Genomic DNA, 270,081 nt, shown 5'->3' with positions numbered 1-270,081 from the left:
CCACCTGTTTATGCATTTATGAAACACCGCTCCCTGTGGGACAAGTCTGGGTTGTATGCTTATTTTGATAAAGTGGTGCTTTAATCTTCAGTCAGACAGTAAGCAATTACCTCCTGCCACTGAAGTCACGTCCAGGAGTAAAATACACGATACCTTTTCTCTCTCCTTTGAATTATTTCCACAAATTAACTGTTCATTGTGATGTATACATGTATTCAGTAGTCTACTATTATAAAGCTGTAAGTGAAGGAAATATCTGGGACTCCGACGAAAACCATCTTAACAGCCCAGAGTTAAGTATATAAGACAGTGCATGTACAGCACATGTACAACAGGTAAAGATTTGTTGCGTAAATAGATTTTATAAAACAGCATCCATAGGGGAAGGAGCAGTTTGGTTTCCTTTGAGTAAGTGTTTATTTTTTTCACTGTTTGTACCTTGCAAATGCTAATCCAGTGTTAGGAAGAGATGCTTCCTATCTAGCTAAAGATGGAAATGCTGCTTAATCAAATAAGCTTATGTTCCAGTGTTTCCCTAAGGGCATCCAACTGGTTTGATGTCTGCGTACTGTTAACCAGTGCTGGGTATTCTCTCTACATCCCATCCCATTTTATCAACAGCTGAGCTGTAATTCCAGATAGATGCTACTCACTGAACAACAAATAAGGATACATAGATGTTTTTTCTTTTAAGGGATCCTCACAATTCTGCTCAGAGATTGGATATCATTAGCTCCAGCAGAGTTGTTTGTGGTGGTTTTCCAAGACTGATCCTTTCTAGAAGAACAGATGTGTTCTGGTCACTCAGTATGTTGAACAGAGAATTCATAATACATTGGAAAAGCCCTTTTAGCGCTATCCAGAGTATCTTACATTCCAGGAAGGCAGGGTTTCCTGTTACTGTGTGCGTGGCAGCACTATCAAGGTGCAGGTGAACACATAAAATGAGCTGGGTTAGTAGGAGTTACTGTTCTTCCTCCAAAAAAACAACTCACTCATCATAAATCTACTTGTAGTACTAGAGGTTGAGTTTTTACATCTGGAAGCCATAAACGAAGTGGCCTATAGTCTCCAAGTGTCAAGACGGAGGATAGGAGGTGGTGAGTGACATCTTACAAAGCTGAGCAAGGTCCCTTCTGTACGCTTGTCCAATCTTTTGCGCTGCTTCCGGAACGGTACCAAAAAATAATGGTAATTTGCAGAGAAGTTTTTTATGCCATCTGGGATAGAAGGCTATGACTCTAACATCACAATCCAAAGACCAAATCCTGCTATGTTGCCAACCTGCCTACATGATGGAGTTAGAATGGAAACCTAATTGTAGTGACTATTTTATTCCTGCATCCCAAGAAGCTAGAACTTACTCCTCTAGCTGATGAACCAGTGAAACAGAGACAAGGAGGTTTACTGCAAGAGCACAGGAGTGCCTACATGAAAAAAAAAATCAGGTCTCCACTGTAAACTGCATGTTTTCAGTATGTTCAGGTAAAGGACCTATGGAGCAGTTCCCTATATTTAATGTTCGTTAGGGCTTCAAACGTATTCAAACTAGTCACAGAGATTCAGCTACTGAACGTAAATACTGGGAAACAGGTCTTTGGAGGGAGCTGGAATCAATCACAGCCATCCATGAACAGATACTGCACAGCTGTCTATAAAAATATCTGCTCTGACTGCCCCAAGTATCCAGCCATGCACTTAACCGTGAAACCTCAAAACCTTGTATAAAAATTTCTGTCACTCAAAACATTCAGTGTAAAGACAAAAACATCATCACAGAGGGTAATATGCAAGAGTAAAACAGGAAAAATTAAACATGGCACTGATGTCCCAACCATGGCCTTAGCAGTAGCAGGGCATTTGTGAAAATAAAATGCCTAGGGGATCCTGGAAAGTGAGTGTAGCCTAACATCATGTAGAAAGGCAGAAAAGAGAAAAGGCTGTTAACAGACTTTGTTAACAGACTGAATTCAGGGAGAGGAATCCACGTGGCTCTATACCTAACTGTCGGGGTCTTCCTAAACGATTGAGCAGAGGCAGGAAAGTGTTTTTCAATATCATGAAAATACCAGTAGATTCTGCCACAATATCCCATCGTTTTCTGTGGCCATTGTGTGATGCTTCAAAAGAAAGTAACCCTGCCTACCTTCATTCCCCAAAAGCCAAATTGTGCACTGAGGGCAAATGTAAATCTATCTGGCCCCTGCAGGTAAACAGCTGGCAGGATTGAAGTATTTAAAATACTGTGCAAAAAATATGTATGGAAATGCAGTCTCCTTTCAAGCCTCTGTTACAGATACAAGGAGTTAACCACCCAGAGATACAAATCCCAAGTTTTAATTTTCAACAGCAGGATCAAATCCCACTTACACAGTTGCGAGTTGCTAGCATGAAATGTTGTATTCCTTGTGGTCCTTATTGCATTTCAAAGGCCAGTCTAGAATGGCTGATCTCTGAAATAGTGATTTTTCTGTTCTTATTTCCAGACTAGTTTTGTTCATAACCAATTCATGCACCTTTCCACTTACTTACCCAATATTCCCTCTCTGGTAAGTGCTTTCTGAATTAAAATACCTAATCAGATTCCTTTACAGCCTTTGATTACTAAACTAAATACATCAAACACTTTCTTTAATCTCCTCTCATGCCAATGTCTTGCCATTTCCCAAATCATTTTACTAGCCATTGCTGTGTTAAATTATTCTTTTTGTAAAATCAGGGGTAAGAGCTTTGGATGCCATTCATTTTCAGAGCACTAATAATCTCATAGCAGAGTACAGTTGTCTTCAATATTATTAAGACCAGCTAGTCTACTAGACAGCAAGACAAGCACCACCAAGTTGAGCATACACAATTTTAGCCACTGGCACGTTTTTTCTTTTGAAGAGAGTTTTCTCTATAGCTTTGTCTGCAGGCAATGTTAGAAGAGAAATGTATCTATAAAACATTTTTCGTTTTGCAGGGCCATACGTAAAGAATGAGCCTCTTCCTATACTCAAAGTACATTTCAGCGTGAAGACAAAAGGGAAGGCTTACCTGAAGGTTTCCATTCAGCCAATTTCCTTTCATCCGTAAATCATGCACAGTGCAAAGCCAAAACATTATTCAGAATGGGAATAGAAATTGTTGTCATTAGAGCTGAGGATGCTCTGGAAATGGAAGAAACATGTTTCTGCCTCAAAGTGTGGTTAACCCAGACAAGCATTTGATAATGTAAGTATGAAACATCATGGCCTAAGAATTTACTCAGAAGTAGAAAATGTCTGAAAGTTGGCAGTGACTTACAAATCAGATTCTGAACTTTGGTTGTAAGGAGTCTGGAATACCAGTCTGGTCAATCTATTGAATGGAGACACTGCAAATTTTCATATAACCACTGGGAAAAAGAAATTACTGTTCTGATTTTTATTGTTGTTTTCAAGGAAATAACTTCTACCTTATTAACAAGTAGCAATCAAACATGAAATTGATTAAACCAGTAGTTTTTAACTGCCTTCTAATGACACTGAATTACTTCGGGTTTAGCAATTTTGTTTCAATATGGGAGACATTTCCATGGACCTAGATTACACTAAATATAAAAAGAATAAATTTATCCTAAAACGGAGAGAAATTTAGAGCATTGAAAGTACTGAGGATAGATCTCCATTTTCACTTTCTTTGTTGATTTGGTAGTTTTTTCAAAGAAAATTCTATCATCAGTTGGCCTAAAAATGATATCACGTCTCTCTGCAAACTTTGTCTTATGAACTTCAAAACAACAAGAAAAAAGTCAGCTGAATATAGTCAACAAATAACAAATGGGAGTTGTTTTCTTACTAGAATGACAGTTCTAGTTGTGATTGGACTGCTAATATTTACCTTCCATTTGCAACACAGCTTGCTAATCTGATGATTATTTGTGTGCAGTCACAAATAAGATAGATGAAGGAGAAAGGGAAGTTATTCATCAAGACTGCAGACTGCAGTGTGACAATGGTCAATGTATATCAGGATTGCAACTGTTGAAACAAATGCTGATCTGCTAAGCCCAAATTGTTTAGGAAAGGCAACGTGTTAAGATACTCCTTTGATAGCTTTACTATTCTTTTCCTTATTTTAACGACTGAAGAAAGAAATGTTTATTATAAAAAGTGTAAACTTTTGTTGAAAGCATATTCACTTAATCATGCAGCTAAACAAACTATAAATTAACCTTAGAGCTAATAAGAATACTGTAACTAAATCTGTAGGTTTGGATGAAATTAATATTAACAATCAGTTAAATCATCAAACTGCCTGTTTCCAGCAGATCAAGACTTTCACTTCCTTCACAACAGTAACAACAACAGCTTCTTCTAAAAAAGCAAAGAATGTAAGCAAAGTCAATTTTCATCAAATTTTCATCCAAATCCAAGCAAAGTTCTCTTTTGTCAGGCTGCCAAACCGAATATTAGCTTTAATTTGAAATTCCAAAGTTTTGTGGCAAAATTTATCCTTTGAACTTGCTGTTGCTCAAAAACTGACAACAGTGATAGACTGAATAGGTTGCTATGTAGCACACAGCTATTTTATTTAGACAGTTGCTTTACTAAAACAGCTTTCAGGAACAAGTCCTTTAAATACATTGCAGTGTAATGACTAGAGGTAGTTTTTAACAGAGGGAGATGCCAGATGAGATATTGATACATATATTCTAATCTGGTTAAGGGAAGGGGAGAGAGAAGTGTGTGAAGAGCCAAAACTTGGCTGTGGCCACAAGAAGTTCCATTCTATTCTGGCATTAAAGTGGTTCTGGAAACTACTGATCAATGAGATGGTATTAGCAACATTTTTGTTTTGTGTGTCCGTGTCTTCAAAAAACTATGTCAAGAAATGAAGTGGTTGCTTATCACAGATGTAAGGTAGTAAACTTTGTTTCATGATAGTGACACTGAACTCTTTGAAAAACAATGAAAAATAAATGGATGAAGAAGTATATATGCACACAAATCTGGTATATTTTTTTTTAACTGAAATGCAATGGGGTTTTTTTGCCACAGTATGCTGTTTCTTGGTGTGTTCCAGTGAAGAGGAAAGTACTAGTCCTTGCACAGGAAGAGCTGTTGGAGGGAGATTAATATTCTGAGTTGTCAGAAGTAACAACCCTAGACTGTCATATAAAATAATAGCACAAAACAATGGAAATAAAAAGATAAGAATAAAGTGTACTGTGCAAGCTAAACAACCCTCAAGGCTCTGCCAAAGTCACCATTGGCGTTAAGAGGAAGCTGAAGGATTCCAGAAGTGAGACAAAGTTTGGAGAGATGCAATCTCCAAAACAGGCGGTGACTGCCTCTTCATTGTTGAAAGATGAAGTTGCTGCTGTGTTTTTGAACATGGTATGTTGAAGAGCATCCAGAACTGGTGGACTGCAAGGAGCGAGTGTATTCTTCACAGTGTATCCTGTTGCTTTTACATCATCTGCACAGAAAGCATCTGGCCTAAACCGCCAAGACAGCGTTGCTTTCCCAACCAGTGCACCGGCAAGCATTTCTTCTTTATGCATTTCATGTGCAATTAAAAATGTAGTTGTTGGTACTGCGAGCCACAATAACTTCTCAGGAAGTCCCAGACCAGAAAAAATAGAACAGTGCTGTAACAAAAGACGCACCCTGTGAGTGCCTTCTCCACGGCAGGGAGCGAGGCATGCCCTTTCAATCCAGCACGGTAAGGCAGTAAGGATCTCACTCCATGACTTCAATGTGTGAATTCTCTTATTGCCATGGCTGTTGTGTTTCAAATAAGATCTAGAATTAAAAGCTTTGTGACTAATTTAGAAAATTAAACCAATCCTGAAGCAACACCTTTTAATAAAAACGGGTATGTTAACTCATCTGAGCACTCCCTGTCCCTTGTGTTCTTTTCCACTCTTTTATTGCCAGGTGTATCTGATGTCGAGGCATGGCAGAAGCTCATGATGGATGGATGATCTTAAACTGACCAGGCAAAGACCAATCTGAATGTGTTTAGTAAATCAGTTGTGTTAGAATCTACATGCCAGTCAGCATTATTGTTGTAAAGTACCTGACCAGTACATAAGTTTAAAAAAAGGTCCATGACAAAGGAATTATCCTAGCAAGAGGAAGAGTTCATCAATGGCTGTGGGCTCAGCAAACTCCCTGTAGTAACATAGAACCAAGAGTGCCTCTTATCTGGAGGACAGTGAGGCCTATTCCCACCAGAGCTTTATAAACCTTGCTAAATCTATGTCACTGTGTCTCAACAGAGGGATGTAATATGATGGAGGTCTGCAAGAACTGAGCAACATATGACACATTTCCATAGATGTGGTTTTTTAATGCTTACGTGTTTTAGCCAGTTGTTGTGCATTGGTGTACCTGTGCAGTAGCCTTCTACAGGGATTTCAGTAGCTGTCCCAGAGCTTGTCTAACAACAATATATTTTCATCCTGGTAGTATTATCTATATAATGAGTAATCTATACTATTCTTGTTTTGTGCAGTATTATACTTTAAAACCGCCATTGCCTCAAATACATACACACATATTCTGTCTCTTGCAAGTCTACTGTAAAATTTTGTGTTGAATGCCCTGCCACTGCACAGTGCCATTACAAGGAAGGTCTTGTCACAGTTTCTGGTATTAAAATCCACTTTCTCAGAAATTAATCAACCTGCTGCTAAAAAATTCTCCATAAATGCTCTTATTCTTTGCACTGACCATATGTGAGTAACAATTAAAGCCGGCATGTGTACTGATGAGGAAGGACAACGCCCAGGACACAAAATACCTTTGAGAGAGGAGAAATGCATTTCTTTGTCATATTCTGAAAAAAAAAGTGATGTATAATTCAGGTCTATCTTTTTAGCTACTATACATTACTGCTGCGCTGTAGAAAAGTTACGGTTTCTAAGTCAGGCAGTCATTGAAACTTTTGCTATGAGTGTCGAATACAAATCCTATGTGGATTCTTGAACACATCACATGTCCCCACTGCAGACTGACATGGAGAATTCCACTTTACCAAGAGAGTAATGTCAATATACTCTTCTATTAGAAAATAACGTCCAACATGAAAATTGAGGTTTTGTCATAGCTCCTGGCTCCTGTAATGTAATATATAGCAGTTGCTCTGAAAACCCAGAGGCTGTAGCTTTGAGTTGTCTTTCTTTTATTACTTTGCACGAGCTCTCTTTCAGAACTAGGAGGGTAGAAGGGGTTAGAAATGTAAACATAAAACAAAGTGGTCAATGATACCTATATGGAAACATCCATTTTCAAACCCAGACTTCAGTTTTGTCTCCTAGTGTTAGACAGCTGCCAGACTTTGCTGGTTTTTGTGCATTCTGTGGTCCACAGCTCCTATTTGCATCACTGTTATAGTGGAATAACAATAAATGTAACACTTTCTATATTGGCTAAGAAGGACTATTTTTACGCCTCTATAATATAGTTAAAAAAAAAAAAGAATTACCAGTAGACTGGAGCTAAGAATTCCAAACAGTCCATAGAATAAAACAGTTTACAAAAAATCAGACGTATTTTTAAAATCTGGTTATAAAAGGATGTTGAAGTCCAGCTGAGTATATGGTTGGAGAGATTTAGAAGTCTATTAGACATTCTGCTACACTTTCTTACCTCTTTCGGCTGCTTGTCTTCGTGGCCTTGAAACAACAGTCTTAATTGACCTTACAGGCATCTATGTGAATCACAGGAACGGCAGAAGGTTCATAAGGATAAAATAAACCACCCGACCCAACTCCCCACTCCCTAAAAAGCCTCACTGCAGATCAAACCAGTCTAATACTTCAGAATGCTGAATGTCTTTGTAAGTCGATCTAGTTTTTTTCCAGCAAAATTACACTCACTTTCCCAGAGCTCTTTTCTGACTTGCTACCCAAGTAAAAGCTCCTCTACAGAAGTCATTTAGTATATTACTTTGTGCCACACAAAGTATCCTAATTTTTTTTCAGTCTTTAAGCATTACAGGTGAGCCTTTCAGAGAAACACACAGCACCTGAATAATTTTATTACTTGCTTAGGCAGACTTACGACTTTAATTTTTCTGTTTGACTTTGAGGTTGTAAGGTACATTCAGATCCCCTTTCTTTGCATTGTATGTGTATGAAAGTCAGGAATCAAACTTGCTTTGAGCTTTTCCACAAGAAATGAAATGTTCTGGGAACATGTTGCCCTAAGAATCGTTGTGAGAACATGATGATCCTCAGTAGAAAACAGTATTAATGGTGTTGCAGTGTTCCTAAATATTTTCTCTGCCAAAAGCTCATTTATGTTTTCCTGATAATGACAAGAAAAACACTGTTGAATTTAATAAACACCTAGATTAGATGTTAAACTTACCATCATTTTCACTTATATTTATCTGTGAGTCGGTCCAGTCCAAGGACTGATGGCCGGCAGTTATTTAAAACAGCTATTTTAGTCACGCACATTAGGTAATAACTTCACCTTATCAGGAAAACACATTTCTGAAAACTGTTGATCCAGTGAAGGCTGATGATTGGAATTTCTTTTAGGAAACACTAGAAGAAGATGGAGAATAAAGTAGTAATCTAGTTCTTTCCAAGCTATTTTTGTGCTTCTGGAAAAAACAGTGCAGGTTTCAAAAGACCATCTTGGTAAAAGCAACATCTTTTTGTATACAGATTGTAGCTTTAGATTTATTTTTTCTTTTTTTAACCTATACGTGCCTGAACTGTGCTGCAAATAGAAAGATTAAAGAAGAAGGAAGTGAAATGGGGGAGGAAGAAAGTAAAGCAGAGACAGGAATGCAATGAACCTTTTTTCATGACCTTTGGAATTTCTAGTTGTTTTTCATTATGCAACACTGAGCCCTATCTGGGAAGATAAACTGATGGAAATGGAACATATTACACTTCAGGGAAAGGAGCTGTTTCAAAGACAGCAACCACATGTGAGCACTAACACCTATGTGAAAATGATGTCAAAGTCTCCCACCCTGGCTTTTTATTTAAGGCAGGATTTTGTGTGGAAGTTTGGAGAGAAACTTGGTTCCAAAACTAATTATATACTGCTGTCCCATAGGATCATCCAGAAATACCACTGAGCCTGCGAGTCACGAAGGTCTTGTGTCTTAACTAGCATGGCCTAGCAGGCACAAACAAAATGTCCCAAACCCTGTGCTTCACTTACGCCATTAAAAAAAGATTAAGATGTAGAGAAATACAACTCAAATGACTGAAAGGAAAGGCATTGGAGCTTAAACCTCGTGGTATATGATGAAAGGTCTGAATGGAAATGTAGATGGGAGAAGACTAGAGCAATTAGCAGTACAAAAGTAGTTACAACAATAGAAAGGTGTGCCATAATGTGAGTACAGAGAGCTAGTACATAAGAACAGATCAGTTATCCTTAACTGGGAACACAGAACCAGACAGCCAAAACAAGAAATAAATAGATGCAGCAACAGGAGGAAAAAAAGAGTGAGAAAAGGACATGGGCAATAGCAGTAGAAAATGGAGAGCAAAAGAAAGGTGGGACAAAAATTTTGTTTTGGAAGGAGGAAATTGATACCAGTTTATTTGTCAGTCTGGGGTCAGCAGGCAGTTTGAAAGGGAGGAGTATGGTGGAGACTGTGCATGGGAAAAGAGACTGCAGAGAGATATTTAGGGAGACATTTTAAGGTCATTCGTTTCTGTATATTGGCAGTAATCCATTCTGGAGAACAGACAGCTAGTGTAGTTCTTCGTAAAGATAAATGTCATTGAATTACAGATGAACATAATGGAAAAACTTCATGTCTAGCCATTGTGTAAAATTAGGAGTGGGACATACTGGCTGTGTGGGCTTGGTGAATGCCAGGTGCGTGGGTGAGTAGTGAGCATTGGGAAAGGGTGTCCTATTCAAGTGGTCTATTCAGCTCTGACACCAGCACTGTAATGTCATTATTTTTTCCTGCTCTGGCTACTGAGTACAAACCAAAGAATAGTAAACACCAAGTACGTTGGTGGGTCTCTCTGCATGTCCATATATTTCTGCTTGCATGTTCAACGCAATGGCAGAGAGGAAAGGACTCACCTTTAATGTGATGATCGTTCATAAAGGCCTGTGTGATCACACCTGCTAAAGCCTGTTGGTGCTTGTAGATGTACAGAGCTCTCCATGTCTGCTTCGTTCCCTAGAATGACAGATCTTGCTTTTGCTGCCATGCTGAGCAGGGGCATTTAGTTCTTGCAACCAGCACAGGGGTATTTCATTTTTGTGAAGCATGTTTTTCCTTTAGTCAGTGTAGTCTGAACAAAGTCATAATGATGATTTTTCTTGCACTATTCCTGTGCAATACAGCTACTGCTTTCTAAGTATCCATTTTCTACCTTTTCTCACCTTTGGCTGTTTTTTCACCTCACTATTCTGTACATCACACACTACTTGTCCTTCTGCTTCTGCATGTACATTTGATAACGACACAACTGCTTTTCCAATAACCTGCTGCTTCTGTCACAACCATTCAATGTGTTAATAGCCCATTTGCTGGAGATTGCACTGTCTGAATGCAACATTGACCGAGTTTACACAGACTACCATGTGGGCAGTGTTATACTGCATGGGAAGAATGACCAGTTACAACCACTGGCCTACTCAGCCAGGACACTGATAAAGAGCAGGAGCAGAATGAACTACACAGAGCTAGCCATTCAAGGCACTGGCACACTGGTGGCATACTTAAGTGTAAACTGAAGAATGCATTTTATAATGCAGCTTCTGCATGCTTAAATAAAATATATCTGGTATAACAGTAGCTAGTAGGGAGAAACTAGGAGTGACCTAGATTGCATTACCAAGAAACTTCTCTTAATTCCTTCGAAAAACCCCACCCCTGCAAACTAAAGCATATCCCTTTCCTTTCCTTTTTCCTGGAGCAGCACACAGAGAGAATAACAAAAGGTATTTGAGAGGTGGACAGTTTACAGGTGGACCACTAAGAACAGTGTCCCCTCTCTAACCTTCAAGGTTAGATCTAGCGGGCACTCTCAGAGCACATGTACCATGTTAGGATGCAAGGAAACGTTCCTGGAGATTGACCATTGCCACCCTTTTCTGGTACTCAGCCACCCTGGGTCTAGAACAGTCACCTCAGGTGTTGGAGACTTCATATCATTTTACTTTGCAGCCTCTGACCAGTTCTGCTTGGTTTTGATTCTGCTTGAAAACGAGGAAGGGAATACTGGTATATGAATGGTGTCAGCACACACTTCCTTCATAATTATCATTCTCTGGTTTATGGTAGAAACAAATCCACTATCCCTATGTCATCAATTGTCAGAAATTCAAAGGTCACTTGTAGCAAGAGGAACATAAGAGATTTCTTGAGGGAGAAGAATAGAAAAAAGTAAACACCACAAGTATATTATTAGAGGAAAAAGGGGGAGGTGGAGGGAGAGAGATGGCACCTCTGTATAGCAAAATTCCTTGTGTACAAGTTACTACAAATGAGAAGACTATCCAAGGACCTATCACTATATGATGCCTATATGTTTCATTCAAACTTCCCAAGATACTTGCTGCCAGAGAGAGTCTAGATGTATCATTGGCTTTACCTGCTGCAGCCATGCTTATGCTCATAGATTTAGTTCCTCAGAGCTGGATTTCGCCTCCACCATAATTTCCTCCCTCTCAAAACCACACCCTCCTCAATATCATCCTCAGGATGCAGTCTCTAGAAACTGAAGGAAAGAGGCCTCTTTCCTTTCAGTTAGACCCATCCCCTCATATCAGAGGAACACAGTCACTTGGCTCCAGTTCCAACATGTGTTATCATGTATCCCTGCCATGTGCACTTCACAATCTGTGCCACTTTCTGGCCACTCAGCCACCCTCTGCTTCTATGATTCAACTTCTGAAGGTTGCCGCCAGCCTGAACGCCTCCTCTGTGACAGCTACACGATGTGTCCTACACACAGGGAACTACCCAGGGCAAGAATGAGATATATATCTGTGCCATGGTCAAATCTTGGATCTTGGCTGCGGCAGACAACTCAACTATAACTGGTAAAAATTTACCCCTAAATGACGGAAACGGCAAATGCCTTTCCCTTCCAATCTAGATTATGGAAAACACAGCTTGCACCCCAACCAGACCAACCTGGGAGCGAGTACGTCATTATACAGTCTGTCTATAGAAGACAAATGCACCTGCTATTTCCTTCCTGCTTACACAAGCATTCAAAACAGTGCCATCATGGAAGAAATACCTGCCACCCTCTGCTCCAGCCACCTACATGTCGGCCTGTTGCTAAGACAAGGTCCATGCTGGGCTCCATCCACCCCTACGTGCTGCCCCACCTACTGGAGATAAGACAAGAGCTGCTCCCAAACTAGAACCTGGCACGGCAGGGGTTAATGGGGGGTGATGGGGAGGGGAGAGTGAGACGAAAGAAAATAGCCCGACACTCTTCCCAGCTTGTTTGATGGAGATGCGACCTGGCAGCATTGAAAAGCTTCAAGATTAATGGAGAAAAGGCGGAATCTGACAGCTTTTCCGCTGGTTTCACTCCTCCTGGGTGGGCCGATTGCTCTTGAATGTCACTTGCTACTTAATCTTGTGTATCTGAAACAGACTGACGTGTTTGGGGAGCCCTGCTTGCTCTGTATAGACATCAATTGGCAAGGCAGATAAAAGGAAACTGCATTGAATTACTCTCTTATGCCTTTTATAGAGCACTTTCTGACTACAAAATAATTAGTAGGCCCATCCAACGAAACCCGTCGTGGCTAGGGTACTCTTTCAACACCAAAAGTAAGGAGGAGCAAGTATCCCTTACTCTCTTCCAGCTGCTTCCCAGAGCTACCACGAAATCAAGACATGTTTATACTCAAATGGAAACATCTTTAGATAATATTGTCATTTAATATCACCTCACTGTCTGTGAGACGCTTGCATGGATATTTTTTCTGAATGATGGATTTCTGTTTGCAAGTTGAAGATTTGCCGCAGAGTTAACAATTTATGTTATATACTTTCCCTGCTGAGCAGAAAAAAACCTTTATGTACTCTTTAAAAATGCAATAGGTCTCCCACTCAGTGAACATGATGCATTCTTCCTTGTAGTATATAAAGGGGGAGCACAGGAGACTAAAACTTAAGGGTTTTTTTTCTCCATCTGCAGTGAAATCACATGGTGACTGTCTTGCAAGAGACATCTGATTCTTTTTTTAATCTCAGAATTTCAGGTTGATTTCTTCCTTATCTTTCACCCATGTCATACCATTTACAGCAACCTAGAAATAGTAGCAAATAAAAATAGCAGTCGCCAACAGTTCACAAAATTTGCTTCATATCCCAAACTGACTCTAGTGCGATAAATCTCAGTTTCCCCCTTTCTCTTAATAAAAATGAATTTGGAGCTGTACTAGTGGGACAGCACAAAGCTGACATAGCTTCTCAGTCAGGAACATAAGCAAAACTCTGGGAGTGTGTGAACTGGAAGTTAACATCTGACCTTTCAATGCATCTGAAAATTTGGGTGTGCTTTGTTGCCACATAAATTAGCTTCTGCCTTGTGTTAGACAATTGTCTAAAATAGACTGCTGAGCCAGTTTGACACAGGATGTATCTATAATAAAGTCTTCTACTTTTTTTCTTTTTCAAGCAACAACAACAACAAAATCACAGTTAAGTTTGAAAAGTTTAAATTGTGTCACACCAGCTTCTAAGTGAGGAAAAGTATCCTGGATTAAACACCAATGCCACCATTGTCTTTCAACTGGCACCTAAAAACCAGCTAGTAGGAGATGACTATGCCTTCACCAATTATGTAGACCTATTCAGTTGGGGGGAAAAAAAATTGCTCCGTTCTGTGCATTTTTTTACGGCATTTTTCCTCAGATCTAAGTGGCACTTTGTAGGAAGAAAATGTGATTTTGCATAAAGACCTGTAACAAGCTAGGGGAACAGCAGCCACTTCACTGGGTTTTTTTCAGCCGACTAATTTCTATGCCCTTCAGAGGAAGACAAGAAGATATAAACTGAATGATGAATCACTTCAGTGAAAGCGTCACAAAGCTCTGCTATTTTATTTATTTATTACTATTTTTAATAAGGAAATTCTCAGACTCCTTACTGTTTTTAAATGAGCAGCTGTTATTTTCTGATTCGTTTTGCTTCAGCAAAGCTGCAGGGAAGCGCTAACATCTTAATCTCACTGTGAGCATGCAATTTCTGCCAATGTTTTAAAAAATAATAGAAAGGATTTTTAAAAATTTAAAAAGTTGTTTAAAAGACTTAAAGTAGTAAAAACTTCATAAAGTCCAAGTGTTTATTTTTTTTTTGGTGTTGGGCTAATGTCTGTGTTTTAATAAATGAAGCATAACTACAGGTATAGATATCAAAACATATCAATATGAATTTTCCTAAAGTTCACAGTCATTCTCCACTTTAAAATTGTTTCATGTATTTCTCATCATTAATCCTTTAACAAACTGCAGAGTAAGGTAAACAGAGCAACTAAGCCTGGTTGTGATGATTTATAGGAAATGGATGCCTGTATCAAGTATATGTTCTGTTTATATGGATTCAGGAATGAACAAAGAAACACTGTTGAAGAAGAGGATATTAGGACATTTTTGCAATATTATGTATTATGAAAAACATGCAGCATGACATCCTAGAAACTAAAGGGTCTTCACATCATCTCCCTTCCCCCTCCCCTAGAAGGATGACATTTGCATTGTAAAAAAATACATAGGTCTTTAAAGACATTTACTAAATTTTGTTGAAGGCTCTTAAACAAAACTCTTTCTGTTGATGCTGTCCAGCTGAATTTATATCGTACTTGTCAGAATAAATCCTAATCTTTCTATATTTGGCTTTGTTTGCTAAACTTGCTTGAGGTTTTTAAGTGCAGTGGTCAAATTCTACACACACGTTTAACTTCATCCCCTAAGTTCCTGAGACTTGGCAGAAATGAAAGTGAGCATGTGCACAAGTGCTTACAGGACCCAGATCTTAGAAATAAAACAACCTGAAACGTGCTAGAGCTTCTATTCTTTTTAAGGATTAGGACTAGGCAATCTCTGTTAATTAAGTGCGTATTGCAACAACTCTTTGATTTGCAGCCTAGTTCAAAGTACTTGAAATCATGGGTCACTAACACAATACACCACTGTGTTCCCTGTGAGTCCTCTTTCCAGCTATTTAGGTGGTGTGTTTGCGCCTGCTTCCCAGAATGATGCAGGTGCAGTGTCTTGTAAGGAGGAGAGCCAATATCCAGCTAATAGCCTTGATGTGTGCAAACATACACACAAACACATGTGCGTAAAACAAAAACCAGAGAGTTTTGTTTTCCTCTACAAGTGGGAAAGCTGCTACTCTGTATGAAGATGCAATCACAAACCAAGAATGCTTAGATGAACAACACCGGTGGTAAGTTTTAAGGGCAGACAAAACAGAGTCTGATCTGTTTGGACTTTTATGCTGCTGCAGAAAAACAACAGACTTTCAAGGTTGAATTGGATTTCACAGCTACACAGCCAAAGGCAACAGAGTTGTTGGCTGAAATTATATTGTCAAAGGAGAAGGAGCCTCCATGTGCACTTCACAGCCCCTGTGCAACCTCAGCCCACTGCCCAGCAGTGATATGACATCCTGACAATGGGGGTTTGCTTACTGTAAAAAAAAAAGTTTTTCCGGCCCCACAGTTCCATTTTGAAACCCATCTTTTAAAAGTTGATTTCTAACTCCTAAAGGTTGATAAACCTAAAGGTAAAACTTGTACTGTTGCAAACACCTTCTGCTATTATTCTGAGCTTGAATCAGCAGAACTGAGATGACGCTCAGGATCCTGTCCTGTCCATTCAATTCCAATTTCATTATGTCATAGTGAAATGAGGAGACAAAGTGATTGTGATGCTAGAACTATGTTTTTTTTCTAATATGATTGTGCAGTTATGAGGATAAAGGGCCTATTCATAGCCTGGTACTTCACAAAGCTAAGATAATGTAGTAGTCAATAATAATTTCTTTCTCAGAATTACTTCATTGCAAGAATTCCATGAGAAAAAGCCTTCCCTTGGCAAAATGGGACTGAACGCCATTTTACCAGTCTCTAGACATTTTTCATGACCCTGAAGTATTCTTTTTCCTTGTGCCCCATCCTCACAAAAACTCACTGATATTGACTTGAACTAAACAGTTTAAAATCTGCTAGCTGTTTCTAGGATTTCCAAAATGAAGTGCTGTTCCCTAATACAAAAACAAAAGCTAACATTACAAGACTAGGAGGAATGATGAACCCATGGCCGAGGATGCGTGTTGGAGGCAAGGCATGGCATCACATCGACCCAGGTGGACAGCAGGGTCTCAGGAGCTGAAGCTGAGGAAACCCCAGGCGGTGTCCTCTAGGTCTCCTCACGTTCCATGCGTGAGAGCAGGCAGCACACTGCAAGTGCTGGAAGCGAACCAGTGCCTGTGGGAAAGTTTTTGGCACATTTGACCCCCATTCAGCAGGAGAGAAAGTGACACTAATGCAACATCTGATGTCTGCCAAGCAGGGGACTGACAGTGCTAGCAGGAGATCCAGCATGCAGGAGTGGGGCAGTCACACTGGAGGTGCTGGTGTGGGGTGAGAACAGTTGCTGTGGCCCATCTGTGTAATTGCTGAGATGGAGGATGGGCGACTGTGGGCCTGCTGGGGAAAGAGTCAAAGCTTGGAGGGGAGGGGGCTCAGGCAGAATGGGAGGCTGTGCATTACCACTAAGTTTTCTGCAACACAAGCCAAGATATCACTTGGCTCCATACACGTGGGAGACCTTTGAGACAGTTAACAGGTTGCCACACACACAAACATCTTTGTACATATTTTAAAAAGTAAAGAAATCCAATGTAATTGTCCTAAAATATAATATATTGTGTCAGGATCTGGGAGAAGGGGAAAGATGACCAGTGGTTTTTCTAGGCCTTGGCACCACTTGATTTTTTACAAAACCACCCTCCTGCCCTCATTACTCTCAAGGGTGGGATTTTTTCTGTGATGCTTTCAAAGGGCCCTAGTCTATATCCCAGGTCTCAGCCCCCGTGATATTGTCTTGGAAACCTAACTCAAACCTCCTTTCTCATGCGTGCCAGGTAAGCAGGGCTCTTGCAGCCAGTTTCAGGAGCCCTTGCCCAGCTCCCCGCGGCCGCTCTTCTCCCTGCAGGGCCCAGTGTGCCATCCAATATGCTTGGCTCTCCGCTCGACTCGGATGGTTGCTTTCCAGCCCCCCTGCTGCCTGCCTGCATGGAGGAGGGAAGGGAGCATGCTTGTAATCCAATTACCTCCTCCCCATAGGGAAAGCAGGGACAGAAAACAAAAGGTTGAGTAACCGCCTGCAGCAAAATAGGGAATTCCATGAGGGAATGCTGAATTTGGTGGCACCCTGACGAAATGCCAAATTACGTATCCATTGCCCCATGGAGCATAGAGGCCCTCAGCCTGGGGGACGACAATCAAGAGATTAAGATTAATTAGATCAGTTCACACAAGTTAGAGGCACTGTTTCAGATTCTCATTGGAGTCAAGCACATGACAGCACAGTGGATTACACCATGAATTTTTTAAGTTATTTTTCAAAACTAAAAGTGTTGTTTGTTTGTTTTCCCCTCTGAAGAAAATTGTAAATTCCATTGCTGTGAAATACATGGAGCTCTTCTAGCAAATTCTTGCTGCACATAAACTACTGACACTCTTCTAATGGATTATTGATGATACAGTATAACACACTTAATTAGGATGGCCACTTTACTGAGGCCATCTGCCAGTGAATCATATTTTGTCTGATTTTAAAATCCTTAACTCATTAACCTCTTTCTCCTCCTCTCTCTCTCTCTCTCTGCATACTATTTTATATATCTATATTTACTATGCCCGTGTATGTGTTCAGCATTAGACGAACTTTTCCGATAGATCAGACCATGGTCCAGCTGGAGGCAGCTGCAGTGCTTCTCATACTAGACCAGAAATCCCACACACTGCAAAGCTGCGATGCAGCAGAAACACACTGCTTCATCCAGTTTGTCTAAGGAGTGTTACTGTGTTAATGCTGTAACCACAAGCTTTGTACCCCATGAGGTACAGTTCCTTCTGCAGCTAGTGCGAAACCAGCATGAATTTCACGTTGTGTGGCATGACTAATATGACAGAAATGTTCTAATCCACATTGAACTAGGTGGGTGAGCCAGGGATGACCCTGTTCTTACTTCGATGGCTACTAAGACAAACTGCTGCAACTGCTGCGGGTTCTCAGATGCTCCGTAAGAAGTCACTGGCCTGTCTTACCCAGTGGAATAAGAGCTTCCCACTGCTGAAGAGTGCTTTCTGCCAAGCAGGAGGCAGTCTCATGTCAGAGGCTGGACGTCAGTGTCAAGTTGCAACTGTTTTATAATGAGTCTCTTTTCAGCACTGTGAAAGTGTGTGAGGAGCAGCCCTACCTGAGGGGAGAAGCAGGGCAGAATGAACTGTGTGAGTTTTGTGCTTAACACCTATTTGACACATCTGGAAGGATCGGTTTCCTTGTTTCACTTACAAACCTCGATTGAAGAATCCTTAAGATGAGGCAGGGAGAAGCCCATTGCTCAACCCTTTACTATAGTAGTTTTCTAGAGTAATAAAAAGTATTGATTATTCTTTTCTCAATCCCTGAGTAATGCTGGAGCTACCTACCTGATGAAGGGCCTCTTTCCCTTTATCTCATTGCACAATTTCCACTATCTGCTGCATTCATTTTTCTTCATGGTTCATGGTGGTTTATTTTCCAGCAGCAGAAGCAAGGCAGTTCTGGGATCCCCACTGATGAGACTGGTTCTTCTGGTAATCTGCCAAAGCCTGTGGTTATCAGGTTTCAGAAGACAGCGAAAATCATGGTTGTTTATACCAGCCTCTAATTAAATCTTACAGCAACCTCTATAATTTATTAATCTAAGGTGGTTGCCTAAGTTTGAGCCCTACTTTTATCTCTGTTCTAACTGCTATTCAATATATTGAAAGTGTTGTGAGAAGATGCTATTCCTCCTCCCTTACCCTCCCATCTTGCCGCACTGGTGCTCACGTTTTGTCTGTCCAGGATCCCATTGTGTCAACATCCCCACAATGACTTTGATTTTATAACTAGAGAAAATTTGTTACTCCCAGAACATATGATGACAGCCAGGTTCTAAGTGCCTGAAAAGGTGGTCTGTAATGGCTTTGCTGGCAAAGACATGACTTTAATTAGTGCTAACAAGACATTAAATCCCTATTACATTTACCTGTTTTCTGGCTCAAGTACTTGGAACAACATCAGGTCTTGCAGAATGCAACTTCTTTTCTTTCCCCTTCTCCCAAGTTTCCAGCATAGCTTGGAAGGGCAGCTGCGTTGGTGTGTTACAAGCATGGTGCATGCTCAGCTGGCTGTTGGGCAGGATTTGCTGGGCAAAGGCACGTGGGAGCAGCAGCATGGCACAGAAAGCATGGATAAGCACTATGATAAAATAAGATAGAGACCCACAGAATATCTCATATGCCTGAAGTGCGTTTCTGGTGTAAAGTATTCCTTCCTTTGTCCACTTGTCTCCTGTTTCCTTGCTGATATGCTTCCCCTGCTCTTGTCGCCCTCTCATCTTTCTTCTGCTGTCTGTCTGCTCCTCTTCTCACCAGTTCCTTTTCCTCTCTTTTCCACACCTCATCCCCCTACATGCATCCTCAGAGGATGTCTCAGACCCTATGTCCCTTTTCCACACGTCCTAGAGTTACCACCTGTGCGCACCAGCTAATACTTGTATTTCACGTGCAGCCCCTTACCAAAGAATCAGATGCCAAAGCAAATGTCTAGTTAAAGAGTTGGGCTGGCTTTGGAGGGGTGGGTGCTAACAGACTACACCATGGGTTAAGAGCTGTTGGATGTGTGACCGGGGCTTGTCAGCAGCACCTATGATTCCTCTGCCTTCCCCAGTCCACCGTGCCTTCTCCTATTACTACTTCTGTCACACAGAGAGGGCAGGTTTTTACCTTCCAGCCTGGGGACATGGAGAGGTGCCAGCTTCTCTTCCTGCATTCTGGGCTTTTACAGAGCACCTTTGGTTAATTGTTTGATAAAAAGCCACTTTGTCCAGGTATTGTTGACAATGTTTTCGGATTTTTTTTCCTGCCTAGTAGAAAAACTGGTCAGAAGGGAAAATAATAACATTTTACATACATTATTCACTCGTTTTGTGAAACATACTCAGTTTTTCAGACCACTTCTATTATCATGATTATTACTGAAAATAGATGAATTGTCTGATAATCACAGCAGGGTTTCCAGGATTTTTGACTATACAAGACATCTCTCAATTTCCCCCTACAGGACTATTTAACAGGCTGATCAGAAAGCAGGGTCTGCTCTTCAGACTGTTTTTTTTTAATTAGCCTGAGATTCAGACAAATAAAATCAATGAGCTGAAGTCTGACACTGATTTATTTTCAGAAGCAAGGTCTCACTTTGTAATATTGTTTGAGGAGACTGTGTATTTCTCCTCAGTTTTATTTGCCGAGTTCCAGACGAAGGTCATATAAAAATAGTCACATACACAAAAAGATGTTTTTTCTTCAACCCGTTGTTCTTAATCACACACATCCTTGAACCATCCCTTTTCTCCTTAATATTTACACCACTGTAACGTTTGTGCATTCTTATCGTCTAACAGTCCCGTAGCCCAGCTCCACATGACTAGCTCCCCTAATCTTTGTGTCAGGGAGGAGCAGTGGAGATTGCAATTGTTGTGTATCCACTGGCAGCCTGACAGATGAAACAATCCCCACACAACACTCTGCTATCAGCCGGCTCCTCGCATTACCTGGCAGCAAACTGGCCGGCTCTGAGAGGTTTCTCGGCGTATGAGAAACTCTGCCGTGGCAGCCCCATATGGTCTCAGGCTGGATTCCTCTGCCCCCACCTTCCCTCCTGCTCCCAGTTTAGCAGTTATACAGCTAATTAATTTTACAACTGTCTTGCACCGATTGCACGCATGCTATTGCATACTGAGATGTGTCTGGGAACTCATCTGGCTGAAAACTAACATGGAAAAAGGACACTGGTGCGAACGCAGGGGAGAAAGGCGAAGCGCCCAGCCCAGCAGCATAAGCTGGGGAGGAATGTGTGTGGTGGCTTGGACTCTGCTTAAAGCCACATGACAGCAGGCTGCCCTGCTCCTCTGCGAGAAACCTTCCCCAGTGCCAGCCCATGTAGATGGGGCAGATTTCCCCATCCATTTACTTACTTTTAAAGTGGAAGGAGAATGCCACTTCCACAGTAGGATATGTAATTACTCTTTAATTTCATGATAGACGTAGCTCAGGTAAACACTGACTGCTTACACTACAGGAACAGTTCTTTGAGATGGGGTCCATGCAGAGGCCACACAGCTCTTCTTCCATGGAGCGATTGTTCTGTGTGGATCTTGGTCCACAGAAAGCAGCTATCTACCTCTTTAGAGAGGTGATATTTAGGAGTTTCCATTCACTTACAGCAGGACAGCTCTAGCAACATCACATCTGACCTGGACATTCCTGTCAAAAACATTGTCTTGGACTAAACACTACACCATTGCTCTCCACTTCTCAATAGGAGGGGGACTTTCTTCAAACAGTGAACGGGATCTGTCTTTGGTTTGCAAGAATGGGTCTGTTGGCTAAGGGAAGAGGTCAGGTCCCCCAAATTCCCCATTTCTCCAACTTATATAACAACTACTAAAAACACTAGTTAATTTCTAATGGCTCAAAGTGAGCACATATCGAGCCCATTAATAATACAAGAATGTCCAAGAAAAATTGGGAGAAAAGCATTAGGAAAAAACCCCTACAACCTCCCAAGGAATCTAATCATGATAGGGTGAGGAAAGAATGTGGCCGTGGATTGATGGATGATGTGCAGATATTTTTTGTTAGAGACTTATGAAACAAGTAGAAAGTCCAGATGTTTCAGAGACACTAAATAGTTCGGTATTTCTGAAATGGGTGTTTCAAGGGAGATAGTTAACACTGAGATGCCCAAATTGGATATGCCTTCCACCTGGCTTTATTAGCCGGTCTAGCTGAGGTTTTCTTCTATGAAGAAAAGCATTCTGAGCTTCAGCAAAACAACTCTTTTCAGTTTATTTCAAGTGACAACATCAGGTTGCCCGCTGTAACAAAATTGAATCTGAGCGTAGGACCTGATTGCTGTTCCACATGACTGGAGGAGAGGTGCAGAGTGATTGCGTGCTGGTGTGATCTTCAGTCCAGTTTTATCCATACTGCAGAAACCTGGAGACTGGACTTTTCACTCAAAGGCATTGAAATTGTTCTATACTCACACATTTCTAACTTTTTTTTTCCTCAACTCTTCAGAGATTTGCACCTAGTCAGTTCAGCTTGGAAACTACAGATGTTGTTCTGCACTTTTAGCATGCCCATCTTTTGTTTTCCATTGTCAACATCTCTGTTGCTCTTTCTGTTGTTACACATTTTCAGCCTAGAAGAAGCTCTAGCAGATGTTTCACCCAGTGTCTACTCTAAGTACATTAGTGAGCTGCTTAAAAGACAAACTTAAAAAAAAAAATCCTCTAATTTGTCATTTGCTCTGCTAATACTTAAATTGAGAACAGTTCTTCAACACTGCGGCAACACCTAAGTCAGCCACAGCTTTGGAATAGATTTGCCTTGACATTTTATTTTGGTGAATTCTCAAAGGAAGATGAAATCTTGTTTCTAGTCAACCCAGTGGCTTCCCTAGTAGCAGCACACCTGGCAGAGTCTTCTGTAGTCTGCAGAAAGTTTTCTCCATCACCGCTGGAGCTTGGCTGCTGGTTTGCTGTTCCTCTCAGCAGGCTCTCCTTGAGAGACGGTCTTACTGCTTGGTGCCAGGATTTTCATCTGCTGTCTCTGGGCTGCCCTTCCACCAGCTCCACAGGGATGGAGGAACAACTCTGCCTTCCAGAAAGTACTCTGTGTACTTCACAGATGTTCATAAGGATCTTTTTAAAACTCTCTACCACCTCATCTCTGGTAACTTGTGTTATTCATGATTTGATGGGCATTGGGTATTTTCACCTTTTGTCCTTTCTGGAAGAAAGGTTTTCTGACTCAACAATTATTACAAACTTTCATAACATTCCTTCATAACTGCATTAGTGAAAGCTCTCCCAGTGGCTTGGGAGATGCATCTATACTCCTTCCCTTGAAAAAATAAGTGAGCTACTCTCATTCCTTCCTCCATCACTTCACAGGCTTTGTGCTCCTATGGCTGGTGTTTTACCAGCACCCACATCTAGAGCCTATTCTCCCCGTTTAATACAGCATTTTCCCTACGCAACTTCACATCCCAGGGAATGACAATTTCTTAAAGTAAAGGCATTGTACACTGCAAGTTTTGATAATACTTTCTCTCTAGTAGCTACCTTTCTCCAAAGAATCTTAAGTCACTTACGAACACAAAGCAACCTATTTTCACACCAGCTAAGGTAGGCTGGCAGGTTTTGTTGCTTCTTATCCTCTCTATAAGGAAAATATGCTCAGAAATAGAATTTCATTTAAATCTTAGGATTTTTGCCTATTTTACATAATCTTATTATATTTTCTGATGGCAATTCTGAAAAAAAATTGTATCATACATAGTATTTTCCTTGGACCTGAGGGGTGGTGTATGCATATGTATAGGCATGTGTGTGCATAAAAACAAGACACATGCCTCTTTCTTTGTGTACAGAAAATGTTACTCCTCAGCACCTGCGAGCACCCAGAGAATTAGTAATACAGAGAACAGAACAAAGAAAAATATCTAGTTTCTAAGTGTGACCAGTGTATGCAAGATGTAATCATTGTTGGGACCACTAAAAATTGCATGATCGGCAATGATTTATTAGTAGTGTAGAATCCAGGGAAATACTCCCTTCTAAATTATTGTTTCTCTGGCTCTAAGCATTCAATAAATTCCCAGCTTGAGCCAGGGAATTTATTTTCTCCTCTTCTCTATATTTGTCTGTGGTTTGCATTATCATTCACTAAATATATTTGGACATAGCATTACTTTTCTTGATCTGCAGATTCGAAAGCTTTTCTGAGTCCCCCTTTGACCCTCCTCCCTTTTAGGAATTTCACAAATAAATCAGTAACTAATGTTCACACAACAAATAGCACTCTTTTTTCGTGTTATATAATAGTTATATACTTTTTAAACAAGAAGTGCGGAGTAACACTAATGATCTAACAACTCACTAGGTTGAAAGGCTTGAAATGTGTCATTTTCGTGTTTACACACCACAATTTTTCCCGTTCTTTTAGAAATAATGCAAAAGTACAATGGATAATTTGCTGTTGTGGTAGCTTAATGGTAGATCAGAAAAATATCTTAAAAAAGAAATCTCTATTATTTTGTCTGAAAAACCACCACATTCCTGTCACCAATTATTTTTATTAACAACTTAAATGCTTCATGGAAGTCTCTTTTTGTACTAATTCCTTCAATTTTCAAGAAAAGGGGGGAGGAAGTATTTGTCATCAAGTGCCAAAAAGAACAAGTAGAATTACTTGGGTCTGAAATGAGCCAGATAAAAAAATATCTCATGTTGCCTAAGCAATAACTATATGCTCGAGTTAACAAGCCATCGGTTCCAGAGTTTGTCAAAATCAAGTTTGCCTTGGCTGTGAATTTGCTGCAGGTGTTACCAGATACAGTGGGGGTTGGGGAATATGCTGGTTGCCTCTTTGAGAAGAAAAGGGGGCAGATCAGCTTTCAGAGACTCAGTCCACACAGGTAACCACTGGTGGTTCGCGGTGGCTGTTGTGGAGTTCCTGCTAATGGAGAGAAAAAGAGATGTGCCCCACTATTGCTGTAACATCAATCAAAGAAAAGAAACAGTACTCAAAGTGAAATTCCAAAAACTCAGTAAATTTGTGTTTCATTGCTAAAGACAAAGAAGAAAGAGATATTATTGTATGCTGGGTCTAGAGATGGGTAGTTTTTGCTACCAAGGGAGGAGAATGAAGCAGAAAAGAACTGCCAGACCATGGGTGGGATGGGCCCTCTAAAACAACAGATGAAGGTGTATAATTTGAGCCAAGAAATCATTAATTGGGCCTTCTGGCTTTGTTTTTAATTTTCAACCGTACTGGTCTGGGCATTCTTGGCTTTGTAGCCACGACAAGGCTGGTACTTGACTCTTACTCTTTTTTTTGCTAAGATGTTAGACAAGTTCATCTTTTGAAAATTAGCACATGTGACTAAATACACAATGATAAAAGCACTTATATTATTTCCATAAATTCCCCTGACAGCCATTTGAATGCAAATTGAGCAGAAAGAAACCCTGTTTAAATGAATTAACAAGGAAAGGCGGCAGGGAGATGTGGGGGGAGAAACAGGACTGAATACAGACAAAGTAGATACAACCTCTTAAAAACAGAGTTGGTTTGTATTCAGTATAATTGAAGAAGGCATTTTTAACAGCATTATTTAGGGTCAGAGGCCTCCTCAGTTCGTTTATCCAGCTTGAGTGCAGTGATACAGTCAAGATAGTGAAACATTCTTCGTCTATTTCAATACTGAAAACCAGGACAGCCTGTTATGTGTTGACTTTCTTTCCTTTTGTCTCCATGAACAAAAGAAAGAGCAATCTCTCAATTGAAATGATAACAGCACAAAATTGAAATGATACAGAACAAAAATTGTGTCATATGTTTAGAATCTGCAGCAAACATATCTCCTTTGGGTGAGGTGCTGTGATTGTGCTTGCTGCCCTGGTGTGTGCAGGTTGTAGAAGATAGATGACTGTTAGAAAATTTACAATAAAGCTACACTTTATCAGTCAACTGCTTTATTTTAGCTTGGAAACTGCAAAGTAAGACAAAAGTTTATAAAACTTCAGATTGTGGTAGATTATTCAGATTGGGTTTCTCTGAAAAAGGCACACACTCCTCAGTGCAAACATCACTTCCCAGTTACTGTTCCTCTGCATTGCCATAGTGGAAACCGAGGCTACAGCACCAGTGCTAACTCCAGGATCTGAAGATGAAGAGCAAGGGAGGAGCGCAGGGCAGAAATACACTTCTTCCCATAAATCCACTACCAAAGAAACCAGTTATGGTTTGTTGCCTGCAGGTTCACCTGGGTATTAGTCATCCCAAAGCATTGCATTGGAAAGGATTAGGACAGGGAAAATAAGATGGATGGAAATTAATCTTATATGAAGTAGTATGGAGAAAACATCACCAGAAGGAAACCAGAAAGAAACTAGGCATATACTCTCACCACATGTACCTAAATCAAACATCTGCTCCAGTACATCTGTGTGAGTCCTTTTGGATTATGAAGACCAGTAGGTAGATGCAGTCCTAATGAAAAGCCAAGTACAGGTTGCAAGAAGTGGCACTGGTGATTCACTGTGTGATATTACCACTGCTCAATTGCTATTCAGCTCTGATGAGTCAGGGATAACTGTACAGATGGATATATCATGTTCAGAGGAGATATAAAATTATGGCATATCTTATTTGCAATTATATTTTCATTTAAAAAAAAGTTACTTAGTCTTAAATAACTTATTTTTTAAGAAAATTGTAATACCTGTCACTATTTTTCCACTAAAACTGTAAATAAATTTAATACAGTTCAAAATATTTGAGGCTGAAATAGCCACATGAACCCATTGGGTTTAAATAGAATCTGTTTGAACTTTGAGAACCACAGCACACAGTTCCATATTCCATAACTCAGCTTATATACAAATCTGAACTTCATATTGCTGAAAATTAGAAACTAATTGATCTGAATTACAGTAAAGAAATGAATAATACATTCAAATGACAACATGAACTGTCCACAAATCTGAGACACTTGGTAGTATAATTTAATCCAATAGTGAGGGTTTGAAATATGTAATAGAACAGATTCTAAATTGTGAACAGATATCACTTCTTTGTGGCTGGCTAGGTTTGAGTTCACATTGTTCAAAAGATGCATGTGAATGTTTAGCTACAGCTGAAAAAAATGAACTACATCGAATAGATCCTTTCTTGTATAAAACACATCACAAAGACAAAGCCAAAATCTATGAACTGCTTAGACAAAAGACTCTTTAAAATCAGTCTTTCATGAAAGCCATCATTCCATCATCCTCTTAATATGAGCCAAGATCTAAGTATACAATTCCTGTAGCAGGTGAAATGACGCTATTGTACACACAATGTGTCCATAAAACCATAGAACTACAATGCAAAACTTAGTTTTTATCCCAAAGGATAAAAGGACTTTCTGACAAAACTAAAATCCAAGCCATGCTGGGACCTTGCCTCCTCTGAAACTGCTGCAGAAGTGAGTCATAACTGTTTGCAAGGTACAACAGGACTACATGCTAGTTATGATTAATGAAATCAAGCCCCTTGTTACGAGACAAATTTGGTTGGGTTACCGAAGGGAAGCTTCACACGAAAGGATTACAACCTCACTTTGCTGGTCTTATCTTTGGAAGGCCTTAGCTGCATAGGGAAAGCACTACAGTGAGCGCCTATGTTCAAGCACCAGCTTTGCTTCAGAGTCCAGATGACCTTCAAGTCAAAATCACCCTGCATTTGATCTCCCTTTCTGCAAAATGGAAGGAAAAACATCCTCACTTTTGTAGAGGATGTTATGAGGCTTAATTCTGTGGGTTTGTAAAGCTATCTGGATAACAAAGGAGAAAGAGCCATAGCAGAATAATTATGATAAGTCAAGATGTTCCAACAACACAAAACTGGCATTTACTGAATATTGATGTGAGGACGAAAAGTGTTAGAAATAGATTAACTACCCCTATACCAGACAAAACATCTTCCCTAGAGACCTAACAGCTAGTACTGCCCAGACATTCAAGGGTAGTCCACAAAACCTAGATAAAAATGGGGAACTATTGATAGAGCTTCATCTGTTTTAACTGTTGTTCTGTCTGGATGGCAAGATAGTTTAGCTACAGATCATGTGGCAGTCACCCTCTAGAAACACGCAGATTGTGAACATACACCTGAAAACAATTGTTCGTGTGGTGATAGCCGTAATGTCAGCAGCGTGGTGGGTCTCAGCTCCTATCACACAGGCAACAGAGATTCTGCAGAAGGCTCCAGACATAACTGGCAGCCTTGAAAGACAACAATACTTCCGTGATTCTCCCAACCCTAAGGTGTATGTCAAATTCTAAAAGCTGCCCTTTTTCCCAGCAAGATTTCAATTGTTTGAAAGGGAGAGAGGGAATGTGAGATAAATAGCCAAATAAGAAAATAATTGCCAGAATGATTCTGAGATATTCTCAGGCAATGGTCTGATCAGAGCTACTGGCATCGTGACATGTTGTTAAAGCAGCCAAACGGTGATGTTAGTCAGCGTTTGTGCTGAACTGTGCCACAGATGCCACCTGCCATTCAGATGTTGCCTGCAGCTACCCAGAGGTCACTGCTCCAGGCATTCCCAGGCCTCACAGCTACTACAGCTGTGCGAAAAGGAGGTATGGTCCTTTGGATGCTCGGCCTTTTTAGGGTCTTGAAGATCAAGAAGTGAAGTAGGAAATTAATGAAAGTTTGGTGGGTTGCTATGTTTTTAGCTGAAAAGGTAAGAGGAGAATCAGTGTTCTGAACTAGCAGAAGTTTCTGGGTAGGCACCAGACCTGCCTACCCAGAGAACTGCACGATGGCCTTGAGATGAAAAAAAAAAGTAAGCCGGCCTGCTGTGGGGAAAGGAGGTAAGCAGAGTGATCTGGCCAGCCAGAGAGGAGAAATTCACCTCTTCTACCTGAGTTCAAGATCTGAGCCCAAGATACCATGACCAAGGATCAGGGGGTTGTTTTGCAGGTGCTGGAACGAGAAATAAATTCACTGTTTCTGAAATACCTTTGTCCTAAGCAAGGGAAAGTGAAACCCATCATCCACTCTGGTCAGTTTGTACAGATTTGCCAAGTTCACCATGCACTCAGGCACTGCCATGGAAATGCTCCCTTGCTCCGAACAGTTCTGCTCTGTCTTTTCATCCATTGAAGCCTTTGCTTCCACTGAAGACTCACTCCATGCTGTGTAAATGCTGCAGACATGAACAGAATTCATAGACGGAGGGGAAAAGGTGTAATCCCAGTGTTCTGTGTGACCATCAGCACCGGAGTCCCCACAGGTCTGAAAAACAAGAGCTGTAAGTTTGCGTAAGAGGGTTGATCAACTGCTTTAGCGTGCAGGTGGGCCGGTCATGCCCTAATTTTGACATTGGGGATAACTGCAGGAGGACAGAAAATTTTACTGAGAATGGAATCCAAATCATGTGCTGTTTGGAAAGATGTGTTACAAAGGCAGACAGAGAAATGAGGAGAGATGACGGTTCGAAAACAAAGTCAATTATAAGTAAGTATATCTGACACTAAAGTAATTTGGACAACAGAGTCTCACATTTACATCCTCTGAAACATCAGTGGAATATTTTTTATTGTTTTTCAACAAAACATATTCTCCAAGTGCCATTCTGAGCATGCACATCAATCTTCTCTACAGCACTCTCTAATCAAGTTACTTTTGTAATATTTTTCTCTCTGAATTTCATATACTTTTTGCTTCAAGAAACAGAATCTGATAAACTGTGGCATTAAAGTAACCACAGAATACAGACACGCAGATCAGACACTGCTTAGTAAGAGCAAGTCATTTCCACAGATGAGGCAAAACTCCAGCAATTCTGAGGAGAAACAAATATTGTGACATTTTATGTATTCCAGCTATAACATGCCATAAACGATTAAATGAAAAAGCTATTTTATAAAATGCATATAGAGAAGATTTTTCCTTTGTTCTGTAACCACAGATAGGGCTAAACTTTCCTCATAGGAAACTTTAAAATGGGAAAAAAATTATGCCATTTACCTTACCATATGGAGGCCTATATATCTCAGTACAGTGGTGGTATCCAACATGCTTATCTGCACTCCCACTTGACTCTGCATCTGTCTAGCTACCCAGGAGAATGTTGCATCTGGAAAGGTTGAGAAGTCCAAGGGAGTTTACAAGTATTTTGCAATGTTCTTGAGAAAACTTACTGGAGAGAGGTCAACATGGTTTTTTTCTTACATCTATTTACATTAAATAAAAACATATTATATGTTATTTGAATATCCTGAGATCTGTTTTTTTCACTAGAAACGCAGAAACATATTTGAAAGTGTTTGCTTTTGAGAACCTTGTATGCAAGGGGAATGCTTGAGAAGACAACCAGGTTTCTGATGGAACAGATTACAGCAGAAAATGCTTTCTGAACAAGTTTGTACAGCTGCAATCTGAAAATTAGCATCTTTGCTATTTATGGGAGTGATCTGTGTTATCCTGTGACAGAATGTTTGGGAATGGTTCAAAGGTGCAGGAGGGGACATGCAGACTTGACACAAGGAAACCTTTCTTTACCAAGAGGGTGCTCAAACGCTGCAACAGGCTTCCTAGAGAGGTGGTCGATGCCCCATGCCAGTCAGTGGTGAAGAGGCATTTGGGCAATGCCCTTAAGAACATGCTTTCTGTTTCGGTCAGCCCTGCAGTGGCCAGGCAGTTGGACTTGATGGCCGTTGGAGGTCCCTTCCAGCATCAATTCTACCTGATTCTGTTCTATCCCATTCCATTCCATTCCATTCCATTCCATTCTTCTTCGTGCCTCCTCCTTTCTCTACCAGTACGTGCTGAGGAAATCTCCTATGTCATTTCTTCCCAGCCCTGCACTAGCAGAAGTGATTGAAGGGGTTACCATGTTCCCTCCTAGGCACTGGCTCCTTGGCTCTGTCACCTTGTGGGAAGGAGGCATGTACCTTCTGATGGGGGTGAGAGCTGTGGATGGTCTCGAGATCCTCTGACCACTTCAACAAATTTGCAGAAAGCATGTGTGAAGTGTAGTTTTTGAAAGTCTTATCTGTTCATCCAGTTTAGCTGGGATTCGACAGGACAGCCAAACCCCCACACCTCTGACACTAGCAGGGCTCGAAGATCAAGCCCTCAGCCTGAAGCAGGGAGGGCTCCGCAATTAAATGCTTGCAACCGTTTTTGATGTGAGCGCTATGTGTTGGTATTCCTGCGGATGTTTTTTGGCTTTGTACTCATTTTTAGAAATGTCTGAGCTGTTTCTCTTGGAAAAACATGCTAAAACCAAAGAGCCAGAGCACAACGGTACCCCATGAGAGCATCGGTCCATCTGGCCCAACACTCTGCCTCCAAAGGGGCCAACCATACCGTTGAAAGGAGAGCACGTGAGCGCTGCAGGTCTCCTTCTGCCAGGGCCCTGGGGGTGCTCCTAGGCCTCAAGGGCTACGAGCAGCCACCCCTGGGACCCCCACGCACACCTCTCCTGCCAAGGGCCCAGGGGACGTGGTGTCTCAGCTCTGCCTGGGGCCTCCAGTCCCTGCCTGAGCCTTGTGGTACCTGTGCCCGTCTCTGCCCCTCTCTCCTGGGTGGGCCCGGGACCCGCCCTGCACAGAGCTGCCCTCCTGGCTGGACCCCTCACACCTAGGTCACAGCTTGCCCTGCAGAACCATACGCATAACAGAGTGTAACTGCGCTATTCTGTTCTCCTGCCGGCGCTACCCAGGAGGAGACCAGGGTTGGACTAGATGACCCACAGAGGTCCCTTCCAACCCCGAACATTCTGTGATTCTGTGATTCTGTGTGACTGTTCCTTGCCTGACAGGCTGCGGTGGGGGTGGGGGGTCAGACCCAAAAACGATTCCAAGGACACATCACAAAGGTTACAAGTGGAAGCAGGATTTTACTTTCATCTTTCTGTTCTTTCCTGTTATTTTTCTGAACTTCTTGCAGAGCCAGTGCTCAGAATCATAGAATCATAGAATCATAGAAAGTTTTGGGTCGGAAGGGACCCCTAGAGGTCATCTAGTCCAACCCCCCCACAGCGAGCAGGGACACCGCTAACTAGATCAGGTTGCTCAGAGCCCTGTCCAACCTGGTCTTGAATGTTTCCAGGGATGGGGTCTCCACTACCTCTCTGGGCAACCCATTCCAGTGTTTCGCCACCCTCATTGTAAAGAATTTCTTCCTTATATCCAGCCTAAACCTACCCTGTTTTAGTTTAAAACCATTACCCCTCGTCCTGTCACTGCTGTCTCTGCTAAAAAGATCGTCCCCATCTTTCCTATAGGCTCCCTTTAAGTACTGAAAGGCTGCAATCAGGTCTCCCCGCAGCCTTCTCTTCTCCAGGCTGAACAAGCCCCAACTCTCTCAGCCTGTCCTCATAGGAGAGGTGCTCCAGGCCTCAGATCATTTTTGTAGCCCTCCTTTGGACCTGCTCCAACAGTTCCATGTCCTTCTTATGCTGAGGGCTCCAGAGCTGAACGCAGTACTCCAGGTGAGATCTCACCAGAGCAGAGTAGAGGGGCAGAATCACCTCTCTCGACCTGCTGGCCACGCTTCTCTTGATGCAGCCCAGGACATGGTTGGCCCTCTGGGCTGCCAGCACACATTGCTGGCTCATGTCCAGCCTTTCGTTTATCAGTACACCCAAGCCCCTCTCAGCAGAGCTACTCTCGATCCTTTCATCCCCCCAAGCCTGTATTGATAGCGGGGATTACCCCGACCCAGGTGTAGGACCTTGCACTTGGCCTTGTTGAACCTCATGAGGTTCACACAGGCCCACCTCTCCTGCTTGTCCAGGTCCCTCTGGATGGCATCCCGTCCTTCTGGTGTATCAACCGTACCACTCAGCTTGGTGTCATCTGCAAACTTGCTGAGGGTACACTCGATGTCGCTGTCCATGTCATTGATAAATATATTGAACAGCACCAGTCCTAGTACAGACCCCTGAGGGACTCCACTCGTCACTGGTCTCCATCCGGACATTGAGCCGTTGACCACTATCCTTTGGCTGTGACCATCCAACCAATTCCTTATCCACCAAACAGTCCACCCATCAAATCCATGGCTCTCCAATTTAGAGAGAAGGATGTTGTGGGGGACCATGTCAAAGGCTTTACAAAAATCCAGACAGATGACGTCCATTGGTTTTCCCTTGTCCACTCTTGTTGTTACACGATCATAGAAAGCTACTAGGTTGGTCAGACAGGACTTGCCCTTGGTGAAGCCATGCTGGCTGTCTCGAATCACCTCCCTGGCCTCCATGTGCCTTAGCGTATCTTCTAGGAGGATCTGTTCCATGATCTTCCCAGGCACAGAGGTGAGGCTGACAGGTCGGTAGTTCCCAGGGTCTTCCTTTCTACCCTTTTTGAAAAGGGGCACAATGTTTCCCTTTTTCCAGTCACTGGGGACTTCCCCTGACTGCCATGACTTTTCAAATATCATGGAGAGTGGCTTGGCAACTACATCAGCCAGTTCCCTCAGGACTCTGGGATGCATCTCGTCAGGTCTCATGGACTTCTGTACGTTTAGGCTCCTCAGGAGGTCCCGAACCTGATCTTCACTTACAGCTGGAGGGATTTTACCCTCCTGGTCTCCTTCATGCCATCCATCCACTCGGGAGGGGTGAGGAGAGAGGTTTCCAGTGAAGACTGAGGCAAAAAAGTTGTTGAGTACCTCAGCTTTCTCCTCATCTGCTGTTACCAGTTTGCCGGTCTCGCTCATGAGCAGCGGTACGCTTTGACCATCTTTTTCCGGCTGACATACCTGTAGAAGCCCTTCTTGTTATTTTTTGCATCCCTTGCCAAGTTCAGCTCCAACTGTGCCTTGGCCTTCCTGACCCCATGCCTACACAACCGGGCAGCTTCCCTATACTCTTCCCAGGACGCCAGTCCCTGCTTCCACTGCCTGTGCAGTTCCCTCTTCTTCCTTAGTCTGACCAGCATCTCTTGCCTCAGCCATGCCGGTCTCTTCCCTTCTCTGCCCGACTTCTTACACTTGGGGATCGAGAGCTCTTGCGCTCTCAGGAATACATCCTTAAAGACCGGCCAGCTCTGTTCTGTTCCCCTGTCCCTGAGGACCGTTTCCAAGGGAGTCCTTCTGACTATCTCCTTGAAGAGCTGGAAATTTGCCCTCCTAAAATTTAGGGTCCTGACTATGCTCTTCGTTATTCCCGTTTCTCTCAGTAGCGTTAATTCCACCAGTGTGTGGTCACTGCAGCCCAGGCTGCCTCCAATCTTGACATCCCCAACGCGCTCACTCGCATTGGTGACCACCAGGTCTAGTATCGCATCCCCTCGGGTAGGGGTGCTTATTACCTGGCTTAAGAAGTTGTCCTCAATGAATTCTAGGAACCTGCTGGATTGCCTACAGCTTGCCGTGTTGCTTTTCCAGCAGATGTCGGGGTGGTTGAAGTCCCCCAGTAGGACAAGAGCCTGCGAGCGCGAAGCCTCCTGGAGTTGGAGGAAGAACGCTTCATCTGTCAGCTCCTCTTGATCTGGCGGCCTGTAGTAGACACCTACCACTAGGTTCCCTTTGATGCCTCTCTCTCTGATTCTTACCCATAAGCTTTCGACCTGCTCGTGGTTATTCTTCAGGGACAGCTCTTCACTCTGTAATGTTTTCTCGATGTAAAGGGCAATGCCCCCACCCATCCTTCCTCGCCTGTCCCTTCTGAACAGCCTGTAGCCATCAAGAGCCACATTCCAGTCGTGGGACTCATCCCACCAAGTTTCCGTGATGGCAATCAGGTCGTAGCTTTCCAGCAGCACGATTGCTTCCAACTCCTCCTGTTTCCAATGCTGCGTGCGTTTGTATAGAGGCATTTCATCTGAGCTGTCAGCCTCGTTACCTTCATAGCCGGGAACCCCTTTTTTCCCTTGAGGTGTTTCATGGGTTAACGCAATGCATTAACGCAATGCGGGTGTGTAGCCAGGAGCAGGCTGATGCATTCTTCAGCTCAGCTGGGAAAAGCAAGCCTTGCAGCCTGGCAAAGGCCAGTCCCACAGCTGCAGAAAGCAGCAGCAGGAACAGCAGCAGGAGAGAGGCTAAGCGCTCCCTGTTTCCTGCAGAGTGAGCACTTGAAGGATGAGGCTCAGGACCAAGTGTCCACGAAAGACCTTTGAAGAAGAGGAAGTGTGGGGCACCGTGGGGTATTTTCCAAAGTCGGACAGGCATCAACGACGAGCATCCCTTCTGCCTTCCCAAACTTGCTGCGCTGTGCTTCTCGGCCAGTGATGCATGGAAAGCGCTCCCGTGCCTGCCCTGCGCATGCGTTGCATGCAGGGAGAGCCGCAAAGTTGCAGCTGCTGCTGGTGCAGCAAGCCTGGGGCCCTGGCAAGCGCAGGCTGTTTTGCCCAAGCGAGGGCAGCTGCGGAAGTGGAGCCAAGGGCAGAAGAGCAGCGCTTGCTTCCGCTGCAATCCCGCCATGGGCACAAGAGCCCGACAGAGCCAGGGCACAAGTAGTGCCTTGGAGGTGCAAGAACCACAGGCAAGAAGCTGGCCAGAATGGCCGCGAGGAGCCCTGGCAAGGGGCTGTGCTCAGTGCTGCGGAGGACAGGTAGCAACCCCCGCGGGCCACCATGGAGGTGCGCCCTGGGAGTGTAGAAAGCTGCCTCCCCCCGGATGCAGGGCACGAGGGCCACCTTCATGAAGCAGGAGCAGCCAGTGCCTGGCCAGAATGGGCCAAAGAAGCCCTGGCAAGGGGCCATGCCCAGTGCTGCAGAGGAGGCAAAAAACCCCCACGGAGACTTGCTAGGCCACCTTGGGGGAATAAAAGCCTTCCTCCCCCCAGCTGCAGGGCACAAGAGGCCATCGCCGTGGTGCATGAGTAGCAGGCAGTAACCTAGCCAAAGTGGACCAGGGGAGCCCTGCCCTGACAAGTGGTCCTGCTCCATGCTGCAGAGGAAGGCAAAAAGCCCCCGGGGAGCAGTGCCAATCCACCCCGGGGGAAAATTCCTTCTTGACCCCAGCGCTGGCGATCGGCTATTCCCTGAGCATGGCAGCAAGACCTGCCTCCTGGTCCCACAGCCTGCTCCCGCCTCCCAGCAGATGCCTGAGCCCTCTTCTCCCTCAACCTGCAGCCATCCCTGGGGCTTCCTGGGGTGGCCAAATGCCGCCTGCCTGATCGACCTTGCTGGCAAGAATGCTTGCCATGCCAGGCAAGGACAGCAGAGGCTGCTGCAAAGCACTGGCACCCCTGGTAACACCTCTGCATCCCCGTTCTTACGGCTGCTGCCTCTGGCTCCGCAGGGGATGAGGACAGCGAGCTCTGCAGTGCTCCTCCAGAAGGAATGCCCTTGCTCTGGCCATTGCTCTCCAGCTGGAAAGGCCCGACAGCCTCGGGCATCTCCAGGTGTTGCTGGTGCTTCTCCTCTCCAGTAGCGTTGCCCAGCCTCCCCCAGTCTTCCTCCCTCAGCCCCCCCCCAAGTAATTGCGTCGGCTCCTCAAGGACTTCCTCTGCGACATCTGTGGGCTGCCCCCGGGCAGCTCTGCCCCAGCAGCAGGATGTCCCCTTTATACTGGCCCGGGCCATTGTGACTGCAGCGTTGCCGGGTGGTGGCACTGAGACATGGGGGTGATGTGGACCCCATGCGCCACAGCCCCGCCCACTGCCCGGCATCCTTTGGAGGGGAAGTGCAAAGGGAGGTGCTCGAGTACGGTCTTCAGTTTTGGAGCCCTCACTCCAAGAAGCACACAGAGGTGCTGCAGCGTGTCCAGAGAAGGGCAACGAAGCTTGTGAGGGCTCTAGAGCACAAGTCTTCTGAGGAGCAGCTGAGGGAACTGGGATTGTTGAGCCTGAAGAAGAGGAGGCTGAGGGGAGACCTTGTCCCTCTCTACAACTACTTGAAAGGCGGTTCTAGTGAGGCAGGTGTTGGTCCCTTCTCCCAAGTAACTAGTGATAGGACGAGAGGCAATGGCCTCAAGTTGTGTCAGTGGAGGTTTAGATTGACTGTTAGGAAACATTTCTTCACTGAACGAGTTGTAAAACCTTGCAACAGGCTGCCCAGGGAAGTGGTGGAGACACTGTCCCTGGAGGCGTTCAAAAACCTTGTAGATATGGCACTTCCGGACATGGTTTAGCAGGCATGGTGGGGATGGGCTGACGGTTGGACCTGATGAGCTTCGAGGTCTTTTCCAACCTTCATGACTCTATGATTGTGCAATCTCTTCTCCCTGGCATCCAGTGCCAGGAGGTGTGGGAACGGCTCAAAGCCTCGTCCATCAGGGGAGGTGCAGACTTGACATGAGGAAACCTTTCTTTACCAAGAAGGTGCTCAAACGCTGCAACAGGCTTCCTAGACAGGTGGTCGATGCCCCATGCCAGTCAGTGGTGAAGAGGCATTTGGGCAATGCCCTTAAGAACATGCTTTCTGTTTCGGTCAGCCCTGTAGTGATCAGGCAGTTGGACTAGGTGTTTGCCGTAGATCCCTTCCAACTGAACTATTCTAATTCTATTCTATTCTATTCTATTCTATTCTATTCTATTCTATTCTATTCTATTCTATTCTGTGTATGAAAAAGTCCTCATCAGAGCAAAATTAGCAATGAATAAAGCAACTAAAAATTTTTAAAATATTGATTTAAAAAAAAGAAAAAAGTATTTCTGCATTCTTTAGGTATCAAATACTATAAAGAAAAATATATTCACAAGCATGACTGAATTTCAGAAGCTTGAGCTTTTTCTTTACTATTAGGTTACTAACCTATGGAGTGGTCAGAAGTAAAGGTTTAATTATTTGTTTTAAAAAGTCAGCAAAAATATAACACTGGAGAAATTTGATTACTTGCACTGTGACTAAGACCAGTTGGTGATGTCCTCCAAATCTTAATACCTCTAGTTTAATAACTGTGAGAACTGAATAGATCTTTGTAAATCAATGAGTCCACCAGGATTTCTAGAGCAGGATGTTTTACCTGCCAAGTGGTTTCTCTTCATTGCCTGGAAGAGGAGAGTTAGCTTTCCTGCCTCATTATCTTTTCAGTTGTTTTCTCAAATTTAAAAGGCATAGTGCAAAAAAGGAAATTATTGCTTCTGCAGCTATGGAGTAAGATACCCAAGTAAAAAGCTGGTAATCCTGTATTTGAATGCCCAGAGAGTAACTTCTATATAATTGATTTAACTATAGAAATAAATTAATATTTCTGGATCAGTCTTGAACCATGACTGAAAGGCAGAACCGTTGTCACCGTCAAGCTGTAGATACTCAGCAATAGCCACGACTCTGGTAGCTCATACTCTAACCAGTTACTCTTTTACAGTTGAAACAGGTCTGACATTGAAACCCAGGGAACTCTTCAAAATATTTAAAGAGATGATCCAGCATCACCCGCATGTTCTAATTTAGGGTATCTGCTACACTTGTTACTGTTAAAGACTTTTTTAAAAGTAATATGTACCTTCAAGCAGACAGGCTGTTGCCAGTTAAATTTTAATGAAAAATGCAACATACTTTTATTGGTTTTGCTATCCTAAATTTGTAAATGTTAAGTCAGGAAAGCAACTTCATTGCTGCCCTATAATACAATTGAAAATGCTGACCCATGAAGATACACCACTACAGAACATTCTTCCACTTATAAAAACAACTGTAAAACTGTTTTTTTTTTTCCTAAAAAAGCGAAACTGCATTCTTTTACATCTACAGGAATTTAAAGTATCTCATTTAGCATTAAATGACATTACTTTAAATAAAGTATAACAGTATCCTTCCTTATTTAAACAGTGTGTTCCAGGGCTGTGTCAGTGAGGACAACCTAATGATCCAAAGGTTCATTTGTAAAAGTAATGTATTTTGCAGATACACTATTGAGCTACTAGTGATATCAGAAAATAAATTTACACACCAGTTACTCACTACCAGGCTTGCTGGGCTGAAACTAGTCCAAACCTAACAAAGGAATCAATTTTCAACATTTAAACCCGACCATAAACTTTCCCAAATTTGATTGCTTGAAGTGGCAAAACCTCTAGTTTCCATATTACCCAGCAGTTTCTCTTTTAAAGAGGCAGCTGTGGAATACCCAAAGTACTTAGAAACCTCTCTCTACTTCTCTCGGTGGAAAGTGTCTAGCACAAAGCTTACAGGCTATATCTTTACATGCATGTAAAGGTATGAGCCCCATAGCCACTATAGAATCCCACATTCTGCTGTATTTAAGTGCTTCACAGAAGGTAACACACCCCCAGAGCCACATATCTATGTTCAAAGCAGCAGCAAAACAGTATCACATCCATGGAGAGGCTCAGACAGTCAAGGAAGCAAGGTCCAGAGACAGGACTAAAATCGAAGAATTCACTGTTCCCATCTGCATTTTCTCCCTTTACCAATGCTCGCTTTTGAAGTCAACAGGCTGTATCACGTCAGGATGCTGGTGAGCAGGGAGTTCCCAGCAGCTGTCATGCTGTCGGTGACAACGTGTGAGCTCTGAGCTCTTTGAGTCACCAGAGAGGGCCACGCGCTCGTGTGCCCTTCACACGGCCAGTCTTCACGGGGCACTCCTTCTCTGGCAGTGTCTCAGGGTATAAAACTCAGCCCCAGGCAATAAATCAATGTATTTCCTATGTTTTTGATAGCCTTTTTGTGAGCGAAAAGCATCCTCTCCCTGACCCTAGAAACAGAAGGGGAACCTTGCGTAAAGAAACCAGGACATTGCAGATGGCTTCCCATGCCCAAAAGCCAATGCTATTACCACTTCAACCAGCTTTTGAAATCTCTGCCTGGCTGTGCTCTTCTGAACCACAAACATGTGCGCTGGTGAGCTGACGCCCTTGCCGGGCCGTGACACACGGCACAGCCCTGCTGCAGCCGCCCAGGGGCCTGGCTCGCTGGCTCCCAGGGGGATGCCGCCATGCTCGCAGGGGGGGTGTGTGTGTGTGTGCTCCTGCTACTGAGGCGAGTCGGTGCACCCGAAAGCGGGGTGACACGGGGGACGGGACAGCTACCATTGCACGGAGGCACTTCTCCGAGAAGCACGGAGAGGCGCCGGGGAAAGGCCTTGCCCGGGGGAGGGGAGGCCTTCCACATGTCTCCTCAGGCCGGCCGAGGAGCGGGCTTTGATCTGCCCGGGATGACAGTGCGCCAAACTGTCTCTCGTTCAAACGCATCTGCCAGACACTAGGGACACATTCCTCAAAGGGTCACCAGCAAAGGGCTGCAAACCAGGGTGGCTCCGGCCCGCACTCCTTTATAATCTCTCCTTAGAGCCTCATCTGTCTGCTGAGCAGGCCTGCTGTGATTTCCCCCCACATCCAGGCTCAATTTGTATGCAAATCCTCCCTCATTTGTTCTTGCTCCCTTCAGAAAGGACAAATTTAGTATAATAACTGTAATTGCTTTAATAACATGAAAAACCCGACACCTTTATGGGACCAACAATCAAAGACTGAAATTGTAACAGAGCATGACAGGTGTGGAGGCACGCCACCGTTACCGATTTTCCCATTTCAGTATTTCTTTCACCGTCTTGAAAAGTGCTTCTTTCAGTAACCCAGGCATGGCTGGCTTGTGGCTCCTGAACCCCGTGTGGTTTGTAACAAGTCAGGCAGGGCTCCTGCGCTCGAGGCACATCACTGGCGAGCGGTGGGCTCTGCCGGGACAGTGGCCACCGGACTTTGGAACCCCTCTCTGGAGGAAGAGTTGGTTGGCATGGCCTGGCAAGGTGAAGACGCTATCAGTATCTCCTCAAACTTGTGTCTTCCCTCAGCTCTGTGGTGGACATGTTACATATCTAATGGTCTACAGGTCATGGGTTCAGGCAGATGGCTATCCCTGCTTCCCAACAGAGAGACAGAGGTCTCAGTGCCATTTGCAATGGTGGCTTGTATCTCCAATTACACTAGGCTAACCTTCTGCATCCCTCTTGCTGAACTGGATGATGTCTACTCTTGGCAACTTTTTCTAGTTTAATTCCAAGATGAGCAAATGAGAGCCCATTTTCAGCATCAGTCAGCTGGACAAGGACACCCTTGATCTTGGCTTTTCATTATACTCAAACCCATTGACTAACAGCTACATTTTCTACTTACTATTTTCACCGTAACCTGTAATTTTAATCATAAAACAGGACCTCAGAGCTAGTCCTCCTGTAATAGTCTGTTTTACTAAAAGATAAACCCATAATCAAAGTCAAGTTATTGCATGAACCACAGTTCCCATCCAAAATATGCAAATATGGAAATGCCAAAGACGGTGAGAAATGGGTTTTCATGCACACTCTGGTAGAGTGAGGCCACAACACACTGTCCCATCTGGAGACAACTGGGAAGTAACTGATCCTTTCAAGTGCAAGGGGAACTCCAGACCTGCCTCAAGAATCACTCCAAGGGCACACCTGCGTGATCCAGGACAGATGTGTAAACAAGTGTGAACAACGAGGGGTTTTTTAAACCTTACATGCAGGCAGGAATTAAAAGGATCAAATAAGTAACTGGAAACCTGGATTAGTAGTGACCACCTCCTTCAAGCCTCGATCAGGTTTGATGTGAAGTGGTTCTCACAGATGAAGTGCTTGAGAACATGCTAATCACCCGTATCCAGGTAGTATAAAATGCCAAACTTAGAAGAAACAGTCTCTCTTCCATTTGATTTGACCCAAACCTAAAGGCAAAACCGCCTGCTGAATCTCTCACAAGCAACTGGAACAAGATTCACCATCCCAAAGCAGTTTTATGGAACATTTCTCCTCAGCACTGGGAATGGAGAAAACGAGAGATATCTTCTTTATAGACTGTATGCATTTTCTTTAATGTCTACGTCGCCAATACATCTACATATCAAACCACCACACAACATCTGACCTTGAAATTAAAATTCTTCAGAGATCAAAAGCAAGCGCTAAAAATAGGCAAGGTATTTATATAGCCCATAATAGTGGACTCCTTATTACTGGCACCTCTGAGAGGAGAGAGGCCTGAACTGAAACCTCAGGTCTGCACATCACACCAAGAAAAGAAAAGAAACACACAAAAAGCTAAATTTCTGTCTCAGATCTCTACCAGGAATGTTTCTGGTTCTGCTAAAGACTTTGGTACTCGAGTGTTTGGTATTCTTCCTGCTACAGAAAAAAAAAAAACAAAACAAAAGAAGCTCTCTTTAGTCTGAAAGTGAGCACTAAAGTCAGTTTGCCATGTGAATGAAATGAGAGAACCCCCAGGAACAAAATCTCAGCAACATACTGCTATCCTTGGGTAAACATTTGTTTGCAATATCTTTTTAAAATAATGCTGTCGACTTCACTGATTGACGATTTCACCCCATTTATCACTGACAACTAGAATTATTTTTTCAGCTGTGGATCATGTTAATTGTGGAAGCTGGTAAGGAGGAATGTGAGGTAAATGGTCTCAATACCTTTAGTATATGTGATGACTTTAGCAGACTTGCAGTACTGTATTTACTGTAACCAAAAGGTCATGCTCTATATTTTAAAGGTAAACAGTGAACTTTTCTGCATCAGTCACACTGCTGCAAATCATGCACAAAAAACATTTTTAGAAAAGGCAATTAGCATTTTCCTTTTTAAATTAACCTTAGTTTCACATCCTTGAAGGAAGGCTTTCAAGTGACACACGCGTATAAATCAGAGAGGATTACAATTATCTCAATGGCAAACAAAGCAATTTAGTAAAGATGGGCTAAGGCTGTTATAATTTACATTATTGACCATGTGTGCTCTTTTCTACTCTGTTGCAAGGTAAATATTGAGGCAATGAGATTGCACTGTTCATTCCACTGTTAAATAAAAAAGCAATTTCCCAGATACTGCAGTTTAATCGGCATTATTTTTAAATAGTACAATCCCATTCACATCTTGAATCTCTAGGTCTTACAAAGACATCATACATGGGAGTGCTATAATAAAATAATTCTGATATAGTTTTGCCAGTAGACATTTGTTGTTATAAGCACTAAAATTACACAATCTTGATACTGGCAGACATGAGGTCTTTGAAAGGTATACAATAACACTGTAATTTGGGTGCATAAGCTTCTCTGAGGATATGCTGTAGAACATGGCAGCAAACAACGCCTACTATAAGCTGTACATGAAGCTTTTGTTTCAAAAATAACAAGATGTGTATTAGTGGAAAATGTATGTGCTTTCAGGTAAACAAAATAAGGTGACACAGGACAGGAAATGCTATTTTTGTATGTGCTAACAGAATGCAGAATGGATTAATTTCCATAGAAGAAATTTTTAGAGTGCCAACCTTAACACACAGCAGGAATTGTTGCTTTAAAGGGACTGTGTCAAAGTTGACAGGACCAAAATATAACCTACCATAAAATTAAACTTTTTACGAAATGCCCTTTTGATCCTGAAAAATCTATCAACCTTCCAAATCCAAGAGTGTCACATTGTTAAAATACCAAGTCCTTTGCTATGTGATAGGCCATTACACTTGCTTCAGTTTTGCAACATACATATACAAGTCATGATTTTGCTGTCTCCTCGACTCTATTTTGGGGACTATGCCTTTAGAGAGTACCAGATCTTTTGTTTGGGATTTCCAAGATTTAGCATTTCAGTTAGCAGTAACTTATAACAAAGCTATAATATGAGGCTTCTGTACTCCAACGTAACTGTCTCCTTAGAAAGAGGGCAGTTCTTCCAACACAGAAGTTGCAAAACCACAAAAGGATTTATTTTTGTCTTGTTTTACTTAATACATGCAAATACTTTCCAGTGCACACTGAAATGCAATAAATTACAGTTACATGACATAATAATAAAAATGAACAACAGCATTTCACTATTTCAAGGTGCCAGGTAAAAAAGAAATGCTGTGATTGCTGGTTTTATTTTTTGTCAGTTTTAGCTCACAATCTAATAGTGCGAATTGAAACAACCATTGCCCACAAGCATAGTAGGTACAATTCATGCCTCTTCCTTATTAGCATGTGGGCAGGTTCTCAAATATATGTATAGATTTTTCACAAGGAAACGTTTCTGTGCTTAGAAATTAACTATACAACAGCTTTTCATTACAAATATGGTCTTTACCAAAACCAGGCTATTTTCAGGCAATGAGTCCCTCTATTCCCATAATAGTAGTATGGCTGGGCAAGCATTATGCCATTCCTCCTCTTCACACCCTCAACTCTTAATTTTCCATAATCATCGCAGACCAGCACAGGACCTTTTGCTAAACACTTTTGTTGCATTTACTGTAAACCTGACAACCAGATGATTAAAATCTCTCTCTTCTCTTCTCCCCACCTTACTGCCACAGGTAACTGCAGCTGCACAGACTATCGTTCACACCACTATTCACATCTGAATATCTGCCTTTTCTAGCCAGTTTAAGTGACTAAAAAATTAAGGCATAATTAAGACATCATAAATAGAAGTGCTGAACATGCTTGATGCACAAACATACACTCCCCAAACAAGGCTGTCTTGAATATATTCCATCAAAACCCACCAGAATACCACATACTACATTTTCCTATGAAATCTGATGAATGAACAAGCAATATATACAGCATACTTTGGCTTCTCTAAATATCGCTGTGATAAAAGCTAAAATACATTATAAGCAGCGAGCACTATGTGTAAATGTCTCAGAACTAGTTAAATTAGACCTGATGTTCAGTCCAACGTACACAAAGAAGTTAGTCAGTTCACCCATGAGGGCTGAGGATTGAGAAGGGTAATGATCTTTTTCAGGCTTTTCACCTAACAGAGTTCACCAGCCCTACTTGATTTCAGGGGTCCTTTTCAACTGCAGATACTGAAAAATATACGGGTTTTGTTCTTACGTAGGACATAAGACTCTCTCTCATCCTCGTGTTAACCTAGGTCCTGGATGACTAACCCTACAGCTGAGACAAACAGATGTTTTTATTTGTTTGAACTATTAGGTCAAAGGGCTAATGAGCTAATGAAAATTCTTAAAAGAGTCGAGGCACGATTAAGAGATTTTCAGTTCCTATATGAAACAGAAGAACTAAAAAAATATTCTGAGTTTACAGATCTTTCATTTCCATCCTAGTGTTGGTAAGAGGCAGATTTAATAATAATAAAATGAAAAAAGCATACCTCAGTAGCTGAATCAGCAACTCCAGTCCAGCTCAGCAGTGCGGTACTTCCATCAACTGTTAGAACTGTTGTGAGAGTCTCTTCTACTCAAACAGTGTTTGACAGGATAATATTGAGTTGTCTCAGCAAGCTTTTATTTTTTCCTGCAGTATTTTCCTTTGCTCAATTTCTGTAGCTTTTTTTTGGTATATGTACTTTGCCATGCCATTTTATTTAAAAATAAATTGTAGTCATATAAACATGTCCATCAGTTCAACATTATGAAATAACTGCATAAAGATTATTCCAATCTTTGTTCCACCAATACACCTGCAATATCTTTTAGACATATTTCCAGAGTAATAACAACTTGCTGTGGAAATAAATCGGCCAATTTTTTGCAATTTTATATTTTATATATATGTGTGTGTAAATGTGTAACTACGTATAATTTAGAAATGATTATACAGTAATATGTATATTAATCTAGGAATAAATAATTTATTTTGAAGATTCCAAATCAAGGTAATACGCCATACTCCCAAACTTGCTACTACTCAAGAAATCCAAACTTAGCAACTCAACCCTACACAGTGTTTATTTTCTTTTTTTTTCCTCTTTTTTTTCTTTGATAGTGGAAATCATGTATAAATCACAAACAGTACAAGTTCCTCACGTCAGCAGTTGTCCACTTGAGCGGGTCAACTTCTGTGTATAGACACTGTATTTTTAGTATAAAGTCAAGACAATATGGCAGTTAACTAATACTTTCAACTACAGTAAAGATACAAACTTTTGTAATATAAATTAATTGCCATTACAAAAAGGCAACTGTATTAACTAATAACAGTACAAAAATCTGCAAATTCTATAAATATAATGAAATGCAAGAATTTAAATGAAATAATACATCACAGATTTTTGTATAGCGCATTTGAAGAGGCAAGCTAAGATACACATGGAGCATTATACAGCAAGAAAGAATATCAAAACCCACTAAGATTTAACTTTTTCCCATACAAATGCTAGAGGTACAAGTACAGGATACAACATGGATGCAGTAAGATTACCAGCTCAGAGGGGGTAGACAAAGAGGTCTTACTGATAAGTTGTAAAGCATCAGGCAGCAGACAAAAGCTTGTCAAAACCAGCTGTTGTTGGATACTGATTGATAATGTTTTCATTCTGACGGCTGAGACACTGCAGACAGCCACAGGTCTGAGAAGCAGCCCAATGTGGGCACGTACACATACACACACACACACACAAAAAGTAATTTAACAGATGGCTAAAGAACATTAAAGCACAGTATCTTTTTTAAAAAGACAATGTTCACTCCTTAATGAACTTGCATGGAAAGTAGAGCCTAGTGCCTAAGTTTATTTCACCTAAACGATGAACACGTCAAAAGATTAAAAAAAAAAAAAAGAAGAAAAGAAACAATTGAGATTGGTCATCTGAATACAAACTGCATGGCACTTACGTATTCTACCACAGTCAGAACATTCAACAACACTTTAGACAAGCAAGTGTGACGTGAGCTGCTATGAACGCTTTTACTTCCTCCATAAAAAGGTGAAGATGTTTACAGACATTAAAAGAGTACACATCCATTAAGTCCATCCACAACACAAAACCACAGAAGAACTACATTCAAAGTAAAAGTTAAGCGTTAGTCTTAGCCTTAAGCAGTTATGAGGTATTGTTTCAACCTGTGGTGAGGAATGATCACTGTATTAGTAAGAAAAAGCGAATTCAAAATAGTTCTGAAAGAAAAATTACTGCTCCTGGGCAGCTGGCATTTTCCTAAAGAAAAAGCATTAAGCATCAAAAGGTCCTAGTCTAAGTGGCCACTGGCATATGCCACAGCCATATTCTCAGCGACTACTTGGGCCTCTTGCACGTTAGTCATGTAGCACCTTCCAACAGTGCATAGTTGGGAAATCGTGACCAAAATGCAACTTGGAAACTCTAAAGTTTTTGGACCAGACTCATGGTACAAATAAGTATGGTTTTAAGAATGCAATACAGTTGGGCTTATTTGTATTTGCTGTACCCTTTCGTCCATAACTTTAGTGAGAAGAAAGGGGAAAAAATTTATCTCTCGCCTTCTAACTACTCCTCAATGAAAAAGCAGTAAAAGCTCTGAATCCCTTTTTTTGCCTCCCCAAACTGCCTGCCTCCTCTGGGAAGCAATTCTTTCACTCCTCCCCACCACTTCTTAATTGTCACCATCCCTAAACAGGACAGAAATCCAGGGACCTTGGTGAAATCCAGGTACTCTGTAGTCTCTACGCTCACGTCAGCTAAGACAGAATCTGGAACTGTAAATTAGATTAGTTCCTCTTTAAATCCAGGGAAAGGAGCCTCCTTAACCCACACAAGAGAAACTGATGGGCAGCTGGGTCCTGTCTAAACTGAGCAGAGAGAACCAAACCAGCACAGGGCTCCTCTCTGTGTTTTGAAATGAACAATTCCAGTTCTTGGGTAGTTCCAAAAGTATTAGGAGTGAGGTGATTGACCTGGCAGGAGAGGAAAATCAAAGCAAGAAGAGATGCCCTTCAGGCTTTCTGCCTATTCTATCACAAAATTAAACAAGGAGTTTGCCATTTTCTCCCAGCTTCTTTATGATAACAGGAAGCAAGTTAAAACAGTGACCATCAGGCCATACATTTGGGCAGAAATAATTCTGAGGGAGCAGTGCAAGAAATCTGTGGAAATTGAAAAGTAATCAAAAAACTATTACAAACATTTTGTTTAACAAAGAGTATAATTGCAAGTAATAGAGGAATGGCTTTTATAAGCCTTTAAAAGCTGATCCTTGCTATTTTCTTATTCCCAAATAAACTACTGAGAAACTACAATAAACTTCAACGTTAAAAAAATAAATGCTCAGAGTGGAAAGATATGTTGCTTAAAGCCCTGAAAAGAGGAGCTACGAATCTCAGAAAACATGCAGAATCGGTGAGGAACCACTGACATGTCACTAGTTTGTGTTTGCGGCCACTCATGTACGAGGGTAGCTGAAGGTGCAAGGCACCACGTTCACCAGTGCGCCAGTCCTGCAACTGATCCGCACACACCCTGCTGCGATGGACTGAATGGTGAACCAGTGACCTGGCATGTTTCTGTAATGGACAAAATCGGTTTATAAGGTTTTAAAAAAATCCACAAAAGGCTGCCAAAAAACTGCAAACCTACAACGGGGAAAACTTGGAAAGAGGAAATATGCACTGTGTTACTGGAACCAAATGAGATTTTTCCAAATATATTGCAAATGTTGTTTACAATGAATACTTTTTTCTTCTAAGTAACATTTAGCCAAGAGGAAGTTTGAAAGAACAAGTTACAATCCCCTGAAAAGAGAAGCTTATAGTACAAACACTGGAAGGCCCTTAATTACAATATAGATGCCTTGGCAATGTTATGATAACAGTAGTACTCTATGAGTCAGTGACAAAGGAAGCAATCCTTATTTAAAATCAGTCACATTTCTAACTAGTAATAAAGCCTCCACAGCTGAATTAGCTTCTCTTATGGAAAACGACTTTCAATGAAAATCATTATCCAACTTTTGTATAGTTTCTGAAAATATTCTTACTTAGTCTGGCTGTTTATGTCACCTATTTTCCCCAAATACTCTTATTCGCATACATCTGTTTGCTAATCTACCTTTCAGGAAATTTCCAGCAAAATAACAGTTCTGCCTTTGACAAGATTATGCTGTGACTTTAGAAGAGGAATCAACTAACTTGTCAACTGTGTTTTCACTTAGTGAAACTTCAGGATTAGCCTTTGTACTAACACGAAACTGCCTGCCTTTAAGGTATCCTATTAAGGTTCTCAGCGGCTGTGCTTTCCATGCTGCAGGGTCAGTAAACAAGCTAATACAAATCAGTCTCACAAATCCTTAAGACATTAGTTATTTTTTAAAAAACAGGGAGCAGGTAGAATGTCCCTTGCACAGACTACGTTATTTTTTGTGCGTGTAAAATTTCCTGTCAAGATGATTGCAATGCAAGAAAGCAACATGCAGTATGCAGAAACAGTGGTAAACAAAGAGGAACTCCCTATTTCAGTAGTGCAGACAATTTTACTGGAAATAGTTATGTACCTGATTCACAGAATATTTATTTTAACAAAAGGACATTCTGCACTAACTGTGTATGCACAACGTATCACAGCACAGTCTTGATACCACACCATAACTAAGCTGTGAGCAGAATGTGCAGGTACAGTGATGCCTGGAGAACCACTCTTCTCTCTTGCATTTCACATTCTCGAAGGTTCGAAGTCTCTCTCTTCTAGCAAGTTTATTAGAAGGGAGAAGCTGTCTTTTACTGCCTCCATATCATCCAAGGAGCAGGGTTTAAGAATCCAGCGCTTTCCACGTGCAAGTGGCTCAAGTTCAAAATACTTTTTTATCTATTAAGAAAAGAAAAAGAGACCAATGCATTAATATTATGACGACAACTCTCTGTCTCTCATCTAAAAAACCAAACCAAACCAAAACATAAAAAAAACCCATGTAAAAAGATCAGGATACTCATTTTTAGACTCTTACCCACAGCTGTTCTTATAATACAGGTTATATGACGTGACCTGAAAGTGTTTTCTTTAGGGGTGACTGACCTGCTTGGAAGCTACCATTCTACCCATACATTTAACAGCATGGGAGGTCTGGAGAAGTATTATACAGACTTAAGGCAAAGAGCAAAGCACAGGAAACAAGTGTTCAAAAACATAGCCAAAACAGCAAAAGTAACTAAGAAATTTTAGGCTATTTCATGTTAAAGCTGCATGTTTCACCATACTCTTACTGGTAAACAGGATGCAGAATTTGTCACCAGAGTATTCTAACTACACAAATGAACTGTCAAAAATGTACAAATCCTAAGCATTCCAGTCGAAGGTGAGCTATAGCAGAGGGTTTCTTAAAAACCTTGAGAATACTAGAAAAACAAAAAATCTTCCAAAATCACTTAGTTTTTCTAAAAATAAGCATAGAAGACTAACACACTAATGTGGTTAGGATAGTAAAAAGTACTATATGTGAGACATGATGGTTTTCTACAGTCATCTTAGTTCAAAATCCAGCACATTCTAGCAGACTTCAGCTGCTTACTAATGATACCTAATAATGCCTATAAAGAAGGAAACCTTTTAATTATACTCATTACATTTTTACTTCTGCAGCAACCGTGCAGCCAGGAGGCGTAGGAACATGATGTAGTATAGGATTGCAAGTTTTAAGGTGATTATAAGCCTTGAGAAAATAACTGAGAAAGACGCAGTTTCTTGGAAATAACTGTCATCATTGATGCTAATTACAGCAACTGTCAAAGCACAAACACAAATCCACGAAAGACTGAGAAAGAAAAGATTTTAATTTAGTAGTCTACTCCAATGACTTTTCAACATAGCAAGCACAATATCAAAATATATTTTTGATGCCTCTTAGGAGAAGATAGCAGTCTGCAGGTTATTTTGGTCCACATATTACTGTTTTCATCAGAATTTTAGTCTTTTATAGTATTTGATCCAATACTATTTGATCCAAAAGTCTACTCATGTTTAAGTTGTCAAAACAGACATTTAGTTTTTACATCCAAAATTATATCCATCAGTACTTGCTATTGTCAAGATACGAACACAAATATTTAGCCCTGACTTAGTTTGCACATTCTTGTTCCTTGTAATTACTGCCAAATATCCCTATTTTTCTTTTATCATAGACTGCCCCACAGACATGCACAACAGGAACAGTTACTCTTATTGTGGCAGGCAGCAGAGTCCCAGGACAGGCAACTGGAGCTATACTCTATGAGGCTCCATGTGCAGGGGGAATAAAAAAAGAAAGAAAGAAAAAAAAGGCTTCCACAGCCCAAACAAGCTGCAACATCTCTATGCAGGTCTTACAGTGTCTATACAACAGTTTTGTTTATCTGTTAATGTATTCTAATAGAACAAACTGACTGTAGTTGAATCAACTCACACAAATCAGAATTCAACCATGACAATGTGGCAGGAAGCGTTTCTTATGTTTTAGAAAGGAACTTCAAGCAAAGTGATTAGTAACAAATATCAGAAAAATTGGGACAGGAAGTTCTGCTTCCCCAGGTAAGATACAGGTGAAACCTTTTAAAATCTACTTCCAACAAAGAAGAATTGTATCAATAATATCCTAAAAACATTTGAAAATGAAGCGCGGTCCTTGATATTCACTTCGTCTCATAGAAACTTCAGAAATACAATTTGAAATAAATAGGACTTCAACAACCAGTACTTTCGTATCAGCACACCTACTTCTTAGCATTGCTATCTCGGTGCCATATTAGTATCTGATATGTTGGCATGGTTATATGTGATCAGAACCTAAATCCTAACCTCTATATGTGATATATTGCAATATCTCCAGCTGCTGAATTGACACCAAATTCAATTTACCCCCACTAAAAGATTGAATTAATGGCACCGATCACAGTACTGGAGAAGCAGGGTAAGAAAGGTCTCTTGCCTGTTTCAGCAGCAGCCTCCATGACTGCTAAATACGGGGAGGAAGGAAAAGCTGCACAGAAGCGTAACAAAGCAAGGTGTTAGTGCAGCTAGCTGATGGAGCAGCCTGCTGGTGCTAAGCTGACAAATATGGCTGAGTAATTTGAGATGCGTCAGGCCCACAACGCAGAGGATGTCCACCACACCCCCTCTACTGGAAGACTATTGCCATCAGCCCCTTGAGCTCACTCAAGTCTGTCTGCAATTTTATTTACATAGCCGTTTGAATTAAGGCTACACTGTATGAAGAAATGATTGGGAAAAGGTCACAACACTGTAAGGAGAATATTTGGGTTTAAAAGCATTAAATATCTAGAAACACATACATACGGAAATGACGGCAGTAAGCAGACTAGCACCAAGTCCTGTGTGTCTGTGGGCAGATACAACATCGTTCACTATGGTAGCCTTTAGCCAAGAAAAGCACAATGATTTTAAGCTATATTTTAGCGACTGCAGATGCCAAGATAGAATTTCTGTTTCAGCAGTAAAAGAACACCAACTGATTTAGTGAAACAAATTTTTGCAGATATATTGTTTATTTGGATGCCCAATGTTGATTAAAATTTCTTTTTTCCTGTTTCTAGGTGTGTAATCAGAATGTAACAAAATCAGCAATGTGCTGTCATCATTTTCCACACCTAAGGAGCAGTTCAGAGAATCTGCATGAACAGGACCTAGATGAATGCTGAAATTAAAGTGATCATTAAGCAGTGGCTTTGGAAATGGGAAGTTTTGATAATGGCATGAAAGCACAACTGCTTATAATCACGTATGTAACAGCTATTTTGTCCACACCTATAGAGAAAAAAAGCTTTGCTAGATGACTTGTTGCTAATCCAAATACAGAAGAATAACACTGATTGGCTTACAAATAATAAATAACTAAACCAGAAGTAGCACAGAAGTGATTTTCCACAACCCAAGGGACACTCTGTGGTATGTTACTATATTTCCTCACTCAAACTTCACACCACAATGGAGTTTGCTAAAGCCCAGAGCTCTGGAAGCAGGCTCTACGACTTTGAAACTTCCAAAAAGAAGTTTGCAGACAGAAATATTTTTGAATTTACTATAAATTCTTCCCCCTTTAACTCAGAAGATATCATTCCATTCTAAAAACAGGCAAGTTTTTTTAGACTTAAAAAGGAACACCTTTTTACATGCAAGAGCAGTTTTGAAAGAACTACACAAGAATAGATCGATACAATCAGATGCCAAACATTGTTTATACAGTTTAGTTTGGCACTGGAATGCTCTCAGCTCTCCATACACTTTCATTTCTCTAGTTGCTTGCTGCCCATCATTCACACTCATTCCCTACCAGATTTCCTAAGAGGATGCAGACTAATCACAAAAATATCCAAAGGAAGCTGAAATTCTCTGAATGCTCACTCACCTAGGTCCTTGCATAATCACATAATCAGCAGTAACTATTTTACAGCTCTCTTCAATTGCACTAGCACAAAAGGAGTGAGTTCTTTTGTCTTCCCCTCTTGCATAAATGGTGAAAAGCTTTCTGCTTGTTCGTGGATGCCAAAGCAAAACATAAAGACTCAAATATCCTTCAGATGTCTGACACATTCAACATGCATTTACATACTGGCTTTGCATTTTTAAGTGTTAACTTTGGGACTGCTAAATTTTAAAGATATAACCTTAGAAGAAAATACAATAAATTAAATCCACATAATTTTAAGACTTCTTTACTACTATTATACAGGATCTCACTCTATGTCTTGACTCCACATGGGGGCCCTGCTTTATAGAGAAGCTTTCATTGTATTTATGCCATATTCTGAAGTCAATAAAATCTAACACTACACGTTTGCAATTGTTCCCACTCTTCCCACACTCCATCTTCTAAGTACTATTCTACTGGCACAATACACTAAGCATATGGTTATCAAATGTTGCTTAACCTACGTGCTAGAAAAGTCAAGACACAATAAAAGGAGTGGTGCCCAGAACCTCAGCTGGTGTAAATTAGCATAGCAGCGTGGAATTGATGTTACTGAATCGATATACGTTAAGCTGAGCAACCAGGCCTTGCTGAAAGCTTTTATACGTTTTATTACTGAACCTCATCTAGCCAGTTCACAACACACATGAATGTAAGATGTGTAGGAAAACTTAGATACTGTAATACATGAATACAGAGTCATTTCTTTCTATTACTCAACATGAAAAAAAGCTGATTGAAAGTATTATTTTTCATTAAAATGCAAAATTTTAATACCACATTTCACCAACAGAAAAAGGCTTCCAACCCGCTCTGACTAATCTATTGTAAATAAATACAAAATGCAGTCAGTCACTTACATGACCAGGCTGTATTTGGAGAATTTAATGGATAAAATATTGCTTCATCCACTGCTGTTATACATCTAATCAAAAGCCGCACAGTTTTGCCAGTGTCCCCACTAGTCTAGATTTTTCAAAGACTTTAACAGGATTAAGCAAGTACTACTGCAAGAGAGTGACTGGTGGAGGTACGACTTAAACTCAAATTATCTAATTTGCCGAATCCATGTACTAACCACAAGAGCTGGTTCATTCATCTGTCCCAGACAGGCACAGAGCAGAAATGTGTTAATAATGGGATATTGAGGTTCCCCACATTTACTTTGTGAAAGTTTCACTGAGCTGAGAGTACTTTTTTGGACATCAAGGAAATCTGCCTTTTGGAGCAACTGTTTAGAAGACCCAGCAGAGAGGGGCAATTTTGATTGCTGAGTCCATTAACAACAGACAAGCTGCCTGTAACAGTGGCCAAAGCATGCGTACATTACATATCTTTGGAGAAGAGAAAAAGCCAAGAAGTCCATCACACAGCACCGAGTTTTAAAAAGGGAAACTACATAAAATGAGTAACTTAAAGAAAATTCACTGTGCAGCTAAAAAGGTAAAATGCTTTGAGGTGGCACAGAAAAAAATACCATAATTAGAGGCTCAGAGTATTTTTATACTGCTACAGCAGACTTTAAAAGAAACAAAAAAAGCTTTCACCAGTTGCAATAAGGAAAAGGATGGTATTACAGGTAAAAGAAGTCATGTCTAAAAAAGGAAAACAGAAAACAAAAAAAAGGAAATTCTTGCAAATTAAATAGAAAGCACAAATGTTGACCTACTAACCATAGAGTGGATCTCATTGCTTAAATCACCTCTGATGCTAAAAAGTACATTGAAATCCACTCTAGTTTATGTTAGTGTACTGGACTGCAAACTGAGCAGCCTCTTGAGCTGCTACGCATACTTTTCTGCTGGTCCTGTTCTGAGTATGGTGATTTGTATCAGTGTGGATGGAACGGATTGGCAGCCACTTATCTTAATTCAACTAGCCAAGTCTACTGTTGTACAGGCATTAACGCTTTCATGTTTTTCCCTAAAAATCTGCTACAAACCTCTTTATCTGACATCCCACTTGGCTAAGAAGGATCTCTTGTCTGACCAGAACAGCTGCTTTACTGTGCAAAACTGTCAGCAGAAGTTTCATAACCTTTATTCTTCCTAGAGAGACACTTCATATCCTCCTGAAAAGATAATTCATGTGTGCCTGCTCATACGCTTCTTCATTACAGTGATCTCACCCATGTCTAGAGGGATCCTTGTAATGAACCTATGTCTCATAAGCACTCCTCCTGAAACACCTATACCTCATATTTATTGACTCCACATGGAATACCTCTTACGCAACAGGGAGGGGAATGAAAGTGCCTCAGCTGATGGAACGGATGCTGATATGCTGTGGTCTGGAGCAACCTGTGCACAGGGCTATTCCCAGGAAAGCCAGTTGAGGATAAACAACACTATCAGCCATAGAAACACCTTTAAATTCTAGTTCTTTGAAGCTAAATAGTTCACTGCCTGCTGACTTTTATGGGCCCCTGAATTCAAAGTCTGTATGTGCAATGCTAAAGATTTGCAATGAATCAATTAAGTATGTATTATGATAATCAGAGTTATGTAACTGAGCTGCTTTTTTGTTTGTTTTTTAAAATATGACCTGCTGAAGTGAAACCACGGCAGGGTAAGCAATTTCTCTAGACAAGACTGCAAAACCACCAGGAGCCTTTTAAGCCTTTTTGTACAACTCCTCACAGGGAGTGGTGAATGCTGTACGAATTAGTATTTCAACCTTTTTCTTTTTTTTTTTTAATTTATCTTTTTACAAAAGATTATTGGAAACACTTCCAACTGATTTTAGTACTTAGCTTTGTTATAGACCTGGCTGATATTTTTGGCTCGTAAGTTTTTACAAAGAGAAATACAGTCACCTACACTCATATTCCACAAAGCAATTTACACAGTGCTTTGTGGAACAGATAAACTTTTCCATCCTTGCTATCTCCAGTGGCCACAAGACACTACGCTTTTCAGATTGTAAGTAATTACTGAAAGACATGTATTTTAAAGAAGATACCTAACTGTTCTGCATGAAGAAATAGGATGGCTGGCAAATCAGCACAGACATGCTGTTCCAAACAGAGAGCACACAGTACTGGCAAATGCAAGTGTGAGACAAGAGAAAGGCGGGTGAGCTGGAGAGCTGGAAGATGAATACAGAGGGGTGCTTACTGTAAAATATAAAGTAGTGCATCATCTATCAAGATGGAGAGAGCGGACTGCTTTTTAAATGGGTATTTTTTTTTTATACAGATACATATGGTCATGTTATAATTGGTCTGGGACAAATATGGCAGATGAGAGTGAGGACAGAAAACTGCTGAGGGCACAAAAATACTACTGAGATTTGCATGTATGCGGATGGAAGCAAAAACACGCTTTGAGCAGCTACTAGCACCTATCAGCTCTTTTCACGCACATGTTTACCACACAACAATGTGCACTGGTGTGTTAGATTTCTTTGGTTACATTCTGCTAATTTGTTCAAAAGAAATAGTAACAATCGGCTAGCTGCCAAAAACCTACACCTATACTGTGCCTTTCATGTCTCATCCACCCAGCATATTCTGTCTATGTAAGCACGTGCTTTTCCTATGACTGGGAGACATAGAGGTAACATGAGAACAGCAGCAGCAGATCTATATAGAGAAAAACAGACTTCCAGATGAAGATTCATACAGTCAGTGCTGGGCTGGACAAACAAGACAGGGGCTCACAACACCCAACCCCAGAGTGAGCAAAACAGCATCCTTTCTTGAGTGACAAGTGAAACAACGAGAGCAGAGGAGGCAGCATTGTACAAAAATGTATGCAGTAAAAGCACAGTAAAATATTTTAGTTTGATATCTACAGCTTTAATTCTTTAATTTATTCCAAAGAAGTAATCAAAAGTAGAAATTGGACTCAGATTTAATACAACAAGACCACAACTAACCCTTTAAGTTACTGCTCCTGTTGCCTCCTCTCTCACCCACTGTGTTTTCTGAAGTACTTTGGGTTGCAAAAGATACTGTCTGAGAGCTACATCCTTTCAGTTGAAGTGTTAGAATATAAAATCCTAAAGAGTAATGCTGAAAATTAGCCCTGGTTAAAGTCAGCTATTTGGAGGACATCTAAAAATCACTTCCCCCTCATACCACACAGAAACATAAATGCCAATTTACTGCATGTAAGGACAATTTTCTGTGTAAGTGTATTCTTAGTATATCCAAATATATTCGTAAGATATAATAAAAAAATAAGATTGAATTTAAGATAAATTTAAACTTAGGATAATTTGCTTAAATTACTATCGTTGCTCTAATCTGCTAGAAAAAAAAAAAGAAACATATCCAAAGATAATTTTACAAGAAGCCTACTCAAAGCTTTTACTATACCACCACTCATCTTGTCTCCACCTTCCATAACTCAGGTTTGTTTTTTTGTTACATCTTCAGTTAAATAACTTAAGGAATACAAATAAATAGTAGAAACTCAATCCTCAAGACTTTTAAGCAGATATCTTTCAGAGCCTTGCAGAGTTTTCATAGCACTTTTATTTTTAAACAGACTGCAGGTATTCATGGTTTACTTCAGAATACAATACTAACAACAGAGTATGCCAATTTCAGCAGCAAAGTATGCTAGTTTTAACTACAGATTGTGGTTTCAACTAGTAACAAAACCTGAGACACAGGCACACAAGTGCTGAGTTTTTACCCCATTCAATGTCAAAATAACCTTTAGAATAATGAGAAGTCCAAAGATCATTCCTTATTATGACATTCCTTCTGCAAATCGCATGTTTTCTTTTCAGGTAACAGTTAAACAGTATTTTCTGGAGAGGTGCACATGCGATGATTCATCTGCATTTGCCCAAACATGTATATAAATCTAGCACTTGAATAAATAACATCTGTATACCACGCCCACATCTGCAAAGCACCAAAACACTGTACAGACATGTACTCTTGTATCAACAGCAAAGAACAGATTTCTCAGGGCTTTGTGGTTGGTTCCCCACATTTACACTGCTGAAACAGTTCCAAGCCAACAGCCAGTATGAACACAAAAGAACAGCCATTTATTCAGCAGCAGCTGTGGTTCTACGAGACATGTGCTCTCATACACAGAAGATCAGACAGCAGTCGTGCTCAGAAATATGGCAGAATCCCTTCATGCTCTGTGACTAGGACCTTGCTTAAGGATGCTCACAGCTTCCAGATTCCTTCATAAAGCACAAAGGTGCCAAGAAGAAAATTACACAGCTCAGATCAGACACAGTTCTGTACACAAGGGCATAGAGAACACCCATGTGCAAAACCCACTTGCCACTACCCCTAAAATGACAGGAAATGCACAATCAATCAGACATGGAAAACAGGGAGCACTTTACACTGAAAGAGGATGTTTTAAGCCAGGTAACTGAATTATTTCAAGTATTGGGAAGCAATATTAGTGAACTAATGCAGAGGTTTGCAGCAACGATGCTGGAAAAGCCAGGAATAAGCAGGATTTTCAGAACACAGGTGAATACAATGAGATGCTGAAGAACTGTACGGCTCTTTTGATTCTTGAACTTAAAGGTAATAGGCTAGAATCTCTCTTTATTCAAGCTCCAGCATTATTCCTTCCATTACTATAGGCTGCAGCAGGAAGTTCTACCTGTCTGAGAAGTCTTTTAGTAAAAAGGTCCCATAGAAAGGGACAAGTAAGAGCGTAACTAATATTCCTCACTTACCGCATCAAGATACCACTTGCCTTACATTATCCTGACCCACAGTTCAAGGAAAAAGGTTAAATAACAGGCAGTAGATCGAGAGTTGCATATAACAAAAGAAGAAAGATCCACTCTTAGGCAGGATATGATCCTAAAAAACCCCATACCCAAAGAAACCACACTCCTCTCCTAAGAATGCCCGAATTCTAGGGCAGACAGACAGCATCTACAAAATCTATGGCCTCCTTGAAAGAAGGCTACCGATAATAATATTGTAGATGCTTAAAACAGAAACTGTAATAAAGCTATTGTTACTTTGATTAGCTGAATTAAGGCTTGCCTTTGTACACCTACAACTGTGGAGTGCCTTTACAGTGTCACTGAAAAGCCAGATTATTTGTGATGAAAAGCACCCGAAGGCAGGAAGACTATGTACTGGTGATGTCCCAGTTCTCATGATTGTATCAATGAAAAACAAAAGCAAGTATTTGTCAAGTGATTTCAGCAGAAAGGGAAACGTGGCTTCTGGAATCTGACAGGCAGCTCCTTCCCTCTACCTCTGAATCTGACTTGCAGTTTTACCAGCAGGTCCCAGCATTACACCTGGGGTAAGGCGCTCACTGGAAAGGAAATTGTATATAGCAAATTTATAGCTGACAATTTTTTTAAGAGGATGAGAAGATTATATCAGTTTACTACAATATCTTAATGGAACAGATATTTCTATGCACTTTCCACTCCACTTGCAGAGCTACCTACCTCTTCAGAAGTGTGGTCTAATGAAGGTATCATCACCTCTTTATATTTTGTGGTTCTGGTGCTCATGGTAAGTCTTAATTATGCCCATTTGCAATTACTGATTGAGTTTTCTTTACATGAGAAATCACCACATGGTAAGTTTGCTCACCAACAGAGACAAGCTAGAAAGTTACAATGTGTATCACTAGGTTTTTCAGAACAGACTCGAAATTTGCACCATTTTACCACTTCTTAACAATGAACTATTAAATATGGCTCCCACTAAAAAGACCTTAACTAAAACTACTCCATACCAGGCCAGGAAAGATTCTGTATATTGAAGTTAATGAGTTTAAGTCCCAAACTCACATATAAGAAACAACCAATTATCCAGTCTGAAACACAGGCTTGTAAAACTCTCAGCTACTTGTAAAACGGTCTGCTACACACGAGTAAGATGTTGTTTAAATGACTTGTTTGACTAGATGCATTCACCATGAAATTGATTCTTTCAAAGCATTATTTTTAAACTTGATGCAAGTTAACTGTGTAAACTGAAAATGGGAAAAAAATCTGGCATTATAAAGCGTAGGTTTCAGTATGAGTTTAGTATTTTATGAGGTCGAGGGTTACTTGAATGAGAAACTCATCAAGAACAAATAGTCATTTGTAGGGCAGTAACTGAAAGGTTTAATACAATTAAACTATTCTGCCATTTCTACGCCAAGATGTATGGTATAGGTTCTAGTGTTATTCCACCACAGCCTGTGCAGATCCAAAGCAGTACAAAGACAATAAAAAAACAAACAGAACATCTTTCAGCCATAAGCACCAAAAATAAATCTGAATTGCTATTTTTCTATAGTCTGAAAGTAGCACTACATTGCAGTTTTACACCTGACACTTCCAGTTAGATTTAGTATTATTATTTTCTTCTGCTTTTTAGGCAGCGGGTGACATTAGAAGAAAATAACTAGCAACAGGCTACTGAATATTCCTCAATCTCCGTCTCAGTGACTCAGTTTTCAACTTTACGGTGGTCCAGTTTTCAAACAAAAAGAAGAAACCATTGCAAGGAAGTCATGGAGTTGAATATATATATATATATATATATATATATATATATATATATAAAAACAGAGCTAAAAATATGTTCTTCACTAACATTTTAGATCTGAACATTTAACATGGTCCTATAAATATGGACAGATAGAGCGTGCCAGGGTTACTGAACGGACTAGAATTTGTAATGTTTTATGTTTGCCTCTGTAACTGGAAAATGGTTCTACTAATGAATCAGTGTACAAATGGTACATTGCTAATAATTCACAGATGCTTTAGTGACTTGGACAAAAAAAAGTCTACTTGGTAACAGCTAAAATTTGAAATCTTACTAATTAAACATTTCCAATTGTCCTCTCAAACAGGAAATGACCCCATTACAAGATTAAGCACTAACAACAGTTTTTTTAAAATTCAGTATAACAAATAAAGTGTTTTTTACATTCCTCCAGAAAAGCTGGAAAAGATACTATGCTACCTACTGCAAAACTGTTTTGGAGAAGAATCAAATTCTCGGACTTTGAATAAAAAAGTATTTGCATATTTTACAGCACTTTACTCAACATCCAGTGAAGAGTGCCACCAGCCACGGTGTTTTATAAGCCCAGCTGTAGACAGATTAATAGAAATGACAGTGTCATCATCATGTCAGTCAGACCACAGGCAGTGCAGCAGGAATTGGATGGGGAAGAAGAGAGAGGTGGGAAGAGATCAATCACATAAAATGGCTTTAGATGATTTACAAGCAATAAAACATCCTGCTTCTTAAGATGTCTAATCCATTACAGCAGAGATGACATCATATTAAAAGTAAAAAAATTCCAGCCCAGCTGTGAGTGTGTCAGCTTCATGCTTGCCAACCAGAAAGCACAAATCTACAAATGGACTTGATAGTGTCTGAAACAGAGAATACTGAAAAGTGGACAAGGCTCAGAAAAATCAAGGTGAAAAAATGACATTTGTCTCAGGAAGCAAAAAACGGTTCATTTGTTCCCTTGATAACAGTTAAAATGTATTAACAGGATCTATCATTAAAAATAAGATAGAAATGCAATCACCTGGATTTAGATTTAAGACAAACGCAGCACAAACAAGTACAACTGGATCCTATAAAAAAATCAAATGGCTGGTGGTCTAATTGGATCTTCAGCTGTTCTTGGGGGACGGGAGAGAGCAGTTCTGCTTATTTTATACAAAACACATGCAACACCATAACGCTTCTAGTAGGATTGTATATTCCATTTTCTATTAAAGGTCACCATGCAAATTTTGTGAATTCTACCGTAGGCGTTAGTTAAAACACTAAATTCCTTCCCTTTAAGCCTTGGCTGAATTTATGGATAAAGTATACGAAGATAAAAAGCCAATGAAACTATATTTGAAGTTATATGTTCTCCTAATATAGCCTGTACACTCACAAGTCATATATAAACCAATCCTTATTTCTGTGAACACAATCATTTACTTTGCACAATTAATTTTCTAACCTAAAGGGTAAATACGAACAGTTCAATTATTTGCTTTTCATTATCCACAGTATATGATTGATCAGCTAAGTCATTTGGTTTTCCTTATTCACTGGATGACATTTCAAAGCATAGCAGTAACAGACAGATAACCCAGTGAACAGCAACACTTGTGTTTGTGCACAAATTCCCTGGATGACACGCAACTTCTCACTCTCTATCTTCCTTTCACTACTAACATTCGGAGACGACAGTAAGTTTATTATCACCTATGTCATTTACTCACACTTGACATAGCAGTGTAAGAAAGATACAGGATTACACTTTAGCTATCAACTGTGCATTAGTCTACATGGAAGAACATCTCAATCTGTATCACATAAAAAGGTAAAGTGACATTTCCATTAAAATGACTGCACAAAAATGCCCCAAACCGAACCACGAGCAGAAATACAATGTCTTGTTAATGTCATATCCAATACTGTCTTGTCTCATTAAGCACTCCCAATATCTTGATGGGCTATAAAGAAGTAAAAACACTCGGTCAATTAATTTTTTTCACAAAGAGTTCATCTACCTATTACCAGCCCCATCTATGGAGATAAGTACACATCCAGTGCAACAGAAACCCATTTTACAGGAAGAAGAAAACATCTATGGTCTTATACTTTGATATTGACACATACTTGTGTACAGCACATTCCTTCCACTGCAAGTTAGACTGACGCTCATTTCTTATCACACACCTGTGCAAACTGAACAATATACAGAAGTGAATGACTGACTGCATGGAAAAGTGAGGAGAAGGGAGAGAGAGTAAAAACTGGACCCATCTGTTGGTAATAACATAACAGGCACAATTCAAAAAGCTTTTAGATTCCTTCTTATAAGCATTCTTTGTGAGGGAATAGTACTATTTAATTTAATTTAATTACTCCTTGCCCATTCAAACACATTTTAAAGCTATTTCTTTATACTGGTAGAAACAGCTATTGTTCAGATGTACCCATAGTGTACTGGGCTTGGCTACACGCTACTAACCTCACAACAGGCACCCTTCAAAACCAGAGGGGAGAGCAGAAGGGCAACACCACCTCTCCCAGCTAAGTGTTGTTTGCAGGATTTTTTTTTTATTCATTGTATTTTTTGAAAATCACTACAGACTGCAGACACTGTGATACCACAGTGATATAGACCATGCCTCTACCTGATATAGATAAATCTGGAACGTTTTGAATCCTAGTTTGTACTTAAAACTGAGGATATTCAGAAGCAGGAAATTGCGAGGAGAAAAATTAGTAAAAGGACACCAAACGGAAGAATTTCTGTACAATTGCTGTCATTAATATATTTTAGGACCATGATCTAGGCCACCTTCCTGCAGAAGGAAGTTTGTGCAAAGAAGTGGAGGTCAAGCCTAGAGTGATATGGTTCACTGAATGACCAAACAGAGGTTTACGTATTTCCTTTATGGCTGCTGGCACTGGTTTTGGCCTAGAAACCTCTAACAAACAAAGAGAGCTCTGATCCCTTCTGGAGCCATTCATATGTGATTAAGATCCAACAATACAGCACTTTGATCCACTGAGCCACAGAAGGATTGGATGTTTCCTGAAGGAGTCATTTTGGGTGAAAAGGGAGGAGAAGAAAAGAAGAAGGGAATTTTCCTGATCAGGTCAATCATACTGAGACAGCACTCACATCTGACATGCATTGTACTCTTCAGAGTTTTGAAGCTCTGGAAAGATGACAGATGACTGAGGTATGGAAAAGAGGACTGAACTGCGGTATCAGTGTCTCAAGTACAAAGAATAAATTTGTCTTTTCGGATGGAGTAAGATTTATTTTCAGGAGAAGGAAACTGAGTTACCTGTTGCAAGTCATACTGCAACAAAAAAGGACATACAAACGGACAATCATTACAGCAAATTGGAGAGCATTCTTCACAGATACATTAGAAAAGCTTGCAGTACCATAGTCAAAAATACATGCTTCCTCACTCTGATGTAGTAGCTGAAAATAGCAGATATATGGGTAGGTCTATAAACAAAAAAAAATCTCAGAGAAAGAACACCTGGTTCCTTGAAAGTAATCTTTCTATCTTGACACCAATATACTTCACATAACCCAAGAGAATTAAAGGCCTGTTTGAAGTTAGAACACGTACATGACACACCATTTGGAGGAGTATTTACTTTTTTCAACAGACATAAGTATTAAGCACAGGTGATGGATTCAGATCTGCAGGAATGAACGGAGGCTGGAATGTCTAGACGACCAGGAAAGCATAACACAGGTGTGACAACTCTGCTCGACTATCACATTCCAACATTTTCAGTATAAACTAAGTAACTTCCATCATCTGTTGATATAAAAGCAGAAGAGAGAAAACATATTTGGCTCTGTCTACTACAAATGTCTACTCTTAACAATTTAGTTTGAAGCTAACTCTCCTTTTCATATTTGGGTTGGATGCTTCCAAGTCCACCTGGGGATGGCTCAGCTCTCTGACTACCCAGTACAACAGTTCTCGGTTCAGAAAACACTTCAAATTCTCTGTCACTGCTTTAGCCAGATTGCTCATATTTGAATGCTTTTTATGTGGATGTCCTACTGGACAGCAGGTGATTTTCTGCTCAAGAGAAAATTTGTATTTGACATTTACACTCTTAACTTTTTGAATCCCTTACCAATGTATGTGTACTATGATTTCTCATGTACAAATCAAGCAAAACACACTATCTTTCCTCAGACAACTTTGAAAACCAGAAACAACAACAAACCAGAAATCAGCCAATTACCAACAGCATGAAGGCAAAGGGAATCAACAAGGTGGTAACTCCAAAAGTAAAATCTATGGGCAGTATTTGCAATAAAAGGGGGTTTGCCACTAATCTTGTACCTTAAAAGAGACTACCACACTCTATAAACTCCTCAGTTCTATAGTGCTATAATGTCAGATGTATATTAAATAAATCTGGAACTACTGTGTTTCTGTACACAAGTAAGGCAATTAAAAGGTATCTAGTCCTTAAAGCAGTACCACAGAAAAAATATATGGAACAAGTATTTTGCATCTCTGCTTTAATTCAATGTTGATAAGGAGCTTCGCCCCAATTCTAAAAAACACCGTTCACAGGAAAAAGATGGGATTTGCTTTGAAAAGCTCATCTGAAGCTTATACTTAAGGACTATATGGCAAGTGATTTAAGTACAGTTTACCTGTTCTGGATTTCAAGTAATAGAAAGGGAAGTTTTATTTTCCCTATCATATATCTGCAGTCTAATGTGTTCAGCAGACAGTTTATCAGTAAAATCTTCTTCAATAATTAATGTTTGATTATTCCTGTACTAATTTCATATGCTTTGCAAAATATTCCCAAATTAATAATTTAATTTTCATCAGCTAATTAAAATGTATTAGAGCACATTTGCTATTACAAATCCATGAAAAAGAGACAATTTAACAAATGCGTTAAACTAGTACCAATACAATTTTTTTGGAAATGACAGAGCTGTAAACAACAAATCAGTCCCTTCGGAAAACTAACAGTGACTTGCTCCCAAAGACTGACCTGCGAGTTAGTGGAGGGGCAGGAGTCTGGACAGCAGAACTCTCCCACGACATTTACAAAGTTGCAGTTTATTAATACTACTGCTAAGAGCAGAACCTGGTCTGACTGACCAAAACAACTTATTGACCCTGTTTAGAGGTAAAAACAAAGGCACAGATTTTAATGGCAAGTAAGCATTTAGGCCACCTGCGAATTACTGTCAACCTGCGACAGGACCTTGGCACCTGAGTGAAACCTGTGCTTTTGAAACTCGCCCTACAGCCATACACAGCCGAGATGTCTGACAGCACTAGTGTGACTGCTCTTCTTCACCTTTAGGAGTGCTCCACTTTTCAGAGATGTCTATAATGCAAAAGTACCCTGCATGTAATCATGTGACAATTAATTTTCAATAATTTCATTATATTCTGGGTTTTGGAAAGTCTGCTGTTCCAGTGACCGAGAAACTAAGTTTTTGAAGTTAGCTTTCAAACAAAAAAACATTATCTTAAAGGTTGTTATGATAAATTGTATGCAGAGTACTGGTGTATTGCAACCATACAGTTATGCCCAACTTCTTGATCAGGCTATCCCAGAAAGCCTTGTCCCTTCCTTCCAGATTTAAGTTCAAAGTCAAAGTCACAGCAAACTTTTGACTGACCTTGGCTAAAACACATGTGCAAGGTAGAGCTTTCACTTGGGTATCTGCTAGCCCACCTCTGGCTCCCAGTGACAACCAGATATTCAGCTGCAGCTATGATGAAGGATGAGAACTTGGCATACCTGAAGCAGCCAAATTGGAAAAAGTTTACTCCAGACTTGAGGGGTAAAGAATCACATTCTCTGCTTTGACTGGCCAGCTGGAGCAAGAGAGGCAAATTTTCTTTGCATTCACTGGCTGTGAGCTCATTGGCTATTCAAACTTCACTGTAGCAACAGAACTGTCCAAGTGACTCTTGGACAAACGCAAACGCTGCAGGACTGAAGCCCTTCACAAACACATGGTGGCTGGAGCTCCAGTTGTGGGCATACACGGAAATTACGCAAAATTCGGCCATCAGAAATGGAAGTAAAAAGAGCTAATACTGGGATTTAATCCCTACACGCTGGGATTATTTTTAACATTTTCTCTCCTCCTCTAATTTAGCTCAAAAGAGAGCCCACAGGTGGTAAGAACAGGTGGAGAAATGGTGAAGCACACAGGCAACAGGCAGCAAAAGAAAGACATGCTCCATTGGGAACATGTCAAGATAGAGGGAAAGATGTAGAACTCCAACCAGAAAGTTATGATCATGGTTAGTTTCAGATTAGTTTTGTTTATTGGAAATTCCAAGAGGCTGATACGAGGCATTATTGTATGAGAATTCCATCTTCCATTACAGCTACTCATTCATCTCCAGTGTTTCCTATTTGTTCCAGAAGTCAGCTGAAAGCTCTCATTCCATGAAGCCCATATTTTGGGACACAATCCAGAGGTTAAATGAAAACTGTATTTTGCAAATGGTACTCATCTGTTAAAAGAACACCATACTACTCCTTGTCTTTCGGACCCACCTTAATCTGAAAAAGCTTTACTGGGAGCAGAGTTATTCATTATTCATGCTCATTCAAGAATGCCACTACCAACTGCAAATCACTTTATTATTCATGCTAGTTCAACAATACTACTAGCAACTGCAAATCATCATCACAACATTCCCTGAAAGCATGGCTAATAAAACAACAAGGTAAATGGTAACATTTACCAACCTCATACTCCATTACAGGATCTATTCTTCAGCTAACAGAATATGTAGAATCACATGCCATAATAAGAGAGAATGTAAAACATTCAAAGCATGTCTTCAAAAAAAATAAAAGAGCTTGGATTTTTTTTTCCCCTACACACATAACCCATGAGTATTATGATTCAGCAAATTTGGTTTATTTACTGCTGCATTGCTTGCTTTCATTTTAAGGGCACATCTTATTCAGCATCACTTATGCAGGCATAAATAAACTCTAGATTGCTAAAAATTACGATAACAGACACCAGATCTCTTTCTCAAAAAGAACTGCTGGATTCTAGAAGACTTCTGTGCAAGAATACCACCTGATGTTAGACATGTTAATGAAGGAAAGGCCATATATCCCTGTGAGCTAAATAAGTATTATTTTCCCAATTTTATAGATGGAAAGCTGAAAGTAGAGATTAAAATCCTGAAACTGGCAAGTTATTTCATCAAGTGTTTGATTATCAGTTGTGAGCAGTCCCACTCAGGTGAGTAAATACTTCACTTCTGACTTGCAAGCAATTTTTTCCAACTGTTCCCACCCACCCTCACCCCAAGTGTGTTAGAATAAGCTCAGCCAGGTAATGGCTAGTCAGAAGAAAAACACCACTTCTTTTTAGGAACCGACACCAGCTCAGACTTGTTCTTTTCTCAGTCTGCACCTTGGAGAAGTTCAGGAAACTTCTAATTTCTACACAGAAACTGTCTCCTAAAAAAGCCTAAAGTAGATTCACTTACATCTGGGCTCTGGAAGCACCTGGATCTGGCACACCCTGCGACTGCAGAAAGGGAATGAGACAGGTGAGCTGGTGAGGAGCTGTGACATGTTTCTGGGTTTTCCTTAGGTCTTTGTCTTCTTGGAAAACACAGGCAATTATTAGCGCTTATTATCTAGCTATTTCGTAAATTCCTTACAAAGGAGTGAACACATCCAGGCTCTCAGTTAACTTGCCAAAAGTTAGACTGCCAGGCAGGTAACAACAGAAAAAGGTGCAGAGGGCTCGTTTGTTCTGAAGAAAAAGATAACCCGACTCTTTTCAGATCAAATATTTGGAAGCATTAAATTACAATAATTTGGAATAATGTAAAACTTGTAATTTTTTTACTCTTTCCCAGTATATATTAGTAAAACGAATTATACATTGTAAATACAGTAATGTCTTATCCACACCTCTCAACGTTTCACACCATTGTGATATGACCACATAACGTGCTCATTTTCTCTTCCCTTCCAGATATATGAGTATGCAAATTCAAGGGGTTTAAAACAGACTAAGACCAAATTTATACAAATGATGCTCTGTTGGCAAATATATCTCTTATTCTGATGTGTAAAATTACGTATAAAGAACTGCAACATGTCAAATGAATTTCGTCCCATTTCCCCACATCTGCAGCTCCATTAGGAGGCCCAGTGCTATCTACTTGCCACATGTATACCTGTTCAAAAGATTGCTGAGAATTCTGCTTGGCATGGAGCCAAGACAAGATACTAAGGCCTATTAACAGTGCATCATGACTGTGAATTAAAGAATCCTGTTGAACCATAAACTGTGTAGAAAGAAAATGAGAAAAATAATAAAATGCGATCAGAGGGTTAATATATTTTTATTAGTCCCTGGCAGCAGACTAGTAATAGACTATTTAAACATGTACAGCAATACAACTGACTTTTGTCAGATGCATAGTGGTGAAAAAGTCTGCAGACAGTAGAGTATTTATAGCTAATAAAAAAAAAAATAGAACCTGACTAGACTTAGCATAGATTTTATCTGTATTTCTCAAGCTGATATTCTCTGGAATGTGGAAATTTGCAACAGGAATCAAAACATTACCGAATGCTTCCAGGCTGTCAATGACTATAATTACACAGCAAGCACTGCTGGGAAACTAGAATTCTCACTTGAAAATCCCAAAATATCTAAAAAGCTCAAAACACAACTCTACCCCCACCAAGCTCTGTCTAAACAAGGTGAAAATAGCTGTTCCATGCACAGAAAATTTGACCAGTCCAGAAAATGAATGCTGCAAGCTAGAGCCATGTCTCTGTTAGTGGCTGCAAAAAGTCGTATTTCGAAGTATGTCTGGCCCATTAGTCAAGAATTTTATAGCAAGTTTCAGAAATAAAATTACTACTTTTTTCATACTAGATTATAAAATGAGCATAAAATATTTTATTTATAAGTTAGATTTTATATTTCCTCAAAGATTTAAGTCCTGAGAAGCCAGATTTTACGGTTGCAGAAAGTCTTGTACTTAAGTACCAAAAAGACTGTATTTAAAAAAACAAGGATGTTTAAGAAGTTCCAGGCTCTTTTTCTGGCTTTCCCATTTGTGTTCTGTGACACTGCAAAGCTAATATTAATTAGTTTTAGCTGCTAACACATTTGAGAAGTTAGTGGATAAAGAGTTTATGAACACAACTAAAGATTCTCCAAGTAAATACAAACAGAAAGTCACAACATTAGCTGAGTATGGAAACATTAACGGTACGTTTTTGTTATCCTCCTCCCCCGCCAAAATGGTCTTACTGTTTACTTGTGAAGATATTTATATATATTTATACAGAACTTACAGACAGAAAGGCAAAACATCAAAGAAAAAGGAGAAAATAAAACATGGCCTGTTTACCACTCTTCATTCTTTCCCCTCTCCCCCTCAATCGAGTGCCTTTCCTGTGCTTACCTTGCTCTGATCTTTCAAATCCACCCAACTGGACAAGAACCATCTGCTGCAGCACCACAGCCCACAAGGCCAGGAATAGCATGGAGAACCATAGCATCACGTAGCCCACAGGCTGTTTTCTCATGACTGCTGAAAACACGTCCAAGAGCCAGGTCACGCTGCCTTCCATCTCCCACAGAACAGACTGCAGTGACTCAGGATCCTTCTGGGTCACAAGAAGTCTGCTGGGCCAGCGTGCTGCTGCCGTACACAGAACTAATTCACCCCTCTTATGGCCACTACGCCAAACCTATTTTCAAATCATTTAAATGTGTTCTGGCAGACAGCTATGACAAATAAGTGCCTTTCAGCAGCAGACTGAAGTGAAACTTTGGGACATTCAAGGAGAACAGACATGCAGTTCAGTTTAACGCTGGACAACTCATTTTTGTTAAGGTGTTTTTTTTAAATGATACTTCATCAAACTACAGCAAATGCTGTAGTGGTATCACATAAAAACATTTTCTTTGCATTTCTTGAGGACCTCTTAGAATAAAACCTAGAGTCCCAACACCTTGCTGTGCTAAAACAATAGCTATTTTAGTGATTTCATTAATGTGCTCTAGGTCAGTAAAGCATGCACATATTTATATGAGTTGACTTCATAAACAGACTATAAAAACGATACAGAGAAGGGGAGAGGTTACTGACAGAGTCACACACACAGACACAGAAATCAACCAAACTGCGAAAAAGCCCAAACAACTCCTCAAGTATTTTCAAAACCATTTTCTTGAAAAAGATCCAGGTACCACTGGAAGACAAGAGAAGGACTTTCCCATTGGTATTTTATATGGAAGCAACTGAGATACGAAATCTTCATACAGAAAGACAGCTTTAATGAGCAAGTTAAATAGCATTGCCTTTCTTTGGTGTTATTCTTCATATTCTTTATGTAAGAGGTTCACCACAGTCTCCCTCTGATAAGACTCTAGTGACGGCAGTATCAAAACTGCATTGAGAGCATCCGATATAAAGTGATACCATGACTACCTAATTCACGTCATAAACATTGACTATTTTGCCATTTAAAAATATGACCGATAGCTCCATTAAAACTTTTGTACTATACCAAAACAAGTTGAAGATACATGCAGTGAAGTACAGGAATACCAAAATGACTTGTTTCATTACTTAAAAAAAAGTATTTTAAAAGCCGGTATAAAATTCTGGAGTATCACAGAAAGGCAGCACAAGCAAGCTTATTTCAATACAATATCACTGCTAACAGCTCAAGAACAAGAAAAAAGGAGGTAAGGAAAAAAACAATTAAACTATTTCCCCAAGTATTTGTTATGTCTGCTAAAGGACAGAAAGAAGGTGACTGGTAGCATCAAGATAAGGAATAAATGAGAGTTTGGGAAGTCACCATGCTCTGTATACCGCCATTGCAAATTGGAAATTACTTCCAGTAGTGTTTTCTTCACTCAAAAGGGGTCCCAGCAGTTCCAAACACAGAAGTACATACAAAACCCACCACAACTTTGCTGGCTGCTAGTCAGTCTTTTGCTGTTGACAGGCATTTCCTTAACAGCTATAAGCAATATAGCAAACTTGATTTGTAGACTTAAAAAAATATGTCGACTTCAAGTATTGCTACTTGTCCTGAACACAAATGTCAGGACATATGGGAAAAGCTCTTCATTTGGGACAAGTGAGGAGAAAAGCACAGTGGAGGTCATACCTCAGACAATTATGTTCTTGTTCCAACCCAGAGATCTGTGGTCCTTTAACACCACAAGGTACTCAGCTTTTTCATGACAGCAGCCTTCTCCTTTCAAAGGTAAAAATAACTCAGTGCTAATGACAACAGAAACTTAATGCCTGTGCTTACAAATCAACTAGACACACAAAGTAAGAACTCTTAGGCAGTGCACTGCAAGCCTGAAGGAAGCAGGATTGACCTGCTTGCTGCAGCTGGTGGGTCTTCCTGCTTCCCCTGCTGCAGAACCCCGATGAGACCTCGTCTGCCCCAGGACTACAGAGGGATGCAGAAAGAGAGAGTGCAATGCTGCCAGCAGACCAAAATCGCACAGCTACTGTGCTACCCAAGCAATTATTTACGTGTATTGGCTTTCTGTATCTATAGTCAGGTATCTCAAGCTCAGAGGAGCTTATTTTCTGTTTTGAAGGCCCTGATGCTCCAAAGCAAAGACTCTGAAACAACTGCTGAGTCTCAGTAACTACTATAAGTTCTGTGAATTCTGAAGCATTGTTCATAGATACCACGTCCTTCCCTGCTCCCTTTGAGGGCAGCTACAAGTTCAGCTGCAACCATTCACGTGGGAAGCTCTGCCGGGTTCTGCTTGCTTACAAACTGCTCATGCAACAGCAATATGACTGAGTGAAAAAGCTCCCAACTGAGACTAAAGAGCTCTTTGATGAAAAGAGAGAAATGTCAACCTGAAGAGACCGAGCATTTTCTGATGGGAATATCCCCATGGAAACTCTCACAAATCTCATATGTGACACCATATATTTTTTAAGTAAGAGTTCAGGAGGCTCATGTAAATTATTTGCACAGAAAAAAATCAGATAAGCATACACAGAAACTGTACGAAAAGAATACAAGCTGTGAATGAACAAATCAATTACCTTAAAACACTGAGCTACAGAAATAAAGGCCAACATTTTTTACTTGTTCAAGCTCCACACATTCATTGTCTGATTTGTCAAAATTCTTAGCATTTTATAGCACTTTCTAGATTCAAACAAAGTGCCTGCTGAGCCTTTGATTGACAATATTTAACATAGAAAAACTCTCTCAAGTTGGGTATTGAGAAAAGAGAACTGGGAGAATATACAATAAGAAGCTACACAAAAACAATAGGTTTCGCTGATTTATTGGGCATTAGAGAAAAATTCTGTAACAAAGGTACTCCGATAGAGAAGCATTCAATTACTTCAACCATATACTTCTTCGTGCATTTCCTTGCACATCCTCCCACACTGATCCTACTCCTTTCTCCAAGGATCATCAGCAAAGACCAAGATTAAGTAAAACACCAGGCAAAATTCCCATTTCAGTAAGGCTTTTAAGCACATGCTGAACTTCAAGTATTTAAACTGTCCAATTCATAGTTGAAAAGACATTGAAGATCTTTAAGGACCAGAGATGCGACCCTTACCATCTCTAAAATTAAGTCCTTGTTTAAGAGCTTTGCTGAATCAAGGCTTAAACATTAAGAAGTATTACTAACAGCTGATCCCCCAAAGAATCCTTGTTGAATCTTATGCTTTTCCCTTACGACAGAAGTATCTGCATGCACTTCAGCCTGCCTGATGGCCCATTTTTCACTCTCCACACTTGGTACTAAACTCTGCAAAGAACATCTTTCACAAGACACTGCAGAGGAAGCTGCAGAAGAAACGTGACATCCAGGAAGGTCAAGAGCACAAAATCATATGACTGATACTAGTATTTCACCAATATGGAATGCCAAAAATAATCAGGAATTAATTTAGGCCAGATTTTTCAAATGAGATGCCTACAGTCAGATTCCTAGCCTAGATTTGAATGCTGACCTTAGCACTGGCCAGTTTTCAGAGGTGTTGAGAACTTGCAAAGCTCAGTGTTTCAGAATTTCAACATCACTGAAACATAAATCATTTGCTGAAGTACCTAAATATGAATTATGTAACGTAACTTCAGGATGGACTGTCTTGCTTTAAAATTTTGTTGAGAAAATTAAAATTCATCACTACTTTATTCCAATGAAATGACCATTAGAAGCACCCCAAACCCAGTGGTGACTTTCCGCTTTATAGCAGTACGCAGCCCCAGCACTGTAGCTACCTGAAACCAAGTTTCAGTAGCTAGAAAGCTACTTTCAGAATTATGCTCTACAGCTAGTTTTCAACATGGAAACAGAAAAAAAGCACTGACATTCCTCGTTGTACATAATTTCAAATCATTTTTTCCTTTCTCAATTGAGTTTTTTTGGGAATATGGTTATAAATCATTCAGGCAAAGAAAACATTTCCATAGATGGCCAAATCACCCCACAGCTGAAATGCATCCACACAAAAACTAAAAATAAAACAATTATGCATCCAACTAATGTGTTATCTATTACAAAGAGCAAAAAGAATCCAGCTCACAGTGAATGTAAACCATAGCATGCTGAAAAGCGAGACCACACCACCCCACATGCTACAGACCCATAACGTAAGACTAACAATTACAACTAAAAAAAATGGTTATACAAAACCCGCTCAGACACAGGTCCACGCAGGACCTGAGTGTAACTGGTCACTGCCATTTGCTGTTGATGCAAAAGATGAGTGGAGAAACAGATACCTACAGAGAGAAATGTGCCTGAAGTGCAAGCCCACATACCCACAAGATCCTATCTCAGGTACTCCTGCCAGGCACACACAGAGGTCAGAACCTCAGTACGGGTTCCAAAAAAGCAAACAAACTGTTTCACAGAACAATTCATTGAACAATCAGAAGCCACAGAAGTAATTTCTATGGAAGAAAAAAACTCTTCTCAATGTGGCAATACTGACCACCAAAAATCTTCCTCCAACAATCATCTATGCCTGACACAATATCAGGATGATTCTGTAACCAGATGAAATTGCTGCAGGATGAAAGGGTATACAGAGGTGGGAACATCTCCCCCTTAAGACAATATTAATGTAGCTACTGTATGTGTGTTCTCAGATATTTTTCTATACATTTTTCTATATATTTAAAAACCATACTCTATCACTTTATTTTAAGAAGGAGAGTGTTCTTCTCCTTCACGCACAAATGCACATCTATCTACATAAACACAGCTTCTCAGGGAGCTCAGAGGGAAAATTCTCTCCCTCCTAAAATTCCCTTTTTCACTCCCAAATGTCATATTGTACATAATACCAACTTACACATATGTACAGAGGAACAAATGACTTAATATACTGTTGTATCAGAAGACACCTGGAATGCTTGTAATATTCATAATAAATTGCCAATTTTAGGATAGCCCACCTACTTGAGCATTTGCTTCACTTCCATCTGCCAAAAAATGTAATATGATGAGTGTTTGGTGCCTACCATTATTTCTTGATTCTTATTTGTAACTGGAATTACTAAACACTTTATTTTAGGAGAAAATGCACTTTAAAACATAACTTATGGAGAGAAGCAACTTCTCCAGTGTTTTTCACCACGTTTCCTCTTACACAAGCTGTACACAGTATGTCACAAATGGAGAAAGAAAGAAAATTAGACATTCAAAAACAAATACAACCACACTGATCTAGTTAAATGAGACTGCATGTTGCAAACTTCTTTTGCCTCAGCTAATATTCTCAGTGTCTACAATTCCCTCGGTAAAACTATCCACATCCTCATAAATATGGGTCCTTTAAAGGAAGTGTATTTTCCCCCCACAAAGTACAACCAAACTGCGAAATTCACTGCCACAGACCACCACGGATGCCAGAAGTATAAATACATTCACCAATCAGTTTGAGAAATTCATGGAAGAAGCATTCTTTTAGTTAGAAAAGTGTGAATGCAACTTGCACTGTTAGGAAATCCCTGAAGGGTAGTGGAAACTGGGAGAGGATAATGGGTGAAGCATCACTGTGTACCTCACATGTCCTTACACTGGCACAATGGGATTCCGAGCCAACCATAGTCAGAAAGGGGCACTGGGGAAAATGAGCGTTTGGTCTGACGCATTGCAGCGGCTCTTACACTCTTCATGTGAGCAGCATTTCTAGTTTTGCAGTTCCAAATTATAGCACAAAAACTCTCAGTCTGAGAGCAAAATAGCCTGGAACACTGGCAATCCCTGTTACTCAACTGCATCAGACATCAGCTCCACAAACAAGAACATACAACTAAAATTTCCTATGGAGTATCTGAATACAAATTTAAAGCAAAGCTTGTAAAATCAGATTCAAAATCTCCCAATTACTTCTGGACAAGAAGATTAGGCTAGATGGTAGGAGGGGAGTATAGTTTTGATTAACAATAAAACATAATTCTTACAAAAAAGGGCAAAAAAGCAACCAAACCAACATCATATATCAAATGTTCCTGTGGGGCTACAATCCTCTCATGTGCTAATGTAAATAAGGACAAACATCAGTATAATGAAACAGAGCTGGGAATCAGAATTTGCAGTTTTCAAAATTTTAAGAGGAAAAGTAAGGTAAAACCTGAAAGAATGGTATGGCATTAAAGATCTTTTTCTTTTTAAACAAGGGAGCCACCCAACTACATGATGTCATGAAATAAGAATTAAAGACCAATTAAAAATCATTAGTAAAAATATTAATCCATAGAAGCCAACTGCAGATTTCTACCAACACCAACAAGTGATAAAAATTCGCAACAGACTGGGTGGCTAAAACATCAAGAATTATAAAAATCCCTGCACTTCAGGGGAAGATCATCAAGCTGGGGCAAAACACATTACACTGTGATAGGGTGCAGTTCATTTATGGGTGCTTTTGCAGGGAAGGAGGAAACATTCCTCAGATATAAAGCACTAGTAACTAGGCTGCTACATGATTAGCATGGCAGCTTCTAGGTTTCTATCACATATCATTCTGCCTCATATTATTAACATTACTTTGGTTAAAAACAATAGTAGTATGTGCTTTAACCTTGTACTCTGGATAGCTGCCTGTTGGTCTTGACTTTCAGAGGCTTTCTGAGTGCAGGATATTCAGCATAGTGTGTATGGCCATAAATAGTTTAAATATCACTCAAGCTACCAGAAGATATCCACAGCTGAGCTACAAACCAAAGGGGACGAACTCATGCACAAAACACACCCTTGCCAGCCAGCAAAGTTCAGACCTCCCAAACTTCATGGTTGTTCTTCCTCTTGCTTTGGGTAATATATGAAAAGGAAAACAAAACAAAATGTTTTAAATTTACAGACTGCTATCGGGTTTCTTAACAGTCAGCCCTGGGTCAGTTACGTGAAGATTATTTTCACATGATGGATAACAGAAGTAAAGTTAACTTATGTAAAGCATTATGTAAGAATCCAGACTAAATCTTACCTTCTTTTCACCAAAAACAAGTCTGGGAATCAAACAGATTATAAACGTTAAGGTATATACACAAAAATAAAAGCCATGAGATTTTACTTAGGATCTCAGTAAGGAGTAAGGGTGGGCCAAAAGGCTCACTTTGCAGGTGGTATCATTGCAAGACCAAAGCACAAGATTGCTCACCACATTCCTTGACTGTATGTCCCCCGGGTTTCATTTTTTTTCTAGCTTTGGTTGGTGCATGGGCATAAAAATCTGTTCCCGTAATTTCCAAATGGCTTTTTCAGCACAGTTTCACATCACAGATTTTATGAATGACAAGCATTTTTTTTTCCTCCCTGAACTGACTTTTCCAAATCACACCTGCACAAAACAAGATCCTACTATACTACAAAATACATTTTTGAATTAAAAAGCTCAGTTAGGAATCATTAGAAATGATCACCTTGATTTCTAAGAAGCATTCTTCAGGATATGCAATTGGTGAGTACTCCGTATTTTAAAAGACTGGTTATTAGTTCTGTAGATCTAACCCTTGCTGTGCCACTGTGAAGTGTTTCAGATGACTTAATTTTGCTTGGTTATCCTGCTCCCAGCAAAGCCAACTAGAAATTGTATATCCCTGTCTGTAACATGTAGATAACACTTATTTTGACCTGCCTTTCAGAAGTAGGAATTACTTACATTCATAAAATTCTCTGAAAACTCAAAGCCTTATAAACAAGCTTGTTATTAAAACTTGTGAAGAACACAACTTTGCCAAAAATACAGTATAATAAAAACTAAATGTATAATCATGAACTTCACAGAATAGCTTTTCATGTAGTGGAAGGAGACACTGGCATGTTTCAGCAATATTCTTTCTAAAGCCGTTGTATCACCGTGAAGCATACGGCTAAGAATCAACGCAATGAGATCAGACTGAAGTCCATTGAGTTACACAGTGATCTCATTTACCTTTGTTTTTGGAAGGCAAGGTTAGGTAGGCTATATTTTCACATTAACATCTGCATAGAACTCCAAAATCCTGGCATGGCCAATCACATGTAAGTTCCAGGTCCTGTGATTTATCCTCCTCCAGTATACATAAATCAGTGTGTGTGGACGGAATCCTTTCACTTCAGCTAAAGTATATAATGTAAAATAATTTTAGCTGACAGATTTTTTTCTTCATCTGTTTTTTAAAATTAATTTACAAGTCATTATTATTTTATTCAGCATTAAAGCCATATATATATATCCGTAGACACCCTCCACTCATCTATTTGGCAGAAATTAAGACAGGAAACAGCTGAATTGGAATTGCAGTGCATTTACTTATTACATCTCTGTGTTCAACAAGCAAAGCTATACCTAATAATAAATACTGAATGAGAACAGAATAAGTGCATGTGTAGATGGTGGGTTTGATCACAAAGTACATAGGCTTTACTGAAGCTCACGGTTATGTGCTTTCATTCCTCATTTCCTTCTATATATGGGTAGGATCTGACCTTTCCTTCAGACTGGCCAGCACTGTTCAAGTTTGTCTGGTCAAATAATTTCACTGCAGCCTTCTGAATAGCTGAAACTATTCATAAGTATACATAACTTGCAAGGACTTTCGTACAATTGTATTCTTAATGCAATGAGTTTAATATTCAAAGTGGCAAGAATAAAAGTTTGAAAAAACACATTTGTCAAAAACTGAACTTCACTATCGTGCTCCATTCAATCCAGGGAAATAAGACACAATATTATTCCACGATGTTTCCCAGCAGAGTTAAACATCAGAATACCTTCACTCTGCAGTTTACACAAAGGCCAGACACAGAGACAAACACACAAAGTACGACATTAGCCATACTGGAGCTATTAATGCAATAAATGCAGCCCTCAAAGACCCTCTGAAGATAAAAGCATCACTCTCTCCCGTCTCTGGAACTTTGCCCAAATGACAATCATATTTTCGTATTTGTCAGCTTTATTTTCCTGTAATCAAAGGGTTTCCTTCATAATAGTAAATAAAAATTGTTTCTTCTGTGCTTCACAGTAAAACGGTTTCAATAATGATGCACACAGTACAGTGTGCATCTTTCTAAGGAAAGATTTACTGCTTCAATTTCAATTTAAAAATTTGTATTGCTTCAGGGTTAAAAACACCAGGATATATAATCATGCAGAAACCAATTTCTTACAAGTGAATTGGTTGCTTTTTCTCATATCTAGCTCTATGTTTGAGAAGGGTCATCTTTACTAATTAATACTCAGTGTAAGAGGTTTTATAATGTACATGTATGTGGAGTAAATCTAAGCCTTGCAGACAGTAAAATAATATTAAAAACTTCAACTTAGAACGTTAACTAGATGTGGCCTTAAAATCCTTTCTGTAGGAAAAGTAAGAGATAGAAAGGACAGTTATGTCAATCATTGACTTGACAGACTGACAGTTATGTCAGTTATGACAATTTGTGGTCTTACCGACAATCCACAGAATTTCTGTACAAATCTCAGCTATTATTTTTTGAACTAGAATCAAACTTTAAGCAAGGTATCTTGTCTAGTTTTAAAAACTCTAGAAGCTTCGACATGGGAACAAGTCACCGCAGAACAAAGAGTTACTATATATCAGAGCACCATGCCAACAATTTGTGCATTTACCCTGGCCCATGACAAATTCAAGATAGTTTACATCCTCTGAGAACTACGCTCATTCAAATTACTTTGTGCTTGCTGAAGGCTAAGGGGGCATGGGCTATGACCATGAATGAGCTGACATGTAGCAAATTTGTATTCCATTACAACTGTTTTTTTCTTCCCAAGCACTTACTGGAGTATGAGAAATTATTTCTGTATTTAACTCCCTCACCATCACACTGCAGTCCCCCTCCTATTCAAAATCTTCCATGTACTCACTTACAGATGACAGTACAGTCATTTCTGAATGTTTTACTTGATTAAGAAAGAAATATAGCATTTTATCTTAACTAATAGCAAGGGATTTTGCTGTATCTCAAATCGGATACTCTAATACTTGACTCTAAAAAGCTGGCTCAAGATCTGTTAGAAAGGGGGACAAAAACCACTGGAAAGTATTTGGACCTATGCTTTCTTCAGCTGAATTAGGAATGGCAATTATAGTCTTTGGTATTCTAAGTAAGCCTTGCTGTCATCATTGTCCAAGGAAGTCTGCTGTCTTCAGGCAAAGCTGAAGCATCAGAGAGAAGACAGAAATGACAACGTTAGAAACCTCATCTCACTTCATCTGTGCCATTTTTCATCTTACCGTGATTGCACATCAGGTGAAATAATGCGCTTAAGTGGTATTCTTCATTTTCTAACTAACCTCTCTGTTGAAAGAAGAAAAAAAAAAAACAAGTGTTGCTGGCATATATAGTAGACCTCCAAATCTCTTTTGGATTCTTTTTCTACACACTGGAACAGGGAGCTATTTTCCGTCCTCCCACTCTCACCCAGAAGCACTGTCTGCTTGTCACTTAGATAGCTGCTCATGAGAGATGTAAGTAGTAACAAGTTGTTGATTTCAATATTTAATTTATTGCCAAAGTAGAAGCAATAAGCAAAATCCTATTTGACTACGAGCAGTCAGCAGATTAAATACCACCATGAACAGCCTGTACCCTTTAAGTGTAACTTAACCACACCTTATAGCTCTCCTGCTTTACACCACAAGCCTTTACATAACGAATGTCTAATGAAGCTGCAACTTCTCTACACTGGCATGCATATCTAGACCACTTGACATAACACAATTGAATTATTTCTTTGCTACATCTACAATTCTTTTTATTATTAGCAAATTTGGACTATACTTGATGACACACCGAGACTGAGGCTATTCAAGTCAGCACATAGGCATGCTTTTCTCTAGCACACACTTTTTTGGGGGGCCTGCAGTCTGACTCTCAGCTGCAAGGGTGAATGGACTTTCCAGATCACAGAAGACTTGCAGAACGTACCCAGATGTCTGGGTACAGGACTTGGAGGACATGTATTACGGATTTTGAAAGGACACGGGGTCAGGGCAATCCCAAGCATAAATACAGGCTGGGCAGAGAACAGATTGAGAGCAGCCCTGCCAAGAAGGGCTTAGGGTTACCGGTGGATGAAAAACTGGACACGAGCCAGCAATGTGCACTCACAGCCCAGAAGGCCAACTGTATCCTGGGCTGCATCACAAGCAGCGTGGCCAGCAGGTTGAGGGAGGGGATTCTGCTCCTCTGCTCCGCTCTGGTGAGAGCCCACCTGGAATCCCGCATCCAGCTCTGGATCCTTCAGCACAAGAAATACATGGACCTGTTGGAACTGGGCCAGAGGAGGCCACAGAAATGATCCGAGGGTGGAGCACCTTTTCTAGGAGGAAAGGCTGAGAGAGTTGGGGCTGTTCAGCCCAGAGAAGAGACGGCTCCGGGGAGACCTAATTGCAGCCTTCCAGTACTTAAAGGGGGCCTACAGGAAAGATGGGGACAGGCTTTTTAGCAAGGCCTGTTGTGACAGGACAAGGAATAATGGTTTTAACCTTATGGAGGGTAGATTTAGACTGGATATAATGAAGAAATTTTTTACATTGAGAGTGGTGAAATGCTGGAATGGGTTGCCCAGAGAGGCAGTGGAGGCCCCATCCCTGGAAACATTCCAGGTCAGGTTGGATGGGGCTCTGAGCAACCTGGTCTGGTGGAGGGTGTTCCTGCCCATGGCAGGGGGGCTGGAACCTGATGTACTTTAGGGTCCCTTCCAACACAAACCATTCTATGATTCTACAATTCTATCATTTATCCACTGTTACACACCTCTCTCAATGCCAGAGCTCCTGTGATGGAAGTGCAATGTCAGCTATCCTCATAAGCTGGGACTATTTACAGCTACAAGTAATTATTTCTTCACAATTTCTTTCAAAGTCTTAAGTGTGTCTCAGCTCTAACATAGCAAAAGATTACATTTTTAAAGTGGTAGTTTTTTCATGTTTTCCAGAAGTTTTATCAAGTAATACACGTTATGTTTGATCTGAACTCGAGTGACATTTATTTGAACGTTCAAACACTTCTCGTTAGCTGTGTATTTCAACACTAGTTGTACATTTTAGTAATAAGCATGAACCTCCTGGGCTGAGATTCCATTCAACCATAGTGCACTCTCTGTAGTTCACAACAATGCATTAAATAAAAACCTGTTTTTACAGCTACCTGGACTAAAGCTAAGACCTTTTTTTGCAAAATAAGTGTATGACAAACCATGAATATGAGTGAATATGTATAAAAAGTTTTCAATCTGTAGAAATTTTCTGCAGATCCAGTATGAAGGCAGATTCAGCATTATTAATGGCACACAACTCTCAGTGTGGTTATGGGAAAAAAAACAGAGATCCGCAAAATCTCTACAAGCTCTTCTAATTCCAGCAATAAACTCAGTAAGATAAATATTGGGGCAATGAGGAAACTAAAGTGCAATATTTACAGAACATTGCCAGTCACTGCTGTCCTTTAAATGGAGATCTTTCGTTCAAGCTCCCCCTTTCCTTACTGCTAAAATACATTGCCTAGGCAAGTTCCAAGCCTTCAGGTGTTCCATAGGTCAAAGTCAATATTTTAAATACACTACAAGAACACCAACAGCATTATTAACTTTATGATTTTATTGTGAGTCTAAGGACATTTGTTGACTTTTTTTTTCACACCCGTTTCCAGAGTCATGCAATGACAAGAAAAACTCACCTGTTGTATTAAATGAAATGAGTTGTTGAAGATAGAGGCACTCAAATAAGCAGGCTACCATGTTCCTTACCAGCTCTGTATTACGAAGATGAGTTAAAATATACAGTTCAATATAATGCATGTTCCAAATACCTAATCACAAGCAGACAAAAGAAGTCTCCACTAAACAGTGCTCTACTCTCAGTCTCCTACAAAAATACAGATGGAAAAATGTTTTTTGGCCATTGATGCTACTCGATTACTGCCAACAGCTAGGAATCTAGCAGGATTCACAGCTCATGAATACTTCACCAAATTTTCTGGTAGTTTTCCTTAAACTAGAACCAGTATTTTCTTTCTCTTCTGACTGAGCTTCTGCCAGCCAACTCACTTTTGTACATCAACCAGTCCTCCAAAATACAGTGACAGACTGCTTAAACCATCTTAACAGAAAAAAGCTCGTGTTGATAGGATTATGACAGCAACAAGCCTGTAGCTCTCTATTCCTGTTGGATTTTGATGCCAGGAGAGTTCCCCTAAGAGAAAAGAACTTCTTTGAACTCCCTGGGGGAATCTTTTGCAGGAAAGGAACATTTGAAATCAGATTTGTCCACTGAAACAACAGTACTAAAAGCCTGTTCGAACACTACAACAAACACATGAAGTACAGCACAGCCAAGTAACTTTACTTTATAAATCATATCATTTTCATTTCCTGAAATCATAACCACAGTGATGCAATAATGGAAACTTTTGTATGTTTGTAAGTCAGACAACCCACGCTCGTTCCCTACAGTAAGCACTAGTAATTTCTGACTATTAAAGTAATTGTTATATTCTATTGCTATGGTTTGCTTAACGTTGTAAGCCAGTTTTCTATTTAACAAACCACATTACATTGGCAACAAGATTTCCTACCGTGGCCAACAGTATTGGACATGATTAATTTCTAACATTCTTTTTGGAAGTCAAAGTAAACCTCCAGTCAATTTTCTTTGTTTGCCATCTCAACATCCTAAGCAGACTGGCCTTCTCACAAATTCAGGTTGGTGTCCCTAATTAACTTTTTTCTTTCTAAAATATTTGAATTACATCCAGTCAGATTCTCTCCCTCAAACTCCCGTTCATGTAATATTAATCCTCAATTGTTATCTTTCATTTAAATGACAATCCCACATATTTTATTTTAAATTAAACTTTCAATTGAAATAGACTGTTCAGACTTACAACAAAAGTCACTGATGTGGCAAATAATGACAGGAAAAATGAAGATACCTTTTACAAAACTCTATATAGAAAGTACTGATGACAGGATCAGATCTTAAGACACTGCCACATCTGATCCAGAAAGAAAAGCTAGTATGTAAGGTTCCAGAATATTTAGAAAGATTGCTTTAGGATATTCTTTTGTAATCCCTAGCTGCTTCTTAAGTTACTCTCATCTCAGTATTCTTGTGCTTGTTAAGAGGTAGAAGTTAATTTGCTCTCTCAGCTTCTGCCATAGATGCCTTACCTGTGTAACTAGCAAAACTGCTGAAAAGATACCTTGCAGATTTTCTCAGAGTTCCTCTGAAGGAAAACAAACCTGTGCTTTCATAGAATAATACACAAAGTAGCTATGTAAGGTTGGATTCTACTCTGCAAACTGCTAACTAATCTGGTTCACACCTTCAACGCAGTAGCTGCCTTCCAGACACTTGAGAAGGGCAGCCTGGTACCTTTCAGACGGCAGACCAAACTAGATGTGCCATCAAAGCAAAATAACCACAGAATAGCTTGCTGGAAGTAACAACCTCACTATGAGGCTCAACAGATGAGACGCTATGAAGAAATTCTGTCTATACAATCTGCTTCACCCATTTCTTTTCATAATTAACTTTAATCTTTGCATTCTATGTCTCATACTTAATTTGTTTAATTGGCTGAAGTCTAGAATGGCCTCCAGCTGTCTAGACCATTGAACTAGGAATGCAATCCTGCACTAGCTCAAAATACACTGTCCCAGTTTTTGCTCACGGAGATTTATGTGAGCAGTTATTCACACTGCTTTCTAGTTTGTCTTTGTAAGGTACTTCCTGTTCTACTTGTTTTAATTGCTTACCTTTTATTCTATCCAAGAATTACCTGACTACCAGTGTATTTACCATAAATATACATCTGTTTTGCCAACAATTAAGGTTTTTCTTGGTGTTGATCTTCCACCATTCTGATTTTTTATTCACTTACAATGTATATTTTATCTCCTTCCATGATATTAATTACATTATTGTGTAATTTGCTCCAGTACAACAAAATATCTACATTTTTCATTCTCTCTTCCTCTCCAGCATTCTCTCTCTTCCTCTCCAGCATTCTCTCTCTTCCTCATCACCGTTCTTTATTATGGGTGCATGACCCCATGGTGTAAGAGTAGAAAATTTCTGCACCTTGCATCTTAACTTTCCCATGCACAATCTCTGCTGGAAATTTTACAACATGTTACATTCATTTTCTAGAATCAGTTCTCTGTAGCACTTAAGTAAATAATCATTTAACATCGATGTCTAAGAACCTGGTGATTTTACAATACTCACAGTCATAGATTTTGATTTTCTCAACCAAAACACAACTTAACATAGCCCCTAAACAGTTAGTTTCATGCATTTTTCCGCTTTCCAACATAGAATATATACTTGCGCTGTGTACCTGTGGCTTGCGGTGTATAAGCCAACATTCTCACGGCTTCATTTCACAATTTACATCAACCAATAGTTACTTTGCAATGGCAGTGCCTGAACACTTAAAAAAGGTTCTGTGATAAGGATCTAAGGCAAATTAGTTGTCTCCTTCTCTCTATCTCTGTCTTTCCAGCCGAAAACAGACTTGATGCTCTAAGAGACTTCATCTGTCTGACTCTACCCCCTTAGGAAGTTGGCAGAGGAGATGTGCCTCCAATACATTAAACCTCTAAGTTTCATGAAAATGAACAAGTGTGCAGAGGACTGTAGCCCATTAATGGACCCACTCTCTCTAAGACCAGATCCAAACCTCATTAGAAGTTGGAGAACACACAAAGAGATGTGCACACACTTTAACTGTGGAAAAACCCCAGATAACCCTCAGATCAACTGTAAGACTCAAGTCAGTTAGAAGTCAGTACCTCATGGAACATTTCCTTCCAGGTTTTTTCTCATCTTCCCATTTTTAATGCAGTATCTGCAGATTGCTCATCTCCCTTCTTGTTTCCAACTTTTTCATCTGCTTATCTATATTGTTTAATAATTTGTAAGTCTATTTTCTTGTATTTGTATATCCATGAAGCGAGTCACTCTTCCGTATGTCTCTCCTTCCATTATTAAGCAGTAAAACCTCAATCAAATTTTTAATAAGTTCTCTTTCTGCTTGTTTTTCTCCTTTTGATGATATCTGCCAGATCTCTTTATAGCCCTTTTCTCCCCCACTCCCCAGAAGTTAGGACTTCTGTTTTATCTACATTTTCCTACTTCCCAATTATATTTACGAGATTTAAAATCTACCTTACATGTCCCAGAAAGACCATCATATTTTCTTCCAGATTATTCTTTCTATTTGATCCTTCCCACTCTTCCGTTATCTCCATATATTGTGAACATCTTTTGGACAGCCCATAAAGGGATTACTCACTTTCATGACATTGTTATTTCTACTTACTTAAAAGTACAAGCTTACCACATGTTAATTGTGCAGTCCTCCCCCCTTCAGTTCTAGTCATCTCCTTCTTCTTTCTTGGGCCTCTGCATAGAGTTTTTTCCTCTTTACATTTCATACGTTCTCCTGACTAAATTTTTTCAGCTAAAAATTCAGACATTACCACTAAATAAAACTAACAAGACATGTGTCGTGTCTGTTCAGGAAAAAAAAAGTCCAACCTTAGTCCAGTACTGATTCTAGATATAAATTATCCTAGTGAGGTGAATAGGATGGAGAGACTATTTTTGAAAGGAATAGTGACTGCAAACATCCTGGCCCCAATAATGAAGACAAAGGTGTAAATCTAAGTACAACTCTGAACAAGATCAACTAAAAAGCATGAGAAAACCCAGATAATTTATACTCAATTATTAACAACATTTTGAGGACCTGCAGGAAAATTTCCAGAAGTTTACCACTTATTTTCAGAGTGTCAGTCTTTCAGTATAATCAGTTAAAAGAATAAGTAAATAAAAATAATAATAATTAAAAAAACAAAATCCCTCCAATCAACACAAAGACAACCGAGGACAAAGTAATGATATCCAAAAATGTAAGTCTCTACCTCTGTATAAAAACATCACACTTCTTCAGAGTTTAGAAAAATGAAAAGGTATTCGAACTGTAAAGAATCCAATGAAAAGAAAAACTGGAAAAAATTTCAAAGTCTGACCATGTCAGTATTGGAAAAGTAGTCAATAAGATACAGACCAAAAAAGTCAATGTAATTTGTTACTACATTTCTGTGCTAACTAGGAATACTGAAATAGAAGTGAAAGTAGCAATCAGCTGTAATACTCTTCTCAAACTATAATGAATTACCATTTAAATTAAAACAGTTCAAGAAAGAAGATATATACCACTGTATCATATTAAAAAAACAAGCCTTTATTCAGTAGTGATTCTGTTCACAGTATTTGGCACACTCATTAAATATCTCTCTCCTTTCCAAGAACAGTATCTTGCAAAGGAACAGCAGAGCTTGTAAAGCTGAAGTCTCTAAGTGGAACTATAATCGTACTCCTAATTCATGTCTAAATATTAAGCCATTTAATACATGACAAATATAAAATCTGTAGGAAAAAAAAAGTGGTGGGATAGATTTATCTGGAAATCACTTAAGCGAGCAAGAAGTACAAAATGCAAGAGCTGTAGTCTGCAGCCCTACTACGGCACTTAAGCAAGAACAGAGAAAGGAGACTTGCATTTTAAGTTGCATTTTAAGTTTAAGTTGGCAATGAGATAAGAATGACCCAAGGTTTCAAGGGAATTAACTGGTAACAGAGTGAAGGAAGCTGCAGAAACTGAAGTTACCACACACAAGAGTGCTCACATACCGAAAGAGCTTGCCTGCCTGTAATATTAAATCGAAAACATAAAACATTGCCAGCATACAAGTCCTTATAGATCTGAATATTACTACCACACTTTGAATTTCCTTTGAATTAGGGGCTGACTCCTAGCAGCTGCTTTTCAAGATTCAAAACTTTGTTTACTTTAGATAATGTTCACATATTTTTTAAGGCAACGCCACCACTGGGGAAAAACTGCTCTCTACCATATGGAAATACAGAGGAAATCTAAATGGATAGCTGACTTTCTCCAGACACTTCTGGTGTAGTGCTTGAATGATGACTAACTATTCCTGATTATGATATTGAATAGAATGGACAGAAATAAATCAGAAAGAACAAAAAATCATAGCACCAAGCCTGGCACTAATAGAAAAGATAAAGAGTTGAGAATTTTGCATATTCTCAGAAGCTGCAGAGAACTACATACCTATATTTTTTTGACATTCAGTGGGTATTTTCCAATTCAATAACCTGGCAACTACTTTAGATTTTTTGTAGGCTTGACTTCTGCCACTACACACGTGGACCCAATATAGCACTCCTCTCTTTCTGCTGAAGCAAATTTCTATTCAAAGAAACACTGTACACCAGAAAACAGTTTCCAAACATCAGATTGGAAGAAAATTATCTGCGGTAATTATTAGCAGAATTACTTTAGTGCAGCTCCAGATAACTAATTGCTATCAGTTTCAGTTCTTTTTGAAGAGCTGGAAGCAGCCAGAGAAACAGTGTGATGCATTTATTATGAACAGAAAGAACATAATCATCGCTCTCCAGTCTTTACAGGGGACTGTTTCACCAAGTCTCTTTCTATGGCTCTAGAGTGGACATGAAAAGTAGAGAATAACTGTTTATCTGCTAATACCGTATCTTGATTGAAACATAGGCATGTCACAGTAACTTGAGATGGTGGGTGAAGATTTTTTTCTACAGACAGATAATGCCTATGGCCATCACGAGAAGCTGGCATTTAGATCTAAATCCTAAATTCTATGACATATGTTTTTATTTTGAGTTTTTCTCCCTCCCTGATTCAAAGCACTGGCAACAGAAATTGCATCAACAGATTTTTGGCACTGCCATGACAGATCCCACATTACAATGAAAAAAAAAAATCCCCCCAAAATTGCGTGTGACATTTTCTCTCTGAGACCAGTGAAAGTCCAGTGTATCAAAACACGACATCTCAGAGTTTCGGTATTACTGAAATGAATACGTAAAATCCCCAGTGTGCTAACACACTGAGTAAGACTGCAGTCCATGGATTTAAGGTTCAGAGATCATTAGATCACCTGGTTTGACAATCTGCATAACACACATGAGGCATTTCTGGCATCATTTCACGAAATCACTGCGATGACTCGTATCTGGTAACTCATGGACCCCATTCACCGAGGATTCAAAAGCTGGTGCTGAAGCATACCTGAGAAACTCTTGTTTCTCAGAGGTACAATCAGATACTATCCAAAACGAAGCGTTAGGCATGGGGAGGCTGGAAGAGAAACTGCAAGGAGGATAGAAGCAAAGTACTTTAACATACATTTGCTAAGTTAGAATCTGAAGTCAGCTTATAGTACAAACACACACAAAGCCGTATTTTAGGTTGCCATGGTAACAAGCACCAGATTAGAAAATTTTCACCAGATTTAGTTTTTCCTTTGAGAGGAAAAAAAAAACCATGACTGTCACGAATTCCCAGATGTGTTCTCTGCATCACATAAACAGAAAGCCAGGTCAGAAAACACATTTAAAGCATGGGCTGTGTTTATGAATAACCCATACCTTTATCCTGAATATTTAGCCTGATCCATACAAAAGATTTGTTTATTTTCACAAACAAACTGCTATTGTATCGTAAGTGTAGAAAAGAGAGAGATAGGCATGTAGAGGCCTCTTTCAGTGCACACACATCAATTAGAAAACCTTCTCAGAGCTGTAAGGAAAGTGGACTAGGACAAAAGGCATATCTGAGAATAGTGTTCTCCTTCCACTAGCTGAAATGATGGCTCTGATCAACAGTAAACTGCTGACTGTGAGCAACTCACTAAAAGAAAAAAAGAAAAGGTGCTAAGGCCTATGTCCTCTGCTGAGCATACGACTGCTTCACTGCCACGTTTCTCAAGCTTGGCTGAAGGGCGCAGCTTCTTAGCTCGTCTGAACATATAATCATCCCAGGAGCCAAATACTAGTTATGTTTTCCAGGATCACAACACTAAAACCAGAAAGATGTGAAGAACAGTATTTGTCACACCATCCCAACTTACAGATTTACAATGCCAAGAAAAAAAACAGTCATCCTGGTTAACTTCTAGCTTTTTTTGGAATATAACAAACCAAATCTTTAAGCCTTTCTAACACTCTCCAGGCAATTTTGAACCCTTTTGTGACCCCATCAGGAGCCGTGAGGTCACCTAAGTGTGTTTGCACTGTGCCAGTTAATGCCCACAGAATCTATAACTGTTCAGAAATTTTTCTTTGTGAAAAAATACCCCAAACAAAAGCCCCTAATTCACCTATCTTTGCCTTTTTTATTCACATCAAGCAACTCCAAAATCTTGGAACACCCCATTTCCTAATCATGATCAAAACCAGCAATGTTGTTACTCATGCAGGATTTTAACCTCAAGTTTTAAGCTCCGAGCTTATCAAAGTGCTGTAATAACACTTATGTTAGTTGTCCAGCTTGAATCCTTCATGTCTCTGTCAGTTACGGACATGTCTTCCTTCATGTAGTTTAAAAGGGAAGCACTACCATACAAGGACAGATAAAAGAAACAGAAGTTGCAAAAGAAACACAGGTTGATTGGAGGACAGATAATCGTATTTACAAATAACACAGATAATCGGATCTTTAAAGTGCTGACTAACACATAGTTAGATACCTCTAATTTATTTGCATGTTTCAGTGCTACTTTACATTTAGTAATGGTAAGAAATTTAAGTAAGCACACAGACAAGTTAAGTAGATACACAAATGAATATCTGCACTATGGCAAGATCATTTCAGGGCTGTAAGAAGTAGGTGATCAAGCATCATTATATTTTCAGCATGCCTAATGAATTGTTTATCATGATAAAACGATACAAAAAACACCTTACCTTGCCAAAATGAATCCTGCAAAATATAATTAGTAACAAAAAACTCTTCTGAGCAAAATTACACTTAAGGCAAAAGGACAAGACTGAAAACTGTCTTTCAGTACTACATTACTAAACCTTTATGAAACTCCAGCAATTATGTAATACAAGCAATACTTGTACCAGTTGTACCTGAAAGTACTTTCCTGATATATAAAGTAATTCTACAAATAGCTGAGTGGCTCCTTCTTCCTATACCACGCACTTTACTTTGAATACCATCTTCAGTTCTGGAGCCCTCACTCCAAGAAGCACACAGAGGTGCTGGAGCATGTCCAGAGAAGGGCAAGGAAGTTGGTGAAGGTTCTAGAGCGCAAGTCTTCTGAGGAGTGGCTGAGGGAACTGGGATTGTTGAGCCTGGAGGAGGCTGACGGGAGACCTTCTTGCTCTCTACAACAACCTGAAAGGCAGCTGTAGTGAGGCACGTGTTGGTCTCTTCTCCCAAGTAACTGGTGATAGGACAAGAGGAAACGGCTTCAAGTTGCATCAGGGGAGGTTTATATTGGATATTAGGAAAAATTTCTTTTACCGGAAGCGTGGTCAAGCACTGGAACAGGCTGCCCAGGGAAGTGGTGGAGTCACCATCCCTGGAGGTGTTCAAAAAACTTGTAGATATGGCACTTCAGGACATGGTTTAGTAGGCATGGTGAGGATGGGTTGACCGTTGGACCTGATGATCTTAGAGGTCTTTTCCAACCTTAATGATTCTATGATCCTATGATTTACATCAGATTGAGTCCGAGAATTCATTTTTTATGCTCTGTCATGAAACACTAGCCCACTGAAGCTAAAATCTCAATCTGAGCATTACTACCAAAGGAACTGGGATAACTTATATTCAAAAAGGTAAAAGAGAAGACATGGAGTTTAAGGTACCAGTAATTCAAACTCAGGCTGGAATTTGACAGCTTCAGTATGATCTTATCTTACGGTCCATCTGTCAGAGAACTTGCACCTAAGGCCCTTGGCACACTGCGTCAAGTGACTGACCTTTGCTAGCACAAATATCAAAATGCAAGTCAGGTTTGTGTTGATACTGTAGAGTTAACAGGAAATGCAATCAAATAAAAAAACGCCCGTATTTTATTACAAGGGCAAGCAGATGCAACACTGAGTACATACAAGGAATAGATCTGTTGAGTAAGGTGACATTTTTACATAGTCACTTTTCAAAGTAGAACTACATTTTAAGGGCTTTTGCATATGTTTTACCTAGAGACCTCTGTGATGAAGTGCCAATATCAACTTCCCTTTCTCTTTAGTTGCCAGTTTTATTTGATTTCTTTCTTCAGATATGTGCCAACCAGTTTCGACTTGTTTAACAACATTTTTTTAAAATCAGCTGCCTTGCTGGAATGTTGAACTGATGCATGTGTGGGTGTTTATAATACATGCAAAAATACATTAAAGCAATATAAAGGGTCTGGTTTAAGCCTACAAAAGCTAAGAAATTAAGCACTAAGGCAAAATACTGGAGCAGACACCTCTTTACATATCATAATACCTTACAAAAACAACCGCGTAACTTGCATAGAAAGTGTCAAGTGGAAGTGCTCTGCTCATTTAATACAGCTGTGGTTTATACGGTTGAACTGCAAAACTAATGGAATATCACAAGCTGTATTATTCTTTAATGGAAGGAGTTATATTTGCAAAATATTACATCCTTAATTGTCACAATAAGTAATAAAATTATACAATGCAATGTATCTGATGATTATACATATTTGATTGTGTACTAAAGTGAAATTCTTTCCAGCCAAATTGTTTAATAAGATGTTGATGACGTGAATGTAATCAAGCAAAACAGTAAGACCAGGATGTCAGATCTGGATATACTACTAAAGGAACCAAAGCAGCATCCTGGTCTGGAGAAGCCTTAAAGTTTCCTAACGAAGTCAGCTTCAGGCACAAAAGCTTGCCTCTTTCAGGCCCAGACCTCCAAGTTGTCACACATAGCAATCAGAAATCCCTTAGGAAATTTCAGTTGTGTTATCTGACCTTTATGTTACATTGTGACTAAAAAAAATACAGGATGAGAATAGACCCTCACATAAACCTGATGTCAGGTTCCCCAGCAACACACACCTCCACCTAACAGTGGTGATCACATTAACTGTAAATCCTTGTGCTTATGATCTACACTACTTTGTAGCTCCCACAGACACAAACCATGGAGTCTGACAGAACATTAAACAACAAATATTAAGATGTTCCCACTGAAAGCCTTTTGTGCTTGATTGAATTTATTTTTGATAACTGATAAAATATCAAATTCTTGCTGTTGTTATGAAGAGAGAGTGACAGAGAAGAGTTACTGGGAAGTTTGGGGGAAAACTTGTACGATTTTACAGCTCCAAGTCACTCTAGGGTAACTGGATGATCAGCAGCACTTTGATAAAGAGCAGCTACTTGTGTTGAGTCCTACCTTGTGTTTGGGTGTGACTTCTTGTCTGCTAGCACAGTAACAAGCTGGTTTGCAAAAGTAAGTGGAAACACGCCGAGGGTTTTTTTTCCCCCTCATATAAAGAAAACTATTCAGAAGAAACTTATTATTCTCTTCCAGGTCTCTTTGTGCCTCATGTCTGCCACCTGAATATTTTCACTACCTCTGCAGCATGATCAGATGTTTGCAGTCTTCTCTAATGCCTCTGATTTCTACACTCTTCTTCAACGCAACTTCTGCAGCAGCTGTTTGAAAGAATACATTTAAATTCTTTTGTTGCTTTAAGCAAATTGCCCTAGTCTTCCCAGGAAAAGTGAACAAAAAAGCCACCCATAGCACTTGCCTTGTCTTGACTTTTGGTCAGTCACCACTGATTTCACCTGCCTGAACTGTTTAATGATTTTCTGAGGGTGGGGAGAGCACAAGAGTCCTGTCTTCTTTAATCATTGCTTGACTTTTCCATTATGTGGAAGGAATTAGTTTGTTTAAATTAAACTCCTTCAGTAAGTAGAAGGTATCTTGCATCAAGAGTCCTCCAACTCTACTTCTGCTTGCCTCTCCCTGCCTCACTAAAAGAGTGAATCTGAGGGGAAATAAAGTATGTTTAAGCTTGTCTAAACCTGATTGAAGACACATGGACAAAAGAAAATGGTAGACTGTGGAATTTTTTTTCTGCTTTTCTATTTCTGGCTTTGTTTGGCTTTTCCTGTCAGTCACTCAATGGTGGATCCAAAAAGTAGTAAGTTCAGATTTTTCTCATGCACTACTTCAGCAGAAGTTCCTGCTACATGGAGTTCATAGGAAGGTCTCAGGGGACATAAATGAACTAGTAGTTGGGCCACATTGGCCCTTTGTGTTTACATACCTTCCTTCTTGTAAAAAATAGAACGTTCCCTCAAACTGGATTGCAGACACTAACCTAGCAAGCTGAAAAGATAATGTGCCAACAAATAAAGCGTTGGTCATAAAAAGTTGTCTATGCTCATCTGTTAGAGTGGTAAGGCTTTATGAACTGTTCTTTTTAAATACCTGAATACTCAAAAAGTCATAGCACAGCTTAAAAACAAGAGGAATTCCTGCAATATTATACACTCCTTCAGATTCCATATATTCTCTGACATCGCTTGTCTTTCTCAATCCAGGGTTGATCTTTACAGGTCTGTTTATAAGACTTTGGCAAACATTGGCAGTATTTGATGATCTGCAGCTGCATAAGGCCCCGCTTTGCCATGGCAGATCTTGTACTCTCTTGCAGGAACAACCAAACCATCAGGCACCCATCCACCAGCACGCTCCCCGAAGAGGGATTCACAGGTGCCCACTAACCACCAAATACACACCAGACTCCAAGTTCAGGTTTGCACTCCGAAGGTAGCTAAATTATGCCCTGACTTTTGCCTGATATTTGATATTTTCATGCCAATTTGACCACTTGAATCTCAGTTATTTGAGCACAAAGCTTTCTACATCCTTTTGGCGGGCAAGGGCACATACCCGTCTGACCTAAAAGTACCCAAACAAAGCCCTTTGTCATCACAGTTACAATTTAATTTAAATCAATTGCAAAGCTTCACAGAGAAATCCACTCTCTTTTAATAAAGACAACAGACTAAAATTTCAATGGTTTTAGTTCAGTCAGACATATTGCCGCAGGTATTAGAGAATAACACTGCCATTTCACAAAACAATCCTCCTTTATGTTAGTCTACTGTAATTTCATAAAAAATACTTCATCATTCCAATTTAAGACTTACAACTCTGACAATTATGCTTCTTCAACCAGCAATGTGAAGACTCACCAGTGCTAAAACTAACTGAAGCCATGCTCAAGCTCTGTGCTGTTGAAATGCAATGTCATGTGCAGCCTGTAAAGCATTTCTCCCAATATTCATATTTAATCCTTATCCAAATCAATACGTGGTTGTATTAGTGTTTTATTTAGTGTTTTACTAACACTAGTGTACAGGATACAGCTATGACAAAAGAAGAGATCCCAGGTGTAAGAATTAGAAAGCACATTTGATATAACAGGGAGGAAGGTTTAACATACTTTCCACTCCTGATAATGTCACGAGTTAAATCTATGTCAGAGCTATTAATATGTGAAGACGTTAATCAAACATAGCTTTTAGGTTTTGTGTTTCAATGCAATGAATTGGAATGAATGAAATGACACCGAAATGGTTAGCTTAGTTTTTGTAACTACAGATTTCTTCTCAAATTTACATATTTTGTTTGCAATTGCGTGAAATACTTCTGTCAATCTATGCTTAATACTATGTCACATAAAAATGTATCTATTTAAATGACAGAATACATAAAGGGGGGGAACAAAAATCTGAAATTATTTCATGCCATGCAGACCACCTACTTTTTCTAATTTATATGTCTGCCTGCAAGATATGTATCTTCTGTTCTAAGTTAAATAAGCAAAGCTAGATGTATCAAGATCTTATTTTACATACAGTTCTGTGGAACTCAGAAATTAGTTCAGTGATCAGTTACTCGCCTTCTGTTAATGAATACACAACACTTCCCACTTTCTTCCATGGACATCTTATTCTGATTCTTGAAAAACAAATACAGTTTCAACAAAGCTATTAGGCACTCAGAATGTATTGGTCAGATGTCTAAAGCAACATACTTGTTTTTTAAAACTCCAGACATTGCTATTTGAACATTTTTTATCAAAGTGGAAAATACACTGAATAACAGATTGGATTCTTCAGGGTCACACAAAAAAAGAGCTGCAAGACTTACATGCTAAAAAAGGAAATATTTGGGAGAGTTGGAGAGGAAGAACCTCCAGAAAGAACAGGAGTCAACAACACATGGTAGATAAAAGAGGAAATATCCATAAAACTTATCTGCATAAACAAAATAAGACATACCTTCTCTATGCAGAAGCTCATAGCACTTTTCCTACTAGACAAAACATTGGTGTTTTAGCTGTGGTAGAAAAGTAACAAAACCAAACCAAACAGAACAAGCCTGCAACCAGATACATGTAAAAGAAAGGGCCTACTTTCAGCTGAACAACAGTATCTTGGAAATACATCCTCAAAATTAAGAGTCAAATGACAAAATTTTATTAGAAAGCCTTCACCCATCTCCCTGTAGAAGTGACTGATAACTCAAAAAGTTGTGGAAATATTCACGTCAGGTGATTACGAACAAAATGAGCAGAAACAAAGATGGGGTGCCTTGGCACACCGGGACCTGACAAGGCCTTTGCTGTACTGCAGGCGTGAGTAATAAGAAAAAAATGTTCCCTAAACTCTCCTCATAGATACTACTAGCTACCACTCTATGCTATTTCAATTTAAGTAATCAAAGTAAATGACTGACCACCTACTATTTGATAATTTAGTGAGCAAAAAATTTAGCACAGTACCAGATGCAGTCTGAAAGTCCTACTCTTATTTTTCACTGACAGTGTAGAAAAGTATAAAGCTACATAATTTTAATTAAAGAAATTTATTTTTGGGAAGGCTAAAAAACTCCCTCCAAATGATCAGCCCTTTATATTTTAGGTAGTAGATGAAAACAGCATCCACTTAATGACATCGGCACCTCCTTTTTAAGTAAAGTCTATCAGCTGTGGCAAAGACAAAATACAGATTAAGACGAGGAGCGTGGGAGAGGGGCTGCTTTGCAACCTGCCCAGCTGCTGCCACAGAGACCCCGCGGAAGGCAGGAGCACACGGGCAGTATTACCCTTGTCGAGGTGGAAGACTGGGACATCCAGGGTAAAAGTGTTACAAAAAAGAGACAAAACCAGTAAGTAACAATTATGTAGGATAACCAGAGAGCAGCAGAGCTCCCTTAGCTTCCCCAGGACCGATACGGAGGTTATGCTGAACTGAACAGGAGAAGGTAAACATAGTTCAAAGGAGAAATTCTTCTCTCCTCTGTTCAGCTTTCAGTTGAAGGTTGGAGGCAGGTATGGCTGGATAACTGGGCTTGCAAGGATGCAAATGTCAGTGGCTTGCCAGTCACGCTATAGACAACAGAGAATCATGCTCATGGTATCAACTAACACATCCTGAAATAAACTGCGGAAAATCTAAAACACTTCTTTGAAATCTAAAGAATCAAAGAATAGGTGGTATGGTCACTAACACCAGAAAAGTGTCCTCACTTTCAAGCCACACCATACAGGAAAACTAGGAATAGCGATCATACAAAGTCTATGTAAAAATGGGGCCAGATCTCCTGGCTTGCACACCTGTAAGAGAACTAAATCCATCATCTCACAACTCGCCATCAAAACAATCCAGCCTAGACCAAGACAAAGTCATGAAAGAATCACTTTAATAAGAACAATCTTTCCCAACTTGGAAGAGGAACAAATTAAACCCATACGTCACATAAGAAACAAAAGGTTCCCTAAGCAGCTGAATGGGTAAAACTTGGTTTTCTGCAAAACACAGGTTTGTGTCCTGCACTGATTCTTTGGTATCTAGCATGGGGTGAACTTGTTTTTCAAGCAAGAGCTCGGAGATGTTGAAGCTGGACAAGAGTCAAAAGTTATTGCTAGCTGGGCTCACAGGCAGGCACACACATGCAGAAAGCACCATCACATGAGCTTTTTTTTCTTAGGAAACCATGTTCCAAACCAATTCCTCCAAGGATATTTATTTTAAAGCAAAACCTCACCTGTGACATGACACTAATAAAGAAGGAAATGTCATGTATTTTAATAATGAGAGTTCTCACTACATTCCTGGGACCAAAATCTAAAATCCTTTTTTAGGGATTAGGAAATTTTAAGTAAAAAAACCTTGCTGTGGTTTTCTAAGGCCTGAAGAATTAAATACCAGGAATAGAGGAAGCATTGAAATCTCTAACTGTTAAGGTACCCCAGAACCCAACCCTCTTAAATTAACTTACCTGAAACTCATAATCTCCTCCCTGTACTAAGTTAAAAAGGATCATACAGGAAAAAAAAATACACAATTTAAAAAATAAATGGTTCTCCCACGCTCTCAGTTGATCAAGTGACTGCAATGAGCTTTGGTACAGAAACTGAGCGCTTCATTATCATACTTCCTATAATTAAATCTTCAGTCACATTGGGACATTTGGGTTCAGAGAGGAAAGCAAAAATCTGCCTATCCCCAAATATATTTTACGCCATAATGATCATGTCTTATTTAGTGCACAACTGTAGGAAAAGCAAAAAGCTCACAACTGTATTGTCAGAAGCTAGAATTTCTTCCTTTTTTTCATTAGTTCAAATATTTGGAAATTTTATAACAGTTAATTCAAAAACTGAGACTGTGGAAGTCCCGGCTACAAAATTACCATTCCCAACTGGTTTGGAAAAGTTGCTAGTTTTAGTTTTTTAGGTTTCAAAATGGAACATTTCAACTATTATTTGAATACCTTTTTTTCACCTTCAATATTACCTTACTGCAGAGAACACTAGAACAATCCTTTCAATATAAAATAAAACCAAATATTGAGCTTCTCAATGGCTTTACCATTACAACTGACACGTTCCCACAACATATTTCAGCTCCAACAAAAGGTTTATTGATTTTTTAAAGAAAGAACTGTTTCAATCTAATAATTTACGGGACTTTCTCAAATTTATTCAAGACCAAAGCAACTCAAGTTTCTTGACCACCATATCCAAATATAGCAGTCAAGATGCAAGAAGAAATAGTATGCAGGAGGTGCGACGCCCCAACCTAAAAGACATCTGCCAGTAGCATGTTTAAAGCTACAATTACCCCAGAAGGCGCAGTTACACCGTTCTTGGAGCACACAGTGACATGGTTAGGCAAGGTTCACTAGTTGTCCCATTAACCTATCAAAAGGTCTCATCAACAAAACAGTTGACACAAGAAAGTATTATGTTAAGACTGGTAAAATATAGATTACCACTGATTTTAATTATTAATAATCTGAGAGATATTTAATATTGTTTAAGGTTTAATCAATTTATTTGTAGCTTCTAAGAATTAAAAGAAATCTGTACTAGAAACATAGATTTATTGCTTTTCGTCTTAACAATCTATCAGATGCTACTGGCAAAGATAAAAGCCGTTAGCCAAGAGGACGTGCCTACATAATCACAGGCAAGCTCAAGACCCTACTGCAGCAATAAGAGTCTCCAAAATACAGAAACTAAGATTATGAACTATCCAATAGTCACATTCTGAAGAAACTGAGGGGGTAGGGGATAACAAAGACCTATATTGCTTCTTACACGGCAGCATCATCCTCCTAACAGGAGCGGACGCAATTACTGATTAGTAAGAGCTAGAGTAACACCAACAATTTTGGTGGAGGTCTGACTGTGTGGTCGTAGCTTCCTTTTTTCCTGCTCCGCATGGCAAGTGCCATTACGCCATCAATTTCTTTCAGAACATGCTTCACACATACCATCTATTGAACCGGGGACCACAAAGCTGAAATGTGAGAAGTCTGGTTCCTTATAAGCTGCCACAAGAAACATACCACCTAAAGTGTTTAGTATCTTAATGAATGCTCACCTAGCATTATTGTTCTTCTGCACTGGAAACTTAAGTTATAACTTAAGGAAAGTTTATGGGCTGCTCCTCTAAAGCAAGCACCTTGCAACTTGAGAACACAGCTCAGAAATGTATACTTAAGACAAAAAGGCTTGATAAAGGTCAAACATTCATATAAATTCTGCACTTTCTACACAAGCATTAGGTGTATTGGAAAGTATTCAAAGGACTTCATCTACTTTTATGCTCAAGTAAGATCAATTTGTAGTATTAAACACATCTGTCCTAGTATCTTTAGTAACTATGTTTACATAACAAGCGTGCTCTGTCTGTCACAGAATATTATAAAACTCCTATTACTTATTTAGGGATCTGAATTCCCCAGGAAATTATACAGGGCCAAACAGCATTATACAGTTTTTCATAAGCACTTATGGCAGAACTTCAACTACTTTCCTGTTAATGAAGTGTCCAGAATTTTTTCTTTCCATGTTTATCTTTAAAACATTAATTTTCAGAAATTAGAAACATGTGACAGTAATGAATTTTGCATATTGCCAGAAGCTGAATGCAGTCTTTATAATTACAAAGATTAATGTTAACTTATGTCCCAGTAAATCAGCTAGATTCACAAAAGAAAGTTTGCACAATGAAGGGCTGCAAACGTTAAAGCCTTTATCAAGTAGCCATTCACAGCCCTAAGAGCCAGAGAACAGCTATTTTATAAAACATTCAACACAGTATTTTTTTTTCCAGTTCAAAGTCTGACCAAATAGCAAGCGTTCACTTTCTTACAGAGGTCAATACTACGACCTGTTCAGCTTAACCAAATAGTTTACCCACTGCAGGACGCTGCACGCTAAGGATTTTCATACTTTGTTGAAACAGTACCAAGGTAAGGCTACTTATAAAGAATATCAAAATAACAGTTAAGCTTTAATCCCCACTTGAACAGCACTAAATAAAATTTTATTAGACCTCCTAAATTCACAGAGTAGTCACTGACATAATTTAGGGTGTCTAGATCGACAAGGAGATTCAAATTTTCACTGCATGCAAAACCCATTATATATTACCTTTTAGAAACACACACCCACTATATCAGATCCACACATAATTCTATTCACATGCAAACAGTGTCATGAGGATATCGGCACATAAAACTTAGCAGAAGTATTAACATTCACCATGTTCAGGCCTGCTGACTGTGCTCATCTCAGACTCCCTAGCAATGCAAAAAGCTCTCCCCAAAACTGATTTTCTTTCAGAAAATTACCTTTTCTTTCATGTCTCCAACTCAAACTACACATACACACAAAGTTCAACGTGCAGTATCTTTAAAATATGGTATATAGGACAGCTCAGTGAACACAAGCACTACAGAGGGTCATCTGGGTGGTTTTTCAACTCACTCCCAAATTTTGCTGAGTCACCTACAGACCATGCAAAAGCAAGTCTGTGTGACTACACGGGGGAGGCAAGGGAAATGATTCATTACAGGGTGGGCTTTTTTTGTTTTCTAGAGTTTTTTTTGTTTATTTCGGAGGTGAGTGTACAGGTGCCAACTCTTTAAACATCTATGAAAGACACCAGTCAAAAACTGCAAGCAGTTGAATTTCCACATGTGGCAAAGTGTGGTTGAACGCAGCAGCGTGGGGCTGCAGAGCATCCTCCCTGGCCAGCGAGCACGCTGTGGGGCTGGGGACTGCAAAAGGCAGCTTGGTGCCGTGCTGCCACTGCTGCCTGCAGCTGCGCTCTGCGAGAAGATGACTGATTCCTCAGTCCGGCTGTCATCGCTGCATGTCAGCTCCTTCTCCCAGCATGCCAGAGGTTTCCTCTCCCCACAGTCTGCTGGCATAACTGCTTGAGTTTGCTTACTTAGTTCAGTTAGCATGATTTGAGCTAGCTTGAACACCAGTAGTATGCTTTTTGAAATACTTTTCCAACTTTTTTTAAGCCTACAGACAGAATGGGGGTGGTGAGCAACCACATGGGTTATGCCATGGGCGGTAACTTGCAGCAGGGGCAGTGGTGGGGAAGTTTGGGGCAGGGACGCAAGCAAGGTGAGCAGAGCGAGCTGGGGACACAGGACAAACTCCCCCTGCCCAGCTGCCTGAGAAGAGGGCCAGCAGCCAGAGACAGGGAGAAGGAGGGAAGGGAAAGGCTGAAGCCCATCAGCACATACCCACAGCTACCCAACACCATCAGGACTGCTCAGGGTCATCAGAGTTGGGCCAGGCATAGGACTGGACCCTCAGCAGCGCTGCCAGCCGCCAGTGGAGCAGCACCATGTCCTGCAACTACAAGCCCTCCCCCAGCTTGCTGAACGCTGGAGCAGTTTGTGACCGCTAACGTCAAAGAGCTGTTATTGTGAAAGTCCCCATCTTCAGGAGGAACCAGCAGCTAATGTCCGTCATCGAACACAAAACCACACAGTTAGCGCCTCCGTTAAGAGAGACCTGGGCAACTCAAGCAACAAACACTTTCCTGCTCGCTGGCTATCATATTTAATAGAGCATTGTAGAAGCATGATCTAATATACTGTGAGATCTGGGACACAGTGTTACTATGGTTATAACCTCCTTTGCTTTCTTCCCCTTGCAGGCAACAAACGAAAAATAGAGCAGGAGATCGTGTTGTTCACGGATATTAACTTGTCCAGCTCTGGATTCCCTTAACATAATTCTCTTTCTCCATAGTCAATGAAGGTTTATTAAAGGTTAGAAGAAAATAAATTGTCCTGGGTAGATAGGCTGGGGGATAAGCTTACTTTTGCTAATTGAGATGGAAAACTTTGGAGGCCCAATTCCCACCTTAGGCTGCTTACTAGGTAACTTGCCAATCCTTAAGGCTGTTACAAGGAGATTTATACTACCTTGCCAGACAAAATACACACGGAATTAACTGGAATGCTCACAAATGCCTTTTTTTTTTTAAAAAAAAAAGCAACTTACCCAGTTGCCAGAACTATATTTAAAATAGAACATCTACCGAGAGCTTTACATGGCCCCCATAATTGCTGTGCACCTATCTGAAACCAATCAAAATAAGTAGAAGTCTATTTAAGAATATGGTTGGGAGATATTTTAATCCATAAATAATATATGAAACTGCCTAGGGAGGATTTTAAAAGGGGATTTGTTGACATGGGTAAGAAATTTTGCACTAGTGAATAGAAATAGTTGAAAACAATGCAATCTGCTTTGGATAATAGATCATTTTATTGTCCAGTATAAGTATTGTAAAGAAAACCAAAGAGACTGAAATTATTGGCTCAGTTTAGAAATTATAACATCGAACAAATCAAAGTTAAAAAATAAAAGCCCAAAACAATACTGGGAGATGAGAGGTCTGGTCAGGTTTTAGACAGACTATCCAAACAGCTGGAAAAGATGTTGATTCTCTGAGGGAAATTTGTAATGTATTTGACTCATGTTTCTGTGGAGCTGTGGATTATCCTGAGGGGTTTGAAAGAAGGAACATATGCCAAGAAGTTAAGAACATTATCTGGAAAATGATAGCATTTTAGTAGTTTTCCAATATAGCCAGCAATAGAATCTAAAGTTAAAAAAATGAAGGAAAAAGTAAAACAAGTACTGGTGGGGTGGTCAAAATGAGAGATTAGTTATTGAAGGGTATTCTTCTGCTTTGTTTCCACAAAATGTAAGTAGGCCCACATTTTCAAAACCTAGGTTTTCTTTTAAAAAAATGTTTTTAGGATTAAATGAAATTTTTAAAAAGATTATAAATTACTTCCTAATTTTCACAATTCTACATCAATTAAAATGACAGAACAAAAATAAAATTTGTCATTAATACAGTTCTTATGGCTTGTTTTTTCAAGTCACATATGTACTACACGTTGTGACAGACTACCCTTAACGTGTAATACTGTCTTCACAAGTAAATCTGTTTTATAATGATTATGACTTTACAAATTATTTTTAGAGATTTGCAATATGGTCCCTCTCACCATTTTCAAGTAGTTTAAGAAAATGGTAATTACAGAGATATTTTGTGTCTTTCTGCAATTACATCTTCTTGTCTTAGAAGCCAGGTTCATGTAATTAAACATAGTGTTGGAATGGCTCACAGTGTCACTTTTCCAGACATAGGTTGTTGTCTTCCCTTAAAAATGGTGGCTGAAATTTGTGAGGTGTCAAACCAAGATGATTAGTGTGCATCATCTTACTAATTACTAATTATTTACTAATTATTAAACTTGTAATAAAGGTAAATATTCGGAAATTAGTCCAAGGTACTGCTTCTTGTCCCAGCGATAAGGTTCGGAGGTTTTTACTTTTTAGTTCTGTTTCGGTGATCCAGCATTTACTACTGGGGGGAGGAGGGAAGCAGAATATACCAGGTACTTACGGAAGGATCACATAGAATTTGCGTATGTGTGGGGGTATCACCACCTCACGTGCCAAGGCGGCTGACAAGGAAATGCAACCATCGCCCAAACAACTGCATCCAGCCTCTTGGAGGAGAGCAAGTGAGACCATGACTTTGAAATGGTAGGCAGCACCGAGATGAAATGCATTAGGAGTGATTAATATGCAAGGACATGTAATTTCATGATTGTCAGAGCAAGATACTTGAGAAATCTCAGCATGCTAGAGCAGGATGGACATTCTCTCTGAGTTGGGCAAGTAATGAGAGCTCATCAAGGCACCAATCAAGTTGAAGCCACCTTTGTACACGGAAATTTTGATCCCCTTGTAGCATGGGAAGCCTCCAGCTGCACCTCCAAAGCCGGGCTACTGGGAGGGGTCCATGCCACCGCATGGGGGGCTCCTGGCACAGCTGGAATCCTCCTGGTGGCTAAAACTGCTCCTTGCTGGTAGAGCCGTACTGGTGGACCAACTGGCCATGTGGCCCAAAGGCATGAGCATCATTGCGAACACACTGACAATACCAATTCTGAGACAGTTTCGGAAATAGAAGCACATTGAACAAGGTTGTAAGAGCCAGATTCTGTTCCCACAAAAATTCAAAAGTATTTTTGCCATTAATTTTGTTTGGAGGACACAGCTCTGCAGAAGAGTAATCACGTTCAAATTGTTTGCAAGCTTAACAGTTTTAAGGCTGAATGATGAACACATCCAAACCTTCAGGGAAAAATTTTGCTTGCTCTTTTAGTCCAAAAATGACAATTTGAGTTTAAGCGCCACATTTGAGCAGATCCAAACACCAGTCTAAAATTCAGTCCAGAATCCAGAACATAGCAGCCAACTGAGAAGTATCTGGGGACATCAAGATCAGTCCAAAGAATTTATAATGCAAAAACAGCCTTTACTTAATAATCACAATAAATGTACAAAAGCATGTTATTATCAAGGCCAAAAAAGTAACGGTTTATACCAGGACAGGAAATTCTGACCAAATTTTACAGTAAACCAGTTAAATTCAAGAAAGTCTGGAATCGGGTTTTCACTTCACGCTGAGAATCTACCAACTGAGCAGCAGAATTTTAATTCTGAGTAGAAATCCAGTAACAAATATGTAACGAGAAGACTTCCGTTAGAGTGGAAGACCTCAATCTATTTGAAAGTCACAATTTGTTATTTTTCCCAACACCAAAATAAAGAAATGCAGGTTCACAAACAAAAATCTTTGAAACATTTTTCCTACGTTCTTTATTTAAACCATATCTCATTTTTGGATCTGTTACAGAAGCAGAGGCAGTCTTTTTAAGATGAGTTTAAACTCTTATGCACAAATATTTCTCCATTTCAGTAATCAGACAGGTCTGTTTTAAGACAATGAGACATGACAGGTAGCACATTTGCAGGAGTTCAGTGAGTCCCTTGGTTGCTCTGCAAGACGCAGGTCTAAAGGCAGAGTGACATCAACCAGCAGAGAAGTGCAGTGATCCCCTGGGACTAGCTGTCATGTCTCATTGTCATTATGAAAGAAAAATGGTAAACAAGGAAGCCAGTCTGCAATTATGAATTTATGGATGTTTGTTAATGAGTATCTCAGACCTAGTCAGAGAGCTCCTTTTGGAGTATTTTTCAAATTTCACAGGCTGTTTCAGAATGGTCCTTCAAAACTGATTAAAAATGCCACCATCATTAGATTATATGAGAAAAAACACATTAATATGTTAACACAAATACACTCTGAAAGCCTGGGGAACACACCCCCCCAGTAAGTTTCAGACATCAGCTCTTTCCAGTGGACAAATAATCCAGGGATGAAAAAAAAGAGGAGAGGGAGAAAGGGATTTAATTCAAAAAGGCACAAAAAAGAATGACCCAAGAGGACTCTAAGGACCAAATTTAATATATTTCTGGTTTAAGCTACACAGACAAAAATGAGGTATCAGAAATCATACATTGTGATTTATGCTAAAGGAATCCTTCAGAAAAATCCCCAGACAATCACACAAAAAGATAATGAGGATAAGATGATACAATTTAAATGCAGATCACCCAGACAAGCACCCTCTCGGTCATTTAGTAAGTCCAGACAGATGGTTCTTGCAGCAGTTCTTTTACCCTGACTATCTTTAAAATCAGGGTAATCACTTGCAGGAAGTATAACCTAAAGGCAAAACCCAGCAAAACAATGCATTTAAAAAAAATAATGTCCTTAGTATTAATTCAAGGATTACTAAAAATTGAACGTAACTAGAGCAGGAAGATATTAAGAAGAAGAGAGAAACACTGATGATTTATAGAGAGTGCTGGTACCAGACAGGGGAGGAGGGCTGGGATGGCAGTGGATAAGCAGTTCATAAAAGTGTCTTGTGCTACAGGTCATATACAATATAACACAATATCTTTTTTATGGGAGAGATTTACTTGCATGTCTGTTTAATCCTTCGCTGCATGCCTTGGTATACATACGATCCTTAAGAGAGACAGTACAGTGCTGTTTCATATATGGTGTTTAACAGTATCCAGGTACTAGTCTGCATTTGGGAGTTTTACAATTGATAAGAACACATTTCCCAAATAAAACTAATTTTTCCATGATTTTTTGACCAACAGAGGCAAACATGAACTACCTGACAAAGCTGTAAGAACAGGCTGTCCATGAAAGAAAGAGGAGCAGGCCACAGAAGAGTGCTTACTGCCATCAGCTAAGACCCAACTAAGTAATCCAGTTTTGTCTGGAAACGCATTTCATTTGCATTAAGGGGAAGTCCGTTACTACTTGCCCATTCGATACGTTTGCCACCTCGCAGATCAACCCAGGCGCAGCATGTTACATGACTCCAACCAGTTTCAGAGCAGTGTGCCGGTGATTATTACTATTTTTAGTATGATTTAGAATTAAAAAAATTACTATGAATGATCCAAAACAGGACTTTAGTTTGTGCAAGCAACTTCAGTTTATCTAGATCCAAGATATCACAGCAAGATTAACAAAATATTAGAAGGATGCAAGGTTATAAAGCTTGAATGTGGCATATCCCAACTCTTACACAGCACTTGATGTAGGTACAGGCATAGCCCTTTTTCAAGTCTCAGATATAAATGGATCCAAGGGGAATCAGATACCTTCTTGCTTAACAGCTGTAGCAGTAAATAAGGTTACTGTTCTGCAGATGTTTCTACTGTCATTCCCCACACACACACTCACTTGAGCAAGGTAAAGTAACTAATTGTGTAAGCTCCAGTACATTTCAGCTCAAAGAAACAGTTAAACTGTCTTCATCAGTAGATTATACCAGCCCATTTTACTTTGCTCAGGAAATAAAGCAGGAGCACTCACACTGCTGGATATGTCATTGCAGTTAAGGGCCAGTAACCAATGTATTGTGGCATAACTTCTGAAACAGCTTGTGGCTGATCCACACAAAACCCGTCTTCACTCCATTTTCATTTTGGTTGTTGCAATTACATTTTCAAGCTGAAGACAGTATGAAAGATGGCCCATTTTTGCTACAGCGAACCCCCTTTCTTATCCTGGTACCTGGAAAAAAAGCTATGAATATATATCTGCTATTGTCAAAAACTTAACTTTAAAAGGAAAATTAACAGTACCATTCCTAAAGGAAGTTATAATCAGCATCCATATCAAAAGTTCAGGATTTTAGAAGAACGAAGTTAAGAGCCTGCAGTAGCTAAAGCAAGAAGTTTGCTTCACAAGGCGGGGTTGGTTTTTTTGCAGGGTCGTGGGGTTTTTTTATAAATAGTCATCATAAATCAGGAAGTACCATGGTAAATGTGTATACAGTGGACACACTGAAGTTCTGCTAGCTTGAGAAATAATATAGTTAAAGAGTTGCCAGCACTGGCACTTTTCCCCTCAGAACACGCAAACTTCTTGTGAATGGTAGGAGCTGTGCACTGCCTGATCTTTCTATTTCAATAAAAACCACTATTCCTAACTTCAAGAATGGTGAACAACTTGCCAAAGGCATATGACTAAGGACTTGAGACAAAGCTTATCGGGAAAACCTGCCTCTACAGTTTTTGATCACTTTCACTTATTCAAGCCATGGAGAATGCTCTTGTCAGAGATGAACGTAGTCTTTGCAGACACAGAGCATCACAAGAAACAAAAGCAGAGTTACCAAGTGGAAACTGTCTAGACAGTCAGCAGAAACTTGAGCGTTAGTAGGAGGCATCGGCACTCCTCTGAGCCATGCCAAGAAAGGACTTTGCTCTTTCCCTAGAGAGACTCCTCTCTTGGGCAGAGCTCCCACCTGCGAACAGCATGCATAACCACTCCACAGCTTTCTAAGCATTCATCAGGTCATACCCGCGGCATCAGCTCAGGCTTGTGTGCGAGCGATCAAACCCCCGTCCTGAGGATGCAGCCACAGCATTTAGCTGCTCACGCCCCGTAGCCTGGCTGCTGCTCCTGCAGCAGCGTGCACAGAGTAAAAAGCAGAGAAGCAATGGGCTCTAGTTTCACATCCCACCTTTGCTCTTGTTCGGAGTAAGGGGATGGTAGTGTAATGATTCCTGAACGTCCTAAAGAAGGAAATCTAACATTGTCTTGAACTTCCGAATAACTCCAGCATCGGATTACTTCAACTCCAGTCACCATTTTTGTTTTATAACAAAACCTGTAACTTCACAGTAGTGGAACCACATGGAAAATAAACTGAGAAGAATGCTAATCTTTAAAATCTTTAGCAAATAACTACAGCTTATTCTAGTTTTATCTCTCTTTTTTTCTGTATTTTTTAAAAAGGTCAGGTGGGTTTCCACAAGTGTATTTCTTTTGCAAAAATTGGTTCTACAAATGTTTATGAATCTAGAAAAGTAAAGCAAAAGTGTTGCAAATCGGGCTTGGGGAAAAATCATAGAATGTTTTCACCAACTGCATCACAGAAATATTTTAATATTGACCCTTCACCAACTATAAACTATAGGAAGTATCAAGTGCATTAGCTATTTCCTGCTGGTACCTAAAGTTTAAACATTTGTGCACAGAATGAGGAACCTGACAGTCAACTGAGTCTACAAAAATGGGTTTTGAGTAGGTTGCTTTGGTTACAGGAATGTTATTCAATCTATTAGTATTTACGTACATTAGCATAATATTTAAATTTATTCAAGTTGTTTTTCTTCTAATCTGAAAAACTCAGCAGCTCATTACCACTGGCAGTTAAAATGATGCTAGACTTGGTGGCAGCATGCCTAACCTCAAAATCATTGAGGTTCATTGCAGCAAGCAAGCCTCTAAAATCTCCACAGTGTCCAGTGGGGACAATCAGAATTGTGCTGATTGAGAGGAAACTACAACAAGGATACAAAAGGGTCACCACACCTAAACAAACATTGGGGCTGAAGGCAATTTCAAACTTTCTACGTTTTGTAAACTACAGAGACTTCTTTTTCCAAGGAAAAGCAAAATGAGATTCAAGTCTTTCCATTTATTTTCTCTTAAATCATCTGGTTTTCTAGTATTTATTCTCTATGCTCTGCCAAGCAATATTATAATCTACAGAAGTTTTTGCTGACAGAAAAAAAACCTGGAAGCCCTCTTCAATGCCAAGCAACAGCAGTTTAAAGAGTTTAACTGGTGAGTAATGCACTGATGAAATACCACAATGTAAATTTTTTTCAAAATATTTAGGACTTAGAGATTACTTATGGAAATGGTAATGTTTCCTAACAAATCAAGAGTTTCAAGAACAGACCACCCAAATGTATTATCATAAAAAGACGTCAGTTACTTAACTACGTGATCGAACAACGCATTTCTCCTTTACTTCTCTGTCTTTTTTTTTTTTAACAAAATATATCTCTCCAGAGTGTAAAACGTTTACAGCAGGAGGCGGGCTGAATTAACTTTGCTAGTAACCAGCTTCTTCATGTTCCAATTATTTTTGAAATAGTTTAACTTGAACCATGATAATGTACATATGACACAAGGGAATGAAAACACTACCCCTCTTTCTCATCTGAAATGGCTTTACTGAGACCACCTACAGTGACTTAAACTGTATGTACTTCCACCTAAATTTAAAAATACTTGCATTCACTCAACGTATTTTGTACCATTTCAACTTCCCCAAGCAGATTGGTCAAGAGCTACTGTATTTCTGCCATCTGTGCAAAAAGTGAGACCTTCTTTGAGATACTTCAAAGATTTTACAACAGACCGCCTAAATACCAGATTTCCCGGATTCTCAACCAGTTTACTCTGAGAAAACATACAACCGAATATCATTTAACCAGTAAAATGTGAACTAGAAATGTTCTACATAAAAATTAATCTGCATGATGATGTACTATCCTTTATTTATGCCAGTCTGCTAACACCCAGCAGTCACCCATTCAGACCAGGTCTCCTACCTTTTAACAGAAATAAACACAGTTCTTATTAAGACTTCATAAGGCCTTCAAAAATACTGCCTTAATTTACACATATACTAGTTAAACTCTCCCCCATATCATAACTGTCTTCTAAAATGAGTAAAAATATTTTTCTAAAGTGTATGCAGTAATAATACACCTGAATGTTCAGAGGCATATTTACCAGCAACATGCCTTAAACACCGGGATAGCCTAGTGAATATTAAACAGACACGGACTCTACTTTCTATTCAAGAGCAAAGTGCTGAAACAACTACTTTGTACTGCACTACCTACAAGCCATATTGTGTGTTCATCACCATTTTACAGAATAGTGAAGTCTGCTAGAGGGACCATCAGCATCTGATGAGAAAGCAGTATGTATTGGCAATCCATTAGAAAAGGGTAACAAAAGGACAAAGTATTTAAACAATTGAATTTCACAGCAGATAACTTTAGTGGGTGTCATAAAATGTACTGTATCTGTAAAAACATGAACATACTGAAGGGGAACGTGGAATAAAACTGGATCAGAGGTGCTCTGGCAAAGTAAGCAGTGAAAGAACAGGGATTTTGTAAAAGAACTCAGACTCGGTGTGAGATTACTCTACATTTCTTTCTGGGGCTGTGACAAGATCTTTGGGTTTTTCTTTCTTATTTATTGTGCTGTAGGCCTACTATTTATTTTCACATATTCAGTGGATGACTATGCACTTTTCTTGGGTGGCTGTTCCATTGGTGTACTTTTTATGCTAACCTGAATTTGAGGGGATCCTATACCTCATCTGAAACTAATCCACTGCAAAAAACTTCTGCTTATCTCCTCGCTGCACTAAAACTGTTTAAACCAGATGTGCCAAAAGTTACTCTGCAAAAAGGGGCTGAATTCCATGCTTAATTATGCCCCATGGAGTGGGTCATAAACCTCATGCTATCACTGACATATTGTTTTTGATCCCTCTTGAAGAGAAGCTGCTTTGGCCCAATGACTAAACACAGAAAACAGACCTATACAAATGAAAAAAATAATGGTTTAGCCTTGCTTTGTAAACACAAAATAATGGAAAATAATCAGAGGGCAAAACGGTATTACTGTAGTATTGACTGGCAAACATTTGGGTAGTATAATGGGATAGAAAACAGCTAGGAATGTGGAAGCAGAACTAGCTCAAGTTTTCACTTCTGGAGAAGTATCCCACTCACCAGTCTCTGCAACAGAGTGACTGGAAGAAGTTCCCCCTCTTCCTGCGTGACAGTGCAGTGTGCCTGCACTGTAAAACCAGTCACAGAGACACCCTAGAACAAACATCTCTCTCCAAAAAGAGAGGAGGGTGCATAAAATGATGCAGAATTTCAGTGATTCTGCTCACAGCAAAGATACCTCCACCCTCCACTTCCAACAGCAGTGCTAGTACAGCTATCAGGAATGCTAATTTGCAGCTTCAGAACAAGGAAAAAGTGGCCAAGCACAGGACTGAGAGAAAACAACTTCAAAAAAAGAAAAAAAATCAAGCTGGGTCATTAATCCAGTATGTAACTGAAACTTTCTCCATCAACCTTTTCGACCCACGCACCACTGGAATTGTCTGGGAACTATTCATACCTCACTGTAGTACATAGCTCCCAATTGATCAGCACTGCTTCACACCTTATTTGCTGTTGACAGCGTCCCCTAAAATGTGTTTATGCTCAAATTATTGGCAGGTTCACAAAAACAATAAAGATTTCTACAGTGAACATGACCATTTCTTACCTGTACTGCAGTATCGCATGAACGTACGCAAAAAAGACATTTGATAAGGTTGAATCTATTTGACCAAGTTTACATTGTTAAGATGTAAAGTTTAGTAATTCAAATGCTGCCTGTTCTGGTCATGAGGTCTACTTGTAACATATCTTCAGGTAACAATTCCACTCAACTAGTATTAAAGGCTTCAAGTTGACATACGTAAAAGCAGAGCTGGCATGTAGCATTAGATTTAACTGCACCCATTCACGAGACGTTAGTCTCTAAAAATCAAGTATCTTAAAGAACAAGAGTTAAGAGGAGGAAATGTGGCTGTCCAAATGCAATGATTAGGTAGGCTTGTAGGATGAGGTGTCTTTGAAGGAACTACTTTGTATTATAAAACAGACAGAGATCAAAGTCATTATACCAGCTTTTTTTCTACAACCTGCTTGGGAGAATGTTACTGTTTTTGCTAACACTGGTGGTTTGCAAGATCTTGGCTCTTAAAATGCTGCTTTTTGAACGATTTCTACAAGAAATTCTGTGACTTGGGTTGGTACAATTTAAACACTTCTTATGTTTTGAAAGCCTTCTGTAGACTTTTCAGAGGCAATGCTAGCTAACTCCTTCTTAGGCACGTAAATAAATGACCTTTGCTTTTCATCGATGGGGACAGAGTCATGCGTATCATTATCTCTGGTTTCATTGTTTTATTCACAAGCTATCTCTTGAGAATTTCTCCTAACAGCAACAAGCTGTATGTTACAATACCAGGACAGAAGAGAAAAATGACCTTAGAACAGCAGGAAGAACAGAGAAAGAAGAGCAAATTATTGCCAAGGGTTACCCTAACACTTCTTGCAATCACTACTGCCCAATGCACACTTGTGGAACGGAACCTTTCACCCAGGCTCAGGAGGGCCTTCAACCTAACTAAACTCGATAGCTTCAGCTAGACCTCCCTCAGGTGGTGTACACTTGGCCTGCAATTTGTAACTATACCAGTCAGGTATCTCCTCTATAGTATAGCAAGGCATGCAAAATGCTGAATTTAAGTGATGCATGGGTTGAAAAGATTGAGGGAGAAAGTTTCAGTTACGTAATGACTTTTTACCAAGGCTGAAATCTATGGTCTGGCAGATCACCTGCCTTGAGCAGAAAACTTTACCTGTAATTCACTAGTAGGAACCACAATCCCACCTAGGTTTTGCTCATGGGCACCAGGGAACCCCAGCAAAGGGAAACAGCACCTGTGGAGTTCACTTGGCGTAACTTCAGGCAGGAGCCTGGACTAACATCATTGCCAGGAAAGCTAGCTGTGGCTTTACCTCCACAAGTCTTGAAAATCTCTGGAGAGAGACTCCACAAGCCCTCTGTCCCCGCACAGCTATGCTCTCCTGGGGGAGATTTCCTTCCTGATGTCCAGCCTAAGCCACTCCAGCCACAAATTCTGGCTATTACTCTTTACGTCATGTCACCTGGCTCTACTAAGAAGAGTTTGATTTCATTATCTTTCTATTTCTAAATGCTTCTCAACTAAGCAACTATTCTGACTGTGTTGCAGCCTTTTCTTTGCCAGACCAGAGAAGCCCAGCTCCCTTGCAGCCTCTCTTGGTAAGAAGGTGGCCCCTGACCACCCTGTCAGCTTGTCACTGGACCCTCTCCACTTTCTCCAATCCCTGCTGACCCGACTGACACACAGTATCTGCAGGGGAAGACCAAGGGCACAGCAACTTGTGTGTGGCTCTGCAAAGCTGCTGCTAACACCCAGAACAAAATTTGGACAACCCGCTCATTGTGCTAATCACTCGTGTGCAATCTGTGCAATGAAAATGTAACCAGAAAGACAGAGATCCAGATGGTAGTGGCTAGAACTGAAATGTAATTAGTTCAGTCAATACAGTAGTGTATTTTTAGATCTTCCACTAGTCAAAACAAGAGATGTTGCTCAAGCAAATTTAACATTGCTTAAAAAAAAAAGAAGAAAAAGAAAAGATTGCAAAAACTGTATGTATGTTAATTCTATAGAGACTTTTTTCTGACAACTTAGGCAAGAGCTGGAAAGTATATTTTAATTCATACAATGACAAAAAGTAACAGCACTGCCAGAAAAAATGATTTGGAACAATTCTTGGAATACAGAGGTTCATCTGTTTTGCAAAAGAAAGAATCAGAAGCACATAAGTATAAGCAGTTATTTTAAACTTGCCTATTAAGCAAGGACACCAATAGCTAACAGATGCGGTTATTTGCAAATGATTTCAGCAAAACATACATACTACACATGACAAGGCTAGCCCCCCCCCCCGCCTTAAACCTTGATTGAAACCTGTGTCCTGGTACAGACATGACAATAATATAAACCTGCCTATAAAACTCCGCATTTGTCTGAGGAGTATTACACTACATGTTTAATTTGTGTTGCAGCAACAGTATCTTTCAGACAATTTCACAGCAAAGTTGAAATATAAAAAATTAATCTAGATTGTCATTTCCCAGAACTATTTAAACCACTCAGTAGAAAACTTGCTTTTATTGGAATTTTTCAGTCTGGAATAAGAAAAACTGTTCAAACTCCGAAGGATCTCTTTCCTAAAAACAGACCTAATTGTTTCCAAATAGACCTCAGAATACTGAGGAAACCCAAACCTTTTGCAAAGCAGTTTAAGGACCACGGCTTTGATTATCACTGACACATAAAACCCATTACACTAGTTCAATCTGTTTTGGTAAAGTGCTACACAAACATACTGAGAATAAAAACACAAGAGGAAAACATATCGTCTGGGACGAAAGAGAGGAAGGTGACACCAGCCAAGTAACAAATGGCTGCTTCACGTCTCTAGCTGCACAACTAGCAAATTTCAAGAAGCAGCAGTCAGGGTGCAGGGAACGAACTCCCAGAAGAAGAGCAGCTAAATCTAACATCCCTATGAGCAGGTCATCGTAAGGAAAAGGTACTGGAAGGAAAGGCAGTAAAGTCTCACACAGGAGAGCAAGCAACCTGGTGAAAAGCTAGGTGAGTGCATTCTAACTACAAAACAATACAGTTCTTACGTATAAAATAAAGACCTTGACTTTTCTAGCTAACAAAAATAAGTGCAGAGGTTTTTTTTGGAGGGGAGGGTTGTTAGTTTTGTTTTTTACTTTGCTGTATTTAGAGTGCCACAGAACCAACACCAGGACAAAAAAATGCAACACAAAAAACAAAGAAACAAAAAATACCCCGTGGTCCTAGAAAATCAGACCAGACAGTGAGGAACTGGGTTCTCCATTTCAAGTAGCGTGTAGGGTAAGCTACAGATGTTTGGTTAGGTTTTGTGTTATGCCGCATTTCAGTGGTTAGAAAACTTCAGTGGAGTGGTGAAGAGTCCCACTGGCTCAATGCAGAATAGTGGTGGTGGCCAAGATAACAGTGATAAACCACTTTAAAATGTATGGTGTACCACAAGAGAGTTGTGTTTCAACGACATCAAAAATACACACCAAACCGACCATTAAAATCATTCCTTTAAAACACATTTGACAGTTTTCATGGGGCTGGTCTTAAGATCATGGATTTTTATTTATTTATTCAAGCATTTTTGAGAAGTTAAAAGCCCTTTTGTATGTAGGCTGAACTATGAATGCTTTCTAAATTACTGCAAACATGGTTCAATTTCTATTCGGTTTTTTTTTTCATCTTTTGCTTTCACTTCTTGCCTCAGCAATTTTATTAAACATTCTTAGTTTCTGCCACCTTCTACCCATATTGAGCAACCGAGGATTGTAAACCAGGGTAGAGTTTTCAGGCTGAACACAGCATATTCTCCACTCGCCTAATCCTGCAGAACCTCCTCCGCCTCACATCTGCAGGGCTGGAGCGTTGCCAGTGGCAGGTCTGTTCCTAACGGCACCATTCCTTCGATGCCTGTAGGGATTTCACTGCAGAAGATTATTCTGACCATATCTTACTAAAAGTTGATGCCATTTGATGATAGTTTGATTGCCTGCACAAATTTAATTGAGGGTCTTAATTTCTGGAATAGCTGGACTTCTCAGTAACAAAGAACAAAACCCCTGATTCACATTACCACAATTACTAGCAATTTTGGAAGCTTTGCAGTTCAGACCCAAGGCTGAAGTGGCACAGGGTTCCCCTCCTGCAAACTGACACCGCTGTAACACACTGGGCAGCCAGCTTCTGGGCATAAACACAGGATAGTTTTTAGGACAAACCACCATGCACTCTCCACAGACTCTAAACCAGGTTTAAAACAATATTTGCATCAAGAGAAACTACAGCTGTAAAGAGAGCTAATTTTATATTGGTATGGTTGGAATATTGTACCTGAACTTGCTCAGAAAGTATGTACTTTCCTTTAATACAAAATTAGCTTTGGGCATAACTATTATTTGTTTTTCAGCAGAACCTACGAACTATTTCTATTTGCAAGCACCTAAATGTAACAAAAAAATGTTCTCCACACCCATGAAGTTTAATTTTAGGAGCCAGAGGCTCCTGAAAAACCCAGGTGAGCCAACAGCTGGCTCTCATCTTCCTCCAACCACAAATGGAAAGGTAGAAAGTGCTAAAGAAGGAACAGCCCTAACCCTGTTAGTCCTTCTCTGCATCTCTTTTCCCTGTCTTCCACTCCTTGCCAACCAACCCCCTCAAACACAGTCACATTCACTGTCCCTCTGGAGGGACAGTGGCCCTTTCCTTGCTGCTGTGCAAAGGTAGCCTTCATCATCAGGAAACTCCTTTCACTGTAGCTAGTTTCAGATCTATCTGAGATTACTGACTTTTTGCTCTTTTGTTTTTGCTTTCTGGCACAACCATACAAGAAGAGAGCCTACATTTTAAAAGTTGAAACTCACTTGCTAAATACTGTTTGTGGTTACTCATTTCTTCTGCAAGATTATCATATTCCAGGGTTTTGCTGCTTCTCCCTTTCTGCCAGATGCTGCAAATCACTAGGGAATATTCTGATTAATATTTTTTGTCATATGAATAAGAGAAACAAACTTTTTTAAAAAAATTCATTTCCCATACTTGATCTTTGCTTTTAATTTTTTGTAAATTAAATTTGGAGAATTTTTCTCAATTTGAACAGCTCCTCTATTTCAAATGAGGAATTAATGGTTCCATAGGTATTAAAACAAAATTTTGGCTGAACTGCTAGTAAGTGAATAGCTGAGTGTGTGTGTATATATACATGTGTATGTATGTGTGTGTGTGTAAATGTATTTGCACAAAAAGGCAACACCCTGAGGCTAAATTATCTTTTCAAGAAGATTCTCCTTTATTATTTTTTTCATAGTAGAATTTACAAATGCCACTAGAGACTGGGGCCCCACTGTATGATATGCTGTACAGACATCTATTAAAACTCAGCTCCAGCCCGAGAGAATTCACAAATCTGTATTTCTCCTAAGATGCACATAAATACAGTGTGGCTGTTCAGTTCTTCAAAACTAGCCTGGATAACACCCTCGAGAGCACAGACCATCAAGCAATGACTATACTTTGACTATCCACGTATTTTTTTAAAAGACTAGGTAGCACTTTGGCTTAAAAACATTTTGAGGAGCATGATATTTAAAGACAAACATCAAATGGACTTTGACACTTTATAAAAGCAAGCCCAAGTAAAAATCAAGCAAGATTCTAACTGCTGAAGCAGTCAAAAAACAGTGCTTTTGCAATGGCAAACTTTTTGCCATATGGGAAGAGGTGGGGTAAATGCTTCACTCCAGCTTTAAACCAAAGAAATAAAATTGGCCTCTTATATTATCAAGAACAATGCCAAATAAAATAACCTGGTGGGTCTTCTCTATTTCACTCATCCTACTATGTTTCTCAGTGCTGCACATTCACAATGACAGCGGCTCATCTGACACACACACACATTCGTTCATTATTTTGTTTTACTGCATTGCCCGATGTGCAGCTGTTGACTTGTAACCATTGCAAAAGATGCTGCACATACAAAAGAGAAGCTCAGCCCCAGAGCTTACAATGCACATGTAACAACACAAACAACAGATGGATGCAGACAATATCTAAAAGGGAGATACAGCTGGTCAGAATATTCTCAACATACTGGCAGATGACTAAGTTTTTTACATATATAAAAAACAAAAATGTATATATGGCAAGTTTCTTTTGAGTATAAAGGCATACACAGAGGATTAAGAAGCTTATTTGAATATTAGGTGAGCAATGGAATTTATCATCATAAACTGAGTTAGATGAATACTACACTTCACACAGGCCTGCAAAGGTTCCTGTTTATAAACATTTCTTTTCATAAGAGGTGGAGTCATGAATAAAGAGCTCTCTCTCTCTTAATGTGCGATTCCACTAGGAATCCCCATCAAGCATTCCTCTTTTTTCCAAAGTGTAAAAGCTCAAAAAAACCCAATGCATCAACAGCATTTATCAACCAAACAAGTGCTGAATAGTTCGAAAAATTGCAGTGCCAGTGACCGGATTATAAAAAAATTTTAGGAGCATAGGAATAAACAGATTCACCACAGTCCTATCATGATGATTGTTCACAGTGACATCCCTCTGATCTGATTTCAGACTGGTATCAGCAAGACACTCAGTAGGTAACCCTTTAAATACGACTCCTTAAGGTAAACTGGGAACAGTATCTAACATAAATGCCACTCAACTGTTCTTAAAACTACCAGTTGAACGGTTGTTCACATTCTTGCCATTTCCCAACCAAACACAGCACCTCCTGTTAAGTTATGAGTGCTACAGTCCAAAATTAAGTTCATGGCTTCGAGGATAATAAAACACAAAATGTTTACCATCAAAGAACTGAAACATTAAAATGATTAAGTAAATCAAGGGATCAAGGCACTGGGATCAGTGAGGAAAGGTCTGCCACCTTGCTTTTTCATCTGTGTACTTCCCCCTCCCTTCTGTTTTTCACTCATCTCACTCCTCTTCCACCATCTCTCCAGAACTCAACAGGAGATCAAAGGATGCTCCACCCATTGTAAATCAAGCCAGAGGCTGCCAGGCTGGAGGACACAGCCCGGGTGCAACTGCAGGGAAAGTGAACACAACTGCACTTGCATCAGCAACAGAGGTTAGTAATTTTTAAAGGGCAGAAGTCACACATTCACTGGTTTTACAATCACAAAAATGGAGTCTGAGGTTTAGTCACCAATAACAACAAGGTTAAAACATATCAAAGTATTTACTTTTTTTTTTAAACTCAGAAGCCTGGTTTTTTTGCTCTAGGAAATCACTACTTTTTGAAACCTATTAGTTCTTTTTAAATGCTAAAGTTTATATTCAGCATGATTCAGTCTAATTTCTATTAACGTGTCTGCAAGTGTAACAATATCCTTATCCTTTTCAAGCTGATTGAATGTGGGATTTTTTTCAGCATTTTCTTTAAAAGTTTCACTGGCTGTTTTATAATTTGTCACCTTTTGTCTTCTTTCAGCAGTATGTCATTAAGTCTTTAATTTGGCGTTTCCTGTTGTCTGCAGAGGGATATATGCTGTTTTAAATCCAAAGGACTGCAGACATAGATGGCGGGTAAAATCTGTGAACCATAAGTAAATTCTTATAAGGAACATACAAAAAAGATTGTTCTTCAGTCAGACTTAAGCCATTACTTTCTTCAAAAGAAGAAAAGACACAAGTTAAGAAAAAGGCACCGCCAAAGACCTTCTGCCCAAATGTGCATCTCCATGAAGTTTCCTGCTGAGTGCATATGAATGCACTGCGATCTGGGAAAAGGATCCAAATAGGATTTCAAACATCCAAAAATTTTAACTCAAACATTTAGGTATTTCACCATGCTGCTATTCATTCATTCACTGATTTTTTTTGTCTTAGTTTAAAGAGATGCTAAACAAAAGGAGAAGAGCTCTACATGTATTTACATTCCAAAACTAAGCTCCCCTTACCACCCCCCTAGTCTGTCATCCCTTCATAGCTAAACAAACCGTAAAGTCTAGCCCTATGTTCTTGAAGCAAAGTCACAAACACGGTAAGGGAAAAGTTTGGTCTTTCTAGAAGAAAAAGACGAAAAGCAGTTTTAATCTATTATAGCTGCCCATGTTGTTTTGACTATGAACCACATCGCATTCAGATAATAGGAGCAGACTAAACTGGCGGAGAAGTGGGATCAATGTCTTTACTATTTTGGCTCTCCTAAGCTTTGACAACTTCCCAGTCATTAACAGCCTTTCCTGTCCTACTGCTAAGATTGGCTCTTGTATAAAAGTGATACATTTTCCACAACTACCCTGCAAACAAAACCGGAGAACAAATATTTTACCATGTAAAAAGTAGGGAGGACCAACTGTGGCCTCTCTGCAGGAGAGGGGTTTCCACAGGGGAAAGCCTGATGGACCCTGCCGCCCGCATCTCATTCAGCATGCTGCATGACCCACCTGGGAGCTGCTGGGTGCTTCGGCCACGGCAGGTCACATGCTGCAAACACCAAAACCTGTAGGTTTTCCCCATTTCTGACACATCAGTATTTTTCACACAGTACGCAACACACGGGCTAGGGTCTGTACCCTTCCCAAGGAGCTGAGAATCTAAGTAACATTAAAAGGCGCATTGCCCCAGTGGGAAACCCCCCAACACTTTCTGTTTGTGCTGAACAGTTACTGGCACATGAGTTCTTGGCTGCAGAAGGGGCAGAAATGTCTCATCTGAAGCATGGAAAAGCATGAGAACAGTATGGCAATGCGCTGCTGGATTAACAAGGAAGTTCCTTCATGTAGCAAAGAACGGGTTTAACCCACTTTTTAAAAAGGAGTCATAACAAATTATGCTATCTTCTGTTTGTGAATCGTATTTTAAACCTTAGTATAGTATGTACAGTTGAAAGCTTTGAAACACGGGAATTTTACTATAAAGCAATATAATCTTATTGTGAACATGCAAAATGATATGTTAGAATAATATATGTACCTAACAAGGCATCTTTGATGGGAGTGGTAAACATTATTTTTGAAGCATTTACAAAATTACATTTTTTAATATTAGAAGGACCTGTTGAGATTGTAGCAACAAGGATCATAAATTGAATTGCATCCTGTTCACAGTTTCTGTTCTTCTGGTGAGATGCTGCTGAGCACCACCTTCTTTTCAAGCACTAAACATACAACAACACTTTTCTTAGGCTCGTGCTAAAATATATTAGACTACAGTTTCTGACCGTGTTCACGGTATGTGTTTTGCTTTCTTATTCAGATTCAGCCGTAAAGGCTGAAGGATTCCAGAACCTGACTTTCCACATAGTCTATCTGAAAACATTTTGGCCTCCTCTGTGCCAGAAACACAGGAGTTTTATGAGCTTGAAAGTTGTACAGGTTGAATTGATTTCACAGAATCACAGAATGTTCAGGGTTGGAAGGGACCTCTGTGGGTCATCTAGTCCAACCGCCCTGCCAAAGCAGGGTCACCTAGAGCAGGCACTTCCCTGTATTCTGCTATCAAGTGTGAGGCAGAAATTTGTAATCAGTATTTGTATAGCATATTTAACTGGTCATGCCCAGCGTTAAGTTACAGTCATAGAATTTTTGAGAGCCTTCATTTGTCTCTTTATTACTTCATAAATACAGTTTGAAGGGTTTTGGAAGCTGTATGCTGTCACAAACTCAAAAAGGAAAATTCTCCCAGAATTGGTCAAAACTGTTGTAGAGGCTTGTCTGTGTGAGGAAGGGATTGTGAAAACATGGAAGTACTACAGCTATTCCATCCAAACTCCACCACGGACACTTACTAAAAGCTTCTCTGTGGTTTAGCTTAATCCACTTTCAGAGTGGACTAAAAAAGGCACTCTTAACATCCTCTCAGAGAGCTACTGTAGAAGAGCTATTCCTTGACAGATATTTTAGGTTATTTCTCCATGCAGACAAGCTTTAAGTGATACCTTTCTTGGCATACTTCCTAATGTTACATCATCCACCACAATGCTTCAGTCTTTTGGAAACAATGTTGAGCGTAGATCCAGGTATTCTGCATTCCACGTCCTCTAAACTCTTCTATACTCCTCATCTACAGAAGGCCTGGTCTATATGAAAAGGTTTTCATCCAGCATTTGTACAGAAAATGTGAGGTCTGAACATTCATCTGTCCTATTCTGAAGGTTTTCATTACTCTTTCCTTCGTACAAGGAAATTTGCCATCCAAACGAAAAAAAAAGTTCCCCAGCTTTTTGTGTATTTTTTGAAACAACAAACATTAAGAAACTTGCTGTTTCAATTTAGGAAATGATGTGTTTAGAATTCCAGAAACACTTACACAAACTTTAGGCATCAACTCGAAGTTGTTCCTCACCTTCATAACAGGAAATTACTGATTCTGCTATAGCAGTTACGTTGCTAACCCAAAACTTAACACCATGCATTAAATCTGTTCTATGACGATAGAAAACATGTGCAACTGTGCAAATACATCAATCAGGACAGAGGTAGCCAATAATCTTCAGATAGAAAACAGCAAACTCTGGACTCCCAGGGGAAACCAAAACAAAACAAAATATTATTTCACTTGTTATCAAATGAAGAACTAGAGAATAGGTAACCAAGATGTCTCCCCCTTTTCAACGCAGAAGAAATTCTGCCAGGCACCCAAATCCAGCCAAAGTAACAGAACATATCACTAAATAAGCCTCATTTGTCACGTAATACCCTGTCTTATCCTTCTCTGCCAGCATTATCAACATTACATAAAAATGAGTTTATTTCACTTAATTACAAGTTTGAAACTCTCAACGCGGAATTGCAATGGTTACTTGTGTTTCAGATATATCATTGAATATACTACCGCATATGTTTAGAAAAGCAATACATTCAGTGTTTCCCTTTCTTCATAAACAAATTCAAGAGACATTGGCACATCATTGTTATTTTGGCACATACTAACCTAAGTTTGAGCACACAAAAAGCAGGTCTGTTGGAAATCAACTACCCAGTCTCAGAAGATGGTAAGGCCAAAAAACATAAAACCATTTACTAGAAAAATGTTCTCAACATGACAACAAATGCAGCACTGCAGAAAACAAAAGTGTTCTGGACATCATCACAAGGCTCTTCATGCCCTGGTTAGAGAAGATGCCCAAAGGCATGACGTGGGGAGTCGTGAAGAAAATACATTGAGTCATACTCAATGACAAAGTGATTATTTTTCTGGCCTGCTCCACTCTGCATTATTTCCATCTGCTGTTTATTCTTGCTCTTTATCTTCATCCACTCATCTACATCTTGTGAGAAACAGACACATTTCAGGTCTAGCTGTTTTACAGTCCAGCTTCAGTCTCCTGCTTCCCTCATTCCACTCTGAACTCTTAAAAGCTTCTGAATTTTTCCAGTGGCTGTTTTCTACCCCAAACAACCTGGCTGCTAAAGTGCAGAAGACTACCACAGCAGTCCTAAGACTGCCATAGCAGTCCTAACTCTTCGATCTGATCATTGAAGCTTTCTCTCCTGAAGAATGAATGTCAAGCATCCCGCCTGCTAGCAACATCCATTCTACTAAAACATTTCATCTGTCCTATAGGATTTTCATGAATGTGTAGATGTAAGGAAACCTAAAGTACAATGCAAAAATAGGAACCGAAACTAGCTAACCGGCACGTGCTCTGTGAATGAACACACCCATATCAGAGTCAGGAGTGGCACGGTCAGGCTTACTCTTCCTCTAATCTAAAAAACCCTTCCCAGAGCCCGCTGCACCTTTTGGCTCCAAACTGGCTTGAACACTGCTTCTCTGCCATCCATTTCTATTGACTGTACATCAAACCAGCTGCCACAATCTTGTATCTGTCTCACCATTTGAAACAAATTTAAAGCTGTTTCTCTAAAAGCAAGTCCACAGCCCTTAGCAGTGAAGTCCCTCTATATGTTAGTCTGACAATCCCACACCATTTATGATTCTCTGCTCCTCAAATTTCAGTAAGGCTGTAAAAGCAAGCACTCAAAAGTGAGGAAAAATGTGAGGTAAGCCTGCTTATGAAGTCTGCATTTTGCCCTCTTAATTGCCATAAAGATACCAAAATAATCACACACATCAAATCCTATTTGCTGTAAAGATGCCTCCTTGATCAGTGGGCAGCCTCTGGAGAATGAGTTCTCCATCTCTACGTGCAGGTTAGACCAAATGAAGAAAGCATAATCACCCAATTTGCATGACAATCTGTGGCTAACCAGCAGGGATCTACTTTTCTATCATCCAGTTAAAAAGCCAGAAGCCCTCAGTTTTAGTTTAATTCTCCTAGATTGAAATCCACAATTACCAAAAGGCAGTCGATTTCTGTGGGAGCAATGCACAGTGCAAAACAGGGTGAGAAACTCCTGTTTTGGAGCTTTATTCCTAATTGAAAGGCCAGGCTTACAAAGGTGTTTAGGCATCTTCAGATGAAGAAGAATGACAGAGAGGATTCACAGCAGAGTAGTCTTGGGTAGGTCAGAATTCCTTCCTCTGTAATAAGTGATTATGAAAGCACAGATTATTAACATCAGTCAGCAGACATGACACCTGATCTCATGCTTTTCTGATTACCTGCCCTAGGACACCTTTGTCTGGTCCAAAGGGTATTTAGAGGGAGGAAAGCAGCTGCAGCCGTAGCCACCACTATTTTATCTGCGTCCTGTCTGGAGTTTAAATTGTGTGTGTCATACTGACGCAAGACACTAAGATGGTTCAAGTGTTGTGCTAATAATGCTTAGTGATTTTGGCAGGAATCCAGGAACACATTGTACAAAGGAAAAGCTAGACAGACTATGACAATTTTCAATGGCTTATAACTTGCTCAAGTCTCCAAAATTTTCAAGCGGCTAGCAAAAGACTCCCTCCTATTTTTCTACCTTTCCTCTGAAGGAAGGCAACAGAAGTAGTTGGAAATAAATAAGAGCTTTTCAAACTGGGAAGCATTAATATTTTAAGAACTACCAAAAGTACATCAAATTTGCACTTCCCCTGAAAAATTCAGACATCATCTCCATGGTAAAACAACAGAAAAACTCTCCTATAGTCAGTTATCTGCCTGCAAAACTCTTATGACTCTTCATCTTGTAAAATCCCAGTTCTACAGTTCTTAAGACACTTGTAAATATGCCAGAAGTTGTCTAAACATGCAGGACTTCTAATGCGAACTTGTTTTACTGGTAATAAACCTATCTATCAAAGTAACAACTTAGAACAATTAATTGTATAGAGCTCCTCATAACTCTGAAAAATCATGTACAGTACTAGACATAAACAGGGCTCACCTGAGTATTCAGGAGACTATCACTATCTCACTGTATACAACAGAGCTCTTAATTACATAAACTTTTGTTACTTGCCATATATACTTTTGCAAGGCATGTTAATTCAGGAGGAGGAAAAACCCATCCATTTAGTTACAGAAGCAATCAGCTTAATGACAGGAAATTCATTACTGTATGACAGTCTGGAACTGCTGGCCAAGCCAGCAGAAAGCTAAGATTTTCAAAAAATGTTTTCTCTATATAAGCCTTGAAATGACCTAGTTAGAACCTTAAACAGACCTGGAATCCTTCTGTAAACTTTTAAAGGTCTTGCCTGCAGGAACACATTTGCACAGCTATCATCCCAGAGTTGTGTCTAGTCCAAGCTGTAACAAATTGACAAACACTGAGAGTAAGTGTTCCCAGAAAAGAAACTTGTTTAGAAGTTTCAAATCCAGGTACTTTAATGCCTGGTGAGTGAGCTTAAGCAGTTTCAGAACTCAATTCTCAAGAGGAAATTGTGACAAAGACAAAAGTTGTTCTATACTGTGCAGAAATGGGTTGTGAGAAAGGAAGCGTCAAGATAATTCAAGCTTTGGACTAATCTCCAACAGAGTGCAACAGACTGATCTACTGGTCCTCGACAGCTCTCCAGATTTAAAACTTAAAAATCCCAGGACAGAGATTGTCTACAGCACAAAGCAAAAATGCAGCACTTAAGATTAATAACAAATACTTCAAAATCTGTGTCAGGCATTTAGTTCCAGATAAGACAAAAATTTCCTCTCATGTTTCTAATTTGGCAGGACATTAAGCACAGGCAATACTCTTAACACCTGTCATACATAACTCAGTTCTTAAAGTGGGCTCTGTTCTGCACAGCAGCAGGTAAGTTAGTTTTTCCTTTTTCCTTTTTCTCCTGAGAAGACCATGACTCTTTCTCCCTAAACAAAAAAAAAAGCAAAATGAAACATAGAACAGAAGCCTCAACTATTTTCACATCTTCCCCCTATTAATTTTTCTGCACCAAAAGAGATGATGAAAGAAGCAGGGACCTATCCTGTGGAAAAATAGATACTAAACAAATAGTCTGTGGGGAAGAGCCTATAATATCAAAGCTCTTCTCTGAGAGACAAATGGACCATCACAGGATCACTTAATAAAGCCCACGAATTTTCAGTCACCTTTAATTGGTGTTCTTTTAATTAATCTGTTTCCCAACATCCTGTATTGTACACCCACTCTTTGTATTCTGTATTGTATATGTGACAATTTTATTTAAAAAAAAAATGCTTATAAAACATATCATGCCTTGAAAATGTGACTCCAGCACAATGTGACTCCAGCACAATACATCTGTCTTCACTCTCTGAATTATTCACAGACAATATCCTGTTCATCTCAATACAATTTCACTCTTGCAAACAGCAACCAATACAACTGTTTGGGGTGGGGTGGGGGGGGGGAAGGGGCTGCATCCCGTCTTGTCCTAACCAGTCCAAAGTAATTCTACATGGGGAGATTCCTCTGGATATTACTGAGACTTCCTTAATGAAATTCAGGTGTAATCCCTAAGGCTCTATAGCAAAGAGTATCTTTAGCTCAACTACAGAATACGGTATTCGCCAAAAGGGGATTAATTATATTTAGATGTGTCTACTACAAATACCAAGAAGTCTAGAGCCACTATTTAAAATATTTCTCAAAATTCACTCAAGTTACAATTCAGTAAGGAGCAAAATATAAACAGTTTATAAAACATATTGGGAAATACTCTGTAAGATTAGAAAGACTTTGTTTTAATTAGTTTTAATTTTATTAAGGTCATTTACAATATGAACTCCTGCTCTCGCCCTCTTCCAACACTAATGTAACAGAAGTCTTCTAAAATGACCTATAGCAAATGTCAAGCATAAACCTCTATCGTCAATTCACAGAAACAGATTCTAAACTTCAATATCAAAATGCTTTTATGGATCATAGAAAGTACTTAAGGGGAGCAAAACATTCGATTCTACTCCCAGATTGCCACAATGCAGTCTTTGGCATGCTCCACAAAGGTTTTCCACCAGCAAACAATGGGGCTCAACAAATATTTGTTTCTTAATGTGCTCTCTCCTTCATGCTTTCCCTGAAGAGAAAGCTCTAACCACTGATGATATTTGTTAAGGTTTTATGTTTCTTCAACAGCTTTCATGCAGTCTGGGTTAGGTGCAAAGCAGAGGTACAGTGAAGCTCCACAACTCTTTCGAGCAAATGTATTTCCCAGCAGCTTCAGTCTTCAGATATATTTTTTAAAATTATTTTATTTTTTTAACACTTTCAGCCTGTCTATCCATCCTGTCCCACCCAGGACCATAATGTACTCCATACTCAGAGCATTTCAGTAGTCCATGGGGTCCAAGACTGCTATTTCTTGTCAGACGGGGCATGTGCATAAAAAAGGTAAAAATATTGACTAAAGGAAAACAGACAAATAGATCTAAATGTAAAACTGTGAATGGACATCATCCTAAACAGCAGCCCTTCCCTTCATTTGTTTCAGGAAGATAAGGAAGATGTTATATCTGTTCTGCGTATTTCAGACAAATATCTTCAAAACCAGCTCGTATTTCACTTTCAGAACTCCAAAATCTGAAAGATATTGAGATATTGCACTTTGGAAGCATAGCAGTCATTCTTCAGAGAGAAACTTCTCAAGCCACTGACAAAAAGTGCATATAAGACATATACACAATCAGTTAACGCATATGTTTTTGCATGGAAACTACTTGCCAAGAAAAAAGGTACATCTGCTTGAAAAACCAGCCATCTAGAGCTTTTCCAAGGTCGCTAAATCAACTTGCTGTTTTCTTACACAGGCACTGTAAAAGCTAATGCAAGTGTCCAGGCCCAACAACCAGCAACACACTGCCTGAGATCCCAACACTGACTGCAGTACCATGCTGTATCCCTGTCTGTATCCAGATTTTAAAAGGTTTAAAATCACAGAGGAAAAAAATCCCACAGAAGAATCAGTGTTGACACTCCTTGATTATTATCTTAGCACAAATTATACATTCCTAAACTCCCTATTTACTGACAAAATGAAGCAATGTCTTCACTCCCTTCATCACCTTAGTATGTTTATTATTCTTTTGCAGAAACTTCAGATTCAATACTCTCACCTGATTACATGATGCATTCCCATGAATGGGGTCGTGCTGGAGGCAGCTCTCTTAAACTAAGAGAGCAGAAAAAGCGTTAGATGAATAGAGCAGATGAAATACTTGTCTAGACATAGAACATCTAATTTAACAATAAACTGTAATTTAAACACGCTTTGGACAAATCCTTCAGGTATAGCTAAGCTGCAAGTTCTATGTTGCATCTACATTTATAACTGTTATACAAGTCCATATTTTCAGTATTTTCTATTTCACAGGCTACTAATGTAGGGAAATCTGACTGAAGTGGTAATTGATGTATTTTAAAATTTACAATACTGTTAACATGGAGAAAAGCCTCGTATTCCTGGCCCACCTCATTTTTCAGAAACATTCAAGACCAGGTTGGACAGGGCTCTGAGCAACCTGATCTAGTTAGCAGTGTCCTGCTCGCTGCAGGGAGGTTGGACTAGATGACCTCTAGGGGTCCCTTCCGACCCAAAACTTTCTATGATTCTATGTCTCACCATAAACCTTTCCTTGCTATAGACCTTTGTGAAGACACACAAGGACCTGTGCTAATAATGGCTTTTGTGTATAATGGAGCAGGCGATCAATTCAGAATTGAATTTTCAGATTCCTTCTTAAGTAGCAGGATAATGTATTCCCAGGCACCCTGTGACACAAATCCAAGCAAACAGATATGAAGTCAGCAGGAAAAAAAAAAGAATACAATAGTAGCTATTACCTATGGAGTTCTCTTGCCTCTCACTTACATATACGAACAAATAAACGGCATTCTGTTAACAGCAGTATTTTTCCCAGCTCTGGTGTTAATATTATAGCCTAACTGTCAAGTTCTAGGAGGAGAGGCTTAATATAGATCAAAAAGCGAGACCCTGCTCACTGTTTACCCAAACTGCAAAAGGAACTGCAAGGGTGAGCAAAAGGCTAAGACTGTTCTGCTTCAGCACCCTAACTACAGAGAGAGGCACCTGTAACGACTGATGAGGTGACCAGGTGAAGAAAATAACCCCATCCCTCCTCTCCTCCAACTGAAGGTCCAGAAATAGTTAACCTAATTCATAAACAGGTTTGAATGTCAAATTATTCAGGCTAATGTAGCACAAAAAATATACGTAAGTTGTTCTAATCGCCAAATCCTTTTAGAACTTATAAACTGGTAATAAATCATATTGTCAAAAGATTATTAGAACATACCTCTTTTCATTTTTAAGTACACAGAGAGAAAGCTTCTGTCATCTAATTCTTGTATCAAATACGCTTTAATTTTGCGTTTATTCTCAGTCTGACAGCTACAGTATGTCCCTGTTTGCTGTAAAAAAAACCCCCTCAAACATTGTACCAAAAAGGGATGGAGGTATTTCCAAATCAGAAGCAACAGACACCAACTAACCAACCCAGTCCTAGCAGTACAGCCAGTAAAAGTAATTACACATTAATATAATAAGTTAAATCCAAAATCAACCAGTTTTCACTGGATGACCGTCAAACTTCTAAAAGCAACTTGCAAAGGAAGAAAAACTATACACAGAGCCTTATGCAAAGACTAAAGGAGTAAAAACACTACTCCCTTACTACTATTAGCCGTTATTTACTTAAAGGAGTAATGTACTTACTCCATTGCTATTTATACTGCAAGACTGGGAATTTTTTATAGACTCTTTGCATCTTTTATCCAGTTCATTTTAATTACAGTATTTAAGTTTTCATTTTTGTTTTGCCGAAGAAACCATGTTCACCAGGAGTAAGCCTGGATTTTCACAAGCTGTTTTTGATGCAGGCTTGCACGCAATAAACAAGGAGTATTTGGGATGAATTCCTGTAGCATGCCACAATTTATTAAAACTATGAAGAAATCAACAGGAGCAAGAGACTTTTGAAAAAGGCAGGCAAACCTGAAAACGAGAGGGAGAGATGAAGCCAGGCATCTGACCTGCCCTCCCCTTGCCCAAAAAGGGCATCTGGGGTACGTGGTGCCCTCGTCCTGTTGTGGAAATTGTCACCTTGTCTTCTTTCATACCTCCCCAGGACCCAGTACCTCACTGGCTGCAGGGTTGCATTTGGAAACACTGTAGTGAGTAATAAAAGGTTAATGAAGAAAATCCTCCACTTACTAAGTTTCAAAGCATCTTCTTTTTGCCAAGGTCAATAAAAGCAACACTCCAGGCTTTAAAAGAGACTATCTTGTTTTTTCACGTTTTTAACTAAAAGCCCAGGACAAATATGCTTGAGGGGAGAATAAAGGCAGAGAAACAAGCTGGAAAAAGCTACCTTTTAGGGGATGACTGGGGGGGGGAGGTGGGGGGAAGAAGAAAAGTTTCAAACCATCCTTAAACAAACATGTCAGTAGGATATTTTTATGCAAGCTGTTTCAGAAAAAAACCAAACAACCCAACCTAACTAGCTCTAGTTACAGTCACAAGGTGTGTATCCCATGTGGACAGAGCAAGGCCTTCTGTACAGCTCTGACCCTTGGCACTTCATGCTGCAGACCCCTCCTTGTCAAGGGCACCTGTGGGATTGACTCTTCTCCACCCAGCTGCCTATTTCCACAACATGTGCAGGAGCTTAATTGCCTCTGAGATACTGACATCAGGATCTTCATCATAAACCAGCCAAACAATTTTAAAAGTCCAGTTCCAAATAAAATCTCAAACTAATCACAGGTAAGTGGGACGTGTATTCACACGTGATTGTGTTTGTGTTTGGCAGACACCTTCTAGAGTTTCTCAAGGTACTGTGAATGTATCATATGGTCAATTATCCTCCTTTTGCACAATCACTACAAAACACAGACTTGGGAGTAAATACACTCCTCAGCTTGGGATCTTGAAATCTATTACAACCCGCAGTGTTTCATGTAACTACTACCCTGGGAAAATAGCTGTATGGATTTTAAACTGAAATGCTCCGTTCTTGGAAGGACTGAGTACTGAACATGGACTGTTCTAGTTCAGTTTGTCCCGGAATTTATTTAAATCAGCATGTTCTTATTCACAGCTTGTTTATTTTTTTCTACTGACTATACTGCTAAAGTGTGCAGGAATTTCCATTTTACAGTAAGCATTTTTAAAATGCACTTTACAACTTCTTTTTAAAAAGCACTTCACACTTTTTGTAATGTCTTAACTGCAGTATCCGAATAACTGAAATTGAGAACTGAGACCTTCACGCCAATGCTGCAAAAGAAAGTTTCAGTCACTATATAGGTTGTCCTGTTTCTGGATACTGAAAAAGACTGATCACTAAATTCCCAAAACAACAGCTGAATGCATTCATCATGATTTTAAAAGGACTCCACCCTCATAATTATGCCAAGTGAAAAATACTTTCAAGTTGCCTGTAGAATAGGGGGGGGGGGGGGGGGGGGGAACGTTGAGATTTTTGTAGCAGATTTTGTATAAGCTGAGGAATTTCCCAAATGTTATTTCACACTAATATAGTACGAATTTATATTTTGTAACAACACTAGAATGACTCTTCTTACTTAAATGATAGCCTGAAACAGTAAATATGTTGGAAAAAAGGTCAGCAACCTAGACGTTATCTTAACAACACTGTCGATGCCCTAGTTTCTCAGCCTAAAACAGGACAGCTACTGGAACAAACTTGACGTACTTCTAAATGAAGTTGTCACCGTTTGTGAGGAAACAAGGGTATCCATACAAACTGATATCCATACAACTTGTAGATGTAGTTTGGAAAAACACTGGACTATCAAACCTATTTCATAAAGCTCAGCATAACCTAAATATACCATAGCATTATTTATTTACCCATTACAAAACCCGTCTACCACCTTCCATCTGCTTTCCTTTTCTAAGCAGCACTGAATTCATCTCAGTGACATTCTGATAATCTTTAGTATGAAACACATAATTTGATACAGCAGTATTTATTCATCTTTGCTTCAAGATAGGGCATGAAGTCTGGATTTTTTAGCAACAAGTTACATATGAAATGCTGACTTCATTAAATGACAGACAGAATAATGATGGAAAGTAGACAAAAAGCTTTATCCTGGATACATCACCAGCATCTTGAAAATTATAATAATCAGTGGGATTCACTCACATTGACCAAACTTTTTTGATTATATGGGATATCTGGCTACCACACTTAAGAGAGAGATTACAGCAGAAGTGATGACCAAGTTATTTCATTTAGCAGTAATTGCTGATAACAATTCATGAGGGAGAACTGGAGAATGGGGATATCTCTTACCATTCCCTGCAACTAATTGTTCCCAGCAACCGAGGAGAAAATTTAAGTTTCCACACAAAAGATAGTTCCAACTGCCTTTTTTCCTAACCATTTGGATTGACGGAAATCTGAGTACATACTAAGACAACCAACAAATACATTCCAAAACTAAAGAGATTAACTTACTAATTCAGAGGAAAAAAAAATAAACATTGAGACATATATTGTATGGTACTCAGCACATCCCTTGTCATAAAGTAATGTTCTTCTTCCTGTCATGATTGTGACTTTAAAATGCACACCAAATTATTTCCCTCATTATAAAATATGTTTTATATGATATTACAATAACAACTGAAAAGTGTTTGGTGAAGATGCTGATAGGTATATTTATCTATTTAGCTATTTTTATTCAAGGAAGATTTTCTGCAGATCTTCCTTTTGCTCTAGTTTTAACACCAGTTCCCAAAACAGAATTAATTTGGTCACTCCAATTCCCTTAAATTCTACAAAATATTCTGTTAAAAAAAAACCAAAAACAAAACCTATTTGCCTGAGGAATTCAGAGCCAAAAATCTACTTTTAAAGAAAATATTCTCATTGGTGATAACAAGGCTTTCTGGTAACTTAAAAAGCAAGCACTTTAGGGTGGTGGAATAAACTATGGTAACCTGTATATTTACATCCCTATATTGCTCTTAATGAAAGCACCAGAGCTTTTTCCAGTGTGGTTTTACCACAGCTACCTGGACCAGCTTGGGCCAGCAGTTACCATTGCTGGTAACTAAATTTTCTTTAGAAAGCCCCTAAGACTGTCATTACATCTCTTCTTCCCCTTATCCCAGCCAGCTTCTTGGCTTTCCAATCCTAGTTTGAAGGGAAGAATTTTCAGTTCCCTCACAGAACTACTGGGACTCAATTCTATCTGTATTTTGGAAACACTGAAGAAAAGGCAATAAAAATGTGTCTAAACAGCTACAGCACAGTATCTTGAAGAACAGAGTTTTTTGCGTCAGCTTCCCAATACAAGACAACTTCTTGCAATAAGATTCTAGTACTTGTCCTGCTCTGACTTTCAAGGCTGTAATTTTTGAGCTTTATACCATTTCTCTTCAATGCCTTCAATATCATTTGAGAGAAGAATCCCAAAAAATAATGATAGTATTCCATACGTAAGTTTCTTCCCGTTATTTAATGTCATCAGTACTAATTTCCATCACTACACGTAACAGAACAATCCCTTCTCTTCCTTAATATTCTTCAATAATTTATAGACAGCTGTTTCCTTCTTAGTCTATGTGTACCTAAGCTGTATATATTAACCCTTGCTACTCACTCCTCACAAATCAGTCCCGGCATCCTCTCTGATGTGGGGTGAATTTGTGTACAAGCATGCAGGTGGTTATTGTCGTGGCGCTGAGATGTCTGAAAGCATCTGGGCAAGACATGCAAGGTGATCTTGAATACTGCTGCACACAGTTATACTTCATTCTTCCGCAGGTCAGAGATGTTTCACTTCCCGAGATTTATTGGCAACTATTACCAGAGCTTTTTAATACTTTCTGAAGGTTTCAATTACATATGCCTTGTGCTAATACCTCCCAGATTTTTCAGTACTTGTTATGGATATGTTCCCAGAAGTTCGTTAGCCATCCACTCACTGATTAGCAGTAGCAGCACTGTATTTAAAAGAACCTGTTGATAAATTGCATATCTCCAACTTAAAAATTTAGGATTGAAAAACCCTGACTCTTTTGGAGACGCACATAATGACAGAGGTGATGTCTAGGTATTTTTACATGCTGTTACAAACAAGTCTTTTTCTAATCTTGGAGACTTCCAGGAACTCTCTTCAAAACTCGAGACAACTATTGTTGTATACTAGAAGTCATACACATTACTGACATACACGTTTTTAACAGCGTGAAGTGCACTTCCATCAGTCAGATGATAACCAGCTCCGTGACTGATTACTAAAACACTCCACCAGCATTTAACCCTTTAAGTCTTTGATAATTGCCAGTTTTGGAAGCATTTTATTCTCAGGAGCCAACACTTTCACTAAGAATGAACCAATACATAAAAGCAAGCTGCTAGTAGTATAGAAATGACTCTAAGTATATATGCTATTCCTCACCCCTATAGTCTCCATAATCTGGTCATTTTCTTCCCTTGTCAGTTTATACTTCTTCTTCTCCTGGACAGCTTTCAGCTATGTGACAGTGAAGAAATCAAACACCAAACCAGCAGCAGCTACATATCCTCTGCATGACAGTGTAATTTATTCTGCCTTAAGGCAGTGTCTAGCACTGAAATCATAGCCTGTTTACTTCTAACTGGTGCTACGTTACACCGAAGACTTAACTCATGCTTACATAAAACTTGCACAAGCCCAGTTTACTCACAATGGTCCTATTCAGAGTCCAAGCCAGCAGTACCTTTTACAGCCAAGGCAGTGACAGTAGTTGGACAGAACCCTAGTTCTCATGCAAAAGTACAGAGGAGCTCAAGCCCTACTGCTACTTGTATTCCTACAAATAAGAAATGAGAAAGCAAACATCTATGCACGCTCACTCTTCTTGGTTTAGAAGCTGTTTAGAATGATCACAAGCTAAATATTCTAAAAGAAATTATCTACAAGAGTTTTAAAAATGGTTTTCAACAGTTTTAAAAATAGTTATTATACATAAAGTATAATGTCTTTGAAACAGATCTTTCCTAGGTTAATTAAAAACTAAGTATTTGTATGAAGGGATCACAGAAATCAATACTTCTGAGCTCATCTGAATTGAGATGCATGAATTCTGATAACCACACGGGAGCCAAAGGGGGAGAACTTGAACTAAAATGAACAAGTGAAAATGCAGCAATAGATACTGTGACTTCCAAAAGAGGAAGAAAAGAAAATTATTAGCTACACACGTTTTATGAGTATCTACAGAATCACAAGGGATTACCAGATACAACCAGAGAGTTGAGAGGGCAACAGCATTCATGGAAGAGTCACGTAGCAGAGCAGCACTCTGTATGCACTGCCGCCTATACGATTCAGCACACATGAGCAATTTCACCCACAGCCACGGAGCTGACTGCCTCATAACCAGATGAAGTTGCTAGTGACAACCCATTCACTGTCACCAAGCGTGGAAGAGTTTCACATCACATTTCTTCAGCCAAAATGGTTCCTTTACAACAAACTTTTCAGACACATTTGTAACAGTAAATTAAACACATCCATAAGTACATTCCGGGGAACTGAGGCCAACTGGTACAAAATGACATGTGTCTAGGGTGGTAAAACCTCCTAGTCTGCAAAATACAGTGGCCTCACAGAAACCGCCTTTTGGGAATGATCCCTGGAACACCGACTACCAAACCATGTCCAGGAATTAGCTCACTGGTTTTGGCATCAAGTTAATCAGGATATTTTTCTGTAAAACTTTTAGTTTGGACATAGCTACGGAAATCCAAAATGTTCCCAGGTCCCATCTGCATCTACACAGAGAGAAACTGCAACCCATCAAACCACCTTCAGCTGGTACAGGGGAATAGTTCAATGTCATGTTAAATAAAACCAGGCAAAATTGGAGCCCAGAGTTGAGGAAACAGATACTACTTTGTTACTGCAGTGAGAAGACAGGTAAGGAATGGCGTATTAAAAACTTTGTATCTCTGAGGAAAGGGTCTGGTTAAAAACTCAGTTTTTCATCCACATGACGCTGAGAGGCAAAGAAACGACACTACCTCTGTGTTCATAACTTACATGGTTATTACTCTGCCGTATCAGATTACATGGTCATCCTGCTTTGGGGCACTGGTCCCACCCTACCCTGTTTCCTCAGCCTGGCCAAGAGCTCTCAGCAACAAGCTGGGGAAAAATCATGCCCGAGTCACCAGCCAGCATCAATTAGGAAATAATCATAGCCTTCACACTGGAAACTCCTAGACCTGATGAAGCCACAGCCTCAGTGAAGGGTGCATCTCACATCATGGCACAAAAGGAAACACTCACAGCCATGGCTGACTCACGTAACGCACGCATTTCACAAAACCACGTTCTTGCTGGGCGCATTTCTCTGTCCTGCATACAGTTCAGGTATGCAACTTGGGCCGTATTCTATGACATTCCTTCAGGCTGCACTATTTTCAGATAGAACACAGTTTATGACAAAGCAGAATAAAGCAGGAGTTTCTGCATCTCTGCACTGTACAAGATTGTCCACTATACTAGGAAATTCCACTGCTGTATTTTGGCAGATGTCTGTTTTGTCATTGGTTATAATACATCCCACACAAACTAGCTTAATTAACTTCTACAAACTCAGTTTTCTTTAGAAAACTTTGCATGCTTGGAAGGCAGATTTCTCCAGCATTTTTTAACATCTAAAAACCTCCTACAGTGATGCTCTTTATCTGTAATAATCAATAGAAATTATAAATAGCATGCAAAAAAACATTCTAATTACCAACATTATCTACAATTATTCTAAGTAAGTGTTTTGCTATTGCTAGCCACCTTAATGAGCATTCCCTCCTAGTATTAATCAACTTAAAAAATTGTATTTTTTACATATTACAATAAAGATTATTTTAATAGTTATTCTGAAAATAAAGCCCTCATCTTCCATAGGTATAAGATGAATAAACAACTTCTGTGTATTAATCTTGAAGCAAGCAATATGGCATATTTCCCATTCCCAGACTAACAAAATACGCAACTCATCTTTTATTATACCTGCAAACAAGGACAAATTCCCTAGCTAGCAGCTGGGTCCTTTAAACCATCTTCTGTCAATGAGTGTTGAGAACTTAGCTTCAAAGGCAGTTTCTATACAGCAATGCAACTCCACAAATTACATCATGACATTACTCTAAATAGATTTAAAAAGAAGTGCTTCCAAAAATCAGAGTCCATTAAAATTGTTCTCACTCTCTAACTCTTCTGGAACATCTTTCTCCTTTGACATCTGCAATGAATATAAAACCTGAAAAAACCCTGAAACTCCAAGAGTATCTCACATGGCCATCTCTAATTTAGCAAAGTCATTCTATTTTAGTGAAAGAATGCAACAAGTCTGATCAGACAGCCACTATCAAAAAGTGTTTAACTTCAGAGCTGCAAGCCTAAACTTCTGCTGTCTAGCATGCACGAACTAAGCCCCTACAAGGAAGACACAACTAGATTCACAAAAAATTTCCATTTCAAATTACTAGGTCACAGAGAACAAACAAATCATCGCGAGCTTCCAGTGAAGACGACCTACAATCTTTCCTGTTCGTATTATAACACTCAGTCTTTCTCATTCTTATTAGTTTGTGTTTCTGGGAAATATCTAAACCCTTTAAATTCATCAAAGCCTATAATTTTTTTCCATGGCAATGTCTATTGGGGATTGAGAGTGTTCCAGTTTCATTTCAGTCTTTCTGATCATTGAAATCTGACACCTGAAGAACAGTTTATAGCAGTTTTTTAACATTATGTTGCTCATTTATAAAACTTGGAATGTATATTTTTATAGAATAAACAAATTATACAACATAAAAAAGTAACAATTATCTGAGAACTTATCTTACAAAGTATTACTCCCTACACCTAGGTTAGGCTGATACACTAGAAATACGATGAGTCTACTGTCTGACATTGTTAGAGATAAATCTCAAATGTCAGTGGGGGAAAAAAAATCAAGGCATTTTCAGTAACAGAAGATTAATATCCATCTTAAAAAAAATCTATTTTAATATAAATATACTATTCTAAGAATTTAATTTTTCTTTATATTAGAAAAGCTGATCTCTATATTTAAACTGTGTCTTAAGCATAATACAGAGATGCCTTTCCTCAGGTTTTGGTCTAATTATTTTAAGTTCTGTGCTGAAGCACTGCAATAGTGAAACAGAGGTGGTGATACAATTCACATAAATTGTAAAATACCACGACAATAGAAGTTCCTATACTAAGACTACCTTATCAGTGAGTCTTCCTTTTGCTGGGTCACAGGACCCAATAATTAACTTCAAGGCCCTGACACTGAGTAAAGCCTCAGCTTTCATCTACTTCAGATGCTCTCTTCAAAGCTTCATTATAAGATTTACTTGCACTAATTAACAGAGATCAGAGTCGATTAGCTATTTGCAGGAGGTCCATCACATCACAAGACACCTACGTTTGCAGCGATGCTGCATGATAGCAAACTAGATCAATTAATCTAACACAACACTCACTTTCTTCCCTAAACGTGCATCTCCAGATTTTTGGTCACCACTGTGCAAATATTGTCAAGGCTGCTAAACCAAGCACAAACCCAGTAATGCTAAAACTCTTTACAAACAGGAATTACTGTTTTTTCTAACTGTAATGACAACTTCCAAAAAGCATCAAGAAAAATGGTAATTAAAAAAACCCAAAAACCTTATCAGTGTTCTTTTAGCATTCCAAAACGAAGGATCCAGCTTCCTGCACTGCTACTTTTTTAACTCCAGAAGGCATTTAGGAGAAGTGAATAAGAAAATAGTTAATGTTTTCACACTGCAGTCATCCCGTGGCTTCTCTGTAAAACGCATCTTCATCTTCAAGCTACGTTGGAAAGCAGTAGCAAGCATGGTACCAGGCCCAGCATTCAGACCACAGAAGAGTTCCACTTTGCAGGGACCGCACTGTGAGTGCTGAGGAGCAATGCCGTTCATCTGCCAGTTCTGTACTTCACAGAACATTTGTTTCTTTGAATGCAGTGCAATCTTCTGTTCTCTATTAGTTACATGCTCAGCGACCAGTAGTAGAAAACGTTTCTATGTAGTATGTATACAGCTAACAACATTAATACATACAGTGGCTCCATCCTTCTGCTGAGCCAGTACCTGCCTAAATTAATGTGATCTTATTTGTGCTCCACGAGTGTACGCAAAGAAATACAATCCCCCTCACAAAATGACCATTACATAGGTATCTCCAAAATCTGGGCAGACCTGAGCTTTCTTTGCCTGGGTTTCAACCACACAAAGCTAAGTCATGACTTCAGACCAAGAGGGGAGTACCTGCAGGGGTGTGCGGAGTGCCAGGACATCCCGAGCTCAGGGCCACACTAACATGACTTCAACAAATGCGATTGACTGATCCCTTCAGAAAACTTTTTCCCCCCATGATTTTCTAAAACCTGAGAGAAAGACTTGTGTATTTCACTTCTTTTTCAGAATCTTTAAAAATGATCCTGAGAACCTTTCCCAGAAAAGCAGATTTTCATCATAAGTAATGTTAAGAGAAGCTAATACTACTGAAATTCAGGGGAAATTAATACTGAAAGATATACTTAATCTTACTCTAAAAGCTTCCTGAATGGACCGGATTATATTCACGAGTCCAGAACTCCTGATTCAGCTTCCACCATTCATGTCTCATCTCTGCCTTAGTGCAAAATCCTACTCAATTTGCGTAAACGAAGTCTGCAGTACTCCACATTTCACTGAGAGGAGGAGGAATCTGAGGTTTTGGGGCTAGAAGAGATGGAAGAATAGAAGACCTGTTAACTGGTCTTTCTTTTCTTGGATATTTTGGTATCATTAATTTATTTTAGGTGATCAAAGTGAAAAGGATAGTGGAGCATTTTTTTTACTGTATTAAACAAAAAATTACTATAGATTGTCAAATCATTAGAAATCTCTGAGAGAAGACAGATGAATAATTCTTCCCTTAATTACAACTGCTATAGATTAGTATGCCTGCTCAGTCTCCTCCTCCTCTTGTTTTCCCTTTTATATTATCTAGGGTGAGCAGATTAGGTGATCAGTCCTCAAGCATTCTCTTAATCCTCTAAAATCTCCTACGCATCTCAAGTTCTTCTCTCCTTTCTATTTGTCTTGTCCCCCCCTCTGTGTTAAGCTGGAAAGTAGTTTCCTCCAGGATGCCATAATGTTAAACAGTCATTACTTGCACGACATTGATTTTTCCTAGCAATGTGATTTTTTCACTAGCTTAGTTTCCAGTGGCTTTAAAAAATTAAAACAAAACCCAAAAACCCCACAACAAAACTCCCAATGCCTGAACTCCCAACAACACCCAAAACAACAAGAAAAAACCCCACACAAAAAACTTTCCTGGCAGCGTTAAAGGGATACTGCTTGCATGAAAGCAATAGGATTTGAAAATATTGGGAAAAGCAAGATTGTTAAATCTACTATAAACAATAACCACTGTAAATTAAAAAAAAAAATTAAAAAAGACTGATTCTCAGAGATAAATGAAATCTGGGATTTCTCTGATGACTTCTGAGCTATCCCCTTCTTAGTGACCTCTCCCTCAGAGAGGAAAGGAGAGAAGATTAAAACCAAGATGAATCACATGGCTAGACCGAAGTGATTCTGCCCCAAAAGTTTTTGGCTCAGCTATACAGCCCTGTGCTGCAACCCATTAAATGCTTGGCCTGTACGCAAGAAAGAAGCATGACCATAAGATTTCTTCTGAGTAAATTTGTGCCCAACCACTTAAAGTATCTCTGTGTGTCATTCACTTCCTGCCACTCCCTGAGTAGGATGAAAACACTTTCAGAACAGCGTACTCTTTCCAGTATAGCAATAGAGGATGTCGGTGTCAAAGGTGATCAAGGTCTCCATATATTAAGACACAGATACCCTTGTGTAAAGTGAGAATTCCGTAAGACCAGTATAAAAACCAGACCTGAAGACCAGCATGAGCATGTACAACACAGTGAGTCAACTCATTCTTCATAAAAGCACAGAACTTTTCATCATATGAAAATTCATGCTGGACATAACAAACTTAGGCCTCTGTTATAATCTCAGCCCCCTTAACCTCCAGATAGATGAGGCCAGATTTTTCATGCAATGTTATTTGTATATACGTCGATCCTCCTGTCACTTTTTTACTTCTCTAGAAGGATGTTATTATCCAAACAACTGGATCTGTTCCTTTCTCTATAATCTAATGAGCAATATTTTATGGGCTGTATATTCATCTAGAAATATTGTATATGTCTGCAGTTACATGCACTGTATTGAAGGTAAGAGAGAAAAGGATACTGCTTATGTTCTTTATACTTGATTGCGTTTCACTTTTCTCATGATGAAGAACAGGACCAGCAAAGTCTACACACACTGTAAAGGCCTGTTTAAAAACTACTCACCTCATGATTTAAACTACTTGCAATAACAGATTATCTGATTAAAGGCTCCTCTAACATAAGTAGATAAATTTATCTTGCCTACAGGCATAAATGAGAATGCATCTGCAAACTTACAATAATGTTTATCTATTGGTCTCTTTCACAGCTCAATAACATACAGTAAAGAAGTATTTTAATAAACTCATCTGCCTTTTGCACTTCAGTGGAGGGGGGAGAGAAGGAGAAAACACAGACATCTCCAGTTTTCGTGTAAGCCAAAAATTTAAAAGGGGTCTATTACAGTACACTTGGCTCCTAACGGAACTACTCGAGAACCTGTCATATGGCATGCCAAGTTCTTTTAAACTCTCTGAACAGGTTTATTATTACTGCTCTACAAAGTCTGCAACAAGTCTTGGCAGACCTACCACTCAACGAGAGGAACACTAGACCAGATGTGTTTAGAATCCAAAAGCGCAAAGTTGCCATTTTCCATTTACAGGTCACCTTTAATCTTTTCAACTAACCTTTCAAACTATAGTCAGTCCAGGGTCTTGTCTACTTTTAGCAAGACAGATAGATGGAAATGTAATGAGAGAGTTCAGTTGTCAGGCTAGCTCTTTGTTGGCCAAAACCACTTTTCTAGTACGCTAATTAGTCTTTTGGTAAATGTAACTGAACACAAACTAAAATGAGTAAATGCTGCTGGGTTGTAAAAGTACAATACACACATATACAATATTTCAACTGATGTTCACCGCAGCACTGTCTGGGAGTTGCATGTAAACATACACACACACATCCAGGCTAATTTTCAATGATCTTTCCTCTCCTCCCCACACTCCCTTTTCATTTGCCTACCAGGAAACATCTGGAATGACAAAACTATCATGTTAGAAGTGGCCAACATGTCACTGACGCTGACCAAATGACCAGTGATAAGAATTTCAAAATGCCACAATCATTAATTTTCAGATGGTGATGTAATATAATACTGTAGTAACATTTATTAAACTCTGTACCTTTTTTAAAGAAGAGCCAGAAGGCTCCCAGAATTGAGACAGAAACACTCTGAGAAAAGAAATTAAAAATTAAGATTCCAGGGTGTAATTCTGCAGCAAACAATGACAGCTCTAGCAAGTTCAGGACATAAGTAATCAGAGCAAAAAAGTTTGGGTTTTTTTTCATAAAAGCCATGTATGTCACTGGCTTGTGGACGCTGAAGGCTTCTCAGATGTTTATAAAACTAGCTAAGATGTGGGCAATGGAAAATACCACAGTATTTCACAAAGCGCAAGCATCAATACTTTTAAGATTTACATTAGCATTTTCTGAAGAGAAGACACATACTTTCTCTCCTGGAATTCTTTACAAAGATACTGTTCTCTTAGAAACAGAAGCGATCAAATAAGAAAGAGTACACTTTAGTAAATTATTATAAAGCTGAGGGAAATTACAATGCTGAATGTGGATTAATAAAGTACATTAACCTCTGAAATAAATTGCCTGAAGGCAGATCACAGATGACAATGTTTTTTGGTGATGTGTGTGGGTTTTTTTAAGTAACGGCAGAATTCGCACCCACCATTTTACTATGGTTTAAAACAAAGGTCAAAACACCAAGAATCGATAAGAAAAAGATGTGCTGAAAATTCTAAGATTATTTCCTAACCGTATCTCAATTTCCAAAAATGTCTATTTACACTATTGAAGAAAACTTACATTACAAGAAATAATTGTTGAAATAAGTTTGGGTTTCCTTTCAGGGAACAAAGAGTCATCCGTGGTGCAAACTTCTGGTTCGTTATGGAATATTGGGCTTCCACACTGCTTCTCAAGTGTAAGAAGCTGCACCTTCATCAAGAACAAAGATAGTATCTTCAGAAAACGTGCTTCCCCGTATCTTGCATGTTACTAGTTTTTCATTAAACAAGTAAACATTAAGTAACTCAGACAATTAGACAAAAATTGTATACTTTAGGAGACAGCTCAATATGATGATCAGTTCCCAGAAGCAGCTGAGAACACACCAAAGACCTTTGATGTTGGTGTTTGGTTTGTTTGTTTTGAAAGAGCAGAGATCCTAGTAGCTGTAGCACAGTTTAGTGAGCACAGAAGTTCAACAGCGTGGATCAGTGTTAATCCATGATTCACAATCATTTTTAACTAAGACCCTAGCAACTTCATAAGATCTTGAACTGTCCACCAACACTCAGCAAACTTTTCTGAAGAAGCCTCCCAACTTCCCTGCTTAATGCCAGTACTTGCATGCAGCTGTTCTGCCATACCATATCCACAGGGCCTGAATCTTTGAGAACTACAGCAATGTAACAACATCTCAATACACTGAATTAGTATCTCCATTTAGATCACATGCATTGGTCAGAGAGACAAGTCGAAATCTTAAGGAGTTTAAACAGCAAAGCTTACAAACCAGGAGCATGCTCCTACAAACTGGGGAGCATCTTTTCACCTTTTCAGCGAAGATGGCTTCTGACAGGATGGCAGCCAGAACTGTTCGCCGCATTACTGTGTCTAGCAGGGTAACCCCAATTCATGTATGTATTGTTATGTAGGCATTCTACTTTTTTTCTTTTACAAATCAAGATGAGTTGCTTAAATCTGGATGACCTTATGGTTGGTGCCCTCAACAGCTTATGTACACCTAGTCTCCTCTTAATGACGAAGAACAACAGTTTGAAAGGTCATGACTGAGACCTCCCAGGATGATGAAGAGCAGCTCCTAATCATGCCACAAGTTATGCAACTGCTGGGGGGGAGTTCAAAAACCAAAAGAAGATTGCTACAAAGACAGGCCTATGTACAACAGATAAGTATCTATATAACTGTGGGGATAAATACTTGCCTGTACGCACAGGAACATCAGACAGAGCCAGACACCCTTCTCCTCAGGGGAAACTCAGAACCATGAGACATTACGTGCATTTTGCTCTACATGACCACCACACACCTCCCTATATACCTCCAAGGTGAACACTGGGATCTGACTCAGAGAGACTGATGAAAGCTAGATTATCCATGATAACATTCTGGTAACATTATGTCAATGGGGCTGAAAGCGTAAGCATACAGGAAACAAAAGGGGAATATTTTGCATAGGAATTTTTCCATTCAGGTCATGTAATACTACTAATCAATAAATAACTTTGAGGACAGTTGAAGAACAAACACGCAGTGCAAAACATGCCATAAAATGGGAGTTGTTTCTTCCGATCATATGATGAAATATTTCAAATGAAACAAATGTCCTCCTACAACTCTTTCTGAACTTAATGCCAGGACATGTTTGGTTATTGCTTGTCAAGTTAAGTTCATTTTCTCCTTTCAACAAACACCTCACATAAAAAAAATTCTTATTAATTAATGTTATTATTCCCTAGCAACATCCTCTATACTGTCACAACAAAGACCTGTCCCATAATAATGAGATTACGTAAAATATGCACCCTTCTCAGTTGTATAACACCATCTAAAATGGTCTGTACATAAGCTTCTTATACCAAAGATTTTTTTCTGAACATGCATGCATTTTGGACAATCAAAAATCTCAAGTTGCTTTCTTCAGTTTAAGAAAGTTGTTTTATGACCTTGGTGCTCCTTAACTACTTAAAGGACTTATTAGCATTATTCAAAAAGATAGTTGATAAACAACACTTAACTGTTTAACAATGCTCAACAGACAGTTGATTACAGAAAGACATGTCAGTGCACATATGGCAGGCGGATAAATTATGCACATCTGGATTACTTTTGGCAAGAAACACAGCTAAGTGTCTAACGCCAAGTTCAGCAATCTGTCACTATCAATATGTGCATTAATTTAAAAGGCGTCAAGGATTCAAAGCTGTATTTTCTATTTCTTCATAAATGTTCCAGTGCTTCACGAGACGGCAAAGCAGGTGACAAAACACATTGGTTAAATTGCCAAAGGCTGTATAAACAGGGATAATTTTGAACTCACCATGCATATAGGAGTAGCCAAATTTTCAAGTCAACTCTATTCTTCATTAGTTTACACTAATATCTAGTTTATAGAGCAGGCATGTAATACGGTTCTGAACAGCCAGCTTCAAAACTTAGCTGCAAATGGTTAAAATAATTTAAGTTCAAAGAAAATGAAACTAAACTAAATTATCAGAAAAGTTGCAATTATAAACTCATTTGTAAGAGTAATTGCTTATACTTAGTCATAGCTTAATAAGAAAATATTAAAAAACAAAGCAACAGATTAGTGGTAGTCAGAGGTTACACCATCTTGAAAAGGCAAGTATCAAACCTAAGGTTGAGAAGTCATGCTTGCTCTTAATTTAAGTCTAATAGAAGCAAACAAAACAGAAAAATTACAATAGATATGGATTAATATTTGCCACAGACACTCACAGTTCTATGAAAACAAATTAGGTGATCAAAAAGCCAGCATTACTTTTCTCAAAAGAACAGAGAGTATTACCAACAAGGCCTTTATAAATCCAGAAGTATTTAAAAAATGCCATAATCAGATTTTGTGGCAAAAGGCGTACTTGCTTTCTTAGGCATTAAAATCACTCAACTCATACTAAACACAGGAGCACAGGGAAAGAAGTGGGACAGTATTAACATTGCCTATCATTTTTTAGGTAAAAAAAGCTACAAAAACATGTTGTAAGAATTACAAGACTGCCCAGTGCTTAAGAGAAAGTGAAAACCCCTTTGACGGATGGTGCTGTTTCTTTGCTATTAGAAATTCGACACATCCACAGTCCCCTTATGCTATATATTTCTGAGGGGAACAAAACCTCATCGTGTCTCATTTACACTGGCTAGATGAACAGAGAGACAACATTACACCTGCATAAGCAAATTTAACTCTTACATTCAAATGCTTTACTTTATTAAAAAAAGGTTAATTTCTGTGTTTTGTATGCAACAGAGTAGGTCATTTTCACTCTTTATTAGTACCTAAACACATGAACTATAGAAAGGTTTTGATTTACAGTTGTAATAGAGCCATAATTATATTCATAAGAAATGGAAATTACTTGAGATACATAATATTTATTTGAAGTACTTAATCAAAGTTACATTAATATTTGTCACACCAAAATAAAACAATTTTGGAATATATTTCAGAACCTAAAACCTTGGCATGTTTTCTAAAAAAGTAGTCACCACTTATATTTTATTTCACACACCCCCAATATATACACACAGAGGTAAAAAATGGGTCACAACATTTTACATTTTAAAATAAGGAAATCATCCACCATCTTACTAAACAGTAAATCTGAAGCTAAGAGCGAGTTTTAACCTACCTAGCTAAAAGAAACCAGCAAAGAGAGAGTAGAATTATTTCCCTTCCTGATGGGCAACCTCTTCTCTGGTAGAGGAAAAGGTATCACACTGTTGGGGCTGTTTGGACAACAGATTTCATGTCAGTCTCAGGACAAACACACTAGGCAGCAGGAATTTATGTTGGTCTTCGGGAGATTCACTTAAGATGGTTTTTTGTTTGTTTGTTCGTTTGTATTTTTCTGCAGGTTCACTTCTTAGTGGATCACTGTACCTGTTTCTCACCATGACTAATCTATTTCTCTTACGCCCAGTACCCCTAAAATTTTCACTCTTCTTCATGACTATTCAATGTAAACATGCAGAACTTGGCACAAGTGTCTCCCACCACAGAAGAAGGACTTGAGAAATTCTCCTGACAATCACACATATGACAGTATTTTAAGCAGATCATTAATTAAATTGAATTGAAAAATCTACAGGCTTGGGATGGATCTGCTGCAGAGCAGCTCCGTGGAGAGGGACCTGGGTGTCCTGGTGGATGACAAGTTGACCATGAGCCAGCAGTGTGCCCTGGTTGCCAAGAAGGCCAATGGGATCCTGGGATGCATCAAAAGGAGTGTGGCCAGCAGGTCAAGGGAGGTTCTCCTTCCCCTCTACTCTGCCCTCGTACCGCGTCCAGTTCTGGGCTCCCCAGTTCAAGAAAGATGAGGAGCTACTGGAGAGAGTCCAGAGGAGGGCTACAAGGATGATGAGGAGACTGGACCATCTCTCCTACAAGGAAAGGCTGAGGGAGCTGGGCTTGTTTAGCCTGAAGAAGAGAAGGCTGAGAGGGGACCTCATAAATGCTAATAAATATCTGAAGGGTGGGTGTCAGGAGGATGAGGCCAGACTCTTTTCAGTGGTGCCCAGTGACAGGACAAGGGGCAATGGGCACAAACTGAAGCACAGGAAGTTCCATCTGAACATGAGGAACAACTTCTTCCCTCTGAGGGTGACGGAGCACTGGAACAGGCTGCCCAGGGAGGTTGTGGAGTCTCCTTCTCCGGAAATATTCAAGACCCGCCTGGACAAGGTCCTGTGCAGCCTGCTGTAGGAGACCCAGCTTTGGCAGGGGAGTTGGACTAGATGGCCCACAGAGGACCCTTCCAACCGCTACCATTCTGTGATTCTGTGATTCTGTAAAGGGCAAAAGGCTGCTTACCAGAACAAAATTCTTAAACAGCACTGAAATGGGTAAACAACAAGTTGTACAGTGCCACAGGTTAGGTATAATACAAATTGACAACACAGTGTACACTCTCTGTCGGGCACTTGACACAAATTACTTATGTACCAGCTGAAATGAATAAACAGAGAACTTGTTAACTTCATTTGTACTGTATTTCACTTTAAAATGCTTTCAGTAGATTCGCAATAATTTATACTGTGTAACAATAGGGTTTTTATCACTTATACATGTTCAGATTCAATCAACTTTACCTGTGTCTAGACACACTGGAATGTCTTGAACATTGAACTCTCTACCAGCAGAGGGGGACCTCTATTGTGATTTCTTTCTTTCAACGCACTCCAAAGGCAGTCTTTTAAATCCATTATTTAGCTTCTAATGCATTCCTTTTATAAACCTCCTATATATACGACTGGACAAATACTCCTGTTTCCCATGGGCATACAAGACACAAAACTTACATTGGCTGATTGCTCTTGTTACTTTGATCACACCATGAGACAGCATTTCTAAAGCTCCTTCTAAAATTTCAACGTATACCAGCACAACTGTATGTTAAGGGAATTGAATACACTCAGATCTTGTCTTAAATGACCTCTTATTAGTTTACACAACTCATTTCACCATCAAAATCTTTGGAGCTTTGCTTTTCTGTCATAGAAATCAACTTTTCTTCCACCTGTACTTGGATCTCCAAGTTGTTCAGAACTACAGACTTGTCCTTATCATCCTAGAGCATTTATAAGACTCTGTATATGGACATAAGCTGGAATGCAGAAATAACCTACTTCCATAAAATCAACTGTAGATCTGTGCAGCAAGCCCACAGCAAAGCCAAGAAATGAACCTGTATTTCCTAACATCTCAATAATTGTATTGACATCTCCCACTGTAAACAGCAGCTATTTCTCATCTTAATTCCTCTCCCCCAAAAGCCTCCCTGGGTTTAAAGCAAATTGTGTATGTTATCAAAGGAAAATAACTGGTAATCAGCTTGTAAGATGAAAAACAATTATATTATGGTATACCAATTGCCAACAATATAACTTCTTTCTGCCAATAGCAACTGAAAAATTGGACAGTGGGCATTCACTGATTTTGCTGGAGAGTCATTAAATCGGAAATTTTATACATAGGAGCATCTTATGAATTAAAATATTTTAAATATCCACAGTTTTTATTTATGTTGTGAGATGTCACCCACAGAAAATGCTCCAGATTAGAGCTTATCGTGAAATAGTAGTAGCAGATACAAAACAAGAACCACAGATTTAATGTAATTCAACAAAAATATTGTACACAGATCCTTACACGTTGTTTTTTTTTTTTAATTGGAGCTATGATTAACAGCTGCCTTAAAACCCCACCCTGGCTAAAGTTCTGTTTTAAGGGGTAAACATTTTCAGGGGTACAACACTTTTCTCACTACAGGATGCATGCCATATGGAAAACAAAAATCCAAAACCAAGCAATAACCAAAGACCTGGCCAACTTTGCCAAAATCTAATCTGAGCGCTTAACTGTGCCATTACGTTGTGCTCAAACAAAACTTTGATCATAAATTCCTCTTCAGAGACCAAAATGAATGACAATAGGAAAGCAGGCTTCTATGGCAGGGCAGCTCTGTTAAAGCTTTCAATAACCATGTCAGCTCCCAGGGGCTTTAATTTGCTTCTGTGGTGGCCTTTGTTTTTATCTTTAAAGAATTCAGTAACTACATGACACACACATACCTAATTTTTTTTCAGTATTCTTTGGTAGAATATTAATTGCTCTCAGACACACATTTGTGAGGGGAAATGGTCACCAGAACAGATTCGTAGAGCACTGTAGACAGGTGAGGCTGTCAGCTTTTGGCAAGGAGTCCCAAACACCGACAGTTTCAGTTCTTCTGGGGAGGCAAACAGGAAAGCACACCTCACACTTTCTGATTTTTCACATTCTTCTTCCTACTCAATGCTTGGTGACACTAGCTGGCACACCCTGTCTGTAAATATTCTTTTCTCTGCAGCACTAGTTTCATGGGGGAAAAAAAAGAATGCACAGGAATTTTCTAGGACTCTAGTTTGCTTTTTTCCCTCATCATCTCTCCTCCCTTGTTGTCTGCCTGTTAAAATTTAAGATGAAATACTCAGGTCTGCAAAGACAAGCAGGAGATTATTACTGCATGACAAAAACAAACCTTGCCTCTTCTAACAATAGCCTGCCAGCCTCAGAGACAGACTACAAGAGACATGTGGCTTGGCCCTTCCAAGACAAAACTTTAGCTGCTATGTGTAAATAATAATATTTCCCTAGTGCTATGAAATACAAAAATGCTGACGTGGCCCTAAAATACAGTACCATAGCAAAGTAAAACCTTGCAGCATCCAGGACCCAGCACACAATTTAAAGGAGAAGTAGTATGGGATTGTTGGAAGGTTTTTGGTATTGAATCACACTTGGCACAGAAAATTATGAAGTTTTATTTTGGAAATCCTCCTCAGTACCTTGAAGCTCATGAACAGAAAGGTTATGATGGTGGTACTCATAGCTCTTTCTCTGTAGGAACAGCAAGTATTCTGTTAAAAGGGTAGATACATAGAAATCCAATTTAATATCCGAGAGGATTTAAACTATAAAGTGACAAACACAAACTCTTTCTGAAACACAACTATTTTCAACAGCCATGAAGTAGAAATTTGCTCAGATAGAACAGACTTTCATTTTCCTCGTATCACCAGAAATTAAGACTTTCAGAGTACTTTCAAGTAAGATAATCATAAACATCATGGTGACAAATAATTGTTCACATCTGAGTAACAAAAGCTACAAATAAGAAAACATTTCTCTATTTCCGAGCACTACACAAAGCAGCCATCTAAGCAAAGTCTGAAGATATAACAGAGAAAACGAGATTGTGAGACTGCTGGGCCTGATCAGATCTATCACTGTTGCAGAGGGAGGGCAGTTGTCTAGAGTGCAGTCAGCTGAATAAAACACTAAAATTGTGGAATCCTGTGGTGCTTTGCAGGATTTCTGGCAGAGTTTTCCTGCATTTCTATAGAACTACATAGGTTTCTTGCTGAGTCTTTTGTGCAGCTCAAGCTGCAAATTCCTTTAATAGGTACAGGATTGCTACACTTTTCAGCAGTAATATTTAATACCAATCTTCACAAAACTCCCATAAACTTGACTCCTGAAGAGCCTCATCAGTCTAAATCAAGAACAAAGTAATTGATGAAGCAACAATTAAGGTCCAAAAAAAGAGAACAGGGAATCAGATTTAAAGCTTTCTCTTTCACATGTGGAAAAATTCAGAATTCTATCAAAGCTTGCAAAAAACTCCACTACGTAAGCCAGTTGAGACTACTTTCCACCTCTTAATACAAAATTAAAGAGTCGTTATTTATTAGCACTTATATTCAGTATATTAGCACTTACAGTATGAATATTAGCACCCACATTCTGACTTATTGATTCTGAAATACTTCTGAATAGGAATGATTATTTTTTGCACATAAGATGAATTAAACCTCCATTAAGAACATACCGTCAAGCAAAAAGACATGGAAACAACTGAAATAATATAAGCAGTACAAAAGAATTTTAAATCTACAAGACACAGAAAATTACGGTCTTCAATAGGTATACTAGCAAAATGACCAACTCAGTACAGACGTTTCACACATCTGAAAAATATTTTATAGGAACACTATTCCCACATTCTTTAACACCACAGTTGAATGACAAAGAGGCAAATAATCACACAAATAGAGAATATTAAATCACCAGAGATATAAAAAAATATTAAACTCGGAGAATGACTTAACTTTCTAGATCAGACATCCTTAATATGAGGTGGTGAAACTGACTGTACATTCTGAAATGAATGAAGTATGCAGAATAATTTTTTTATAACAAATAAGTAATTAGGAGATACTGTATAGTATCTGTGTCTTGGGTAACTCAGTAATGCCATTTTAGAACTTGACAGAGCTATATTTATTTCCAATTATTATAATAAAAGAGAATCCAGACTGATACCAAATAAATCAAAAGCTTTTTCAAAAGGTCAAAAAAGGTTTTGAATGACGCAATGCTCACATGTCAGAGCAATAGTACTATTTCTTTCAATTAATTTGCAGCTATTGCTATTAAACAGGTTACAAACTGACAGGTTACAGAAGTACACTAAAAAATTGCATTTTGAATATAAATTCAGAGTTTAAATCCAATCTTAATTCAAAAAATCAGAATTAATTTTCAGTGACACTAGAACAACCTAATGAGCTTTGGCACTTTTTTCCAGCGTTTGACACGTTTTAGTCAAAAAACTAACATAGTGAGCCCCTGACTGATAATCCTGAGCAGGGCAAGTCAACTTTTCCCTCACTGTCTGATCACAATACTGAGACGATACGTACTGTATTCTCAAGCATTTTCAGTTACTCATTGCAGGTTCTCAGAATACTTAAAATTGTACTTTTCAGAACAGAGAAGTTTAAATAATTCTAAAGCCCCAGGAGCAGAAAAATGTCATAATAGTTTACTGCTTAAACGACTTGCATAACTCCTCCAGTCAGAGAAGACAATATTGTGGCCCTAACAGTAACATATGTACAGTGCAGGACTCCTCATGACCACAGTTCTCATGACTGATACCACAGTTCTTCAATTTGTGTATATCAGGGTCTATGGAAGTAAAAGTACTGTGATGTTGGCTGAAGCAGAGCCATCTTGGGAAAGCAGAAGACCGGAAATATTCAATGATTAGAGTGACAGCACCAGCTGGGACACCATAGTCTTCTGTCCTGTTTGTGCAAACTTTCGCATTAAATTCTTAATTCCTGCTTCAGATTCAAACTCACATTGGAATCACCAATAATTAGATGGCCACTAGCTTTGCCGTTGTAGCTGACAGTCTACTAGTGCTTAAATTCTGTAAAATGAGTAGCAGACTGTTTCCTTACCTCAGAGATGACAAGCACATACATTAGAAGACTGACATGTCCCAATACTACACTACAATTTCACTTAAAGACCTAAGTAGGGGGAGCATGATGCATGAAAAGATCCAGACAGCCTTCTGTCTCAAAACCACAAAGGAAGGTGCAGTGTAACTCCAGCTGTCTCTGGCACAACAATTTATAACTTCTGTCGCTCTTCAGTTTTTGTGTGTCTGAGAACAAAATGGGAGTGAAAAGAACAGAAATATTATTATGAACCTGAACCCTTCCGAGCAGAACAGTTTTGCAAAGTATTTTGCATTCAAGCCATGGCTCTGCCTAGGATGTTAGTCAAGGTCCTTCTCTTTCATTGTATCTGTTTTCTCCCTCCAACCCCTCTCTGCCTGAACTGGCTTCTCCAACAGTGTTTTAGGGCACAGTCTTTAGTTATCAGGGTCTCCTCCCCAGCACAGCGTTGGCTACGGCTGCAGACCCTAAATGACATTTTTATCGAGTGAAACTTCATACGCATTGCTCATTGCATCTTCAGGTGTCTTTTGGAGATTCAGACCCATGCACATCCTCATCAACGGTACACAGAAGAGAATTCAAACACCAGACCATGACTGAAACATGCTAACACAAGGTGGCTCCACATGCCCCACTGCCAAACACAGTAGATTTTTAAATTATCTCTCAGCCAGGTTCTACTAAAAATGGAGATGCCGCTTTGCTGGCCTACACTTTGAACACAGCTCACTTCTGAAGCATCCATCCCCCTGCACAGAGGTCAGAGACTTGATCTGCTGCCTTCTACATGCACAAAAAACATCAGCCAAATCCTGGGCTTTATTACCCTCAAGAGCAGACCCTTTAAGTTTTGACCCTGTTTGGCCCACTAACAGCCATCTTCTTAACTCAACTTGGTGTCAAGTAAATGTCAACAAACATTTAACAAAACAAAAACTTAGTTCAATGTCTTGATTTCAAAACATGCAGTTCTTCAGTCAATAAACATTGCTTCTACATTACAAGTAAGTGAAAGGTGACTAGCAGGCAAAAGACTTTTTAAACTCCTGGAGAATTTGAAGAGGGTTTGGAACGAGTAAGCTTGCCAGAAACTGCTGGCAAGCACACCCCCTACAACAGCCGGCAACGGGACATCCAAGCATGCATTTTTGCTTCCTTTCCCAGACCATAGTACTACCACCCCCACCTTCTTATTTATGCAGGGGAAGGGTGGCATTATTGAACTAATTTTCTTAGTTAAGGAAGATTTTTCGTACTGCACAGGGGAATGACTTCCAAAAGGAGAGATAGCCAAATACATCTGTGGAGCATTTTAAGCCCATTTTACAATTACTAAAATCTGAATTGTCGGAGTCCATTGGCATAGCGTAACACTTCACTTTTTATGCAACATACAAGCTACTGCATTTCCAGTTTAGAATATTTTTAGAGGTATATTTCTCAAACATAGCCCAGAGACACAAATAATGACTTTAGAGAAATGTAAGAAGGCACACCCATATTCTTTAGTAAAAAAGCACCTACAACTACTTTTATATTTTATTTCTCCTATTTCGCTAAACCTTAGTGGTTGCATCCCATCCATGATGTGGACTAAGTCATAACCACTCCACATCACTAAAGATTTTGCAGTGGATAACCTGCAGGAACTACAGCTTAATCTGCAGCAAGGTATAATGTTTTGCTGCAGGTTATCTATTGTGACATACCAATAAACAGAAAAAACATCTATGTTTCATTTTAATAACTGTATCAAAAGTTAACATCTCTGTCTTACAAGAAATGCTTTCTTAAACAGTAATTATGAACTGGAAGTAAAATTTTCCAAAAGCCTGCATTCAGCCATATCCCCTCTTGTTTTGTGAGCGGTATGCCGGAACCAACCAACAATATTATTGTCCAAGAAGATCTTAGTCTTTCCACATAACACCTGGAAAGTTTATCTGAAAACAATTAACATGGTAGCAAACTTTCTGTGTTTTTTAAAAGAATTTCCAGACACCAACCTGTAAAAACTACTCATGTCTTTAAGAAAGCAACAAGAATATATGAAAATTTGCCATGTTACTCCAATGGGTAAGTAATATTCACTCTTCCACTGCCTGCAACTGGCAATATCAGTACATTAATCTACTCTTGGACTAACTTTTGTTTGTAAGACAATTTTGAAACACTGCTCCAGTATCTTGATTTCTAAACAAACACCCTCAAAAATTAATCCAGCAAGATGACATTAGTCTCTTCTCACTGACCAAATGCTTTGTAATAAGCAGATTGGCGGAGATGACTTAATTCAGACACACTGAGTACCTGAATAATTAAATCAAATAAAAGAGCTAATAAAGAGTGCATAGACACTGCACAGACAACGCCGTTTAGGGAATGGAGAAAGTCAATGGAAAAAGAATAGCAGTAAAGCTTAAGTGTGTTTTGATTCAGTATTCTGATTTGTTAAACATTTTCCCATCATTTTATGCCCTAATAAGTTTGCATTGACTAACATGACCTAAAGCTACAGAGAAAGCTAGTCAAGTGCAGTTTCCTAGAATGTATCCCCACCAAGCTGCTGCAACTAAATATCACCTAAAGCAATCAAAAAAATGGGAAGGTACCCTGGCAATATTCTTTCAGACTAGTCTTTGAGTCTAGTAACAACTAAGCTGCTTTGGACACTACACTGCTTCAAATAAATTAATTCTGTATCAAAACTCTAAGTGAATTTTTCAATGTGGTAAAAACAGGAGTGACACACTGGGAAAGTTCTCAAGAAATGCAGCACTACATATAGAAAATCTACTTTGTTTCCTACATTCAACTGTCCTGCAAACTTCAGTTTATCAGAAGGTAAAACTATACCGTATGTTCACTGCAAACAAAAGAGGATAAAGATAAACCAAAAATAATCTGGCACCACATATTAATACATAATCCAATGCAAGTAAAAACCAAAATTTAATGTTCAACATGATCAGCCTGACATACTATTGTGTTCTCTTCCTTTTAACAAAGAAGAGACATTCTCTTAATGTCAACGAAATTATCTGAATGATCAAGGGGAGCACAGCTCCTGAAGTCAGATAAGAAAAATTCTCTTAATTATGGTCAGCTGTTCTCAGACTTCTAATTTTGCACATTTAGTAACTGTAATAAGACACACCAAGATCAAGACAACAAACTCTGTCCACACAGTACAATCTAAATGTTAACACAGTTGTATGCCAGTTGTGGAAAACTGATTTTTGACAGCCAGCAGGAGTAAGAATCAATTAGTGAAACTTCTGGTAGCAGACAGAAAAACGTACGTTACTCCTAAGACCACCCATTTGTTTTATTACCTACTGCTTCAATGCACAATGATAATACAACTAAAAAGCTGCACTTCAATTTTTACTAAAGACAGCCAGATCAGAAATAGCAATGACAAGACTTTGTTGTGTGTTAGAAGCTATCAATGCAACAGCTTAAAAGGATATTCTGCATGATAGTTGTACTCATAAAATCATGGAGATTCAGACCACTGCCAAGTGAGTGAATGAAACAGAAGAGGAAATGTAAATTCAGAAATAGGTAGCTCCAACTTTTTCTTTTTGCAACGGCGAAGCAACAATAAAAAATCTGCAAATAATAGCCAAAGATGATGAAGTATATTAGCCTGTCCTAACTACAGCCTGTTAAGTCCGATTCAAGTGTTAGGAAGCAACATTTACTATTAGGAAGAATAATTTCTGAGAACATAAAGACAACTGTTTTTTGTAAGTGTAAATGTAAGACAAACCTGTGTTCACTTCATGACCAATGGCATGAAGATTAGTGTTTTAAATGTTCACTCCAAGAGAAACAATAAAGGATACAAGAACAAAAATTCGTAATACAGTGCAGAAGACTCGAAATCTACGTTCCTGGGCAACTGGTACTAGAATTTTCTTTTTACACATATATGCATATGTGTATATATATGTGTGTGTATTTAATAAATACAAATAAAAATTATATAATATACGAACACGCGCACACATAAACTCCACAAATCTCAAAATAAGCAGCACGGGCACATAATTAAGGGGTCCCCAGGGCTCATAAAGAAAGTGCAACGACCTTGTTAGTGTTTGGCCTTTCTTTCGCACCCAGTCTCATTGTAAAACAGTCAACCATGAAAGTACTTTAAAAAGCTGGTTTTCTTTTTATATTTACAGCATGATTTTATAATGTACCTTTCATGTTTTAGAGAAGCTGGTACTTCTGTATATCTTCCTGGCAAATTCAACAAGAACCACAAACTTTCTAATTTACAACTTTCAGAAATCTGAATGCTTTTGAATACCAGGATTTTCAACTTTGCAATTTAATGACAACCCTGTCTTTGGCCTTTCCTGACCTGTTGTGAAGTAAATCAGGCACACTAATGTGGGCTAACAAGTCTTTTTCACACTGTTCGATCACCCTGCATCTTTTTTCTCCACAGACACCGCCTCTCTCCCACTCTCTGTCTAGCCATCCTCCCTCAAAGCAAACAAAATGGTCACTGTAACCCTGCATTACTGCTCATTAGATCACAGGTTAGTCAAGTGGAACTGCCCGAGGTTCCCAAAGGAGAGCTATACTTCAAAAATCTGTCCATGTCAAATGAAGAAAAAACCCCTGAGCGTGGGGTCACCCAGATCAATGATCAAAAGAGACTGAGAATAGTGGAGGGAAAAAAGAAAAAAAAAGACCCTTTTTTGTTAAAAAACAGCCTTCTGTATAATAAATCAGAATACAAAGATACTAAGCTTTTTCTCCCCCTTAACAACACTCCATTTTGGCTTTAAAATGGAATACCTTGTTTTTCAGAAGATGTTCTAAGAGTGAAATTATTTTTTAAGTGCTAAGAGTGAGATTTCAATAAACTGCAAAACTTCCTTAAGAAAATTACCAAGAGAAATAATAATGGAAAATACTGGGGGATTTTCTCTCCATCATATAAATATTTAATTATTAAAAAATGCAGTTAAAATCAATTTTCATTTACTTCTAACTCGAATATAAACACGTGATGCATTCTGAACTTCATGAGAAATGATACAGGTAGTACATCCACAGAAAAAGCAGTCAACCAAAATTACGTAGTTTGAACTCTTCTGGTACATGACAGATGTGCAGGCACATGCAATACTTGAAGAATGTGCAGTACCATTTCTGTAGCCTCTGTTCATCTTTTAAGAACATACAGCAATTTATTAAAGACAACTAAGAAAACTACAGAATAATCCAAAACAAGAAAAAGAATATTTTAAAATAAAATAACAACTATATCTGTAAGTAACGAATTTTGATACACAGAACAGACCAAACTACTCAAAGAGCACTGGCTGTCCAACAAAGTTCTGTGCACACGTGCTCTTGAAAGCAACATTGGATAGTCTCTACTTATCCTGAATGAATGAAGTATGACAAGATTAACCTACGTAATGCATTTTAACAATCACAGATAACTCTGCTTATTCAAAATGAGTTATCTATTTTTAAAACAAATATACATTGTCCCGCCAATGAAGACACTGCTGCAGCTAAAGGGACCCCAAAGTTTCCTGCAGTACTGATGACAGAGCATCTTTTCATTTACAACTCTGAAGAGCTTTATTTTTCTGCCCTAGAGAGTAACTAAAATTTCACTCTCTTACTTCCTCTAGCCTCAGCCACAAGTAAAAGCATAATTGGGAAAGAGGAACAAAGGTATCTAAATTGGAACAGAATATCTGGTAGTACATTTGTAGTAAATACATGGTCTGTTGCAAAGCTATTACTGCAATAGAACAAAGCTATAGGAAATCAAAGGAAAGAAATCCCTAAAATACTCAAATGTTTTCACACAATTTCAGTAAATAATTTCTTAGCATTTATTACCACAGTAACATAAAAAACAAATTGAGAATGCCAATGGTGTTGTAATGCATTATGAAACAATACTGGAAAAACTTTATAGAACGAATCTGTATTTCCAGAGAGACAGGTGAGACAACTTAATTTTGAATAAATAATGCAATTGTAGCAAATACAGAATGATATATGCAGTAATTCCAATTATCCTCTTCTATACATATGTGTGGCTGAGATGAACAGCCCTTTAAGAAAAGCCCATTCACTAGTGGAGGCTGGAGGTTTTCTTGTTGTTAAGTTTGCTAGATGCTCCACAGCGTGTATTAATACTTGAAAAAGGAACTTCAGCATGCATTAACTTTAAAAAGGCCTACACATGAATCCTGACCCTTCAGTTTTAAGAGAGTATTGCTGACCCCTGCAACTCCGCATCTGAGCAGAAGCTGAACAACCACAGACAACAGAGAAGATAAGAAAAGCAAAGATATTCAAAATTTTGCACACGCGTTGCCATGGATTATTCAACGCACTGTTAATGCTCATTCTTGTCAACATTAGGGAAAAAAAAAAATGACCTGGGTAAATCCAAATAATCCATTAACACATTTTCAAGCAAAAAAAATTTCATTGTTTTGTCTTTTTTTTTTTTTTTTTAGTACATTTCCCACTTTATTTGTATGATCCTTCACTAATAATTCGTTTCCAGACTAACTCAAAATTTCAGGCTGTTCAGACTCCCGCAGAACAAGCTACCGTTTCACGTCAGACTCCTGTAACAGATTTTCCAAACATTTAAACTATTTTGAGAAAACATTTACGCTTATAAAGATTATAGCATGACTAATGATATGCTACAGTATCAACAAATCATCATTAGAATAACGTCATTATATTAAACACTCTGCTTCTAGTCTTATGGAGACGATTGTTCCCAGATGCTAGAGAGTGGATAATTCATGTTTCTTCAGGGGTATGTCTGCATCTGCTGCTAAATCACTGAAAGAAGCGGGTGGGATGATGGTTTCCTCTTTTTGAACCAAATGTCATTGTGCACTGCACAGAGGAGATTCCTGAAGAAATAATGGACACTGTCCTCAGCATACATTCCCTACAGCAGGCGGCCTCCAACCGACTGCTCTAAGCAAAAACTCAGCTGTACCCCATTCTTGCCCTTGCTGAACTGTGGGACCCTTCACCGCTTTTAAACTTGCCAAACTCCCTTCCATTCTTCTTTTCTGTTTCAACCCTAGATCGCTCTCTAATCCCCTCTTCTGCATTACTGCCAGTAAACTCTGTAAAGCAGAGGGGAAAGACGTGCACAAAATTTGTCACTAGTCCCATTACTCCTGTTACTCCTTATCTCTGGATTATCCCATTTTCAAAAACTACAATGTCCTGCCCAACACTCGAAGTCATAACCTGGGAATAACCTTTGATTTTTTTGGCTTCCCTCACATCCACATGGCATCTGAGATTTTTGCAGGAGCATAATCGCCTGAAGGAATCGCGGGGTGGGGAGAAATCAGTTCAGAACTGAGAACAGGTAAAAAAGCATTTCATCTCACCTTATAATGGTAGGTCTTTCCTTCTTGGTCTTTGGCAACTGCAGCATTGTTCCAGTAACATGCATCCGGAACACTGATGCAAGGATGATCCTTTCCCTATCCTGTCACTTGGAAACACGTCATTGTTTTGTGAAGTCTCAGAGGTATGCCATCATCATCTCCATGTCCAGAGCTGCACAGTTTGTTCCCTCTCACATGAATTTTATGCTCAACCATCTACAGTAGTTTCAGCCTCTGATGGACTAAAGTTGCATAAATTTTCAGTTCTGCTTCGCCCCCTGTTAGATGTCATACTCCAGAGAAACTCCCCTGAAGCATCTTCAAAGATGCTGAGTTTGAAGAGGTACCAAAAGCATCCCACACCCCAGCTGAACGCTGAGCACCTTCTATTTGATTGAGGTTTAAAGAAATTCTGCATACACATGTTCCCGGAAAGCTCTTCGAGATGTTGGGGATTACAGACAATATTAATCTATGTTACTTCACAGTGCAGGTAGTGCTGCTGCAGCTGAAAATTTTCTGACTTTGAGGCATATAATTAAACTCCAACTTTAACTACTTACATGGATATGAAATGGGTAGATTTTCTCCTCTTCAGTTAGTTGAATTTCCTGGGCATGACCAATAAAGATGCTCATCATCATCTCCCATGCAGTGTAATTCCCGCAGAATGGACTGAGACCAGAAATTTATTTTACACGCTGCATGCCTAATCTAATGTAATGAAGATCATAACTGATGTGATCATCAACTTGAATTTTTTTTTTTAAATTCATGTCTTAATTTGAATAACAAATATAAATGATATAGAAAAAAGTTCAACTACGCAAAATGATCTGAGAGCCTCTTGTGTGGTAAATAGACGGTTCACAATATAGATAATTTCCCTTCAATTAGTAAACATATTCTAGCACTAAAGACATTCTGATACTTTCTGTCCTCATCTTTTAAAAAACAGCAGCTTGCACTCAGGAATTCATTCTAGTAAATTCAAGAAGGAAGTCTGAAAGACAAACACATCCTAAATCACTTACACAATAGCAGAGTTTTCACAGACTTGATCCAATGCATTACTGAATACTTTTCCATTCTTTTTCATCTGTTCTGGAGACCTTTTACAAAAAATTCTAGAATTGTATTTGGAAAGCAGTTATCTAGCTACTCTATTGTTCCATTTGAAATAGTTATTTATTCTGAAAGAAAGATATCTTTCTTGCTCATGCAAAATGTCTCAAAGAGTAACTAAATTTTCGAGTGCTCAGGAATTCCTCTGAACAGCAGTATCACAGAGGCCCAAAAGGATCATAATGATCATATAGTCAGATCTGTATCCAAGAGGCCTCAGGATTTCATTTAATTCTCTACTAAAGTCCAGCAACTTTTGACCAAGCAAAACAGGTTTCAGACAGAACTCTAAAAAGCTGAGCTCTTCTCAGCTCCAGCAGTCTTTACTGAATACTGTATCAGCATTCGTAAGTATATATATGTTTATGAAGAACATTTACTAAAAGATGAATATGCATTTTTGTATCTGAAAGCACTAGAAAGTTTCTCTAATCACTTCACTTTTTATTTATACAGAATACGCTCTACCCTCACACTCACTATGTTTATTTCTGCAAACACAACCAACTCCTTGTCTTTGAAGCACATTTTCTGTTTTCTTCCTTGGCTAGAAAGACAACAAGGACATTTACTTTTCAAAGCACATAGTGAAAACAACTGCTTCTTTCATACCTCTCTCAGTAAAAGTAAAGCACCCCAGTAAAAGTACTTGCACACTTATTCCAGGGCCTTTATTGTTAAGTGATAGGAAAAAATTCTTTCCCCGAATTTCCTGTATAACGTTCCTCTAGTGAGGTTCATTGCAGTGGCACAAGCAAAAAAGATGAGTGGGAAGGGTGGCAGAGAGGAAGGTCCAAGTCTCACCGGGTTTTAGCGTTCCACACCTCCGTTTTTCTGCACCAATACCACCTCCACTCTCACCTTCCTCCCACCTCTTGTTTGTGCTTATAGACTAACTTATTCAATTGTCTTGCGAGCTGAGTCTGTCTGAAAACAAGACGAGGATGAAGGAGGGGAGTAGTTAAGTAATCTTTATGCCCAAACCAGTTCATCACACAGTCACATGAACCGCTGGACTGTCACACCTCGAGGATGGAATAGGCAAAGATGCATGCAAGCCAATACTGCTGACAGAAGAAATACTCCAAGTACACTCAACTATATACATATAAAACAACCATTTGCAGAAACAAAAAGTGGTTTAGAAATAAAGTTACTGATGTTGAAACTACACACTGCAATACACTTCAATACCTACTCCAAAACACGCAGCTTTATGGCAGAGCTGTACTTGGCACCATTAGCTGCAAGGATCATTCAAAAGATACACTACTCTAACAACAGTTTGATGTCATGAAATCGGTGTATGCGGACACTACTTTGACTCCTGTGTCTTAGCTACCCTACTCCTGTTCTTCAGCTCCCTGTACTCTGTGCAATATGTGCACACTCATAGGTCTGCTCAAGCATTTTTGTCTGCATTTTCATGAGGCTCATTCCAATTCATAGTTTCTAGGGGCACTCTTTCAAGTCCGTTCCTTGCACAATTATTTCTTTGTCAAGAGCAGGACTAAGAATTTGGTATTCAGCAGTATACTTATCTTTCTTAAATGGGCCACATTATTTGCCTGAAAATTACCAACAATTCCAATTAATCTTTCAGTCTAATGAAAACATATCAGGGATTTTATCTGCCGTGGCTTTATTTACTGTAAAACACAAATTAAACAGAAATTCACATAAAGGACCATGCTAAGGACCCAGGGAACTACCGACCTGTCAGCCTCACCTCTGTGTCTGGGCAGATCATGGAACAGATCCTCCTAGAAGCTATGCGAAGGCACATGGAGGACAGGGAGCTGATTCGAGACAGCCAGCGTGGCTTCACCAAGGGCAAGTCCTGCCTGACCAACCTCATGCCCTTCTATGATGAGTGTTGGCATCAGTGGACAGGGGAAGAGCTACAGTTGTTGTCTCTCTGGACTTCTGCAAGGCCTTTGACACGGTCCCCCACAAAATCCTTCTCTCTAAATTGGAGAGATACAGATTTTATGGGTGGACTGTTCAGTGGATGAGGAATTGGCTGGATGGTGGCATTCAGAGGGTAGTGGTCAAAGGCTCAATATCCAGACAGAGATCAGTGACAAGTGGTGTCCCTCAGAGGTCTTTACTGGGACCAGTACTGCTTAATATCTTCATAAATGACATAGTGAGATCGAATATACCCTCAGCAAGTTTGCAGATGACACCAAACCAAGTGGTGCAGTTCACAAGCCAGAAGAACAGGATGCCATCAAGACGGATCTGGATGAGATCAAGAAGTGGGGCTGTGTGAACCTCATGAAGTTCAATAAGGCCAAGGGCAGACTCCTGCACCTGGGTCGGGGCAACCCCTGGTATCAATACAGGCTGGGGGATAAAGGGATGGAAAGCAGCCCTGCTGAGAAGTACTTGGGGGTACTGGTGGATGAAAAGCTGGACAGGAGCTGGCAACGTGTGCTTGCAGCCCAGAAGGCAAATCATATCCAGGGCTGCACCACAAGCAACGTGGCCAGCAGCTCAAGGGAGGGGATTCTGCCCATCTGCTCCACTCTGGTGAGAGCCCACCTGGAGTCCTGCATCCAGCTCTGGAGCCCGCAGCACTGGAAGGACATGGACCTGTTGGAACTGGGCCAGAGGAGGGCCACAAACATAATCCAAGGGATGAAACACCTCTGCTATGAGGAAAGGCTGAGAGAGTTGGGGCTGTTCAGCCTGGAGAAGAGAAGGCTGCAGGAAGACCTTATTGCAGCCTTCCAGTACCTAAAGAATACCTACATGAAGGTACCCCAAAGGGGCCTACACGAAAGATCGGGAGGGACTTTTAACGAGGGAATGTAATGATAGATGACGGGTAGTGGCTTTAAACTGAAAAAGGGTAGACACAGAATAGATGTAAGATAGAAATTCTTTACTATGAGGGTGGTGAAACACTGGGACAGGTTGCCCAGAGACGTGGTGGATGCCCCATCCCTGGAAACATTCCAGGTCAGGTTAGATGGGGCTCTGAGCAACCTGATCTAGTGGAAGAAAGATGTCCCTGCTTATTGCAGGGGGGTTGGACTGGATGACCTTTAAAGCTCCCCTCCAATCCAAATTATTCTATGATAAAGTATGCTTACTGCTTGGATTCTTCATGTCACCTTTTTATAAAGGAATTTTCACAAAAAGTAGAGCCATTCTAGACAGATTTATATACAAATCCTTAAAAAGACTCTATAGTTCCTTTTCAGATCACCTTAATTTCTTATTTGCTCACCATTACTTCCTCCCATGCCAGTGACTCAAAGAAAACAGACAAATCCAGCTTCTTCCAAGATATTCAGTTTCTCATTTTGATTTCTTTATATGGTCTCCTACATTTTGCAGTAATAAATATTTACTACCCGACTTACTATTAGTAACTATTCCAACTATGCAATGATTAAAGCAAACGCTACCTGTTAAATATTTAAATCGAACAGAATCTTGCAACTGTATGAAATTGTTTTGCTGTTCACATCTAGCTAGGAAGTAGATCTACTCACAGTTTATTTTTAATTTATCTTTTTATACTGTATTTTATTTAATTATTTTATTTTAGGATCTTTTTGCATATAAATCGTCTTCCTAACCGATCTGAAGACATTCTTTAATTGGAACGGGAGTTCCTATGAGACATGTAAATAAGAGCTATTTCTGCATTCTTCTTAACATGGCAAAACTAATTATTTCCCAAGCATCATTTTAATAATGTCCTCCTCTTCTGCAAATGTGTTCATAACTGAAGTCTGACAAATCACTCCTCTGTTCCTGCAAAGGCCACAGTTGTGAACAAAGCAGCCAATACTCAAAATAGTGGAGTCCAGCTCCAAAACAATCTTAAATTATCAGGGGATACACCTTGGACGAGAAGAAGTATTTGCAGTGAGGGGATTGCAAATATTAAGGTCATTAAGGTCATTATGATCTCAAAACAGGGTAGGAATCCATATTTTGGCTATTTGCTGCAGTAATCTGAAGATAAATCACTTCAGAAACAGTTTCTTGAGGAACAAAAAATCTGCCCCTGACTTAACTTTAATATGGATGTCCCCGTCATACAGTACACAGATTTGCAACAGCTGGTCTTTAAAAATTCAGATACATCAACTAATTTGAGAGGCTTGACAAGGGTGAGGACGGGACAGACTGCAGAGACCACTTCCATTTTCACTCTCAGTTTCAGGCTAAGTTTTTGTAGTACCTGCTGATGGAGGCATTATCTGCTCAAAACTTAGCTGAGGTACTGTACACTCTCTGAAGCTAAATCTCCTCACATGTCACTGTTCAATGCAGTTTTTCAGATTGTTAGTAATGACATCTACAACTGGTATGTTGAAAGGGTTTCCAAAAAAACCACCTTTTTCCCCTAACCAGCCAAAACTACAGAACGTATGAACTATGGCAGAAAAGTACGAAGATGCCAAAATAAAAAGAAGTAATTATATTCTGGAATTAAGCCTGTCATCTGCAGCCAACTCAGACCGTAAAGCATCAGCAGGCCTAGAAAATGCAGCTTCTAGAGCGCTCCAGCTCCCTGGCACCAGTAAAAGCCTCCACAGATGCTGACAAACCTGGACAGTCTCCTGCCGTGGTTATTTAGCTTTAATACACTTACTGAATGGAGACTACACTGTTTAGCTACAAGATTATTTCCAGATGTAAACAACAGAGAAGAAACTGGCAGAGTAACAGATACTAGCCCTCACATCTCTAAGGTGGCTCTTTTCACAAGAGGAGTCCAATTTTCTGCTAGCAGAAAACCAAATTAAACACTGTCCTTGATTCAAAACCCAAATGCCTTTAAATGCTCTCAGATAGATAAATACATCACAATCTATGTAAACATGGGATCAAGATTTCAAACCTGCTTTTCAAAATATTGCTTATAATTCAAAGATACTTCAAATCTTGCTCTATCAAAGAAAAAATGAAAATCTGGAAGACCTTCCTGTGGAGTTTCACATGCCCGTCTGTACTGCAACTTTAAAGTAAGATCTTGCCTGCAAGAGAAAAGCAGCACTTGTGATCAGCACACTACATGACCTTTTCACCTTTTTTTTTCCTGACAACAATATTTAGAAAGATAACATAATCTTAAAATAGACTGAGAAGACTTTGGATTCACTGTCTACTAGTAAGTCTGTAGTAAAAAGTTCTAGCATCTTTTAAAACGGGAATTTAGAACATATCTTCAATGATTTCCCCTAGTACTGGTGATCAGCAAGTTTATATATATGAAACAAATGTATTAATTGCCTGGACTTTTGGGTAACTAAAACCCACCAAAAGGTTATACTCTATGAATGTCTCCACATATATGATCTTAGATTAGAACAGTTCCGTTGGAAGGGACCTGCAGTGATCATCTAGTCCAACTGCAAACTTGAAAATAGCCTTAAATACAAAAAAACCCAAAGAAACCCCCCAAAATAAACATGCTGCCAAACACATGGCTGCTTCACCACTGAACTGCCAAAGCTTCATGGCTTGATCCGGCTTCTCCTTTTGCCAGTCCTACACGGCTTCTAGAAGTCCTCAACAGATTCAGACAAGCGTTTGTTCAGCACAGCCTGTTCGTAAAACACAGTGACTATGGACAACTTCCAACTCATCCTATCTGCGACTCCTAAATATTGCTCTGACCTGGGAGGAAAGTGACTCCCAGTTTGCACACTGGTTCAAATCACAGGAATCCACTGCAATATCAAGCTTCCAGTATAATTACACAAAGTAGCATACATTCCAAAATAAAATTTCACAGCGCTTTTATCACTGTAAATCTCCTGTAATATTTTAATCCTGTAACAGAAATCTGACTAATAAAAAACACTTGTTATAAACAAAAGCACTTTCGTGATGGAAAACCAAAAGCACACTCTGTCAGCAAGATACTTACTATAAAAATACATAATTAGGTACACTGCCTTAGAATTGCACCCTGTATTTTGGAAACAGTGGCCAAACTGATACACCGCCATCTTCCCATCTGCTGAGTAACTAAATTTATTTTTCACTTGTAACTATTTTTATTCACTAATTCAGAAGGTTTCCAAAACAGCAGTCACAACTGATTTACATATGATTAATTCTTCATTACTGCAATTTTAATCTAAAACAAGGTTATTTTGCAGCATACCTATGGACTCAAATACGATTGTCTGAGTTTCCGAATCCAGTTAATATATTTATTTATACTTCTTTCAGCATGGTTCAGTTGAAAACACTTCGCAGCTATTGGAAAACACTTCAATATGTACTATTGTCACAAGAACAACAAAGCAACTTACAAATATCTTTGACAAGTGAAGGTGGAATAAACACCATAGAAGCTGACATAAGGGACGTCATAAGAGGCACAATATTTAAAATGCCATATTCATTCATAGTTTCTAGAATGAAATGTTAAATGCACTTTAATTTCATTTTAAACTCAAAAAAACTAGGAAAACAGCCAACCAGCAACTGAACACAGGAAAAAGGGATTACATTGACTGATTAGTATTTCAACTCAGCTGCTCCTGGAATTTTTCCTGATCACTTCAATAATATGAAGTATATTCTCCAATGACGCCTGCAAAATGAATTAGGTTAAATTACATTTCATAAATTAAACAAGTTATTTAGATATTCTTATAAATAGTCATCATAGTTTTGAACTGAACTGTTCACGACATTGCTTAATACTTACAGCATGCAGCTTCTACAATATCATTTTTACCCAAGCAATGCATGGAGAAAACATTTTAAAATAAAATATAAAATTTTGAAAAACTGAAGCAACCGCACTTCCCAACAATAAATTAACTAACATCTGTTGTAGAAACTGCTTGGCACTTGCACAGTTTTGTGAAGGATTTTTCTTGTAGATAAATATTTTTCTACAATTCCTATTAAGAACCACTCAACTCGGGCGTTTTCTTTAATTATACTCCAAGGGGTCCTTTCATATCCATTAAAGAAAGGCAATTTGTTGCCTAAAAGAATGTGTACATACTTTTAAACTTCAACCGTGATTTGTCTGTCTTCTGACACATAAAAAAGCAAGGAAATACCTATAATTAATGGACTTCTGCAAAAATGTCTAATAAAATGCTCAGTGCTCAACACCTCACTTTTATTAAATACTTAAGTACGTTTGTTTTTTTTTTAAATAAGGAATGGCCTTATGACTCAGCATTTTACTTTCACTTCACATGTCAACAGTACAGCGAAGCCTGTAGGAAACCAAGAAATCTCCATTTTAATGTTGGCAAAACTGAACGAACAGTGCTCCCACTTTGTATCCACAGCCAGCACCAGACATCATTTTTCAGGGACACTGTTAACCACTTTGTGATGTTTTCCTTCTTTTCTTTTTTTAATTTTGATTTCCACTATTCTTAACTAAAAAAATTTCAAAGACACACACTGAGCTTTTGACAGTTTTCTTTTCCTGAAAATATGCGTAAGCTGTGCACATTCAGCAAAATTCTTGTGTTCAGCATTTCATACAGACTCCAAGTAGCAATCAAGACTTGTTTGCTATGACACTACACCAAAAGATTTTTTTTAAAAGAATATGCATCAGAAACATAATAATGAAATGCTATTGTAAGCATATAAAGATCTACTCCTCTACTGAGGTAACAAGCAATTGGTAATGATGGATGAGGAGAAACTGAGGAGAAATGATAACTGAATATATCAAAGATTCAGTTTAAGCCCAAAAGTCTGTCCACTTGGGGTCAACTGCAAAATGGAGAGTTGCATGTGTAATTTGCTGTAAAGCAAACTAACTGGCATTGTATCCACTATTCTTACGAAACGGGACAAGGAATACTTCTTAAATTGCATCAATATCCTCAATTAACTTTAAACCAAATTTGGCCATTATAAAAAGGAAAAAAGCAGTAAAATAAAAAAATTCTTTAATCACGTGAAATGAGCATTTCCATTGATGGAAACTGTAATCTGTATTGCTCTATGAAAAAAAGTAAAAATCAAAACACCCTAGGTATTCTTGGATGAACAAAATTAAATCAGTTGTGTCTCAGGATATCGTCATTTTACATATACACTTAGGAATACACGCTTTGCCTCTACAATGCACAACAAACCAGAAGAAATTAATAAACTCATATATAAAAATTCATATTACATTTCCTTTAACTATTCATTACTTTTTTCCTAAATCTATTTTTAGATGAGTAAGAGCTAGAACTTGCAGATTCTATCCCTGCATCATTTCAGTTTACTTTTTTATGTAACTTGATATACTAGATACAAATTCCCCCATCCCCCCCCCCGGATTCTCGAAGGAAAGGGCCAACAACTTAATTAAACATTTTACAGTATAGCTTACACAGTTCTCACTTATTCTCTTCCTCTCATACTAAAAACATCACTATACTCCAGTCATATTTACAATTCTCCATGCTAACACATAATTAGCTTAACTTTTTATCCTCTATTTTTTTTGCTTAAGAAAGGAGGCATAAATAGCAATAAAGCAGTATAGAAAATACATACAACTATACTGTACAAACAGCAGTAAGATCAGTAAGTTTTGCATTGACTTGAACTGGCACGCTTCAGAAAGATCATATTTTAGACAAAGAAGTACACCTAAGAAAGCAACCAGTTTAAATACAACACAGCAACACAGTAAGGTGCTGAAAGAGTTTTCACTCTGCTGTAACAAAAAACACCACGCACATACCAAACAGGAGATTTCACATACAATCTTTAATAGGAAGAGTCCTTTAAATGACATTTATGAGCAGAATGACACAACCAAATTTTAACTTCTTCCTATAACTTCAGAAGGGTAAGTAGAGCTTCTCATGAAGTACCAGTAACTTTCAGCATTTCCTCAAAGGTATGCAACATGATAGGAAAGTAGGTAAGATGAATTTTTCAGAAATTTAAAAGGTACACTAAATAAAACAATTATACAACTTACCATGTGATAGCTACAAATTAGTCAAAGACATTACTCCTTAAAAGAACAAAATCAGAACAAGTTAAGGACTTCAGAACAGGAATTGCAACTCTGCCCTCACATCAGTACAGCTCAGTTCAGAAAAAGAGTTTACATAAAAGACAACCTATGGCTGCAATCTATTGCTTTAAGTAGTTGCAAAGAACGGAGTAATGGCATAGTGCAAGATTAAAACTAATAGAAAATAAAAAAAAACAAGCTAAAATTAAAATAGATATCTCTGTCCCACCAACTTTGGATAAAGAGTATTTTAAAAACTTCTTTTCTCCCTTAAGCAAAAGATGGTAAAAGTGGAAGAACTGTTTCTATCCAAGTATCACTCACCTGTTTTCCAGAACAGCTAGGCCTGTATACAGTGCACTGGACTAAGTTTTTAGGGGCTGGGACTGTTCTTGATCTGCACACTTATAACACAGAGTGACGGAGGCCAGTTCTTAATTAGGATGTCAGGGTAGTAAGTAATATTGGGTCAGTGGTGTGTAGGCAGTAAATACAAACAGGCAAGATGCTGCCTTGTTAACATACCTCTTGTACGGAGCGAGCTGCTGGCTTGTCTTGATGATTGGCCAGTATTAAAAACGGCAAAGTACATAACTGTGGGTGCTGGAGAGCTGAATGCAGTTCATTCCTAGCAGTTTCTAGATCATCTTCAGAGGAGGCACTGTCTAATACAAATATTACCCCTTGGGATCCTTGGTAGTAACGACTCCAGTATTTCCTGATATTGTCAGCCCCTTTCAAGACAATAATAAGAACTAATTAAAACAAGAATAATTAAACAGATTTAACACATCTGAAAATAACCCTTCTACTTAGAACAATCAAAGCAGTGGACAAAAATTCGTCTCCTAAATAATCAGCATTGAAAGAATAAAAAGGAAAAAAGCATCCATAAACCAAATACACACACAAATGTCAAATTAACATTGTTTAAATAAGGAATTTGACTCAATGCAGTTTTCATCCCTGAAAGTTTCTGCTCCATTAATGAGTACTTGCAGAACTACCATGCCTCCAGTGCCACATAGCCTAATCCTAGACCTTCTCACTGAAATATCTTGCTACTAGGATCTAAACCTTTGCCCATTCTTTTTCACTTAGCCCTGCAGCTCCTTGACGTAATCTGTAGCCTCTGTCATGCCATTTGCTTATTGCCAAGCATGATAAGGACTTTCAGTTCACCCCCAAACCACCAGGCAAACACTTCATAATTGGGGAAAAAAGGTGTCAGGAAAACCTATGAAAGTAATTAGACACGTAGTGAGTAGAATGGTGATACAACAGTGAGTTGAATAGTGAATCAGGAGCTATGGCGACAACATGCAAAGGCATTCATTTCATCTACTTTTCCTCTGTCAGCCACACTAAGCATTCTGGAAGAGCACAACAGTAGACACATGACTGACTGCACAGGTTTATGTGCCACAGTAATTTTTAGGACACAGTTCAGCAGCACTCAGCCATCTCAACAGAAGACAAGCAACAAGGTTATGTACAGAAAGCTTTCGTGTCCCCTGGAGAGCAGCATAAGTTGTAACATTGAGGTAGGGAAAAAGAAATTTACTTGACAGCTGTCAAACCATCTGACCTATGACTTGGATATGGGCTATTCTTTGTATGTCTGAATCCGGCACTACACTCATGGGGACGAATACGGAAAAGTGAACAGCAGCAGCAATACACTACTAGAAAACTTGACATGTCTGTGAGACAGTGATTTACAGAAATGTCCTGAAGGTATCCTTTACAGACACTTTTCTTTCTTTGAGATGGGGATAATTGAACTTTAATGTAAACACAGATACCAAGTGCTGATAATAATAAACTTCTATTTTTTAGTGAAACAAAACTACACAAAAGTTCTGTGCAACATACTATAACATTGATATGATACTTAAAACGTTCACTCCATTTATACATTGTACAACAGAAAAGACGGTCACTAAACAAAGCTGAAGAAGTAAATATCTAAAAAGGAATTTACACCATATACTTTGGACACCCAACTCAGAGTACCCAAATCTCGCTCCATGGAGTTACTGTCTCCTCTGTACCAGCCACACTGGAACCATAAGTACTTTGTTTCTGTATTTTACACTTAGAACAATTTAAGTGGCCTAACGAATGTTGTGAACACATACTTTCTTCTACAGAGAATACTGAAGCCACACCCGAAGTGTTTTTCTGCAAGACATCTAAAGAGTTGATTACTTCAAGGTAAATGGCCATGGGATTCAGTCAAGACCTTGCTTAATCACTCTACTAGTTTAACCGGACTCAAAGTAACAATGCACAAACAGGATAGGTGTTTCATTTATTTTATCACCAACTTCTGAAGATCAACATTACTTATACAGAAGAGGGATTGCATTGAAAGCTAATTCTACGTTTCTGTACCACCGGAATATCTACCAATTGTACTTGTAGAGAATTTCATAGCATCTCTTAGATGTCCCAGTCTTTCAAACAGCTGTCTATGTCAGAACCAAGTAGAGCAAATTGCCAGGAGGAACACTATTTACATAGCCACACACAGCAGTGTCACAGGCATCTGAAGTATCACATTACTTTAAAAACTGGTAGAGAACCATTTTCAATGAACTGAAAGGCCAACACCATGATCAGTTCTTTGAAGGTTTTTTTTTTTTCCTAGCAACATAACATCTGTCTTATTTACTCTAAGCTTCAGCCAGCTACTTTTCAATCACATGTTGCTGACAGATCTTGAGTCTTATCTTTGTAACCATGCTATTTCTAAAGAGAAAAATTATGCGGTGAACTGCAGAGCATTTGACCTCTTGCACCCTGGCATACGGAAGAAAGCAGATCCTGGACCCATATATGGGACACTGGAACCAGAAAAGCAGTATGCCGATTTGTTGACTTTACAGTCCTGCCTTTTCTACTTCAGGCTCTTTAGCTGCTCGACTTTGTTTCTGCGCATCAACTGCCCGAAAAGAAACACCATCAAAGCATAGCAGCCCTCTTCTCTCCAGCCCTGGTCAGTCATCGCAGCATAGTTATAAGAACCAACTAACAACGTACAACAAAACTTGGTGCTTCCTTCAGGATCTGCCATTAGAATAATGCTCTGCTCTGAACTTGCTTACACTTCAGTTCTGAGGAAAACACGGCCTGAGGTTTAAAAAATTTGCACTAAGCAGACAAAAGAAGACTCGAGAAAGTCTGTACTGTGGGGTGTCATTTTAACTCAATTTTATAGCAAATACACTTGAAAAATAATTCTTGGCATCAATAACCTATCAGCAACTGGAAATTGCAATTTCTACAAGACAAATCAGCTTATATTCTTTTGCCTTAGCTCTTCATATCCAGGGAGCATAACCTGCTCTCAGCTCCTTCCTCCAGAGTATTAGGCAGTACGCTGTGGAGTTATCCTGGGCAGAGAACACTGTCCTGTGAATAGCAACCCAGCCATTGCACTTTACGACATGACAAACTCAGTCTTTAAGAGCAAACAGTTGTTTTTAAAGGTGCAGTTTAGCACAGACTATCCTATGAATTAATCTTTTCATCTGTTCCAAAGGTTTCTAAGAGAGGGAAATTCAAAATCCAAGTTCTTCGGCAATCCAGAATGTAATGTGCATCCATTAAACTTCAGGCTCTCAGAGACCACTTAGATAAAATCAGAAACTTCACTGGTACCCAAAATGTCCTATTAAACAACAGTAACACACAAGATAAGCATTTAGGTTTGTCAGCCTAGTATCTTGTGTTTCTCCAACAGCTTCGCAGGCACATGGCTGACTCTTCAACCACTTTGTGCCTAAACTAAGATAAAAAAGATAAAAAGAAAGAGAAGTAACTTGGGTAAAAATCTCCGAAACATCATAAAATCGTAACAACAATTCACATCAGATCTAGGGAATGTGCTATGTGAAAGGTTCACTAAAATGTGACGGCTGAAGCCACTACTCATGCCTAGGTGTACGACTTGTTGCCCTCAGCAACGAACATACTGGAGTGGGTCGAGTCCTGTGATGTGACTAAAACAACCCATTTAGAAATAAATTGGGGCAGGGGGAATGACACCACACTACAACACAATCACAGCATTTATTAGAAAAGAAACGATAGTGTTCAGTCAAACATAGTCTTGAACTACTTTATCAAAGGAAAAAAACCCAACCTCTCCTTATAGAGAAATGACACAGAGCTGTAATTAAAAACCCCAGTCATTCAGCATTACTAACAAGCAGGTTTATTCAACTAACTGCTCAAAATTTCAGAAAGTTTTCATTTGTAATTTTTAAAATATGAAGTAAATAAACTATTTTTTATTATCAGCCAAGAGTATAGTGTGTCCATATTAACACCATTTTACGATTTGTATCAGCGCCCACAGTACCCTCCCAAATGCCCCTTGGAAGCTGGGGGGAGAGTTTGAGAGTTACATGCAGTCTAATACACATCCAAAACAGGTTGCACAATTATGCAATCCTGTAAATACTATGCAAAACTGCAAATCTTCCTTTCAACTATGAATACTTCTGTTTACGTCTTCACTCACAGCAGTTTGAGGCTACCTTCAATATCCTCCTTTTCAGTACTTTCAGGAGAACAGAACATAGCGTTACAGAAGACATTCACTGAAAGCAATTTAAAGGTGTCAAATATATTACTTGTCAAACTTGCAGAAAATCTCCATTGAGAGCACAACGAATGTCACACAGCCCTTGCTTCAAGACAGTCTAGCCTGCACTTGAAAGCTCTTGTTCACCTCAAAATACATCACAGCTCCAGAGAAGTTATAGTCTCAAACCCAGGAAAGAACGCTTTTTCTTTCCCACCAAAAATAGTTAACCTAGGGCCATGAAAGAATCACAGAATCACAGAATCACAGAATAGTAGGGGTTGGAAGGGACCTCTGTGGGTCATCTAGTCCAACCCCCCTGCCGAAGCAGGGTCACCTACAGCAGGCCGCACAGGACCCCGTCCAGGCGGGTCTTGAATATCTCCAGAGAAGGAGATACGCAGGCTGCAAACAGTTTCTCTACCACTCCCACTATAACAGCCACTCACCTGAAATAAAGACAGCGATCTACTTTGAAGGTTTTATAGTTGATTAAAAAATTATATAGATAATTCCTCTACTGATACTAAACAGACTCTTTCTAATTAGCAAAAAGGTGAAAAGATGCCAACGAAAAGACGCCAACTGCACCACCAAATCTTTTTGCCTGAAAGACTAGCCCATTGATGGGGGAGTAAGAAAGAAAGGAAGGGGAAAAAAAATCTCTCACCTATTCTTGCAAAATCTTTAAATACACCCTACCCTTCCATCCCAAGAAAACCTTACAAAAAGAATTTTGAAATAACTGTTTCTAAATCTACATCGCGTTTATAACCTTCTCTTCCTATCACTTCCCCACAAGGAGAACTGACATGTTTTCTTAGGTAATCAGGAAGACGCCTGAAATCTTAGAAATCTTAACACATTTTTAAGATGTGGCTGCTCCCTGCCTATATTAGGCATACTTTCTGTTTAGGTCTTCCAGCAGTCCCCTTGAAGAAATACAGCATATAGATCTTGTTTGTTTGTTTGTTTAACACTAGCTATTCTTCAACCTGTTAGCTCCTTTTTATCACAAAAAAAGTAGCAAATCTTTTCCAAGACAGCCACTTTGTATGTACGCACAGTTAGTCAACACCGACAGACACATCCACGCACACACACTATACAGAAGGCTCCCGTGGGTGGTCAGTCACCATTCGATGGCCATTTTCTATTGCTACTGCTTAACGCTAAGCAGCAATACAGACGCCAGACCAAAACCTTCCTCAAGGCTCAAAAGTCCCAGGACATTTTCTTCCTAGGGTTTAAGACCGAGCGACTACAGCCTGCTTCCTCTAGCCTTTCGGGCTTGCATTCCTGCCATCATACATCAAGTATGGCAGCAAGAAATTCGTAGGTTTTTTTCCTGAAAGAGGAGCATTTTGAGATTGCTAGATCAGCTATATTCACTGCACCAATTCCACAACACTCTGAACAGTTTAAAAGAAAAAAAAAAAAACAAGAAATGTTGAGCAATAAATTTTCTGCCTTTATATTCAATATATATAAAAATCAGAAATACACAGAAGTTTCTTGTTTCTTTTATTTTTCTTATCAAACAGAAGTTTATGGAAACCATCTCTGTCATCTCTTGTCTGCCTTCCAGCTTTCCCCAGCGAGATTAGTCTGGAAGTCAAGCTTTAGTATTTTCCCTATTAGCTAACTTAGGTGCCGTCTCCAACTTTGAGTTTCCACCTACTCTGGTATTTAAAAATGTTAGAACAACATTTATGTTGCAAGCACTTGGAAGCTTTAAAAACACCATATCTACACTTGCCTGCAGAAAGTCAGTTTGATCTACTTAGGATGTGTACTTTATTATCATCTTAAAATAAAACATGCAATTTGAAACAAAAATCTCCTTTTCTAGTCAGTAACATAAAGACGATTTCAAACGTTCATTAAAAAAATCTTACAGATTATTTCAAAAGAAATATAAGAAAATATGTGCCCTGCAATATGCTCTAACACTTCTTTCAGCCTGAAGTCTGAAGCTTTAATAGTCTGCAGCAGGTGGCACACCACGTTAAACTGGACTTCATGTAAGACAGCCATTCTCAAAATCACCCCTGATCCTCTTTTTTTAAAAAAGTTGGTTTTGTTTTTTTGTTTGTTTGTTTGTTTTTTTAAAGGCAAAAAAACCACCGTCAGTCCTCTAGGGTTAGCAAAGAATGGTTTGCGACAAATAAATCATCTGAGTTTCCTTTACCCATTACCCCATCTCTGCCCTTCTTCCACCTCTGCTAGAGGACTCGGCAACAGCCCGGATCTCACAACCAGTGGCAGAACTCCCGCAGTTGACGAGTGCTGCCAGCACCCTGCAAGGCTCAGATGCACCCTCCTCTGAGCTGCAGTCACACCTTCGGTAACAAAGCAGGTAATCTCAAATAAAGCCCAAACCACATCTTTCTCTATGGCACTTAAGACTAGTAGGCATACAAAGGAAGCAGCAAGTCTACCACAGCTGTCTATTTCTGTCTGTTTAGCCCTTCTGCTGACTGGCTCACAACAGTTTGAAAACACTTAAGCCCTTGAAAGGATCAAGACTTTTTCTGTCTAGAATCAAAGTTAAAACTTTTTCTTTTTATTTGGAGGGGGGGTGGAGAGTTCATAAAATGTAGGTATCATTTCTGATGTTAAACTAGGCTGCTATACTCTATCCTTCGATTCAGCCTGAAGAAAACAGTGTCACAAGTCCCAACAGGAGACGGAGGTTTTTTGGCAGACCAAAGGTTCTACATTTCTCCTCATGAAACATTCCACGAACAAAACGAACCAGTCCCCTGCCCCACAAAAAATGTAACTAGGAAATTCTGTGTTTTGCTTATCATGCTGTACATAGCTTTGATAGGCATTGCTTGCATGCCTCCTACTTGTTTTGACTAAGATAGGCCTCAGGTTGTCTATCACACTGTAAAAAGCTAATTGTAGAAAAAGAACAGTATTTCCAAAGAACAGTGGAAAGATCGTTAATGCTGAATCCTTATCAGAGCTTCCTCAGGACTCAAGTCAATGAGATCTGTAAGCAGGTGTAAACGACCTCTCTTATCTATGAAATGAGGAAACTATGTGACAGAGCTTAGGCACCATTTGAACAGTAGGCTGAGTATGATTGACAGCAAACAGATCTAACTTTAATACTTTCGGAAGCTGAATGTCTCTGTGCGACTCACAGCTTGGACAACTCATCAGGGTCATCTAAAAATGTCACCTGCTAAGACATTCTGTAAACTGTTAGACACAGCTATGTCGCAGATGACATTGCAAGCACTGCGCAACCAGATTTTGTAGCGGTGTCAACTGCCTTTTAGTCAAATACAGTATGGATATTTTATCACTTTGTGTCAGTGTGTCCCTGTGAAGATGACTTAGGCTGGCATTTACTTGTGGGATTGGTTTTCTGATGACTAACAATGAAATTTTAGCTGCTTTGCCAGGCTATGTTGCTAGAAAGGTGTTCAGTACTCCCCTCTGCCTCCACAGAGCAAAGGAGGAGAGTGATTTTTCGTAACTATTCAAATTTTGATTCTAATTAATAGCTCAACATTATTTTCTGCCTCCTCCCGCATTTCTTCACAAGGCAGATACCACCTAACAATTGCTGTTGTCTTCTCCAGGGGTTCATATTTTCCATTCAACTTGGATTGCATGACAGTGTGACTCCCCCTCCTACTCTCTCTTCTTCTGCTCTTTACTTCCAAATTAAGGCAAAATACGCATGCTTTGTTTAACCAATCCTATTTAAAGTTATTTGTTCTCAAGCTCTCACCTAGACAATCAATTTAGCTGGCGCAAGAGTGCAAATTTATGACTTTGGTCATGAAGTTTAAGAAGGAACAGCAGTGGGGAGGACAGCTCTCATCTCTCTTTTCCTGGGCATGCTCAGCCAACTGGAGACTTCAGCATCCCTGATACTAACCATTCCGCTCTTGCTAAGCACTTCATGCATTTTGTCTTCAATGAGGTTTCAAAGATGACTACACATCATGTTGAGTCTCTGTGCTTGTGAAAAAGGCCTTAGGGTGGATTACAAAAACGTAACGCCAACATAACACAATATATGTTAGTACACAAAACAGAATGCTACTAAACCCTCTAACATGTTGTTAGTACTTTTAAACTTGGTAAGAAGAAAAAGACCTGTCACATCCAGAATCAATCTTTTAAATTTGACCAGGTTCACTGTGTGGCATCTCACCAGTAGTTTCTAGGCCTGCCTTTAGAAGACAGCAAACTAAATTACAAAACAGACTTCTTCTAAAAAACAACTGTAAAGTATCAGTTGACCTCCAGCATCTATAATCTTCGTTTAGGCCTGAATAAGTATCTATGTCACAACAGACACGATGAATGACAGCATTACAACAGCAAATGATTGAATAAACAGGCTGAATAAATGGTAGTTTCAGGCACCGTGTCTCCAGGTTGGAATTTGTTAGAACAAAAAAAAAAGAGCATCCTGTTGCCTTTGCACATTTATTCTCTGTCTTGAGAATAAACCTCAGCATTCAGCATCCCAAGCTTCTTTCAGCAAAACACTGTTAGAACTTACTGAACAACAAATGTTATCACCTGGCTTATGTCTCCAGCCTTTCCCCACTCTCCTCTACGTTCATCCTACACTATTTCATCCTTAGTTTCCAACAGAGATTGCTGTACTGTAACAGGAAATCTTCAAACGTGTAATTTCTTTCTATATCATTACTCAGCTGAGTTGCATAATATAGAGAGATATTTCCAGTTATCCTGCTAAAAGTACATTCTGAAAGAATGAGGACTAGAGCACAGCACATCTTCCCAGTAATCTAAATTACATTATTTTATGGACTAAATTTTTTGAAAGAAAATTCTTTTTTTTTTTTTTAATTTCTCAGGGAGCAGGAAGGGGTTATCTGCATATCAAAACAGAAACTTTGAGAACAGGTAGTTCAACTTGGTCAGTAAATAAAGCAAGATCTCCTTTTCAAGTAATTCAAGCAGGCCTAACTTTGATTTGAAAGTTACGTATATTCTTACTTATTTGGGATCAAATTCAATGTTTTGAAACAAAATGTTTAATGTCTATGAAATTGGATAAAAATCTTATTTGCTGGTAGAAAGCATCCTGGCTTAGGAAACAAACACATTAAAAAAAATTCAGAAATAGGATTTTTTTTTTAATATTCTATTATCATGTACTTCAAACCAAAATTTCTGCAGAAAGACAACAGCAAACTTTGCTCCAGGTCTCTAATCCTAAAGGCTGATGAAGAGATAATCAGACCAGGAAAAGACAAAAGAAGAGAGACTATTTTCTATACCCTTTGCCTGAAAATTCACAGTCCCAACAGAAATCAAGAAACAAAACCTGACTTCATTAGCAGCTCCAGAACGCAACCAGCACAGTGAAAACTAGCACCATCTTTGACCTTGAGGAAGGATATTGCTTCAACCAAACAAAAAGGATACTACACAGTCAGCATCTGTTTCACATAACTGCTTGGCAGCTGAATAAAAGAACCTTAAACAGTATGACTTCTGCTTAAGTTTTTTAAATAGTGGCTGTTAATACATTGCTTTATGAAGACATATGAAGCTTTCAGTTACCTAAACCTAAAAGACAATTTTAAAACAGAGTATCAAAAATAAAAACTTACTAGAAAAGTATCAAAAATTAAAACTACATAGAACTTCACCCTTTGAATAACATGCAACAACAGGTAGTGATTGTTAAAAACAGATGCCTTTCTACCTTCCTCCGAGTTCCCAAGATGAAATATCTGTACAAGACCTCCATAATACAGTAAAGAGAACTCAGCCAACAATACCATAAAAATTGAAGGCAAAAACAAGGAATCAGAAAAAAAACATAGGCTTCTGTTCAACACCAGAAGCAGACATTCCAAAATAAAATTCAGCTGTGATTAAATATGCAAGATGCTTTTCTTTATTTTCATACCATGCATACTCAGGCTTTACCTTTGATCAAATAGGAACACATCTCTGAACTAGAAGATTAAACACTGACCACCAACTTTCAAAAAGAAAACAAACTTTTGGAAGCTTGCCTTAGCTCCCTTACCTAGGCAATGAAAAGCTATCAGAATTAGCATTTTTCTCCAATATCTCACAGAAAAAACAATGTCATTTCTAAGTATGACATGTATACATCCATAGCTAAAGGGAAAAGAAATCAAAAGGTGGAGTAAAAAAATTCTGACAATTCTTCTGTCTTTGTGAAGAGATAAATGTGTGAAAAAAAACCAAATCAAATATTCTGGATTAGTTCAGGACATCCTGTCATGTGACATGAAAGCACTCAACTAAGATAAGGTTTCCTATTACACACATAGCTGCATAAAATAAAAGTTCTATGCTGAGAAAAGGTTAAGGAAGAAGTTTTAATGAGGATCTGCTATAGAACATTCAGATTCAATTCTTGATGCAAAAACTGCATTTACCTGTAAGAATAATGTATTTCATAGAGATTAGACAGCAGAATATATAAACTGGGCTGCAAAAGGTTTACCCTATCTAAAAAAAAAAAAGAAAAGTGACCTAAATGCACGTTATGTAGAGAAGACACTCAAGTAGAATCAATACTATCCCTGTGGAGTGGTTCCTTTATCAAACGAAACTTCTGCTTCTTTCACAGTATATATGCTCAAACAAGAGTATGCACGTTTAAATCCATGGAGCAACTGCAGTACAGAGGAAATGCTACCCATTTAATATGTGCTTATCTCAAAGCCTTCCTGAAACAGCTTCAGACAAGACAACCATTATGAAACTTGATTTGATCTCATGAAATTTCCTTCAAGAACCAAGTTAACTTCTATCCCAGAGCATTTAAGAGAGGCTTCAACCTTGCTCAAAATCTAATGAACATCCTCAAGATTCATTCTACTACATTTACACAGATAAGAAAGAAGATCTACAGAAATTCTAGAATATAAAGAAGATCTACGTGTTTTTTAATTAGAATAATATTGCATTAAATTAGACTCCACAAGAACTCTCCTTAGGAGAGGGCTTTCTTCCTTTTAACGGAGCTATCTCTTGATCACTTAAGACTCTGGGTCAGAACTGGGCAGCCTAATAGCTTACCTGTATAGAGACAATGAAAAAAACACGACGACAAAACAGTCATCCCTCCAAAACCCAAAAAATCCAACAAGAGAATAGATCTCAAAAAATACAACTCATTGGAAGCTGGCTGCCTTTGCAACACTTTCAGTGGTGCAGCAAAAATATTGGTGTTGCCAAATGTTCACAGTTACCTGAGCATGTGCTCGTAAGTAAACTCTTATACATACAACAGACACAGGGAACTCACTTCCTTGAGCTGCCACGTGAGCTGTACTACAACTGCAGTTCAGTTTCTATTTCTGTGTAACTTAACCACTCCAATCCAAGAAACTACATTAAGGAGATACACCACACTTCTCCACACTCCACTCCTCCTGCTTTTTACTTTTTGTTCTCTATAGTCAGCATTTGCGCAGTTTTTCTCAATTTCATCTGCTGTCATGAAACACTGACTTTAAATTCCAGCCACATTGATTTATTACTTTTAACTTTAAAACAACTAACAGTTTGGTAAATGCGATTCATACACTGCACGTTTTTACAATCAAATGAATAAATGCTATACCTCCAAGTTCTTTTACGTTCAAGATGGCATTCTGGAATGGCACTGCTTTTATACTAAAACCTAAGAACAGAAATAAAGAGTATTAGTTTATTATTTGTTAAACAGGCCATTTGTAATCAATTGCATACATTCAGAAAAGACAACTTTCTTCATCAAGAACCAGGATTTTGCATGTGAAATTGTTTCAATATGATATTTAAAAAGTTATTGGGGGGGGACGGGACGGACACATGGGGGATGAATCAGTATTTGAAAATTAAATTTGTAATGATACTATTAAATAGCTGGCACACATAAAATTCAGCACAAAACTTCTATCCAGGCCTTGTACCATTTGGTAAGGAGTTTGTAAAGAACATATCTTTATAAAACCATCTTTTAATACATACAGAACAAAAGTTGAGACTTCAGACTACCAGTAATATGAAGTGATCCTTCTGCAATTTTTAGGAGACGTGGAAGAAAACATGCAATTCAAATCAGTTTAGTGCATTTAAACTTCACAGGTTTTGGTAACACCTAGAGTATTATTCCTGTTTATAGAAGTTATTAACAGAAAGATGCTTTTACAGACCTAAGTGGTATGCATTAAAATGGTTACAAGCACACTAGAAGCATCTATGAACCCCCTATTAGACTGTTATATGCCTAAAACTCAAAAAAATTTTTAAAAGTGTGAGGTTTTCCCTTAACTGAAATTCAGACAGCCAAAGAGAAATGCAATGTGAAAGGCTCCCAGCAATCCATCAATATACGCTATACTAAATTCTGCGTGTTTACTGCATACATACACCTAAGTGTATATAATACTTTGTACAGGAAAAAATGTCTGCTCATTCAGCATAAGATGCCCAGACATTAAATTTATTTCCATCTAGTACAAGTAGTTTCAACATGATTCTGAACTGAGTAATTAAGAAATGCTTTTTTTGTTGTTGTCTTAAAAGAAATCCTAAACTCTTCCTAGAACAGAGGAAAAACTGGAACGGACCTGAGTGGTGTTGATGAGAAAAGCAAAAATACACTTATAGTTTGAAAACTGAGTGCAAGAGTTGTCACGTTGTATTCTTGGATTCTCAACAATATGTTTTGATATAGCACAGATACGGTACATATGAGTAGATTTCTTATAAGTTGAATAGCCTACAAATGCATCATCCTTGTTTGAATGCAGTCTGATTTTGTCCTCAAGTCACCTAGCTAAATAATAGTATTTTGTTGCAACTATCTAGATACATGTAAGACATTTAACTTAAAAATTAATCATGTTTTCATTATATCTTCTGATAGATCTATACTGCTATTTATATTGCTGTTACTATTTCCTTCAGTGTCTAAAGTGTTAAAGCATAACTTGTGCTAATTCCAGGTGAAGTCTGAAGATAAAGCTCAGGAGAGGGAAAAAAAAAGACAAAAAAAAAGGCTGAATTACTGTACTGTTCCCTTCTAAGTTTTTGTGTTAGACATTGACACCTCCTCCACAAAATGCTGTCAGATCTCTTTCATATTCCCAGTAACACGACTGTGAAGACAATGGGTTAACTATTAATCACAGCAAAACCACAGTATTTTCTTGTACCTGTTTTAATATGTTTACTTACAAGTTGTATTAAATAACCTTACCTTACTGTAATTTAGACAAAGATACACTGAAAACCAGTAAGGGCTGCTAAAGGACATTCATAAAACTCAAGTACATGAACCACAGCTACAATATAAAGCCACATAACTACAAACACAAGTCACTTGCACAACACATTCTGTCTGCTCCCTCAGAAAATCAACCTTAGTAAACAGATGCAGCCACAGAACCAGATTTCATCCACCACTATGACCTAATCTGTCCTCTTTATGAACTTGGCAGAGAGGTATTCCTTTTTCTCACTCCACATGTTCGTTTGTGTTTTTTCTGGTGCTGTCTTGTTTTTTGGGTTTTTTGGTTTATTTTTAATCACAATACTCTTCAGTGTTGGGCTTTCTGGTTCATCTGTATCAGTGTGCACATTCAAATTTTTCAGACTTAAGATACCTTTCAGTCATGGTGGTTGTTTCTGTTTTTATGTATCTCCTCAATGCCATTGAAACTTTTTGTAAATTGATTCTCTCACCTCAGTCTGCACTTACTACATTAAAAAGTCTTTTTGCTGATCTAAAAACAAAGGATTATCACCGGAAATAAACATTTCTATCACGTTTATTCTTTTGGTTGCTAGCAGATACCACAAGGCAGTACTGACCAAGTATGAGAAGAAATAAATCACAGAATCATAGAATCATAGAATGGTTTGGGTTGGAAGGGACCTTAAAGATCATCTGGTTCCAACCCCCCTGCCATAAAAGCAGGGCCACCTTTTGCCAAACCAGGTTGCTCAGAGCTCCATCCAACCTGGCCTTGAACACTGCCAGGGAGGGGGCAGCCACAGCTTCTCTGGGCCACCTGTTCCAGTGCCTCACCACCCTCATGGTGAAGAATTTCTTCCTAATATCTAATCTAAATCTGCCCCCTTTTAGTTTAGAGCCATTGCCCCTTGTCCTATCACTACACACCCTTGTGAAAAGCCCCTCTCCATCCTTCCTGTAGGCCCCTTCAGGTACTGGAAGGCTGCTATAAGGTCACCCCGGAGCCTTCTCTTCTCAAGGCTGAACAGCCCCAACTCCTCCAGCCTGTCTTCAAAGGAGAGGTACTCCAGCCCTTTGATCATCTTCGTGGCCCTCCTCTGGACCCGCTCCAACACATCCATGTGCTTCTTATATGGGGGGCTCCAGAGCTGGACGCAGGACTCCAGCTGGGGTCTCACGAGAGCAGAGTAAAGGGACAGAATCACCTCTCTCAACCTGCTGATCACGCTTCTCTTGATGCAGCCCCGGATCCCAAGTTAAAATTCAGAGCATCACTGTCCCATTCTATTTTATAGCACATTTTCCTCTTTTCTGTTCAAATAACAAGACTGCTTAAAAACCAAAAGCAAAAAAAGAAGAAACCTTTTAATGTGTGTCTACACTACACTGCTATTGTGTGTTTCCAATGGTTCTACTTCATTACATCACAGTGTATGTTTTGATTTTAAACGCATTCCAAATTGCGTATTTTCACAGATATTCCCCAGTGTTTGACCAAACACCGAAACAGTAAGTAGTGGTAGCTTCAAATCAATCCACTAAGTACTTTAAAAGCAAGATAACTAAGCTGAAGTTCTCTACCACCTTTACTACATGTTTCAAAAGTTAGCTTTAGGCAATGTTACAGCGCACTATAGAATAAAGGCACCATCTTACCTGTGGTAGACACTATGTTCTCCGGGCTTTCACTGCAAAGCTGTGACAGAAGACTTGTCTTGCCAGAACCAGTGAGGCCTATGCAAACTAAGTCATATTCAGGTCGTGGTGGTGGTGGCCCCTTGCAGCAAAGTGCTCTAAAACACTGCCAGGGTAGGGAAAAACAAACATAAAAATAAAATTAAGTTACTTTTTTTTGCAAATGCTTATTCAACAAGGTTCTAAAAATCAAGTTCATAAATGTAAAGGCACTAGAGAGAAGGAAATTATTATTCCAACTAACTATTTTGACAAAATCAACAACTAACAGACTGAGACCACCGCAACTAAAATCTAGAACAGCTTTATAAGAAAACATAAATACACTTGTTAACTTTTCACCTAAACCTCATGAAACTGGATTTAGGAAAGTGATATCCATTTCCTGAATAGCACTAACCATGCAGATACAGCGAGATAAGCACATGCTCTACTCAACTCTGCAGTTAAGTATGCATGAGTTTGCTTCCTGTGCTAATTTCATACAATACTTGGTGTGAACATCAGAGCAGCTCCTGAGCAGCTACTGGCCAGGCACTACCTGAACTTTGCTCCATTGATGTCCTTCCCAGGCTTGTTCTGTCATGTGTTTTACCTTACAATATCAGCTGTTAAACAGTACAGCTTGTAAAGAAATAAAATTTGCTGGACATAGCTCTAGGTATAAATATGTAGATCTCTCCTTTCTCTGGAGAAGTATAAATTAATCACAATATAAAGAATAAAAGTCTCTCACAAAAAGAATACTTCAGAGTTCTACTCGCGTCTCTTCAAGAGTATTGCTGAAGCAGGCCAAGCTCATCCAAAAGGTCCTTTAAGCCCTCACTAAGGTTCATCAGACCTTTTTTTACACGTAATTTGGATTTTTTTAATGTAAAAATCTAAAAATGTAACATTCTGGGAAAGCCAGGAAGTTTATATTTAAGGCATGGGGTATAATCACACACTAATGTCCAAGACAGGCCTCTACCATCCCAATACATATAAACACCTATTCCCCCCAGTATCTGCCCCCTTCCTATCAGAGGAATACATGTGCTATAACAACGAAGGGAAAATATGTTTGTGTAGTCACTCTTCTCTCACACATTCCATCTTTACATAGTCCTAGCTCTTTTTTTCCATCTTAACCACAAGCCAATAACTGGATTGAGTCAAGAAATCCAGTCTTTACAACCCTAACCTAATTTGTCTATGTGACTACCCAGGATCTCTCGCTGAGGACTACTGGAGGAGCAGAGAAACTTAACCGATGCCAGTAAGACACTGCTGCAAATAATGGGGTCTGGCTCTGTTACGAAGCCATTCGAAGAGAGCATGACTATAAAAAGACAGCTCACTGAATGCAGAACTTTTATTGGATTCTTTCTGTATAGATGGTAAGTTGTTATACACTTTGCCGAAAAAATCTTCATTGAATTAAAGAAGCAAAAGATAAGTTCAGGGAAAGTTACGAAATTCCTTCAACACCTTTTAAAAACGTGAAAGGAAATATTTTGGGAGTAAAAACATTTACAGTAGTAGTAAAGCTGACCAAAGGCAACACATTTTAAAAATAAAAACTTTGTCCCTATTAAAATTTGACTCAAAAATTATTTTTTTCAAGAAGGTTTGCTTTATGTGTGTGCCAAAGCTAAACAGAGTAAACATGCCTTCTAGCTTTATTCACTGACGTCAGTTAGTACTTATCACACGCTTTCTGCAAAGCCACAGCAAATATTCTGCTCTGGTACTTAAGTGAGAAAGGCCAATTGAGTTCATTGCACAACATAAGCTTCTTCAAACAGAGCTTCCACTTAATGGATATCACACTGAAGGCCACATAAAATTTTTCGAAGCTTGCCAGAACTCCTGACGCTGTGTGTCAGGCCCTTTGCAGCCAGTCTTTAAAAAGGATTCAATATGTCCTCATCAGCACAGCATTTTTCCGACAACTTCTTAATGTCATATTGAAAAACAAAGGAATAGATCAGCTGATGAAAGTCTGTGCTTCTCTCTGTCCAGACACTGTGCCAGTTCTGATGCAACCAGACACAACTCTTGCGGCCCTGACAACATTTAATAACCTCCAGTTCTGTCAAATATAATTACTGCTCTTTGTAGAACACACTTGGAGTTTCTGTGGGTGACACAGGGGCTCTGCAGGCTGGTTTTGTGAAGTTCAGTATCTCTTTAGTCCAGATCCCTTAAGTCTGAGTTAGTCTGGACAATCTTCACATGCTCTTGAGTAAATGTGTGACCAAAAATACAGGTCAAATTCCATTTCCAAAGCAGCATACGTAGACCCACCACCCACTCACTCATCCTTCACCAGTAACAAAGTTAGGTATGAAAGTTCCCGAGACACAGCAGACACAGAACCCCACATGACAGGGAAATTCCTTCCTCCAGGCCACTCTTGTATTTTATTTGATTTGATTCCCCTGTCTTTGTTATGTTCATGACTTTGTCCTTCTGCAAGGCATTTTCCTTCAGTAGATATTTTTGTTCGGTTTGAATGAGAGCTGACTTCAACTATTCTAGCTCTCAAAAACTCCTGAAATTTAAGCTGCTGCATACAGCTCTTACCACTGGCTGACATGAGAAATTCTACAGCCCTTTTTAGGGGATATTTCTAATAATGTATTTAAATTTTATAAACTTGTTTCGCAATCCTTATTCAAACTCAACAAACATCTCTTCCACTGGAAATATCACTACACAAACAGTCCGATCACTGCCTTCCTGCTCTCTCAGCAGCTTAAAGTTACTTGGCCCCTAAAAAAGTCAGGGCTATTTAAACATCCATTATAGACACTAAGCCTCTATTGTCACAATTTTGGCAGCTGCATCTAGTAGCTGCACAAGATCTGTGGAGAGCAGAAAACTCAGAGGTCATTGACCATGCAAATAACATTACATCCCATATTCTGCTCTTGATTATGGACAGGAAACGCATCCTGAAATATTTTATAAAGCATGGGCTAGAGCTACACCGTTATTTATTTAAGACGTCATCACATATTACAGTGCAGTCTGAAATGCACAGAACTGCAAGAAATGTGTATTAGTGACTGAAGAATCTATTCCTGAAATCCAAAACACAAATATATCAAAAACATTGACAGAGTTGTTCAGTTCACAACTAGCACTCAGTCATTTCCAAATCTGGCATACTTTCCACTCCATTTGGACAACCCAAAGGGTACAAGAGGAATTCGAATTAACAGCCTGACTGGTCTTGAAATACTTGTCAGATGTGGACCTGGAAGTCTCTTCCATTCATTCCCAAAACCGATTTGCTTGATGAGTGACTGTCCAATAAAAGGCTGCCTTTTAGGTATAAAACAATCTTCAAACGCAAATCAGGCCACTTGGGGGGAGTGTCGGGGAGGACAGACAGAAAGTATCTGACTACCGCAAATACAGGGTCAAGTGGCGCTAGCAGGCATAGTCACTTAAATGTTGTTTGGGGTATGGTCATGCATTTCAGCCCCACTGCTGGCCACAAAAAAGGAACAACATTTTTTGGAGCCCTTTCGTCCCATGAGGGTAAGACACTGCCTACTTTAAAGCGAGAGACATGTCAAACAAAGTGTCAGTTTTCATGATTTTTGAGAACATCACACTCCAAACTCTTTATAGCCATTGGATGTGGAGAAGAAGCAGGCAAAGAGGCAGTGAGGGACAGTCAGGAGTTAACTGTTTTTTTCTTTTTTTTTTTTTTTAATGAATGAGCAGATTTTAACATACTGGAAATAAAACAATACAGTATCTTGAAAAAATGTATGCATTTAGCCAGTTTTGGAAATAAAGACATTATTTATTCAGGAAACTGGGAGTAATTAGGTTCTGCAGTCTGCAGAAAACTGTGCAATATTCAGCACCACTGTTACTTTCATTTTACCTGTATGTGTGCATGCATGTGCATGTTCATGTATAACCATATGCAAGAGCTAATGGAAGAAGGTAGCCAGTCCTACTCCTCCTTAGGGATTTCTATCCCAATCAGATGATTCCAGGTTTAGGTGGATAAGTATTTGAGCTGACAGTCCTAGACAGTGTCCCTTTAAAGACCTATGGAGATTTCTTCCTGGAAATGCATTAAATATTGTGCCTATAGCAGAGGTGGCCAAACACTTCTGATATATCTGCTGCTCAGAGATCACAGATTGAAGCTCTGGGCAGCAAATGTCCCTGAATTACTGCTCTCTCCAAGACATTATGCTGCCTCCGGCCATCGAGCCTGTCTTTGCCTACTCATTGTACTTCTCGTTTCACTCTCCTTTTTGGGGTGAAATACTCCATTATTTCCACTTTGTTCTGGACCCATCTCCTGTCTGTTTCTTTTGTTGCTGCTATTTAATAGGGACAAACAGAAGCAAGGGATTTCATGCTTGGTTGATTAAATACACACACTCTCATGCAAAAATACCCTAAGTTAGTGTAACATTAATGCTAACAAACCAAGCATTCAAAGCTCTTGAAATCCAGAAATTAGGCTGAAAGCTCAACCATAACTCTGCTCCCCTCCCCCTCTTGCTTATACTTATGGATATGGTCCCCCTTTGCATTCTACTTTTCAATTACGGTATCTTTGAACAAACAGACTTCTAGTACTCGGCACACACTTCTACCCAGAGGACTGGTTAATCATCTGAAGCTGTCGATGAAAACTCAAGGACATTGCTATAAAAAGTCAAATTTACACACAGCAAGCTCAATAGCTCTGACGCTGTACAAGATCACACAAGCACAAAGAAGTCTCAAACCCTGAAGAGATAATGTGAAAGGTGGCAGAAAATACCAAGGTAGACAGTCGTAACACTAGGGATAGAAAAGAACTGAGGACAGCAGAGGAGTAATTGAATGCAAGTAATAAAATACTCAAGGCACCTGAGTAAAATTACATACAGCTAGGAGAGACAGGGGAGAAAAGGGATATATAAGTAAACTAAATTTTAAGTGTCTGAATACCTTAACATACAATAGAACTATGTATTTTACTATGAGCTAAAGCTGCAGGCTCTTCAGTTTCAATACTACTGCACAGCTGGTTTTACCACTACAAAAAAAGGGAGGAAGAAGAAAAAACTACCGATGTTAAGACACATAACCAGTGACATTGCTTTCATGTTCTTAAAATACCAGATTGATAAGGTTCATCTTCATCTATATGACAACAGTTATGAGGACAAAACCCAACAGATTGCTGTTCATTTTGTGGCTAACAAAAGAGATGAAGGGGTACTCGCATAGCCACTGCTATCCTGAAGCGATGTTCAGCATAGACGAAATTACTAAAAACATGACCAGTCACCTTCTTCGACAGCCTCATTAAACCTTGTTAAACAGCAACAACCTCACTAAACAGTGACCGCTATACTCAAGCTCCTCCGTCCCAATACGGATTAACGATCCATACTTCAACAGAGGGGACCCCATCTCAAGGCCTGCTAACCTACCGCACCACTCCATCCACTTAACCTGATCAATCTTCACAAGCGAGTGGTCAGCCCACTGGTTGAACCCAAAAGCACTCCTCCCTCTACACACGTCTACACATCTTTTATATCAGCTTGTTCTGCAGGAAGATGGACAAGTATATAGATTAAAGAGAGGATAACATAAAACAGGACAGAGGAAAACAAATTCTCAATGAAGTGAGACAGTTCTATAGAGCAAACAGAGTCCTGGTCATGTCTTACCTTACAAAAATGTTACAGGACACTAAAATATCAACACACTGTCTGGAGCAGGAATCTCAAATTCTTCCTTTAGACCACTGAGAAAAGAAATACATTTGGATTCACTGGTTGAAATTATTTACCAATCCTTGTCAAAAAATTCTCAGTATTTCAGATGAGCCACATTTCTGGAGTCTCAAAAGCAGCAATCATATCTCAAATGACTTTCAAAATCCCTGTGTAGTCATCAGCTTAACAAGATGTAAGACACAGGCTCAAGTACCAAAACCAGCCCTATTCATTCTTTGACAGATTTGACAACTCCACTACCAGCAGAGAAGGCTTGGAGGAAATGAGGTCAAGAATAAAGAACTGGCTGACTTCTGAGCAGCCAGATACAACACTGCTGTTCTGAGCATATCAATTCAAAAGACTTCACAGTCATGATGATTTCTTCCTTTGAGTGACAATAATACAATCACTGTGGGTTGAATCCTGCCCAAAATCTAGAACAACTTTTGGATTTCTCAAGAAAATAAAGTCTTTACTATCTCAAGGGTAAAGTAAATGTTTCAGCTCAGTTTTTGATGGCCAATCTGCTGGCTGCCACATTGCACAAGGATGAAGGACAGTATCTTTGTTTGTACAACTGGGCAGAAGGCAGGAGATCACTTGTTTTACCTGATATCAGAGGGAATGCTCTGGGGTGAAGGCTTCACACAGAAGTTCAGGGCTTTAAGAACCACAAAAATTCAATAAACGCAGTCAAAAATCTAACCTTCCATGAAGAAGCTGTATGGCAACAGAAGACCTTTCCCTACAATCAGCCAAAACAAATCACAGAACTTCATGTCCAAAAAGGAAAACGAGCCTCTCTGACCTTAATCTCTTATTTAGTCACTGTAAATGAAAGAGCAGCAAAACCAAATTCTGACTCTCCACTCCATTCACACCATGCTTGAAGAAAGCCTGAAGAAAAACAATATCAAGTTCTGGATGTACTCAGATATTCAGAGCAGTAGTATGAATTAAAAGCCTACATGAAACAAAATGGCACATGGCTATGATAAACCAATGCTGAGTCAGCAAAACAGTTAAACATATGCATAGATGCTACTCTGAACAGGAGACGACAACCACTCACTTTACTGCAGTGTCACATCAAGCTCCAAGGGGGCTGTGGGACATTGCTAGGTTTCATCAAGTGTAGAATTATTGCTCAAGTTGTTTCCTCTCTGACAGTTTGTCATCCATTTGTTTTGCTGCACAAGAGTAACTCATCTCTTTCAACCCATCAGTCCATTCAGATTTAATAGCAAGAGACAAAGGCAAAAAAGGTGAACAAGAACCTTTGCAAACAGTTTGTTCCACAACCTAACAAAACACAACCAAACCAAAAAAGCCTGAAGAATCATTGAAAATACCAGCAAAAAAGGCAGTAGCAGCACCACCAGAATGTGCAAAAGTTAAGGACGTAGCACCACCTGTCACTTCTAGTTTCTAGCAAGGACGAAGGATACATATGGATCACATATACATATATAAGCTTTCAAGCTTGCTAAAAGTCATGCCTTTACAATTTTTGAGCGAAATCATAAAAAGCTTTTCCATGATTCATGTGTGTTACAAGGTAGGTTACACTTTCCTTTTGTTCAGCATAGCATGAGTAATTACTTATGTTCTGTAAGATCACATAGGAACAAAAAACCAGAAACAAGCATACAGACCACTTGCCCTTCTTTAATCTTTCTAATTAAAGCTGACTACATGTCACCTAAATGCAACAGTACACTATGTTTCTTTCTTCTTGAAAACAGTTTGGTACACAAGACCTTAGACATCCACATTTGATATACACAGCGCACACAGCATTACTTCTGCAATAATATAAAAAACACAGGCTTTATGAAAACAGTACAGCTCTATATCCAAATCCCATGCCCAAATGGGTCAAATAACCTCAAAGCACCAAAACTAGAGAAATACTTCAGATGCAAACAGAAATTCAGATGTACACTGGATGATGACGAAAGTATATGAAGACTTGCATTGCATTCCATACATTAAAAAAGAACAGATAAACTACTGCTGCTGTAGTACTCTGAAATTGCTAGGCAAATTCAAAGTACACTAGGAGAGTAAAACCCATCATTAAGTGTTAAGTGAGATTTCTGCAAGTTACAATATGATCTCTATAGCAAGAAGGGTCTCAAAAATATTCAGTTAAAATAAACACAAACAAATTGTTCTGAAATATAGTTGGAAAAAGCATAAGGAATGGCCAGGTATGACAAACAAGAGAAGTGTGACCTCATGCATTGATAGCCAGAAGATCTCAAGGGGGACTGAGGTGATACCAGTTAATACATGCCTGAGTAACAAGATATCAATTCTTTCACCCACTGTATCAGTAACATTACACAAACAGACAAAACTCCAGAAAAATTTTTCCACCCAGCTTCAGCCCACGCTTTCAGTTATTGCGCATCATAACCGTAAGTAAAAGAAAACAGCTTCTGGGCTGCGTGCATGTCTGAGAGCATCGAAAAGCAAAGGAAGCTAGAGAAACTCCAAGTGTGTTTTGAGAAAAAAAAAAAACCACAACACAGAAATACCTAATATTTACTTACAGCAACGTTTACTCTGAGATTAAGCCCCAGGATATGTCTTGTTCTTTCTTATGAAAGATTTCAAAACTAACATCTACCATCAAATCTGAGAGAAAATAGGCCAAATCTCTAAGACAGCAGACCAGACTATGTCCTACATATACAGTCCAGTCTTATCAAACATGTTCACAGCTGAGGTAGTATAGTAAGTACACAGAGATGGTGGGTATCAGTCAAAGTAAGAAAATCTGAACAAACGACAGAACAGGAGAGAAGGACCGATTGACAAAGGAAAAACCTAAAATAGTTTTAGAATTATTTTACAAAATACCATGAAGTAAAATTAAACAAAATCATGGTAGTGTGACCGTACTTCAAAGAGGAAGTACAGTTCCAACTGTCATGTCTAAACCTACGTGTTCAGGGGTCCCAGTTAATAGTTCTCTCTTTGCTCACATAGTACAAGAAGCACACAGCAAATTTAGCAATTACCCAACCAAAAACTTAGCAAACCAGCGAATGCTTGGCTGCTCCAAAATTCTCAGGAGGCAAGGGAAAGAGGACACCAGTAGAGACTTATGCAAAAAAAGTTACTAAAACAGGAACAGTCTATGTGGTTAACATTCAAATGTAAGAGTGAAAAGCATTACTAGTAATGTGTACATGTAGTCTTGGCAAGAAGTAATGGGAGGGTTTAGATAAAAGGAGAATGTGGACAGAAGAACAGTGATAGCTGGCAGTGCAAGTCTTCTGGCCAAAGAATTCTTCTGCTTGGAACACTGGAGACTAGACCGCCTTCCAACAGTAGAAAATAGAGTAAAAATTACACCAGAGTTGGCAGAGACACAACTGGGAGATCTAACAGGATTACCAGTTTACAGAGTTATCAATCTCCAGAGTTGAATTTGAAGCATTGTATAGTTGCAGGCTATGGGCAACTCTTATTCATTAGGCTCCCTATGAATGATTTTACTCTTACATGCTCTTTTTGTTTTACTTTCCCAGCATGCTATATTTACAAAAACAAGGACCTCTAAGAGGAGATCTATTTTGACCAAAAGATCTAGGGAATATGAAATACGTAGCAACATATACAGGAACCTCTCTTCCCCTTTTACATAGCATGAGAGTTTTACTTGGCTAGCACAGCACGCTACAACTGTGGGAGGAAATAGAAGACTGACCCACACAAAAACATTAATACAAAACACAGAATTGGAGGAAGGCATACAAATCTCGAGTACCATTAAAAATCCTTCAAATTTTAATCAATGAGAGCCTCTTTGAAGGTAAAACAGTTTTTGCCTTAATCAAATTCTTAATGAGTTAGGTTTGAGAAACTTCAGCCATTGAGAACATCTCCATAGGCATTTCGCATTTCTGCTCTCTCCAGTTGCAAGTTTGGCTTTTTTTTTTTTCCTGGCTATTTATCCACATCTACCACCAAGTTTCCCAGCTGCCACCAATCTGTGTGCTGATGAAAACTCTACAGGCTATTTTGTTCATCTAGCATTGTAAAATCAGAACTGTCAAATTTGACAGTGTTGAGCGTGCATGCATCAAGGACCACATAGCCTTTAAACTGTTTCAAACAGAAAACCAACAGGTACTCTGCTTCTAGTGCTTTAATGTTTGGGGAACACAACTCAGTTTGAGATAGCGATTCTCAGCTGACACAGAAGGGAATGGATCATATAGAGCAACAGGTCAACTACAGATAGAAGCTGTTTTCACATGCCTGAACTGTTAAAAACAGCCAACAAAAACAAACAAAAAACCCCACAAAAGCCCAAACAACCACCACCCTAGTCTGTTCAAACAAGAATTTTTTCTAATAAACATTGACCAATTCCTATTCATCTACTTGAGTTACATGGGGGGGTGAAGGGGGAGAAGAGAAAAGGTAAAGAATATTTTGTAGATAAATTCTGGACACATTTAAAGGTTAAGCTGTCTTTGAAAAGCCACAGCTGAATAGTAATTTTTGGGGGTGAAAAATGGGAGCTGGCAAGAACCAGTTCTACTTTTTTGCAAACACAGATTATTGTGGCCTTGCTCACAACACAGCCTGCCATACAGCTGTGCCTACTCACGGCTATGTCAGTGTGCACTCTCTGCGGTGCAGACAGCCCAGACCAGCACGTTTCTCCTGGTTAAACTACAACCATTTTTTATCAGTTAAGGGCATGAAATACTCCAAACCACAGGAAGGTATCACTATGCCAGACTTTTGGGGTTTTTTTGTGGTGAAGATTTGCTTTTAGTTTCAGAGCTGATGAAAGCCTTTTGAGGGGATTCAAATTTTTCTGCTTTGGGTAGGTGCAGCATCCAAGCAGCTCTAGCAAATGCACACTTTCCAATTGAGTAAAAGCCCTCAGCCTGAAACCTTCCTTGGGCCTGCTTTTCCCAATGCTCCTGTTTTCACTGCCGGTGCGCTAGGTGTCTGTTTTTTCAGATAATTATTACACAATAGTTCCATAAGAATTCTCTTAAGTTAAAATAGCAACAGGTTGTTACTTAAGAATATACATTCTGTTGATGAAATACGATCATAAATCCAAGAAGCAATAAACACAACATGCTATTCAGATAACTGAGCACAGCTCTGGGGTGCTCAGTCTCTCACCTGCTTCAAGGCACAGCTGTGGGAGATTTAATACCTGTTCTAAGGAAGCTGCAGACACCTCAGTAACAATTGACTCACTGTTTCTTACTGGAACAAAAATTTTATCCTTTATTCTAGATGAGCATAAAACTTGCCAAGCTGGGAAACTCCTCCTGTTGCTGGCTACAGAGAAAATTTCACTGAGGACCAGGGAGAACTGCCATAATGATGAGAGTCTATCAGAGAAACATTAGCCATCTGGAGCTGGCAGCATAATTATGAGTGAGACAGTGAATAAAAACAGGCTTAAGAAAGAGAAGATAGCTGTCTTTTAGAGACTAAGACATACGACTAGTCGTAAAAGCAGAACACCGGCTTCAACTCAATCTTTTTGTTTAAAGTATTTTTAATTTTTCACAATCACTTCCCTAAGGACTGACAGATTATTAAAGGATTGTAATGAAGAACTGGAAGCTAGCATTTTGCAATATAAAGGTATTACACAGAAACAACTTTTACAGTGAAACTTCAGTAACTGCCAATTACCTACATATCATTAGATCAGTACTTCTGAAGCACAAGGAATGTCAAGAGTATGAGAAGAGATGCGCATAGTTCTTCTCATGCCACAGAGATTTTTCACTGAAAAGGAAGCATTCACAGCTCATACGTATTTCTCCAAAGTAATTTATAACAATGAAAAGATACGATAAGGCACAGGCTATAGCATACCATTTTATACAAGGATTAAGGGGTGTAGCACAGTTTGATTATGTTATTGGGTAATAAAATTACAAAGTGTAGCACTTAAGAAGAAACCAACTACACTAAAACATGTCAAATAAACATCACAGTAACTGAAAAAGCACCACAAGTATTTTACTTTCTTAAGTGCTTATTTGAAGAAATGTGTAAATGATCATGTTTCCTCATCCTTGCAAGAAATCCTTACGCTCATGTTATCAAGTTTATTGCTACAAAAGCATACAATCACAAACTAAAGAGATCAGTGCTTAATCAGGAAGAAAGGGCAATCTATAAAAGCAGGGGAAGCAAGACATTTGAAGGAAAAAAAGTATTTCAGAACAAATGTTTTATCGTAAACTTTCATGAAATGGGGATATTAAACCTTAATTTCCTAGCAGGCTGCACAAGAACTTTATCTTATGCCTAGGTGGAATAAACTTGCACACAGATGAACCTTCACTTGGCAGGTTTGAAGAGCAGAGACAAGAAAAAGGTGCTGGTGTACTACTATCCATCAAAACACTACCTCTGCAGAGCAGTAGGAAGTAAAAACTCTGCCCCAAACCCCACAACCCAACAGACTAAGGGTTCGTAGTGAGGCATCAACTCTACATGCAATCTCCTTGGTCTTGCACAGGTGAGCAGGAAGTAGAGGGGACTTTCTGGATAGATACTGAACCAAACGAATTAAAAAGGAGGAGATCCTCCAAGACTCCAGACACTGCCAGCTCTGCAGGTCTAGAGCAGAGAGATTAGAATTTGAAGTTATTACTGCAAAAGAATGTTTTCCACTCATTTCATACAAGCAGTTTATAAAGCCTATCTAAATGAGAAAAACATGCTGTTCGCAGTTCTCTGGCAAGAGGCAAAACTCTTGGTGCCCTATGTAAAGTATGAGCCCCTATGTCTTCTGCAACAAAGGAGCTGAAGCACCTGCAAATTGTGTCAGGTCATTATCCTCAACTGATGAATACCAAGGAAATCAAACTACAAAATATGGAGCTACACGTGAAAAAGCATAATCCTAACCACCCTTAAGCCTCATCCAGTTAAGCAGAATGCTGAAGCAGAAGTTCTCCTGCCACTATTAACTACAGTGCTCAAACCTGAAAATTTGTTAACAGCTACTGTTTTCCTATTGAATTTTCCAAATTCTTTACCACAGGAAACTAAAAAAACCCATATCTTTTAAGCAATTAAGTGCACTCTCTAAACCCAGAGATATTTTGATGGAAAAGAACAGAATACCCAGGCAGACAGTTCAAGACAAACCAAAACATATGAAATTCTAGTGAACATATGCTGTTTCAAGTTCACAAATCTAAATGCATTTTCCTGAAAAACAGTGAAAGGCCTTTGATTATTATGAGGCAAACTGTGACTTCCAAAACTAATATGCCATTTTCTAAATTTTTAAACTGACAAACTAGCAGCGAGATGAGTTGTTTTTTAACTTTATTATTTGAAACAAGCCAGCAAAATCTATTAAATCTATTTTTAAATGTAGCTAACCTCTCAAAGTTGAAAATAATGTCAGACTGCACACTAAAATTCAGCCAAAGAGCTGAAAAAGAGACCTAAAAATACTAGCAGGAAGGGGAAAAACTATGTTGTTATTAGTGAAATACCACTGAAGTCCAGCATGATCCAAACCACAGTGCAATGTGTGTAAAGCAGCAGAGACTGTAAGTTCCATACCCTAAAGAGAAGTAATAATTATGTGGTGCTGTTTTTAATATTATTTTGTTCAGACTTGGACTTCAGTTTTGGGACTGATTCAACCTATATGTAATTCAAAAGAAAGGAGTCCTTCAGCATATAAACATGGTCTAAAAAAGCAAGCAGATGCAAATTTCAATGCTAGTTTTCTTCTTAAAGGCAACAAAAAACACGAGATCATGATTGCTACTGCCACCTAGCACAAGGGAACTAGAGTAATTTGAAGTAGGTTATTGTAAGAGGACACAACTAAGCTTAGCAGTCTCATATTTGACTCTTGTCCAGAAACAGGAATCAAAATGAACTATTTAGCTGTAGTCTAAATGTTTGAAGATTTTTCAGCTGGGGAGATTATGCAGCCTCTTAAAGGGTAAAAACAGTTAAGTCCTACCCCAATAAAAATTCTAAGAAAAATAATCATCTACAAATAAGAAGAAGTTCCAACAGACCACAAATTAATTTGGAAATGTTCACATTAGAAAAATCACACTGACAACAATAAGCAGAGCGTTGAGTAGTATGAAACCAGGTGAGTATTTCTGCACTAAGTATACATATGAAGTCCATTGTAAAAACATTAAAACTTACTTGGACTTCCAGGCACACTGAAGCATTTTAATAACAAATGTATCATGATTCTTCTTCCTGCCGTCCAGTGCTTTTCTGTTCTGCTAAGCCTTACATTCCAGCTTAATAGCAACATATTTTCTACTCTAATCAACCATACTACTCCGTGGTATTTCCTAGAAAAAATTTTCTCGTGTGTCAGACAAACACAGAAGAAAATCCTTCAGGGACAGCTTCATATACCACAGATTCCAGTTGAAATAATACCGAAGCAAGAAATGAAGAATTTCCTTAGTGAACCTACCAGCACAGAAAATGGGGTATAGATATTTTTGTAAAATTTAACATGTGACTTGGACTTCACTCCATAATTTTAAAGCTGTGTGGATTCAGAAGGATCAGAAAAGTCACGCTGCGTGAAAGATCAACTCCAGTAAAAATAAAATGAAAAGGTCTACACAAGCAGCATTATGGTATTGCACTACTACACGATCACGTATGTTTCATCTGGAAAAGAAAAGCAACTCATACGTGGAATTTTAGGAGACCAAAGTCCTTTTCACAGCTTTCTGGTTAAAAAAAATTTGGTGGTACCTGACTAGACAAAAACAGTGACCAAAACGTTACCTTGCAGGTGCGACACACAATCTCACTAAGGGTAAACAAAAACAAAGCCTTTCCTTGAGGAACTGCTGAACTATCCACAATGAAACACTCCATTAAATCAAACTGCACATAACAAAGAACTGTGTAAATTTGCAGTGCAACTCATTTATCAGTGTTCTCATACAATTCTGTGCTGCCCACATTTTCAGGAATTAGACCTGCAAGTTTCCCTATTTTTACACATGTTCAAAGAATTTAACATTATTAGACTGTCATAAATGACTTAAGATTTTTGGCAGGCCATCTGCTGTAATAGCTTTGAATTTCCCTTAAGTGCTTATTGTGGATGACTTATTTAAACTAGAATTAACACTACCTTTTGGCTCAGACAAAATCTGAACTCTTAACTCCTTTGCATCACTAACATGCCAAGTGAAGTACAAAGTTATATTATGTGCTATTTACTTAAAGTAAATTAAGATGCATGACAGTTTACATATATTGGACATTCTTTTGATCTTAACTTGAAACTTCTGAAGCAGAGTAAGACCGTGTCCATGTGCTTGGCACATGTACTTTGTATCTCTGGTCAGCACAGTAAGAACTTCAGAAAATTCTAGAAGAAATACTTTGCCAGTCACAGTAGGGTTAAAAAACAAGCAAGATTGCTAAGGCTTACTATTCCACAAATTCCAACTACATCTGAAAAGTCGTACCAGTCCATTCTGCATTCTGAACTTCTGCAATATTCATCAGTTTCAGTGCAAGAACCATCATCAGTGGAAGACTGATTGGCTTGTAATGTTTCCTGTGTTGGTTGCACTCTAGATCTGCTTTGTTACTGTAGTATATAGAAGAATTTAATCAATCTTCCCAGAAAGAATCTCAGCAACTAGAGCTATTTCACTGGCTCATTAGCTACTTATTAAAAACAGACTTCATCACTGACATCTTAGGACAGTGAAAACAAAAACCAGATTGCACGGATTTGTTTTTGAAGGATTTGATGTAATCATTTCTGCCATTACAAATTGATAATGAAAACAAATAATGGCAAAGAAAGCATACATCCTATACTTTCTTGATTCCTCCGTTGCCCATGCATAGGAAAAAATACTGCTCCAACACTGCAGAATCCTCTCCTTCCAATACAGACAAGAGATGAGAAAATATCAAAAATACATGCGCAAAATCTTTTATTTTCTCTTCTGTCACAGGGAGCAATATGAGTTTACACTTTTCAAACCATCTCTTCCCCTGAAAAAATACTGACATAATGATCCTGCAGTTTTCAACCACTTTACACAGTTTATCACGTGGGAGAAATGTCAGCCATACCCTTTAGCATTGTGTACTCGTTGGCTTGGGTACTCTCCACATCGTGAGAGAACAGGCACACAACTTTTCCCATTCTCAACACATGGAACTTCGGACTTTTGGCAGGGTGGAAAGTTTCACTTGGAAACCTGAGCACCTAAAACTTTTAGAGATGTTCAACATCATGACGGTGAAGTCTCCTGCAGTATTCCAGTGGCTTTTCACACATCATCTAGCAATTATACTTTCCTCTTTAGCAACTCAGCCAATATTCAAATTGTTTCTTATGACAGAGTTTTCAATTCATAAGTCTGTAGGAAGATATTTTAGAACACTGCAGCAAATTCCAGTTGTTTTTTCTGCACTTTTGTATAGCCTGCTAACAGAGGAAATTGTGCTTAATTCACTTCAGTGACTGCTTCCATCTAAACACCCAAAGAAAAATGTTCTAATACTGAAAAGCTGCAATTCCCCTGTTGTGTTTATCCTACAAGCACACCATGCCATGTTATGCTGTACTGCATGGTAAAGGCCAAGTTTTCATATTCAGGACCAACATACGGTACACGTACATTGGGCCCACCAAAACCAATGTACCAAGAAAAGAACCTTACCTATGGTATAGTCTCATACCTTCAGGGGGGTTTGCTTGTTTGTTGTTTCAGGAGGGGTATCTTTATTTTTCTTTTTCAGTCGCCAATTTTAGACACTGGTAGGCTACAGCTTCCAAATCAGATAACTGAAAGGATTGCCACACCCTGAAAAGTGGAGGAAGGGTTTGGTTTGGTTTTGTAATTGAGAGCTATCTGTAGCACTCTTGGACGCTTACATAGTAACAGTAGCTAAAAACTCTCCACATCTTTGGCTGTCCAGGAGACTGCACCGCTTCTCCAGGAATGTGTATTCAAGCATAGTTATCCACATATTCACCACCTCCAGGCCGAGTATCACCAAGCGCTACGCCCCAGGGACAAGGCGTCTCAGCCGCATCGACAGGCAGCACGCCCCGCGAAGCAGCGCGTGGAGGCTGCTCACCCGCGCCGGGCTGCCTGCTGGTCTGTCACCAGATACCTTCCAAGATCTGGTGCCTGATTTCATGCTAAGGAGTGGGACTGGATCCATTTCCCTATGAATTTCTGTGATGACGGCCGTTGAGAGACCATCGGTACAGGCCAAATCAGGGGAGGGAGGCTCACTTCCACAGCGGCTGACTGCAGCAGCTAAATGCTTGTGGTGCTGTCTCAAACACAAAAGATTTATTAGTTCAGCAAAACTTCCTCTTTGATAGCATTGCGATTATAGGAATAGTTCCATTGCCTATAAAGAGAAAAACGGAAAGCACCATCTCAGAGCACTATGCCGAGTTTCAGTTAACACTCATATTGCATTACCATGTCTTTTGAGCAAGTATGCCTACAACATTTTTGTCTGAACAAAAAATGCCATTGAAAAAGTCACATGGAAAGCTTATGAAAAAGGTAACAAGTGATGCTTTACACAGAAGCAAGTGCAGGGAGGGGACAAAAAAACAATGGCAGCTTTCTTTTACCCAATTCTGTTGTTTGCCAGTTGGGAAGCAGTTCATGTGACGGAGGTAAAATAAATAAATAAACAGATAAGTCAAGGCAGAGACCATCCCACAGTTTAGATTCCGCGTGTCTTTCCTGTTCCAACTACTCCTAGTTTTCTGTGCTTTTAAAGAAGCCACTCACTCCAGTAAACAGTACTTTCAGTTAGTTAAGTCTTGTATTAAATAAGTATTTTCCAGCCTTGATGCTAGATTTTTAATACTGGCTACTCATATGCAGCTCTGCACGTCAAGAATGCTATTGTATCACTGCAGAAAAGTAACTACTTAAGGCACAGGCTTTAGGTAGTTTACAGTCATTATAGATCCTATGCAATACAGAAAAGCTCCAGTGCATCCAGACTAAGCAGAACATAACATTGTCTCTGTTCAACAGCAGGGTTTTACCGATTTAAAAAGAAAACAAGTGATGTACCTACACAGGCGTAATAGGCCCTAGACAGCTCAAGTGGCAATATGGAGCTACACACAAACAAATGATACTTAAGCCCTTGCAGATAATGCAGAACAAGAAAGCAAATATGAATTAAGAAGTGGATTCTTGCTACTCCCGTACATTACAGATATGCATGATGAAAGTTAGCCTAAACATAACTCATTGAATCTTCACACGCAGGTTAGTGCTTGCTTACCTAACCTGTTTTTAAATCAACTTTAATTAAACTGCAACTTGTGCATAGACTAGAATGCAGCTCGGCATGTAATTGCTATCAAAAAGCTATAAGGAAACAAAAGACAAATCTATGAACAGAGCTTGAAAACACCATTTACCTACTTGATAATCATTAAAGAAAAATCTACCTGGAGAGCAGAAAGAATTATGACATCTACTTTCACACAGCTATTAGTTTACCATTAATTTCAGGTTGCCCTGCTATGTGAAAATAGTAAGGTATTAGCATGTTGCTGTCTTCTGGTTATGCGGGCTCTTTAGTGTCTTTGTTGATGCCCTAAGTTTCCTAAATGAAATTGAAATCAGTCAGTCTCTCAACTCTGAGCCCTAAATGCAGCAGCATATTGAAAAAAAAAAATATCCATTTCCCTTTGTTACTTACAAAGCCACTCTGATTTCCTGCTTTCAGAACAGGCATTTGTTAATGCAAATGCATCAGGCATCACATTTTTTCCTTATGTTTCAATGACAATATTGCCAAAAGTACAAATTTCTATTTGTTCACATTTATTTTATAGTTATACTACATGTGGCATACTGAACGTGCCAACTCTCAAAGACTACACTGCAGTCTGAGTTGCACCCGCTGCTGAAAGAAATCTCACTTATAAAATCTAACGAGACCACAGCAGTACAAACACAGAATAATCTCTGAGACAATCTAAAGCAATTGAGATATCCAGATAAATGTCCTGGGAACTTTCTGAAGGGATACTTGCACTGTAAATGGAGTGACGACAAGAAACAATGGACAAATTGAAGCCTGGGAGATTTAGACTGGATATAAGAAAATACTTTTTCCCCACGGGAACAGTCCAGCAGTGCCCAGAGAAGGTCTGCAGTCCTTATCTTTGACAGTTTCTTCCACTTGGTTTTCAAGACCAGAACTAAGCTGAATAAAGCACTCAGCAACCCAATCAGACCTCAGCCTGACCCTGCTTTGACCACAAGGTTGGACTACAGACCTTCCAGGATTCCTTCCAACCTCGTGTCCTGTGAAAGCAACACAAAGTCTACAGAGCTCTTTTCTGATCTTTTATCTACACCAGTCTTAGGTGATAACATTTTCCAACAAATACAGTTCATAAGTTGACAGTGCCCTTACAAAGCTACCATCACTGGGTAGGGCCCTCAAAAAAGCTTGAACAGCTCAGTAATTTGAATTTCCACAGCCTACTGGCTCCAATGTAGGTTTCACTTCGTTTCACTGCCTGTTTCGCCCAGGTGCTCAGACCCAAGCACCTGCATCAACTTAGTCACAGGGTGAGCAGCCACTGCCCGAATTACCGTTTCTTTACCAGTGAAGATACCTCTAGAGGTGTATCACAATAGGAAGGGGTTTTTTTGCTTTGTTTTCATGGTAAGGGGGGAAGAGAATTTTTCCCCATCTTAAGTGAAAAGCAATTGTCAAGCATCTGCCTGTGCTTCTGGAAGAGCTGTGGGACAGCCCTGCAGGACTGCCAGACCTACTCAGTATCCTCATTTGCACAGTGGGCAGGTTGCCAGACTGAGTTAAAACGATACCTGAGGTCTAGTTTATGTTCCCAGCTGGGCCAGCTAGCTGGGATTTAAAACACTCGTAAATTTGGGTGTGAAGATGGCGTGCACTGACAAGGGAATTAGGTCACAGCTCTGAAGGACGTCTCTTCTGATGAGAGGCCAGCTGAGGCAGCTTCACTCTCACGCTCATGCTGTTTTCCTCAAGACGTGACCAGACGTGGGCAGCGAGGGGCAGGGGCAGGAACCGGAGGCCTCCCAGCACAGGCCATGGCCCTGGAAGCAGAGGCCCTGCCAGCGCCCAGCAGCAGAGTGCCCCCGCTCCGCCTTCAGTGCGGGCAAGCTGCAGGCACCGCTCGCGCCTTTGGCCTGGCAGGGACAGGCAGGTCTCAATTTGTTCTTAAAAATCAGGCCCGTCTCATCTGCTCACCTGCTTTTCACTCTCACTCCACCCCTCAGCCTCCGCGCCTCGCACACCAGCCGCCACAGTCTGTCTCCTCCCCGCTCCCGCTTCTCTCTCCTCGCTTTCAGAGGAGAGGGGAGATGGCAGCACCTTCTTTCCCAGCTGATCACCCGTTATCAGTCTCCTTCAAAAAACCAAAACGACAGCGACTCCTCGAAGCGCAAAGCCCAACGAGCAGTCCCAAGGCTCGCTGCCCGCGTGTCTCCAGAGCCAGGAGACACGGGTGGGCCACCTCTTCCCGGGAGGGAGCACCGCTGGCCACTGCCACGGCAGCACCCGGCACCACCGGCCCGCAGCTCCGAGGCGTCCCGACGGAGCAGGCCGCCCTTCGCCACGGCACCAGCGGTCTCAGAAGTGACCGCGGTCTGCCACAGAGCCACCCCCGGCGCCTGTCCGAGCGCGGGCAGCACAACGCACCACCCTGCTGGGAGCCCGGCGGGGCCAAGGACCTCGGTTGTCGTTAGCCCTTCTGTTACTTATTTCTTAAGTATAGGATGACCCAAAAGTGAGACGGGGGGAGGGGACCGAAACACACACATAAAAATACAGTGTGCACCTTTCAGCCCATCTCTGACAAATTTGCAACCAGTAAGCAACAAAGGTATGTTCAAATCAGCAAGCCACATTCATTAACGTAAGCAATGCTTATATAAATACTACTGTCTTGCTGTAGAACTAACGATTCTTGAAAATTTAAACTGTCCATGTAAAATCTTTTAGTGGATTAAGACAACTTGAGACATCACAAAGCAAGATTCCATCCCCAGTTCTCACCATATGAGAATAAAATCAGAAGTACACTTCAAGAAAAAAAATCTCAATTCTTAAACTTCAAAGAGAAGTATCCCATCTAAAGCATTGCAAGGCTGGGTATGGTTTTGTAATGCACCATGAGCAAGGAATAAAAAGCAACCAAGTATAACTTTAGAGTCTTGAAAAAAAAAATGCCACCTGTATTTATTGTATGCAGGCATGTTTCATAACATCCAGTTAAAACTAGAATAAAACTAGAGTGAAGTTAAAATGCTTGCTCAACTGTTTAAATGCTGTATTAATATTGCTTAATTTTAAGTTTATATGGAAAATTAACTGGCTTATTAAAATATCTCAATGTGACATATGCTTACTTTGATAAAACTGGAGCACAAGAAAATATCAAAGCCAGGAATATTTCTGTTGTTCTACTCAAAGACAGTCAGAAAATGATGTTGCCACTGAGATATGGAAAAATACAATGTGGAAACAAAGTTCAACAAACTGTTAGTCGCAGCAGACAGATAATATCCCCAAGAAATGGGGGGGGGGGGGAAGCTGTATGCCTTCTCTGCAGAAAGGAAAATAATTCTTATCCTGCTGTTAAAGATTTGTTTGTCTGATATCTTATATTCTTTTCACTAAAGAATTCGCACAGAGGAAAGTTGTGTAACAGTCAAACACGTTCAGAACGCATAAATCACACAAATCTACCCAATAAACAAAGATTACACCATCACAATCTCTGGCCATGGATTTATGAAGAATAAACTAGCTGCTTTTTCCAAGACTCAGTGGTACACTGCTGCTGCGCAGCAGAGAGGTTGCGAGCCCCCAAAACAGCACACAGGGAACACAGGCATATTTTGCAGGAATAGCGAACTGCCTGCTGGAGAACCAGCTGTGATTTCCTGGAGCCGATTCTTGTCAATTAATATTTACACATTTATTTTCTATTTACATATTTATTGGATATATTTATTTTCTTCCTATGTCACAAAACTCCTTCAAGCAAGAAAAATAGCAAGGGCAGAAGATAAAACTATCTGTACAATGGCTTTATACTTAATCCAAATCTTGGTCTTATTCCTGATCGGTCATAATTCTTCCTAGCAAACAGTGCAGTGACTTTCCAAAGCACATAGCCCAGACAGACTTGCAAATTAATTCAAGTATTTTGTAAAATTGTTTCTTCACGAACGGGCAGCATTCCCCAAATATACAGTTTACTATAATATCTGCATCCTTTCATCATCCCGTTACTCCCTTCACTACTCTTGAAATATCCTTGTAACACGAAAACATTTCCAAAACATGCTCTGGCACGTTCAAGCCCAAAGCTCGCCACTGCAATTCAGCTATTTAAAATTTACACCACCTCTTGTTTCCACCATGAAGTGTACCAGCATGTTCAGCTTAATTAAAAATTTCCCCAACACCCCTGCTTAACATTCCCACTGCAACACAAATTACTGACACCCTAAAAAAATAAAAACAAAAAGATACCCCAAACCCCACGGCATTTGTCTTATTTTAAATATGCTGTCCTCAAAATCATCCCTCCCCTGGCCAGCCACCAGTGGTTCTTACATTGCATAGTAGCTATGACCCCTACATTCGAGGTGGCACGATCAAAGGAGCCCTGGCCAGACTTGGAAAAACATTTCCACTGAGAATGGACATAGTGCCTGTCAAAAGGTTATTCCCACTGCGGACAGGGAGCAGCTCATATTACTCCAGTGTAACATGAAAGTGCAAAATCTAGCCGTAGTAATCCACATACATGTTTTTCTTTCCAAAAAGGGCACATGGGAGACACTGTCTGGAACAGAACATCCGTATTATCATTTGAAGGGAGGGGATGGACGAGCGAGGGAAAGCTTCCCTAATCAATCCAGCTGTAGGAAACGGCCTCTTTAAAAAAAAGACTTTAAAAATTCTGCCTCTTATCATAGCAATTACTTTTCTTCAGTTGCTTTCCTCCCCTTTATTTAAAAATTTATATACGCAAATATACATCTACACATAGATAATCGCAAACATACACACGATCAGACTTTACACTCTGCGGAAGACAAAATAACTTTGGAGGCGTAAATCTTAATGTCAATGACAGGAAGGCTTTGGTGAACCATTACCATAAATCTGACAAACGCTAATTTGATGGGTGGCTGTATCTGTCTGCTGCAAGACCAGTCTAGACAGTCTATTGAGAAATCCTAAAACACAACTGTTTGTTCCCTGTAACACCATCTGGATATGGCAATAAGAGCCGACCCAGTGCCATTCACACATGGATCAAAGCACATGCTAATGCCATCATGAAGTCATACACATAAAAAATTCAATCTGAGAACTCTATGCAATTTTCCTAAGTCCTCAGTGAAGAAACCTCAGACTTAGCGCAACTCAAGCTAAGTGCATGAAGAGGGGGAGAGGGTGGAAAAAAAGAAGAGAATATTTAATGAGCTTGGCCTTCCCAAGGAATGTTAGGCCACCCATTGTATTGGAAAAGGCTCATGTCACACTTCAGTCATGGCACCCATCAGGGTGCCCCTTTACAAAAATTGATCCGGAGGTTTTTGTAATTACCTGTTTCAAACAGAAAGAGTGCCCAGAAATACGAGAAGGTTTCCGAGATGTAAATCTTGCATTTTCTTATTTAAGACAAAGCTGGCAGAATTTGTAATATTGCAGACAATATTGAAAACCCCTCTCTCATTAAACTGCACCATGGCACTAGATCAAAGCACCAAGGGCCCCCTATTGAACTTCTCTAAATATTACAAACATAAGAGCAAGTCTGGCTATGCAAAAACTAAAAGTAAAGCAAATTTTTCTTCTGTCTCCAAAAAACAAAACTTTCCACGATACAGCTTAAAAAGGTACAGAAAGCACTACATCGCCATACTACAAACTTTAAATTGATAAAGCTTCACCCACTACAAAAAAAATACCAAAAAAACCAAACAAACACCACACCAATCAAAGATTACTGGGGAGGTTTCTGCGTATCTCATTTCCAACTGTTTCTGGGGTGTTTTTTAAACTACTGCCGTTCAAGAGGTCTTGTAATTTTTACTTAATGTAACGCATTATGTAACAAATCCAACAACCTGCACCAGATGTTTAGCTTTGTCATAACTGCTTTGTCACCAATTTTTTTTCTGTGAATTATCTGCTAATACTAAGCCTCCAGCAATTATACTGGTCCCAGCCTTCTGACCACTGAGACTGTATTTCCCATTTAACTCTGTTTTCTTTTGATGATGTAAAAGTTTGCAACAAGTAGTCTATAGTTTTTCTGGAAAAACTGTAGCATGAAGCCAGTTTGCTGATACCGTAGATGTATCAAAACAGCAAGCAAAGGCAGGTTTTAACAACCATTTTGATACAAGCTTAATCTTTAAAAATTGACATTCTATCATTTAAGTCTTTTTCTCTTATCCTTTGGAAGTTGTCTAAATAGGTATTTCATTCAGAAAACATCTGCACAAGACCACAATCCTAGCTCCTTAAATACTTTTCTTTGTAAATTAAAAAGTGACAAGTGGCAAAATCTATTTCTGCCATCATGAACAGTTCAATGAAAGTTAGGTAACTACTAAAACTACATTTCAAACTTTTATAGTCTGATATTAGTAATTCCCTTCTTCCGAAAAAACAGACTTGCATGTTAACAAGAACCGCCTGTCACAAAATACTGCATCCCTAATTTCATAAAATTACTGTAGAAAAGTAAACTCCTTAGCTCCTCCACAGAACCTGCAAAAATCCAGTAAGTCTTAATGCAAACACACAAAAATCACTGGAAATAAACTTCCAAACACAAATAATTTCAAAAAACCTCTCTGTCTGACTCGAAAAAATTTACACTTCCAGGAGTACAGTCACACAGTTACACCCACGATGCTGTGGTGCCTCACTGAAATACAGTCGTAAAAAAAAGTATAGTACAGTCCTCATGATCTTCCAACTCAGTACTTCTGTGGAAATCTACTATTGTCTTAGAATTTATGTATCTACGTTCTGTATATGGTTTTTAATAAAAACTTCAGAAGAGAAACAACTTCAGACTGCTACGGAGATGAAATGCTCTGAGGAACTTTCTGCTAACAAGCCATCAGAAGGGCCAGTTCTAGTAACTTCCTTTTTTGAATAAGAGTAAATACATCTTTTTTTCTAGCAGAGTAACACCCCAACCAACAAGTGGGAGTAGGGGGAGGCAGAGAAAACTTTTTTGCAATCAGACGACTCTCTGGGACAAAAAAGTAGTGATCACATAGTCTTTCCCTCCAGCGTCCTGATGGATAAGGAGAAGCAATCTCCACCAAGATTTCCGGTACTAGCTAAGCCAGGAGAGGCTGGCCCTGACTCGAGACTCCAAAGGCTGATAAACCGTGAGTCATCGAGTTTTCAGGCTGCGGGGACGCTTCGCTGCGGGGAAGCGGGAGGCTCACGGGATCGAACCGGCGCACCGCGGCGCGGCCGCTGTGCCTGCGGGACGCAGGTGACTCCCCGCGGGGACCGGAGCCCGCGGAGCACGCACCGCCGCAACTCCTCGCCGCATCTGTTCAACGGCACCGCACCAGAGCCAGCCTCTCCTACCCGTGAACCGGGTACAAAGCAGGCAACCCGGGAACACGCAAGCGCTCAGCGGCTACTGACAAAGACCTACCCCTCCCGGCCCCGGCAACGCCGTCCCCCCGAAGCACCGGCCCCGCTCCCGCCGCGGCGGCACCTCACCTCACGGCGGGACAGCAGCGCCACCTGCCGCTCCCCCTGCCGCACGGCCTCCCGCAGCCACCGCCACGGCCCACGGCCACCGCGCACCGGGCACGGCAGCGGCGGACGGGACCCGACGGCCCACCCCGGGGAACGCACCTGCACCGGGACGCTCCTCTAGCAGTTCCGTGGAACGCCGACCAAAGGGCCGTGGGGCTTTTCCTCATCAAGTGTGTGAGGAGGAGAGCGGCGCGACGCGGAGCTGGGGAGGGGGGGAGCTGGCCCCCGCAGGGTGGCCGCCAGCTGTGCAGTGCCCGATTCCGCTCCCTCACCCGCGCAGCTGCACCCCCCGTGGACACTCACGCCGCTCCTTTCCCGCTTTCCAGAGTACGGACTGGAATAAACCTGTCTGTGCCCTGAGAAGCTGTCCGTTTTCACACAAGGCTACACAAATCACGCACCCAGTGTCCTAAGCACGACAATCATTAATTTTTCGAATTTCATGACAGCAACTTTAGTTCTGTCAAATGCTATAGACTCAAATCATTACCTCCCCTTAAAATAAAGCTTGCGGATAAACCGTGCACCAGCTAACAAAAAGATATTTCATTCAGCTGCTTAAAAGAGTTGCCAGGAAGTTGCTGACATGCCCAATTCATTTCAGTCACAATCATGGTATGACAAGGAATTTAGTAAAAAAGAAGCACAAGGATCTATCTGTGCTACTGACTTTCTCACTGAACAGAAACCAGTTTGCCTGGTAAGTTTTAAGGGTTATACTTGAGAATTCCACTCCAAAAGTGCCCTTCCACTTAACAACACATTCGGATCCCCCAGAAACTGACGCACATAATTTCAAGAAAAGAGACAATGGATTTTGTTAATGGAATGTATCTCACACAGCATAATCATAATGATGAAACTAGTGAAACTTAATATGTAATTACACTGAAGACAAACTGAACAACTCCATTACGGGAAACAAAAAAGTTATCACTGTTTTTCAGGGTACAAACAGCCATGTAAGCACCTCAAGCGTAAGGCAAGTGCCATGTAATTACAGTACATAGTTACTCATGTCTCACAGATTACATGGCAATTAAAGCAGGTTACTTGTCACCATATGTAGTAATTTGGAGTTGACAGTGACAGCTGGCAGATGTTGAAGATAACTTTAAAAAGGTGAGAATAATTGTGAAATCTCTAATTGCTATATTGTGAAGTTACACACGCAGAGGGTTCTGTTTTGTTGTCATTTTGTGGTGCTTCGAGTTTTTGTTAGGCAGTTTCTATCAAAATGTGAATGACCTTTCAGAAACCACAGGTGCAGTGTGCCCCTAGAGCTCTGCAGAGATGTTACAGGTATGGTGGTCTTGGAACTTCTTTAACAAAACAATCTATTATCAAAACGTAACCAAGACATCAACATTTAATTTTGCATTGTTTCACACAGAGCAACCGAAGATTTTGCCCTCTAGCCTTATTCTATTCTTGCTGTGCAGCTTCTCTTTCAGTGGCACCTTTAAGATCTAAAAAGCTCTTCCAAAAGACCTCTGCAGTCACTCCCTCCCTCTTTCTTGCTAAAACAGCTCTTCAGAGAATGTTCAAACATACTCGATGCATGTCTTGCTCTGCAGAACCCACAAAAGCAAGTCACAGCTTTCTCTGAATTTTCTGTACCTGTTACACAAAAAGAAATACAGATGAACTGGAAATCTAAGAAGACTCAATTCTGATACAGTTCTGATCAGAAAGTGCTGACCATATTAATCATTCTCTCTCTTCAACAGATCTAGGAACACATTTTAACATGCAAGCTGATAGACTCAAGCTGCTAGATTATCAAATTCAACCTGATGAATCCATTGGGGAAACAGAAATTGACTTTCAGATGTCAGGTGTGACATTACCTTTTTATTACGAGCTACACTCCCTTTTTCACTTGAAGTCACCAGTGAACAAGAGACAAAGGCACACACTATCTGTAAAGAGCCACTTTTTAAATCTTGCTTTCAGAAAAGCAAAATTTGGGAACTGAAATCTAGATTATGCTTGTCTTGGCAGTTCCCTCTTTTTATATCTGAAGAAACATTATCAGCTTTGCACCTACGAATCAGAAACCTAAGAACGAATTATTTCTTTACAGCCAGTAAAAGGAAACAGGCACCTCCAAAAGCAAGACTCTTCTTAAATGAACGTCTAACGTCACAAGTCTACTTCTTCTATGTTTAGATTTAGGACAAATAAATCCTGCCTACAGTAAAGAAATAGTTATCAACAGGATACTCATATTGAAAATGAGTTAGACTATTTCATTTTTCTTAGGCAAAAGATATTAATTCATCTGTGGCAGCCCGAGTAAAATCTTATCTCTTCATTATGAGTGTACCAGTTGTCCTATCAACACAGCACAATTTCTGACTGGGAATTAATACTGAAAGAAAATTATATAAACTGCAAAAGAACAGAAGGAGAAATGAACAGCTAGAATTGTTAAACAAAGTTTTTAAAGTGTCCTCTTCTGGTGAAAAAAAAAAAATCCATTATTAGATGGAAAATCCAGGATTTCTGACAGTGACAAAGAAAAGCAGGAGTTTAATACACACAGCTGTCTCAGAAAAAGCAAGTAAGATTCTTATGATGATGATGAAACAGTTTCAATTCCAACAGTAACTCAAGAAGATGTTTAACAGCAGCAATTAATTGGACATTTCTACATCAGCAAAGCTGGATAACTTGGGATACAAGCATGCTGAAAGAGATGGCACAGGTACTGGCTGAACTGGTAATGCTTATTGTCATTAAGGTTTGAAAAACTGGAAGAGTTCACAAGAACAGAAAGAAGTGCTACGTCAGTACTTACAAGAGACAAATTGGATGCCCTCAACAATTACAGGCCGGTCAGCCTGAAGTAGATTTTGTGAACAAAAGTAATTTTTATGTAGTAAAATATCTGATGAGAGATTTGATTGTGTAAATTAAACTACACAATGAATGAAAATCAACAGGTCTACAAACAACAGACTTACTGTTTTTAAACTGGGTTTTAAAGAAGTTGTGTCTTTATGCAATATTCTTAGTCTTCTGAAATACACTCCACCTGGCACTGTAGGACATTTTGCTTAATCCATTAGAACAATCCAATATCAAAGTACTTTCAAAATTGTGTAAGTTTATTTTATTTACATGCTCCAGGATATACCTGTAAACAAGGAGTTTTCACTGAGTGATGCACTTCTAGTGTGATCCCATGGGACCTGCCCATGCTGTCTGACATTTAACCGCACCCATCCCAAAGAAGCCCAAGACCATCAACAACAGAGAAAGAATACTAATAAATCATGAAAAACACAGCTTTCTGATACATTATTAGGTGTCTGGTAGCACAGTAACATCATTTGGAACAGACGCTCCTTGAACAAATCTACAAAATGGAATTCTGTTTCAAGCAACTGGATGTGCACTGGGTTTCTTGGCAAGAAGGTCGCAGAAAGCAAATCACAGGCCACGCTGACTATTCTGAGCACAGCCAATGGTAGGTATAACAAGACACCCAAAGGTGAGCACATTTGCATCTAGAAACAAGAAAGACAATGGTTAATTTCTACCGTGGAAAATAATGCCTCTGAAAATGCTTTTGGACATGGTAGCCAAATTTTCATGGGGCACCTGTAAGCATCAGTCATAGCCTCAAAGGACTGATGTCTGCTGTGGAGATTAGGGAATTACCAAGTTAGAAAAGAAAGGTTTTATGATGTCTGCAGTTGACACAGGAATAATTCCCATTGCACTGCTGTTGTCTGCCCTGATGTCCCTGAAGAAGAATGTTCAAATATGCAGAAAAATAGAATCAAAGGGGTCAAGGAAGAGTCATTACAATCAGTGAAGGACTGGAAAAATTTCTCAGATAACTGAGGGCATGAGGAACTCATAATATTTGCCTTGTTAAAAAAAAAAAAAAAAAAAAAGAGCAAGGAAAGTCTTCCTTAAAACACACAGAAGAGGACCAAAAATGCAACAGGCATTCGTTATAGGAGAGGCAGTTAAAAACTAGAATACCTTGCCCAGACTGTAGTGGAAATATTCAAATCGTAATTAGATACTTTGACCCTCACCCCAAAAAGGTGTTCTTGTTTCAAGGATATCTGCAGACTTTATTATGAATAAAGACAAGGTAATCAAAACACTAACTTCTGGATTTACATCTATTCATTTATACGATAACCAACAACTATGGCTTTACTAAAGCAGAAAGAAGGCAGTGGATGTCCTCAAGATAAGTATCTCCCTGCTTGGTTCCACAAGTGCCATCACATGCTGATCAACATCTTGCAGCGCTGGCAGAAGCCTGTATTACGCTGAAGCATCCCAGACACGGAAATCAACTCACATTAAGAGCAGAAGTAACTAACCGGGACAACACAGAGTTCACCGAGTTAAAACTGCTGTAGGCCGAAATTGGTTTATTTCACTTAAGACAATTCAGACAGAGCAAACTGCACACAGTAAACACAATTCCCTATTTATAACAGAGCAGCCCAATCTTTTCAACGCTGAGAGAGAAATACCTCCTTCCAGACACCGACGCATGTCAGGCCCAAGAGGAAAAGCAAACCTTTCCATGGAAGTGATGGGATCTCCTCTGGGACAGAGCATCAGCAGAAGCTTCCTGCTTGCCTGCATCTGTCATAGGGACTGCAAAACATTCAAAAGCAGAACTCACTTCTGCAAGAGGAAGAAGAAAAGATAGGAGGCAGAGGGGGAAGAGGAACCATGAAGCCACAGTAGCAGCCTGCTAAGGCAGGCAAGAGACCTGCAGGTGTTTAAGTGAGATGGCTGCTACTCCTGCTACTGCTCAGAGGTCACAGCATGTTCCTTTGTCCCGGCAGCTAACACAAGTGAGGAAGTGTTTTGCTCATCCACTCCCATGTGCCAAATGAAGTAAGCCTGGAGGACAGAAAATGACTGCCTACCAAAAGATAGACCATATCGACTTCAGTGTACCTCATCTGGCTGTCCACTTCAGAAAGCTTTTTATAAACACTAAATTCTTGTTTCATGTTTGGTGCATCTCACCAAATTCCATAGAAAATGTGTCAGACTTCTGTGGAAGAAATTCAGCTTTGCTTGCAGGAATCTCTCCAGAGAACTTCAGATCCAAGAGTTAAGATGTGCTGCTCGCCCCTCTTTCGTGAAACAGTAAAATGTTCTCCAGGCCAGCTTACACTGCTGGTCACATGTCTGCGATCCCTGTGATTTTAATAGATGTGCCCAACTCTGACTGGAATTCAGTGAACTGTTCCTGGAGCGCCCAGAAAGGCACAGGTCCCCAGCAATGTTTTAGTCAGTGAAGTAAGCAGAACCAGTTCCTAACACAAACGGGGAGCAGACAGTTTGTCTTAAACAGTAATAGCTTTTATCTACACCATTTTGAGAAGCGAAATAATAAACTATAAATTTTTCATCTAGATCCAAAAATAGTCTATGTGTGCGTGCAAACAGGTCTGCAAAGTCTGCACTAACTCAAGAATTGAAATGGTGCCTGTAGATGACCATTACTGGGTAGCAGTTTACACAGCTTTTATTCAGACCAATACAGTAGAGAAAATTCACTTTAAGTGCGGTAAGCTTGAAAGGAACAACAATCACCAAACTGTCATTCAGAAGTAAGATCAGTTTCTGCTGAAACCATACTTACTTTTCTCAGCTGGGAACTTATTATAGGGAAACCTCATGACTGAGAAAACATTTCAGAGAAGAGTGTGTATACACACCCACGCTGGAACAGATTATCAATGGTTAGGCTAGTGAAGGCAAGCGTGTTTCTCTAAAGCAACCCCTTCTCCTCTCAGGAGATAATCTTATGCAAACAATACTTGCTAGCAACAAAAACATGAGATGTCAACAGCTTTCTAGTTTGTTATGCTATTTAATATCAAGTTTGTACCAAGCAAAGTGTGGGAATCAAAAAAAATACAGAAAAATGCACAAGGTCATTTGTAATGTTATTCTGATCAAACTCCGAACAGTTTAGTGAGAAAAGCCTGTAATGACTCTGAACTACAGGAGGCCTTTAAGACTCTTGGAGATGTTCTCATGAGCCAAACAGGCACAAACAAAAGAGTCTTAAATATGAGATAAATCTGAGGTTGAGTTGAGTCAATGAGGATAACAACAAAACAAAAACATATTCTACCTGGCATGAAGCTCTCAGTAAGCCACAACACAAATGTTATTAGTCCTCTCAGTGTAATAAAATGAAAAAGGTGGGGCTAAATGGACGATATAGTATTCTAAGAAAACCCCCCCGACAATTCAGCTGACATTTAATAACTTGCATATGAAAATTGTATAAACCACACTTTTTCCATAACAAAGCTTGAATATGTTACTTGAAGCAATTTATCATCAAGTTGAAATCAAGTTATCATATTTGAGATACCAGTTTGCAGACAGAAGACATGTGCTCCTACCTTGCACAGTTTTATTTCACTGTTGAGGGACTATTTAGTACACATGAATGCCACAGAATGTTCTTCAGTTCCCACGTGTAGAAAACAATTCCTGTTTTGTGTATGGCATTTGTCACTTACTAATCTGAAAAGACTGAGACAAATTCAAGATCTGGAAAAACCTAAATAGTAATGCCCACAAGTATGATAAAGGATGTCTGAGAAAAACATTTGGCGCATATTCCTTACAAAATTTGTGCCTTGATGACTGATTACACAGGTCTCCTAGACACAACAGCCCAGTTCAAGACAAGGCTCCTCCTTTGAGCATGAAACCAAACTGAAAGAAAGAAAAGCTTACGAGAATTTCTCGGCAATTTATACTGAACTAGGTCATGCAAAGTTGGCACTGGAATGTTGCCTTGGTTAACATCCTGATTTCAACCAGATGCTTCTAGGTCTAATATCAACAAAGCATCAGCTTCACATGAACAAGGAAAAAGCCTTTAACGTGCAGGCAAGACCTATCTGGAAAATGCCAGATGTAGAAGAGCGTTCATGGAAGCCTCATGAAGACTGACCCATTTTCATACAAAACTAACAGTACAGCATTAAGAGAACCTTCTAAATATTGAGTACACTCTTATGAGGAAAGGCTTCTGTTGTTAGGAGTTATAGCAGTTTAATAATAGCAGTTAAATAAAGGTTACCAGAAGAACACAGGGCCGGGATAGATACAGAAGAGATTACCGAGTCCGCCAACAAGTATAAAAGCACAGCAAGATCTGAAAGATGGTAAACCTGTACGAGAAGCAAAACCAACGCTTCCCTTTTGCTAGCACAACGGCTTACATAAGCAACACAAGAATCATGTGAGCAGAAGAATAACTCTGTTAATGAAAGTGATCAGTTTTCTGGGCTTAAATCTTTAGGTTAATTTAGCTCTAGCATCAAAACTTCACTGAGCTACAATATTCCATCTTCAACATTTTACTTTTCCTCTGTTTCTGGGACTATCATCAACTAAAAGAAGCTAGAAGAAAGAGATGACAAAGCAGCAGACGAGAACAGCCTAGAAAATCTAGTAGGTACAAAGGAATAAGGCTCATGGAAATGCAACTGGATGTTGGTAAGTCAAGTCACCGCTCAGGAGCTGAATGAATTCTCTAAGGCCTCCACTGCAGGTAATTTTATAATATCTCTCAGAATACGTCTCAAGACTTCACTACTCCCTTTCATAGAAACTGAAGGATTTGTACTAATAAACATCTTTTTAGTACATTGCCCATTAGGAACTGGACAAATATGAACAAAATACCCTTGATCATCTTCCTTTGCATTAGCTGTCCTTTCACTATTTTCTACAAAAACCTGAGAACTAGCCTCACCATGCACTACCTTCTATAAATCTTGAGAATTATGCCAATCCAAACTTTAGTACCATGCTGCAAGTAAGAGGAAGGCAGGGCTTACAGTGCTGCTACAAACAAGCATGCTGTGTTGGTTCATCAAATGATCTAACAGGTGCTGTACAGAGCATCTGCAGTGAAAGTAAAGGTTGATGACGTTTCTCTTCACAGTACAAAACAACAGCACACATGGAGTGGACAGTTTTCAGTCTACATTAACTCAAAGGGATGCAGCAAAAGGTTTGATAAGACAACTAACAGCTCACTGCTATCAACAGGGTAGGCTCATCCCTTTCCGTGTCCCTTCCCTGCTGCATATTCCTGCCCCTTACATGCCACAAGCCCTTGGTGCTAATGTGATCCCTCATATGAGACTATGTGGATATTAGGAGAAATTTCTTTACTGAAAGAGTGGCCAGACATTGGAATAGGCTGCCCATGGACATGCTTGAGTCCCCATCCCTGGAAGTGTTCAAGAAATGTGTAGATGTGGCACTTCGGGACATGGTTTAGTAGGCATGGTGGTGTTGGGGTGACGGTTGGACTTGATGATCTTAGAGGTCTTTTCCAACCTATGATTCAGTTCACTGAATTGTCATAAAACTAACATAAGGGTGAGAAAAATAAGACAGTTTGCTGAACTGGCAGAAAACCAAACAGGTCCTGGAGGGTATGACCACCACATACACACTCTTTATCCCCCATGTCAAAGCAAGGGGAAAAGAGGGTCATAAACCTCGGAGCAAGGCTCCTCTTTCAGCAGCCAAGTTGTTTAGGGAGCTCAGCTGTCCCATGAAGCCTCATTCTAACCATTCCCTCATTTTACAGGTTTGAACATTTATCTAGAAAAGAGTTTGAAAAGATCATGTGACAGCTATCCATAACATTACGAAATAAGTAGGTGTTGCAGTGAATCAGCTAGGTCTCCAGGCTCTGGCTCAGAACTGCCAAGATATTTTTTCTAATTCTCATTGCCTTGAGTCTGAAAACTTACTCACTGTTGAACAATAAAGTTTTAACTAAAGAGTAAAGTACTCTTGTTTTTCACCCCCTCTCCTGCTCCCTTCTCACTTGGAGCCACTGCCAGATTTCAGTGCTGGCCTAACTTGTTTGCTTGCATCCTGAGGTTTCCTCTAGGCTCTGTGCGCTCTCACATATATCTGGAAACTGTCTTCTATGTAGTCCTTGGCAATTGTTGGCACTACATCTTCATGAGCTTTGCAATACAAGGCCTAAGGTGACACAATTCAGAACCTGCGCCCCCAAGGACACAACTGTCTAACCAGAAGGGATTTACATTGGTTCTCTTTTCAAACCAGACAAATCTATCTTCCTGGCACATCTTTTTCCGGAGAGCCTAATAGCTTAGTCAAGATAATGGAAATGGCAGAAAGGCAAACTGAGTAGTAAAGGTGTCACAGCCATCTTCTCCTCGCCTCAAAAATCCTGCGCCTATTTCAAAGGATTAGCTATGCAAAAACAACCCTGCCTTGAAAAGTCAGTGACAACGTTGCTCTTCCTCTTCTGAAAATACGTTATAATCAGGAAACAAAAGATGGATAAGCTTCCTTCTCCAACGAAAATTGTACTATGACCCAGAGATGAAGCAGTTGTGACAAAAGAAGCATCAATTACTTTAGGAAGCTAAAAAAAGTGGCTGCTTCAGAACAAACAAAAAAAGGGTTTTTCTCCCACCCCCAAATCACACTTAGACAGCAAAACCCCACTGTTACAAGATACTATTGAATCCAGTAATCGACAAGAATAAAAGAGGTTCTAAGTCATTTGCACAGCAGTAAGCACACTCAGAAAGCTGCAATGCTAGGAAAAAAACAGATGGATTGCAAGAAAAACAAAATGTTTAAAGCCAACCTTTAACTATTAGGCATTGCACAAAATCCTCGTAAACACACAATTATTCCACGTGTTCACTACGTTTTTGTTGAACATTGGAGACTATGCCCCCAGCTGCATCACACGTACAAAGCACGACGGTTTGTATGTTCTTACCTCCCACACAAATGCTACAGGGAGTAAAAGCTCTACTATGCATTACTCATATGTCACAGGCGGTTTGCTTCTATAAAAATCGAATTTAAAAAAACCCAAACACAACAAAACTAAGGCAAATCATGCCGAGCCTAAGAGCTGTACAGATTTGCAAGGCAACCGCGGACAGACAGACGACTACCCTGTCTCTCTCCCTCCCCCCCCCCAGTTTAGGCGAGGGGGGAAGCTTGCTGCGTGTTGTCACCCTCCCTGCAGAGCGGTAGCGCTGCAGCAAGTGGTTCTCTCTTGGCTTCCCACAGGACGAAAGCCCTGAAATGCTGCGGGCCGCAGGCAGAAACGTTGCTAGCACCACGTCTCTGGGATGCCAGGCTGGGGCGCCCGCCCTCCCAGAACCCGCCCTGTGCCCGAAGCACCCGGTTTCCGTGAGGTGCGGCACTGGCCCATTTCACGCGCCCTGAGCGAACCGCCCCGAGCCAGCTCTCCCTTTCTGTGATGCTGCCTGCCAGCAACCCGCGTCTCGCAGGTTCTCTGTACTCTTATACATGCAGCTTATGGCCAGCCCCATCCTCCTCCCGGTACAGGTGCTCCTGCTTCCAGGCTCTGCTCCCCGCTCCTGCCGGCTGCCTGCACCTCGGACCACGCGGCCCCAGCAGCCGCTCTGGGTGTTCACCAGCCACTGGGGCACCTGGTGCCCGGCACTGTACTGCGAGCATGCTAACACGGGGGCAAACGGTGCGGAAAAGAACCCAGACCACCAGAAGTGGCTTTCTCTTCCCCATCGTCTTCAAAGTTCACCTTCCAAAGCTTGTCCCGGCCTCCTCTCACCCTCCTCTGCACACTGAAACGCGTTCACCACACGCTCCCCGCTGGTGGGGACCGAAAACGTTCATCCCCAGCAGGAGTCAGGCCTCCACCTCCTCAACTACAGACTCAGACCAAGTCTGCCTGAAAGCAGCGCCTTCGTGACAGCGCGGCACGCCGGGCGCGCACCGGAACGCGGACCCTGCCCGCACCGAGCCGCAGGGGCTCTGCCCGCCGCGAGGACCGCGGGCGCCCTCAGGTGGGGCGCTGCGGCACGGCGCCCCGGAGCCCCGCCACGGACACGGCCCGCGCCGCGTCGGGGCCTGCGCGGCCTCTCCCTCACCCAGCGCTCGCTGCGCCGCCGCCGCCGCCGGGGCGAGGGGCCGAAGGCGGCACCCGGAGGGCCGCCGGCGGAGACGGGGGGGGGCCACACCACAGAGACAGAGGTTCGAAATAAAAGTCTTTTGGGTTCATTTTAGAGGATTTCGGATCTGTGTTGTGGTTTTGGGGGTTCTTTTCAAGCAGACTTTAAAAAAACCTCCCTGAAAATACATGAAACGGGTCAGGCTCGTGAAATGGAGTCCCCGTGGCTGCTACCAACGCGCGGCTGGCCGAGTGGGAGCTGGTACTCAGACGCAGGCTGCCTCGGAGGCGCCTGCTGAACTCCCTCTGTACCCCTCCTGGAGCGCGTTTCTCAGTGTACGGCTTTTCAGTCCGCAAACTAACAGTGTGCTAAATAAGTGCTGAAGTAATTTTCCGATGCTGCTGTGTCCTAGCTGTTCCCAGCAAAACAGATCCGTAACTCAAAGCCACACCCGTAACACGGGGAGTTCTCCAGCACCTCAGTTCAATCCAGCGGGACGTTCGGGAGATGCCGGACCGCCGTACAAACCTACATACTGAACGCAACAGAGGCGGCACTTCGTACTCCGGTAACGCAGCAGGAAAGTGGGCAAGTTTTACTAACATCTTCTAAAAATTCTTACCTGCTCTTGGGCCTTACCTGTCAGTATTGGAAACAGCAAGACACAAATTAAAGATTTCCTCCCAAGAAGCTAAAGAAGTCTGAATGATCCAGTAATTACCTTGGCCTTCCCTTATTTAAACCCAACAACAAGGTATCGTAAGTATCCGAGACAGCTAAACACATTCGTCATGTTCAGACACGTTCTTTAAATTAAAGATTACAACACTGTTGAGGGAATGTAAAATGTGGTCAGAAAATAAACCAAAAACGTTGGTGTTTTAGAAGTTACTTGAAGTTTGTCTCTTCGCTGTGCTTTAGCTTCTTCCGCTGCATTACAAGTTTAAGACACTTAATCCCTTTCCACTTCAGAAAAACTGCTGTCCTCACTGCTGTGCCAAAACCATCACCCACAGACTGTCCACGAGGAGAATTTCCAGAAATGTGCGAGAACAGAGCCAGAGGCTATGGGAGAGACTGTGACCCACAGAAGGGCTGCAGTCAAAGATGGTGCTGGCTGATCTCAATGGTGACCAACGCAGAGTGCAGTCCCAGACAAGTGCAAAAATGCCAGCGTCATGCCATCTTCAAAAAAAAGCCGGAACTGTCTCAGGATCTACAGGCTGATGAGTCCAAATTTGGTCCTTGGGAAAGTCACAGAGCAAGACCTCTACAAGAGGAAAAACCTTACAGTCTGCTTAATCAGACGACTCAAGAGGGGTAAAAATTGGTTGGCAGTTAATGGCTCACACCCTACCTGCACCACAGTAACAAAGTGGAGAACTACAGGAGCCCGACCTGCGACCTGTCCTGCATAACAACTTTATCAGTGACCCCGGAGAAGCCACTCTTGTCAAGTTTGCAGGTGACACCAAATCAGGGGGAACAGCTGGTGCGCTGTAGAGCAGGGCTGCCATCCAGAGGGACCTGGCAAGGGTGGAGGAACAGGGCCTTGTGCAGTTCAGCACTGCGAAATGCCAAGCCCTGCCCCGGGAAGTTGGAGCCCCAGGCAACCGTCCAGGCTAGACATTGCTTGCCTGGGCAGCAGCTCTGCAGGAAAAGTCCCTGGGGGACAGCGAGCTGCGGAGGGGCCACCCTGGACTCAGCCAGTAGCATCCAGCACTGTAGTAGCACAGGCAGAACCAGGAGATGGGAGGGAAGTGATGATCTCCCTTGACTCAGCACTTCTTACACCACGCTCAGGTAAGACACCGAGTCCTCTGGTTTGGGCTCCCCAGTCCAGGACATTGCCAAACTGGAGCGAGCCCATCAGAGGCCCACCAGGATGCTCAGGGGCTGGAGCACCTGCCAGGCTCTGTTCCAGTGGCTGGATGAGAGACAACAGGCATCAGCTGGAAGGAGGTGAGTTCAGACTGGAGATAAGGGCAAGCCTTTCTGCCTGCAGGCACAGTGCAGCAGCAGTACAGGCTGCGCAAAAGCACTATGTGGTCCGTGTTCTTGGAGGTTTTCAAGACAGACTACAAAAAGCCCTGAGCCACGTGGTCTGACCTCCTCGCTGACTCTGCTTTGAGCAGGAAGTCACACTGGAGACCTCCACGATTTCTTCCAACCTTAACTGTGGCATGACACTGTCCACAGTGCTGTCAAGCTTCAATGCAGAACTGGAAGTCCAGTGAGCTCTTCAACATTTCATTTACATTAATCTTACCTGTTAATTGAACAGTTGAACAGAATCCTACAACAAATCCAATCTGTAAGATGACAGCATATTGCAAAGCCACTGTCATGGAAGTAAAACACAGAAAAGTTTGAAAAACCTGTTAATTGGGATCTGCGAGCCTGCATGCTTGGAGACTGGGAAGGAGGGGCCTTCATAAGTACCATCACACTGCTATTACGTATGCTCATTAGAAGTATGAGGAGATTTGCACAACTCTTCAAGCCAGTAGTACAGTAACAGCAAAATAAAGTCACATGTGCCAGAGCTCAGTGCTGCTCCACCTGCGGTCAGTATAAAGCACAAATTCACTAAATTAAGTGATGGTCACAAAACACATACTTTTCTGGATTCAAACCTAAATTAATAATTTTAAATATATGGGAAAAAAAAATCAGTTCTGTGGATCACAGAACTTATCATAGGCAGAGTATAAATGAGAAGACCTGCCTTCACCTAAATCAGAGAAAACAGGAAGCAGATGTGCTGCTGACAAGCAGAGTGATAACAGAGCCCCTGTGTTAGCAAACCAAATTGCCAAAGAGCAGCAAGAGGTACATCACAACTCCTAAAAAATAACACAGGACACGTGAGTTTGCTCAAACCACCCAACTCATTCGCAGAACCCTGATGTTTGCTTTTAAAAAAAGTCTGCTGTGTGTAGTCCTCACGCCAGGGATTACCGAACCTCAGTAACGGAGGTCTTGATTCTTGTCTAAGTAAACTGATTAAAACTCAGAAGTGTGACAAAGCTCTTTGGAAGATAAGTGGCGTATGAAACAGATGTTAATCCTCCAATCTTATTAGGAGGGCAGGAAGATTCAGAGAGAGTGCACTCAGCTAACAGGCATGCTCTATAGCAGTCAGACAAGGGAATGCAAGTAGCAGTTAACAGTTTCTGACATGGCTATAAGTTACAGGAGTCTCATAATTTAAAGAACAAGTGGATGGGACTGCATAAACACTAACCCTTAAGACTAACTTTGAAAACCCCAACCTAGCATTTCCATAACAAACAAGTCCTTACCAGTTTGAGGAAGCTCACAAAGAGGAACAACTACCACACAACCAGTTTAATTACTAACTAAGAGAAGCTTTCTTTACATGGCCAGTTATCGAGCATTACGTTCCCAACCCGCATGAGAAACTGTTACACAGATTCCCAATGCTTGGAACAATCACGATCTCATCTGGTTATTGACCTCCAGACTCCACAGTATCCAACATGCAGAATCAGACAGCAACAGTAACCGACCGGCCCCACTTGTAAGTCATCATCTTGAGCTTCATCCACGCTAAGGTACAGTATCTAACCTACATCCATCACAGCCTGGGTGAAAACAAGTGTTACTGGCAAAATGGGGGAGGAAATGAAAAATAAAATTTAGCATCTGACCTTCCTGTTCTTCACTTAGACAGAATCTATCTACACAAGAACTTAAAACTCTGCTCAACTAAATTAGTAACTACAAACATTGCAGGAAGTCAGCACGTTAAGACCCAGCAGAAAGGCTGTCTTCTTCCATAGTTGCACAAAGTATACACATTTCCCTGTTTTTCCTGTTGTGCTGTCAGCTATGTGGTCTATACTCAAGATCCTAAAAGCCACCCTCTGTAGAAAGTTCTCTTTTGCCAATGGAAAAATTGTACCAGATACGCAAGCAGCTGGGCAGGAGGGAGATGTTTATACAAATATGTACATGCATGGACCTGATGATGCCTACAAATCAGTCTACCACATATGTTCTCTAGATCTACTTACCTGTTTTTTCACTTCCCTTATTCTATTTTTTCTTCCTTTTCTGTTTTCTTTGCTAGTTACAGTAAGTTTTCATGTACTTTAAATACACCAATGAAGAACTCCATCTGTCCATGTCGTAAAACAGCTTTACATACGGCAACACTGGAACAGTACAAGTCTTAATGTACTCTACAATGTTAATAAAAATCTTTTTAGATTTCCCCTGGGGAAATGCCAAGATGAACAGAAGCATGAGAGGATGGCTACTGGCTGAAGGAAACCTCTGTTTCCCTTCTTCCTTCCTCCTACCCATTCCCTTTCCCTCACTCTGTGCTTCCTCCCTCCTGCAGCACAGAAGCAGTAGATCAGAGAACTATCTACTGTATTTTACTATCTACTGACAATTATACACTCTATGTCCATTTTTAATTTATCACTCTCCTGCTGCTGCAAGATTGCATCAGGCAGAAACCTTTTGACTGGCTGGGCGACCACGACCTTTAGGGCACACCCCAGCATGTGTTGACTACCAACAAATGCTGGGGAGCATAAGACCTCGTTTCAGGATGTCAGGACATTGTGATGAAATCCAGATCTACTCTGGATATGGGGAAAAAAAAAAAAATTCACGTGCATAACACACCTCTTTCCAAGCCCAGCTTTTCCACTACAATAAAACTGTGGGAAAATGAGAATTTTCCATGCTCTTTCCTGTTACACATTCTATTTTATTTTATGTTTTCCAGAAATTTTAACATGATTTTTTTTTATGTTCTCCCAGAAGATGGATATGTGTAGTTCAAAATGCAAGAGCACAAGTCATTCACACAACACGAACTTTTGCACACAACTCCTGGGCACAGTAAACGAGCCTAGTCAGTGAATAAGATTTTAAAATTGCTTGCTGTCACAATGGTGCGTTTTGGCAATATGTCATTATTTGGATCAATGTGTGCATTTCTGGCCTTTGCTGAACCCTCTGCACACCACACTATGCTAGGTGGTGCCAGAGGACCAGCTGGTGTCATAAACACTCACTTCAGACACGAAGTGACGAAGAAACGTCTCTGGTAATGATGTTAACCTGTCCTTCTTACGTATTTTGACAGTGAAGACAATGGCAGTGCAACGATCCTTGACTCACACAGGACAAATCACAGCAAATTCATCTGTCACACAAATATGTAGACTCTGCAACATCATTTGTTTCAGAAATTTGAACAGGGCAAGGGATTTTCTCATTACAAGCATAAGACTACCAGATTGGTAAATGTAATTCTATCGCTGCTTCTGCCATGGAGTGGCTCTGTTAGAACACTTAGGCATTTCAAAGACAGATGCTATTTCAGATAACCAACATGAGATGCTGGAGTGTGATTTAGAGAAGACCTGGTCACTGCTACAGTCAATGTCATGGATCCATACAGCGAATGGATGGCATGTTCTATGAGGCTGAGAATTCTGGAAAAAAATTAATTCTGGAGGAAAAAAAAATTCAGCATCTGTGAAGTACCCAGACATAGTAGACATGACTGGCACAGAGAGACCTGTAAAAGCATAGTCAAGGTGGATTTTCAGAAAGCTTTCTGAAAAATTATTCAAACACTTATGCAAACCAAGTGGTTGTGACAGGAAAAGAAAAGACTTGTATGGACAAGTAAGTGGTTAAGTCGCAGGAAAAAGAGGGGAAGAGTAAATGGTCAATTCCTGCAGTGGAGTGAAACCACTTATTAGAAAATTAGAATTTAAATTTAGAGTCATAGAATAGTTTGGGTTGGAAGGGACCTTTAAAAGTCTTTGAGTTCCAGCCCCGCTGCAATGAGCAGAGACATCTTCAACCAGATCAGGTTGCTGACAGACCCGTCCAACCTGACCTCGAATGTTTCCAGGGATGAGGCATCTACCACCTCTCTGGGCAACCTGTGCCAGTGTTTCACCTCCCTCATTGTAAAAAATTTCTTCCTTCCATCTAGTTCAATCTACCGTCTTTCAGTTTGAATCCATTACCCCTTGTCCTATCACTACATGCCCTTGTAAACAGCCCCTCTCCACCTTTCCTGTAGGCCCTTTCAGGTACTGAAAGGCCACAGTGAGGTCTCCCGGGAGCCTGCTCTTCTCCAGGCTGAACAGCCCAAACTCTCTCAGCCTTTCCTCACAGCAGAGGTGTTCCAGCCCTCTGATCAAAATTTCTCAAGGATCTGTGATGCATCTGCTATGGCAAAGGTGAGCAGTGAGCAACATCCAGTTATTCAAAACAGTACAGACTAAAGATTCATGGAGGGACACTGTGCGACTAACTGGACAGCAAATGGCACGTGACATTCAACAAATACAGTGATCTACATGGAGGGAAAACAACTGCAGTCCTAATAAGCTGATGGGGACTAAGATGACCATTATATTACTCAGGAATGAGATTTTGGGTTATGATACTGCTATGAAAACAGCAGTTTGGTCCTTCACAGTTCTTTAAAAAAAAAAAATCAGAAATAAAGACAGGAACATCATCAAGCCATTGTATAAATCTATGTGTCAGTCTAACTATGTTTATAACTAACACCGTACTTTTTATTCCCCTTGTCTCAAAACGGGTAACAGAACTGGAAAAAGTTCCTAAAGGGATAAAAAGGATGATCAAAATATGGAATAGCCTTTCTTTCAAGAAGCTGTCTAAGTAATCTTAGATTTTTCATTCTGGAAAAGAGAATTTTGGAGAGGTCTGACAAATTTACAAAGCTTTAAGTAGGTTTTAGAGGGGGGTGGTGCCAAGTAACTGCACACTGTCTCTTCCAGTAAAAGGATTAAGAGCCATTGAATTAAGATCATTGGAGATAGCTTCAAAAGGACAAGAGGTGGTTCATCATGTAACTGGTAGCTCACCTGAACAACCTCCAGCTCACTGCCAAATGAGGCTGTGGATTCTGCCCGACTTCACAAAGATACTTGACATATTCAGGGATTAAAATCTACTGGTGTTAATAAGGTCATAAACCACAACCAACTACAAAATCACCTGCGCTTAAAAGAGTTGGAAACTTGTAAGATACCAGGTAACAGTAGCACATAACACTTTTCCTGTTCTTACTCCTCCACAGGCATTTGTTTATGGCTCTTGTAAAGCACGTTGCTGGTCAAGAGATTTATTTGGTCTGACCCAGTATGGCTATTTTTGGGTTCTAATTATACCTTCATAGAAGTGTTCAAATAGCAGAGAAGACCATGACGCAACAACACCTCTGTTTTTCTCCACAATTGTTAACAGGAGCTAATTAAATTACCACCACCCATCCTGTGCAATGAATGACTCACGGGTCCTATGGGGAAAGGAAGAGGGGAAAACAAAGCAATGTAAGTAATTAAAGATAATCCAGATGAAAACACACATGAAACACAGAAGGCAAATTAGGCAGGATTAACTTGCTTGTGCATTTCCCAACCTATGATTGCTTGGCTTTGCCACCAGACAGTTCTAGCATCTCCTGTATACAACTCCTGTTTCTAAAATGGCACGGATAAGTTTCCAGTGGTCCGGAAGAGTTCGATATACAGGTCTTCTGATGGAGAATGCCACTCACATGTCAGAATCAATGGAACAGAATATGTGAAGAATCTCATCTGCTGAAAAGAGACAAACGCCTAACCTATCAAAGACAGTGGTTTAAGCTAAACTGGCTGACCTTGTACTGAAGTAGATGTGGGAGCACTCAAACGATATTCTAGCAGCTAAACTAGGCAGCCATGCATCTCTCCATCCAGCCCAGATAGATCAAAGGTGCATATGACCATAGCTATAGATGTTGCTGAAGAAGAAGAAATCAGATGTCAGGACATTGACACAGAGTGTTTTGTCATCAGTACCAGACCATCACACATTCATCTTTGCCAGTTACATACTGCTGTAACAGCTATTCCATATCTTCTGCATTGGATCATAACTAGAAAGCGATGGCTGATTGTGTGCTAAAACTGGGATGAGTTTGCCAATAGATGCATCTGTCAAAGGGGAGGGGACATTTTTTTTTTTTAATCCTAGGTTCTTTTCTAGCACAGAAACTTCAGAAGAGAGTACAAAATGCTTAACATGGCTGAGTAAGCATACACAGACTGCAACTTCACAAAAGCCGAATGTGACATTTAGGGATTCTGTTTTAGTAGGAAGAGCAAAACTCTAGTTTCCGTGTAAGTTTCTATGCCTGATGATGGCTGCTAAAAAAAAAATGTAGGAAGGAGAGTTGAAGCATACATGTATAGGACTATGAAATACTGTTTGTAGGTTATGTTGTGAAAACCTGAGGTTTAATGTCTTCTCTAAAAAACTTCTGCTGTTCAGTGCAAATATGACTTAAATAATCATATAAAGGTTTAATCCTTCCAATGTTATTAAATTCTTAACTTCGGAACTATCTTGTGGGCATAACATTCCACTACACACTATGAAAAAGCGTACAACATTTCTTAAAAGGAAAAAAAAAAATTTTGAAATGTAATGTCTCCCTGTTTTTCGAAAAAGATAATCCAGGAGCATCTGATTTATTGGCTCTACAAAAGTTATCCTTTTTTCTCTTTAATGCCACAATTCTAAGAAAAGAGCCCCAAATTCTGCAGTGACCTCTGAAATCAGATATTCAGAGAGATTTAAAAATCATCAGGTTTTTTTGTTTTTCAAGAGAGCTGGAGGTATTTTATTTCCGTAACATTTTTAGAGGACAGATGGGAAGAGACCTCTGTCATGCTTTACGTAAACAAACAACAGTTGTTTATCTAACTGCATCACTATCACATCTTTGGCATCCATGTTTGCTTTTTGCTAAAGAAAGGGCTAGTAGGCTTTACCAGTGACAGGAGTCCACTTTCTGAATTGTCACAGCTTTGTCACTTCTCAATTTGCATGTCAAGCTAACATCCTTGAAATACTGTGCTGAGTTACACACAGACATACACAAACACATGGTTCTGGCCTTCACATGCACTTATTTCATTCAGCATGCATTCATGCTGCACCGGTCATTTATTTCACATTCACTAAAACACGAAGCATTAAATTTCCAAGTGGGTACAGATTTCTCCTTTAGAACTCAGCTAATCTCTTCTCTTTTTAAATTGCCACGTACCGAATTTCTGGGTTTCATTCCATTTAACTGGTATCTAGGAAACCTCTGTGTACAGTTTAGACAACGAAATTGATTTACAACTAAATTGGTTTACATACCAAGACTATGTCAGACCATGTTTTTATAACACTCAATTCAATGTCATCTACAAGTACGCACTTCCTGTACTGAATTACAGCTTTCAAATAGTATATTGATATCACAAGTTATGCCACAGTCTGTTGAAGTTCTGTATACCTACTCATTTAGTATCTGATGAAATACAAAATAGCATTTTAAAATTAATTTTTATGCCCAGAGTCCATCAGTCAAAAGATTCAACAATACCAAGCCAGATTTAAAACACACAGAATTCACAATAGCTACTGAAGTACTTATATTATCCAGGGAACAATTATCTGCCTTTTGCTGACAACAGCTCAGCCGCTTCAGGACAAGGGAGTGAATACCCTACATCCAGAAACTGCATCTGGATGATCCAGCAGGACTCTCCTGACCTGGAAGAAACAAGCTGCTACTAGCAGTTAAAGATAAGCTAACTAACCACTGGTAATGTAAGCTTTTGCTAGACAGCTCTAGGGAACAGAGAGGACGATTTGAAGACAGACACATACAAAAGATCAACTGAGTCTGTAACATTTTTTTGAGAAATGCCAGTATAAGTTTATGGAGAACATGTTATCTTCGCTTCTTTTAAATCCTCCATGAATTTCTGGAAAAGGCTTGGAGACGTTAGGAAAAAGAAACTAACACCACATTTAATAGCTGACTGTCCACTTGAAAACTAAGGGCAGAGAAGGACCACACAGTCTTCCAGTATCCACACACCTTGAAGGGAGAGGGCAATCAAGAATATTTATCACATAGGAAATCAGTGGTTTATAATCACTTTCTCAAACTTCAGAGGACTTTGCTCAGTAATTGTACACGAAACCATACACACAGTGAGTGGCAATCTCGTCTAAGTTTTAATAGGCAAAGACTGCTTTGCAACCACAGTGTGTCAAGCCATCAGTCAATGCCTGTGTGGTACAGAAGCATGCAATCTTTACGCTATAGCTCTGTAGGTGTGTCTTTTGCAACCAGTCACGCAGCACACACAGTGAGCAGCAAGACAACTGAAGCAGACAGCGATGTAACAATACATGGTATGAAACAGTCAAATTAGCAATGCACAAGCATTAACCAAAATAATGACAGGAGCTCAGGCAGAAAAACGGATCATGTTCAGCTGAGCAATTTGCTTACAAGTATCGTCACTGCTTCTGCTACTAATTTTTCAAACAAAGTGCAACTATGGCATAGCTAAAAGATGGAAATGATCACCAGCATATTCAACACATTAACCTGTATGCCATTAATTTTACTCAAATATTACTATAAAATAGACCCCAATACCTCAATTACACTAGATTACTGCAGCCATCAGGAGACTCGATCAAATGCCACAAACGAAGAACTGGCAGTATAGCGGTATTATCAATGCCTGAGCTCCACATATAGGGTGCGGAGCGGGTAAAATACGCTGCCCAGTGGGCAAACCACCTCCCAGCACACTGGAAATGAAAATAGTATCACACTCCAGACAGTCTGACCTCAGATCTACCAGTCAAGTTGACTCTGCTCATGTGAACCTGAGACCAGGCAAGCATCTAAGAACACAGAGAACACCATTCTCCACGTTCCTTCCAATGCTCCATAAAAGGCTACCACAAAACTAAACAATTGCTCACGACACAAATAAGCATTTTCCCCAAGTCCCACACAAGACTGGATACACTGCTGAAACACAAATTTTCTCCCCTCTCCCCCAACTTCATTTTTTTAAAATATAAAGCTACAATCATTATCAAGCTTGATCGAAAACTTCTCTGAGGATGCATATTACCAGCCCCTGAGAGCCACAGCCCTTCATTTAGGGAAAGTTTTTACTGATTATAGATTGAAGAAAACCTAACAACAGTGCACATTTGAAACACTGTGAATAAGTGCTCACTGAAACTTCAGAGAGGCATGAAAGGTATTCAGCACAATTTAAGGTAGAAAACACTCTCAGTAAACTCAAGATTAAGCATTGTGCTGACTCTTCCCACTTTTGGTGGGAACACAGGACCAGATAGGATCGCTGTTGAGTCACTAACTTCCACCTTCCACACGAGCAGATACCCACGTAAAGATTTGAGATGGGCTATCTCAAACATTCACTTTGTCCTGTTCTCCCATCTTTTGCACACAGCGTGGGCTAAAAGTCATTTTCCTGCTCCCCATAGTAGTTTAAAGATTTCCAAGACAAAAATTCCAAAGCCAGAGCACCAGTCTTCCCCCAGCAAATAAAAAGGAGAAATTGCCAATGTTTTGAGCTTGCCAACACAGAACAACGGCTTAGCAGTCAGTAGCTTGCCGAAGACAGAGGCTTATAACTCAGGGCTTAGACAAGCAATTGGCTTAAAAGGACCATGAAAAAAAGGAAAGGGGTGGGTGGGTGTGGAGAACAGAAAGAAACTTCATAGAAATTGCTGCTAACATCTTGCAGACCCTGCACTTGAGACAGTAAGCACTAAATTTGTAACAATTAAAGAAACCACCACAGAAAAGCCAAAAGAAGTAGGAGTGTGCACTGCATGCATACACCTCTTGGGTCTCAGAACCCTCCTCAAAGTCCCCTGAATACACACAACAGGGGTACAGTAATGCAGAATGATTTTGATCCACAGACAAAACAACTTAGCTTGACTATCCTAAGAGTCGTTCCATTCAGACACAGTTCAAGAAGTCTGAAATATATTATGTCATCAAAGCAAGAGACTGAGTGAAGCAGAAGCTGAGCCACGGACATGTAAAAATAAATACATAAATCCCTAACACCAAGCAAACCAAATGCAGAAGGCAAAGCACAAAGCCCTTAACAGCACTGACAGAAAAGTTGATCCTGGCTCCCCCCAACAATTCAGATACTCACACGAAAGACACAGGCGTTATAAACTAGTTCTGACTAGATGGAGAAAACACTTCCGAGACAACAGACAACATGGTCCACGGGAGAAGGAATTGGGCACACAATTAGCAAACCTGTATGGTTAGCCAAGCGTAGAACTGCTGTGAGAATGATCTCAAATTTAGCTGGGAAAGGCAAACGGGTGGAAAAAGAAACATTTCAGAGAAAAGTTAACTTTACAGGATAAGAGAATATAAGGTTTATAGGAGGGAAAAAAAGAGTGAAAATATACAAAGCCTGTTGTGTGGTAACACCACTCAAAGTGAGAAACAACTTGATACAAACTCTCTCGCTGACAAAAAAAAAAAACAAAAACACAGAACACCAAGCCCAAATTCAAGCCCAGTGTGTAAGTCTGAAGACACCCCAGTGATTCAAAACTAGCCTGCCTGAACAAGAGGTAATAACATACTTTCATTGAGATTGACAAGCATTTCTTTCCTGCCTTCATACAAAGATATTGCCCAACTCCTCTATGACAGCCAATGTCAGGTTCTACTATTTCCTTCAGGTTACATCAACCATGATTAGCCCTCAAGGTAGGACAGTCTCTCCAAGATAAATATTAAACAAAGAGTCAAGCACATAGCCAGAATTAGAAGTGGTTTCGCATTCTGTCACTGCCTTTAAAATCTGTCTATGGTAGCTTCAAAAATTATTTCCCTGTTACTATGCAGCACGTGCATGTCAGCAAGCGAGATTAGTTATATGGAACAGACCACAGAAAAGGTACTGAACAGGCACATTTAAACAAAGTAAAAATAAATAGCTTGAAGTGATAAAGCGGTATTTGTTACAATAGACAGGCATGCAATTTTGTGGGGACTATGTTCAGTAGACTTGTGTTCACCTGCTGAATAGGAATGTTCTAAAAAGACAGAATCTATACAGCTGTTTTCTTAACATGGTATGTAGGAGTCTCCACCCCAGTACTTGCTCACCCATTCTGCACATTTTGCAAAAAGTTAAGAAAAATATTTACAATTTTTGATTAAGAACAATGCATTTCAAAAACAGCAAATAAAAAAAACCCCACATTACTGTTAACTTAGAGAAATTACAACAACTTGGAACAGGAGTTTTTAATTTATTTTTTTTTTTACATGGTACGAATTCATCTTAAGCACTGTCCGGAAACTAATGAAAGAACCCCTTCTAAAAGGAAGCTACATTTCTCAACCTACAACAAGCAGTCTGTGAGAAAGCTCCAGCAAAATAAGTTTGTATTGAATTATTATTTATATCTACATCCTGTTTAGCCATTTAGGAAAAAAAGTTTATTTCATGTTTTGTAGGCCCCTTTGTGTAAAGTTTTAAAAAGGCTTCTGCTAAAAGAGGGAGGGCCCCGTTACTTATATCCTCCAATTCACACTGTGTAGCAACTCAGAACCTTCAACCTGCATTTTCCCAACAAAAATAAAGCCATCCTTATCGTTTCCTCATGAAGCAGTTGGTTTTAAGCTTTAAACAAAGAAATATAAGGGGGATGTTGAACTACAGAAATAAATAGTCATGTAATTGTTTATAGGTCTATGTAACAATCAAAATATTTTGACTGAGCTAAAAAAAAGCTTTGCCAGAGAAGGCTACGTTCACCAAGTGTTTTTCTACAGCTTTCTGTCCGTTCCTTAGACTCTTCACCTTTGAAAGAGGTAGGACTGGGTACAGACACCACCTAAGAACCTTTACTGGCTTAATTACCGCAGCACTGAACTTAAATATAAATGAGAATTGCTCGCACTTTGGACGCCTTCATTAAGTGGCAGGCTACCTCAAGAAGTTACAGCTTCCACTCAGGTGCTGCTCACGTTCAAGCTAGTTATGCAACGACAGCCCGACCTCGCACGCTACCTCACAAGGATGTTCCAGCATACACACGCGTGGTCTCTCATGACCAGGTATTAGGTCTCTTAGAGCCTGACACAAACTTAATTACTCAAGTTAGTCTTCAATGAAAATACAGGCTTCCCCTCTATACCCACATTTCTGAGAGCAAGTGCAGCTAGGCTCCTGTCAAACACGAAACAGAGTCCAGCCAAAGCAGACCAGGAGATGAAAAGCACAAGTGGAGTCCCCTCATCCACCTGGAGGGAGCACAGAAGACGACAGCCAGCATTGAAATAAATTAACCAGCACAGAAGCTAACCAGCAGTAGTGCAGATTTTCTCATATTTCCTAAAAACTGAGGACATAAACTATCGAAGCTGATCACTTATTTCATACCACATACCGAGAACTCTGGATAAGGAGCCAGAATGAGCCCAAAGCATTTTTACAGCACAGAAGGTACTCCGGATACAGAACCTCATGAGATACAAACTACCATAGGACCTCTCTGGCCTGATACATAATTGCTTTTAATTTCATTAATTAGTATTGTTGCCTGACCAAGTAGAAGGTCATACACTAGAATAATCCTCTATTTCACCACAAGAAATATGATTTGAAGTACAAATAATACACTATATTTCTGTAAGAGAAGACCAAAATAAGCCTTATCTGCCAGGGCAGAGGGGAGGAATAAAAAAAAGTGTCAGTTCCAAAAAACACACCAAGACCAATCAACGTTCAAAAATACTGAATCACAACTGATAAGTCCTCACCACAGAGAGAATGTTTCTTTAAACCATCTCAATGTCATCATCACTGTAAAATGTATTTCAATTTATTAAATCACGATTCTGAAGTATGCATTCTGCTTTCAGGCTGTCAGATAAAAGAAATGTGTGTGCTGCCGAGTTCTAAACATGTAACGTTTTCCTTTACATTTACAAAAGTACTTCTAAGACAAAAATTGCATATAGCCATCTGCTCCAATTATTAGATAATAGTCTCATGTGACACCACACAAAAGCAGCTCACTCTTGCATACTTGGGCTTTATTTTAAATAAAGATCCCATTCAAAATTAAATATTATAATAATACATAAGAATAAAGATATAAGAATAAAATCTATCTGTTGTTTAATTCTATAGTACAGGAATTAGCCCAAAACCAAATTATTTACAAATGTTGTTCAAAAAAATGACAACAAAAATTTATTGTTTGGAAAGTAGTTTTCATTCATGTGATTTTCATTTTTCTGGGTTTGATTTCACCCTATTTTGAGCATTCATTCCACACTTCCACCATGTGGGCGGTGGGGGTAGAAGCAATATTTTTTTTCTTCTTCCTAAACAACTTGCTGCTGCTTCTCTTTGCTCTTGAACTTCATTCCACTTCTAGTTGTTTGTTGGGCTCTATTTCAAACAAGAGAATTAACATGAACTTTCCTGCAAGATGCAGGACTCAAACATTAATTCCCCCACACAAAATAGTTTGGAATTGCAGCTCAGAGATTGTATACAGGTATTTCAAAGTCAGGAGACTCTAAAACCAACTGCACAGTCTCTTGTCTCTTAAGCTTACTAAACAAGCTGGATTTGACATAGCTCAGCTCTGCCATTTTTAAAGTGACAACACTGAGAATCACGTTCATTGATGAGTATTGCTATTTGCCCCTTCAGTTCACAGGGGCAATCCAGAATTGGTGAGGAAAATCAATGAACAGTCCTCCAAGAAAACTTACTAAACTTCTAATAGATTTTTAAACTTTTAATTCAAATGCAGTTGGTAAGTAGGACCACATCATTAAAGCACAAATTAAGAGAAAACCTAGAAAACTGACAATAATTTTGTAATCTAAAGTTATGTTAACATAATATTAACTTACTCACCTTTACTGGTTTGAAATCTACTTTGTTTACTCCTTCAAGTGCAGCAAGGCAGTAAACCATTTAATTCATTTTATATGAAGCAACAAAAATCTAAACAAACACCTACCATTTAGATTTACAGTTTAATCACCATAACCATATTAATGCTTATGCATAAAAAGTGAATTAACCTTACCCTCTCTAATTTAAGCAACAACACATACGCCCCACAGGTCTTGCCACTTCCTAAAAGCTTGACCAAACAGGAAATAGTTCTAGTAGACTATAAATCCAACCAGGCAGATGGTCCTCAATCAATTAACAACACCCCTAGTACTAACAGCCAGTCCTCGGCCTTTGGCGGCATCCAAGCAGGATGTGAACCAAACTTAAAATTTGTTCAAATTTACCAGGTTTTAGTTGTAGACAGAAACAACATTGCATTCTATAGAAATCCCATACATTGACTCAACCCTATAAAAAGGTTTCCAGGTTTTAAATAGCAACTTCCTTATTGTTAAATCAGAAATAGAGTGAGTTCTCTCTCTAAAAGATCATAGCAAACAGCTGTGCTGATGTTAATTGGTCTGTAAGTAATACAAAAAGTATAAAGACCTGACAGCGATCTAAGTTCCCTGCTAACCAAACACCACCCAACGACGGAAGCATTTGCAATGCCTTTTCATTCAACGTTTACTGTTGTTCAGGGGCGAGAATCTTGTTGCTATAAAAATCGTATCTTCCCAACTGCTATAAAAGAGGGGCTGAGTCACAACAGGTAAGTCCCTTAAGAAAGGGGAAAGAAAAAAATACTGAATTTGTTTCATGGTTTCACCCACTGTTCTAGGAAAATCCAGGTATATTTATGTTGTTTCTATTGCCCAATAAAATCACATGCCAACATTGGTGAAGCTTATCTTCTAAGAGTCTTTCCAGGTATCCTTGACAGAAGAGCACATACCCAATAAAAGATCCTTACAGAGCGATTTAATATGTTCAGCATGAAAATAATGAGCTTTTTCTGACCCCTGTTTTATCAAAGTAAGTAAGGCAAAAGAACAAAGGGGTGCTATATAGCAGCACCTGTGAATTGTAACCTGCCACACAAGTAACTCCTCACTCTGGTTCTAACTTTGGGGTTCTGTAAAGAATGACCCACCTGTTAATTTACAGAAAGCTGAAAAAGTATGTGACAACCAAGTTTCAAACAACAAAGAAACAGAGAGCAAACCCCCTGTTTGCTACGTGTAAGACAAAGAAGAACTTAAACCATTGCAAGATTAACAAGAGATTTAGGTTAGATCTTAGAAAAACAGCATGTAGAAGAGTACGGCTAGCTGATCTTGGGAAGAGATTGCAGAGAAGATTAGGGAATCTGCTGGGGTTTTTTTAGAGAACCAGTCTGGTCAGGGCTGGTTTGGCCATCATCCTGCCTCTGAGCCAGGGATGAATTGGATGACTCTCACTCCTGTCAGCCCTGTTTGTTACGATTCTATCATGTGAAAATGAAAACCAGAATCATTTGTGCATCAAGGCAGACTCTCTGTTTCTGAGGCTTCTCATACTTTACCAATCCATGCCACAAAATCTTGCATCAGCAACACGTTAATCCATTAATTCATCTGTCTATAAAGCACTTTTCTTCATTAAGTCTTTCTTTTAAACGCAGGCATTCAACCTTGACAAACCTAAAACAGCCATCGAAAAGACCTTTACAAAAGTCATTTGGTATCCCAAATAACTCTTGCAAAGCTCCACGAAGAATCCAACCTTGGTCTTCAAATCAGGATTCTGTTTTCAGTACAAAACACAGACGTAACCATCAGAAAGTAACTGAAGTCAGTTTAAGAGCTAAGCAATACAGCACAGTATCACAGAATCACAGAATGGTAGGGGTTGGAAGGGACCACTGTGGATCACCTAGTCCAACTCCCCTGCCAAAGCAGGGTCATACAGCAGGCTGCACAGGACCTCGTCCAGTCGGGTTTTGAATATCTCCAGAGAAGGAGACTCCACAATCCCTCTGGGCAGTCTGTCCCAGTGCTCTGTCACCCTCAGAGGGAAGAAGTTCTTCCTCATGTTCAGATGGAACTTCCTGTGCTTCAGTTGGTGCCCGTTGCCCCTTGTCCTGTCGCTGGGCACCACTGAAAAGAGTCTGGCCCCATCCTCCTGACACCCACCCTTCAGATATTTATTAGCATTTATGAGGTCCCCTCTCAGCCTTCTCTTCTTCAGGCTAAACAAGCCCAGCTCTCTCAGCCTCTCCTTGTAGAAGAGATGCTCCAGTCCCCTCACCATCCTTGTAGCCCTCCGCTGGACTCTCTCAAGTAACTCCTCATCTTTCTTGAACTGGGGAGCCCAGAACTGGACACAGTACTCCAGATGAGGCCTCACCAGGGCAGAGTAGAGGGGCAGGAGAATCTCCCTCGACCTGCTGGCCACACTCTTCTTAATGCACCCCAGGAGACCACCGGCCTTCTTGGCAACAAGGGCACCCTGTTGGCTCATGGTCAACTTGTCATCCACCAGCACACCCAGGTCCCTCTCCACAGAGCTGCACTCCAGCAGGTCAGCCCCAAGCCTGTACTGGTGCACGGGGTTGTTCCTCCCCAGGTGCAGGACCCTGCACTTGCCTTTGTTGAACTTCATCAGATTCCTCTGCGCCCAACTCTCCAGCCTGTCCAGGTCACGCTGAATGGCAGCACAGCCTGCCAGTGTACCCACCACTCCTCCCAGTTCTGTGTCATCAGCAAACTTGCTGAGGGTACACTCTGTCCCTTCATCCAGGTGATTGATGCAGAAGGTGAACAAGACTGGGCCCAGTACTGACTCCTGGGGAACACCACTAGTTACAGGCCTCCAACTAGACTCTGCACCGCTGGTCACAACCCTCTGAGTTTGGCCATTCAGCCAGTTCTCAATCCACCTCACCATCCACTCATCCAGCCCACACTTCCTGAGCTTCTCTAGGAGGATGTTATGGGAGACTGTGTCGAAAGCCTTGCTGAAGTCAAGGTAAACAACACCCACTGCTCTTCCCTCATCTACCCAGATGTTCATGAGGCTATCAGATTGGTCAAGCACAATTTCCCCTTGGTGAATCCATGTTGACTACTCCTGATAACTTTCTTTTCCCTTCTTTTCCTCCAGTTGCTTAGAGATGACATCCAGAATGAGCTGTTCCATCACCTTTCAAGGGATGGACATGAGGCTGACTGGCCTGTAGTTCCCTGGGTCCTCCACTCCTTCTTGCCCTTTTTGAAGACTGGAGTGACATTGGCTTTCCTCCGGTCCTCGGGCACTTCTCCTGATCTCCAGGACCTTTCCAAGATGATGGAGAGTGGTATAGCAATGACATCTGCCAGCTCCTTCAGCACTCATGTCTGCATCCCATCAGGGCCCATGGATTCTGTGTGTGTCCAGTTTGCTTAAATGATAACCGGACAGTGCCCATTGCCTAAACAGCAACACCAAGACCTGAAACAATTCAAGACACTAAGTATATAATAATAAAAACTTATGTACAGCTTTTATAAATAAACAGAGCCTTTGGCACCATACTTGCTATGCACTCTCTCTTTTCAGTTCTGAACTGAATACTTTTTCGTCACTAAGAGCAGATGACCTTCCTTGCAGCAGTTGTTGTGGTAAGCAGGCAATACATACGCTGAAATATACACAAGATTTTTAACAAAAATACTCTAGCAATGAAGGGAACGGGGGATCAAAAACAGAAAATCCTGAACGCTGGTCACATACGATACCACAGTTAGCATCTATGGAAAAAAACGGATACTTAATTAGCACTGTATGCTAAGAGAGAAAAGATGTCAGCTTACCTGGTGCACCTATCTCACCTAAAGAAACCTTAAAAAGAAAGCTTGGAAGAGCTCAGAAAGAGGCCAGAGTAGTGACAACGTGAAATCAAATGGTATTCTTTGCAATATTATTCAACAAACTGAGCAAATTACTAACATCTTCCTTCCTCAGGGAGGAGCTTCCTACATGACGGAATTTGGAAAGGAAAAATCACTAACTCACAAAAAAACGAGCCACAAAACAAGCCTATCTCTTCTCAATGTTATGCTAGAATTCACAAACAAATTTTCAATCACAACTTATACTTTTTAATTCTGTTCTAATTTCAACAGTAAAAAGAGCAGAAGGCTAACGTCAGAATTTAAATGCTGAGGCATCAATCGTGCAAGGCACTGTGATTCAGAACCACAAGATCTGGTCCAGAACTTGCTGTGGAATATGAGTGAATTTTTTGCATTTTACACCTCAGTTTACCACACTGAAAAAAAAAAAAAATTAGCATGTGTCTCATCAGGAAGTTTGAAAGTTGAGCCACTAGCTGCAAGATTCGGGAATACAAGCTGACAGAGTAATAAAACCATCATGAAGAAGAATGCCACAAGCATTTCCAAACACATTCAGATTTCGTACTTACCAAGAGGTTTATTCATGTTCTCCATCTGAAGCTGATTTATCACCCACTAGATTATTATTAGAGTGTGATAGCTTATATAAGATTAATTCACATTGCACTACAGGCTCAGCAGAACATAAAGCTAAAACCTCAGTTTCTTTTATTGTGGTTTTCTTGCTCATTATCCAATAGTCCTAGAGCCTCACATTTCCACTGGCTTAGCACAGATGATTCCACAGCAACTTTTATATATATATATATGTACATACATACATATATATACACACACACTTTTCTTTCTTATTCATGGGGTATTTAGATTTAGAGCTCCCTTTTATATCTCCATGTTACTCTTGCCTGCAAGGCTGAGGTCAGGTATTTGGGATTCTCATGCTACTGGAGTCTCTGTTTTAATCTGGCATGTCAAGGCATGCATTTGCACACTTGATCCTTTTCAGAGTTAGATCATTGTTCAACGTCAAGTGAGATGTTACAGTGGAAAGCCTTTCATAACCCTTGAAACGAAGAGTTACTTCTCTGTAACATCCCACAACGTGACCCAACCTGCTCTTCTAAGCCTCTCTCCTAGTAGATACATTTTCTTCCATAGCCAGTAAATTCAAACAGAGAAAATAACCACGAAAAAAACTACACACAATTTTTATGAAGCGCAAATGCAAGCATCTGAAACACAAATCTTGATGTCAATAATCAAAAGTCTTCATCCGGTTTTACTCTACAGGCTCGTTCCTACTTTCCCTTCACCATTCCATGATCTTTTGTCTATGCAGACTCAACTTCACAACAAATCCCACCTTGTTTTCCACGCAAAAACAAGAGGCGCACATGGCACAGAATCTGCACAGTTTCCACGCACACTGCTATGTTGGATAGATTCCCTATCTGCCTGTAGTCTGCTTGTCCCAGCGGAGACTACATCAGGAATCAAACAGAGTACCAGCCTCTGTTGGGCCTCTAGGTGTGAGCCTATACAGAGCGGTTATTACTTCAGAGTATATAATCCAGAGAAACACACTGGAATCTCTTCCATGTAATTCAAGATGACAGAAAAACAAAGTAAGCAGATCTTCAAGAGAACACTAATATAGCACAGGCCTGGCTACGAAAATCCTCCATGTTTTGGCAATGCATGCAGTTTTAGAAACAGGGAATAAGTAATCATCTTCCATAAATTGAAATGTATGTTGTCTGAGTACACTACAGTATGAACAGTGATTAAAAAAGTGGTTATTAGTGGAATTTGAGGGAAAGAGATTCTAGTATACAATTTACCTCGAAATGTTTCATCTGCACTCACACCGTTCCACCACTCACCCCAACAAATAACTGGAGAAGTTAAAACACTCTGTGCTAAAACTGGAGGAAATCAATAAAGCAACACTAAGAAACAAGTCTGAGGTACAAGGAGAGTGAGTTGTACAGAATAAAAAGAATTAATTTTCTCAGTGGCAAGAAGTCTGATCTAACAGAGAAGGCCAGGATGAAGTACGATAACGTCAGAGACATAAAAAAACAAACACGATGCTTAAGGGACCATTGAACAGGATGGGAATGTGCAAAGCAGATAAAATAATGAATAACTGAACTGCGGGATGAAAGAGGAAAACACAGTGACAAACATTAGCATATTAGCTTGAGGTAATTCCATAAGCAGCTGAACCAAAAGAACTTCAAACATGCAGAACCACACCACCTGGCGGATCTTCAGCAGTTTTGAGTAGGTGAGGAGGGAGTTATGCGTGTTTCCCGAACCAGGTAACCAACACACTGCCACAGAATTGTCAGAGATTAGGAGTATCTGGCTTCAATATTGTGCTAGCTAGAACTGCTGCAAATTAAATCACCTCTGTGCAGTCCTGCAGCTATTCTGCCACGTCTATTAATCTCAAACAGGACACAGAGATGTATTTCATATGACTTGGACTGAAGAAAGCGTGTGCACACACACGTTTCTCTTCAATGAGATGCAAACATACTGAAAGTACACAGGAGTACTGCTCCTCGAAGAGTAAGATGATAAGCAAAAAGGACAGATCACATTTTGGCCTGAGATGCAAAATATAATAAAATAACTGCACAACAAATAATTTGTGTTTGTGTGCTCTTAAAGGGGATGTAAAAAGTGGTAAGTGAAACACGGTGGGTCTAGTGCTTTACCTGACAGGACTGAATACAGCTAAGAAACCAAAGTTGCATGTTTGGTAAGCCTTGGAACAAATATTGCTGCAAAGGGAGGTACAAGAGATTTGCCTACGTTCACACAGGCAACGGTGACAATACCAGAAACAGAATTTTAAAGTCTTGGTTAAAACACGCTATGTGATAGCTGTAAGTAACCGCTCCTTTCCAGGACACATGACATCCTTGACATCACTTCTCACAGCTTACCAATTTCCAAAAGTCTATTGCCCAGAATGGCATTTCAGATACTAATACACTTAATTACTCAAAAGCTACCTTTTGAAATATAAGTATGTATCTTTATACACATTCCTACCAGTGGAACCACTGTATGAAGTTGCAGTATCTATCAAACACTGCCGTTTTCTACAACAACATAATACCCAGTAATACAAATCCATTAAAAATTCAATGCAATTTTTTACTACACAAATCCTTGCCAATAAAAGTGAAAGGGCACTACTCAAAGGTCTTCATATTACAAAATATAAATAGGCTTAAGATTTGTGCGAAATATAATAAAACTGTTCAAAATACAAACATTGGAATAGAAGGCTGATTTAAAAAGGGCTATTTACTTTAAAAGGATGTAAGCAATGCTGTAGAACCACCTTCCCAAAAGCATTTATGGCTTTAATTACACATGGACACAATCTAAAATCATTCTGAAGACAGCAGACTATAATTATAAAGAAGCTGTAGCAGCAAGAAGTTCAGCAGACCACTTTGAAAACTATCTTCAACACCTGAGCAAATGTTTTCAGCTTTATGGTGAGGAGACACATTAAAAACACCAATGACAGACACATACTAATGGAAAGAATTAGAAGGGTCTTTTCACCAAAAAAAGAGCCAACTCATAACAGATGAAATTTTGTGGTATTTGATGTACTTGCTTTAATTTTTTTTAGTCTACTACCACTTGTATGACCTCTTCCCTTAAAAAGTTACCTATTCCTGAACAAATGCAGCATGTCTTCAGAAAACAGAGTTGAACCATTTACAGTAGTAATCATAGTAGTAACATATCACTGATGCCCTCAGGATACAGTGCAAACATGTTCACAGGGAAAGGCAATCTTTATCAGCTTAAGGAAAACAGACAAGCTTTTGAGCTCACCATAATAAAACAAGTGTAAGACCTGATGAACAGATTGATCCCACTTCTACTGTAACTAGACACCTTGTGAAAAAGGTCATTATCCTGCAAGAAATATAATTTCTAATATATTGTGGTTGTCCAGCTGCTGTTAAAGGCAACTACAGACCGACCTGAAAGTATCTACAATTCCTTACTCAAAAGCAACACCACTTTTGGGAAAAGTGTGAGTAACAACAAAACAATAAATACACCTAAAACAGCTCTATGCAAATACTATGAATGGTATATATTACTGATACTCACTATTTCCAGTTGCAAATCACCTGTTAGATTCTTATTTATGCAACTGTACGAAACAGAGGATGTGATTACACATGCACACAAACACAGAGCAGTGCATGCAACTTTTAGCATAATCATAGGGCAATATCTCACCACAATTTAGAACTACCCAGCCAGTCTTCAGGAATTCTTGCAAATTAAACTTGTTTTTTTGCAAACCTCACGGTTATGCACACTCCCAACCACAGGACTACAGAACGTGAAAGAAAAAATTCACTTTCACTGAAAAGCCATTTCTAGCCTTTCTGCCCCGTCTATAATTCAAATGATAAAGCTAACTGCTGGATTTGTACACTTGCCACTTGGTAAGTCAATGTGCCCCACTGCTGTCTTTCTGAGTCCCAAAATACGTGGTATTTTTCATAGCAGATTGTCAGGATTTTGAATACCTTTGCTGTGCAATGTACTTGCAATTTACATTTTAAATCTATTATTCATTTAAAAGAATTATTTTTTATTTTTATAATTAAAGAGGCTACTTTGCAAACTATACAAAAAAAGTATGCACAGCAGAGGCCATCAGGAAAATTCCATGCTCACGCAATCATCCCCTACATCGCTTCAGCCTACAGGAGTAGTTTATCTTTCATGCGGACCAGCCACTGAAGGCAAAACATGACATTTTGCCAATGTATTACACAACTATTTTCCGGAAAGACAGCGACACTGAAGATCAGGAATCCTGACTTCCAGAGGGAAGATGCAAAACTGTGGTTATGCACAGGATAACTAACCGCATAACTTTGATAAATACAAACTGAACGGCAACTTGACTGAACAGAAAAGTTTGAGACTCTTGTAATGAGGATCTGGGCTTGTTTCCTAGTCTTCCGTAAAGTTAATGGTCTGTGGAACTGCTGTTTTCTAGAGCAGGAAGGGGTCATGAACAGCAGAGACTAGTCCAACGGATCATAACCCAAGTTCACAATGTCCCTAGTTCAGGACAAAGCTCTATTACAGCCTGCAAGTTCATCAAATACACATTTAATTCTGATAAAAATTAACAGGTTAATTTGGCAAACCATACCTGAAATCAAGTACTAGTTGTCAAAGGTTGCCAAAGGGCTGTAAGTACAGCATATATCAGTTAATAGCTCAGGGAAGTAATGCTGTCACAGCAGCATTGGTTGGACCAAGCTGCTGAGGTCTTCAAGCAGATAATGTGAGCTCTGGCCACAAGGAGAAGCTGCTCAGCAATTAGAGTACAGTTTACTTTAACCAATGAACTCCATGGAGAGAAAGGGTAGAAAGTTGTATTCTGATCCTCACTCCTGCCCCAGCCTTGATGATTTCCCACTTCACCTGTCTTTAATTTTCCCATCTGAAAAAAAAAACAAAATAAGCGCCACAATTCTTTCTTTCTTTATTTCAGAAAAGTAGAAGGGAAAGTCTCATAGCTCACAGCAAAAAAATCCACAGTATATCTAACTTCTATATGCAAAGAACACCACATGCACCAGAACATTCTGCCTCTCTTTCTCCCGTTTAGGCTGGTATCAATGCACACTACAAGCATTGTAATGCACATTACATGGTTCAAGCAGTTTGACTACAGATTTGAAACAACAAAGTGGACATACTCCCATCAAATGGAACTCACTGCCAAGACTCTGGTGATAGCAAGCACCTTTTGTTTAAGGCTGGAAGCTGAAAACATTTATACCTTTGCTTTCCAGCAGTCTACCCACAGAATATCAACACTGACTGTGAATGGAATTGTCCACATTTCCCAAAGGGTAGCACATAAAGAGATTTTTTCCTGCTGCCCTTTTATGCTTTTGTTTTGCTGCTCATGTCAAGGACACTGCATGGGAAAGGGAGGAGTAGACAGGATATGCTATATGAGCTCTGTTATTACTTTAACTTTGCATTTTCCAATGGGAAACCATGTTGGGGAGGGAAAGAGTCTCACAGGAAGCTTTCCATGCTGAACCTTTCCAAATACGCGCCCATGATTACCTCCCATTCCATGACCGCCTTTAGTTACCGCCTCAGCTGACTTCTCAGAAGAGCTTCCCCTCCACCACTTCGTGAATAAACGTTATTTCTGTTTAGTTCTCATGTCAGACAAATTCCTTAGCACACCAGCTGTTTCCAGTCAAACCATTTCAAGCATGAATTTATCATTATAAACAAAAACAAACGTAAGTTAATCCAAGAACTAAAAGCACGTTTGCATCATTTATTATACTTACCATACATAAACTATAGTAAACACAGCTGTATAAATGTATCATTTATTTCCATATCTCACTGTGCAAATTCAAGCTAAGAGGCTACTAATACCAAAAGATCCATTAGTCACCATTTTCAGGAAGAAAATGCCAACACTGATGCAGTGCTGCTGCAGTGCATCGCTTTTGCCATACCCAGCATCCGAGAAGCAGAAAGTTCTACATAGGGCTTTATCCTTACGGTTTTGTTTTTAAATGAGTGTTTTCTAAATGTTTTATCTATTGATGTGATATTCTGCAATCAAGGAAGACTGTTACCTTCAAATTCCCTGAGAAGGGAAAATGTTCTTTTCCAGTATTTTTCTTTCTATTGCGTACCAGCAAAAGACGATGCTTCCACTAAGCTTCCTTAGTTTTTCTGCATGGTTCTCACCACTGCAGAGGCTTCTGTCCTTGTTTTGTTATCCCAAATGACAAGCAATAGGAAGATTACTTTTTGGTTACTCCTGGAGTCACCTTTAGCAAGTAGGGACAGGAAAGAATACCTCATTACCCCTGTTCAAAAAAGCTTACTATTATAAGCAAACAATTGAGAAGAAAAAAAGTCTCAAAGCCCAACAGAGAGTATCAGAGAACCTTCCAGAGAAGATGTGTAACCGTATGATCATGCACACTGTTTCCAAGGTGGAGTCCTAAATATCCATAAAGGTGGCAAACATCCCATCATAAAAACTGTCTTACAAGACAACAAATTTTGCATTACTTTTCCTCTGAAGTTCATGTAGGTTGAACCTTCCATCATTATTTTATTAGGATTTTTACCTGGTTAAGAAAATTAAATCAGAAACAGAAAGGAAGTTAATGACAATATAATTATAAACTTTGCTACAGGCTGTCATATGCTTACAATCTCCACAGTTATGCAGATTCAAGAAGTAATTTATCTGCCTGTTCCCAATTTCCAACTGACACATCTGACTCAGACCCTAGTATGGTGGAAGAAGCAGAAACATGCGTCTGAAAAGACAGGTACTTCTGCCAGAAGGCACTAGCTGTGTAAAACACAGAGGAAATGGGGCTTTATTTTGATCGGCTGGTTAATTGGTTTTTTAATCCCAAAAGGTTTCATTTAAGTTTATGATAATGTTTTTATTTTAGGATACACATCTTTTAGCTTCAGATCCTTATAAACATCTATACAGTTTTTGTATTAACCTCCCCTGCCTTTCTACTATCCCCTTTTACGATACACACTTCTAAGTAATCTCAACTGGTTTAATCCTCCAAAATGGGAATCACATCTTCTGCACTCCTGCAAAGATCTATGTTTTTCCTAGCTCCAGACAATGAAGCTTTATCCTCTTAGTCACGGTAGCTGAAGGCAACACAGCCTCTTTTGCCATGGATAACTACATAAACCCTTCCTCCATCTCATAATCTGTACAGGCCTGAAAAACAGGAAGCCTATTTAATGGAGTAGTACAGCTGAAGTAATGGGTGCTCAAGAGTGTTACTGATAAGCAGCCTGGTAGCAGACTAACAACTGAGATGCCTGTAGTCCAAAGCACTAAGAGCTTTTGCAAGATCCTTCCAGCACTGTACAACGAGGACGTGCAGAACAGGAAGTGTCCAAGTAATACAGTACACGCTGAACACATGGTGCTGGGAAGGACTGGTGTTTGAGAGACTCCTTAGCTTCTGGATAAAAATCAATCATTAACAAAAACAACCCTAACCTATTAAATCTGCAAAACAGTATGCAGTAGAAAGCACACGATACAAGATACAAAATACAAGGAATTAATCAAGTGAACTGGAGTTTTGTGTTCTGCTTCTTGACATCAGTAGGGAGCACCATGCCTGCCAGCTGCCAGACTCCTCATGTACCTGAGCAATAAATCTGGTGACCGAGCTACCTGACAGACGGTGAGCAGGGCGCAGTGTGGAGGGAGGAACTATCCCACTGCCGTCCAGCACAGCCCTCACTTCAGCGGGCCCCTCCTTCCACTCTTGTACCAAAAGTGTCCAAATCCACTCTCCAGTCACGTCACCCGAAACTCACCTTTCCAGTGACAGGCGTTATTATAAACACAGGTACTCCTGGCTCCTAGCATTTTCCTAAAGGAACTGTTTTAGCCTTCAGACGCACTTCGCATGGGATGTATGTCCTCCCTCTACACTGTGGCCACAACAGTGCATCTCTGATCCCGCTGAAGCCTGCTCATCATCCTCGTCAGTTTCCTCCCTTAAGTATCAGCAGTCAACGAAATCACTTCCTCTCAGCAATTTCATAAATGAAACTAGTTCCTTATATTTTGTAATTTAAAATGTTTGATTAAATTAAATATTATGCTGCCCAAAAGGCCATTAATGGGGTATCAGTTATCCAGCTATCACTGTAACTGTAGCTACCACAACTTCGCAGTGCACTGCAGGACACACACCACACTTAACCACTGTAAACTGAAACAGAACCAATGATCCTCAGAGGGTGTATTCTGCTTATACACGATTCTGCAATACACACACATTTACACTTGGACACCCTCTCAAATTAATTTGGACAGCTTACTATAGCCTTCTAAAGAACTGGCAGATGGTTTGCATACCTTGCAGCCATTAAAACTTTACACTGTAACCCCCTCTGATCCTTCAAGATAAGCATACTCTTATCACATAGGAATTTGGAGAGAGAAGGTCTTCCTAACTTAAATGCCACAGGAAAATATGCGTCTGACTTTGCAAGTAGCAGTTTCCTCCATAAGGATTTTGTCCATATTGCCCAAATCTGTTATTTTCTACTGTTTAGAAAATAGTCTTTGAGATGTTGAAAACAGAATGCAGGCAAATGTAACGCGAAAAAACCTCAAGCAGGTATTAAACCCTGCCTGGAACCAAATCCTAAGGACAAAAGCAAATGTTAAGCTTTGTAATTCTCTCCTCAAGTAAGACTTACTAGTGGTACACAGTTCTAATCACCGTTGTTCAAAAGTCACCCTTTTGACTGCACAATGTAATAAAACAGGAAGTGGTATGTGCCAGGCTTCCTCCTGAAAGGTATTAACAGTAGGAGCAGCATTCCCACTGCTAAAGCTCAAGGATTTGAGCAACAGTGTCCTACACATTGTGTAAGCACAGCTTACACAACTAATTTCTAACACCCCATTCATCTAATTGTTCTCATCATGAACTGGAACAAATGGAAGCAGCAAAAAAAATAAATAAGCATACTTGGGACATATATTTGAAGTAAACTTCGTATTTCTTTTATATAACCTAATTAAGGTTTGGGAAGTTTAACTTAACAGCATTCTGAAAATATTAAGGCACTCCAGACAAAACTTACAAGAATACGTGCATTTAGCTAACACGTTTTACTACCTGACATTACTCAAACATCATGGATATTTAAACACAAATGTATATAAACGCTTCAACAATTACATCAGGCCAGAATTCTCAGCAACTGATACACACGAATACTAAATTTTCTTACACCTCAAGTGGCTGGCTGAATTTTTCTTTACATCTTTTTCATTGAAGATTTTTCTGTGCTGGTGTTAGTAAATCTTTGACAGGACAAAACCATGCTGTAGTCCATTACACAAACTAATATAACAAATCTCTTTTGTTAACTGCATTACTTAATCCTGATCCCAAAAAATTAAGTAACTTCTTTTCACTCAAACGGCATTAACACTAACAAAAATTATTTAGCTAGTTAGAACATTGCCTTACCGTGTAAATGCCAATTCTACAAACAGCAAATGAGAGCTGGATACATTCAGACATAGTCTAAAGAAATTAAAATAAAGACATTACCAAGAATGCTATTTATTAACAATAAGTTTTCTTCCCATCTCTCCCCTCTCCCTTGAAAGAAACACCTGATGGTATATGACTATCTTTCTTCAGTAAGGCTGTATTAAACAAGCTGAGAAAAATGCCATATAAACTCGGATTATGCAGATACTTACTACTTTTCATACAGAAGCAGCTGACAACACCATTACACTTACTAATTCAGTGTTTCACTATAGGCCTCAAATTATCTAATGGTCCCCAAAATGGCTGTACACAACATTAACATTTTGCATACAAGCTTTCAGTCCCATTTATTTTTACCTATTCTGGTTTAAAAACAACCTGCAATAGACATTTTAAGAGAGTAACATGTTTTTGGCTTCTTAGTGGAGTGTAAAGAGCTTCCATGTTTAAATATTATAGTTCTTCTCTCCCTGTATCAAAATTCAAATTCTCTTCCTCTATATACCAAAATAACACATTTAATTTAATGTTCCCACATTTCTGAAGTCATAGTCCTTTAACTTTCTGAGATTTTCATGTTCAAAATAGAACTCTCTACTGTCTTGAATATTTTGTTTAATCTGATCCTACAGCTGTGAATAATCATGTTAAAAGTTTTTACCCTCAACTCGCTCAACTTCCAATCTGTTGTGATGTCACAATTCTATGTCTTCTGCAGTCACCCAGAGAGGCTGAGGATGGACTACGAATTTCTGACAAAACAGATGAAAAACACCTTCTTTAAACAGCAAAAAGAAGCCAGAAAATAAATGCAACCCCCCACATACCAAAATAAAATCCATTTTAGCTCTGCGATTTTTTTATACAGTCAAGTATAAAAGGCTTACAATGATTTATCGATTATAGTAATTCAGGAATTACTTTAAACAAGGTATTTGAGAAGTCGGCGTAGGTAAAAATTAAAGGAATCAAGTGGAACATTTTTACTGTAAGTTTAACAAGTTCACACATTATCTGCATGTATTTTAAGATGTTGAAGGTGAAGGGCTGGATGCTACAGACTTCAAACAGTATCAGTGAAAAGTTCTGCCCCCACCATCTCTGCTTTCTACCCCCTCTCCCCCCAAAAAAACTAAAATTTAATTACCAATTTAATTAGAATCATGATTTAAAAAATTAAAAGAGCAGCTCTTACGAATTATGAGTAATAAAAAATGTGTAACAACATTCTTTTTTGCTCTGTTAAAATTTAAATTTTAAACAAACAGTACTTCACTGCACTGTCTGAAAGTCAAAAAGCACAGCACAAAAACATGAGAGCAAACCTCAACAGCATGGCTGATTTTCTTTTTTTACTGGAAGCAATCTAGAATATTATTACTGACAAGGAAATGCTGCTTCAAAGCACCATTAAGATTGCCAGGATATTTTTTCTCTTTCTTTTTTTTCAGCTGTCAGAACAAACATCAAATTTTACAACTTGTGCTCCGAGTTTCCCACAGAAAAAAAGCCACAGAAAAATAGGAATAGAACTGACTTTGTGTAACAAAGGATTTCTCAAAGTGGTGGGGTGGTGTTACAAACCATACGGATAACCCTTCCAAGAGTATCCGCAGACCCTGTTCCAAAGGTTCCAGGGGTAGATGACTTCCCTAAGCAATCTAGTGCTTCACTACCCCTCCTACTGGAAAGTTTCCTAATGTTTAACCTGAGCCTGCTGCAATTTAAGCCCATACTTAAACACAGGGTAATACATTCAGTGATTTGTATTTTCAGTATCGTGACAGATTCTATGTTGACAGCAGACTCAACTTTGTATATAAAGTAAAATATTATTTCAGGTTCCACGGGAAGTAAACATGCAGCAGCAGCAAACCATTACAGTTTCTCAATGTAAATAGTTTTATTCTGCACAAGTGCAACATTATAAATAATTTTCCTTTTTTCGTTTTTGTGCAGTACTTCCAGGCTACATGTTCACCAGAGAACTAAGCTGCAGTTCAAATTCACCAGCGAGTGCCTGTCGACCCCTGCTTCAGTAGAATAAAGCAAGCTGTATCTGTGTTACCTTACTCATCTGTTGCTGAGCTCGCTACTGTTAATGTTTTGAAATCAACAAGCTATGACAAGGCATAAATTCTGAAATTACCTCCTCTTCCTGCTGTCACATACAGTACCAGTGAATGTTCCCCCTATGCATATGCCCATGAAATATTAAGCTAATCCCTTCCACAAGCCTCCAAGATAATGCTTATGATCTGCAATCCACAGTGTTAAAGGAGCTCATCAATTCCAATGCTGTTATTAGCTTCCCGCCTATATTCACCCCTCCTCCTTCTCCCCGAAAATTTACATCCCTCCCAACACTGTCAGTTTAATCACTGAAAAAGCATCAGAAATTGATTTAAATAATTACATCTTTAGTGACACTATCCTACAGATTATCAGTCTCATCACCGAATTACAATATACATGATAATCTCCTGCTACAATGGGGAATTTATTCTTGATACTTGTAATCTTTCATTTCTTTGGTTTTGCAACTCATTTTGGACCATACAATTGGGTAACAAAACAATTGTTAGAGAATTTGCATTTAATTTACTTACAGTTTATTGTTGCTTTCTGAAAGGATTTTACATGGTAAGCATGAAAGTAAAAGAAAAAAATAATGTAAAAACATACCTACAAATATTACAAAAAAGATACCATGTTTGATACAATTCTACAAAGAAGTATTCTTAACAGAAGTCACTTCACATGTCTAAAGTGAGAAACGGAGTCATCAGGTCAAGTATGTCAAACAACATAAGCGTGCACCTCTGCCAATATGCACCCTTCTGCTTAGGCAAAGGGTCACCTCACAAATATTAAATAATTTCTCCGTCTGGAAACTAAGCTCATGGCTAACATACATACTTGCCCAAAACTTTGTTATTTTAATCATATGTTGTGAAAACGTGACTGCTCATAATGACTTTGAAAGATGCCTGCCTTGCAGCTGTTCACAAACCTTCACACAGCTCTGACACAGGCACACATTGATCTGCAATGGCACAAATGGCACAAATTCATGGCTTGAAAATTAAATTCCTACCCATAACATTTACAAGAGAGCAAATTTTGAAGAGATGAATTAGAACATGTTCTGCAGCTGATCACTTCAAAGCTGCAATCACCAAGTTGAAAGCGCTAGTTTCAAGAACCTGGGTTGGCAAAAGGGAAGACGGGATCCTGGTCAGCTTCTCGTAAAAAGACACAAAAGGCTCGACACCTGCCAGAATTTCAGGAGCCGGTATCCTCAATGCTGCTAACCAACAGAAATACCCACCTTGACCTCAGCTTGCTTTGCCATAACCCTAAATAAATTACAGCACTAAGTATAGCTCCAAGACTACACAACCAGAAAGCAGTATGAGAAGAGGAAGTTGTTGTGTTTTTTTCTGGTGATACGTTTCTTTAGTAAACTAAAGATTAAGATGCCCTCCTGCTCAGTTATAAAGAAGTGGTCAACCCCAGTAATCATCTGGAATTACTGAACCTTCCAGAAAAACCTTTTGCGCCTCCATTCTCAGCTGCATCTTTTTCAGTGCGTAAGAAAATGTGAAAACTAGCAACATAAGCGTAAACAACATGCAGATTTTAAGGTACCAATATGTATGGATATTCTCAGAGCTTATGTGTTTTAAAGAACTCGTAGGTACCCAAAAGCACACACAACTATGCTACAGTACAAGTGGCAGGAACTTTCACCAGAACTGCTGTTTGCTAAGCCTTGTGTACTGAACTCCAAGCAGTAACTCAAAGGCTCCTCTTTCTGCACAAGATGTCACAGCCCTCTAGCACATTCCATTAGTAACATTTCCAATTTAAAACTCCCCAAATTCTTTTTTAATACAGTTCTCAGGGATAAAAGACACACAAAATATTTTCATACTCTCCTTTAATGCTGAATAATTAGATTTTAAAAATATCAGTCTTCTTGTAGATAATCATTAGAAAAATAAATCCGATTTTAGAGACTAGAAGAAACCCCATGCTGATGGAAAGGCAATGATATGTGAACAGGAAATAGGATTGGACCCAAGAACTCTCTTGTCATCATAAAAAGCAATCAAGTGGATGCACCAGAGAACAATGCTCTCCCCTCTTTTAGGCAATATTCTCACTAGGACAGTTTTCCGTGACTGTTTCCAGGACTGCAATGGTTCAGACAGTGAAGGATGCAGATTAGCCAACACAAAATTAATATCTGCAGGAACAACACAGACATTTCTCAAAAACTCTGGACCTTTTCTCCAGCCTTGCTGAAACCTGAAATGATGCAAGCTTCTAGGCAAGAATAAAGCACTGAGAGATCACTCACTGTAGAATGCATCATCACTCTGCACTCTACACAGCCTGTGAGTTCAGCTTCAGGTTCTATCAGTATTGCGGGCCCTACGTATAAAGTCATAAATTGGTTAGGATGCAAATGTTGGAAGGTAAATTGCCTCTACTCATATGTCAAGGCAGCACCTCCAGGCAGAAGGAACCCTTTAGCTGCAAGTCCCTGGAGCAGATTAAGTATCTTCATAAATCCCTCTGAATTAAAAAGTCTCACCTCCTGTGCAGTCAGTGCAATTCTGCTTACACTGGGGAGTACTCCTGGACACCATCCAGAGTATCTCCATTTTCTAACTGCAATTTCCTGTTCTGGAACTAGATCTAACTGTCCCATCAATGAGGAGGGATGGAGTTGTTTCACACACAGCCTAAGCACCAGGACATACAGGTAACCATATCTCATGGACACATCCTCAGGGTCCAGCAATCACAGCTCCAGGATCTCCACAAGACTACCATCGCATCTGAGCATCATGTTTCATAACCCTCCCCCCAACAATGGGCCTGTCTTCCAAGAAACTCTACAAATTCATAGTCCACTCATTTTGACCTCCCTGAAGTTACTGCACAAGCTAGACCCAGAATTCAACTATACTCGTGTGAAAAAGCAGTTCCTGGATTATAACTGTCATTGAGTTGTTCTACTGGGAGAAATGACTTATTGGCTACTTACCCTCTCTTTATGATTTCAAAATTGTCTATAATATTGCTTCCCCACACCATTCAGCTGTCTTTTCTTCAGACTGAAAGGCTATAACGGAAGCAATTGTACGGAAGCAATTGTTTTCTTTCAGTTGTGTCATCTTTCTGTGTATCTTCTTTGGTTTTACAATACTCCTTCTGAGATGATGCAACCAGAAATACAGCACTTAAGACAACAGCAAACCTTACATTTAAGCAGTGTAAAAATGAGATTTTTCCTTTGTTTTCCTTCTTAGTACTCTAAACTTGCTGGCAGACATGTGGGTTGAGATGACATTTTAAAGAAGGATCCTCTTTCCTGAGCTCTGATGGTATTTCAGGCCTGTGCACGCACCTGTACTGCCATGTCACTTCTACTATAAATATATGCAACTTTGTATTTATCGGCACTGAATTTCATCTGCCATTTTATTACTAATATCAAAAAGGGTACTATGATTTTTTTTCCCAGGTTCAATATGCACTCTTAATATTTGTCTCATATCAGCCCATCCAAAGCATATGCAGTTTATACAACTAAACACAAACGTGAAATTCCCTTCTAATCTCTGCATTCTCTTCTCCCTCTTGCTCACTGCGCTACCAATGCCCATTTGTGAAATTTACTGTTGACAATTTACAGAACATGACTCCATTTTTAATCGTTTCGAAGTTTTTCATCTCTATCAGAGGCACAACCACATAAAGGAAGATCACGCAGCAGTTGCTGTAAAAGCTAATAAAACATAGAAAACAGATGCTTCATTCATCCAAAAGCTCCAAGTCACAACAAGAAAACAAAAACCTGCAAACTCACTTCCCCCTACCAACAGTTCCTACTGGCTCTTAGATGCCACCTTGCTTCCCCAGACTCTCCAATGCCAAAAGCTAATGTGGTTCTGTGCACAAATTTTTCTTCTAATGCACCACCAAAACATACACCATAAAAGCAAAGCATTGTACAAAGATTCATATTCTTCCTGATGTTTGTCCTTACAAGCAACAAAGCCGTAGGGGAGGGCTGCATCTAAACCTAAGAGGACTTGTCAGATGGACTTCCTCCTTTGTGTCTTTTCCTCAGGTAGCAGGAAGCTACTTACATCCTCGCGTTGGCAATTAATATAATCACCTTAACAGGCTGCCAGTGAGACAAAAGAAAAATTCTGTACTCTGAAGACCTCCAGCAGGAGAGGCGCCAACCTCTTATTCAACTGCAAATAGCCTATTTATGTCCCCAAGGACTTTTACACAGTCAGACAGTTTGCAGCACACATAGCAAAAAAAACCCAACACACTGCAGAGTATTAAGAGCCAAAGCCCAACCAATCACAAGATTTTAAGTACGGCATGTGTTTTTTTCCTTATGTGGGTTTGGGCCCACATTTGTGCTTTTAAGTTTGAAACTAAAAATGCTTCTTTTGTTAATGGAAAGCTGATACACTCACATAATCACAAAACTTTCTCAGTTTAAGAGAATAAACATCACAAGCTGGCACTAGCGAAAAACATGAGCTGATGATACTGACAACAAGCCAAAAATGGTAATCAGTATGGGGTATTAGGAGGAATATTCTGTCCTTACTAAAGGCAGATTTTTTCACTTTTTAAAAGCTTGCATTTGTAATCTTTTGTGAAATGCATCACCATGTTGCCTGAGGTTTGGAGGTCCGCCTGAAGAATTCAGGAGCAGCATACTGCACAGCAACACGGAGCCCGACACACATCTAACCTGGGACTAATTCACAAGGATACTATAGGGCTATTTGCAACAAACACAGACTAGCATATTTTCAGAAACTGGGAGACATTTTTTCATGTAATAACATCTACCACTCTACTGCAATCCTCATCACAGAAAAGCCAAAGTGGTAAAGTAATCTGATTTTAAGTGTGCTTATTCACTTGTTTCTTCAGTGTGTATATCTGAAGAGCATGAACATTCTAGTGCTGCAACACTCCTGTGACTTCACAGAATCTTGTGCTGGAAACTATAATCAGATTAAGGCAATTTTTTGTGTTCCTAAGCAAGCTGTATCAAGTTTCAATGTCTGTAAAGCTGCCTTTGAATCAAACGTTTACCTGCAGAATTCAATAATGCTTCCTATTGCAGGATGAGCAAATACAGCATTTGACTTTTATCTTCTGCAAAGGAATTCTACACTTCTGCTCACTGATCTATGTTCAGCCAGGTAATTTCCAGTGAGTTAAGTCTCCGACATTTTTATTTCCTTCCTATATGACCGATTACCTCTTTCATTCAGCAAAAACTGCTTGCAATACTGGTTAGGTAGATTCCACCAAAAAGGAGAATTTGTTTTCCAGAGCACCTCTCTTCCAGGTCTTCAGCCAGATCACGTTCTTCAACTTTCAAACTTAAGTAAACCAGAAGCATGCTCATCCAAGTGAGGCCATCTCCCAGAATTGATTCCATTTGCCATTCCCAGTTGATTCAGATGTGAACATTATGCTTCATAGAGCTGAAACACCAACGGGAACCTAGCCACAACTTATTTGAATGAGGGTCTCAGACACTTGTTTTGGGTTTCTTCCTACATTGTTATGCAGCAAGTAATCAGAAGCAGCAGCACCCCCACTTCCAGACTAAGTGACCCTGGCTATGCGTACAGTAGCAAGCAGTACAGCACAGCAAGAGCTGGTACTGAAGACCAAGTATTCACACTACGTACTTCAGGCACTGTACTTCAGACTAGTTCTGATCTGATCCTGTGGACTGAAAATCCATCAGTTGAGTGCATCTTCCAGTCTGGTTTCATCTGAAAAATACAAAGTTCATGTGACCTGTGATCACTCTGCAATGCAAACTTACATACAGTAAGCAGAGGTCGTGAAGATTCACTTCAAAAATTCACATCTGACCCAAACACTAACAGAGTTGCATGCACCCTGTACACTAGTTGATCTTACACCTGTTAGTTGCCTTCTTTCCCATATTCAGCTGTATTTTTATCTTGGAACAACTGTCAGCCCCCTCATCCTTGTGCCAAATCAGCTTCCCAAACTGAAGGAGGGATAGTATCTTAAGATGCAAGCCCCTGTGCTCTGCAGAGGGTGTAATATCTCAAGGATGTTACAGCTGATAGATGAGTCAACAGACAGTCACAATAATCCTTATCGCTACATGACAAAAAATAAAATTCACATGATGAGAGGGATGTTCAACAAACTATAAGAGGGCAAGGCTACACAGACCTTTGTTGCTCATGTAGCAGGTGATCTAGCAAAAAACTATACGTGCCTCAGAGGCAAAATCCAGGCTTCCTAGTATGGACCTTCCTCCATCTTCCCTTTGTCCAAGGACAGCAGCTACTGGTTTAAAAAGTTTTGGTGAAGTAAGACTCTAACCTTCAAACAGATGCCTCCATAATAACATTTATAGTGCAAGAAAGAATGTTTCCTATGGCCTGCAGATACCAAACAATGTAACAGCAAACCGCAGTGGAAAAACAGGATCTGAAGTAGATCAGAACCATTAAGTGATTATGATTTATCCTGTATTACCACTTTCAAAATCAAATCTGTCCAATTAAATAAAAGGGAAAGTCTTAAAGGTAAACTGTGCAGGAAAGAAAAGTTGCTCAGAAACATTTTTTTTCCTTTTAACATCACCTAATATTTTTAGGAACACCACAGCTTGGTATATGCAGCTTTTCCAAGCCAAGAAAGACTTTGCCTGAACGCTAACTATCCAGAACTCGAGGTCAAGGCCATTCAGAAATCAAGAAACTCTGAAGTCACTTCAAGGTCTATTCATCTAAAATTTGAAAAACTTGTTCAATTTACTCAAAAACTATCCAAGTTTTAGCTTCTGTGTGCACGCATACAGAAGCAAGATAGTTTTGTAACAGCTAACAAATATACAAACAACCAAAAAAATCCAAACTTATTATAGTTTAAAAAAATTCCACACAAAGCAACAATGATTCTACTGCCCTAAGAGTGTACACTCTCTTGACATTGCAATATTCATGTTCACGTTTAACTTTTGAGAAAAAAAAAAAAGTAAAAAAAAATCACTGAAGTTGATGCGGTTGTTCATGCAAGAATTGTTATCTTCTGCTTCAGGTTGGAATACACTCTTCATTGCCTGCCCAAAAAACATTCCTATATGTAACTAAGATACTACACACTATGGGATAAAATTTAAGGATAAGCTATCCTATTAAAAATGATAAATACACAAAATAAAACAGGTTATCAAATTTATCTTAGAATCTCTCAGGGCCATACAGGACAACTTCTTTTGTGATCACACTGTTTCAAATTTCTACATCATCCTCAGAAGCAGCTTTTAGAAGCTCTACACAGATCAGGCTGATACATGCAACTGTTCGGTGTAAGATCCTTATCTGGCGCAGCGGATGGCACCACTGAAGAAGTATATTGTGAAAGTCTACTCAGCAGCTTAAAATTTGCATTGCAAGTATCACATATGAAAAACTGAAGCATTGCTATTGTCTCCCCACAAGTTCTCCAAGTAAAAATTGTAAGATTGGTCACATGCCATGCTTTTCACAAGATGCATCATGCCATAATTTCTTAAATTAAGTGTAGTCTACTGAAGATAGGCCAGCAAACACAAGTCTGTGTATGCACTATAATACTTCCAGACACAATGCAGCAAGAACGAAGCAGAAGAAGGTTGCAGATACAGCACAGGATTACATAGGTACAAAAACATACAAATTACATTAATGTACCTGTGTTCGCATCGTACGAATTAAAGGAGTTAATTTCAATATAAGCAGACGAACTGCATAAGTAAAAGGTGCCTCTAACTGAGTGAAGATGGATTCTTTTGTAGAGGTTGAGCCTGGTTTAGCTATGTTGATTAAAAAAAAAAACCCACACACAAAAAAAACCACACCACTCCTAACATTGTAATTGTATCAATACAAAAGTTAAAAAGGCACCAGCCTTAAGAGTTTCTTCCAGCTCTTAAAGATAGAGGGGCTAATGCTACTCTTCTGTTACAATGCAAAACCAGACCACAGCACCCCAGAAGATAGTCTTCTGATACCAATGCTTTATCAAATGGTATTAACCATGAATCAAGGATCACACTGCAAGCAGGAGTGGTCCTACACAGGTTCTGGGTATCTGTCCACAGGAGCTTCAGGGCCATAGTCCAAGCTGGCTCCAACTGACTCAGTTTTGAGCAAGTTTTGAACATTTTCAATAACCTGCTGATATTAGCAGATGCCCAGTATTTCTTGGGATCAGCTCCTCACAGCAGAAAAAAGTCTCCATCAATGTTGGCCCTACCCAGGAAAAATCAGGAAAAGAACCTTCCTGTGCAAGCCCAGTAAGCGCTAGCTGAGGGCTGACTCCTTGCCAAGACGGAACGACTCCAGCACCCGTGCTGCAGCAAACTTGACCTCAGTTACGCTAGCCTCCTTCCACCCCACTGCCAACCAAAACTTTCTCTAATGCTCTGTCAAGGGACTACTGCAGCCAGAAACAACTGCATCCTTTGCCCTGCTGTCTGCTTCACACTGAAGGCAGAGGAGAAAACCTCACTGCCTGCAGGCTGCAACACAGGTGCTCAGTGTGAGGAACCAGCAAACAGACCTTCTGCATAAGTTCTGAAGCCTACATAGGTGCAAGATGCCAACATAAATGCATAAACCACAAAGTTCCTTAACATGCACAGCTTTTTTGTACTGCTGCTACGAAAATAACGAGGAGGTGTTTGTTTTACGTCTATAGGTTAATGTCCATACTGTAACTGCAAGCCTTCCATTAATAAAGAGTAGGCCCATCTGTACACTAGGACCAAGCTGTGGCAACAGGCTGAACACAGTTTGTAGACAACCAGTTGGCACTAGTTGCCTAGCTCACCACCATCAACCCTTTTTGTAAGAGCAGACTTTTTATTTACCACCATTAACAGAGAAAGGTGAAGAAGGACCAATCTCCTGCCTTTGGTGAAGATGAGGGCTGGGATGGGAATGGGAATGCACAAATGCATGAGAAAATACATGAGCTGCCAAACAGAATTTATTTTCTTTCCAAGTTATACACAGGTGCAAAAAATTAAAAACTTTCCTGTTTTTCTTTTTCTCCTTTGGTTTGAAAGAGTTGATGCTAGCTGCAACAACCATTCCAAAGATCAACGGACAAGAAGGATGGTAACCCCAGCAATGAGGGCTGGTCAGTGACAGATGAAGGCATCTTGGATTGTCCCACAGCACCAGCGGCCCAGCACCCTGCTTAAACTACTATCCCCAATCCCTGGCTTTCACCATCCATAAAAGCTAACCAGGGTGATCTGTAACAACTTCTACATCAAAAGAATCCTTTACGTTTCATAGGCCACTGTAACATGCACTGTGAGACTGACGAGGCCTTGAGAAATTCTGTCTTTAGAGACACTCCCTGATACAACAGAAACACCAGGCAAAAATTTCGTGAACGCTCAGGATATCATTATCATGAAGGTTCACTTTGTTTTTTTTAGAGACGGCACCAAACAAGGCTACCCAACGGAAAAGAGGACAAGAACCAAATGGAGAAAAAAAACATAGAGCTATTTAATCCCCTCCCCCCTTTAGTTAATACATAAACACACTCTCAGTTTCCAAGGCTTATTAAATTTATTGTTCTCGGAGTGACTGGCCTTCCACACAGCAGCCTGTAGCAGTCACAAAGGTTAATGCAAGCATTTCAAAGAGTACAGGATGGCCAGTTTCATCTGGATATAAGTTTATTAAGGAAAAAGTCTTAAGAAACTGCTCCAGGCTCTCAAGGAGCTACAAGGCTGCACTTGGCACACTGCAAGTTTATTATCAGTATTTCATTAACTAGGTTCTCAAAGAGAAGCCTGCCTACACCATGTCTGCCGCGTAGGACTTATTTTCTATTCTCTCACTGTTACTCGAATTCAGGAAGAAAAGACTACGGTGGTTTTTCTGGTATGAAGCTGAAAACCCCAAAATGAGTCTAAGCCACATGGACACCGGAATAATATTTAAGTAAATATTTAATATATTTCTGATTTAGTTAATTTCATCGTCGGAGAAGGAAAAGTCAGCCACCGCCCGCAGCTCTTGTCTCAACACGGCCAATCCTCAAAGCAACTCGCTACAAAGGGCAGCTCCAGAGATCTTCTTGACCGGCGGACCAAGCCCTCTTGACAGCCTCCACCCACGCGCATCTCGCGCCAAGACCCCGGCAAGGCTGAGTCCGGTGTCCGACCCCGAAGACCTCCCGCCAGCTCGCACCGGGCACCGACAGCGAGCAGGGGAGGCCGCAAGGGCCCCGCTGCGCTCCCCGCCGACCCCGGGCGGCTCGTCACAGCGGAGGAGCGGGCGCAGACGCCAGGCTGGCGCTCGGAGCGGCAGGGCGGCAGTGGGCCCCCGCCGCCCCCCCGCCGCCCCGCCGGCGGGACCAGGCCAGCGGGCGCGGCGCGGAGCGAAGGCAGCGGCTCGTCACGCAGCCGTGCCGCCGCGCTCCCCGGCTGAGGGCAGGCCGGCGGGCCCGCACGCCGGCCGCCGACGCCGTGTCCCCAGGCGAATAAAGCCACAAGCCATTAAAGAGCGATAAACGTTACCCTGCCTGCCCGCTGCCCGGGCGCAGGGCTGAGCCCGCCCACGGTGACCATTTAGTTCACCCAAGCGTGCCCTAACCTCACGCGTTTAGGGAAAAAAACAGCGACCCAGGTCACGGCTTTAGCAACCTAATAGCGGCCAAATGAGCGGGGCCGCCGCACGCTCCAGCAGCACCCTGCCGGCTCACCGGCCGCTAGCAGCCCGGCGGAGGGCTGCGCGCCCACCGCCCTCTCACACACACCGCCCACCCCAGCCACGGCGCGCCCGGTAAGATGTCCGACGGGCCGGCGGCGGGGGGCGGCGCGGCTGAGGGGGTGGGGGCGGGGAGCGCCCCGCTCCCGCCGGGGGGGACCTACCAGGTAATCCATGTGCCGGGCCTCGCCGGGCGCCGCGCTGCCGAGGAGGTGTCCGGGTCGGCGGGCGCCCGCCCGGCTGACAGCGGCGCTGGGGCCACCGGCAGCCCCGCCGACACGGGGGAGCGGCGCTTCCTGCCGCCGGCCTCGGCGCCACGGGGGGCTCGGACGCCGCCGCAAGGTGCGGGGCCGGGAGAGGCTCGGCCGACGACGCCCCGAGGGCCGGCGGAGGGTCCGGGGCTGCCGGCGCTGCCCCGCCGGCGCTGTCAGAGCCGCCCGCCGCCCTCACCTCGCCGCGCCGCGCCGCAGCGGCCCTGCGCGCGGGGGGGCGGGGCTCCGGGGGGCGGGGCTCCGGGGGAGTTGCGGGGGGGTGGCGGGGGCGCAGCCAACCCCGGCCCGCCGCCCGCCGCGCCCGAGCGCTCGCCAGCGCCCAGAGCCCCGCCCCGCCTCACGCGACGTCGCTATCAGCTGATCGCACACGTGGGGCCCGAGGAGGCCGCTCTTAAAGGCGTACGCGCCCGGCGGGGCCCGCGGAAGCCCCGGGGGTGTCGCGGGTGAGGCCTGCCCGTTCGGTCCCGCCTTCCGCTCCCGGCTCCGGAAAGCGACTGGGGCTCCTGCCGCGGCCTGGTCGGCGGGGGGCGATGGTGGGGGGCGGCGGGGCCCCTCCGGGCAGGGCTCGCAGCGGGGGGCCTGCGGCTTCGCCGGAGCCTGTCGGGGCGGGCGCCTGGCCGCGGGGCCGCGGCGCTGGAAGCTGCCACCGCTCGCTGCCCGCGGGTCCGGCCTCGGCGAGGGCCCCCGCGGCGGTGGGCTGGGCGGCGGGAGCGGAGGCGTTCCCCGGCCGGGCTGGGGACGGGAGCTCCGCTGTTCCCCTCGGCGGGGGCGAGCTCTCGTCGGGAGGGAGCGGAGCCGCTAAATCGCCTTCAGCAGAACCTCCGAGAGGCCCATTTCTGAGAAATTCGGTGTCGGCAGGCAAGGAGTTTGCGTTGTGTGTCCGGCAGCGCGATTGCCCCGTGCCCTGCGCTGTGCGCGGGGCGCTGGCCCCTGGGCTCTGCCGCAGGCCCGGGACGCCCGCAGCGCCGAAGGCCTGCCCGCGGACCTGTGACAGCACCTGCCCGGCTGGGAAACTGGAGGAGGCTTCGCGGTGTGACTGGGGCAGAGGAAATCTAGACAGACAGTATCAGGTGGGATAATATAATAATAAATAATAATAAAAAGAGTAATAAAGTTCCCCGCAGTGGTGTAAAAGCCATTGCAAAAGTGAAGAAAGCAGCAAAGGAGGAGTGAGCGTGGACTCGGGAGCAGAGAACTGTGTGTTCGTGAGGGTGCTGGCGAGCAGTTCGCCTCGGTTTAGTAAACTGGGGTGGGGGAAGCGTAACTGCAATTGCTGCTCTGTTTTTTTGTAATTAATGAAGGCATGTTGCTGATGGGCTCGGTCACAGCACCCAGTCAGTCTCAGACAGGGTTCGTAAGGTTTTCCCCCCCATCCGCCCAAAATATGGATAACTCATTTTCCTCGCATGCCTGGTCTGCAAAGAACTTGCTTCCTTTGACCCTCCTTACTTTACTTTGGGAATCAATGTCAAATACAGCTACATAGCAGATGAAATTTGACTTAGGTAAGCGCAAATGAATTTGTTTACTTTGAATCATTAAGAAATTTGCTAAATTTAGTATTTTAATAGCTAAGGAATGGGAGGAGGGATGCAGGCTTGGCCCTTCCTGCTATTCAGTGGTCTGACTGTTTTCTGTGTAGTCCCAGCCATTGCTGGCAACTTTCTGGTGATCACGAGGTGTCCTTTTGTCAGCGGGAACTACAGGGTGAACAGAGGTGGCTAAAGTACGTCTCTCAGTAATGTAACAAAGGAGCTGCAAGAAACGCGTATTTCATTGTTCTTCTTTTGTCATTGCGTATGATTTTTTTTTTTAACATTTTGTAGTGCTTTCCTCTTAACCTTTTAAACCCTTTATTTCTTCTTTTTAGAAGCAGTAATACATCACTCTTGAGATTTGGTGCCTTTAGACACTGCTCTAAATGAAGGGTGACCAGAAGAGAGCCTAAAGGGGAGAATCAGGAACAAGCAGAGGTTTCAGAAGTGTTTCCTATGAGAGTAATGGGAGAGACTGGGAATTATTTCTTCTAGAGTTGATTGAGGGGGAAATGGAATCCATATGTAGAGAGTTGCTACAGAGAGTACGTCATGACAGGAAGAGAAGTGATTGGCTTGCGTTGCAGCAAGGGAGACTTAGGCCAGACACTGGAAAACACTTCAATGGGAAGGGTAATCTAGCGCAGACAGGCATTACAACCAAAAGCAGTAGAATTTCTGAGTGGCCATGAATTACAAATGTTTCTCAGGTGTGGTTTAGTTAGCACTGATTTAGATCTGGAGACAATGAACTAGAAGACCCTTCTGTTTTATATGAATCTGATACCTCTGATTATGAAGATGCCATGTGTTTATACATGCAAAGAAAAATACTTGTTCCCAAATGACTGTTTTATACACAAAATTTTCTTTCTAGCTTATAAACAAGTCCTCATGAGCTGAACAAAACAGCAGTTTACAAAATCAGAAAAATTCTAACGTATATGCTGCAAATCCCACAGACTTGATTGACAGAGAAATAAGCCTAAGCTTAGATATTAGTGGTTCTGTTCACTGTAAACTGTTCACTGTAAACACACGAGTCATTTGGCCATTGTGTGGCCTTATGGTGCATTCATTTTATGACATAAAGTGAAGATGAGTGTTGAAAAATAGCAGAATGGAAACAGAAGATGTGTCCTACAATATGTACTTTCTAGCCTACACAGCAGTCATCATGTTACTGAGATTTTCCTAGCAAGTTCTGCAGGATTTCTTTCATCTGAAAAGAAGTTAGTTATCTTTGTAAAGAAGCTTGTCAGCCAGAACTAACATGTCAAGATAGAAGGGAAAATCATTCAATGCCTCTGAAAGTACTGAAACAGACTAGCTTACTCATCCCATATTATATTTCAACGTTGAGTTTTCCATGGTACAAGGTTGTTATCAGAGGGCATACACAAACTCTCATCTTGGCGAGTCATAGGGTAGTTAGCAGCAAGAAAGCAAAACATGGTAACATGTAGCTCCATGTTAATACCGTATCCTTACTCTGGAATGATAAAATCTGTAGAGAAAAGCCTCACATAAAAATATGGACCACTTTGACTCAGGATACTCACACAGTAGTGTAAATGCTCCCAAATGCGACGAAAGCCCTTTATTAGACATGGCTAGAAATTTAGAATTGGATACCTTAAAAGATACAAGTTGTGGTTAGTTCAAAAAGACTCTGACTTTGCTGGCAAAACAGACAAGAAGCTGGAAATAAGAAGTAAGACTACTCATAGGAGATCTGAGGTTCAGCAGCTGGAAAACTGGTGGAAGAAAGTGTTTGAACGGCCTAATGGTAATAGATTTCTAAATATAAATTTTAACAGTAAAGATGTGTGATCAGTTGTCACCAAAAGTTATTTTCTAGAAAGATCCAGAAGGGCATAAAAATGGAAGAAGAAGTGGACACAGAAATCAAAGAACGAGTTTTTTTCATAGGGAGCGTTTGAGCATTAAATAGAGGGCCAACAGCACTTGGCAGTTGTAGTTGCAGCTCTAATTTCAGCGAGAGACTTGGAGCCTGCTGTTAAACAAACTCATGTAACTGTTACCAGCAAAAGGGAGAAGCTGCTCTGAGTAAACAAAACTTGAAGTGATTTGCAACTCTTTATCTGATATATTGACAAATGTCAACATGAAGAGATACTGCAGGCAAAGGTGAATGAGTGCTATGGGACAAGCAAGACTTCCCAGTCAAAAACCTTCGCTTCCTCTTTCTCTGTGCTCTAATGCTTTGCTACCTTCTGACGCTATGGTTGCCCTGTGTGCTGAAGTGTTTTTCCTGCAAAAGTACACGTGTATATGAAAGCAAGCAAGCAGATTTTGAAAAGGATTTTTCACATGTTCTCCTCCCTTTCCTTGTTTCCTTAGCTGTTTTTCTGTCCTTTGAGTAACCTTACTGGCAAAATAACAACAGGCAGTCTAAAAGCAAATATTAATGGTAAAAAAAGGTCAAAAGCAGAAACTGTTTCCTGGCTGTAGTTACACAGATATAAATTTAGTGTAATTGTAATAATTAATTTAAACCTATGGGATATGGGTAAAGTAATTGTAATATTACAGCTGATTTTATGTAGGTTATTTAATCTTCCCTGTACACCAAAAATGTTACTGTTGGTAAAGAATATTTGCATGAAGAAATCTGAATAGATTAATCA

General features: G+C 39.9%; 1 protein-coding gene across 3 annotated transcripts; it reads right to left on the bottom strand.

Moving 5' to 3' along the window:
- Positions 1-43,487: 43,487 nt before the first annotated feature.
- On the bottom strand, positions 43,488-265,972 carry ARL15 (ARF like GTPase 15). Of its 3 annotated transcripts, none has more exons than XM_075411074.1 (8): positions 265,788-265,938; positions 255,406-255,421; positions 253,458-253,548; positions 252,767-252,823; positions 186,346-186,490; positions 183,070-183,129; positions 171,386-171,594; positions 43,488-49,276 (listed from the first exon to the last, which is right to left on the bottom strand). In XM_075411074.1, the coding sequence occupies exons 4-8, from the start codon at positions 252,818-252,820 to the stop codon at positions 49,124-49,126; spliced, it is 621 nt and encodes a 206-aa protein (XP_075267189.1). In that variant the 5' UTR covers positions 252,821-252,823; positions 253,458-253,548; positions 255,406-255,421; positions 265,788-265,938; the 3' UTR covers positions 43,488-49,123. The 3 variants fall into 3 exon arrangements, with proteins under 3 accessions (XP_075267189.1, XP_075267190.1, XP_075267191.1); XM_075411076.1 differs by lacking the exon at positions 43,488-49,276 and adding an exon at positions 168,274-168,451 and having other exon boundaries at positions 265,788-265,943; XM_075411075.1 differs by lacking the exons at positions 252,767-252,823; positions 253,458-253,548; positions 255,406-255,421 and having other exon boundaries at positions 265,788-265,972.
- Positions 265,973-270,081: the final 4,109 nt, after the last annotated feature.

This window comes from Opisthocomus hoazin, chromosome Z (assembly GCF_030867145.1).
Source record: "Opisthocomus hoazin isolate bOpiHoa1 chromosome Z, bOpiHoa1.hap1, whole genome shotgun sequence".
NCBI lineage: Eukaryota > Metazoa > Chordata > Aves > Opisthocomiformes > Opisthocomidae > Opisthocomus > Opisthocomus hoazin.
This window is presented reverse-complemented; position numbering and strand designations above follow the sequence as displayed.

Excerpts from the sequence above, each read along its gene's own strand:
- ARL15 (XM_075411074.1), bottom strand. The coding sequence starts at position 252,820 with ATGTCTGAATGTATCCAGCTCTCATTTGCTGTTTGTAGAATTGGCATT. Across the intron at positions 183,130-186,345 it reads GAACATAGTGTCTACCACAG|GTTTTAGTATAAAAGCAGTG; the intron begins GTAAGATGGTGC and ends TTCTGTTCTTAG. Across the intron at positions 49,277-171,385 it reads CAGCTCGCTCCGTACAAGAG|ATAAAAAAGTATTTTGAACT; the intron begins GTATGTTAACAA and ends TTTTCTTAATAG.